The following is a 288,358-nucleotide window of genomic DNA, read 5'->3' as shown; positions in this document are numbered from 1 at the left end:
CACAATCCACAAGTCAGACATTTTATACATTAGCAATATTAAATGGATAGTCGATATGAAGTTCAGGTTAATTCTAGGTAACTTTGTAGTTATGACCAGCCAGTGTAACATAATCCTACTCAGAAGTAAGCTCAATTGAGTTCACTGTATTGAGTTTACTTCCAGGTAAATGGGTATAAGATCGCAGCCTAAATAATTTAAAGGGCACACAAAGATAGCAAAGTGCACAGCATGTTTTAAACAATCAAAACCTTAGGGCCCTAGTTTCTGTAATATGCAAATATATATATACAACCAGTAAAGGAGCAGATGATTTACTCAACTAAAAAGGCTTTAATTTATTACCATGCCTTTTTCTTTTTTTAAAAAAATGAAGATCCCGAAGAAAAGAAAAGCCAGGTGAACAATGAGAAAGCCGTACATGTGCCCTTCCTCAGTAATTCAGCTGGCAACACAGGGTTGACAGAGAAGGCAGAAAGTATTATCCTTACTTATGAACACCAAAAATAGGATTTTTGGTGTTCATAAGCAGGAATCACACAGAGCTTTCTCTCTTTTTTCCTTCTCTCTCTCTCCCCCCCATTTCAAATGATTTTTCTTGCATTAATATTTACATATTTACAGCATAAATAAAATAGTGGCATGGTCTAGGAGATCATTACAAATAAAACAGTGGTGCAGAAGGAAAGTTCCAAAGTTGACAGCTTTCTTTAAGTAACATAAAAGCCTGAGTGGTGCTAATAGAGCTGTGGATTTAAGAGGAACAGATTTGTGACTTCCCTGCAACCAAGACGTGCTTGATCCAGTGAATGGATTTTACAATTGCATTTATTAATTTTTTTACCCCCAAAGTCCTTGTAAAATGGAGGTGACTTACCCTAAGTAGCTAAGCCATTGCTGCTGGTGGTGCTGCCTGTGTGGTCCCAAGGCCAGGCCACACACTGCCACCACCACGCCCACCCACCTGGCTGAGGTGCCAGGCAGGGCCACAGCTAAAAGGAGGGCCAGGCCAGGCCTGGCCACAGCTCCGGGGCCTTCCTGGGACGGCGACGTTGCCCTGGCCAAGGAATGGCCCAGAGGGGAAGTGGGAGGGGCTGGAGAGGCCTGTTTCCGGAAATACAGAAACGGGTCTCTCTAGCCTCTCTGGAGCAGCGATCTGAGCTTCTTTGGGGTCGTTGCTATTGCGATGACCCGGAAGAAGCATAGACGGCCCTAGTGGATGCCTAGAGAGGCCTGTTCCTGCACTTCTGGAAATGGCCTCTCTAGGAACTCGCATGCCGCGATCTGGGCCTGGACAATTTTAAAAGGTAAAAAAAATACTTGTGAGTTGCCGGGGCGCCCATTTCCTGGTAAATGGACCTGAGACCCGGTTGCTCCGGACCCTCACTGTTTTGGAGGAGGTCTCCGGATTTTTCCGGGTTGTCTGGTCACCCTGACCGCATTTGCCTGGATTTGTCCGAGATTTTGATGGGAAACCTGGAGGGGGAGGGGAAATCCGGATTTTTTTTCAAAGAGCAGTTCTAATGGGAATTAACAAAAAATGCTTATAACTCCGTCATTTTTAAAGATAAAGAGATGAAACTTTGCACCATGAAAGGATTTAGGTAGAACTTTAGCCACACCAAATTTGAAACAGATCCGTTCAACCATTGATTTTTTAGGAATTTTTTAAAAATTGAGGTTTTAAAATTATTATTTTTAAAATCATCATTTTTAAAGATAAAGAGATGAAACTTTGTACCATGATAGCTTTTAGGTAGAGCTTTAGCCATACCAAATTTGAAACAGATCTGGGGCCAGTAGCAAACCCTGTTAACAACAACAGCAGCTTGCAATGAGTGAAGATACAGTCAGAAAAGATATTTGAGGGAAGGGGAGAATGTAACACACAGAGTAGAGCAAAAGCTTCAAAGTACAGCAAAACCTACAAAAGTAGGAGTGAGTGAAGTTAATTTCAGATACATTGAATCTCTCACTTGTTCTTTATTTCAGTGATTTTAACATTAATATGTTATGTAGAACAGATTTGTCTTAAATGTGTGCTGTAAAATCAGACATGTGACCAAGGCTATGTTCGGGTGGGCACGCCCCCATGGTACTGGACACGCCCCCTTGGGGTGACCATGTTGTCCTCCTTTTTGGTTTCCAAAATATGGTCACCCTAACCCTGGGGGAGGAGGCACGCAGGAAGGCAGTAGACATTGGCTCTCCCACACTAGAGGCCTTCAAGAGGCAGCTGGACAAGCATCTGTCAGGGATGCTTTAGGGTGGATTCCTGCATTGAGCAGGAGGTTGGACTCGATGGCCTTGTAGGCCCCTTCCAACTCTGCTATTCTATGATTCTATGATTCTATGATTTCTGGGGGCATAAGGAAATGAGGCAAGGATGGTTTGTTTCAAAGCCAGCAGTAAGTCATGCATTGCAAACCATCCCTGCGAGGCGGTCACAGAGGAGGAGGACAGACGGGCAGAGAGCCAGGCAGAGATACGCCATAGATCTAGTATGGGGGAGTCAGTCCCGGCAGATGCCCCACCACAGCAGCACCCCAGGGGGAAGGCAGGCAGGCAGGCAGCAGACATTTCTGGAGGCACAAGGAAGTGATGCAAGGATGGCTTGTTTCTTTCTAAGCTAGGGTGACCATATGAAAAGGAGGACAGGGCTCCTGTATCTTTAACAGTTGCATAGAAAAGGGAATTTCAGCAGGTGTCATTTGTGTATATGGAGAACCTTGTGAAATTTCCTCTTCATCACATCAGTTAAAGCTGCAGGTGCCCTGCGCTCTTTTAAATCTGGTCACTCTAGTATAGCTCCTGCACTTTAATTGTTGTGATGAAGAGGGAATTTTACCAGGTTCTCTGTATATACAAATGACACCTGCTGAAATTCCCTTTTCTATGCAACTGTTAAAGATACAGGAGCCCTGTCCTCTTTTTAATATGGTCACCCTAATCTAGATGGCATCTGTGAGGGTGCCTGCTTCCAAGTTTTTATCTGTCAAAATGTCAGATTGAATCCCATGTCTGAAAATGGGGTGTCCGGTTTTCAAAAATTCTCCGAAAATCAGGCGATGCTTGAATTTGCTTGAGTCTTGGCAAGTGTGTGTATACGTCCATGAGGTGTCATGGTGCCAAACTTGAGGTTTCTAACTTTAACAGGAAAAAAGTTGTAGGTTTTTTGGGATTTCAATGCAAGCCTACCAGGGGGTGGGGGGAAGCGGAGATCCGATCTGGATCCGGAGCTTCGCAGCGAACCGGAGCGGACTATAGGCGAACCGGAGCGGAGCAGAGTGGACCCGATCCGGAAGTTGCGATCTGGAAGAGAAGCGGATCAGGGGGTCCGTGCACACCCCTAGTATTTTCAGTCCACCAGGTTCTATCACAGTGATGTGTAAGACTTTTACCTGTAGCAGCTTACGAATCCACATTGATGATATACAGGTGTTTAAGAGTGAATAACCTGAATGTTGATACTTGGATTACCTTGTGGGTTTGGCTCAGAGGCGCTTCTATCGATGAACATACGATATATCCTTTTATATAACCTGAATGTTGATACTTGGATTACCTTGTGGGTTTGGCTCAGAGGCGCTTCTATCGATGAACATACGATATATCCTTTTATTGTCTGGGTTTACATGCATTATTCTGTCTATTGTGTTATGTGTGTTATTCATGCATGAGATCAGTACATGTAATGTGTGGTTTTTGTTCTATTGACGTATTCTACTTTATGTATTATTGTATATGCATGTTACAACTTGGAAGTGTATTTGGGTGTTAAATATAGTGTTATCCTTAGTTACCCCTTTGTGATGCTCACCTTGATTATTCCCTTAAAATAGATGATTGGCAACAATACAGATGTGTTTGCAGTGGCATTTACACCACAAGAGAACCTTCCTTTGACTCTCCTTTCATATTCTGACCACAGTGTAGAGATCCTTCTTTTGTGTTCCTTATGAGGCAAGTTGAGGCAGCCAGTTTGGAAGGCATGTTTTGGGCTCGATGAAAGGGTGGCAGAGCAGGAGACGGACCCATCTAATTTACTGGGGTAGTACACTGAAAGGCCGTCCTGCTCAAGTTCTGCTGTTTAACCAGAGCTGTGCAAGAGTGGGGAAGACTTTGCCCTGGGATCGAAATGACTGAGGAGGAAGGTTCAGGCACCAAAATGACTTGGACCAGTCTTGGGCATGCTCTAAACACAGACAGGTGTTCTCAGATGATTTGGCTGGGGCCCCACTCCGTAGCGTACTCAGCACAGAGATCAATCTTGCCTGTGTGATCAGTTTTCACCTGGGCCTGTGTATAATTCCAAAGGAAAGGAAATGTATTCTGATTCAGAGATCGAGATTCTCAAGAATCCTGAAACGTCCGCTTTAAGGTTGATCTCTTTCTCCTCTTTGCTTATGACAGGACAGTGCCTACATGGTGAGGCAGAGCTCACGACATGGCTGGAACCAGCCCTTCCCGTTGGCTGTGTTTTACAAGAACCGCGTCTACAATATCCCCATCCGCTATGTGAGCAGCAGCTGTCAATACACGCTCGGCAAGGATGGCAAAGACCACGAGGAGGTGGGTGCCTGAGCCGTGGCTGGGTTCTGCGTCTTATGTGCTGTATTCTTTAAATTATGCTCTAATGGCAAAGCGGGTAAAGCATCCAAGTTGTACCCCTCCCCAAAAAGAGAATAATCTCAGGATGCTATAAACGACTGTCTTAATGAAAAGCCCAAAGCTTTATTGGGTTTTTCACCAGTAAGGTCATTTACAGCGTCATAAGAAGAGTCCTGATGCTGGATCAGAACGAGGGTCCATCTAGTCCAGCACTCTGTTCACACAGTGGCCGACCAGCCATCGACCAGGGACCCACAAGCAAGAAATGGGTGCAATAGCACCCTCCAGCCCATGTTCCCCAGCAACCGGTATATATAGGCTTAAAAGGAAAGGAACCTCTCATACAAGCACTGAGTCATTGCTGACTCTTGGAGGGACGCCAGCTTTCGCTGACGTTTTCTTGGCAGGCCTTATAGCGGGGTGGTTTGCCATTGCCTTCCCCGGCCATTATTACCTTTCCCCCAGCTAACTGGGTACTCATTTTACCGACCTCGGGAGGATGGAAGGCTGAGTCGACCTGAGCCGGCTGCCTGAAACCAGCTTCTGCTGGGATCGAACTCAGGCCGTGGGCAGAGGTTCACCTGCAGAAACTGCTGCTTTATAGGCTTTATATAGGCTTTATATAGGCTTACTGTCTCTAATACTAGGATTCTTCTCTCTTTTCTTTAAATTATGCACCATTTTATTTTAATCTTTGTAGTTGCAACCATAGAGGAACAGACCACCACCACCACCCAAAAAACCAAGGAGAAACACCCAAACATCTTAATAAAGATTAATCATGAACATTCCCCCTGACAGTGGAGGGGGGAAGGGTGGAGGCGGGGGGGAGGGAAAAACACACACAAGAAGGATTTATATTTACATTTCAAACTTATACGTTCATAGAATCATTGAATAGCAGAGTTGGAAGGGGCCTACAAGGCCATGGAGTCCAACCCCCTGCTCCATGCAGGGATCCACCCTAAAGCATCCCTGACAGGTGGCTGTCCAGCTGCCTCCTGAAGGCCTCTAGGGTGGGAGAGCCCACAACCTCCCTAGGTAACTCTCTAGGTTCATATAACCAATCATATATACGTTACTATACTTAGTCTGTATATCTAAATAAGCATCCATACAACTTTCACAGCTATGCACAACAGGCAGGGATGAATTCTGTGCCCTGTATAAATTAGGCTTCTTGTTTCAGCAGGGCTTACAGAGGAGAATTTCCAACGGGCCTTAATTTCTAAAGAGGGGCGGGGGTGGAAATTAATTTTAATGGTCTTTTTTTGTCTTTCTTCCCTTCTTCCTTCCATCGTTTTTTGTTTTTTTTAAAGTGTAACCCACCTAGGATTTTTTATTCAGGGGCAGTATGAATATATTTTAACTAAATAAGTACCTGCAATTTTACCTGACAGTGAAACCCTCCGTTCTTCAAGATTTTCCCTCTTACTTGCAACAGGTCTCTTTAGTAGGGGTGTGCACGGACCCCCCGCTCCGCTTCACTTGCAGATCCGCCATTTTTCGGATCGGGCCGCTCCGCCCCGCCCCCGCTCCGCCCACTTCCGCTCCGCTCCGCTCCGCTCGGAGCTCCGGATCCGGATCGGAGCTCCGTTTTTCCCCCCCATAGGCTTGCATTGAAAGCTAAAAAATTATACAACTTTTTTTCTGTTCAAGTTAGAAACCTCACGTTTGGCACCATGACACCTCATGGGGGTATACACACGCACGCCAATTTTCAAAGCAATCCCATCATCCCCTGATTTTTGGGGAATTTTTGAAAATCGGGCACCCCATTCACACCCCTTTCCATAGCTCCGTCAATTTGCACGTTAGAAACCTTAAACACGCCACCATGAAAGCTTATCCAGGATACATACGCACACCCAGACTCAAGGCAGTCCCATCATCCCCTGATTTTTGGGGAATTTATGAAAATCCAACACCCATTCATACCCCTTTCCATAGCTCCATCAATTTGCACGTTAAAAAAACCCTCAAACTCACCACCATGACAGCTTATCTAGGGATACATACGCCGCACGCCGAGACTCAAGGCAGTCCCATCATCCCCTGTTTTTTGGCGGGGCTTAAACCTGCAAAATTTGGAACTTCCAAAACTCCAAGTTAGCGCAGGAAGGACTTCTCCCCTGAGTCAAAGCCACACACACACAACATCCCTGCGAGGTGGGCAGGGGAGGAGGGAGGGAAGGCAGGCAGGCATGCAGCTGGCATTTCTGGGGGCATACGGAAGTGAGCCAAGGATAAGCCAGTAATGCATATAAAATGGAATAAATAAACAAATAAATAAACAAAGGAGGGGTGGAATTAAAAGCAGCAGTGTTGCTGAATAAACAGCAAGAACTTTTTTAAAAAGGCTATATCTGTCTTTTACCAGCAATAGGGGGATGTGCCCGGGGGAGAGGGAAGTAGCTGCCAGTTCAACTCAAGACAGCCATTGCTTCACCAACAGCTCTGAGATTGAGAAGTAAACGCTCACTTCAACTCATAATAGGCATCGCTCCACCACTAAGAAGTAAACGCTCACTTCGACTCATGATAGGCATTGCTCCACCGTTTTACTCTCTTTGGAAGGCTCTAATGGCCTTCCAGTGCAGGAGAGAGTGGGGGCACGTCCACGATGAGATGCCCTAGGGGAGCTCATCCCCTTGCACCACATCTTTTCAGTTGTTCCCCAAAGTTAGGGTGGGTAGCAGTGCTGTGTTTCTATCTCTTATTCTTGGCTTAGTATATGATTTCAGGTTGTGTTTGTGCATTTGGTGGGGCTACTGTGTTAAAAAACACTGGGAAAAGTCCATTCAGATGAAGAAAGAGAAGTTTCCCAGAATCCCAAGTTACCTGTTTTGCCTATGCCCTCCTCTAACTTTGGGATCATGTGATCATGACCGGGAGCTGACTCTGCCCCTCAGCCCTTTGAAAAAGGTATTTTTCCTGCCGATTTTTTAAAAAATTCTAGCGCGCGACCCGCACGACGCAGAGAGGTGAGAGTAGTCTCAAAATGCCCCCCATCCATGACTCTCTGTGCACAAGAATTTTCAGAACGATAGCTTAAAAACCAACCCAGTTGTGCCCGAGTCTTTCCCGCAATGCAATCCTATGGGCGAAAAGCCGAAAACGCCGTTTGAGCCGCGCGGTTGACCCGATTTTCAAAAAAATATAGCACGTGACCCGCACGACGCAGAGAGGTGAGAGTGGTCTCAAAATGACCCCCATCCACGACTCTCTGAGCACAAGAATTTCCAGAACGATAGCTTCAAAAAGAACGTAGTTATCCGCAATTATTTGCCGCAATGCAATCCTATGGCGAAATGTTTTCAAGATGGCGATCAGAGCGCTCCGCGGAAAGAGAAGCGCTCCGAAAATGGCCGCTTCTCTTCGCCTTGCTTCTAGGGGTCCACGGTCTGCTCCTACTCCGCCTCTGGGTAAGGCGGAGCAGGCCAATCCGCTACTGCTTCTACGCTCCTAATCGGAGCGGATCACACCCCTACTCTTTAGCTGCTCAGTGGTGAAGGATGTGCACTCTGCATTCTGCTCCAAGGAGCTGTCTTCACTTTTTAGGTTCCACTGTGATCTATGGCTTATTAATTGCCCCTTGAATAGCATCTCTCAATTGCCCCAATGTCAGTTTCTGTTCCCGTAGGTGAAGTTAATTTCAGGTTTCCTCTCTCTCCGTCTCTCCGCCCAGAGAATGTTGCTTATTGAGCAGTTCTGTAGTAAAATCAATAAATAAATGCACATGCAAACTTTTTAACTGTGAAATGGCACTATTTAAAAATGAAAAGTATAAAATGTGTAACGAGAGAAAAACTCGAGCATAGAAAACAGATGTTGAAGTTGAAGTACAAATTTAAGACCTGTGATCTGGTGAATTGTGACCCATGGTTTAATTGTCTTGTGTAGTAGGCTGATGAGAATGCTTTCCTTAAAAAGAAACAAGCTCAATCTTATGAAATTTGGACAGAATGTTTGATGTCACGATGGCTCCAGTTCTCTTTTGATTTAAAATAATAATAACTCGAACACATTTAGTTGGCAGGGCGTGGACAAGGAAGCGTACGATGCAAGTCATCTCACTGAAGGTCCTGTGCTGGTTGGTGTCTGCATAGGAGACCACCTGCTAGTCCCATGCATGCTAGGGAGAGGGCCTTTTCAGTGGTGGCCCCCCAATTATGGAATGATCTCCCCGATGAGGCTCGCCTGGCGCCAACATTGTTATCTTTTCGGTGCCAGGTCAAGATCTTTTCCTTCACCCAGGCATTTATCAGCATTTAACAAGATATGCTAAGTTGTTTTTGATGGTTTTAAATTTTGTATACTTTTTAATGTTCACTCTTTTTAACATCTGTAAACCACCCAGAGAGCTTCGGCTATGGGGCAGTATATAAATGTAATAAATAAACAAATAAATAAATATGTTGAGTTTGATGATGGGAGAAAGGTGGGGAATACTGCATTGCTGCATCTGGATTACTGCAATGCATTATCCATGGGGCTGCCTTTGAAAATGGTCCGGAAACTTCAGCTGGTCCAAAACAAGGCAGCAAGATTGTCACTGGGGACTGGCCAGTGAATCCAAAATATGCCACTGCTTTTCCAGCTGCACTGGCTGCCAGTCCAGGTCCGGGCCCGATTCAAAATGCTGGGATAATTTAACACTCAAACCCCTAAGCAGTTGGGACCAGGTTATCTGAAGGACCGCCTCCTCCCATATGTACCTGCCCGGACAATGAGATCATCTTCAGGGGTCCTTCTCTGTGAGCCCCTGCCGAAGGAAGCGAGGCGAGGCGGGTGGCTACCAGGAGGAGGGCCTTTTCTGCTGTGGCACCCCAGCAGTGGAATGAGCTCCCCAGAAAGGTTCACCTGGTGCCTATGTTGTACTCCTTTCAGCACAAGTGAAGACCTTTTTATTTTCCCAGTATTGTAGCATTTCACCATCCTAGTCTTTTAACTCTGCTGTTTTAAATCTTTATTTTGAATCCGTATTTTAAATCTCTGCATTGCAATTCGCTTTTATTCTGGTTGTACTTTTGTATTGTGGCTTTATATTGTGGTTTTAAGCTTCCATATTAGGTTTTATGCTGTACCTTATGGTTTTAATTTTTGAGAACTGCCCAGAGAGTAGGGTGACCATATGAAAAGGAAGACAGGGCTCCTGTATCTTTAACAGTTATTATTATTTATTTATTTATTTATTTATCTCTATAGCACCATCAGTGTACATGGTGCTGTACAGAGTAAAACAAAATAGCAAAACCCTGCCGCATAGGCTTACATTCTAATAAAATCACAATAAAACATTAAGAAGGGGAAGAGAATGCCCCAAACAGGCACAGGACAGAGTAAAACTAACAATATAAAAGTCAGATCAAAATCAAGTTTTAAAATCTTTAGAAAAAAGAAAAGGGAATTTCAGCAGATATTGAAAAGGGAATTTCAGCAGGTGTCGTTTGTATATATGGAGAACCTGGTGAAATTTCCTCTTCCTCACACCAGTTGAAGCAGCAGGAGCCCTGCCCTCTTTTAAATCTGGTCACTCTAGTGTAGCTCCTGCAGCTTTAACTGTTGTGAGGAAGAGGGAATTCCACCAGGTTCTCCATATATACAAGTGACACCTGCTGAAATTCCCTTTTCTGTGCAACTGTTAAAGATCCAGGAGCCCTGTCCTCCTTTTCATGGGGCCACCCTACCAGAGAGTGCTTCAGCTATTGGGCAGCATAGAAATGAAATCAATAAATAACAGGACCCAATCTCTACTCACTTACCCATAACGGGGCTCAGGATCCATTATCCGAGGCATTTGGCCTCATGACTATTCCCCTGATTTTTATTTCAGGAGAACTGGGAAAGTGGGTGACTTGAGGGATGGAGAGAAGCTGAGCTTTCACCCCCCCACCCCCCCCCTTCTCTGTTCCTTCCCAGCTCTTTGACAGTGTTTCCAGCATCATCCAGAACTATGCAGAGCGCCCCCTGGTGCTGACTGACGGCCAGACATCTGCCAAGGAGCAGACATGCTTGTTGTTTCCAGTGAAGCCGTGATGCTTGCAGAACAGCCGACCACGCTGGGAGGAAACGGACTTTCTCCCCCTGGCCTCAGGCACCAAACACCTTCCGTCTGGACCGCTGCAAGGCCGACGTGTCAGGAGTTCAGCCTCCTGACGTCTTCGGGAGCTATCTTCAATAACTCTTTCAGAGGCGACTTGGTCTGCACTATTCTGGTGCTGCTGCTGTGAAGCAAATGAACTTCAGGGGTGGAATCATAGAATCATGGAATAGCAGCGTTGGAAGGGGCCTACAAGGCCGTTGAGTCCAGCCCCCTGCTCAATGCAGGAATCCACCCTAAGGTGGCTGGAGTTTGAAAGGGATTCCTGTGTAAGGCAACTGTTTTGCAAAACTGCAGGAAAGGGATTCTCTGTAGTTTTTATCTGACTTTATTATGCTTCATAAAACATGGAGAGTTGTGTCCAGTGAACAAGACAGTCTCTGCAATCTTGGTTCCAGATTGCAGAGAATCTATTATGATGCCGTATAGTCTTGTGCCGCCGCTAAGAATACCGGAGGTTGTACAATGACCTGCAATGGCCATCTGGCAGCAATCCGGAAGCGGGCCTTCTCTGTGGTGGCACCCACCTTCCGGAATGCCCTCCACCATGGTATTCGGGAAGTGCGTCTCTTTACCCAAGCTTTCCATGAATGACAGTGCTCACCAGTCTGATTGTTTAGGACTTACTGTGCCTTTAGTTTGGTTTAGAATATTCTAAACATTTTAATTGATGAGGTTCTGTGTTTATTATGAAGTATTTTACTGTTTTGATTTTGCAAACTGCTTAGAGAGATTTTTTAGATTAGATGAGCAGTGTATACCTCGATTTAATGATGATGATGATGATTTATGCAAAGTCCGTGTTTCCAATGCAAAGGGATGGAACCTTTTCCCAACTAACCCTTTAAAAGTAACAGACAAATCATTTAATAGATTATTGCCGGCTGAGGGGCTATTAGATGGCACATCTAATAGCACATGAGTGCCTGCAGAGAGGGAGGCCCGCTGGGTGTATTTAATATTTATTATTGCGTTTATATCACACCTTTTTTTTCCTTCAAGGAACCCAAGGTGGTGTACATAATCTTCTTCCTCTCCATTTTATCCTCACAACAACAACCCTGTGAGGTTGGTTGGGCTGAGAGTCTGTGGGTTTCCATGGCCAAGTGAGGACTAGAACCCAGATCTCCTGACTCCCAGTCCAACACTTTGGCCACTACAGCACAATAGCATCAACAGAAGTCCTCCAGAACACCTATAGCAATCTCCCACCAACAATGTTCTGCTATTGGTAGCAAGACAAATGGGGCTTACCAGGAGTGGCCGAGGATCTGGGTCCTAGGCCCCCTTCCCCCTGACTTGCCTACAATGGGAGCCCTCACCTTAATTCCCTTCTATTGAGTCCAGTGGGGGAAAGAGTGGGGTGGAGGAGAAGAGGAGGATAGAAGTATGAAAAGCTGAACTCTCACCCTGTCTGCAGCAAACTGGCAGGGCTTAGAGCACCCTTTCCGAACTTGGTGCCCTCCAGATGTGTTGGATTTCCATTCCTATAATCCTCTGGGATATTATGGGAATTCTGGTCCGACACATCCGGAAGGCACCAGGTTGGGGAAGGCTGGGGTGGTAGTTCAGCCATGGAATTTCCCACCACTATCGCCATCGGCTCGGTCTTGTTCCTTGGTCTGGAAACAAAGCCCTATGAAGAGGGACTGAAAGAACTGGGCACGTTTAGCCTGGAGAAGAGAAGATTGAGGGGAGACATAAGAGCCCTCTTCAAATACTTAAAAGGTTGTCACACAGAGGAGGGCCAGGATCTCTTCTTGATCCTCCCAGAGTGCAGGACACAGAATAACGGGCTCAAGTTAAAGGAAGCCAGATTCCAGCTGGACATCAGGAAAAACTTCCTGTTAGAGCAGTACGACAATGGAACCAGTTACCTAGGGAGGTTGTGGGCTCTTCCACACTAGAGGCATTCAGGAGGCAGCTGGACAACCATCTGTCAGGGATGCTTTAAGGTGGATTCCTGCACTGAGCAGCGGGTTGGACTTGATGGCCTTATTAGACCCCTACCAACTCTAATATTCTATGATTCTATTAATTGTTTCATATTTCTTCCCTTCCCCAAACAAAAAAGTTTGGGTTTTTATTGCTGCATGAAATGGATCCAAGGCTTTCCCTGGCTTGTAGACTATTTAAACAATTATTTATTTTAAAAACATTTGTATCCCACCCTGTATCATTGACATCTCTTGACTCCCTTAAAACAGGGCAGCCCGTTTACTAACAGGGACTGGCCGGCGAGATCACATTACGCCAGTCCTTTTGCAACTTCATTGGCTGCCAGTCCAGGTCCGAGCCCGATTCAAAGTGCTGGTATTGACATTTAAAGCCCTAAACAGTTTGGAGCCAGGTTATTTGAGGGAACGCCACCTCCCATATGTACCTGCCTGGACCTTAAGATCATCTACAAGGGCCCTTCTCCGTGAGCCCCTGCCAAAGGAAGTGAGGCAGGTGGCTACTAGGAGGAGGGCTTTCTCCGCTGTGGCACCCCGGCTGTGGAATGAGCTCCCCAGAGAGGTCCACCTGGCGCCTACAATGTACTTCTTTCATCGCCAACTGAAGACCTTTTTATTCTCTCAATATTTTAACACTTAATTTTAACTTAAATTTAAATTTTACTGCTCTGACTCTGTATTTTAATCTTATATCAATTTTGCTGCATGGTTTTATCCTGGTTGTGCTTTTTATACTGTATTTTGTATTTGTGCTTTTAACCTGTGGGTTGTTTTATTATGATTTTAATTTTGGGAACCGCCCAGAGAGCTTCGGCTATTGGGCGGTATAAAAACGTAATAAATAAATAAAATAAATAAATACCTAAAGAAGCTCCCCAGAACACAAATTGAAGTCACTAGTACTCATTGGCATCTGAAAAGCTCCTACACCGCTGCAGTCCAGAGTCTATGGGCGTTACTAGACGAGACTGTAGCGCGCGTTACCTTCCGCAGTCACGTCGAGGCTTCCAGATGACGTTCACGAGGATCCGCTGTTATCCTGCGGTGAAGCCTCTTTCTCCCGACTTTAAAAAAGTGAGTTCTAGTGCGCCTTTTCCTGCCGTCCCGCAGTAATTCGGAGTACGTGTGGAAGGATGTGAGGTCACTGCGGTCCGTACTGGGCAGGAAAAGGCGTGCTAAGGGGGAGTGGTCAGCGGCTTCGGTCAAGCCGCCTCCGCCATTTGCGCGCAGTCCGCCAGCTGGGGCAGTGCGGCAGAGCGGCTTTTTTTTTTATTCCCCCAGTGACAGTTTGCGCAGGAACGGAGGAACGGAAAAGTGGCTGGTGACTCCTTGCGGTGGGCAGCTACCGTGGCCGCATAATGGCGGTGCTGTACGCTGCCTGTTAGTGTGGGTACCAGGCTGGCAGAGGGCAGAGCTGTTTGTGGGCTGCTGCCATGGCTACGGCCAGATGTGGGTTGGCTCCTTGGGATGGGGCACAGGGCACAGAGGCGGTCATCGCCGCCGACACCTCAGATGTAGGCACAGAGTGCCCATGCAGACGATTGACCTCGGGTCATATTACACCCGCCGCGACCCCCATCAGGAAGTGAGCGCATCAATGTTGACCCTCAACAGCACCAGCAGCACTTCAGCTGGCACTGCCGCCGCTGGCTCTGGTGCCGCCGCTGAGGCCGGCGGCGGCATCACTGACAGCTGCACAAGTTTGCGGTCTTTTGGACTTGCGCAAACCGTGCAGCGAGCAAAAAAAAAAGCCGCGGCAATCAGGCCGGTGTGGCTGCGCAACCGTGCTCGCGGCGGCAGCAACACAACCGGCGCAAACTTCTGCCACAAATCGAAGGCAGGTGTGGATCATGAGGCGTCACGGCTGAACGGGAAAATCCGCTTTCACCGCTCCTCAACGACGGAACACCTGGTAGGTCTAGCAAAGCCCTAAGATTACCTAGCTGCAGCATTGCTGTTGACCCCTGATATGTGGGGCTGCCCTTAAAGCTGCTCCGGACGTTGGAGCTAGTGCAGAATGCAGCAGCTCAGCTGTTGTCGGGAGCTGCCCCTTTTCAGCACGCAACTCCTTTGCTCCTTTGCTCCGGCTGCCTATTCGCCACTGAGCCAGGTTTAAGGTTTTACTACAATTGAACAAAGCCCTAAACCATTTGGGACCAGGATACCGGAGAGAGCGCCTTCTCCCTTGCCGACCTGCCCAGTCCCTGAGGTCATCTGAGGGCATGTTCCTGGTGGTTCCACATGAACCTATGCTCCAACTGGAGTTCACCAGGAGAAGAGCCTTCAACGTGGTGGGCCCCTTCCTCTAGATTTCCCTGTCTTTGGAGGTCAGGCAGGCGCCAATGTTATATTGCTTTCGGCACCTCCTGAAAACCTTGTTGTTCCAGGAAGCTGCAGTTTTATCTGAGCTTTGCTATTTTTAAAAAACTTACTTTTTAATGCTGTTTTTAGTCCGCTTTTATTCTGTTTGCTCCAAAGAGAGAGAGCAGTATATAAATATTGTAAATAAAATAAATAAATAAATAAATACTGCACCAATCTTGTATTCTTTGGAGAGATTGCCTGCCCCCCAGGTTGGGGAGCTGTTGTGCTCAGTATTTAAGTGGCCACGTGCCCCTTCCTCCCCCTAACGTAAATAGCTTACCGTCTTGGTTACCCCTGGGCAGGATCAGGACTATGGCAGGCAGGCAGTGGGAGGGTTAACCATTCCCGCCCCGCCACACTGTGATCCCAATGAAAATCCCTCCCCACCACAGCCCAGGAGCCGCTTTGAGTCCCAAAGAGAATCCTGTGTCTTCCCAAAATCTGTAGCTGGCACGGCACCATTTCGCTGCAAAGGGCAAATCAACACCGAAAGCCCACAAAGTTTGTAATGGCCACTCAGAAGCAGCAACTACTGATGGTAGAGGCAAAGGCTCTCCATGGCTACTAGCCCTGATGGTTGGGTGCCATCTCCAGTATTCGAGGCAGTAAGCCTGTGTGCACCAGTTGCTGGGGAAGATGGGTGGGAGGGTGCCATTGCACCATGTCCTGCCTTGTTGGTCCCTGGCCAATGGCTGGCTGGCCCCTGTGTGAACCGAGGGTTGGACCAGATGGACCCTTGGCCTGATCCAGCGTGGCACTTCTCAGGTTCTGAGATTACCATAGCAAGAAGCACTGCTGAGAAACTGCATTCCAACGGAGAGAGAGAAAGAGAAAGAGAGAGATTTTCGTTGCAATCCACAAAAAAGCCCACTAGATGTCTCTGCTTTTCACTAGATGTTGCCTCTCCAACAAGAACTATACCAAAAGAAAAAGAAAAAAGCCTGAACTTCTCAGGATTTCTTGGTGGCAGGGAGGGTGGTGGTGAAAGCAGAACCGGGTGGCCTGGCGTCTCTTTTAGGGAGGACTACCCACCCTCTGTCTGAAGGCATCCTTTAGCCGAAGGGCTGTCCAGCCCAATGCTATAAGACCTGTTGCCCATCAAAAGTCAGCACCTGAACAGCAGACAGAACAGGTCACCCGGTCAGAATTTTCCACCCTGTAGTGAGGTAATCCTTATTTCTCTTTAAATTATAACCATGATTTCTAAATCATGGAATAATAGAATTGCAGCATTGGAAGGGATCGATAAGGCCATCAGGTCCAGCCCTCTGCTCAGTGCAGAAATCCACATTAAAGTATATGCATCTATCTACATAAATGTGCCTCTCTCCACCTAAATCAGCATATGCAATTTTTTACCAAATCACTGCCCTCTTTTGGGGTGACACAGTTCCTTTGGGGGGGAGTTTTGTAAATGCCACAGAACTGTCACTGTCCTTTGTCTCTTCCTCTCCAGTTTTTCTCATCATTCTACCTATTTAGAGCATCGTCAGATGGGGGGGAAGGTAATCGTGGTTCCCTAATGTCATTTCTCTACCCCTGCTCCTGTCCCACAATACTGTCTCTTTCTTCCCAGAGAAGAAAGAGGAAGTAAACAAAGACCATGTAGCCCATTCAGGGGGCATTTTTATTGCGCCACATTTCCTGCACACAGCAGGAAGTGACGGTACATTCCGTTTCCTAAAAAAAAGTCAGATTAAAAGGGGTCCATTTTGTGATGGAAAACAGGCAAGAAGGAATGGGAAGTGCATGGGAAGCAGACAGCATTGTCTAAAGGACGCATGGAAAACTGTGAGTGTACACTAGTGAGCGTGCAATAAGACACTGGGCTGATGAGCCCGTTAGATTAGGAGGCTTACAGAAAGACCCCTCATCTAAAGCAGCTCCTCAACAGCAACAGTAACAGGCCGCTTAACAGAGACACCAAAACAGGCCTTGCAACGACCCCACAGGCCAAGCCGGTCTCTGTATCTATGGAGAGAACACTGTCGCAGGACCTCACAACGTCAACAGTAACATCACAAGTTCAATTTCTAGTGTGATTTTGGGGGAGCCAAACACACACTCGTCTTTCCCCCAGGGGAGTGTGACTGTTTATCGGTCTGCAACTTAGATAATGTTCAGATTTAATCCATTCTTAGTTGCTTTGTAAATTGGCAACTCTGGTAGTCCTCGGACAACCTATTAGCCTGTAAGACTAATTCTGGCCTGCTTGTATTGGCTGCCTGTATGCTTCCAAGCCCGATTCAAGGTGCTGGCTAATACCTGACGGAACGCCTCTCCCGACCTGAACATACCCAGACACTATGATCAACATCTGGATGGGGGGGGGGCTCTGAGTGCTTCCCTTAGGCTTAGAGGATAGCGACAGAGGAGAGGGCCTCCTCTGTGATGGCCCCCCGACGACGGAATGAGCTCCCTACTCAGGCCAGCCTGGCGCCAATGCTATCATCTTTCCGGCAACAGGTTAAGATCATCCTCTACTCCCAGACAAATAATAATAATAATAATAATAATAATAATAATAATAATAATAATAATAATTTTTTTATTTATTTGTTACGCGCCCCTCCCTCTGGATCAAGGCAGGGTACAACACAAATGCAAACACCATAAAATACATATAATTGATTAAAACATATAAAACTAATACATTATTAAAAGCATTTATGGGGCATTTATGCCAGCCATCTAAACAGCTCTAGTATTCTATTGAAACAGTTTTTAGCTGTGTAAATTGTTTTAAATTTTGTATATTTATATTTTTTAAAAATCTTGATTTAACATTGATCTGGAGAGCCTGCCAGAAAAGGCTAGTCTGGGGGGGCGGAGCTGGCCGCCTGAGCAATGGCGGGTTTCTTCTGAGGCTCTAAGCGGCGTTTGCCGGAAAAAGCAATTATCTCTCTTCTAATGGGCATAAATCTTTGAGCAAACGACAGAAAATGATTATAAAAGTCACAGGAGCTGGAAAAGCGGAGAGATTTGAAGGAGGGAGGTGAGATGATTGATAATTAATACAATGTCTTGTAAGCGGCAGCACTGTCGAAACCGAAAGTTAAAGCCTGCGAGGTAGGATGGGCTGAAAGAGCAAACACTGACGCAGTTTAAAAAGAAGGAATTTGTGCTTGCTGGACATTGATTTGTGTTACAACCTTTCATTCTTATCTCACATGGGAACGATTGAAATGCTGGCTTTGTAAGGTGGAAGTTGTTGATTGGATTTATTGGCGTGGTGAGAAGGGGGGGGAGAGAAGGTGAAAGAAGCTGCATTCGGCATTCGGTGAGGGAGATGTGGGAAGCTGAGAGGCTGCGAATGATTAAACTGATCCCCTCTAGTGAATGCTGTTGTGAACTGGATATTCCCCCCCCCCTCATGAAGAAAGGAAAAGTGTTTGATATATAACAGAGAAGCCAGCATAAGTTGCTAAGGAAGCGAGTTACACTCTAAGATTTATGCCCTACCCAGAAGAATCCCATGCCTAACGTTAAAAGAAAGATCAAAAGTTGGGCAAAGCTTAATATACAAAAAAAGAAAAAGAAAAAAAAAGAAAAAGAAAAAAGAAAAAAAGAAGAAAAAAAAATAAGAAACCTTCAAATTATAAAAAAAAAAAAGGAACTTTCAAATCATAATTTGGCATGCCTCTCCCTCCTGGAAAGGACAGCCCCTGGAGTTGAGCAAGAGGAGGAAGATAAAGACCCAGTCCCTTTGGATACAATACCAAATAAAGAAAAAATATGACTGAAGGAGGAGAAAGTGGTAGTAACCCTCCCTCGTTGATGGAGATCAGGCCCATTATAGCTGAAAATAACATTGTTATATTTTAAAAAAATGGATCAGCATATGAGTGAATTTAGACATTAATTGTGTATTTAGCGGATAAAAAGGTGGAAAATTCGGATAAGATCAAAAAGATGGAGGCTAAAGCGGACTTGGACCAGAAGGAATAAGAGGCTATTGAGAAATCAACTAATATACAATTTAAAGAATGGGTACTGTGATCGATTGCCTCGGAAGATTAATCTAGTAGATCTACTTTTTGAATAAAGCAGCTAAAGGAGTCGCAGGGAGAAGATCTTAGAGAAATCATCGTGAACTGGTTCAAGGAGCTGATGCCTGATATATCAATAGACGGATTGGATCCGGATCGAGTCCATCGTGGGGGGGGGCAAAACCACAAAGGGGCAAGAGACATTTTGGTGAAATTTGGTAATTATTATAAAAAAGAGCAAATTATGAAAGAATTGAGACTTAAGAATCAGATATAATATAAAGGCAAACCAGTGTAAATTTACAATGATCTTTCTCAACGTACATTAAATTGGAGACGTAGTCTTAAACTAATAATGGAAACATTAATGAAGAATGAAATTCCTTATGCATGGGGTTACCCGGTTTTTTTAAGATTTACATATGGGAGGAGGGAACACAGAGTAACCTCATTGGATCAAGGTAAAGATTTGCTGAAGAGGCTGGGTCTGGATGGGGAAGCAGATGGGGCTGGAGTGGGTGGGGGAGGGAATGAGGCTGGGACATCTGGAGAGTAAGAGAATTGTTAATTATGTTTGGAGATAATTGCAAATAAAAATGCTAATATAGAGACCTGCCGGCCAGGCACAGCACTGCCTCCCCCCTCCCCCTTTAAAGTAGATGGCTGGAGTACTAGACTCACGGGGATATGGGGGGGGATTAGAGTGGGGGGGTGGGGAGGGGGGGAAGGTAGGGGAGGAGGGATTGGGGTAGGAGGGTGGGGGTTTTATGTATGGAGTTTGTGTTTTTATGTAAGCAAGTTTGAACTGCTGAGCACAAGGGATCGGAAGAGATTTCAAAAGGGTGATTATGGATAAAAAGATAAAGGTATCAACACTCAATGTTAAAGGTTTAGGGGCAGTCGTGAAAAGGAAGAGAATAGAACAAATGCTTAATAAAGAGGGATCAGATATTATTATGATCCAAGAGACACACCAAGGCTCCGAGAATTCGAATATGATAAAATTAAAGTGGCTAGCCTATTATGAAAAGTCATTAGGGACATCAAAAAAAAATGGAGTGGCCACTTTGATTTCAAAAAAAAGTGGGTTTACATTAGAAGAGGTAAAAAAGGATGATAAGGGTAGATATCTTATGTTAAAAGGTAAAATTGAGGGAAAGGTCTATACTTTGATTAATGTTTATGCCCCAAATGAGAGGCATAGAGAGTTTTTTATAAAGTTGTTTAAAGAAATAGAAGAATTTAAGGAGGGGTATGTTATATTAGCTGGGGATTTTAATATGGTTATGGATAATAAAAGAGACAGGTCAAATCCCACTAATGTTGAAAAGAGAAACAATATGACTATATTGAATAAATTAGTAAAAGAAAATGATTATTTAGATTCGTGGCGCTTACTTAACGGGAATAGGCCTGGATTCTCATATTTTTCCCCAGTTCATCATACATACTCCAGGATAGATCATATATTTGTTTCAAAAGACTTTGCAACGAGGATTTGTAAAATGGAAATGGGGGTAATAAAAGTAACTGATCATGCCTTGTTAAGTTTAGAATTTACAGTTAAGAAAGATTATAAAGAGGCATATAGATGGAAGTTGAACACAAAGATATTGAAATACAATAAAATAGTAGATAAAATTCGGAAGGAACTGTCGGAGTCATGGGAAATTAATGAAAAAGGAGGAACAGCTGGGTCAGTCATTTGGGACACCATGAAGGCTGTAGCAAGAGGAATCTGTATTAGAGAAACATGTAGTTTAAAAAGACAACAACGTGCAGAACAGGAAAAGTTAGAGATAGAAATTAAAAACTTGGAGGAAAGATATTGGCGAAGTAAAGATAAATATAAATTAGTGGAAATACAAGCTAAGAAGAAACAATTAGAAAATTTAAATATAGAAGAGATTCAAAAGAATTTAATGTATATGAAAAGGGAATATTTTGAAAACAGTGATAAGAACTCGAGGTTGCTTGCCAAGCTCACACAAAAAGAAAAAGGGAGGAATGGGATAGAAACGTTGAAAGATAGCCGAGGGAATTATTGTCATGCAATGAAAGCTAAAATAAAAAATTTTCAGGAATTTTATCAGGAATTGTACAAGGGTAAAGAAATTCAACAAGAAAAGGTGGAGGAGTATATTGGAAGGTTTATAAAGAAGGAAATAAAATCAGAATATAAGGAGTTAATGGAGTCAGTAATAACTCAAAGAGAAGTTGAAGAGGTTATTGATAAGTTAAAAGTGGGTAAATCACCAGGAGCAGATGGTTTGGGTCCAGAATATTATAAGGTCTTCAAAGATTGTCTAGTTCCAAAATTAATGGAACTTTATAATAGGATATTATCAGGAGAGAAGATACCTGAATCATGGGAACATTCAGTGATAATTCTGATCCCAAAACCAGATAAAGATTTGACTAATCCCGATTCTTATAGACCTATTTCTTTAATAAATCAGGATGCTAAAATTTTTACATCTATTATGGCCAAACGATTAAATAAATTCTTGGCAGAATATATAGGAGCAGATCAATGTGGGTTTGTGGTAGGAAGACATATGCATAATTTAGTGGGTAGAGTTTTAAATGTAATAAATGTAATAAAAAAAGCAAATATTAAGGCAGGTATTATGGCATTAGATATTTTTAAAGCTTTTGATTGTGTGAGCTGGCAGGCACTAAAGAGTATTATAGATAAATTGGGATTTGGAAATAAATTTAAAAATGTAATAGAACAGCTATATTCCCAAAATACGGCGGTAGTGGTGGTAAATGACGGACTTACTGAAAAGATACGACTAGCCAGAGGAACAAGACAAGGATGTCCGCTCTCGCCGGTCCTGTTTGTAATGGTTATGGAAGTTTTGGCGAAGGCACTAAGGGAGGATGAAGAGTTAGAAGGAATTGGAGAGGTAAGGGAAATAAAGTTAAACATGTTTGCGGATGACACTTTATTGACCATTAAGAATCCATTAAGAAAGTTAGAAAGAATTAAATATCAGTTGAGGGAATTTGAGGAAATTACAGGGTTAAAAATAAATTGGTCTAAATCAGAGATGATGTTGTTTAACTATACCAAGAAGGAAGAAAAGGATTGGGAATTTAAGGGAATGGAATTGAAAGTTAAGAATGAGATTAAATATTTGGGAATTAAAATTACAAAAAATTTAGAGAATCTTGAAAAGGAAAATTTAACGAGGTTAAAGAAAGAGGTATTAGAGAAATTGGAGAAATATAAAAGATTAAATTTATCTTGGTTCGGAAGAATAGCCTTAATAAAAATGAAGATATTAGCTAAAATTAATTTTGTATTTAGAATGTTACCTATAAAAATATCAGAAACCGAGATAAAAAGTTGGCAAAATATTATTAATAAATATTGTAATGGAGAAAAGAGAGCAAGAGTGAATAAAAATAATTGGTACCTAAGCCAAAAAAAGGGGGGAATGGGTCTCCCAAACATAAAATTATACTACGTAGCAAATAGATTAAGACATGTTGTAGAAGCAATTATGGGAGTAGGAGATTTATATTGGATGGAAGAAAAAACCATAAATAAGGTAGAGATGAATTTGGAGAATGTTTTTTTTAAAGACGGAGGAAGAAAGTGGGTTGGAAGTATAGATAATCCACTCCTGAGGACTCAATGGGAAATTTGGAGTAAATTTAAAGGGAAGCTGCTTCCGAGCAACTCTCCCTTAGCACCGATAATAATGTTAAAGAATTTCCCAGAGGATCTAAAGGGTAGATTATGTAAAATATTAAAAGAGAAAAATAAAATAAGATTAAAGGATTGGGTAAGAGATATTAAAACAAGAGAGGATATGGAAAATTTGTTAAAGGAGAAGAAGCTATCTTGGTTAGAATATGGTCAATTAGAGCAATGGAATAAAAAGTGGATTAAAGATAATAGAATGTGCAGAAAGATGACGAGGTTTGAAGAATTAGTAGTAAGTAAGGAGGAAGGGAAAGGAGGGAGTATAGTTTCAAAAGGATTAATGAGTGAAATATATAAAATATTGTTAGAGAAGGAGTTTAGAGAGAATACAGAGAAAATGGTTTGGGAATCAGATTTGAAGATACAAATAGAGCGACAGAGCTGGGAGGGACTATGGAAACAAAGAGTGTTGAGAAGTTTATCAGTAAGAATAAAGGAGAATTATTTTAAAATTTTATGGAGGTGGTACCTAACCCCGGTTAGATTGAATAAGATAAGTGATCAACATTCAGCAAATTGTTGGAGAGGATGTGGGGAAAAAGGAACGTATTTACATATGTGGTGGCAATGCAAATATGTACAAAGATTATGGAAGATGGTGTTTTCAGAAATTGAAGAAATAGTGGGAATGAAAATAGAACAAACACCAAAAATAGCATTGCTGTCACTATTTGAAGATATAAAGTGTGGAAAAGGAACTATAGAGCTGATATCGAGTTTGTTGGTTGCAGCACGATTGATGATAGCTAGGAACTGGAAGATCCAAGGGGAATATTCTATTGAGGAATGGTATAAAGTAGTATGGGACATAGCCATTAATGATAAACTGACATGTAATATTAAGTGGAGAAAAGGCGTAACTAAAATAAATGAGTTCGAAGGAATCTGGAAACAGTTCCTAGTGTTCGTGTTTACTAAGGGAAGTGGGAAACCACCAGCAGAAGAAATGATTAGATTTTGGACTCAAGAATGATCCCGAGGTGGGGGGTGCACATTTATGTTAAGAATGAAGATGTTGTAGTGTGATAAGGCATATGTAATAGTTTTTGATATTTGTACTCAACAATTATTCAATATGTATGCAGCAGATATTTGATGTATTTTTTTTTCTTATTGTGTTAGTTTCAGTTATATTTTGGAAATGTTTATCTATGTTTATATAGTGTTGAAAATGAATAAAAATTAAAAAAAAAGAAAAAAAAAAAGAAAAAAAAAAAAAAAGAAAAGGCTAGTCTTTAAAGCTGCCTTAAAATCACACAGAGAGTTAATTTTACGACTCTCCTCCGGCAGGCCATTCCACAATCTGGGGGTGACAGAAGAAAAGGTCCTCTGGGAAACTGATGTCAGCCTAGTATTAGCTGACTGAAGTAAGTTCACCCCAGAGGACCTGAGTGTGCGGGGTGGACTGTATGGGAGAAGGCGATCCCGCCGGTAACCTGGACCCAAACCATTTAGGGCTTTAAAGGTAATGACCAACCCTTTGTACTTTGCCCGGAAACTAATTGGCAGCCAGTGGAGTGATTTTAATGTTGGGGTAATATGCTCACCCCTAGATGTACCGGTGACCAACCTGGCTGCCATATTTTGAACTAGTTGAACTTTCCGAACTAGGTACAATGGTAGCCCTATGTAGAGCGCATTGCAGAAGTCAAGCTTTGAGGTGACCAGCACATGCACGACCATCTTCAAGTCTTCTGACTCTAGGAAGGGGCGCAGCTGGCGTATCAGCCGAAGCTGATAGTAGGCACTCCTGGCCGTCGCATCTATCTGGGCTGTCATTTGGAACGACGGATCCAGGAGCTGTGAACACAGTCTTTCAGGGGGAGTGTAGCCCCTTCCAGAACTGGTTGACACAGCTCCAAACCTAGGTCAGAGCCCTTGACAGCAAGCACCTGCGTCTTGTCTGGATTCAGCCTCAGTTTGTTTTTCCTCATCCAGCCCATTACTGCCTCCAAGCATTCATTCAGAGGAGACGCACTATCCTTAGCTGATGCTGTTATTGAAGGCATCGAGATCTCTTCCTCCTCCTCCTCCTTCCTTGTTTTCTGTGGAATGTAAGCTGGGTGCAGAATTCACACATTTGCTCGGCTGCGCTTTTAGGTGACGATCGCAACGGGCCCAGGTGGGCAGTCCATAAAATGTGTCCATCAGTTCAAAGGGGCTCTGAGCTCCTGATCCAAGACTGGACGTTCCTGGGAACAGCTTAAAAGAACACTTGGGGACATTGTGGAGAGGGGAGGCCCGGAGGAGTGCAGCCTGGGAGGAAAAGCAATCTGTGCCACTCTGACAGCGCGTCTCTCTTGTTTCGTGCCGACCCAAACAAGCTTCCTAGGCCGGTGTGGATGTATAGCTGGAATCGAGATTTCCTGCATTTGATGAAGTGGGCTGGGTTCTAGTCCATGAAAGCTCATTTCATCATAAATATGTCAGATCCTGGGGAAGCAGAGGTTATGTGGGGCAGCCTTCCCCAACTTGGTGCCCTCCAGATGTGTTGGACTACAACCCCCTCATCAATGATGGGAGTTAGAATGCCACACATCTGGACAGCAGCAGGTTAGGGAGGGCTGATACAGAGATGGCTTAGAAATGCACAAAGAGTAAGGAGATGGTGGGTGGGTGTATAAATATATTCCTCCTGCTCTCTTAGGTCCCAATCCCAGGATCATCTGCAGCGGTGAACTGACAGGCGGTGAGCTTCATCCTTCCCCTCCCTGACCAAATCCCCCCTGGAAATCCCCCCCACACACCATTTTTGACTGATTACCTCCCAACTAGCCATGGAGGGCTGTGGGGGGTGTGGGTCGCCCTTTTGTTTATTCTGTTGGGGTTAGGTTTTTACCCACAGAAGGAAAAGGACTCTAAAGAGTTAAAAAGATGTCCTTGGCCAGATTGTCTCTGCCAGGAGAAGTCCAGTATGAAGCAGATTCTTCCCTGGCCTACGTGCGGTACGAGAAGTACGTGATGAAGAGACTATTGGTTAATTGGGCCAAGGAGAAAAGTGTATTTAAGAAGTCCATGTTGTAAAGTTTTCTTCACTGCTAAGACATTATCTTCACTGCTACGTTGTTATTGCTGTACTGTTGGTGAAAGGACTGTATATATGACCATTTATTCTGTAAGTAATTTATTTAGTGTCAGTAAAGTTTCTTACTGACCAAAGACCGTGAGTGCTTCTTTTTTGTTCTTAACTACAAGCTGAAACCATTTCCAGCTCCACGCTGCTGCTGCTATTCGCACTCTGCTAAATTTTTGGGTAAACCATTACCACGATAGGTTATGGGCCCAGGGATCTGGAAGGCATAATTTTTGGTTGCTGGAAAGCTTGAGAGCAAAGGAACGCTGGAGGGAAAGACGGAGTCTAGCTCAGGCAGTTCATCGAGCTCAGACGGGTCTGTATCCAGTGTGAGCCGCGCTCCAGCCCAGCCGGTGAGGATGGCCCAGGTTCAGATGGCATCCGGTATTCCGGTGGAACGGCTGAATGAGAGAAATTACTTGACGTGGTCATTCAAGATGGAAATGTTTTTGAAGCGGGACAGATGTTGGAACGTCGTGAGTGTCCCGAGGCCGGCTGGTCAGACTGCTCAAGAAGCACAAGTGTGGGAAGAGCAGAATGAAAGGGCCAAAGCAAACATTGTCTTGAGTATGGAGGACTCGCAAATTGTCCATATCACCAGAGATGAGACGGCAAGAGACAGCTGGAATGCGCTGAGACAGATTTATGTGCGTGCGTCGGTAAGCACACGGCTGAGCCTCACCAGAGAGCTGTACCGTTTAAAGTTGGAGGAGGCTGGAAGTTTGGCAAATCATCTCCAACAGGTGAGATCTCTATTTGTCCAGTTGCAGGAGGTTGGAATCGTTTTTACGGAAGAGCATAAGTGCTACCTGATTTTGGGGTCGTTGCCTCAAAGCTGGGACGTTCTGACAACCAGTCTGGAAAGTATGAAGACTGATGAACTCACTCTTCATTATTTGACGGGTCGTTTGCTCCAAGAAGAGAAACGGCGTCTTTCCAGGAAGGAGGAAAACTGCCAGGAAAGGGTTAAGCAGTCAGCCCTTGGCAGCGGAGAAAGAATGCAGAAAGATAAGAGTTTCCAAGGCGACGGAGTGGAGAGAGTCGCTGTTGCTGTGAAAAAGTGTTTCCTTTGTAAGCAGCCGGGGCATATCAAACATTTCTGTAAAAAGAAGAAAGGAGTTACACAGGCTCGAGAAGAAGTGAAGGAATGCTCGAATGCATTTGTCTCAGCCACAGTGAGGTGTAACAAGGCCCAAGAGGTTTGGCTGATTGATTCTGCGTCGTCCAGAACAATTTCTAATAATCCAGAGGCGTTTCGGAAGTTGGAACCAAGCAAGGTGAAGTCAGTCACGCTTGCAGATGGACGAACGTCGAGGGTGGAAGGAATTGGCTGTGGTTACGTTCCATGTCTGCAGAAGGAGTGTGAACAGGTTCTGTATGTTCCAGATTTAGATTTTTGTCTCCTTTCTGTCAGTGCTCTAACGTCTGAAGGATACGTTGTTACGTTTCAGAAGGATGAGTGCCAAGTGATTAAGGATGGACAAAAAGTGGCACTGGGACATGTTAAAAATGGACTGTTCTACATGGGTGCAGGTAAAGAAAGGGTGGCACAAATTGGTAACGTGCCAGACCATAAAAATTGTGTCCATGAGTTGCACAGGCGTTTAGGTCATGCAAGCTTTAAAGTGTTAAGTCACATGCCTCAAGTGTGTACAGGGTTAAGCTTGCAAAACTGTAAAAAAAATTTGGATTGTTCAATCTGTCATCAGACCAAATCCCGGGTGCAGAACATCTGCAGAAAAAGTGACAGGGTGTCACAAAAGCCTTTTGAATTGGTGTTTATCGACTTGGTAGGGCCATTCACGCCTACACAAGGGGGATCCAGTTACGTGCTTGTAATTCTGGATGATTACACACGCTTCAGTTGGTGTTATTTACTGAAGCGAAAATCAGAAGCTTTTGAAACATTTAAGGATTGGAAAACTTGGGCAGAAAAGTTTTTTAACAAGCCTATTGTTTCGGTGCAGTCGGACCGTGGGGGTGAGTTTCTTTCACGAGAGTTCTGTAAGTGGTTCAAGAAAACAGGAATCACGCACAGGTTGATAGATCCTCAAACTCCTTTTCAAAATGGGTCAGTTGAGAGAAGAATTGGAGTACTTCAAATGAAGAAAGATTCTCTCATGGCTGATGCAAACGCTGAGCAAGATTTGTGGGGAGAAGCATTTTTAACCGCAAACTATCTGTGTAATAGAACCTGGAGCAGGGTTACAGGCAGTTCGCCTTACTGTTTACTTTTTGGTTCAAAGCCAGATTTATCTCACTTGAGAACATGGGGGTCTTGGGCATACGTGCATATCCCAAAGTCCAAAAGGTCCAAAGGTGAAGCCAAGTCTGTGAAATTACGTTTTGTGGGTTACACTGGCATGCAATCCAAGTCTTGGCGTTTTTCCCTAAGTCATGGGAAGGTGGTTGTTTCTAGGTCTGCTACTTTTCAGGAGGCAGGTTGGGACAGGATTCAAGGTTCCCACGTTCTGTTAGAAACCGTGAACAACCAGGAAAAAACAGTAACTCAGGGGTTAACTTCTCAGAGCCCTCACATCTCTGAGAAAAGTGTTTCCACTCCCAAAAGTGGAAGGGAGGAGGGAAATGAAAAGGAGGAAGAAATTCCCAGTGTACCTCGCCGTTCACAGAGGGAAAACAAAGGAATTCCACCTTTAAAGTATTCAGACGAATTCAGTGTTTGTTTTGTAAAGTCTGAACCCGAGTGTTACAGTGGTGTGTTGAAATTGTGTGAACAAGAGCAAGAAAAATGTTTTCAGGCAGCGAAAACTGAAAGGGGGTGTTTTCAAACACACGTGTCTGTATGCAAAGGGGCAAGCAAAAGAGTACATGATTGTGGTGCTAGTGGTTCGTCTACTGGTGGCAGGGAGTTCCCAAGACCACATTCAAGAAAACTCAGCCCAAAGCTGCAGGAAAAGTTGAAACTGAAGTCTCTGGGGAAAGTTAGGTGTTACCTTGGTGTAGAGGTAGAAAAGTTTCCAATGGAAATTACCTAAAAAGCCAGAAGCAGAGAGTTTTAAAATTGCTGAAAGATTGCAAGTTGGAAGATTGCAAAATAGTTCAACGCCCCAAAGCACCAAGTTTTTCAACAGTGCTTGGAAGAAGAAGAAAAGGAAAGCTTACATATAAATAAGTCTCTGGGAAATGTAAAACACAGAGAAAGATTACAATGTTGGGATTGTTGTAAACATGTAAAGTTGATTTCTTACAGGTGAAATGTAATGAAATGTAAATTGTATTTTTCTGTAGTTAAAAATGAAAGGGTGTTGGGGTTAGGTTTTTACCCACAGAAGGAAAAGGACTCTAAAGAGTTAAAAAGATGTCCTTGGCCAGATTGTCTCTGCCAGGAGAAGTCCAGTATGAAGCAGATTCTTCCCTGGCCTACGTGCGGTACGAGAAGTACGTGATGAAGAGACTATTGGTTAATTGGGCCAAGGAGAAAAGTGTATTTAAGAAGTCCATGTTGTAAAGTTTTCTTCACTGCTAAGACATTATCTTCACTGCTACGTTGTTATTGCTGTACTGTTGGTGAAAGGACTGTATATATGACCATTTATTCTGTAAGTAATTTATTTAGTGTCAGTAAAGTTTCTTACTGACCAAAGACCGTGAGTGCTTCTTTTTTGTTCTTAACAACAAGCTGAAACCATTTCCAGCTCCACGCTGCTGCTGCTATTCGCACTCTGCTAAATTTTTGGGTAAACCATTACCACGATATATTCAACCCCTAGTGGCAGTTGCCATTGTTTGCTGGCTCATCCGAACCCAGGCAGCAGGGGTTGTTTGAGGGTTAACCATCAAATAAGCATATTGCAGACCATGGCTTATTTGAGAGCTGATTCACCCTCAAACAACCCCAGCTGCCCAGGTTCCGACAACAAGCCACCGCCGGGGCAGGAATAGGCAACTGGGTGCCTGCAAGTGCAACCGCTCGTTGAGCCACGGTGGGCTACTTGATCGTGCAAACCAGGTTGCCAAGAGAGTAGAAATTGGCCATGGCAAATTTGGTGGGGGGGGGGGGAGAATTGCTTCAGGCACAAGATGGTTTCAGAACCTCTCACTCCTGTCTGCTGATTTTCTCAAAGTATCTGCCCCCCCCCCTCCACATTACCTTTGCGAATGGGAGTTTGCTAAGGTACAGTGCAGTTTCCCTCTCACAAACCGGTATCTGAGATTTTCAAATGGCATCACGGTGAGAGAAAAGTCAGAGGGCAACTAATGCAGATGGTGAGCTGACCGGTGCTGGAGTGAGCTGCCCTCCTCCTCTACCTGTACCTTTGCTCTCTTTCCGGTAAATGGTTGAAAACAACCTCAAGCAAATAATTCACACAGTTGCTTATCTAAAAATAACACACACACAAAAGAAGACTTCCGTCCACTGCAGCTTCAGCCTGGAAAGAGAGCAGCTACCCAGTCAGTGGAGGCAGGCCTGTGCAACCTGTAACTGACCAGACTGAAGACAACGCCACGATTATGGCTGGCAGCCCAACAGGGATTTGATACACCAGTGTGTGTGTTTGTTGGTTTGCAGCCTGTCTGAGACAACAAAAACAAGGGAGGTATCAAGCATTGGCAAGCCATAGGAATGCAGGAAGCTGCCTTACACGGAGGCAGACCATTGGTCTCTCTAGCCCAGGATTGTTGATGCTGACGGGCAACAGTTTTCCCAGCCCGACCTGGAGATGCTGGGGACTGAACCTGCAAACTTCTGCATGCAAAGCAGGTGCTCTACCACTAAGCCACAGGCCCTCTCCTTAGGTAAGGCTGGGTTGGTTTCCTGAATGACAGGTAGGCCTGGTAGCACTGGCTTGTGACATGAATCTGGAGGTTGGCACTGAAGACAGGGGTGGCCAAAGCGATGGGCGAGCTGGACGCCCACCAAGGACACCAAAAAGAATCATCATCATCATCATCATCATCATCATCTACATAAAACGCTACAGTAATGCGTGGCACGCTGGAGGTTCCAAACTATGAGAAGAACTTTGTGTTTCATTGCGAAGCAACATGATAAACACAGCTGATACAGCTGGCATTGCTGAAGCAGCCAAACTGATTCGGCCCGATTCAGCCCAGTGGCCAGCCGCTGTCCCCGGCCCGTCCACTTTCCCACCTGCGGGACTTACCGGAGGCCTCCATGCACGTTGGCGAGCCGCCTGGCCTCCAATCTGGGCTGCCATACATTTAGCGTTGTCAAGGAGGTTTCGCGTAGGCTACTTCAGGTAAGTCCTCAGCAGCAGCACCTCCCCCTGTGTGAATAAAGGAATGTATGATACTGAGCAATAACATACTACCATGCAGATGCTCTCTGCGCGAGCTGGGCTAGTTTATTATATTTCTAAACCGCCCCATAGCTGAAGATCTCTTGACAGTTTACGAAAATTAAAACCCATTACAAATGCACTCTACAAAGTTTTAACGCCATTTACATAATGGCCTCCATCACACCAGCGTTTTAGCGCACACTTGTCACGCCTGGTTTACTGTTTTGCAGCACGGTACTCCCATGACGTCATGCCTGTCCTGCAGCCACCCCGCCTCTTCCCCTCCGTTTTCTGTCTTTTCCTAGAGCGGAGAAAGTCTGGTTTATTTCCTCCATGAGGGATTAAAGCACCCTTCTGCCCCCATGTATTGCTGTCCTCCCGCTATGTCCTTCGTTTGGGGGGCGTGTGCTTTGAAGGGAGGTCTTGCTGATCAAAGAGGAGGGCAGGGCGGTTCTCCTCCATCACGCCATGTGGAGTGAACGGGCTTGTGCTGACTCAGTGAAACGGGCTTCTGCTGCTCCAACCCCACTCTCATCTGCACCCAGCCGATGAAACATTCAATCGGTAAAACGCTGGACAAAAAAGCCAGAGCAAGAGGGGGAAGGCGTCTGTCCATCACAATGTCCATCAACAACGAAAACCAATGAACTGGAGGGGGAAGGAGAAGGGGCGGGGTGGGGCAGGGTGGAGTGGGAGAGCAAACAAGCCGAAGCAGATTTCACTGGTACAGTGGCAATACCACAAACACACGTGAAAGAGTCCATTAGCTCAGCACGCTAATGAAATGGAGGTGGAAATCGCAGAGGCAAACCAGGAAAATAAAGTAGGTGTGATGGAGCCCATTAACACCCAAATAGGCAGTACACACAGAGACAACATGTATCTAAAAACTACTTCAAACAATCGACCATAACCAGAATAATACAAATCCAGGACCTGATAAAAATTCGTCATCTGCTGCCAAATACCTGAGGAAAAAAAAAAAGGTCAGCCTCACGCCAAAAAGATAATACTGTTGTTGACACAAGGCAGGCCTCATTGGCAAGATCATTCCACAATTGGGGGGCTACCACCAAGAAGCCCTCTCCCTTCTTGCCGACTTCTGAGCCTCCCTCGGAGGAGTACCCACAGGAGGATCTTAGATGCTGAATGTAGTGTATGGGTAAGTTCATGTCAGGAGAGGCACCCCCGTCAGGTATTGCGGTCCCAAGACATGCAAGGCTTTACAGGTTAAAAACCAGCACCTTGAATCAGGCTCAGAAGCATGCAGGCCAGAGTTGGTCTTCTAGGTTTGGACGTTCTAGTCCTTGTTATCAATCCAGCTGCTGCATTTGGCACGAGCTGCAGGTCCTGAACTGTCTTCAACGGCAGCCCCATGCAGTAATCTAACTTGGAGGCTACCAGAGCATAGACAACTGAAGCCAGGTTAATCCTGTCCAGATAAGGGCATAGGTAGACTGTAGTCTGTGCCTCTGCAGCCACTTGAGCCTCAAAGGAGAAAGATGCGAACTTGCTCCTTTCAAGGGGAATACAAGCCCATTCAGAACAGGGTGGGCACCCTTCATCCAGTCAGAAGAGACTAACAACATCTCAGTCTTGTCTGGATTGAGTTTCCGTTGATTAGCCCTCAACCAGTCCATTGTCGCAGCCAGGCATTGACCTAACACATCCACACCTGATGAAGATGAAAAGGAGAAATAGAGCTGCGTGTCATCAGCATATTGATGGCATCACACTCCAGAAGACCACACTCAAGGGTTTCGTGTAGGTTGAAAAGCATTGGGGGCTAAAAATGACCCCTGCAGAACCCCAGAGTGGGACTGAGCAATGTTCCCCAAGCAAGACCTTCTGGAGCTGACCAACCGACTAGGAGCGAAACCACTGCAATGCAGCACTTCCCATTCCCAACTCAAGACAGTCGTCTCAGAAGGATACCATGGTCGAAAGCTGCCGAGAGATCGAGCCAGTGTGGTGTAGTGGCTAGAGGGTTGGACTGAGAGTCGGGAGATCCGGGTTCTAGTTCCCACTCAGCCACGGAAACCCATTGGGCGACTTTGGGCCAATCATAGACACTCAACCCAACCCAACCTACCTCACAGGGTTGTTGTTGTGAGGATAAAATGGAGAGAAGGAGGATTATGTACACCGTCTTGGGTTCCTTGGAGAAAAAGCGGGGTACAAAGGCATAAATCAATAAATAGGAGGATCAACAAGGTCACACTCTGCCTGCCTTTCTCCCAAGGTTATCCTATAGGGCAACCAACTGAAATGGATCTAGATAATCAATCTTATCCAAGATGCCTGGAGCTGGCTTGTGGCAACCCACTCCAGGACCTTGCCCAGAAATGGAACGTTTGCCACTGGCCTATAATTATTAAGGGTTTCCGGGTCTAGGAAAGATTTCTTCAGGAGTAGTCTCACTACTGCTTCTTTCAGGTGGCCCAGGACCATTCCCGCTCAAGGAGACATTAATCACCTCCCCCTGGCCCAACCGGCTGTTTTTACCGGTTTTTAGAAGCCAAGAGGGGCAAGAATCCAATATGGAAGTGGTTGTACGAACCTGTCCAAGCACCTTGTCAATGTCCTTGAGTTTTACCAACTCTAACTCATCTAGGAAAGCAAAAGGGGCGCCACGTTTGTTGAATGTACTTGTATTATCTGCACTGAGCTAAGGTAGGGTGACCATATGAAAAGGAGGACAGAGCTCCTGTACCTTTAACAGTTTTATTGAAAAGCAAATTTCGGCAGGTGTCATTTGTATATATGGGGAACCTGGTGAAATTTCCTCTTCATCACAACAGTTAAAGTTGCAGGTGCCCTGCCCTCTTTTGTATCCGGTCACTCTAATATAGCTCCTGCAGCTTTAACTGGTGTGATGGAGAGGAAATTTCACCAGGTTCTCCATATATACAAATGACACCTACTGACATTCCCTTTTCTAGACAACTGTTAGAGATACGGGAGCCCTGTCCTCCTTTTCACATGGTCACCCTACTGTAAGACGAATACATCCAGCATCTAAAATTGCTTAACAGCACCACTGTAAGCTAGCATCTGATTACGCCGAGAGAGGTGCCCAGCCAATTGGCGGGGAGACTGACTGCTGACCTATTCAATGGAGTGCCAGAGACCTTCTTCCAAGCTGCCCGGGCAAGGAGACCAAAGTGGTCCTGCAGCAAAAAGGGATGGGAGCAGCAATGTTTGGGCTCGGGGCAAGGGCATCTGTGTTTGTGTCGTGTGGTTTGGCTGAATTGCTTGTGTCTGGATCTCCTTGGCTCTCAAAGCCCCTTTCTAGGCTGTACCTGCTGGTTACGTGATCCACGAAGCCAGGTTGCGCTGGGTGTAGTCCTCCTTGACAGGAGGGGGTTGCGCTGGCTAGACAAAGGGGAGCAGAGGTGAAGAAAAGCAGAGGGAGCGCTTCGCCTGTTGTGCTCACTAAACGCCATTGAACTGACTTCGGGGTAGGATGAGGCTACACTGTCTAGTCATTCATACAAAGTTAACCAGATTTAACCTGAACTTCACCCTGACTATCCATTTAATATTGCTAGTGTCGAGGAAATCAAGCTGGGTGGTTCTTTTACTATGCCCATAAGTATAGGACGATAGCTCTATAAATCATTAGCTATATAAACCATGAAGTTCATGGCTTCCTGCTTCTTTAAAACATGTTTTTAATGCTGGAATTGCTTTCACGATTAAGCTGAGGCTGAAACCATGTCACAAGCCAGGCGGTGTCCACTCCAGCAGTTAGAGGGTGGAGCAAGGCAAGATAACCAGAAAAAAGAAACAGATGGATATGTTTCCCCTGTAGCTGTTGCAATACCCGTATGTGTCGTGTCTTCTAGTTAGGGGAGTACTTAAACTCTGTACATGCCTAAATGCTTTGCTTCTCATTGGTTATTACATTACAGAGCTGTATTATGATTGGTGGGAAAGTTCTGCCATTGTATCTAAGGGGAACTGACCCTATAAATACGTTAGCCTTTCCTGAAATTCTTAGGCAGTTCATCAGGTCTTCTGAGACTGTCACCCTGCAACGCTGCTTGTAATAAACCTTCTAAAGAGAGAGAAATTGTGTCTTGAGAGTCTGTGACCACCGCTTAGCGAACAACAGGAACCCGCTCTTTCAGGTTCCACCACACTTGTATATTTATATTTATTTATTTATTTATTTTATTTGTTACATTTTTATATACCGCCCCATAGACGAAGCTCTCTGGGCGGTTCACAAAAGTTAAAAACAGTAAACATTAAAAATAGACAAAATTTAAAAACAACAGTATAAAAACAACAGTTATATGAAATGTATGACTTGTGGATTTATTTATTTATTACATTTTATACCGCCCAATAGCCGAAGCTCTCTGGGCAGTTCACAAAAATTAAAACCATGAAGAGCATAAAAACAACCAACAATTTAAAAACCCTAAATTGAAGTTAAGCTAGGTGTTAAAATACTGAGAAAATAAAAAGGTCTTCAGCTGGCGATGGAAGAAGTACACTGTAGGCGCCAGGTAGACCTCTCTGGGGAGCTCATTCCACAGCCGGGGTGCCACAGCGGAGAAAGCCCTCCTCCTAGTAGCCACCTGCCTCACTTCCTTTGGCAGGGGCTCACGGAGAAGGACCCCTATGGAGGATCTTAAGGTCCGGGCAGGTACATATGGGAGGAGGCGTTCGTTTAAATAACCTGGCCCCGAACCGTTTAGGGCGTTGAATGTTAGTACCAGCACTTTGAATCGGATTGTGGTATAGTGGCTAGAATGTCGGACCATCCTACCTCACAGGCTTGTTGTTGTGAGGATACAATGGAGAGGAGGATTATGTGCACTGCTTTGGGTTCCTTAGAGGGAAAATGGTGGGGTATAAATGGAAGAAATAAATAAATAAAACCCTACTCTTGTAACTTGTAGTCAGATGTTTTGATAGTGGTGGTAACAGAGTTTGGTAGAAACTCGACACTGAGGCCTTATGGTGCGTGCTTCTCACTGGGGGCCGATCTACACCAGGCAGGATATAACACTTTTAAAACCGTATGAAAACAGTAGATGTAATGTGTCCTGGGCCTGAACAGTTGTCATAACCATTATAAACCGTTCTAAGCAGTAGTGTAGATCCTGCCCAGTTCTCCCACTATTGTACAGATAAAAGTCTGCAAAAGGCTATGCCTGGAGCAAGACCTTTAATAGAAATTGTGAAAATCTAGTTTATATTACATCTCAAGTGTTGCAATGTTTTAAAGAGAGACGCTCTTTCTTGCTCAATATTAAATCACGTTGAACGGGCCTGAGAAAAGACTGCTGCAGTGACCCAATCATTCTTCCTCTTTTCTTTCTCCACCCTTGTCTGGGAATAAGTCCTATTAATCTCAGTGAGGCTTGCTTTTGGTTAGGGCACAATCCTTTGCATGCTGTCTGTGCAGTGCTGGGAGTTGTAGGACATTTCTTTCTGGCGAGAGGATTGCACCTTTTGCCTCCCTTTCTAATCTTTCTTTACTGCACGTTTCCCATTTTCTGTTTAGTCTAGCAGTTGTGTAACAGGTCCAAACCACAGTGTGCTTTAGCCCCCCCCCCCCGCCCCCCCAAAATCCAGGACCTGTTTTCCTTAGAAAAATGGAAAAATAATAGATTTTCTTTTGCATTGATCTGGTATGAGGACAGCAAAAGGAACTACCACAAAGGAATTTGTACAGCAGCTAAAAACACACGTTAATTTCAGATACATTGAATGGCTCACTTTATTTCAGTGATTTTTAACATATTTTGTAGAATACGTTTGTCTTAATTGTGAGCTGTAGAATCAGACATGTGATGAAGGCCACGCCCCCTTGGGGCCGGTCATATCTGGATGGGCCCGCCTTGGGGCTGAGCAGGTTGGGTTGGGTACGCCTTCTTGAGCCATGTTGTCCTCCCTTTCGGTTTCCAAAATAGGGTCACACTATGTATAGCATGTGCCCCCCCCCCATCTTTTATAGCTACTTAACGTTCCTATGTCGCTTTTCAGACAAGAGAATAACTTTGGGTCGTTTCACTTGCACAGTGTCATGTAAAATATCCTTGAGTCTTGAATCTCATCTACGTCTGAAAAAAATCATGCTTAAAATCTCTACACCAACGCTGTACTATGTTGTGGCAGACTTGTTGTTAGTGGGTTCGTATGCCAGCTGAGCAAGAAGCCTCTTCCATATAATTGTTCTTCTGTTAGATTAATGGGAGAAAACAGGTGATGAAAATCTCAATAAATCTGAACTATGCAAAGTCTTTGAGATGCACTTAAAAGGAACTTGCCTGTGAATTTAGCTAAATGCTCTCAAAGTGGTTTTATTTTAGTGTGTTGAACATAGAATACATGTGATGGGGGTACTTTTGTGTTCAATAAACTGAACTTTAAAATTAAGAATTAGAGTATGTCCAGATACTTTTTGCCTGGGACCAGTAGATCTATCGTTTTTTATACTTGAAATCTATGTAAAGGGAAATTACGAAATGTGTGCTGGCAGTTGTTGAATTACTCTAAAATATTAGAAGGGAAAGGAAGATGCCACCAATGTGCTTTTGCTTCGTCAGTGTATGGGATGTAGCAACCTCTGATAGTCATGATAGTTGTACATTAGAGAAACGTCCTTATTCTGTTGTTTCTGGTTTGAAAGAGAGATAATGGCCTGAATTCAATTGCTCCTCCTAACTGGAGTAGACACAGTGAATCCGTGGGAACTTGGTAGGTCCCCATTTCTCTAAGTTACATTGCTTCAATGTGCCTGCTCTGGGGCGTACTAGCAGTCGGACTGGTGATCTGACCTGTTTCTGTAATAGCCAGAGGTGCAGCATGAGATACTGCTAGATCCAGAATTCCGCCCACTGAGAAGCTGAGCTCCAAAAGCGTTGACTTCCTTTCAGAACTGCTGCGGATTGCACAGTTCTTTTGTGATTCTCTCCCACAATGCCAGTGTGGACGGTGTGAGAAATGCACAACCAAGACATGATCGCAGTGGCACCCTCCTTGTTCCTTAGCAACTGGTATTTAGTGGCAAACCGAATCTGACACTGAGGGTAATTAATACAGGGTCATCATGACTAATAGCCATTGATAGGATTACTCCTAGGTTGATTAGCTTGAATCTAGGACTGTCTGTAGAATCTAGAAATGGATCTTGAAAATCCACTTCCAAGAGGCTTGCCTGAGGTTATCTAGGGAGTCCTAGGCATTGGTGAAATTTGAACTCAAGACTTTTGCATTCAGGGCGCATAGACTAACAAGGCTATTTCTTTATTAACACACACACACCAAATTTACTGCAATACAGGAATCCAAGGTAATGTCACTACCATCTTCTGGACCCTGTCATACTTAGTGCCAGGGTAACTAAAAGGACCCTTCACTACTATGGCACTCTGGAAACCTGAAGGCATAACATGTTAGTCTTCCATTCAAACAAAAGGGGTTTCAAGTGATTCTCTTTGAACTATTTCAGCCATCTCAGACTAGGCCTTGCTCTCTAGAGGTCAAGATGGAGATCACTGACTCGTTGACAGACAGATACAGGGAGTCTGTGAACCACTAACTCTCTTCCCTGCCTAGCTGAATTCTTAGCCCTTGGTCTGCTCTTCTGCTTTCTGTAGGGTGACTATAGGAAAAGGAAGAACAGGGCTTCTGTGACAATTGTAGAGGAAAAGGAATTTCAGCAGGTGTCATTTGTATGCATGGAGTACTTGGTGGAATTCCCTTGTCATCAAACAGTTCAACCTGCAGGAGCTCTGCCCTCTTTTGTATCTGGTCACTCTAGTATAGCTCCTGCAGCTTTCACTGTTGAGATAAAAAGGAAATTCCCTTTTCTCTAAAACTGTTGAAGATACAGGAGCCCTGGCCTCCTTTCCATATGGTCACCCTACCTTCTGCTATGACACCGTCTTTCATCACCATATCCCACTTTGAATATTCCCCTTGAGCCCACCTCACAAATCCCAGGTTACCATGGGAACAACAATTAACAGTTTTACATCATTGCAAGTGTGTGGCCTATTCCTTACCGGACTTTGGGACGGTAAGGACTTCAGCTGCGTGACTCTCCAGCATTTGGAAACTTTCCAGAGTCGTGGCCTTTTCAGCATCATGGCAGGTAAGAAATTTTTTCTTAGATGTGGAGGATGGAATGAGGAATAATGTCAGAAAGAATTTCGGTCTGTTGGTTTTATAAACTTTTTTAGATATAAGTGATCAGAATGGCAGTAAACCCACGTATCCGAAAAGGCAGTCTCATTTCTATCTTGATGAGAGGAAAATTTGATGTTGCTATAGTACTGATCCAGGTTAAAAAGTCAATGAAACTATGTGGATTTGCAAAAATTAAAAAAAAATAGCGTCTATGTATCGTTTATAGAATAGCATTTCCTTATAGAAGGGGTTTTGAGCCATGCTTAAATTGGCCACACTCGGGGCAAAAGGGCTTCCCATGGCAACGCCTCGAATCTGCAGGAATGTTTTTTCATCAAACCTAAAATAGTTTTTTTCTAATATGATCTCAGTAAGTTCTAATAGGACATAGGTAGGTGGAGAAAGATTATCCCGTTTATTGAGATACCATTCAACAGCATTGTGTGCCTCAATACAGGGGATAGTATTGAGGGAATTGACGTCCAAAGTTGCCGTAAAGGCATCGGGCGGAATACATTTCCCCTCTATTTTATGGATGAAAGCAGAGGTCTCCTTTAAATATGAAGGCATTTGAGCCACAAAGGGGTGCAAGAAATGGTCAACGTATTGGGAGAAGCAGGGCTGGTGCTACCATTAGGCCCACTAGGCAGCCGCCTAGGGCGCAGACCTCAGAGGGCCGCAGTACTGCCCTTTAAGGGTCACTGTTTTATACAAATTAGCTGTTTTAAGAAAAAACAGAATAAGTTCAAGTTTTGTGCTTTTTATTTTTCCTACAAAACATCTGTTCTTAAAAATCAAAGTTGGCCATTTGCGGGGGGGGGGGGGGAGTGCAAGTAGCTCGCCTTGCCTAGGGCGCAAAGTAGTCTGGCACCAGCTATAGATTGTATGTGTAGTGTAGGATGAATTTCACACAGAACGCTTGCATAAACTGATGTGTCTTCTTCCCAGCAGAATCCAGAGAGGATTTTAGACTGCCCCGGATCCCTCAGGAGAGAGGAATGTACAACACAGGAGAAAGACCTCTGCCAAGGCCACGGCCTGATGCGTGGTCGTACCGCAGAAGTCTAGCTGCAGAGAAACCATGGCCAATTTATCAGGCGAGAAAAGTGCCGTCCAGACTGCCGAAGTTGGTGGAGGCCTCCTTGCCGAGGCCCCAGAACGAAAGAAAGAACAATTGCTTCCTTCGGGGAGTGCCAGTAGAGAAGCCTGTGCCGCCGCCGCCAACAATGGTACAGAAGCCGGTGCCGCCTCGTGTGCGGACCCCGGAAATCAGCACCTTGTGGGTCAACCCACAATACATCTCTACTCTGAAGCCGGTGACACCCCCAACGCAGAGCCTAGGAGCAACTTTGCCGAAGAAGCCACACCGGGCATCTCTCCGAAAGTCGATGGCGACCTGCGTTGAAAAGGCCGCTCCGGCAAAACTGGGAGAGACGCCTTGGCAAAAGACCGATGGACCCAACCCACCACCTTCCAATTCGTCCAGGCCAATGCGGCTTTACTATCCAAAGCCACCGCACAGGTCAGTGACGAGACTACGACGTTTGTAAGGATTCGCCAGGATTCCTATTGATAAATCAGGGTTAGGGGGAAGGGGTTGTTGCAAACCATTTTGCCCATTTTGCTCATACCTTTACATTCGCTTTCAAAAATGGGTTTTTAATGGTTTGTACATGTTTTTTCAGTGTTGGAAGAAAGGGGCTCGCCCTGATCATAGGGATGCAGGGGGCGCTTTCAATTGACACCCACGGGATTGCGGTCTTGTGCCTAATTATTTTGAGTAGTTGCCTCAATTGAAAGGCATCATGGTACAGCCTAAGATTTGGGACACCCAACCCCCCTAGTTTAGTTGGCTGGAAGAGAGTGGCTTGATTGACACGGATGCGCTTGCCCCCTCCACTGAACGTGGCTAGAGCTTGTTGCCAATGTTTGAACTCATTTCCAGGAATCTCTACTGGCAAGGTATGAAACAGAGAAGACGGTTTAGGCAACAAAGTCCATTTCAGGGCCGTATTCCTCCCTAGTCAAGATAATTGAAGTTTCTTCCACAGAATCACTTGAAAACCCTTTTGTTTGAATGGAAGACTAACATGTTATGCCTTCATTTTTCCAGAGAGCCATAGGCCGCATTCCATCCGGCTTGGGTCCATCGGTCAGCCCTGGCTTTGCCACGGCCTTTTCCACGCAGGCCGCCATCGATGTCGGAAGAGATGTCAGGCGTGGCTTCGGCGGCGAAGTTGTCACTAGGCTCTGCAGACGGGGAGGCACCGGCTTCGGGGTAGACGTGTGGGGTGGCTCTGGCCACCTGGTGATATCTGGGCTCCGCACAGGAGGCGGCAACTGCTTCTGTACCGTTGTTGGAGGCGGCACAGGCTTCTCTACTGGCATTTGCCAAGGGCCCTGTACTGGCTTCGGCCAAGGGATCTTTCTTTCAATCACGGGCCTTGGAAGGAGGCCTCCACCACCTTCGGCAGGCTGGTCGGCACTTGTTTCGGCTGAGGAATTGGCATGGCAGCTAGACGAATTTGGGGAGCGTCCACAGTTCGGGACGTGGCCTAGGCAGAGGTCTTGTTTCATCCACTATGTACACTCCACTCTCCTGAGGGATCCGGGACATTCTCCAATCCTCTCTGGATTCTGCTGGGAAGAAGACACACAAGTTTTTGTCACCATTCTGTGTGTACAACAGAATGTTTTTAGATGTTTATGATTTCATATTTTTTGTTCTCTAGTTTCAAATCTGTTGTTGAAAATCTTTCATACTAATAAATCAATACATATTATTGTGATGGTTGTCTCTGCTGCATCTTCTGTTCGGTAGTACCCCTCCCCCTGCAAGACAGGTGATAGCCCACTTGCGCAAAAACCAAAATACCAGGCGGACATGGAGTCTGAGCACACAGAACAAAAGCCACGTCCCCTGGGGGAAAGGAAAGATTTGGGCACGATGGGTCCTTTTGTTGTGCACTAGACCAAGGCCAGATGCTTTGAAAACAGCTGCTGGAGTGCTGCTCAATGCCCAAATGAGCTGGTCTGGGTAGGAGTTTACAGAGGTTGTGCTGACATAAGAGATTCCTACGTTAACAGGGCTCTAATCGTGGAATGTGAAGGAGGGGCCCTAACAGCACTGCATCGTACACCTGGAGAGTCGGGGCTTCCCCTTCTTCAACAGATCAGCTAAGGTTTTGCTGTAACATTTGCCAGCTATGACTCTGCAGAAAACAGGATAAACCGTAGTGCGGGGGAGAGGGCAGAGGGAGGAGGAATTTTCAAGAAGGAGGACTCAGATGCTGTTTGCGCAAGGTCCAGCTTTCGTTGTTAATCACAGCGTGTGCTTCTCTGCACAAAGGCCAACATTTCAAGCCCCTTTGACCCTTTGCAGGTTCAGAGTGTATCCTTGGCCAGCTGCTAGCTTTTGCGGAGGGTCAGGCTGAGAAACAAGCAAGCGATGGTGAGCCACTTCCTAAAGCCGACACTCCAAAGCGACCTGCAAAATAAGCAGCTTCTTTTGACAGAGGCTCCACATTTTCCACTTGCATCGGATGACATGGACAGAGCCCACGAAAGCTGAGGCCAGAACAAAGGTGCTAATCTTGAAGGTGCCACAAGACTCTTGGTTGTTTTCCCTTTCCCCACGTCTCTTTTGCTTCCAGTTGCCAGTGGGGGTGGGGGTGGCGGGGAGGTGGACGGAGGGCAGGCAGCACCCTGCAGGGCCTCCAATTGGTCCTGGAAGCCTCCAGTTGCTAGCCCAAATGGTACCTTGTGGGACTAGAGCACATCTTTCATCACCTGTCCCTGTTCTCCTTAGCAAAACTGTGGTGGAGACTGTTGGTGGGGGTGTATGTGTGTTCAGAGAATACCGGCAAACACACATGAGAAAAAAATATGCTTCCTTGAACAAGGAGTTAATGAACCTAGAAGAGCCTCTATTCCCTGGTTTTATTCTCACAATTGGTAACGCATTATGAAAAAGGAGGACAGGGCGACTGTATCCTTAAGGGAATTTCAGCAGGTGTCATTTCTATGCATACAGCACCTGGAGAAATACGACACCTGCTGAGATTCCCTTTTCTAGACGACGGTTAAAGATACAGGAGCCCTGTCCTCCTTTCCATATCGCCACCTTAACATTGGAAAGGGGAAGGGCTCCTTCTTTTTCCCCCTCCCCCACCCGCTTAACTACTTTTCATTTGTATGACAGGATGGTTTAAACCCAGGGCTGCTAAACTTCTTTCAGGCCGAAGGTCAAATTTCATTTCGGAGAAATTCTCTGGGGCCACTTTCCAGTGGTGCGCAGGGGTGAAGGCAAAAGGTGTGGTGCTCCCAAAAATACTAAAAATACCAGCATATTTTAGTTTAAGGTTCTTATTGCCAGTCAGGAAGCCTCGAGAGAAGCTTTTCAATCTTTTAAAATGGGGGGGGGGGGAACTGCACAAAAGCTAGAAAACCCAAGATTGGTGCTTGAGTGGGGCCAGGGAAAGGGTGTGGGACCATCTGAATAATCCCAGGTCTGAGGTTCCCCACCCCTGGTTTAAACACCATAAGGACTAACTAATTGATCATAGCAAAGGTCTTCCGCCATTTTAAGTTTGCTATAAACAGACTAATGCGGCTACTCCTCTGGAATTAGTCACCAGGGTGGAGGAAAGGTTACAGTGGCAGAGGTATGATCCCGTCAGCAGGTAGAGCAGGGCTGGTTGCTTCAGGTGGCAGCTTTTGATTGCCATTAAAGGGGGTGGGGGTGGGGGAGAGGCAGATACATCTGAGCCATAGGGCACAATCCACTGGGCAGGTCTCCTGCACATGCATGCTTGAAATTAACAGGAGCTGTGCAACAACGTTCCCTATTCTGCAGCTATGGGGATGATAATAATAATAATAATAATAATAATAATAATAATAATAATAATAATAATAATAAATTTATTTATTTATTACTCGCCTCTCCAGATTCCAGCTGGACATCAGGAAAAACTTCCTGACTGTTAGAGCAGTATGACAATGGAGCTCTCCCACCCTAGAGGCCTTCAAGAGGCAGCTGGTCAGCCACCTGTCCGGCATGCTTTAAAGTGGATTCCTGCATTGAGCAGGGGGTTGGACTTGATGGCCTTATAGGCCCCTCCAATTCTACTATTCTATGATTCTATGGGAACAGCATGTGGAAACTATGGGCCGTCTAGAAACAAAGGATGGGGGTGATGCCACCTATGTTCCCCCTAAGTGGTACCCCAGTGTGTTTATTGGGATGCACGTTCCTTTTCCCCATTGCCTGCTAGGAACCTGGCTCAGAACAGAGAACGGAGGAGCTGTCCCAAGGTTTACGTCACTGATACAAGAGTTTGGCTTACGTCAAGGAGGGCCTCACATGCTCTTCCCAAGGCCATGTCTTTTAGTTCTGGATTCTTTGCATTCCCAGAGCGCCTCTAGTTCAACATCCCGTCTTCCCCCTCCATACTGTCACTCACGTCATTGCCATTTTAGTACCTTTGTCCAAGAGTGAATGAGAATTTATTTATTTATTTATTTATTACATTTCTATACCGCCCAATAGCCGGAGCTCTCTGGGCGGTTCACAAAAATTAAAATCATAGTAAGACAACCAACAGGTTAAAAGCACAAATACACAATACAATATAAAAAGCACAACCAGAATAAAAACCACGCAGCAAAGTTGATAGAAGATTAAAATACAGAGTTAGAACAGTAACATTTAAATGTAGGTTAAAATTAAATTTTAATAGCAACCCTGTTCATTTTTTAAAAGTTTCTTTAAGTAGGATGAACAATTGTCAGCCACTGTTACAAAATATACGTCATGCCAATTATAGTAAACAAGTTGGAAAGGAAGGTCTATGGGTCTAAAATGCATTATTGAATGGGAACATCGCCTCCAAATCATCCCCCCAACTCACAGAAAACTCCAGCCACCCCCACTACAAATATGCACACGCATTCATTCAATCAAACAACCAGGCATCCCATTCAGACATCAATACGCTCACACTGCCAGCACACGTGTGTGTGCACACACACACACACACACACACACACACACGCACACACACTCAGCATCACTCACTCCAAACACACGCATGCACACACGCGTTCACTCAGAGCCCCCATGCACCCCATGCACCCCCAACTTCTCTCTCTCACACAAAGAAACCTCAGACTGACCTCCTCCTCTATCTCCTCCTCGTCCTGCATTGCTGGGAATTCCTGCACGCAGCCCCCAACGCGAGATCTCGGCTGTTGGCTTGTTCTCGCAGAGTTCCCAGCCAGCTGCCGAGATCTCGCGTGAGTTCGGGCGAGATTCAAGAGGGCCACCGCCACTCGCCGGGGAAATTTAGGCCCGGTAAGTTGGGGTTGGGGTTGCTGCGGGCCCAGGAACCCCAACCCCGGTATTTTGGGCCCTAAGTCCGGTTCCTCCGGACCCCCAGCTCTCCCAGGAGGTTTCCGGGATTTTCCGGAGGGTCTGAGCAGCATAAGCCACACCCGAGTCAGAATCGCTTTCTCCTGACTAGCCATGACTCTAGAGGCTTTCAGACAGGAGAGGGATCTTTCTTCACCCTCCCTGGAGATGCTGGGGATTGAACCGGACACCTTCGGCATGCAAAGCAGGTGCTCCACCCCTGAGCCATGACCCTTCCACGCTGTGCTTCTGTCACAAGGCAAAGGTAGGCCCTGACTCTAAGGTGGCCACTTTCACATCCCCCCCAAAAGAAGAAGACATGCGTCACACACACAGAGAAGACACCAATTTGCGTGACGTTTGCCTATGCTAATTTATGCCTAAAGAGACATTCTAACTCTATTTCAAATAGAAATTCAACCCATCTTATAGTGAGGAAAACAGTGACCAGGTGAGCTAGGTGCCGGTCGGTTTGCAGTTCAGGTGCTAACTGTGGATGGGCAACTTTAAAACCCATCTTCTGCTCGCCCTTCTTGGAGTTCTTTATCTTGAAATTGGACTTGGGCCAGATCTACATAGAGTGACCATATGGAAAGGAGGACCATGCATGCAGCACCTGGTGAAATTCCCTCTTCATCACAGCAGTTAAAGCTGTAGGAGTATAGCTAGAGTGACCAGATACAAAAGAGGGCAGGGATCGTGCAGTTTTAACTAGATCTACACCAAGCAGGATTATAAACCGTTATAAAGCAGTAGTGTAGATCCTGCCCTGGTCTGGATAACCTTTCAAAGAGAGGGCTGTCCTCTGATAGCCCTTCAAATAAAGTCTTCTGTGAGGTAGGATACTGGACCACCCTGAGCTTGATTACTGATGAATATGTGCTGATGTAGCCCTCGCCATCTTTGCCTACACAAAGGGACGTTGGAGAAATTTGCAATGGATTCAAATGAGTTCAGATTTCTATGAATCTAGCCTGTGGATTCTGCAGCACACTGGCTTTTTCCGAGTTGCGCAGAATCTGTAGACTTATATACTATTTTTTAAAGAAAACTTTTGGGAAGGATTTGCACAAATGATGCGCACCCACACTAATGTGCCTTAATTCTGATGGGCACTTGGGCAAGTGGAACAAAATCCCTAAAAATAATCCAATTCCAGGAACAAGGAGATGACGGGATACAAGATGAGGCACACAGACGGTATAGATTTAACAAATCTGTACATCCCTATCTATACAATAGGCAAAGCACGGAAACTCTGAAACGCTGTGTCTCTTTCAGGTAGGTGTCTGAAGAGTGGATCCCTGGCAGAGGTGAGCATGAGGATCGTTCCAGAGGGTTTACTGCCTTACTGTCTTCTTGTTTGCAGCGCAGCAATTAAAAGCTGGATCTCAGAGAGAGAGAGGGAGAGAGAGAGAGAGAGGAAATGGCTGTAGGTAGACATAGCATAGTTAAAAACTAACACAGAGCCTTTTGTGGCACCTTAAAGACTTAACACATTTATTATGACAGCAGCGTTTGTGGAGGAGATGCATCTGATGGACTCCAGTCCATAAAAGCTTCTGCCATAATGCATGAGTTAGCCCTGGACAGTGGCTCAACAGACAGTTGGGCAACAAGGGCAGTGTTCCTTATGGCACCGGTTCCATCCCTCATCTGTCTGGCGTGGAGCCTGCCAAGCCCAGGGATGAACAACCAGGAGCATCCGGGTCCCTGTTGCAGGTCTGAGGTGGGTCCCCTCCCTCATGGTCTATGTGGAACAGGGTATGGGATGGCTCCTGCATTTGTGCTACAGCAGCAGCTTGTGGAGGACAAAGGGAGACATGGTCAGAGAAAAGTGAGCGATAGTTGGCAATGAAGGCATATGGTCCCTGTACGTGAATGCAGAGACAAGACATCTGTTACCGTTCTAGGCAGAAAAGCGTTAGCACATTCCCCGATGTGTTTTGAGGCCAGGCTGTTTTGTGCAACGTGCTCCCTTTGTACGCAGAGTGCCTTTTCTCCATAGTTCCCCATCACAGGAGTTCCCCGTTGTGAGCTTTTAGGAGTGCATGGCATGAGACCAGGAGCCCTGTCTAGAGTGACCAAATACAGAAGAGGGAAGGGCTCCTGCAGCTTTAAGTGATGGGACGAAGAGGGGATTTCACCAGGTGCTGCCTGCATACCAATAACACCTGCTGAAATGCCCTTTCCTAGGCAACTGTTAAAGATACAGGAGCCCGGTCCTCCTGTCCATACGGTCACCCTAATCTTGCCAGTGTGGTGAGGCGCCTGTAAAATCCTAAAGCTCTTCTGCCTGCATAACTCCAGGCTACGATTGTACCCTTTATGTCAGTTTCTCCCTGTGTTTTATTGTGTGTGTTTTTATTGTGGTTTTTTGATCATACCTTTATTCTTATAAGATCACTTTGATATATTTTTAAGCCATTTTGGTTTTTACTTTATACTGCAGTTTTAAACTTTTAAATTGTATCTTACCGTGTTGTATTTTATGGCTTTAATTGTTGTGAATCGCCCAGAGAACTTTGGCTGTTGTGTGGTACAGAAATGCAATAAATCAATCAAAGCTGAAGCTGCCCTCCTCCAGTTTAATAAGAGGTGTGTGTGTGTGTGTGTGTGTGTGTCCCCAAATTGCTCTGTAGTTCAGCCAGAAAACAGCAGCTGTTCTAAGAATGGGTTACAAGTGCTCTTGATCTTTTCTTTTCTGTTGTGATGAGACCTTAGCATCCTTGGGTCACTGGTGAGACCTGGATTACAGGGTTCTACTATGGATTGGATTCCCCCCCAGTCAAATTTTTGGGCAGGTCAGGCTTTCTAGGAAGGCAGGAACAGGAGTAGAACAGCACCAGGAAAACAAACTTGTCTGTACATTGCTCCAACATGTAGCAAATTGTGACTGAGCTTTAAGTGGGGGGGGTTGGCTTCCTTTAGGCTGGGTAGCCCTGGCTCCAGATCGATGAAGGCCTTTTCTCTTTAAGGGGCATTGTGTGTTAGTAGCCTCAGGGTGTGATGATGTGCTGGGGTCTTCATGTCTGAAGCCCTCAGAGTTTGAGAACAGCAATGCAACCTCTTTTGAATGAGGAGGGCAGGCCCCTGGGCTCTTCCTGGAGAACTGGGTTCTGAGAAGGTGGAAACCTCACCATGCCTTTCTATGACCACGTCCTGTCTCTGAACGATTCACTCAGGAGCCTCTTCTTTTGCAGTTAGGATCCTCTGAGAATGAGGATTCCGGGTCTTAGTCTAGGACACCTTTGCATTTGGCAGCCATGAAGCATCCGGTTTGCCCACTGGCTCGATTGACTGCAACCAACTCAATTTGTGGTCCAGCAGCTGCGGTTGGCTCAATGGGTGTCATGGGATCAGAAGAGGCCCTGCCATGAGGCAAGTTGACCACAAAAAAGAAAGGAGAGAAAACCCTACTGTGAGAGCACAAAAGGAACCCAAAAGAAGGATCTCCACACTGTGGTCAGAATACGAAAGGAGAGTCAAAGGAAGGTTCTCTTGTGGTGTAAATGCCGCTGCAATCACATCTGTATTGTTGCCAATCATCTATTTTAGAGGAATAATCAAGGTGAGCATCACAAAGGGGTAACTAAGGATAACCCTATAATTAACACCCAAATACACATCCAAGTTGTAACATGCATATACAATAATACATAAATTTATTTATTTTATTTATTTATTTATTACATTTTTATACCGCCCAATAGCCGAAGCTCTCTGGGCGGTTCACAAAAATTAAAACCATAATAAAACAACCAACATGTTAAAAGCACAATTACAAAATACAGTATAAAAAGCACAACCAGGATAAAACCATGCAGCAAAGTTGACATAAGATTAAAATACAGAGCTAGAACAGTAAAATTTAAGTTAAAATTAAGTGTTAAAATACTGATAGAATAAAAAGGTCTTCAGCTGGCGATGAAAGCAGTACAGTGTAGGCGCCAGGCGGACCTCTCTGGGGAGCTCATTCCACAACCGGGGTGCCACAGCGGAGAAAGCCCTCCTTTTAGTAGCCACCTGCCTCACTTCCTTTGGCAGGGGCTCACGGAGAAGGGCCCCTGTAGATGATCTTAAGGTCCGGGCAGGTACATATGGGAGGAGGCGTTCCTTCAAATAACCTGGCCCCAAACCATTTAGGGCTTTAAATGTCAAAGTAGAATACGTCAATAGAACAAAAATCACACATTACATGTACCGATCTAATGCATGAATAACACACATAACATAATACAACAGAATGATGCATGTAAAGCCAGACAATAAAACAATATGTGGTTACTGAAGACGGAATCTGAAACGTTGTTAAATCTCCGGAATCTACGTTTTCCCATAGTATTTTCAGTCCACCAGGTTCTATCACAGTGATGTGTAATACTTTTACATGTAGCAGCTTACGAATCCACATTGATGATATACAGGTGTTTAAGAGTGAATAACCTGAATGTTGATACTTGGATTACCTTGTGGGTTTGGCTCAGAGGCGCTTCTATCGATGAACATACGATATATCCTTTTATTGTCTGGCATTATTCTGTCGTATTCTGTTATGTGTGTTATTCGTGCATGAGATCAGTACATGTAATGTGTGGTTTTTGTTCTGTTGACGTATTCTACTTTATGTATTATTGTATATGCATGTTACAACTTGGAAGTGTATTTGGGTGTTAAATATAGTGTTATCCTTAGTTACCCCTTTGTGATGCTCACCTTGATTATTCCCTTAAAATAGATGATTGGCAACAATACAGATGTGTTTGCAGTGGCATTTACACCACAAGAGAACCTTCCTTTGACTCTCCTTTCATATTCTGACCACAGTGTGGAGATCCTTCTTTTGTGTTCCTTATGAGGCAAGTTGAGGCAGCCAGTTTGGAAGGCATGTTTTGGGCTCGATGAAAGGGTGGCAGAGCAGGAGACGGACCCATCTAATTTACTGGGGTAGTACACTGAAAGGCCGTCCTGCTCAAGTTCTGCTGTTTAACCAGAGCTGTGCAAGAGTGGGGAAGACTTTGCCCTGGGATCGAAATGACTGAGGAGGAAGGTTCAGGCACCAAAATGACTTGGACCAGTCTTGGGCATGCTCTAAACACAGACAGGTGTTCTCAGATGATTTGGCTGGGGCCCCACTCCGTAGCGTACTCAGCACAGAGATCAATCTTGCCTGTGTGATCAGTTTTCACCTGGGCCTGTGTATAATTCCAAAGGAAAGGAAATGTATTCTGATTCAGAGATCGAGATTCTCAAGAATCCTGAAACGTCCGCTTTAAGGTTGATCTCTTTCTCCTCTTTGCTTATGACAGGACAGTGCCTACATGGTGAGGCAGAGCTCACGACATGGCTGGAACCAGCCCTTCCCGTTGGCTGTGTTTTACAAGAACCGCGTCTACAATATCCCCATCCGCTATGTGAGCAGCAGCTGTCAATACACGCTCGGCAAGGATGGCAAAGACCACGAGGAGGTGGGTGCCTGAGCCGTGGCTGGGTTCTGCGTCTTATGTGCTGTATTCTTTAAATTATGCTCTAATGGCAAAGCGGGTAAAGCATCCAAGTTGTACCCCTCCCCAAAAAGAGAATAATCTCAGGATGCTATAAATGACTGTCTTAATGAAAAGCCCAAAGCTTTATTGGGTTTTTCACCAGTAAGATCATTTACAGCGTCATAAGAAGAGCCCTGATGCTGGATCAGAACGAGGGTCCATCTAGCCCAGCACTCTGTTCACACAGTGGCTGACCAGCCATCGACCAGGGACCCACAAGCAAGAAATGGGTGCAATAGCACCCTCCAGCCCATGTTCCCCAGCAACCGGTATATATAGGCTTAAAAGGAAAGGAACCTCTCGTGCAAGCACTGAGTCATTGCTGACTCTTGGAGGGACACCAGCTTTCGCTGACGTTTTCTTGGCAGGCCTTATAGCGGGGTGGTTTGCCATTGCCTTCCCCGGCCATTATTACCTTTCCCCCAGCTAACTGGGTACTCATTTTACCGACCTCGGGAGGATGGAAGGCTGAGTCGACCCGAGCCGGCTGCCTGAAACCAGCTTCTGCTAGGATCGAACTCAGGCCGTGGGGAGAGATTCAGCTGCAGAAACTGCTGCTTTATAGGCTTTATATAGGCTTTATATAGGCTTACTGTCTCTAATACTAGGATTCTTCTCTCTTTTCTTTAAATTATGCACCATTTTATTTTAATCTTTGTAGTTGCAACCATAGAGTAACAGACCACCACCACCACCCAAAAAACCAAGGAGAAACACCCAAACATCTTAATAAAGATTAATCATGAACATTCCCCCTGACAGTGGAGGGGGGAAGGGTGGAGGCGGGGGGAGGGAAAAACACACACAAGAAGGATTTATATTTACATTTCAAACTTATACGTTCATAGAATCATAGAATAGCAGAGTTGGAAGGGGCCTACAAGGCCATGGAGTCCAACCCCCTGCTCCATGCAGGAATCCACCCTAAAGCATCCCTGACAGGTGGCTGTCCAGCTGCCTCCTGAAGGCCTCTAGGGTGGGAGAGCCCACAACCTCCCTAGGTAACTCTCTAGGTTCATATAACCAATCATATATACGTTACTATACTTAGTCTGTATATCTAAATAAGCATCCATACAACTTTCACAGCTATGCACAACAGGCAGGGATGAATTCTGTGCCCTGTATAAATTAGGCTTCTTGTTTCAGCAGGGCTTACAGAGGAGAATTTCCAACGGGCCTTAATTTCTAAGGAGGGGCAGGGGTGAAAATTAATTTTAATGGGCTTTTTTTGTCTTTTTTCCCTTCTTCCTTCCATCGTTTTTTTTTTTTTTTTTTTAAGTGTAACCCACCTAGGATTTTTTATTCAAGGGCAGTATGAATATATTTTAACTAAATAAGTACCTGCAATTTTACCTGACAGTGAAACCCTCCGTTCTTCAAGATTTTCCCTCTGACTTGCAACAGGTCTCTGTAGCTGCTCAGTGGTGAAGGATGTGCACTCTGCATTCTGCTCCAAGGAGCTGTCTTCACTTTTTAGGTTCCACTGTGATCTATGGCTTATTAATTGCCCCTTGAATAGCATCTCTCAATTGCCCCAATGTCAGTTTCTGTTCCCGTAGGTGAAGTTAATTTCAGGTTTCCTCTCTCTCCGTCTCTCCGCCCAGAGAACGTTGCTTATTGAGCAGTTCTATAGTAAAATCAATAAATAAATGCACATGCAAACTTTTTAACTGTGAAATGGCACTATTTAAAAATGAAAAGTATAAAATGTGTAACGAGAGAAAAACTCGAGCATAGAAAACAGATGTTGAAGTTGAAGTACAAATTTAAGACCTGTGATCTGGTGAATTGTGACCCATGGTTTAATTGTCTTGTGTAGTAGGCTGATGAGAATGCTTTCCTTAAAAAGAAACAAGCTCAATCTTATGAAATTTGGACAGAATGTTTGATGTCACGATGGCTCCAGTTCTCTTTTGATTTAAAATAATAATAACTCGAACACATTTAGTTGGCAGGGCGTGGACAAGGAAGCGTACGATGCAAGTCATCTCACTGAAGGTCCTGTGCTGGTTGGTGTCTGCATAGGAGACCACCTGCTAGTCCCATGCATGCTAGGGAGAGGGCCTTTTCAGTGGTGGCCCCCCAATTATGGAATGATCTCCCCGATGAGGCTCGCCTGGCGCCAACATTGTTATCTTTTCGGTGCCAGGTCAAGATCTTTTCCTTCACCTAGGCATTTATCAGCATTTAACAAGATATGCTAAGTTGTTTTTGATGGTTTTAAATTTTGTATACTTTTTAATGTTCACTCTTTTTAACATCTGTAAACCACCCAGAGAGCTTTGGCTATGGGGCGGTATATAAATGTAATAAATAAATAAATAAACAAATAAATAAATATGTTGAATTTGATGATGGGAGAAAGGTGGGGAATACTGCATTGCTGCATCTGGATTACTGCAATGCATTATCCATGGGGCTGCCTTTGAAAATGGTCCGGAAACTTCAGCTGGTCCAAAACAAGGCAGCAAGATTGTCAATGGGGACTGGCCAGTGAATTCAAAATATGCCACTACTTTTCCAGCTGCACTGGCTGCCTGTCCAGGTCCGGGCCCGATTCAAAATGCTGGGATAATTTAACACTCAAACCCCTAAACAGTTGGGACCAGGTTATCTGAAGGACCGCCTCCTCCCATATGTACCTGCCCGGACAATGAGATCATCTTCAGGGGTCCTTCTCTGTGAGCCCCTGCTGAAGGAAGCGAGGCGAGGCAGGTGGCTACCAGGAGGAGGGCCTTTTCTGCTGTGGCACCCCAGCAGTGGAATGAGCTCCCCAGAAAGGTTCACCTGGTGCCTATGTTGTACTCCTTTCAGCACAAGTGAAGACCTTTTTATTTTCCCAGTATTGTAGCATTTCACCATCCTAGTCTTTTAACTCTGCTGTTTTAAATCGTTATTTTGAATCCGTATTTTAAATCTCTGCATTGCAATTCGCTTTTATTCTGGTTGTACTTTTGTATTGTGGCTTTATATTGTGGTTTTAACCTTCCATATTAGGTTTTATGCTGTACCTTATGGTTTTAATTTTTGAGAACTGCCCAGAGAGTAGGGTGACCATATGAAAAGGAAGACAGGGCTCCTGTATCTTTAACAGTTATTATTTATTTATTTATTTATTTATCTCTATAGCAACATCAGTGTACATGGTGCTGTACAGAGTAAAACAAAATAGCAAAACCCTGCCGCATAGGCTTACATTCTAATAAAATCACAATAAAACATTAAGAAGGGGAAGAGAATGCACCAAACAGGCACAGGACAGAGTAAAACTAACAATATAAAAGTCAGATCAAAATCAAGTTTTAAAATCTTTAGAAAAAAGAAAAGGGAATTTCAGCAGATATTGAAAAGGGAATTTCAGCAAGTGTCGTTTGTACATATGGAGAACCTGGTGAAATTTCCTCTTCCTCACACCAGTTGAAGCAGCAGGAGCCCTGCCCTCTTTTAAATCTGGTCACTCTAGTGTAGCTCCTGCAGCTTTAACTGTTGTGAGGAAGAGGGAATTTCACCAGGTTCTCCATATGTACAAGTGACACCTGCTGAAATTCCCTTTTCTGTGCAACTGTTAAAGATCCAGGAGCCCTGTCCTCCTTTTCATGGGGCCACCCTACCAGAGAGTGCTTCAGCTATTGGGCAGCATAGAAATGAAATCAATGAATAACAGGACCCAATCTCTACTCACTTACCCATAACGGGGCTCAGGATCCATTATCCGAGGCATTTGGCCTCATGACTATTCCCCTGATTTTTATTTCAGGAGAACTGGGAAAGTGGGTGACTTGAGGGATGGAGAGAAGCTGAGCTTTCACCCCCCCACCCCCCCCTTCTCTGTTCCTTCCCAGCTCTTTGACAGTGTTTCCAGCATCATCCAGAACTATGCAGAGCGCCCCCTGGTGCTGACTGACGGCCAGACATCTGCCAAGGAGCAGACATGCTTGTTGTTTCCAGTGAAGCCGTGATGCTTGCAGAACAGCCGACAACGCTGGGAGGAAACGGACTTTCTCCCCCTGGCCTCAGGCACCAAACACCTTCCGTCTGGACCGCTGCAAGGCCGACGTGTCAGGAGTTCAGCCTCCTGACGTCTTCGGGAGCTATCTTCAATAACTCTTTCAGAGGCGACTTGGTCTGTTTCAAAGATAGGTTTGTTGCAAATGAGGAACGCAGTATTATATAAAAATAAAACTTTTATTGCCCCAAACAAACATAGCTTCTAACTAACTTCTCTCCAGCCCTGACTGACTCCTGAGAGTCACTGCCTGCTGTGTCACCTCCTGATTGGGCGAGTATTCCTTCAATCAAAGTCTGTGTCCCTGACTTCCTCTTCCATCTAACTTCCTGTGTGTCTCACTTAGTTCTACCTATTGATACATCTTTCCTTTTTTGATACATCTTTCCTTTTTTTATTTTAACCAACAATACATTACAACTCCCATTTACACCCCCCCCAAAAGTTAAACATAGTCTTGTAGATGGTGTGGCTTCTGTACCAGGCGACCTGCTCGAGTTCTTACTTGTTTTGCTATAGGAGATGTAGTTTCTCTGGGGTGATAAGCGGTATCATGGGTATCCCTAGGATGTGAGGACATTTCAACTATCTCCCCAGTCTCTCTGGCAGGGGATTCCGAATGACCTCTTGCCTGGAGGCCAGACTGTGAAGTGGGTGCTCTCTCCTCCTGGAATTGCTGTTCTTGGTTGTGGTTCTGCACACCTGCATTTGATACTAGTTGGCTGCTCCTCCGCAGATGTCTACGGTTTCTTCTGAAGACTTGACCCTCTGGTGTCACCACCTCAAATGACTGTGTGTTCACTTGCCTTTGTACTTCTGCCTTTCGCCATTCCTTGTTCTCTTGCCCTGCTGGCTGAATCCAGACTTGCTCACCACTGTGTAGATCAGGTAGATCTTTGGCCGACTTATTATAATAATGGGCCTGTCTAGATTTTTGTTCTGCTATAGAGTCAGCTCGTCTGTTATGGATTTCTGGCTGCAGCAAATTTCCTCGCATTGGAAGTAAGGTCTTAGTTCTTCGACCCATGAGACTCTGAGCTGGACTTGCATCCAAGCCTTGTGATGGGGTGTTCCTGTGGTCTAAGACAGCTAGATATGGATCTGTCCCAGCTTTCTTGGCTTTGACCAAAATACGCTTTGCTGTCTTGACAGCTGACTCAGCTTTCCCATTGCTCTGGGGATAGGCCGGTGACGATGTCTGATGATCAAATTCCCACTGTGCTCTGAAGGCCCTAAATTCTTCAGACACAAACTGAGGGCCATTGTCTGAAAATAAAACATCGGGTATTCCATAACGGGCAAAGTGTCCTTTAAGCTTTCTGATAATTGTTCGAGATCGGGTATCTAGCAAGGAGTCTATCTCCCAGAAATTGGAATAGTAGTCCACCGTTATGAGGTAGTCTTTGTCTTGCAGCTTGAATAAGTCTACTCCTACCTTTTCCCAAGGCCTCCTTGGAATCTCATGTGGGTGGAGTGTTTCTTTTTGCTGTCTGTCACCTAGAGAATTGCAGATCTCACATTGTGCCATGTAAGTTTTCAGCTGATCATTCATGCCAGGCCAATATATGCATTCTCTTGCTCTCCTCAGACAGCTCTCAATTCCCATATGTGAGGAGTGTATCCTTTTCATTATGTCCAAGCGCATTGCCTCTGGGATGATAGCTCTGTTTGCCCTAAAGAGAATTCCATCTTGCACACTGAGCTCCTCTCTCATTGAGAAATAGGGTGTAGCTTCCACTGGTAGCTGATGTTTGGTCTCTGGCCAACCATCCAGGACAATGCGTTTAACTATCTGTAAGTTGGTATCCTGCTCTGTGCCTTCCTGTATTGCTTGCAGGCGTGGCCGTGAAATGGGTAGATATTGCAGCATATTTATTGACTCTATGTCCTTTTCAACTGAACCATCTTCACTGGGCTCTGAGAGATATGCTCTGCTTAATGTGTCTGCCATTACCAGGTGCTTGCCTGGATGATATTGGATCTGTACATCATACTTTTGCAATCTCATCAACATCCTTTGAAGCCTCTTTGGGGCACTCAATAATGGTTTCCGCACAATGGTTTCCAGTGGCTTGTGGTCAGATTGGACATGTACTGTCTGTAGTGTCCCTCAGGCATAGGGACCATACGGGTGAGCTTACCTGCTCAGCCTGCCACTTGCCCCTAGACTACCAGGCAATAACTTCAGAGTCTTTTCCTTGCTGGATTCCTTTATTACTGAAACCTCCTAGAACAGTGACACACCAAACTCCCTCAGCAAGGCCCACAACACCAACTGGAAGAAAACAGAGGCTCTGCCCAGGCCTTCGATGAGGACCTGGAGACTAGCTGCTACAGGCTTCTTAAAGGTATATACATCCACATATCACATCCCCCCTTCTCCATAAAAACAATATCTTTTGTGATATGTGGATGTATATACCTTTAAGAAGCCTGTAGCAGCTAGTCTCCAGGTCCTCATCGAAGGCCTGGGCGGAGCCTCTGTTTTCTTCCAGTTGGTGTTGTGGGCCTTGCTGAGGGAGTTTGGTGTGTCACTGTTCTAGGAGGTTTCAGTAATAAAGGAATCCAGCAAGGAAAGCAGCCCGATTGTGGAAAGCAGCCCGGTTCTGGCTGTAAATTAATCAGACGGAAGGAGGGGGGAGCGATGACAATGAAACTGGCTTTGGAATGTTAGAGCTCTTCCGTCTCCTAGTCTGTTAAAGCATGGTGATTTATATTCCTTATCTGAGGAAAAGGACTAATTGGCAGTAAATTCACCCTTTAAAAAGCATAGAAGGAAGAAGGAAGAAGTGTTTATCTGCGTAGGAAAAGAGATGGTGCGGACTGTAAACGGGACATTAAGTGAGAGTTTTAAATAGATCCATGCCGAACGTCAGAAAATTAAAAGAAAAAACCCCTGGGAAGGCTGCCTGGCAAAGAGTAAGGCCTTCTAATCATAATTTGGCCCGTCTTGAGAAAGTGGTTACAGAAGAAGCTTTACAAAATAACGGGAGTGAAAGTAACGGATCTGTCAAGATGGCGGAGAAATCTGGCACGGTGCCAACTTCAACTACAATGGAAGATTTGAAGAGGCTGATTTTGGACAGTACAGCAACACTGAGTAAGAAGATGGATGAATATGCAAAGAAAGCAGATAAAAGAATGGGGGTGCTCGCAGACAAGATTGCCCAAAATGATAGAGCTATAAAGACGCTAGATGTTGAAGTAAAATCACTGGAGAAAAAACAGGATGCCTTTGAAAAAGGTTGTGAGGTGAAATTCCAAGATCAAGAATTAAAGTTGATTCAGCTGCAAGATCAGGACCGTCGTAACCTACGAGTTAAACATTTTGTTGAAGAACCAGCAGAGGAGTTGAGAAAAACAATTTTGAAATGGTTCAATGATATGATGCCTGATCTTGATATAAAAGATTGTGATCTGGAAAGGATCCATAGAGTGGGAGGAGCAAATTACAGAGGAGCAACCAGGGACATTCTAGTGAAATTTGGCAGTTATTATAAAAAGGAGCAAGTGATGAAGAAATTGAGGTCCATGGCCATGATAAAATATAAAGGCAAAGCAGTGCAAGTATTCAACGATCTTTGTCAGCAAACACTCCAATGGAGACGCAGCGTTAAGCAAATAACTGAAATGTTAACAAGAAGCGCAATAAAATATGCTTGGGGTTACTCTGTTTTTTTAAAGTTTTCCTATGGTGGAAGCCAACACAAGTAACCTCTTTGGAGCAAGGCAAGGAGTTGCTGAAGAGTCTGGGGTTACTTAAGGAAGCAAGTCTTGGAGCTGAAGCTGGAAACGGAGCTGAAGCGGGGGCGTCTGGGATGGGGTAAAATGTGGAATAGTTTATGAGATAATAATACATAAAAGCTGTTAAGTATAGAGATCTTGCCACTCAGGCGGAGCTCCACCTCCCCCCATCCCTTAAGGTAGCTAATGGCCGGAGTGGTAGACTCACGGGGATATGGGGGGGGAAGGTAGTGGGGGGGATGGGAGACTGGGGGGGTTAATAGGGTGGGAGGGTGGGAGTTGAAGGGGGGTTTAGGGTTTGTGTTTTTTGTTGTTTATGTTTATGAGTTGCAGAGCACACGGGATCAGAAGAAAAATCAAAAGGGTAAATATGAATAAAAAAATTAAAGTATCAACGCTTAATGTTAAAGGTCTGGGGGCAGTCGTGAAAAGGAGGAGAATAGAACAAATGTTAAATAAAGAAAGATCTGATACAATTATGATGCAAGAAACACACCAAAAACTTGACGGCGTAAATGAAATATGGACAAAGTGGTCAGTCTATTATGAAAAGTCATTGGGGACATCAAAAAAAAAATGGAGTAGCAATTTTGATTTTTTAAAAAAGTGGATTTATATTGAAAACTATAAAAAAGGATGATAATGGTAGATATCTTATGATAAAGGGACAAATTGAAAGTGAACAATATACATTAGTCAATGTTTAAGCCCCCAGTGAGAGACACAGAGAGTTTTTTATGGAATTATTTAAAGAAATAGAGGAGTTTAGGGAGGGACATCTTATTTTAGCTGGGGACTTTAATATGGTAATGGATAATAGAGTGGATAGATCAAACCCCACTAATGTGGAAAAGAGAAATAATATTACTATATTGAACAAACTAGTAAAAGAAAAAGATTATGTAGATTGTTGGCGTTTACTGAATGGGTCGAACCCAGGCTTCTCTTACTACTCCTCAGTTCATCATACATACTCTAGAATAGATTATATATTGGTTTCAAAAGAGTTTGCAAGTAAGGTATGTAAAATGGAAATGGGGGTAATAAAAGTAACAGACCATGCATTGCTAAGTTTAGAGTTTACAGTTAGAAAGAATTATAAAGAAGCGTTTAGGTGGAAATTAAATACAAAACTTTTGAAGTACAATAAAGTTGTAGAAAAAATGCAAAGAGAACTGACAGAGACTTGGGAAATTAATGGGAAGGAAGGAACGTCAAGGGCAGTAGTTTGGGATACCATGAAGGCTGTAACAAGAGGGATATGTATTAGAGAAATGTGCAATTTAAGGAGGCAACAAATAGCAGAGCAGGAACAATTGGGGGAAGAGATTAAGAAATTGGAGAAAGATTATTGGCAATTTAAAAATAAATATAAATTAATAGAAATACAAGCAAAGAAAAACAATTAGAAAATTTAAATTTAGAGGAAGTTCAGAAAAATTTAATATATATGAAAAGGGAGTATTTTGAAAATAGCAATAGAAATTCTAGATTGCTTGCCAAACTCACACAAAAGGAAAAAGCCAGGAATGGGATAGGAATATTGAAGGATAAACAAGGGAATTATTGTCATACAATGAAGGGTAAAATAAAAAAATTTCAAGAATTTTATCAAGAATTGTATAAGGGAAAGTATACTGAAAAACAGAAGTTGGAAGCTTATATAGAAAAGTATATAAAGAAGGGAATAAAAATAGAACATAAAGAGTTAATGGAGAAGGTAATAACGCAAAGAGAAGTAGAAGAAGTAATTGAGAATTTGAAAGTGGGTAAATCACCGGGGGTAGATGGTCTAGGCTCAGAATATTATAAGGTTTTTTTTAAAAAATTAGTACCAAAATTATTGAAGTTGCATAACTCCATATTGGAAGGAGAAAGAACACCAGAATCATGGGAACATTTATTAATAATTTTAATACCAAAACCAGATAAAGATTTGACTGTCCCTGATTCATACAGACCTATTTCATTAATAAACCAAGATGCTAAGATTTTTTCAACTATTTTAGCAAGGCAGTTGAATAAATTTATAGAGGAGTATATAGGGGAGGATCAATGTGGATTTGTAGCAGGTAGACAGATGCCTAATTTAGTGGGAAGAGTTCTAAATGTAATACAGGTGATAAATAAGTCTAGGGTTAAAGCGGGAATTCTGGCATTGGATATTTTTAAGGCTTTTGACTGTTTGATCTGGCAAGCTTTAAAGATGGTTTTAAATAAAATGGGATTCGGAAATAAATTTAAAGCTATAATAGAACAGTTGTACTCTCAAAATACAGCTGTAGTGGTAGTGAATGATGGGGTGACAGATAAGATACGAATAGCCAGAGGGACAAGGCAAGGATGTCCACTCTCGCCGGTCCTATTTGTAATGGTAATGGAATTATTGGCGAATGCAATACGAGAAGATGAGGAGATTGAAGGAATAGGTAGTATGAAAAAAATTAAACTGAATATGTTTGCAGATGACACATTGCTGACTATTAAAAATCCAATAGTAAAGATGGGGAGAATTAAACAGCAATTGAGAGAATTTGAGGATGTTACTGGGTTAAGAATAAATTGGTCCAAATCAGAAATGATGTTGTTTAACTATACTAAAAAGGAAGAGAAGGATTGGGAAGGAAAGGGAAGAGAAATGAGAGTTAAGAATCAGATTAGATATTTGGGAATAAAAATCACGCAGAAGTTAGAGAGTTTAGAGAAAGAGAATTTAAATGTGTTAAAAAAAAGAGATTTTAGCAAAATTGGAAAAATATAAAAGATTAAACTTATCCTGGTTTGGAAGAATAGCATTAATAAAAATGAAGATTTTAGCAAAGATTAATTTTGTGTTTAGGATGCTACCAATAAAAATTTCAGAATTAGAGATAAAAAGTTGGCAAAGTATTATAAATAATTATTGTAATGGTGATAAGAAAGCGAGGGTAAATAAAAGTAAATGGTATTTAAGTCAAAAAAAGGGAGGATTGGGTCTCCCAAATATTAAACTATATTATGTAGCTAACAGATTAAGACATATTGTGGAGGCAATTACAGGAATAGGAGAATTAGATTGGATGGAGGATAAAACTACAAGTAATATAGAGATTAATCTGGAGAATGTATTTTTTAGGGAAGGGAAAAAAAGATGGGTAGAAAGTATAGATAACCCGCTTTTGAGGTCTCACTGGGAAATTTGGAGTAAATATAAAGGGGAGCTGCTTCCGAGCAGCTCCCCTTTGTCACCGGTAATAATGTTAAAGAATTTCCCGGAGGAATTAAAGAGTAGATTAAGTAAAGTTTTAATAGAAAAAAATAGGCATGTGCTCCGCTCTGATTAGAAGCGTAGAAGCAGGAGCGAATTGGCCTGCTCTGCCTTCCCCAGAGGCGGAGTAGAAGCGGACCGTGGGCCCCTAGAAGCAAGGCGAAGAGAAGCGCCCATTTTCGGAGCACTCCGGTTTCCGCGGTCCGATCCGATCGCCATCTTGAAACATTTCACCCATAGGATTGCATTGCGGAAAAGAAAGGGGGATAACTGTGTTGTTTTTGAAGCTATCTTTCTGAAAATTCTTGTGCTTGGAGAGTCGTGGATGGGGGTATTTTGAGCCTACTCTCAGCTCTCTGCGTGGTGCGGTTTGTGTGCTAGAATTTTTTAAAAAACCGGCGGGAAAAATACCTTTTCCGAAGGGCTGAGGGGCAGAGTCAACTCCCGGTCATGATCACATGATCCCAAAGTTGGAGGAGGGGATAGGCAAAATGGGTAACTTAGGATTCTGGGAAACTTCTCTTTCTACTCTGAACGGAGTTTTCCCAGTGTTTTTTAAAACAGTAGCTCCACCAAATGCACTAACACAACCTGAAATCATACTAACAGATAGGAAACACACAGCAGTGCTACCCACCCTAACTTTGGGGAACAACTGAAAAGATGTGGTGCAAGGGGATGAGCTCCCCTAGGGCATCCCATGTGGACGTGCCCTCACTCTCTCCTGTACTTGGAGGGCCATCAGAGCCCTCCAAAGAGAGTAACCCGGTGGAGCAATGCCTATCATGAGTTGAAGTGAGAGCTCTACTCCTCAGAGCTCTCGTGGTGGAGCAATGGCTTTCATGAGTTGAACTGACAGCGTTGCTTCTTAAAAGACTGGTCACTAGGACCAGTCAAATTGGCAGCTGCTTCCCCCTCCCCTGGGCACGTCCCCCTATTGCTGGTAAAAGACAGATATAGCCTTTTTTAAAAAGTTCTTGTTGTTTATTCAGCAACACTGCTGCTTTTAATTCCACCCCTCCTTTGTTTATTTATTTATTTATTTATTCCATTTTATATGCATTACTGGCTTATCCTTGGCTCACTTCCTTATGCCCCCAGAAATGTCTGCTGCCTGCCTGCCTTCCCTCTCTCCTCCCCTGCCCGCCTCACAGGGATGTTGTGTGTGTCTGGCTTTGACTCAGGGGAGAAGTCCTTCCTGCGCTCAATTAGACTTTTGGAAGTTCCAAATCCATTTTTCAAGTGTGGAAGAAGATTCATAGGTTTATCTCTACTCCCCAATTCATGGCATGTTGGGATTTCCTTTGAAATGGCCCCATTGAGATGTCTGCAGGTTTAAGCCCCGCCAAAAATCAGGGGATGATGGGACTGCCTTGAGTCTGGGCATGCGTGTGTATCCCTGGATAAGCTATCATGGTGGTGAGTTTGAGGTTTCTAATGTGCAAATTGACGGAGCTATGGAAAGGGGTGTGAATGGGGTGTTGGATTTTCATAAATTCCCCAAAAATCAGGGGATGATAGGACTGCCTTGAGTCTGGGCATGCGTGTGTATCCCTGGATAAGCTATCATGGTGGCGTTTGAGGTTTCTAACGTGCAAATTGACGGAGCTATCAAAAGGGGTGTGAATGGGGTGTTGGATTTTCATAAATTCCCCAAAAATCAGGGGATGATGGGATTGCCTTGAGTCTTGGCGTGCTTGTGTATACCTCCATGAGGTGTCATGGTGCCAAACGTGAGGTTTCTAACTTTCACAGAAAAAAAGTTGTATACTTTTTTAGCTTAATGCAAGCCTATGGGGGGGGGGGGGAAACGGAGCTCCGATCTGGATCCGGAGCTCCGCAGCGGAGTGGAGCGGGCATGGGCGGAGCGGGGCGGAGCGAAGCGGCCCGATCCGCAAATCGCGGATCTGTAAGAGAAGCGGAGCGGGGGGTCCGTGCACACCCCTAGAAAAAAATAAAATGAAATTAAGGGAATGGTTAAGAGGAATGAATACAAGAGAGGATATGGAAGAGGTCCTTAAAGATAAAAAATTAACTTGGTTAAATTATTGGCAATTAGAACAGTGGACTAAAAAGTGGGTAAGAGATAACGGAGATTGTAGAGAATTGATGAAGTTTGAGGAATTAATAGTTAAGAAAGAAAATGATAGGGAGAAAAGAACAGTGTTAAAAGGGTTGATGAGTGAAATATATAGAATACTGGTGGAGAAAGGGTTGATGGATAATTCAGGCAAAATGGTTTGGGAGACAGATTTGAATGTACAAATAGGACAACAGGGCTGGGAGGGACTATGGAAACAAAGAGCGTTGAGAAATATGTCAGTAAGAATAAAAGAGAATTATTTTAAAATTATATGGAGGTGGTACCTAACTCCGGTTAGATTGAATAAGATAAATAATCAGCAGTCAGCAAATTGTTGGAGAGGATGTGGGGGTAAAGGAACGTATTTACATATGTGGTGGGAATGTAACTATGTTCAAAAATTTTGGAAGATGGTGTTTTTGGAGATTGAAGAAATTGTGGAAATGAAGATAGAACGAACACCAAAAGTTGCATTACTGTCACTATTTGAAGATTCTCAATGTAAAAAGGAAATCAAGGAATTGATAACGAATTTGTTGACTGCAGCAAGATTGATTGTAGCTAGGAACTGGAAGATTCAAGGGGAATATTCTATTGAAGAATGGTATAAAGAAGTATGGGATATAGCTATTAATGATAAATTGACAAGTAATATTAAATGGAGAAGAGGTATAGCTAAATCAAATTATTTTGAAGAAATTTGGAAACAGTTCCTAATATTTGTGTTTTCTAAAGGAAGTGGGAAACCACCAGCAGAAGAAAGTATGAGATTTTGGAATCAGGAATGAGATCCCGAGGTGGGGGGTGCACTTGTATGTTAATTTTGATTATGTTATTCAGATAAGATATTATGTATTCAACGTTTCAATATTATGTAGTATGTTGTTGTTTTTTCTTTATGAGAGGATGTAATGTGTATGTTTAAGTATTGTAGAAAAATAAAATTATTAAAAAACAAAACAAAACTGTGGCTCTCCTCCAAAGCCAGCCGTCACCCCAGCTCCAGCCAGTATAATCTGGACAGGCCAGTGTGACGTTGCGGCCCAAAAGGAGAGCCACTGTTGTGCCCTCTTCAGACTCTTACCATGAGCTCCCCTCTGTAAGTTCAGGGGAGGAGGGAGGGTGGATGGGATCCACCAGTTCTGGAAAGAAGGGCTTCTATTTCCATGCAGATTTTTCAGAAGTGCTCAGTTTTCTCCAACTGACTAAAGCATCAAAATGAGTGAGAATCAGTATTTTTTACCTTTTTAACGTTTTTTTTGTTTTTTTAATTTGTTTTTTAATGTGATAGCAATTTTGGGAAGGTGCAAACTTTTTCTCCAAAATGTGCTCCCATCTGCACGGGGGTTTGCGAACGGGGCAGTCCTTGATCTGGGATTCGGGGGCCTCTCGCTTTTCTTCTGAGGAGGACTGTTCCAGTAGGGGCAAGACGTCTCTCGATTTGCAAACGGTGGCCGAAGTAAAAATTACATTATCCAAACACGATATCTGGGGAGAAAAAAAGCAATTTGTCACCAATCATATCAATATAATACAATAAGAAAGAAGCAACCATTCAATAAACATAGATTAGATTCAGTATTACTGGGAAATAGCCAGTACAGAGCAAAGTGAAAATCAACAGACCAAAAAGTAAACAACAATAAAGGCAATCCACACTACTTATGTTGGTCACATTTTTTTGACTGGAGATGTCCATTGCAAAGTTCAGAAAAGTGCGAATTTCAAAGGATAATGGATTTTCGGTTCGGATCGTGCATTCATTTAAAAGTGCAATATTAGGCAAAGTCACATTAAATGAGAACTGGACTAATTTCTCCGCCATCCCTACAAGTAAGTTCACCCTCCGAGAGCGACCTACCATGGGTGTCCACAGAAATTTTTCTGGTGGTGACTTGGGGAAGCTGGTGAGTGATCATAATTCATGCACATCAGCCTCGCTTCTCCTCATGTGTCTGCACATGTTTTGTTGCTTAGAATCATATACCATGATCCTACACTCTGTGTAGGACAGTAATTCCTACACAGAGTGTTGGGAAATCCTCGGAATTTGTCAGCATGTAGAAGTATATTCTAGGAAATTTGTACACATCAATGTGAGAGTTGGAGTGCCTGGTTTTAAAGGGCAAGCTAGACATAATGGGTTTATTGGAAACCTGATGGAATAAGAACATAAGAAGAGCCGTGTTGGATCAGATCAAGGGTCCATCTAGTCCAGCACTCTGTCCACACAGTGGCCAACCAGCTGTTGACCAGGGACCAGCAAAGCAGGACATGGTGCAGCAGCACCCTCCCGCCCATGTTCCCCAGCAACTGGTGCACACAGGCTTCCTGCCTCGAATACTGGAAGTTGCACATAGCCATCAGAACTAGCCTTCTCCTCCAGGAATTTATCCCGCCCCTTTTAGACCCATCACCACATCTTGTGGTGGCGAATTCCATAGTTTCAATATGCACTGTGTGAAGAAGTACGTCCTTTTATCTGTCCTGAATCTCCTACTAATCATGGGATGATCCCAGGTCCTAGTATTATGGGAGAGGGAGAAAAGTGTCTCATGTCCACATTCTCTGCACCATGCATAATTTTGTACACTTCTGTCATGTCTCCCCCTTCCATTCTTTTTTCCAAGCTAAACAATCCCAGCTGCTTTAATCTTCCCTTGTAGGGGAATTGCTCCAGCCCCTTCATCGTTTTAGTTACCATTTCCTGCACTTTTTCCAGGTCTACAATATATATATATATATTTAGGTGTACAAAATCATGCATGGTTCTATGCATGTCTACTCAGAAATAAGCCCCAGTGCAACAGCTTCCTAGGATGCAACGGGGACACGCTACGAATGAGTCTTCTATGGCAGGAACCAAAGAGCCCGTTCCTAGTGTGCTTTTCCTTTCTGTTTTTTTTTCCTGGTGGCGTAGGGACCCCACATTATTTGTGTCCCCACTTTAAGGCTTTCCACTTCATAGGAAGGGCTGTGGTCTGAGAAGAAGGCTCTGGACTAAGGCATAAAAGGCTTCGGTCGATTCACAGATTTTGATGAACCAAATTGCTCACTGGGAGCTGTCCTAGGTGCTGCAACATCCAGCTGACCTTGCTGTCCACTGGTGGGCTCCTGCTTCAGACTAGAAAAGGGTGTTGTGAAAAAGAGGTGCTGAAAAAGTTGTAGACACCAACTCCGAGGAGGGATTGCACTAAAAAGTGGTTACTTCAAATTATATATTTCATCTTTAAGATTCTTTATTTATTACATTTCTGTACTGCCTAATAGCCAAAGCTCTCTGGGTGTTTTACAAAAGATTAAAAATGTAACAATGCAATGTAAAATAAAAAATAAAAACATTTACATACAAAAACAATTTAAAACAATCAACCCTAAAAAACACAAGATGGGTTAAAACCCCCGTGGTACTCACAAGAAATGTATGAACCAAAGCGGACATCTCTGCAATCGTCATTTCATCACTATCCATCCAAGATATTACTGCAGGGGTGCTCAACCTACAGCCCCCTCTTTTCCCTGGAGATCAGCTGATCAGCGAGGCTTTGGGGAAAAGACTGCCACTATTAGCAATACTGAGACAGTAATCCAGATTGGTGGGGGAGGAAGCTTTCTTCACCACTAAGCAGGGAAACTTCATTCTTATCTCTGATCAGAGAATGAAGATAAAAGTGTTTTAAAAGCATTTAAAAAACAGGGGAAGGCTGAACAAGACCATTTATTTATTTATCACTAGGATCTCAGGGCGGTGTACAAATACAATTATACAACAATATAAAACAGTAAATATACACAGCTAAAAACACATTAAACCATTAATCAAGCTGAAACCAGTATAGAATATAAAAGCAGTAAAACCAATTAAAACCATGTGCAAGCTTGGTGAATTTAGCCATCAAGGCTTTGTTAAAAAGCCATGACTTTACTTGGTGCCGGAATAAAGTCAGCGTCGGTGCCAGCTGGGCCTCCAGGGGGAGGGCATTCCATAGCCGGGGCGCCACAACAGAGAAAGCCCTCTCCCATGTCCCACCATAGCATATGTCTTGTGTTGGTGGGACGTGGAGGAGGGCTCCTCCAACAGATCTCAAGTCTCGGGCGGGCGGGCGGGCAGGCATGCACACACACACACACACACACACACACACACACACACACACACCCTTGTTTGCAAGTACTTTCTCCCTTGCTGCCATTTCTGCCTAGGATTCCCTACTAGAACACCTGCTCCAAGCCACCACTTTCATGGAAACATATTGTTGGAAGGAATCTCGGAAGTCACTCAGTCCAGCCCCTTGCTCAGTGAAGGATCTGCTAGTCTTCCATTCAAACAAAAGCCAAAAGGGACTTCAAGTGATTATGTTTGAAAACATCTCAGCATCCCAGATTAGGCCTTTCTCTCTAGAGGTCAGGATGAAGAACATTGATTGTGAAGATGTGTTTCCTACCAGGTAGGGTGAACCACTAACTCTTCCCTGCCTAGCTCAGTTCTTGGTGGCAGCCCTTGGTCTGGTCTTCCAGCTTCCACCATGACATCATCTTTCATCATCATATTCCACTTTGAATATTCTCCTTGCCCCCACCTCACAATCCCCAGGGTTACCATAGGGACGGACATAAACAATTTTGCATCATCGCAATCCTATTCCTTACTGGACATTTGATCAGTTAGGAGCGTTGGAGTTAGTCTCTTCAGAGATTGGCAAATATTTTTGACAGTCGCCTTATCTGGAAATTTGCTTTCGTGATGGCAGGTAGGAAATTGTGCCCTCTTGGCATTTAGAAGGATCCTTCTCTTTTCCAGGGGGCTGATGGAGAGACAACAGCTGTGAGATTACGGATCCATAGTTCATGGGGGATAAAGTTTTGGGGCAGGTTAGAGAAGGTAAAATGTGAGAGCAGCGATAAGAGAAAGTGGAACAAGGAAGAAGCAACTCCACAGCTATAGTCTTGGGCACAATCCAGCAAAATCAGCCATGACCCCCCAGTCCCAGCAATGCCAACGGGCTTCAGTTAGCCATGCCTAAGGGTAGCACCGGACTTTCAGTGGGAATTAGTCTTGACTAACATTTGCTGTGCCCCCAATGACTTCATTTCATTCTGACGCATTGGTTTACTTATTTCTGTACTACAATAAAGGTACAAAGCACTTTACAGAGTAGAATAAGCAAACTGGACAGATCCCTGCCCCAAGGAGTTGCAATGTAAATTTTGCCAGTGGGAGCAATGACACAGGAAGATGAGGAAATGCACACAGACTATGGCAGGTCCTACTTCGTTTTGGTCAAGGAGGTGCGTTTTAAAGCTGACCGAAGTGGTGCCAATTCTGTAGAAAACGTTAACGCAATCTGCCCTCTCCTCATGTGGTCCCAGGCTTTCCAACTAGCATTAAGGGATAATTAAAAACAAACAAACAAACATCTCCCACAGGGCTGTGGAACAGGGCAGGAGACTTTGGGGCAGTTCAGAGTGGTAGAGTCAAGAATGTACATGTGAATAAAGTCATCCATGAATGGATTCCTGAAAAGGCTTTAAAAGACAACCCCTCCGGCTGGGGTTTCCCATGTCTGTAACTGCACGCCACATGGTAGCTTTCGAGAAAATGTCCAAGGGAGCTGGGAGCTCTTCTGTTTTAATTATTCCAGAGCAAAAACTTCTGGAAAGACAAAGAATGTTGGGAGAAAAGTAATCTTTAAATAAATAGTGCTCTGTAACAAGAATCGTTCATAGTTTTAATAGGTGAATTTTAAAAGAGAAGTTTATTTAGCTGGTGCCCACGTCTGCACGAAATATTCAGATTAATCCATTCACATTTGGGAGAAGCCTTCAGTGTATACAAATGCATATTTCTCATGCTTGTTGTGGTTTGACTTACTCTTGGGCTCCGCTAACGGACTCCCCTCCCGGCACTTTCCGTTCAGGCCAACTGCCCGTCCCTTTGGACTCCTTTCACATCATAACATTCTGTGGCTTGGTAGAATCTTGGGGTTACCGTGGGGACAGCAGTAATCCAGTCCATAAGGTCCCAGTTTCATGGGTCCCTTTTTACTGGAAGCTGGCTTGAGTCAACTCCTCAGAACAGGTTGCTCTGAGGACTTGTCAAAATATTTTTGCCTTGATAATACTGGCAAAGTTGCTTAAAGAGATCAGAACTATCAATTTCATCATCATCATCGTCGTCGTCGTCGTCATTGTTATCATTATCATCAAGAAATCTTACTCAAAAAGGACTCAATCCAATTTACAAGTTTAAAACACAACATTTAAAGCAATTAACCATTCAAATAACACTGCCCCATAAAAAACGAAAACATTAATGACCAACATAAACAGTTCAATTGACTTATGAAACAGCCCATCCTATAGCCAGCACATGCATATTAAGACAGCAAAGTCTTAATATGGTGCTGGCAAGAGTATAATGTTGGTACGAGGTGGACCTTGCTGAGAATGTTCCACTATTGGGACAACCACCAAAAAGGCTTTTTTCCTTGTTGCCATCGCTTGGACTTCCCTTGGAGAAGGTATTCAGAGGGTAAGTGTCTTGAGCATCAACCCCTCACAAAAACACAAAAACCCTTTATGGGAGCCTTGTGAGGAGCACTGAAATGATGTCTGTGAACACTCAAGACCAGCTAAATCTATTCAATTGCCCTAAGGGCTGACAGTTGCTCAGGCTGATCAAGAGGTACAATTGTTAATTTCCCTGCCCATTTCATTTGTGTTATAGATCAAGCCCCAAATCCACAGCCACAGGAAGGCTCAAACCGTCAACCTCAGAGCATCCCAGTGGTGACTGCCAGCTCTACAGTGGGAGGAGGTCCTCACAACATCTATGGAACATCCATGCCATGTCTGAGCTCCGCCTGGCTGCAGCCTTCAATCTCAGCTCTGCCCGTCCGGCTGAACCCAGGGAGTGCCAGCACCTACAGCTCCCTGCCTCCACAAACATCTCACCTGCAGGGAGTTTTGAGGAATCAGAATCAGCTGCAGATTCCCAGCTCAGCAGTTCTTTACCCTCCTGCCCATGGGTGGGGAGCCACTGGCCACCTCCCTGGGCCGTTCTATGGGCCACCAACATCTCAGTGCAGAGGCCTTCCCAGTGCCAGCCCCGTGGAGCAGCTGTATGCCCCCTCCCACCTCCATCCTGGGGCCAGTCTTCAGCTAGTGCAGATACAGCCTCCCAGGCAAGGACATGTCCAGCCAGCCTCTTTCCAGCCTCTGTACAACCATGTGACCTTGGCCTCCATACCTTTTAGAGAGAGGAATCCCGTCGTTCAGGCGGACAGAGCTGTCCCTGCATCACCAGCCCCAAACAACAAAGTGGTTTTGGTTCTCAAAGAGGTGGAGCCACGAACCGTTGTGACACCTGCTCCAGACAGTGGGTGTTACGCAGCACCATCAAAACCCAGCAATGCCAGAGCAACAGAAGCAGGCTCCACAGGTATGGATGATCTTTGCAAGGAGTGCATTCACCTTCTGAAGGGTATCTCCTGTTGCTTACGTGCTTCTCCTAGCCGTATAGTTACCAAGGTTTTTCAGAGGGATTTGTCCACACTCTTCTGTTCTTTTCTGGATGGTTTGGGTACATATTGATCTCTGGGGTGATAATCCAAACTAGGCCTAGCCAATGTGCCCAGGGACTGGCACATGTACTGTAAGATTCACCTCTGGAGCTTGTGCAATGTGACTGCCTTCTCTGGCAGATGGCATCTGTTGTCTTCTGGACAGCATTGAATGAGTTTCTGAGTGGCAGAATGCTTGAAAACTGGTATTCTATGGGAATTTCATTCTCTTGTTCCAGGGTTTGAAGCTTCACAAGGAAACGAGGGGACAGCATCAGAAATCATCCACTTGACCGGTGTTCCGACATCTCAGGCGCCCCAGGAACCAGTTCTATTAAATCAAGCCCGAGTTCAGAACACTGCACTGAATGGTGAGCGTTGAATATTCAGATGACGAGTCTCTACCCCAGTGTGGTTTGCTGGTTGTAGGCCTCTTCAGGGCACAGTCTCACCTAACTTTTCCTAATGTCAGTTTCCTTTGGGCCTTGAGGAATGCAGCTCACTGAGGATCTCTATTAGGGGATGGAAAATGCGCAGATAATTGACAGGGACCTGCTGGACCCAACTAATTTGCAGGATTTCCCCTGCTTTATTTCCTTTCCCAATATTGTGTGTTTCTTTATTTAATGTTGAGATTTTAAAATTGCCCCCCACCAGAAACAGAAACACGAAAGGCATCAATAGGGTAAACTGGCAACAGCTTTATTAACATGACATAGTCGGCAACTAGAGGAAACAGCTTAACCAACAGCTGACAGCTTTCCAGTACAGGCCCCTTTATTTCAGGTGAGAGGTGGCAGAACAATTCTCCTGCTTTCCACCTGATCTGGGCGATTCCCCTCTCTTGAAGCCTCAGGGACACTCCCTCCCTGCCTGCACTGGAACTGCCAGCAATACCGAAAGGAAGATGGCCCATCAGCCACATTAAGGACAGCAAGGCTCCCCCACCTCCCCCACAGCATGAAGTAGGTGAAAAGGGAGCTCACTAGATGCCAGTTGCAAGGCTTCCCAAAAAGTCCTGCTTAGCCCCAGAACCAGTGAGTCCTCCCATGGCGCACTGCCTATGGAGGGTTGTGTGAGAAATGGTCTGAGGAGGTTGGAGGCAGATCATCCCATGTTTCTGAGGGGAGACTCTTCAAGTCCTTGAAAAGTCGTCACACAGAGGAGGGCCAGGATCTCTTCTCGATCATCCCAGAGTACAGGACACGGAATAACGGGCTCAAGTTACAGGAAGCCAAATTGCGGCTGGACAGCAAGAAAAACTTCCTGACTGTTAGAGCAGTACGACAGTGGAACCAGTTACTTAGGGAGGTTGTGGGCTCTCCCACACTAGAGGCCTTCAAGAGGCAGCTGGACAACCCTCTGTCAGGGATGCTTTAAGATGGATTCCTGCATTGAGCAGGGGGTTAGACTCAATGGCCTTATAGGCCCCTTCCAACTCTACTATTCTATGGCTCTCCTGTACAGGGGGTAGGGGAATCCCATCCCACAGAGGACCAGTGAGCAGGTGGAGCACCTCTCTAAATTATGGGAATGTGAGAGTTGCTGACATTTTCTCCCAGCAAAGTAGATTCTTTCTCTTGTAATCATGGGCTTGTTCTCTCTCTTTCAGTGTTGGACACTCATCCTGGCGCACAGAGGGACCTGCAGCCACCTCCCCCCAGGCCAGAAGGTGCAGGCTCAATGGATGTGAACCAGCTTCCAGATCTGCTTAATGAGCTTCCTGACATTGAGCAGCTGATGGCAACCATTGAGCCTCTCCTTTCGGATTGCCTGTTCCCATCTCTGGGCCGTAAGGAGGAGGCAGAAGAGAAAACCACAGAGTCCTGCCTCCCAGAGGAAGCTGTGGAGATAGCAGAGTCCCAAAGAGTCAGCAGCCAATCCCAGGATCTCTTGGGATTGGCTTTGGGCACTCTGGATAGCACAATACCTGAAGAGACTCATATCTGTCTGCCAACTGGTCAAGAGCTGCACACAACCAATCTCCGTAGCTCAGATGACAAAGATTCAGGGGTGCCAGGATCCCAGCAGTCATGCCTCCGGGCACATGAAATGAATCCTAGAGTGCCCGCAGCCTACAAGGGCTCAGCTATCGAGCTAAAGGAGGCCAGAATAGTACTAGTCCCACTATTTCAACAGGAGAAAAAAATGGACAAGTCCATAGGGACACCCATCCCAGGCCCAATTTACACAGTTGATGATGGCAGCTCTCCAGCTGCAAAGCCAAAGGATAAGGGGAAAAACAAGAGGCGAAAATCTCAGACCAGTAAGTGCAAAAGTCCAGATGATGGAAAACTGAGCCATGAAGGGAGGGCGCATGAGATTATCAGCAAACGAAAATGTAATGATCCCGGATCGAAAAACGTCAGCAAAATCCCCAGGATCTCTGTGGAGCCAGGAGCCAGTAAATTGAATTCTGATAAAAGCCAGTCCAATAATCTACCTTCAAAGACACCTCAGACTAAGGGGAAAAGAAAAGTAGTTTCATTTGAAGGAGAACTTTTACAAAAAAGCCCTGGAACAAATCGGGAGTCACATATATCTAAACGCTCAAAATATGAGGGAACAGAAAGCACTCTGGGATGTGAGAAAAAATGGACCAGCCACAAGCATGAGAACAAGACACCACAGAACTTGCTATCTGAGGCGAAGGGAGGGAAAAAGCTTCCCCAGAAGAGAGACCAAACATTGCCAAAGAAGGGGAAAATAGAAGTCCCCGTATCCGGACCTGATCTTTTGAGAAAACTACAGAAAAGTCTTGAGGTAGACCTGAGCAGTTCCCAATCCAACAATTTGCAGACAGGTAAGAATGATTCAAAGTACGGGGGAAATCAGTCACAAGGCAAAGGCAAGGCAAAGGTAGACGTGAATCTCCCTGCGGTTAAAGGGGTGAAAAAAGATGCCCCAATGGAACGGGAAAAGGCTTTGAAGCAAATGCCTAGGCGCAATCTAGCTTTGCGCATGATGGACTCTGTGCAGGTCTTCTACCCCCTGGGGAAGAACAAAGCTCCATCCCCCCATATTAAGAAGATTCCTCCAATTAGTTCTTCCAGCACAATCCCCGAAAAGCCGTCCACTGCAACAGCAAGACCTCCGTCTAAACCACTTGCAAGGCCGCCACCGAGCTCACTATCCAAAGCACCACCTGGCTCCTTGCCAAAGGCCCCATCCAGTTCACTGACGAGACAACAACCAGCTTTACTGGCTAAGCCACTGGTACAGCCAGTGAGGAAGCCAGGGCCGAAACTGATGCTTGACCCATCATTCCTGCAACCATATGAGCCAAAGCCATCGTCCTCTCAGGTCTCCCAAGCCAGCGGGCGGAGAGCGCAGGCCAGAGGGGCTGGGAAAACAGCTGGTCTCTCTTCCAGGCCAGCTGTTGTTGTAGCAGGATGCGGGTGGACACCCATCAGCGCGTGCTCCTCGACGCTCGTGAAACGTCAGCCTCCTGGTGACGACCCTTCTGCATCCCCACCGTACGAAGGGGCGACATTCATCCCGTGGAGAACGCCCCCTGATGACCTGGAAATCTCGGAACCTATAACAGAAGAACAACGACCCATCAGAGAAATGATGAAGCGACGAGCTCAGAGGGAGAGGGAGGAGGCAGCGCGCTGGACATCGGTGGGGCGAGTGCAGTTTTTTGTGGCGCGGGAGAAAGAAATGGACATATCCATTCGGTACGGCTACCCTCGGCGGTAATGAGCACAAGCGCCCCGCTTTATTGACCAGGAGGGCGAACAGAAGAGTCACTTCTTCATAATTTCCCTTTTTGCATAAACTGTCATCTTAATTATGAATCTTATTGTTGTTTTTATATAAGGGCCGGTAAAATGTCCGTATCTGCTTCAGTTCAGTATATTAAAAGCATGAAAGCAGTATATTAGAAGCATTGGACTGGCTTCTATATTAGGACTTATTGTATGTTTATATCTTCTTTACATATTTCAGTGTTTAAATCTATAGCTGGGCTCAATGTTTAGATCAATTTTCCTACTAGAGGTCATAATGGCACATATAAATTAATATTTATATATGCATTTATTATTATTATTTACCTTGAGTGCTTGCTCTATTGCTTTATTCAATTTATATCGTTATGCCTAGTTTTTATTTAATAACACTTTTTACATTCTATGAATGAAACTTATTTCTACTACTTTTGAAGATCATTTTATATTATATAATTGTATATTTATATACACATAAAATAATATTAGTATTATAAAAGTATTGTTGAATAAAGTTAATATTATGATCTTTTTATATGCTTTACACTTAATATTTCCTACTAGTTATGTTACTTTAAACAATTTCATATGAATTGCTTTACAGGCATGAAAGTGATTCATATTCTAGGTTATATTTTAATGTATTAAAATCTTTATTTGTGGATTATGTTATTTAAAAATGATAAAAGTAGTTAGATTTCTTTTCTCACGTTTATATTATGTTGGTATTTTATTATGGGGATGGAAGAGGTATTATTTATTAGTTTTATTTTATTAAAGAGCTGCTTGTACATCCCTTTACCTGTGTGTGAGCCATGTTGAATTCAATGGGAGTTACTTCTGAGTAGACAGGTATAGAATTTACCCATCATTGTGATTTGCCCCCGCTTTGCGATTAGAATTTCAGTTCCTACTTCTACCTGATTAACCTTATTAGCAGGAATAAAAATAAGCTTACCATAGACTTCCAATGAGATAGACGTACTTACCCATCCTAGGAGGTCAAGTCTGATTAAAGAAGTCTTGCTGAAGTGTGTGTGTGTGTGGGGGGGGTTTGCAATCAATTAATTGATTAATCAGTCAAATCTGCATAATAGCTTATGACTAGGTCAACAGTTTTGAGGGGCAAGGATTCTCTTTATTTCTGATGATGTTATTCTATGACTCTATTCTGTCAGGGATGCTTTAGGGTGGATTCCTGCATTGAGCAGGGGGTTGGACTCGATGGTCTTGTAGGCCCCTTCCAACTCTGCTATTCTATGATGCTATGATTCTATGATTCTATGCGTTGCAGCAGGTAGCGTTTCACAGGGGCCACAGTTATCTTCATGTTTGTTGCTTGGATATCAAGGAGAACGAGAGCCGGAGCCGGTTGGGTTTGCGTGAGCTCCGTGATTTTGCTTACTAAAATTCTTTTTGTGCACGTATTTTCTTTTTCTTCCCACCTTATGTACTCTCAACTACTTTATCTCAGGGACTTGTTACCCTGAGCAACTCCCACTGAAAACTGAGATAAACCGTTGTTGTTTTTAACGTGTATAAATAATTTTTATCTTGGTGCCTCTGGTTGAAAGGAATTTGAAGGGCTAGCTGCTGCTGATCCTGGAAGTTTTTGCCTTTTGCTTTTAATACTTTGCCTTTTAATTCTTGGTTCTCTATTTTTTTTAAAAAAACTTTTAAACTTTTTAACTTTTTATTTTTTAACTTGGATTTTTAACCTTCAATTTTAACCAGCAAGTTGGCTATATATTTAATGCGTTGCACTTAACTGTTTAATTGCTTAATTGCTTCACATTGAGCCTAAATATCTCGCAGTTGTTTTTGATCTCCTCTACTAATCAAGCACTGAACAATTACGGCTGTTCTGACAAAGCCTGTGGTTGACTTCGCATTCCAAAGGATATTGAATTGGCTACCTCTTGTGCTTTGACCTATTCCCTTCTATTCCCTCCTCTTGATTGTTATAAAGGAGGTTGAAATTATCCACCAGCATTACAATAAGTCTCCTGTTCAGAATATTTGTGGGACTAATGTAGAAAGTATCAATCTCTGGGAGCAAAAGAAGTGAGTCCCCCTGCTTTTAGTATTACATGAGGAACTGTGTGCTGGTTATTTCCTTTTTATTAAAATGGTTTCTGCAAGAAGTATCTATAGAAGCCAGGGGATGGTGCCAGTCTCTCCCCTTGTCCAAAGGGTATGTAAACGTACCAAACAAACGCAAATCACACAGTTTTGTATCCCTAGTGGGACGAAGAAAAAATATAAGGAGACAAGAGAAGAAATGACCGAGTCTTTGAACTCTTTACCCGATTGTACAGCAGAAATAAAAGGATTAGAGGGAGAACGGGAAACACCCATTATGGAGCCGCTGCCTAAAGGCCTTGCACAAGGGCACTTAAGGTTCGAAAATTTGACCCTGCAAAATCCAATATATTCCCATGAGATCGCTGAGTTAGAAGACCCAGAATTAAAGGAAATAAATGAGGCGATGAAAGATCAAATGGAGAAGTTAAAAATTGAAATGAAATCAATGACTTTAGAGGGGGAAATAAATAAGTTGTTTGCTGCACAAGAACAGATAAGAAAAGAAAGCCTAACAATAGAAGGTGGGCTTTATATAATAATGAGAGAGATAGAATTAATTAAAAATTTCATATCTGAATGCAACAATCTTCTAACCACCATTGTGGAAACGTTCATAAAAACAGAACCTTAAGCCAGAAGATGTGGGTTTAGGGAAAGCCTGTAATAAAAACTTAGCACCGAAAAGTAATTTCACATTGAAGAAAGGTGAGAAACAGAAGAAAGTAGAAAAGAAGAAAAATGTAGTTAAGCAAAGAAAAGTAAAAATAAAAAGACCCCAAAGATACAACGTTATAATAAAAAGGATCTTGAAAGGTTATGCAAACTACTGGACTCTCCACCAAGTAAAAAAATGAAAATAAGGACCAAGAATCAAACTAAACAGGGATCATCATCAAAGGAATCAAACAATACTAAGGACGAATCTCTCTTGAAAGAGGCAGCTGTTTCGCCTCTAGTTACTGTCCAAACACAAGTCGAGGCATCAGAACAATTGGACCCATGGGACAGCGTATGTATGCAATCTAAACAAAAATCAAAGAACTCCCCAAATAATAAAAAGTGGTCGTTAGTATTAAACCGCCAAAAATTGGTGATGTTAAATTATCCTAAACCTACTGGTCTACTTACACAAACTGAACGCAAACTACATCTTCTAGAAATTTTGAATGTGACTTCTCCAGACTTACTTACTATAGACAAAATAGTTCAGGTGGAATATTTATTCTACAACTATATTTCTGCACGTGCTGTTATCACTTTTAGAGATTGGAACAGTGTTAAATTAGTTCTCAAATGTAAAAATGCACTTAAATCTAGAGAGATTTTAATGTCAAGATTCTTTGAGAACCAAGCTCCACCGCAGGATTTAACATTGGGTTCATATTTATATCCAAAAAATAACTCAATCAGAATAGAGATCCCTGTGGGGAATCTAATTGATCTTAACTCCGGGGAAGTGCCCACACTAAGGCATAAAAGCAGAGTGTTGCCTGAATACAAAAAGGAGAAACAAACCGAACCTAAAGCACAAACGTTAACCCCAGGGGATAAGACTGTTCTAATCGAAGAAGAGAAAATGTTATTGGACTCTTTCTCTGCACTCCCACTAGTAGAACAAATGTTTGTTGCTTCCATACCTTAAAAAAGAATGGTCCTATCCTCATGTGAACACAAGCACCTTTCAATCCCAGTTGTGCTAAATCAGGAGTCCCAGGTTTTGGGGGCCTGTGGGCACATCTGGCCTTTGAAAAATGCTCTCTGTGAGTGGCTAGTTACAAACTGGATGCCAGAGGGGAAAGTGGCCAGTCAAAACACCTTGGGAGTGGAACTTTCTGTCTCATAAGAACATCAGAAGAGCCCTGATGCTGGATCAGGCTGAGGGTCCATCTAGTCCAGCACTCTGTTCACACAGTGGCCAACCAGCTGTCAGCCAAGAACCAACAAAGCAGGACATGGTGCAACAGCACCCTCCCACCCATGTTCCCCAGCAACTGGTGCACACAGGCTTACTGCCTCGGATACTGGTAGTACATAGCCATCAGTACTAGTAGCCACTGAAAGCCTTCTCCTTCAGGAATTTATCCAACCCCCTTTTAAAGCCATCCAAATTGGTGGCCATCATTACATCTTGTGGTGGTGAATTCCATAGTTTTAACTATGCACTGCGTGAAGTCTTTTTATTTATCCTGAATCTCCCACCAATCAGCTTCATGGGGTGACCCCAGTGGGTTCTAGTATTTTGAGAGAGGAAGAAAAATGTCTCCCTCTCCACGTTCTCCACACCATGCATCATTTTGTACACCTCTGTCACGTCTCTTCTTAGCCTCCTTTCTGCCAAGCTAAACAATCCCAGTTGTTGTAAACTTCCGTCATAGGGCAGATGGTCCAGCTCCTTGAGCATTTTAGTTGCCCCTTTCTGCGCTTTTTCCAGCTCTATAATATCATTTTTAGGTGCAGTGACCAGAACCGTACACAGTATTCTAAGTGTGGTGACACCATAGATTTGTATAAAGGCAGTATAATACTGGCAGTTTTATTCTCAATCCCTTTGCTTATAATGCCTAACATGGAGTTTGCCTTCTTTACAGCAGCCGCACACTGGGTAGATATTTTCATCGAGCTTTTCCACCACAATCCCAAGATCTCTTTCTTGTTCAGTCACTGCCAGCTCTAATCCCATTGGGTTATACTTGAAGTTGGGGTTTTTTTGCCCCAATGTGTATCACCTTACACTTGCTTACATTGAACCGCATCTGCCATTCGGACGCCCACTCTCCCAGCTTGGAGAGATCCCTTTGGAGCTCTTCACAATCCCTTTGTGTTTTAACAACCTAAAATAATTTGGTGTCGTTGACAAACTTGGCCACTTCACTGCTCACTCCTAATTCCAGATCATTGATGAACAAGTTGAAAAGAATTGGTCCCAATCCCAATCCCTATGGGACCCCACTATTTACTTCCCTCCATCGGGAGAATTGACCATTTATTCCTACTCTCTGCTTTCTGTCCTTTTAGCTTCATCACACCAGGGTTATACTGTGCAATCACTGCGAATTGCGTGCAAAGGACTCTGAAGTTTTCCAGTTTATAATCTGCTTTGACCGTGAAGTACTCCCATGCATCCTACTTTAATTGTGCTTCATATATAAAAGAATCGTCCTATTTTGCTACCTCTTTAGGAGCGAATCTTTTATTGTTCTCCGAACGGCCACTGGGGGCGCAGGATGATTTGAAATGTTTAAAGTACAAATTAAAAAAAAGCTTACATCTGCGTAAGTTTTAACGCTAAAGACACCAAAATAGGCGCAGTAACAGATATTAAGGAAGGCTTTAAGCATACCAAATTTGAATCAGATTGGGTCATCTCTTGATTTTTTATTATCTTTTTACATTTCTCCTTTCCTGGTATGCAAAGGATCTTAAGAGTGCTGCTGCCCGGGGTGTGATTTAGCTAACAACAACAATGACAGATTTACACTATGGGGATAATTTGAGGGAAATGGGTACGTGGGATGAAGACCTTAAAATACTGGGAGAATAAAAGGGTCTTCACCTGACATCTAAAAGAATATACTGCAGGTGCCAGGCGAACCTCCTTAGGGAGCTCATTCCACAGCCGGGGTCCCCCAGCAGAGAAGGCCCGACTCCTGGTATCCATCTGCCTCACTTCCGTTGGCAGGGGCACACGGAAAAGGACCCCTGAGGATGACATGAGGGTCCAGACAGGTACGTACATATGGGAGGAGGCATTCCTTCAGATAGCCTGGCCCCAAGCCATTTAGGGCTTTAAATGTTCATACCAGCACTTTGAATCAGGCCCGGACCTGGACTGGCAGCCAGTGAAGCTGGAAAAGGACTGGCGTGATGTGGTCTTGTCGGCCAGTCTCTGTTAGGAACCATGCTGCCCTGTTTTGTACCAGTTGAAGTTTCCGGACTGTTTTCAAAGACTACCCCACGCATAACACGTTGCAGAAATCCAAATGAGAGGTTATGAGAGCATGGATCACTGTAGCTAGGCTATCTCCGTCAAGATAAGGGTGCAGTTAGTATATCAGCCTAAGTAGATAAAAGGTGCTCTTTGCCACTGAGTTCACTTGTGCCTCAAGTGACAGCTCTGGATCCAAGAGCACCCCCAAACAATGAAACCGATCCTTTAGGGAGAGTGCAACCCCCTTCAGAACAGGGTGAACATCACCTAGCAAGACAGGCGAACCACCCGCTAACAGTACCTCCGTCTTGACTGGATTGAGTCTCAGTTTATTGGCCCGCATCCAGTCCATTACCGTGCCCAGGCACTGGTTCAGAACATCCACTGCCTCACCTGGGTTTGATGAAAAGGAGAGGTAGAGCTGGGTGTCATCCGCATATTGATGACACCTCAACCCACATCTCCAGATAACCTCCCCCAGCGGTTTCATGTAAATGTTAAACAGCGTAGGGGATAAAATAGAGGCCTGTGGAACCCCATGGCCTAAATGCCATGGCACAGAGCAATAATTCCCCAGCACCACCTTCTGAAATCAGCCATCCAAGTAGGAGTGGAACCACTGCAACACAGTGCCTCCAACTCCTAGCCCAGACAACCTATCCAGAAGGAAACCATGGTTGATGGTATCGAAAGCTGCTGAGAGGTCCAAGAGAATCAACAGGGTTGCACTCCCACTGTCCCTCTCCTGCCAAAGGTCATCCCACAGGGCGACCAAGGCAGTTTCCATTCCAAAACCAGGCCTGAAGCCCCGTTGAAATGGATCCAGATAATCCGTTTCATTCAAGAGTGCCTGGAGTTGTCCTGTAACCACCCGCTCAAGCACCTTGCCCAGGAAGGGGATATTAGCCACCGGCCTGTAATTGTTAACATCCTCTGGGTCCAGGCTAGGCTTCTTCAGGAGTGGTCTAATTACTGCCTCTTTTATTTATTTACTATACTTGTATACCGCTCCACATCCAAAAGATTTCAGAACAGTGAATGGCAGATAGGATATACTGCAAGACGTCTGAGTTTAGTATCATTCAGAATCTGTCTTTTCTGATGCACAGAAATTCCTTACCGTCTTCCTCACCTTACCTGGATTAGACCGCATCCAGTCCATTCCCAGTTCCAAATATTTCCAGAACTTCACTTGATGCCCATGAAAAAGGAGAAACAGAGCTGTGAGTCCCCAGCAAACGGAGGATGCTGCAGCCTAAATCTCCGAATGACTCCTCATTTGGTAGTTTCATGCAGATGTGGAAAGCACAGGAGACAAGAAGGGAGTTAAATAGCAGCCTCCCAGCTCCACTTTCTCAAACCAACTGTCCAAGTGGGACTGGAACCACTGAAGTACAGCCCATCCCGATCCAGGAGAATGCGCAGGTCCACATTCCCGGTCCCTGTCTTGGCATGTGGCACCCACCAAGGTGATCCAGGCAGTTACCATGCTGAAAGCAAGTCCTGAAGTGGATCACAAGCATCAGTTTCATCCAACAGTGACTGGATTTGCCCGGCAACCTCTATGACCTCACTGACGTGTTAAGCCTGTGCTTGGACTATACCACTGTAGATGGCATTCTCACTGGCTACAACACTTGCATCAGAGAACTCTGAATTCCATAGGAATTTGAACTATTTTCACATCACATCAGATGAACGACTTATCCAGGGCTAAATCTCTGAATTACCCCTCACTCGGCATGTAAATGTGGGAGACGAAAAGGTCCCCTGTTGTATTGTGACATCACAGGAATGGAGATATGACATCCCATAACCAGGTCTCAAGCCAGATTGAAATGGATCTAGATAATCTGTCTCATCCAGGAATCCCTGGAGTTGAGAGGTTTGTTGGTACCACTTTATTCCAGAAAAGGCTTTTTAACATAAAAAGTTTGTCAATTTAAATCAAAGCAAAAGGGACTTTTGCCTGCCTAGCATGACTAGATACAAAAGAGGGCAGGGCTCTTGCAGCTTTAACAGTTGTGATGAAGAGGGACTTTCACCAGGTGCTGCGTGCATACAAGTGACACTTGCTGGAATTCCCTTTTCAGTGTAACTGTTAAAGATACAGGAGCCCTGTCCTCCTTTCCATATGGTCAACCTAATGTATCCAACCTTTTTATAATTTGGCCAATTTATAGTTCTCACCAGATAGATTCACCATGCAAAGCTTGAGGCAGCTGGGACAAATCATCTTGATTTTGTAGTGACTGAAATGTTCAGCGCATTCTCGTTTGCTACAGCGATTATATTGGGGAACTCAGAATTCCACAGCAATTTTATCTATTTTCACATCAATATCACACGGACATTAAATGAAAATGAAAACACCTGCACCAATATGTATTGGGAGTGGTGGTTTATTCTAGGGCAGAATGAACTCTAAGTTCATGTGGGCTATGAACTCACAACAGGTCCAGCCAGGCTGCCATCCAATGGAGTATTCACCCTACTCACCCTTAATTCTCTGCAACGGCTTCTGTTGCAGAGGTTGCTTAAGTCAATGGAGAACGTGTACCCCAATGGCAGAAAGATTAAAAACTGCTTTTCTACAGCGATTTCGGTCTGCCATGTTGACTTCTTGGATCCTCTCCAGAGCTCCAGTTTCTCACTTATCGAACTATGTTCGTTGATGAGCTTGAAAAGTGCACAACCATGAATAAACTTACCTTGAAAGCGACCCACCCCTGAAGTCCACCCCAAACCCCATCCTCCAAATGGATATGCACAATCTGGTGCTTTTGGTTTCTCCCAAGTGTACATGCAGAACACCCACTGGTGCAAGGGCCTGCCCTACTTTCTCAAACGCTTCTGCCTCTGGGCTGGTCCATCTCAGTTATGATCAGCAGTGTCAACTACCCCATTGGAAGCAACTACACAGGTTTCCTCTGTGATGTGTACACAGAGCAGAATGTGATGTGTACACAGCAGAAAGACACTGGGAAATGGACTTGTGCAAACCTAATTGAAATGAAAGGGGACAGGTGCAGAATTTCCTGATGGACTGGGTTGCAAGGGTCAGACCTGTCTCCTTCCTTCTCTGCTGCTCTTGATAGCACCCAAAATTCACCTCCTCGCCTTCCCACATATAGGCTTGGTTCTGAATTGGGTACACCTTAATCCTCCACTCTTCTCCATCTAATTGTAAGATTACTCCTGGGTTTACCACCTTCCGGCGAAGACTGATCTCCCCAGAAGTGGAGGCAAATTGACTAGCAGTGTTCAGCCCAAAGATTCTGTATGCTCTCCAACGGCCAAGATACTAACAGAGGTCTAAAAGGATTTGAACAGATCATGATTTCCAGACTTGCTTTACTTTGGAAAACAAACTCATCTGAGGTCATATTAGCTTTCCTACACTTTGGTTCCAGACTTCCCAGGAGCCCTTGCAAGAAGGCAAGAAGTATCTGCTGGCAGGCAGGCTTGACAAGAACACCAGAGCTGCCTCAAACCTATTTGCTCATCCTTCACTTACCCTTCATCTCTTTTCCAGTACGGCCTTCTCCTTTCTTTTTTCATGCCTGCTTGGCTTTACAACTTTCCTGGCATTCCTGACCCTGGTAAAGATCATATTAACTCTCCAAATTATAGGCCAATTTAATCAATGAGGATGCTAAAATATTAAATGCCAATTCTTGCTAATGGACTTCAGCATGTGATGCACACATCGGCCCTGTTCAGAAGACACCTTAAACCACGGCTTTAACCACAGTGAATAAGGCTTTTTGTCTTATGAACAGGGCCATCAGGGCAATCCTGATCAAGTAGGATTTATTCACCAAAGGCAGGATGCAGATAATTTAAGGCTTGTAGTAAATCTGACAGATAATAATAATAATAATAATAATAATAATAATAATAATAATAATAATAATATGGAATTGGCAACAGTTATTTCACTTGATGCTGAGACTTTGGGCGGAAAATGGCTTCCTGCAGGAATTTTTGAAATGGATTAGAATTTTATCTCTCTGTCCTGCATTATGAGTTATGACAAATGGAATTCTTTCAAGTTTTTTTCTGTTTAGAAAAAGGCAACAGGCAGGCTGTCCTCATATATATATATATATATATATATATATATATATATATTTCAATGATCTCTTCCACACTAGAGGCCTTCAAGAGGCAGCTGGACAGCCCTCTGTCAGGTATGCTTTAAGGTGGATTCCTGCATTGAGCGGAGGGTTGGACTCGATGGCCTTATAGTCCCCTTCCAACTCTACTATTCTATGATTCTATGATATCCAAGAAATGAACTCAATTTAAATCAATTAAAAGATTCAAAGCCATTTTAATAACACCCACACGTTGTCATTATTAAAAGGTCAGTCTCTGCTCATCCTGCCCTCTTCATCTCCAACATATGAAGGGGCAACACTCATCCCACGGAGAGCAATCTCTGATGACCTTGAAGTCTCATATCCTATATTGAATTGAATCTTTATTGCTTGTTAGCCAACTAGGCCATTCACAAACAAATAAAAGTGGCAAAATAACATATTAACATAATAACATAATAGCATATCCATACTCCATCACACCACAATCAGAAGAATAATACAAGCTAGTAATATAAAACTGATAGTAGGCTCAATTGCAGTACCAGTACTGGCCCGCAAGTAAGATTAGTAAAATTTAATCCTATATGGCAAACAGAAGCTTCCGTACCTCCAGCCTTTAAGGCCATCGAGTCCAACCCCTGCTCAATGCAGGAATCCACCCTAAAGCATACGTTACAGATGGTTCTCCAGCCGCCTGTTGAAGGCCTCTAGTGTGGGAGAGGCCGCAACCTCCCTAAGTAACTGGTTCCATCAATCTTCTCTTCTCCAGGCTAAACATGCCCAGTTGTTTCAGTCTCTTCATGGAGTTTCGTTTCCAAACCCCTGATCATCCTGGGTGCCCTCCTCTGAACCTCTCCAGCTTGTCTCCATCATTCTTACTATATCAGCTATATTGGAACATTATACTTTACTTCGGGAGGTTGTGGCCTCTCCCACACTAGAGGCCTTCAACAGGCAGCTGGAGAACCATCTGTAACGTATGCTTTAGGGTGGATTCCTGCATTGAGCAGGGGTTGGACTCGATGGCCTTATAGGCCCCTTCCAGCTCTACTATTCTATGATTAAAAATGAATTGCTGTGATTCAGGGGGCTATGACAGTTTTGTTCATTTATTTATAAGGGTGGAAACGGTACAGTAACTTTCAGAATTGTATCAAACTTATTCAGTGCCCCAATGTCTAGCTGAACACCTAGAAACTTATTCAATGAACAAAAAGCCTACGGTTTATAAAACAACGTTAAGGACGTTAAGGCCACTGGTTGGGCTGCGACGATCCATCATTGCAAGTCAGTATGTCCCATGGTCAGGAATGCTGGGACAGCAGGATGGGGAATGTAGGGCGGCGCCTCCAGGCAAGCCCCCACCCCCACCCCACCCCGCTTACCTGCTCTGTCGTCGTTGGGCCCGGGCTTGAACTGAGCGCCCTGGTGCACCTGGAAGCAAGGCCACACTTGCAGCCTTGCTTCTGGGTGGACCCAGGGGCTCAATTCAAGCCTGGGCCGGGCGACGACGGAGCAGGTAAGAACCCACACACACACACACACCTGGCCCCTTACCTGGACCTGCTGCCACCGCTGCACAAAGTGCGGCAGCTCCAGCCAACCCCCCTCCTGCCTGGCCCCTTACCTGGAGCCGCCACTGCACAAACTGTTGCGGTGGCAGCTCCAGGCAAGCCCCCCCCCCCGCACCCCACCACTTGCCTTCTCCGTCATGGCCTGACCCGTGCTTGAATCGAGCCCCTGAGTCCACCCAGAAGCAAGGCTGCAGGTGCGGACTTGCTTCCGGGTGGACCAGGGCACTCGATTCAAGCCGGGGCCCAGCTACAATGGAGCAGGTAAGTGGGGTGGGCTGGGCTGGGGCCTTGCCTGGAGCCGTTGCTGCAGTTTGCACAGCAGTGGCAGTGGGTCTAGGTGAGGGCCCAGGCAGGAGGGGGTTGCTTACCTGCTCCCTCGTCCCCGGGCCCAGGCTTGAATTGAGCTTCCGGATGGACCAGGGTGCTCAGTTCAAGACCGGGCCCAATGACGATGGAACACGTAAGTGGGTTGGCGCTTACCTGGCAGCAGGGCCAGGCAGGAGGGGGTGGGGTTTCTTACCTGCTCCGTCGTCGCAGTCCAACACCTTTGGAGGGCACCAGGTTGGGGAAGGGCTGCTCTAAACAAAAAAAGAAGTAGGTGGCTCTAAGTTGTTCGTCATCAGTTTTCCACAACCCCACAGTCACCTCTGCATATCCTATTCTCCATCCTGTCCTCATGGTTTATCTGCTTTGGCAGAATGAGAATTTCACTGGTACTTTCTGCCTCCTTGGGGAGGATGTGGCGTTAAGGCTGGTGAGCCTTAACTCCCAATTTCCCCGCTTTTTGGTGCTTGGTGGAAAAGTGTACGTCCTTAACGTTGTTTTGTAAACCGTAGGTTTTTTGTTCATTGAATACATATATACAATAGAACAATAATGTTTAATATACAAAAATAAAATAAAGGTTAACAATAATATTGCATTAAAAGTGCAACCTCAAATTGCATAAGAACAAATATCTAACAGGAACAACGTGAAGTAAAAAGGCCAAACGCGTTTCAACACAAGGTCTTCATCACAAGGTCAATGCTAAAATGCAATATACAGAAAAGACATGTTATATAATATTCAAGCAGGGTCAAAAGGACTAAACACAGTTTACTGATTCTTGTTTGGAATTAAGACAAAAGGGTGTGAGTATCAGACAGAGCAGTTAACATCTGTAAGTAAACTTTTTGATGTACTGCTCTAGAGTGAGACCTACAATGGATTTTCCATTAATAACACGGGACTGCCATATGTATCACTGCGTAAATATTCTATCATTTTCCTTAGGAAGCCCTACATTTTTTCAAATGGGAGTGACATCTTCTACCACATAACTGTGGGAATTATAAAGTCAGGCCAATTAAGTCTCCAGGAAGCATACAGCAGCCCAGTAAGTTAACTGCTCTGTTTTCCAGTTTATAATCTGCTTTGACTGTGAAGTACTCCCATGCATCCTACTTGAATTGTGCTTCTTAGACAAAAGAAGCGTCGTAGTTTACTACCCCTTTAAGAGCGAATCATTTGTTGTTCTCTGACCACCTCTCACTGTAGAGCTAGCAGGCCATCTAGTCCAACCCTCTGCTCAATGCAGGAATCCACCCTAAAGCATCCCTGACAGATGCTTGTCCAGCTGCCTCTTGAAGGCCTCTAGTGCGGGAGAGCCCACAACCTCCCTAGGTAACTGATTCCACCGTCACACTGCTCTAACAGTCAGGAAGTTTTTCCTGATGTCCAGCCGGAATCTGGCTTCCTTTAACTTGAGCCCGTTATTCCGTGTCCTGCACTCTGGGAGGATCGAGAAGAGATCCTGGACCTCCTCTGTGTGACAACCTTTTAAGTATTTGAAGAGTGCTTACATGTCTCCTCTCAATCTTCTCTTCTCCAGGCTAAACATGCCCAGTTCTTTCAGTCTCTCTTCATAGGGCTTTGCTTCTAGACCCCTGATCATCCTGGTTGCCCTCTTCTGAACACGCTCCGGCTTGTCTGCGTCCTTCTTGAATTGTGGAGCCCAGAACTGGACACAATACTCTAGATGAGGCCTAACCGGGGCCGAATAGAGAGGAACCAGTACCTCACGTGATTTGGAAGCTATACTTCTATTAATGCAGCCCAAAATAGCATTTGCTATTGGTTTATAAAACCAGTCACCTCCACTCCTGTGCCATCTTCACTGCCAGCCAAGAAACACGCTGTCAGGCAGGAATCTACAAGTGGTCGATGCCTTGAATTTTTTTCGAGAGACCCTTTCCCAGCTGTTTTAACAAACTGGTGCAAAACGAGTCACGAAGAAGCCACGCAGTCAATCCTGTGTCTACACACAGCAGGAGAGCGCAGGAGGGTCAGCAGCACTGCTAGTCCAACCGGGGTGGGGTGGGGCTCTGCCAGGACAATTGGAATATTAATGGTAAACTGCTTAATGGAGTTATACTACTAAAAGCACAACATGGGATTTAGAAGAAATCTCAGTTGTCTGAAGGAATGGTAGAGGCTCGATAGGCGAGGGATTCCCCGCCCACGGTGCAAACAAACAACCCCTGCTTTAGTAGTGAATGAGAGATGAACAGAAAAAAAAGGGGGAATCATTTGCCCTTATCTCTTCTTCCTTAGGGGCTTCCATAGAGTGCATCGGTTGACATGAGGGGAGAGTGCCTCTGAGCATGCACTATCCCTCACCAGGGAGCCACTTTGGCTGGCTCCACCTTATAATCTGCTTTGACTGTGAAGTACTCCCATGCATCCTGCTTTGATTGTGCTATAAAGGGAAAAGCCTCGCTGTATTTAGCCACTAGTTTTCGAGCGTATCTTCCGAGCGGCCACTGGGGCACAGGAGCAGGATTTGAAAAAAATTAAAACAAATGCTTACATCTGCGTAAGCTTTAAAGATAGAAACATCAAAATTGGCACAGTAATAGATATTAAGGAGAGCTTTAAGCATACCAAATTTGAATCGGATTGGGTCATCCGTTGATTTTTTATGATTTTTTTACATTTCCTCCATTAAACCCTCTTCCTGGTATGCAAAGCGCTGCTGCCTGGGGTAAAACAACAACAATGAAAGCTAAATGCTGTAGGGGATAATTTGAAGGAAACAGATACGTGGGATGAAACTCATAGAAATGCAATAAATAAATAAATAAGATGCGGGATTAGCATCTCTATTGGGAACAGCCTGAAATGGGGCTTCCCTAAAGCTGTGTGGGCCTTTACTGGGGGAGGGGGGGCTGATATCAAGAGGAAATGAAGGGGAGTGGTGGAGAAAGACCCATCTCTGCCCTTTCCTTCCACTTTGCATTTTCATGAAAAAAATTAAGCAAGTGGAGGGACAGGAATGAGAAGACGCCCTTGCCATTGTGAGTCATATTTAAACATGTCTGAAATGCATTGTGGAGATGTATTGTGGAAGATAGCTCCATCCCCACGTTTTAACCTGATGTGAAAAATTATATTCCTTGTAACAAATTCCCAAAGGTGCATCGTGATCCCAGCACAATCCTGCACACAAGCTGGTAAGAAAGCCTCACCTGGAGGGGATCTACACTACTGCTTTTAAAGCGCTTTAAAGCACTTTGAAAACGTTTTGAAACCTGTATATGCAGTGTGTCCTGGGCCCCAACAGTTGTCAAAACTGATATAAAGCGCTTTAAAGCAGTAGTGTAGATCCTGCCCTAGAAAAGCTCTGTGTCTTCAGGTTGTCTTAATTAACTGCCAGAGCAATAAACAGACTTGCTCTGTGTTAATCCTGCAATATATACTCTTTTCTGGCCAATGATTTCAGCAGATGTGCTGAAAAGGTGAAAACAGTAGGCAAAAAGCTTACCTTATCTCGGTATTCCTTTGATCATGGCAAGTGAGGAATTATACCGTCTCAGTGTACAATCACATATTGCATAAAGGTATCTTCTCATTTGTAGCAGAGGGTCATCAGAGAAGTTGGAAGTACATTTGCAAACCCCTGTCTTCTGCTTAAAACAGTTGGAGGGTACAGAGAGTACACCTGAAGGGGAGAAATGGCAAGCAGGCAGCTCCCATTTCTTTCTGCTTTCTCCCCGACCAAGCTTCTTTCTGGTCTCTGAGTTCTGCTTGGGGGGGGGGCGTCCTCTTGGGTAGTTGTACAAACTTAGAAGCTTCCACCATAACAAACTTCTGATTCAGAAAGCAAATGAATAAGCCTTGTGCTCAGCCGCTTCCTCCCCCTCTCCCTCCTCTCACACACTCCTCTCCTTCTACCCCCAAATTAGTGGGAAACCATCTTGCCTGACTTGGATGATATTGCAGACTATGGCCGTAGCTAGACCTAAGGTTTATACCAGGATCATCCCGGGTGTCTCAAACGTATGGCACTGGTGCTTCTTCCCCGTACATGTACAGGGACCCTTGCAGCGCAAGCCTGGCTGGGTTGAGGCTCAGAGCGAAACAGCCCCAGCTGCCGCCCCTCAACTGTGGCTCTCCTCCAAAGCCAGCCGTCACCCCAGCTCCAGCCAGTATAATCTGGACAGGCCAGTGTGACGTTGTGGCCCAAAAGGAGGGCCACTGTTGTGCCCTCTTCAGACTCTTACCATGAGCTCCCCTCTGTAAGTTCAGGGGAGGAGGGAGGGTGGATGGGATCCACCAGTTCTGGAAAGAAGGGCTTCTATTTCCATGCAGATTTTTCAGAAGTGCTCAGTTTTCTCCAACTGACTAAAGCATCAAAATGAGTGAGAATCAGTATTTTTACCTTTTTAACGTTTTTTGTTTTTTTAATTTGTTTTTTAATGTGATAGCAATTTTGGGAAGGTGCAAACTTTTTCTCCAAAATGTGCTCCCATCTGCACTGGGGGTTGCAAATGGGGCAGTCCTTGATCTGGGATTCGGGGGCCTCTCGCTTTTCTTCTGAGGAGGACTGTTCCAGTAGGGGCAAGACATCTCTCGATTTGCAAACGGTGGCCGAAGTAAAAATTACATTATCAAAACACGATATCTGGGGAGAAAAAAAGCAATTTGTCACCAATCATATCAATATAATACAATAAGAAAGAAGCAACCATTCAATAAACATAGATTAGATTCAGTATTACTGGGAAATAGCCAGTACAGAGCAAAGTGAAAATCAACAGACCAAAAAGTAAACAACAATAAAGGCAATCCACACTACTTATGTTGGTCACATTTTTTTGACTGGAGATGTCCACTGCAAAGTTCAGAAAAGTGCGAATTTCAAAGGATAATGGATTTTCGGTTCGGATCGTGCATTCATTTAAAAGTGCAATATTAGGCAAAGTCACATTAAATGAGAACTGGACTAATTTCTCCACCATCCCTACAAGCAAGTTCACCCTCCGAGAGGGACCTACCATGGGTGTCCACAGAAATTTTTCAGGTGGTGGGTTGGGGAAGCTGGTGAGTGATCATAATTCATACACATCAGCCTCGCTTCTCCTCATGTGTCTGCACATGTTTTGTTGCTTAGAATCATATACCATGATCCTACACTCTGTGTAGGACAGTAATTCCTACACAGAGTGTTGGGAAATCCTCGGAATTTGTCAGCATGTAGAAGTATATTCTAGGTAATTTGTACACATCAATGTGAGAGTTGGAGTGCCTGGTTTTAAAGGGCAAGCTAGATATAGTGGGTTTATTGGAAACCTGATGGAATAAGAACATAAGAAGAGCCGTGTTGGATCAGATCAAGGGTCCATCTAGTCCAGCACTCTGTCCACACAGTGGCCAACCAGCTGTTGACCAGGGACCAACAAAGCAGGACATGGTGCAGCAGCACCCTCCCGCCCATGTTCCCCAGCAACTGGTGCACACAGGCTTCCTGCCTCGAATACCGGAAGTTGCACATAGCCATCAGAACTAGCCTTCTCCTCTAGGAATTTATCCCGCCCCTTTTAGACCCATCACCACATCTTGTGGTGGCGAATTCCATAGTTTCAATATGCACTGTGTGAAGAAGTACGTCCTTTTATCTGTCCTGAATCTCCTACTAATCATGGGATGATCCCAGGTCCTAGTATTATGGGAGAGGGAGAAAAGTGTCTCATGTCCACATTCTCTGCACCATGCATAATTTTGTACACTTCTGTCATGTCTCCCCCTTCCATTCTTTTTTCCAAGCTAAACAATCCCAGCTGCTTTAATCTTCCCTTGTAGGGGAATTGCTCCAGCCCCTTCATCGTTTTAGTTACCATTTCCTGCACTTTTTCCAGGTCTACAATATATATATATATATTTAGGTGTACAAAATCATGCATGGTTCTATGCATGTCTACTCAGAAATAAGCCCCAGTGCAACAGCTTCCTAGGATGCAACGGGGACACGCTACGAATGAGTCTTCTATGGCAGGAACCAAAGAGCCCGTTCCTAGTGTGCTTTTCCTTTCTGTTTTTTTTTCCTGGTGGCGTAGGGACCCCACATTATTTGTGTCCCCACTTTAAGGCTTTCCACTTCATAGGAAGGGCTGTGGTCTGAGAAGAAGGCTCTGGACTAAGGCATAAAAGTCTTCCGTCGATTCACAGATTTTGATGAACCAAATTGCTCACTGGGAGCTGTCCTAGGTGCTGCAACATCCAGCTGACCTTGCTGTCCACTGGTGGGCTCCTGCTTCAGACTAGAAAAGGGTGTTGTGAAAAAGAGGTGCTGAAAAAGTTGTAGACACCAACTCCGAGGAGGGATTGCACTAAAAAGTGGTTACTTCAAATTATATATTTCATCTTTAAGATTCTTTATTTATTACATTTCTGTACTGCCTAATAGCCAAAGCTCTCTGGGTGTTTTACAAAAGATTAAAAATGTAACAATGCAATGTAAAATAAAAAATAAAAACATTTACATACAAAAACAATTTAAAACAATCAACCCTAAAAACCACAAGATGGGTTAAAAACCCCGTGGTACTCACAAGAAATGTATGAACCAAAGCGGACATCTCTGCAATCGTCATTTCATCACTATCCATCCAAGATATTACTGCAGGGGTGCTCAACCTACAGCCCCCTCTTTTCCCTGGAGATCAGCTGATCAGCGAGGAAAAGACTGCCACTATTAGCAATACTGAGACAGTAATCCAGATTGGTGGGGGAGGAAGCTTTCTTCACCACTAAGCAGGGAAACTTCATTCTTATCTCTGATCAGAGAATGAAGATAAAAGTGTTTTAAAAGCATTTAAAAAACAGGGGAAGGCTGAACAAGACCATTTATTTATTTATCACTAGGATCTCAGGGCGGTGTACAAATACAATTATACAACAATATAAAACAGTAAATATACACAGCTAAAAATACATTAAACCATTAATCAAGCTGAAACCAGTATAGAATATAAAAGCAGTAAAACCAATTAAAACCATGTGCAAGCTTGGTGAATTTAGCCATCAAGGCTTTGTTAAAAAGCCATGACTTTACTTGGTGCCGGAATAAAGTCAGCGTCGGTGCCAGTTGGGCCTCCAGGGGGAGGGCATTCCATAGCCGGGGCGCCACAACAGAGAAAGCCCTCTCCCATGTCCCACCATAGCATATCTCTTGTGTTGGTGGGACGTGGAGGAGGGTTCCTCCAACAGATCTCAAGTCTCGGGCAGGCATACATACACACACACACACACACCCTTGTTTGCAAGTACTTTCTCCCTTGCTGCCATTTCTGCCTAGGATTCCCTACTAGAACACCTGCTCCAAGCCACCACTTTCATGGAAACATAATGTTGGAAGGAATCTCGGAAGTCACTCAGTCCAGCCCCTTGCTCAGTGAAGGATCTGCTAGTCTTCCATTCAAACAAAAGCCAAAAGGGACTTCAAGTGATTATGTTTGAAAACATCTCAGCATCCCAGATTAGGCCTTTCTCTCTAGAGGTCAGGATGGAGAACATTGATTGTGAAGATGTGTTTCCTACCAGGTAGGGTGAACCACTAACTCTTCCCTGCCTAGCTCAGTTCTTGGTGGCAGCCCTTGGTCTGCTCTTCCAGCTTCCATCATGACATCATCTTTCATCATCATATTCCACTTTGAATATTCTCCTTGCCCCCACCTCACAATCCCCAGGGTTACCATAGGGACGGACATAAACAATTTTGCATCATCGCAATCCTATTCCTTACTGGACATTTGATCAGTTAGGAGCGTTGGAGTTAGTCTCTTCAGAGATTGGCAAATATTTTTGACAGTCGCCTTATCTGGAAATTTGCTTTCGTGATGGCAGGTAGGAAATTGTGCCCTCTTGGCATTTAGAAGGATCCTTCTCTTTTCCAGGGGGCTGATGGAGAGACAACAGCTGTGAGATTACGGATCCATAGTTCATGGGGGATAAAGTTTTGGGGCAGGTTAGAGAAGGTAAAATGTGAGAGCAGCGATAAGAGAAAGTGGAACAAGGAAGAAGCAACTCCACAGCTATAGTCTTGGGCACAATCCAGCAAAATCAGCCATGACCCCCCAGTCCCAGCAATGCCAAGGGGCTTCAGTTAGCCATGCCTAAGGGTAGCACCGGACTTTCAGTGGAATTAGTCTTGACTAACATTTGCTGTGCCCTCAATGACTTCATTTCATTCTGACGCATTGGTTTACTTATTTCTGTACTACAATAAAGGTACAAAGCACTTTACAGAGTAGAATAAGCAAACTGGACAGATCCCTGCCCCAAGGAGTTGCAATGTAAATTTAGCCAGTGGGAGCAATGACAAAGGAAGATGAGGAAATGCACACAGACTATGGCAGGTCCTATTTCGTTTTGGTCAAGGAGGTGCGTTTTAAAGCTGACCGAAGTGGTGCCAATTCTGTAGAAAACGTTAACGCAATCTGCCCTCTCCTCATGTGGTCCCAGGCTTTCCAACTAGCATTAAGGGATAATTAAAAACAAACAAACAAACATCTCCCACAGGGCTGTGGAACAGGGCAGGAGACTTTGGGGCAGTTCAGAGTGGTAGAGTCAAGAATGTACATGTGGATAAAGTCATCCATGAATGGATTCCTGAAAAGGCTTTAAAAGACAACCCCTCCGGCTGGGGTTTCCCATGTCTGTCACTGCACGCCACATGGTAGCTTTCGAGAAAGTGTCCAAGGGAGCTGGGAGCTCTTCCGTTTTAATTATTCCAGAGCAAAAACTTCTGGAAAGACAAAGAATGTTGGGAGAAAAGTAATCTTTAAATAAATAGTGCTCTGTAACAAGAATCGTTCATAGTTTTAATAGGTGAATTTAAAAAGAGAAGTTTATTTAGCTGGTGCCCACGTCTGCACGAAATATTCAGATTAATCCATTCACATTTGGGAGATGCCTTCAGTGTACACAAATGCATATTTCTCATGCTTGTTGTGGTTTGACTTACTCTTGGGCTCCGCTAACGGACTCCCCTCCCAGCACTTTCCGTTCAGGCCAACTGCCCGTCCCTTTGGACTCCTTTCACATCATAACATTCTGTGGCTTGGTGGAATCTTGGGGTTACCGTGGGGACAGCAGTAATCCAGTCCATAAGGTCCCAGTTCCATGGGTCCCTTTTTACTGGAAGCTGGCTTGAGTCAACTCCTCAGAACAGGTTGCTCTGAGGACTTGTCAAAATATTTTTGCCTTGATAATACTGGCAAAGTTGCTTAAAGAGATCAGAACTATCAATTTCATCATCGTCATCGTCGTCATTGTTATCATTATCATCAAGAAATCTTACTCAAAAAGGACTCAATCCAATTTACAAGTTTAAAACACAACATTTAAAGCAATTAACCATTCAAATAACACTGCCCCGTAAAAAACTAAAACATTAATGACAACCATAAACAGTTCAATTGACTTATGAAACAGCCCATCCTATTGCCAGCACATGCATATTAAGACAGCAAAGTCTTAATATGGTGCTGGCAAGAGTATAATGTTGGTACGAGGTGGACCTTGCTGAGAACGTTCCACTATTGGGACAACCACCAAAAAGGCTTTTTTCCTTGTTGCCATCTCTTGGACTTCCCTTGGAGAAGGTATTCAGAGGGTAAGTGTCTTGAGCATCAACCCCTCACAAAAACACAAAAACCCTTTATGGGAGCCTTGTGAGGAGCACTGAAATGATGTCTGTGAACACTCAAGACCAGCTAAATCTATTCAATTGCCCTAAGGGCTGACAGTTGCTCAGGCTGATCAAGAGGTACAATTGTTAATTCCCCTGCCCATTTCATTTGTGTTATAGATCAAGCCCCAAATCCACAGCCACAGGAAGGCTCAAACCGTCAACCTCAGAGCATCCCAGTGGTGACTGCCAGCTCTACAGTGGGAGGAGATCCTCACAACATCTATGGAACATCCATGCCATGTCTGAGCTCCGCCTGGCTGCAGCCTTCAATCTCAGCTCTGCCCGTCCGGCTGAACCCAGGGAGTGCCAGCACCTACAGCTCCCTGCCTCCACAAACATCTCACCTGCAGGGAGTTTTGAGGAATCAGAATCAGCTGCAGATTCCCAGCTCAGCAGTTCTTTACCCTCCTGCCCATGGGTGGGGAGCCACTGGCCACCTCCCTGGGCCGTTCTATGGGCCACCAACATCTCAGTACAGAGGCCTTCCCAGTGCCAGCCCCGTGGAGCAGCTGTATGCCCCCTCCCACCTCCATCCTGGGGCCAGTCTTCAGCTAGTGCAGATACAGCCTCCCAGGCAAGGACATGTCCAGCCAGCCTCTTTCCAGCCTCTGTACAACCATGTGACCTTGGCCTCCATACCTTTTAGAGAGAGGAATCCCGTCGTTCAGGCGGACAGAGCTGTCCCTGCATCACCAGCCCCAAACAACAAAGTGGTTTTGGTTCTCAAAGAGGTGGAGCCACGAACCGTTGTGACACCTGCTCCAGACAGTGGGTGTTACGCAGCACTATCAAAACCCAGCAATGCCAGAGCAACAGAAGCAGGCTCCACAGGTATGGAAGATCTTTGCAAGGAGTGCATTCACCTTCTGAAGGGCATCTCCTGTTGCTTACGTGCTTCTCCTAGCCGTATAGTTACCAAGGTTTTTCAGAGGGATTTGTCCACACTCTCCGGTTCTTTTCTGGACGTTTTGGGTACATATTGATCTCTGGGGTGATAATCCAAACTAGGCCTAGCCAATGTGCCCAGGGACTGGCACATGTACTGTAAGATTCACCTCTGGAGCTTGTGCAATGTGACTGCCTTCTCTGGCAGATGGCATCTGTTGTCTTCTGGACAGCATTGAATGAGTTTCTGAGTGGCAGAATGCTTGAAAACTGGTATTCTATGGGAATTTCATTCTCTTGTTCCAGGGTTTGAAGCTTCACAAGAAAACGAGGGGACAGCATCAGAAATCATCCACTTGACAGGTGTTCCGACATCTCAGGCGCCCCAGGAACCAGTTCTATTAAATCAAGCCCGAGTTCAGAACACTGCGCTGAATGGTGAGCGTTGAAAATTCAGATGACGAGTCTCTACCCCAGTGTGGTTTGCTGGTTGTAGGCCTCTTCAGGGCACAGTCTCACCTAACTTTTCCTAATGTCAGTTTCCTTTGGGCCTCGAGGAATGCAGCTCACTGAGGATCTCTATTAGGGGATGGAAAATGTGCAGATAATTGACAGGGACCTGCTGGACCCAACTAATTTGCAGGATTTCCCCTGCTTTATTTCCTTTCCCAATATTGTGTGTTTCTTTATTTAATGTTGAGATTTTAAAATTGCCCCCCACCAGAAATAGAAACACGAAAGGCATCAATAGGGTAAACTGGCAACAGCTTTATTAACATGACATAGTCGGCAACTAGAGGAAACAGCTTAACCAGCAGCTAACAGCTTTCCAGTACAGGCCCCTTTATTTCAGGTGAGAGGTGGCAGAACAATTCTCCTGCTTTCCACCTGATCTGGGCGATTCCCCTCTCTTGAAGCCTCAGGTACACTCCCTCCCTGCCTACACTGGAACTGCCAGCAATATCGAAAGGAAGATGGCCCATCAGCCACATTAAGGACAGCAAGGCTCCCCCACCTCCCGCACAGCATGAAGTAGGTGAAAAGGGAGCTCACTAGATGCCAGTTGCAAGGCTTCCCAAAAAGTCCTGCTGAGCCCCAGAACCAGTGATTCCTCCCATGGCGCACTGCCTATGGAGAGTTGCGTGAGAAATGGTCTGAGGAGGTTGGAGGCAGATCGTCCCATGTTTCTGAGGGGAGACTCTTCAAGTCCTTGAAAAGTCGTCACACAGAGGAGGGCCAGGATCTCTTTTCGATCATCCCAGAGTACAGGACACGGAATAACGGGCTCAAGTTACAGGAAGCCAAATTGCGGCTGGACAGCAGGAAAAACTTCCTGACTGTTAGAGCAGTACGACAGTGGAACCAGTTACCTAGGGAGGTTGTGGGCCCTCCCACACTAGAGGCCTTCAAGAGGCAGCTGGACAACCCTCTGGCAGGGATGCTTTAAGATGGATTCCTGCATTGAGCAGGGGGTTAGACTCAATGGCCTTATAGGCCCCTTCCAACTCTACTATTCTATGGCTCTCCTGTACAGGGGGTAGGGGAATCCCATCCCACAGAGGACCAGTGAGCAGGTGGAGCACCTCTCTAAATTATGGGAATGTGAGAGTTGCTGACACTTTCTCCCAGCAAAGTAGATTCTTTCTCTTGTAATCATGGGCTTGTTCTCTCTCTTTCAGTGTTGGACACTCATCCTGGCGCACAGAGGGACCTGCAGCCACCTCCCCGCAGGCCAGAAGGTGCAGGCTCAATGGATGTGAACCAGCTTCCAGATCTGCTTAATGAGCTTCCTGACATTGAGCAGCTGATGGCAACCATTGAGCCTCTCCTTTCGGATTGCCTGTTCCCATCTCTGGGCCATAAGGAGGAGGCAGAAGAGAAAACCACAGAGTCCTGCCTCCCAGAGGAAGCTGTGGAGATAGCAGAGTCCCAAAGAGTCAGCAGCCAATCCCAGGATCTCTTGGGATTGGCTTTGGGCACTCTGGATAGCACAATACCTGAAGAGACTCATATCTGTCTGCCAACTGGTCAAGAGCTGCACACAACCAATCTCCGTAGCTCAGATGACAAAGATTCAGGGGTGCCAGGATCCCAGCAATCATGCCTCCGGGAACATGAAATGAATCCTAGAGTGCCCGCAGCCTACAAGGGCTCAGCTATTGAGTTAAAGGAGGCCAGAATAGTACTAGTCCCACTATTTCAACAGGAGAAAAAAATGGACAAGTCCATAGGGACACCCATCCCAGGCCCAATTTACATAGTTGATGATGGCAGCTCTCCAGCTGCAAAGCCAAAGGATAAGGGGAAAAACAAGAGGCGAAAATCTCAGACCAGTAAGTGCAAAAGTCCAGATGATGGAAAACTGAGCCATGAAGGGAGGGCGCATGAGATTATCAGCAAACGAAAATGTAATGATCCCGGATTGAAAAACATCAGCAAAATCCCCAGGATCTCTGTGGAGCCAGGAGCCAGTAAATTGAATTCTGATAAAAGCCAGTCCAATAATCTACCTTCAAAGGCACCTCAGACTAAGGGGAAAAGAAAAGTGGTTTCATTTGAAGGAGAACTTTTACAAAAAAGCCCTGGAACAAATCGGGAGTCACATATATCTAAACGCTCAAAATATGAGGGAACAGAAAGCACTCTGGGATGTGAGGAAAAATGGACCAGCCACAAGCATGAGAACAAGACACTACAGCATGTGCTATCTGAGGCGAAGGGAGGGAAAAAGCTTCCCCAGAAGAGAGACCAAACATTGCCAAAGAGGGGGAAAATAGAAGTCTCCGTATCCGGACCTGATCTTTTGAGAAAACTACAGAAAAGTCTTGAGGTAGACCTGAGCAGTTCCCAATCCAACAATTTGCAGACAGGTAAGAATGATTCAAAGTACGGGGGAAATCAGTCACAAGGCAAAGGCAAGGCAAAGGTAGACGTGAATCTCCCTGCAGTTAAAGGGGTAAAAAAAGATGCCCAAATGGAACGGGAAAAGGCTTTGAAGCAAATGCCTAGGCGCAATCTAGCTTTGCGCATGATGGACTCTGTGCAGGTCTTCTACCCCCTGGGGAAGAACAAAGCTCCATCCCCCCGTATTAAGAAGATTCCTCCAATTAGTTCTTCCAGCACAATCCCCGAAAAGCCGTCCACCGCAACAGCAAGACCTCCGTCTAAACCACTTGCAAGGCCGCCACCGAGCTCACTATCCAAAGCACCACCTGGCTCCTTGCCAAAGGCCCCATCCAGTTCACTGACGAGACAACAACCAGCTTTACTGGCTAAGCCACTGGTACAGCCAGTGAGGAAGCCAGGGCCGAAACTGATGCTTGACCCATCATTCCTGCAACCATATGAGCCAAAGCCATCGTCCTCTCAGGTCTCCCAAGCCAGCGGGCGGCGGAGAGCGCAGGCCAGAGGGGCTGGGAAAACAGCTGGTCTCTCTTCCAGGCCAGCTGTTGTTGTAGCAGGATGCGGGTGGACACCCATCAGCGCGTGCTCCTCGACGCTCGTGAAACGTCAGCCTCCTGGTGACGACCCTTCTGCATCCCCACCGTACGAAGGGGCGACATTCATCCCGTGGAGAACGCCCCCTGATGACCTGGAAATCTCGGAACCTATAACAGAAGAACAACGACCCATCAGAGAAATGATGAAGCAACGAGCTCAGAGGGAGAGGGAGGAGGCAGCGCGCTGGACATCGGTGGGGCGAGTGCAGTTTTTTGTGGCGCGGGAGAAAGAAATGGACATATCCATTCGGTACGGCTACCCTCGGCGGTAATGAGCACAAGCGCCCCGCTTTATTGACCAGGAGGGCGAACAGAAGAGTCACTTCTTCATAATTTCCCTTTTTGCACTAAACTGTCATCTTAATTATGAATCTTATTGTTGTTTTTATATAAGGGCCGGTAAAATGTCCGTATCTGCTTCAGTTCAGTATATTAAAAGCTTGAAAGCAGTATATTAGAAGCATTGGACTGGCTTCTATATTAGGACTTATTGTATGTTTATATCTCCTTTACATAGTTCAGTGTTTAAATCTATAGCTGGGCTCCTTAATGTTTAGATCAATTTTCCTACTAGAGATCATAATGGGACATATAAATTAATATTTATATATGCATTTATTATTATTATTTACCTTGGGTGCTTGCTCTATTGCTTTATTCAATTTATATCGTTATGCCTAGTTTTTATTTAATAACACTTTTTACATTCTATGAATGAAACTTATTTCTACTACTTTTGAAGATCATTTTATATTATATAATTGTATATTTATATACACATAAAATAATATTAGTATTATAAAAGTATTGTTGAATAAAGTTAATATTATGATCTTTTTATATGCTTTACACTTAATATTTCCTACTAGTTATGTTACTTTAAACAATTTCATATGAATTGCATTACAGGCATGAAAGTGATTCATATTCTAGGTTATATTTTAATGTATTAAAATCTTTATTTGTGGATTATGTTAAAAATGATAAAAGTAGTTAGTAGTTTAGGGTGGATTCCTGCATTGAGCAGGGGGGTTGGACTCGATGGCCTTGTAGGCCCCTTCCAACTCTGCTATTCTATGATGCTATGATTCTATGCGTTGCAGCAGGTAGCGTTTCACAGGGGCCACAGTTATCTTCATGTTTGTTGCTTCCAAACCTTAAAAAAGAATGGTCCTATCCTCATGGGAATACAAGCACCTTTCAATCCCAGTTGTGCTAAATCAGGAGTCCCAGGTTTTTGGGGCCTGTGGGCACATCTGGCCTTTGAAAAATGCTCTCTGTGAGTGGCTAGTTACAAACTGGATGCCGGAGGGGAAAGTGGCCAATCAAAACACCTTGGGAGTGGAACTTTCTGTCTCATAAGAACATCAGAAGAGCCCTGATGCTGGATCAGAGCAAGGGTCCATCTAGTCCAGCACTCTGTTCACACAGTGGCCAACCAGCTGTCAGCCAAGAACCAACAAAGCAGGACATGGTGCAACAGCACCCTCCCACCCATGTTCCCCAGCAACTGGTGCACACAGGCTTACTGCCTCAGATACTGGTAGTACATAGCCATCAGTACTAGTAGCTACTGAAAGCCTTCTCCTTCAGGAATTTATCCAACCCCCTTTTAAAGCCATCCAAATTGGTGGCCATCTTTACATCTTGTGGTGGTGAATTCCATAGTTTTAACTATGCACTGCGTGAAGTCTTTTTATTTATCCTGAATCTCCCACCAATCAGCTTCATGGGGTGACCCCATTGGGTTCTAGTATTTTGAGAGAGGAAGAAGAATGTCTCCCTCTCCACGTTCTCCACACCATGCATCATTTTGTACACCTCTGTCACGTCTCTTCTTAGCCTCCTTTCTGCCAAGCTAAACAATCCCAGTTGTTGTAAACTTCCGTCATAGGGCAGATGGTCCAGCTCCTTGAGCATTTTAGTTGCCCCTTTCTGTGCTTTTTCCAGCTCTATAATATCATTTTTAGGTGCAGTGACCAGAACCGTACACAGTATTCTAAGTGTGGTGACACCATAGATTTGTATAAAGGCAGTATAATACTGGCAGTTTTATTCTCAATCCCTTTGCTTATAATGCCTAACATGGAGTTTGCCTTCTTTACAGCAGCCGCACACTGGGCAGATATTTTCATCGAGCTTTTCCACCACAATCCCAAGATCTCTTTCTTGTTCAGTCACTGCCAGCTCTAATCCCATTGGGTTATACTTGAAGTTGGTTTTTTTTTGCCCCAACGTGCATCACCTTACACTTGCTTACATTGAACCGCATCTGCCATTCGGACGCCCACTCTCCCAGCTTGGAGAGATCCCTTTGGAGCTCTTCACAATCCCTTTGTGTTTTAACAACCTAAAATAATTTGGTGTCGTTGACAAACTTGGCCACTTCACTGCTCACTCCTAATTCCAGATCATTGATGAACAAGTTGAAAAGAATTGGTCCCAATCCCAATCCCTATGGGACCCCACTATTTACTTCCCTCCATCGGGAGAATTGACCATTTATTCCTACTCTCTGCTTTCTGTCCTTTTAGCTTCATCACACCAGGGTTATACTGTGCAATCACTGCAAATTGCGTGCAAAGGACTCTGAAGTTTTCCAGTTTATAATCTGCTTTGACCGTGAAGTACTCCCATGCATCCTACTTTAATTGTGCTTCATATATAAAAGAATCGTCCTATTTTGCTACCTCTTTAGGAGCGAATCTTTTATTGTTCTCCGAACGGCCACTGGGGGCGCAGGATGATTTGAAATGTTTAAAGTACAAATTAAAAAAAAGCTTACATCTGCGTAAGTTTTAAAGCTAAAGACACCAAAATAGGCACAGTAACAGATATTAAGGAGGGCTTTAAGCATGCCAGATTTGAATCAGATTGGGTCATCTGTTGATTTTTTATTATTTTTTTACATTTCTGCTTTCCTGGTATGCAAAGGATCTTAAGAGTGCTGCTGCCCGGGGTGAGATTTAGCTAACAACAACAATGACAGATTTACACTATGGGGTTAATTTGAGGGAAATGGGTACGTGGGATGAAGACCTTAAAATACTGGGAGAATAAAAGGGTCTTCACCTGGCATCTAAAAGAATATAGTGAAGGTGCCAGGCGAACCTCCTTAGGGAGCTCATTCCACAGCCGGGGTCCCCCAGCAGAGAAGGCCCGACTCCTGGTATCCATCTGCCTCACTTCCGTTGGCAGGGGCACACGGAAAAGGACCCCTGAGGATGACATTAGGGTCCAGACAGGTACGTACATATGGGAGGAGGCATTCCTTCAGATAGCCTGGCCCCAAGCCATTTAGGGCTTTAAATGTTCATACCAGCACTTTGAATCAGGCCCGGACCTGGACTGGCAGCCAGTGAAGCTGGAAAAGGACTGGCGTGATGTGGTCTTGTCGGCCAGTCTCTGTTAGGAACCATGCTGCCCTGTTTTGTACCAGTTGAAGTTTCTGGACTGTTTTCAAAGACTACCCCACGTATAACACGTTGCAGAAATCCAAATGAGAGGTTATGAGAGCATGGATCACTGTAGCTAGGCTATCTCCGTCAAGATAAGGGTGCAGTTGGTATATCAGCCTAAGTAGATAAAAGCTGCTCTTTGCCACTGAGTTCACTTGTGCCTCAAGTGACAGCTCTGGATCCAAGAGCACCCCCAAACAATGAAGCCGATCTTTTAGGGAGAGTGCAACCCCCTTCAGAACAGGGTGAACATCACCTAGCAAGACAGGCGAACCACCCGCTAACAGTACCTCCGTCTTGACTGGATTGAGTCTCAGGCCGTAGCTAGACCTAAGGTTTATACCAGGATCATCCCGGGTTCGCCCCTGCCTGAGCACTGGATCCCCTGTGAGTCACCTAGATGAACAGGTCTGACCCCTGGACGATCCAGGGATAAACCTTCGGTCTAGCTATGGCCTATGGCTTGCCGCTAACCTAGATGTAAAGGAGGAAGCAGAATCACAATGAGAGCAAGGAAGAACCAAACACTCTTATCCGCTTTCAACTGTCTCAAAGCACACCGAAGAGCCAACAATACAAAAGTCTCCAAAAGTGGGATGGGATCCCTGAGTGCGTTCAAGCTCAAGCTTTGCTTGTTCACTAGAATTTCTCCTACTACCTCCAGATCCTCCTGTTTTGAGGGCTGAGTGATATGCAGAGATATCCCAGGATAGTCCCTGCCACCCATGATTAAACCCCCACCCCCGTGTGTCTGGGCATGCTGGGCTGCAGTCCCCCATTTTTATTTTCTAAGAATGCCTGTGGGGTCCACATCGGATTCTTGGGAAAAATGATGCTGGAAGGCTATCTTATTTTGCAGCATGCCAGTCTCCTAGTTTAAAAAAACACCACCTTTCTAAATTAACATATCTTTTTTAAAATATATATATATCAGGAAGTGTAGGGAGATTGGCAGGCACCATGTCGTAGACCCCAGTATTAGTGCCCAACCTACATTTCTCCAAGTTATTCTCCTCTTGTGCTGGTCTCACCCAACTCCCATTAAGAGAATGCACACCATCATGTTGGAAGTGGCTTCCTGGCCTCGTCTGTCAGGGGTGCAGATATTGCAGAAAGAATTTAAACACTCCCTTTAAGAGTACAGTTTTCTACCTCCCTCCCTCCCTCCCTCTCTCTCTCTCTCTCTCTCTCTCTCTCTCTCTCTAGGTTTGGTTTAAGAACCGGAGAGCCAAGTGGCGGAAGAAGGCGCGCCACCAGCAGACCGAGCTCTGCAAAGGCCCTTCGGCTCGCAGCTCAGCGGTTTGCCTGGGAGCCCTTCTGAGGACCTCTACCCAAGCTATGCCTACAGCTCCTGGGCCCCCAAGGGACTGCATGCCACCCCCATGCATGGCAAAGGGTTCCAGCTCTTCAACTCCATGAACCTCGATTCTTTTCCACCCCAGGGTGTGTTTCCTGGAGCTGCAGGAGCCTCCGTGCCTGGCGTCCCCTCTCTGGAGTCCTTCAACAGCCTGGCAAGCCCTCCTGGGCCTGCTGTCTCAAACGTATGGCACTGGTGCTTCTTCCCCGTACATGTACAGGGACCCCTGCAGCGCAAGCCTGGCTGGGTTGAGGCTCAGAGCGAAACAGCCCCAGCTGCCGCCCCTCAACTGTGGCTCTCCTCCAAAGCCAGCCGTCACCCCAGCTCCAGCCAGTATAATCTGGACAGGCCAGTGTGACGTTGCGGCCCAAAAGGAGGGCCACTGTTGTGCCCTCTTCAGACTCTTACCATGAGCTCCCCTCTGTAAGTTCAGGGGGGGGGAGGGAGTGTGGATGGGATCCACCAGTTCTGGTGGAAAGAAGGGCTTCTATTTCCATGCAGATTTTTCAGAAGTGCTCAGTTTTCTCCAACTGACTAAAGCATCAAAATGAGTGAGAATCAGTATTTTTACCTTTTTAAAGATTTTTTGTTTTTTTTAATTTGTTTTTTAATGTGATAGCAATTTTGGGAAGGTGCAAACTTTTTCTCCAAAACGTGCTCCCATCTGCACTGGGGGTTGCGAACGGGGCAGTCCTTGATCTGGGATGCCTGGGATTCGGGGGCCTCTCGCTTTTCTTCTGAGGAGGACTGTTCCAGTAGGGGCAAGACGTCTCTCGATTTGCAAACGGTGGCCGAAGTAAAAATTACATTATCCAAACACGATATCTGGGGAGAAAAAAAGCAATTTGTCACCAATCATATCAATATAATACAATAAGAAAGAAGCAACCATTCAATAAACATAGATTAGATTCAGTATTACTGGGAAATAGCCAGTACAGAGCAAAGTGAAAATCAACAGACCAAAAAGTAAACAACAATAAAGGCAATCCACACTACTTATGTTGGTCACATTTTTTTGACTGGAGATGTCCACTGCAAAGTTCAGAAAAGTGCGAATTTCAAAGGATAATGGATTTTCGGTTCGGTTCGTGCATTCGTTTAAAAGTGCAATATTAGGCAAAGTCACATTAAATGAAAACTGGACTAATTTCTCCGCCATCCCTACAAGTAAGTTCACCCTCCGAGAGCGACCTACCATGGGTGTCCACAGAAATTTTTCTGGTGGTGACTTGGGGAAGCTGGTGAGTGATCATAATTCATGCACATCAGCCTCGCTTCTCCTCATGTGTCTGCACATGTTTTGTTGCTTAGAATCATATACCATGATCCTACACTCTGTGTAGGACAGTAATTCCTACACAGAGTGTTGGGAAATCCTCGGAATTTGTCAGCATGTAGATGTATACTATATTCTAGGTAATTTGTACACATCAATGTGAGAGTTGGAGTGCCTGGTTTTAAAGGGCAAGCTAGATATAGTGGGTTTATTGGAAACCTGATGGAATAAGAACATAAGAAGAGCCGTGTTGGATCAGATCAAGGGTCCATCTAGTCCAGCACTCTGTCCACACAGTGGCCAACCAGCTGTTGACCAGGGACCAACAAAGCAGGACATGGTGCAGCAGCACCCTCCCGCCCATGTTCCCCAGCAACTGGTGCACACAGGCTTCCTGCCTCGAATACTGGAAGTTGCACATAGCCATCAGAACTAGCCTTCTCCTCTAGGAATTTATCCCGCCCCTTTTAGACCCATCACCACATCTTGTGGTGGCGAATTCCATAGTTTCAATATGCACTGTGTGAAGAAGTACGTCCTTTTATCTGTCCTGAATCTCCTACTAATCATGGGATGATCCCAGGTCCTAGTATTATGGGAGAGGGAGAAAAGTGTCTCCATGTCCACATTCTCTGCACCATGCATAATTTTGTACACTTCTATCATGTCTCCCCCTTCCATTCTTTTTTCCAAGCTAAACAATCCCAGCTGCTTTAATCTTCCCTTGTAGGGGAATTGCTCCAGCCCTTTCATCGTTTTAGTTACCATTTCCTGCACTTTTTCCAGGTCTACTATATATATATATATATATATATATATATATATATATAGGTGTACAAAATCAGGCATGGTTCTATGCATGTCTACTCAGAAATAAGCCCCAGTGCAACAGCTTCCTAGGATGCAACGGGGACACGCTACGAATGAGTCTTCTATGGCAGGAACCAAAGAGCCCGTTCCTAGTGTGCTTTTCCTTTCTGTTTTTTTTTCCTGGTGGCGTAGGGACCCCACATTATTTGTGTCCCCACTTTAAGGCTTTCCACTTCATAGGAAGGGGTGTGGTCTGAGAAGAAGGCTCTGGACTAAGGCATAAAAGGCTTCGGTCGATTCACAGATTTTGATGAACCAAATTGCTCACTGGGAGCTGTCCTAGGTGCTGCAACATCCAGCTGACCTTGCTGTCCACTGGTGGGCTCCTGCTTCAGACTAGAAAAGGGTGTTGTGAAAAAGAGGTGCTGAAAAAGTTGCAGACACCAACTCCGAGGAGGGATTGCACTAAAAAGTGGTTACTTCAAATTATATATTTCATCTTTAAGATTCTTTATTTATTACATTTCTGTACTGCCTAATAGCCAAAGCTCTCTGGGTGTTTTACAAAAGATTAAAAATGTAACAATGCAATGTAAAATAAAAAATAAAAACATTTACATACAAAAACAATTTAAAACAATCAACCCTAAAAACCACAAGATGGGTTAAAAACCCCGTGGTACTCACAAGAAATGTATGAACCAAAGCGGACATCTCTGCAATCGTCATTTCATCACTATCCATCCAAGATATTACTGCAGGGGTGCTCAACCTACAGCCCCCTCTTTTCCCTGGAGATCAGCTGATCAGCGAGGCTTTGGAGAAAAGACTGCCACTATTAGCAATACTGAGACAGTAATCCAGATTGGTGGGGGAGGAAGCTTTCTTCACCACTAAGCAGGGAAACTTCATTCTTATCTCTGATCAGAGAATGAAGATAAAAGTGTTTTAAAAGCATTTAAAAAACAGGGGAAGGCTGAACAAGACTATTTATTTATTTATCACTAGGATCTCAGGGCGGTGTACAAATACAATTATACAACAATATAAAACAGTAAATATACACAGCTAAAAACACATTAAACCATTAATCAAGCTGAAAGCAGTATAGAATATAAAAGCAGTAAAACCAATTAAAACCATGTGCAAGCTTGGTGAATTTAGCCATCAAGGCTTTGTTAAAAAGCCATGACTTTACTTGGTGCCGGAATAAAGTCAGCGTCGGTGCCAGTTGGGCCTCCAGGGGGAGGGCATTCCATAGCCGGGGCGCCACAACAGGGAAAGCCCTCTCCCATGTCCCACCATAGCATATGTCTTGTGTTGGTGGGACGTGGAGGAGGGTTCCTCCAACAGATCTCAAGTCTCGGGCAGGCATATACACACACACACACACACACACACCCTTGTTTGCAAGTACTTTCTCCCTTGCTGCCATTTCTGCCTAGGATTCCCTACTAGAACACCTGCTCCAAGCCACCACTTTCATGGAAACATAATGTTGGAAGGAATCTCGGAAGTCACTCAGTCCAGCCCCTTGCTCAGTGAAGGATCTGCTAGTCTTCCATTCAAACAAAAGCCAAAAGGGACTTCAAGTGATTATGTTTGAAAACATCTCAGCATCCCAGATTAGGCCTTTCTCTCTAGAGGTCAGGATGGAGAACATTGATTGTGAAGATGTGTTTCCTACCAGGTAGGGTGAACCACTAACTCTTCCCTGCCTAGCTCAGTTCTTGGTGGCAGCCCTTGGTCTGCTCTTCCAGCTTCCACCATGACATCATCTTTCATCATCATATTCCACTTTGAATATTCTCCTTGCCCCCACCTCACAATCCCCAGGGTTACCATAGGGACGGACATAAACAATTTTGCATCATCGCAATCCTATTCCTTACTGGACATTTGATCAGTTAGGAGCGTTGGAGTTAGTCTCTTCAGAGATTGGCAAATATTTTTGACAGTCGCCTTATCTGGAAATTTGCTTTCGTGATGGCAGGTAGGAAATTGTGCCCTCTTGGCATTTAGAAGGATCCTTCTCTTTTCCAGGGGGCTGATGGAGAGACAACAGCTGTGAGATTACGGATCCATAGTTCATGGGGGATAAAGTTTTGGGGCAGGTTAGAGAAGGTAAAATGTGAGAGCAGCGATAAGAGAAAGTGGAACAAGGAAGAAGCAACTCCACAGCTATAGTCTTGGGCACAATCCAGCAAAATCAGCCATGTCCCCCCGCAGTCCCAGCAATGCCAAGGGGCTTCAGTTAGCCATGCCTAAGGGTAGCACCGGACTTTCATTGGGAATTAGTCTTGACTAACATTTCCTGTGCCCTCAATGACTTCATTTCATTCTGATGCATTGGTTTACTTATTTCTGTACTACAATAAAGGTACAAAGCACTTTACAGAGTAGAATAAGCAAACTGGACAGATCCCTGCCCCAAGGAGTTGCAATGTAAATTTTGCCAGTGGGAGCAATGACACAGGAAGATGAGGAAATGCACACAGACTATGGCAGGTCCTACTTCGTTTTGGTCAAGGAGGTGCGTTTTAAAGCTGACCGAAGTGGTGCCAATTCTGTAGAAAACGTTAACGCAATCTGCCCTCTCCTCATGTGGTCCCAGGCTTTCCAACTAGCATTAAGGGATAATTAAAAACAAACAAACAAACATCTCCCACAGGGCTGTGGAAAAGGGCAGGAGACTTTGGGGCAGTTCAGAGTAGTAGAGTCAAGAATGTACATGTGGATAAAGTCATCCATGAATGGATTCCTGAAAAGGCTTTAAAAGACAACCCCTCCGGCTGGGGTTTCCCATGTCTGTCACTGCACGCCACATGGTAGCTTTCGAGAAAATGTCCAAGGGAGCTGGGAGCTCTTCCGTTTTAATTATTCCAGAGCAAAAACTTCTGGAAAGACAAAGAATGTTGGGAGAAAAGTAATCTTTAAATAAATAGTGCTCTGTAACAAGAATCGTTCATAGTTTTAATAGGTGAATTTAAAAAGAGAAGTTTATTTAGCTGGTGCCCACGTCTGCACGAAATATTCAGATTAATCCATTCACATTTGGGAGATGCCTTCAGTGTACACAAATGCATATTTCTCATGCTTGTTGTGGTTTGACTTACTCTTGGGCTCCGCTAACGGACTCCCCTCCCGGCACCTTCCGTTCAGGCCAACTGCCCGTCCCTTTGGACTCCTTTCACATCATAACATTCTGTGGCTTGGTAGAATCTTGGGGTTACCGTGGGGACAGCAGTAATCCAGTCCATAAGGTCCCAGTTTCATGGGTCCCTTTTTACTGGAAGCTGGCTTGAGTCAACTCCTCAGAACAGGTTGCTCTGAGGACTTGTCAAAATATTTTTGCCTTGATAATACTGGCAAAGTTGCTTAAAGAGATCAGAACTATCAATTTCATCATCATCATCGTCGTCGTCGTCGTCATTGTTATCATCATCATCAAGAAATCTTTCTCAAAAAGGACTCAATCCAATTTACAAGTTTAAAACACAACATTTAAAGCAATTAACCATTCAAATAGCACTGCCCCATAAAAAACGAAAACATTAATGACAACCATAAACAGTTCAATTGACTTATGAAACAGCCCATCCTATTGCCAGCACATGCATATTAAGACAGCAAAGTCTTAATATGGTGCTGGCAAGAGTATAATGTTGGTACGAGGTGGACCTTGCTGAGAACGTTCCACTATTGGGACAACCACCAAAAAGGCTTTTTTCCTTGTTGCCATCTCTTGGACTTCCCTTGGAGAAGGTATTCAGAGGGTAAGTGTCTTGAGCATCAACCCCTCACAAAAACACAAAAACCCTTTATGGGAGCCTTGTGAGGAGCACTGAAATGATGTCTGTGAACACTCAAGACCAGCTAAATCTATTCAATTGCCCTAAGGGCTGACAGTTGCTCAGGCTGATCAAGAGGTACAATTGTTAATTCCGCTGCCCATTTCATTTGTGTTATAGATCAAGCCCCAAATCCACAGCCACAGGAAGGCTCAAACCGTCAACCTCAGAGCATCCCAGTGGTGACTGCCAGCTCTACAGTGGGAGGAGGTCCTCACAACATCTATGGAACATCCATGCCATGTCTGAGCTCCGCCTGGCTGCAGCCTTCAATCTCAGCTCTGCCCGTCCGGCTGAACCCAGGGAGTGCCAGCACCTACAGCTCCCTGCCTCCACAAACATCTCACCTGCAGGGAGTTTTGAGGAATCAGAATCAGCTGCAGATTCCCAGCTCAGCAGTTCTTTACCCTCCTGCCCATGGGTGGGGAGCCACTGGCCACCTCCCTGGGCCGTTCTATGGGCCACCAACATCTCAGTACAGAGGCCTTCCCAGTGCCAGCCCCGTGGAGCAGCTGTATGCCCCCTCCCACCTCCATCCTGGGGCCAGTCTTCAGCTAGTGCAGATACAGCCTCCCAGGCAAGGACATGTCCAGCCAGCCTCTTTCCAGCCTCTGTACAACCATGTGACCTTGGCCTCCATACCTTTTAGAGAGAGGAATCCCGTCGTTCAGGCGGACAGAGCTGTCCCTGCATCACCAGCCCCAAACAACAAAGTGGTTTTGGTTCTCAAAGAGGTGGAGCCACGAACCGTTGTGACACCTGCTCCAGACAGTGGGTGTTACGCAGCACCATCAAAACCCAGCAATGCCAGAGCAACAGAAGCAGGCTCCACAGGTATGGATGATCTTTGCAAGGAGTGCATTCACCTTCTGAAGGGTATCTCCTGTTGCTTACGTGCTTCTCCTAGCCGTATAGTTACCAAGGTTTTTCAGAGGGATTTGTCCACACTCTCCTGTTCTTTTCTGGACGTTTTGGGTACATATTGATCTCTGGGGTGATAATCCAAACTAGGCCTAGCCAATGTGCCCAGGGACTGGCACATGTACTGTAAGATTCACTTCTGGAGCTTGTGCAATGTGACTGCCTTCTCTGGCAGATGGCATCTGTTGTCTTCTGGACAGTATTGAATGAGTTTCATATTTCATATAACTTTATTGCATATTAGCCACTGGGCCATTCGCAAACAGATAACACAATAACATACCCACCGCGAACTTGCCACAAGCCAGCGGAAGTGCTACAAATAAGAGTAACTAGGATAACAATCGTCCAGGTTATATTTACAATGTTAACCAACATATAGTATTGGATATTAAAATTAATCGTTTGAGACAATCAGTAGTTCCCGGGCCTCCATCGCCCGGTGTACAAATTTCGCAGTCCTAAAAGATATATAATAGTCTGTACCAGCCAAAAGAGTAAGGACTACCCCTTTAGAAGTCATGAAATTAAACCTGGGAATTAAAGGCTCAAGGTATTGTTTCCTCAGCTCCGCATACCTTGGGCACTCAGCTAGGAAATGAATTATATCCTCAGCTTTAGGGCAACCTGCTGGGCAATCTACACTGGTGCTAGGGTGCTTTTTAAAGCGTGCCTTCACCTCCATCAGCAGGAGGGAATTTAGCCTGCACTGAGTAAATAGCCATCTCAGCTCTTGTGGCATTCCAGAAGTTAAATATAGGGGAGCCTTTCCCGGAGCAGTAATGATACTCTTATAGAGCCCATTTGAGCGGCTCACTTCGACCGCTGCCACAGATGACTGAATATCACAGTCATACAGCCTTCTGGCAATCTCATCCTTGGCCCCGTCAAACCCCCTCGTAAGGAGGAATGCTTGCGAGAAACCCAATTTGGAGATGGAGTGTCTCATCCTGTCTGCCCATGAATCCTTCCCCATATCGTCATATGTGGACAGCACCAATGGAGGGGCCAGGTGAAACACTATCTTTAACCAGAAGGATATAGCTGCTTCTTAGCATCAATGTATGGATTGAGAGACATGCAGTTTCCAATATCCTTAGATGTAGATCTAGGAACTCCAAGGGTCCTGGATAGAAATTTGTGCTGTACTACTGCTAATGGTGTGATATCTCCATGGGCCCAAATGGGAGCTCCATACAGAATCTGAGGGAGTAGTTTGCTTTTAAGCAGTTGTAACAGTGGTGCTATCCACTGACCTCCTGCTCCAGCTGTGAAGCGGAAAATGGCATTAGCTGTTACATTGGCCGCTGAGGCTGCTGCACCCAAATGCTCAGACCAGGATCCGGAGCTTTGAAAAGTTACCCCTAAGTATTTAGATTTATTCACCTGATCAAGAGGGTGACTGTCTAACTGCCAATGATATACTTTCCTCCTTTTCCCAAAAACTAAGATTTTGGTTTTATCATGATTAACCTGAAGGGCTTCCTTCTTGCAATATACGCTTAGCGCTCTCAACATCCTGCGCATCCCCACTTGCGTATGTGATAGGAGAACAGCGTCGTCTGCATACAATAGCACCGAAATGTTCCTATCCTTTAGGCGGGGTGGGAAGAAGTTATGACTAGTTAGGGTAGGGACAATAGTATTTAAATAGAGATTGAATAAAAGGGGAGCTAGCAGGCATCCCTGGCGAACTCCTTTATTGGTAGGGATGGGGTCTGATAGGTCACCGTCCGCGGAGGATCTCACGCATAAGCTAGAGTTTTGGTGCAGCCCCTGTATTCTCCTGAGTAGCCTCTGGTCAATGTTTAAGAGTGAGAGCCTCTGCCAAAGGCGGGACGGTGTATAGAGTCAAAAGCCGCTTTAAAATCTACAAATGCTGCGAAAAGTGAGTGAAAAGGAGGGGCTGTGTATTTCCCAACTAGATGTTTTAGTAAGAAGCAGTGGTCTATTGTAGATCTGCCACTTTGAAAACCTGCTTGTTCTTCGGCCAGGAGGTTTTCATCGGCCACCCACAATTCCAACTTATCAAGAAGATGTCTTGCGTATAGTATGCTGGAAATATCCAGCAGGCTAATGGGGCGATAATTTTTAGGCTCTGACTTGCTCCCTTTTTTATAAATGGGCACCACTATTGCCACTGACCAATCTTTGGGAAATTTGCTAGATCTGTCAATTGTAGTAAATAGGGCTGCCAACACTGGTATCCACCAGTGAGGGTAGTCCAACAGGAAGTCTGGTGGGATACTGTTCCTCCCCGGGGCCTTACCCCTCTTTAGCTTTCTTATCAGGGCGGCTACTTCTTCACAGGTGACGGGGGCCCAGCTATTCGACAGCAGATCTTCCTCCTGCAGAGGGGGTAAGCAGGCAGATTCATCATAAAGGAGCGATCGGAAGTGGAGTTCCCATTCCTGAGTGGTAATAGTGGGGGTCTCAGAATGTCTTATAGTTGAGATAAGTTGCCAGAATCTGGAGCTGTCGTTGCTTTCAAGTGCTGAAGACAGTTCTGCCCATTTCGTACTAATATATTCCCGCTTCTTATCTCTGACTAGCATTTTGTAGTTCTTACGCAGTGCCAGGTAGGAAGGGGGTAGCGGGACTATATCCATATCTCTTAGAAGTTTATGTTGTTTGTTAATTTCCCTTTTGAGTGGTCTGCAGGCCCCGTCAAACCATGGGTTACCCGCCTTTAGCCTCTGTTTTTTTGGGTAGACTTTCCGTAGTAGCAGTGGCTCAGTTGCCGCTGTGATCTGGGCGTAGGAATCTATTACTATCTCTGGGTCATTAGAACTGAGCAGCGTGTTTCTCAGGACCTGAAGATTCGCAGAGCACCATAGGTCTTCCAAGGCTCTTAAGTCCACGTTTGCCCATCTTCGACGGCATATTACATAGCTGCCTGAACTTCGGATTGCAGTTTTATTTCCATTGTTTTCCAAAGCTTTTTTTACGTATCCCAACTGTACGATCAAAGGCTGATGGTCATTACGTGGGTAGGTGTCAACCTTAAAGGACATTATCTCTCCTAATGCTGCTGGCGAGGCTGCAACGTAGTCAATAACACTGGCGCCTGGGTGGTTAATGAACGTGAACTAGCCTTTCCTGTCCTCGAGGCAGGAGCCATTAAGGACAATAAGTCCAGTTTGAAGAATCGTTTGAACAAACCTCTTCCCTTGTATATTTATTGTTGAGTCCTTAGAATGTCTATCCTCTGTAAATGGAAGGTCATCCGGTATAAAGTAGAATAGTTGTTTTATTGCGGACCAGTCCGTACCTATCCGAGCATTGAAGTCACCTGCTAAAATCAGAAGAGCTTCAGGAAACTGAATTTGCAAGGACAGTAAATACTCAGGGAGATTCTCCCAAGTGTCCTCGCTATAGTGGGCCGATTTCCAGGGGGGGATATAAACATTTACCAGAATATATGATGTAGAGTTAATTTTTAAAAAATATGGCCAATGCCAGAGATTGTAACTTACTAATAAGGTAACTTTCACAGTTCAGAACTGATGAAATACAACAGGCTAGACCCCCCCATGGTCGCCCTGTGACTTTACCAGGAGTTGCAGGAATTGCATAAGTTTTATAATTGCTCAGGCAAATATCCCCAACACACCAAGTCTCTTGTAGGAGTATTATATCAAAGGATCTGAGGTAGCTGCTGAAGGTGGGATCGGTTTTTTTGTTGGCCCATCCTGAGATATTCCATGAGACACAATTTATTGGGGTTCGGCCAACTTTATTTTGTCAGGAGGGGTAATCAGGTGTTATCCGCTCTATCAAGGGGTCCATTTGTACAGAGCCATTTGAAGAAAAGTGAGCTTTTTGTGGTGGATTTGCCTTATGTTGGAATTCTGACGCTGGGATCGCTGGAATGTTAATTTTGGCTACCACTGTTTTCTGATGACTTTGTGGTATCTGTTGGACATTTTTATCGTTAGGAAAGGTCTTGGTAGTGCCTAAAGAGGTTATGGGATCCAGAATATCATTACCTTTGAGTGAGAGGCTGTAAGGGGCAAGAGGCTTGGGCACTGCTCCCGATGAAGCCTGCTCAGCACCTCCTATGTTGGTGGATGGATAATCCAACACCTGAGACGTTAAGTCAATGAGCATCTCTGAGTTAGATCGGTCTGAAACTTTGCGATGACTAGTTTGAATTGTGGATGGTTGTATGGAAAGTTTCCTTCTGAGCACCTGCCTAATCAGTGGCGTTTGTAGAGTGGTTTTAAAGACTCTTCTTACCCGGACACCAAATTTGGCCAGCCGGTCGTTTGCTGAAAGAATTTCTCTCGCCAGTGCTGAAGAGCTAAAGGTTGCTATGCATCTCCCAAGATGAAAATTACCTGGGAGTGTAATTAGGGCACAGATACTCCTTGGATGAATTTACATATTTAGCAGTACGTTTAAATTATTCGCCACCCTGATTTTCCCTTGCCAGCTTGGAGGCACACCATTTGGGAACGGAGAGATCTCAAAGGCCACCTGGTTTGGCACTAGCATTAAATTCCCCCTAGGTTTCAGATTTTTTTGATTCTGTTGATTCTCTGCCTTCTGCTGGGCTCAAATTGTTTTGGATCTGAGGAAACAATCTGGTCGGAGGGGCCCTAGATGCTCATCATTTTCTTCCGTTGAGGTGGCCAAGACTGCAAACTGATTTGTAGTTAAAATTGGGAATGAGGGGGAGCTAGGATTGTCGGGCAAGAAGTTGTCAATTTTTAATTGCTTTGAGAGAGGGAATGTTGGGGACTCAGGTTGGTCTCTCCTCCTCTTATTCTTGCTTCTCATTTCTAACAGAGTTAGCAGAATCGTTTAACATACAGAGATTGTAAACCTTTGAAAACCTTTACCGGAGAAGAGAACTAGACATAAAATTTAAATACAAACACAAACTAGTAGATTAGCAGCTGTGGTTTCTCAAGACGCCGGTGTTCTATCGGTGGACGTTTGCAATGAGTCAGCTAAATTTGACCTTGAGACGGCCAGCATTCCGCTACAAAGCATATGTGATAGCCGAAGATAAATATAATATGCGATTTAAAAGCTTGAAGGTTGATAAAACAAGGTTGATTTAAAAGCTAGAAGGTTGATAAAACAATTAAAACAGTTAAAATTAGTTACGATAAACAGCAGAAGGAGTCAGGTAACCAGCAAGTACGTCCTCTGCCGCAAGGTGGACCTTGCTGAGAACGTTCCACTATTGGGGCAACCACCAAAAAGGCTTTTTTCCTTGTTGCCATCTCTTGGACTTCCCTTGGAGAAGGTATTCAGAGGGTAAGTGTCTTGAGCATCAACCCCTCACAAAAACACAAAAACCCTTTATGGGAGCCTTGTGAGGAGCACTGAAATGATGTCTGTGAACACTCAAGACCAGCTAAATCTATTCAATTGCCCTAAGGGCTGACAGTTGCTCAGGCTGATCAAGAGGTACAATTGTTAATTCCCCTGCCCATTTCATTTGTGTTATAGATCAAGCCCCAAATCCACAGCCACAGGAAGGCTCAAACCGTCAACCTCAGAGCATCCCAGTGGTGACTGCCAGCTCTACAGTGGGAGGAGGTCCTCACAACATCTATGGAACATCCATGCCATGTCTGAGCTCCGCCTGGCTGCAGCCTTCAATCTCAGCTCTGCCCGTCCGGCTGAACCCAGGGAGTGCCAGCACCTACAGCTCCCTGCCTCCACAAACATCTCACCTGCAGGGAGTTTTGAGGAATCAGAATCAGCTGCAGATTCCCAGCTCAGCAGTTCTTTACCCTCCTGCCCATGGGTGGGGAGCCACTGGCCACCTCCCTGGGCCGTTCTATGGGCCACCAACATCTCAGTACAGAGGCCTTCCCAGTGCCAGCCCCGTGGAGCAGCTGTATGCCCCCTCCCACCTCCATCCTGGGGCCAGTCTTCAGCTAGTGCAGATACAGCCTCCCAGGCAAGGACATGTCCAGCCAGCCTCTTTCCAGCCTCTGTACAACCATGTGACCTTGGCCTCCATACCTTTTAGAGAGAGGAATCCCGTCGTTCAGGCGGACAGAGCTGTCCCTGCATCACCAGCCCCAAACAACAAAGTGGTTTTGGTTCTCAAAGAGGTGGAGCCACGAACCGTTGTGACACCTGCTCCAGACAGAGGGTGTTACGCAGCACCATCAAAACCCAGCAATGCCAGAGCAACAGAAGCAGGCGCCACAGGTATGGATGATCTTTGCAAAGAGTGCATTCACCTTCTGAAGGGTATCTCCTGTTGCTTACGTGCTTCTCCTAGCCGTATAGTTACCAAGGTTTTTCAGAGGGATTTGTCCACACGCTCCTGTTCTTTTCTGGACGTTTTGGGTACATATTGATCTCTGGGGTGATAATCCAAACTAGGCCTAGCCAATGTGCCCAGGGACTGGCACATGTACTGTAAGATTCACCTCTGGAGCTTGTGCAATGTGACTGCCTTCTCTGGCAGATGGCATCTGTTGTCTTCTGGACAGCATTGAATGAGTTTCTGAGTGGCAGAATGCTTGAAAACTGGTATTCTATGGGAATTTCATTCTCTTGTTCCAGGGTTTGAAGCTTCACAAGAAAACGAGGGGACAGCATCACAAATCATCCACTTGACAGGTGTTCCGACATCTCAGGCGCCCCAGGAACCAGTTCTATTAAATCAAGCCCGAGTTCAGAACACTGCGCTGAATGGTGAGCGTTGAAAATTCAGATGACGAGTCTCTACCCCAGTGTGGTTTGCTGTTGTATGCCTCTTCAGGGCACAGTCTCACCTAACTTTTCCTAATGTCAGTTTCCTTTGGGCCTCGAGGAATGCAGCTCACTGAGGATCTCTATTAGGGGATGGAAAATGCGCAGATAATTGACAGGGACCTGCTGGACCCAACTAATTTGCAGGATTTCCCCTGCTTTATTTCCTTTCCCAATATTGTGTGTTTCTTTATTTAATGTTGAGATTTTAAAATTGCCCCCCACCAGAAATAGAAACACGAAAGGCATCAATAGGGTAAACTGGCAACAGCTTTATTAACATGACATAGTCGGCAACTAGAGGAAACAGCTTAACCAGCAGCTAACAGCTTTCCAGTACAGGCCCCTTTATTTCAGGTGAGAGGTGGCAGAACAATTCTCCTGCTTTCCACCTGATCTGGGCGATTCCCCTCTCTTGAAGCCTCAGGGACACTCCCTCCCTGCCTGCACTGGAACTGCCAGCAATACCAAAAGGAAGATGGCCCATCAGCCACATTAAGGACAGCAAGGCTCCCCCACCTCCCCCACAGCATGAAGTAGGTGAAAAGGGAGCTGACTAGATGCCAGTTGCAAGGCTTCCCAAAAAGTCCTGCTGAGCCCCAGAACCAGTGATTCCTCCCATGGCGCACTGCCTATGGAGGGTTGCGTGAGAAATGGTCTGAGGAGGTTGGAGGCAGATCGTCCCATGTTTCTGAGGGGAGACTCTTCAAGTCCTTGAAAAGTCATCACACAGAGGAGGGCCAGGATCTCTTCTCGATCATCCCAGAGTACAGGACACGGAATAACGGGCTCAAGTTACAGGAAGCCAAATTGCGGCTGGACAGCAGGAAAAACTTCCTGACTGTTAGAGCAGTACGACAGTGGAACCAGTTACCCAGGGAGGTTGTGGGCTCTCCCACACTAGAGGCCTTCAAGAGGCAGCTGGACAACCCTCTGTCAGGGATGCTTTAAGATGGATTCCTGCATTGAGCAGGGGGTTAGACTCAATGGCCTTATAGGCCCCTTCCAACTCTACTATTCTATGGCTCTCCTGTACAGGGGGTAGGGGAATCCCATCCCACAGAGGACCAGTGAGCAGGTGGAGCACCTCTCTAAATTATGGGAATGTGAGAGTTGCTGACACTTTCTCCCAGCAAAGTAGATTCTTTCTCTTGTAATCATGGGCTTGTTCTCTCTCTTTCAGTGTTGGACACTCATCCTGGCGCACAGAGGGACCTGCAGCCACCTCCCCCCAGGCCAGAAGGTGCAGATTCAATGGATGTGAACCAGCTTCTAGATCTGCTTAATGAGCTTCCTGACATTGAGCAGCTGATGGCAACCATTGAGCCTCTCCTTTCAGATTGCCTGTTCCCATCTCTGGGCCATAAGGAGGAGGCAGAAGAGAAAACCACAGAGTCCTGCCTCCCAGAGGAAGCTGTGGAGATAGCAGAGTCCCAAAGAGTCAGCAGCCAATCCCAGGATCTCTTGGGATTGGCTTTGGGCACTATGGATAGCACAATACCTGAAGAGACTCATATCTGTCTGCCAACTGGTCAAGAGCTGCACACAACCAATCTCCGTAGCTCAGATGACAAAGATTCAGGGGTGCCAGGATCCCAGCAGTCATGCCTCCGGGCACATGAAATGAATCCTAGAGTGCCCGCAGCCTACAAGGGCTCAGCTATTGAGCTAAAGGAGGCCAGAATAGTACTAGTCCCACTATTTCAGCAGGAGAAAAAAATGGACAAGTCCATAGGGACACCCATCCCAGGCCCAATTTACATTGTTGATGATGGCAGCTCTCCAGCTGCAAAGCCAAAGGATAAGGGGAAAAACAAGAGGCGAAAATCTCAGACCAGTAAGTGCAAAAGTCCAGATGATGGAAAACTGAGCTATGAAGGGAGGGCACATGAGATTATCAGGAAACGAAAATGTAATGATCCCGGATTGAAAAACGTAAGCAAAATCCCCAGGATCTCTGTGGAGCCAAGAGCCAGTAAATTGAATTCTAATAAAAGCCAGTCCAATAATCTACCTTCAAAGGCACCCCGGACTAAGGGGAAAAGAAAAGTAGTTTCATTTGAAGGAGAACTTTTACAAAAAAGCCCTGGAACATATCGGGAGTCACATATACCTGAAGAGACCCATATCTGTCTCTCAACTGGTCAAGAGCTGCACACAACCAATCTCCGTAGCTCAGATGACAAAGATTCAGGGGTGCCAGGATCCCAGCAGTCATGCCTCCGGGCACATGAAATGAATCCTAGAGTGCCCGCTGCCTACAAGGGCTCAGCTATTGAGCTAAAGGAGGCCAGAATAGTACTAGTCCCACTATTTCAGCAGGAGAAAAAAATGGACAAGTCCATAGGGACACCCATCCCAGGCCCAATTTACATTGTTGATGATGGCAGCTCTCCAGCTGCAAAGCCAAAGGATAAGGGGGAAAACAAGAGGCGAAAATCTCAGACCAGTAAGTGCAAAAGTCCAGATGATGGAAAACTGAGCCATGAAGGGAGGGCACATGAGAATATCAGGAAACGAAAATGTAATGATCCCGGATCGAAAAACGTCAGCAAAATCCCCAGGATCTCTGTGGAGCCAGGAGCCAGTAAATTGAATTCTGATAAAAGCCAGTCCAATAATCTACCTTCAAAGGCACCCCAGACTAAGGGGAAAAGAAAAGTAGTTTCATTTGAAGGAGAACTTTTACAAAAAAGCCCTGGAACATATCGGGAGTCACATATACCTGAAGAGACTCATATCTGTCTGCCAACTGGTCAAGAGCTGCACACAACCAATCTCCGTAGCTCAGATGACAAAGATTCAGGGGTGCCAGGATCCCAGCAGTCATGCCTCCGGGCACATGAAATGAATCCTAGAGTGCCCGCAGCCTACAAGGGCTCAGCTATTGAGCTAAAGGAGGCCAGAATAGTACTAGTCCCACTATTTCAGCAGGAGAAAAAAATGGACAAGTCCATAGGGACACCCTAAGCCGTCCACCGCAACAGCAAGACCTCCGTCTAAACCACTTGCAAGGCCGCCACCGAGCTCACTATCCAAAGCACCACCTGGCTCCTTGCCAAAGGCCCCATCCAGTTCACTGACGAGACAACAACCAGCTTTACTGGCTAAGCAACTGGTACAGCCAGTGAGGAAGCCAGGGCCGAAACTGATGCTTGACCCATCAGCGAACAGAAGAGTCACTTCTTCATAATTTCCCTTTTTGCACTAAACTGTCATCTTAATTATGAATCTTATTGTTGTTTTTATATAAGGGCCGGTAAAATGTCCGTATCTGCTTCAGTTCAGTATATTAAAAGCATGAAAGCAGTATATTAGACGCATTGGACTGGCTTCTATATTAGGACTTATTGTCTATGTTTATATCTCCTTTACATATTTCAGTGTTTAAATCTATAGCTGGGCTCTATTATTATTATTTACCTTGAGTGCTTGCTCTATTGCTTTACTCAATTTATATCGTCATGCCTAGTTTTCATTTAATAACACTTTTTACATTCTATGAATGAAACTTGTTTCTACTACTTTTGAAGATCATTTTATATTATATAATTGTATATTTATATACACATAAAATAATATTAGTATTATAAAAGTATTGTTGAATAAAGTTAATATTATGATCTTTTTATATGCTTTACACTTAATATTTCCTACTAGTTATGTTACTTTAAACAATTTCATATGAATTGCATTACAGGCATGAAAGTGATTCATATTCTAGGTTATATTTTAATGTATTAAAATCTTTATTTGTGGATTATGTTATTTAAAAATGATAAAAGTAGTTAGATTTCTTTTCTCATGTTTATATTATGTTGGTATTTTATTACAGGGATGGAAGAGGTATTATTTATTAGTTTTATTTTATTAAAGAGCTGCTTGTACATCCCTTTACCTGTGTGTGAGCCATGTTGAATTCAATGGGAGTTACTTCTGAGTAGACAGGTATAGAATTTACCCATCGTTGTGATTTGCCCCTGCTTTGGGATTAGAATTTCAGTTCCTACTTCTACCTGATTAACCTTATTAGCAGGAATAAAAATAAGCTTACCATAGACTTCGAAAGAGATAGACGTACTTACCCATCCTAGGATGTCAAGTCTGATTAAAGAAGTCTTGCTGAAGTGTGTGTGGGGGGGATTGCAATCAATTAATTGATTAATCAGTCAAATCTGCATAATAGCTTATGACTAGGTCAACAGTTTTGAGGGGAACAGCACCCTCCCACCCATGTTCCCCAGCAACTGGTGCACACAGGCTTACTGCCTCGGATACTGGTAGTACATAGCCATCAGTACTAGTAGCCACTGAAAGCCTTCTCCTTCAGGAATTTATCCAACCCCCTTTTAAAGCCATCCAAATTGGTGGCCATCTTTACATCTTGTGGTGGTGAATTCCATAGTTTTAACTATGCACTGCATGAAGTCTTTTTATTTATCCTGAATCTCCCACCAATCAGCTTCACGGGGTGACCCCATTGGGTTCTAGTATTTTGAGAGAGGAAGAAAAATGTCTCCCTCTCCACGTTCTCCACACCATGCATCATTTTGTACACCTCTGTCACGTCTCTTCTTAGCCTCCTTTCTGCCAAGCTAAACAATCCCAGTTGTTGTAAACTTCCGTCATAGGGCAGATGGTCCAGCTCCTTGAGCATTTTAGTTGCCCCTTTCTGCGCTTTTTCCAGCTCTATAATATCCTTTTTAGGTGCAGTGACCAGAACCGTACACAGTATTCTAAGTGTGGTGACACCATAGATTTGTATAAAGGCAGTATAATACTGGCAGTTTTATTCTCAATCCCTTTGCTTATAATGCCTAACATGGAGTTTGCCTTCTTTACAGCAGCCGCACACTGGGCAGATATTTTCATCGAGCTTTTCCACCACAATCCCAAGATCTCTTTCTTGTTCGGTCACTGCCAGCTCTAATCCCATTGGGTTATACTTGAAGTTGGTTTTTTTTTGCCCCAACGTGCATCACCTTACACTTGCTTACATTGAACCGCATCTGCCATTCGGACGCCCACTCTCCCAGCTTGGAGAGATCCCTTTGGAGCTCTTCACAATCCCTTTGTGTTTTAACAACCTAAAATAATTTGGTGTCGTTGACAAACTTGGCCACTTCACTGCTCACTCCTAATTCCAGATCATTGATGAACAAGTTGAAAAGAATTGGTCCCAATCCCAATCCCTATGGGACCCCACTATTTACTTCCCTCCATCGGGAGAATTGACCATTTATTCCGACTCTCTGCTTTCTGTCCTTTTAGCTTCATCACACCAGGGTTATATTGTGCAATCACTGCGAATTGCGTGCAAAGGACTCTGAAGTTTTCCAGTTTATAATCTGCTTTGACCGTGAAGTACTCCCATGCATCCTACTTTAATTGTGCTTCATATATAAAAGAATCGTCCTATTTTGCTACCTCTTTAGGAGCGAATCTTTTATTGTTCTCCGAACGGCCACTGGGGGCGCAGGATGATTTGAAATGTTTAAAGTACAAATTAAACAAAAGCTTACATCTGCGTACGTTTTAATGCTAAAGACACCAAAATAGGCACAGTAACAGATATTAAGGAGGGCTTTAAGCATACCATATTTGAATCAGATTGGGTCATCTGTTGATTTTTTATTATTTTTTTACATTTCTCCTTTCCTGGTATGCAAAGGATCTTAAGAGTGCTGCTGCCCGGGGTGAGATTTAGCTAACAACAACAATGACAGATTTACACTATGGGGATAATTTGAGGGAAATGGGTACGTGGGATGAAGACCTTAAAATACTGGGAGAATAAAAGGGTCTTCACCTGGCATCTAAAAGAATATAGTGAAGGTGCCAGGCGAACCTCCTTAGGGAGCTCATTCCACAGCCAGGGTCCCACAGCAGAGAAGGCCCGACTCCTGGTATCCATCTGCCTCACTTCCGTTGGCAGGGGCACACGGAAAAGGACCCCTGAGGATGACATGAGGGTCCAGACAGGTACGTACATATGGGAGGAGGCATTCCTTCAGATAGCCTGGCCCCAAGCCATTTAGGGCTTTAAATGTTCATACCAGCACTTTGAATCAGGCCCGGACCTGGACTGGCAGCCAGTGAAGCTGGAAAAGGACTGGCGTGATGTGGTCTTGTCGGCCAGTCTCTGTTAGGAACCATGCTGCCCTGTTTTGTACCAGTTGAAGTTTCCGGACTGTTTTCAAAGACTACCCCACGCATAACACGTTGCAGAAATCCAAATGAGAGGTTATGAGAGCATGGATCACTGTAGCTAGGCTATCTCCGTCAAGATAAGGGTGCAGTTGGTATATCAGCCTAAGTAGATAAAAGGTGCTCTTTGCCACTGAGTTCACTTGTGCCTCAAGTGACAGCTCTGGATCCAAGAGCACCCCCAAACAATGAAGCCGATCCTTTAGGGAGAGTGCAACCCCCTTCAGAACAGGGTGAACATCACCTAGCAAGACAGGCGAACCACCCGCTAACAGTACCTCCGTCTTGACTGGATGGAGTCTCAGTTTATTGGCCCGCATCCAGTCCATTACCGTGCCCAGGCACTGGTTCAGAACATCCACTCCCTCACCTGGGTTTGATGAAAAGGAGAGGTTGAGCTGGGTGTCATCCGCATATTGATGACACCTCAACCCACATCTCCAGATAACCTCCCCCAGCGGTTTCATGTAAATGTTAAACAGCGTAGGGGATAAAATAGAGGCCTGTGGAACCCCATGGCCTAAATGCCATGGCACAGAGCAATAATTCCCCAGCACCACCTTCTGAAATCAGCCATCCAAGTAGGAGTGGAACCACTGCAACACAGTGCCTCCAACTCCTAGCCCAGACAACCTATCCAGAAGGAAACCATGGTTGATGGTATCGAAAGCTGCTGAGAGGTCCAAGAGAATCAACAGGGTTGCACTCCCACTGTCCCTCTCCCGGCAAAGGTCATCCCACAGGGCGACCAAGGCAGTTTCCATTCCAAAACCAGGCCTGAAGCCCCGTTGAAATGGATCCAGATAATCCGTTTCATTCAAGAGTGCCTGGAGTTGTCCTGTAACCACCCGCTCAAGCACCTTGCCCAGGAAGGGGATATTAGCCACCGGCCTGTAATTGTTAACATCCTCTGGGTCCAGGCTAGGCTTCTTCAGGAGTGGTCTAATTACTGCCTCTTTTATTTATTTACTATACTTGTATACCGCTCCACATCCAAAAGATTTCAGAACAGTGAATGGCAGATAGGATATACTGCAAGACGTCTGAGTTTAGTATCATTCAGAATCTGTCTTTTCTGATGCACAGAAATTCCTTACCGTCTTCCTCACCTTACCTGGATTAGACCGCATCCAGTCCATTCCCAGTTCCAAATATTTCCAGAACTTCACTTGATGCCCATGAAAAAGGAGAAACAGAGCTGTGAGTCCCCAGCAAACGGAGGAGGATGCAGCCTAAATCTCCGAATGACTCCTCATTTGGTAGTTTCATGCAGATGTGGAAAGCACAGGAGACAAGAAGGGAGTTAAATAGCAGCCTCCCAGCTCCACTTTCTCAAACCAACTGTCCAAGTGGGACTGGAACCACTGAAGTACAGCCCATCCCGATCCAGGAGAATGCGCAGGTCCACATTCCCGGTCCCTGTCTTGGCATGTGGCACCCACCAAGGTGATCCAGGCAGTTACCATGCTGAAAGCAAGTCCTGAAGTGGATCACAAGCATCAGTTTCATCCAACAGTGACTGGATTTGCCCGGCAACCTCTATGACCTCACTGACGTGTTAAGCCTGTGCTTGGACTATACCACTGTAGATGGCATTCTCACTGGCTACAACACTTGCATCAGAGAACTCTGAATTCCATAGGAATTTGAACTATTTTCACATCACATCAGATGAACGACTTATCCAGGGCTAAATCTCTGAATTACCCCTCACTCGGCATGTAAATGTGGGAGACGAAAAGGTCCCCTGTTGTATTGTGACATCACAGGAATGGAGATATGACATCCCATAACCAGGTCTCAAGCCAGATTGAAATGGATCTAGATAATCTGTCTCATCCAGGAATCCCTGGAGTTGAGAGGTTTGTTGGTACCACTTTATTCCAGAAAAGGCTTTTTAACATAAAAAGTTGACAAATTTAAATCAAAGCAAAAGGGACTTTTGCCTGCCTAGCATGACAAAAGAGGGCAGGGCTCTTGCAGCTTTAACAGTTGTGATGAAGAGGGACTTTCACCAGGTGCTGCGTGCATACAAGTGACACTTGCTGGAATTCCCTTTTCAGTGTAACTGTTAAAGATACAGGAGCCCTGTCCTCCTTTCCATATGGTCAACCTAATGTATCCAACCTTTTTATAATTTGGCCAATTTATAGTTCTCACCAGATAGATTCACCATGCAAAGCTTGAGGCAGCTGGGACAAATCATCTTGATTTTGTAGTGACTGAAATGTTCAGCGCATTCTCGTTTGCTACAGCGATTATATTGGGGAACTCAGAATTCCACAGCAATTTTATCTATTTTCACATCAATATCACACGGACATTAAATGAAAATGAAAACACCTGCACCAATATGTATTGGGAGTGGTGGTTTATTCTAGGGCAGAATGAACTCTAAGTTCATGTGGGCTATGAACTCACAACAGGTCCAGCCAGGCTGCCATCCAATGGAGTATTCACCCTACTCACCCTTAATTCTCTGCAACGGCTTCTGTTGCAGAGGTTGCTTAAGTCAATGGAGAACGTGTACCCCAATGGCAGAAAGATTAAAAACTGCTTTTCTACAGCGATTTCGGTCTGCCATGTTGACTTCTTGGATCCTCTCCAGAGCTCCAGTTTCTCACTTATCGAACTATGTTCGTTGATGAGCTTGAAAAGTGCACAACCATGAATAAACTTACCTTGAAAGCGACCCACCCCTGAAGTCCACCCCAAACCCCATCCTCCAAATGGATATGCACAATCTGGTGCTTTTGGTTTCTCCCAAGTGTACATGCAGAACAGCCACTGGTGCAAGGGCCTGCCCTACTTTCTCAAACGCTTCTGCCTCTGGGCTGGTCCATCTCAGTTATGATTTTCTGATGCACTGGGTTGCAAGGGTCAGACCTGTCTCCTTCCTTCTCTGCTGCTCTTGATAGCACCCAAAATTCACCTCCTCACCTTCCCACATATAGGCTTGGTTCTGAATTGGGTACACCTTAATCCTCCACTCTTCTCCATCCAATTGTGAGATTACTCCTGGGTTTACCACCTTCCGGCGAAGACTGATCACCCCAGAAGTGGAGGCAAATTGACTAGCAGTGTTCAGCCCAAAGATTCTGTATGCTCTCCAACGGCCAAGATACTAACAGAGGTCTAAAAGGATTTGAACAGATCATGATTTCCAGACTTGCTTTACTTTGGAAAACAAACTCATCTGAGGTCATATTAGCTTTCCTACACTTTGGTTCCAGACTTCCCAGGAGCCCTTGCAAGAAGGCAAGAAGTATCTGCTGGCAGGCAGGCTTGACAAGAACACCAGAGCTGCCTCAAACCTATTTGCTCATCCTTCACTTACCCTTCATCTCTTTTCCAGTACAGCCTTCTCCTTTCTTTTTTCATGCCTGCTTGGCTTTACAACTTTCCTGGCATTCCTGACCCTGGTAAAGATCATATTAACTGTCCAAATTATAGGCCAATTTAATCAATGAGGATGCTAAAATATTAAATGCCAATTCTTGCTAATGGACTTCAGCATGTGATGCACACATCGGCCCTGTTCAGAAGACACCTTAAACCACGGCTTTAACCACAGTGAATAAGGCTTTTTGTCTTATGAACAGGGCCATCAGGGCAATCCTGATCAAGTAGGATTTATTCACCAAAGGCAGGATGCAGATAATTTAAGGCTTGTAGTAAATCTGACAGATAATAATAATAATAATAATAATAATAATAATAATAATAATAATAATATGGAATTGGCAACAGTTATTTCACTTGATGCTGAGACTTTGGGCGGAAAATGGCTTCCTGCAGGAATTTTTGAAATGGATTAGAATTTTATCTCTCTGTCCTGCATTATGAGTTATGACAAATGGAATTCTTTCAAGTTTTTTTCTGTTTAGAAAAAGGCAACAGGCAGGCTGTCCTCATATATATATATATATATATATATATATATATATATATATATTTCAATGATCTCTTCCACACTAGAGGCCTTCAAGAGGCAGCTGGACAACCCTCTGTCAGGTATGCTTTAAGGTGGATTCCTGCATTGAGCAGGGGGTTGGACTCGATGGCCTTATAGTCCCCTTCCAACTCTACTATTCTATGATTCTATGATATCCAAGAAATGAACTCAATTTAAATCAATTAAAAGATTTAAAGCCATTTTAATAACACCCACACGTTGTCATTATTAAAAGGTCAGTCTCTGCTCATCCTGCCCTCTTCATCTCCACCATATGAAGGGGCAACACTCATCCCACGGAGAGCAATCTCTGATGACCTTGAAGTCTCATATCCTATAACAGAAGAGCCATGATCAATTAAGGATGGAGGAGGCAATGCACTAGAGACTTCTGGAGCAGAACAACAAGAACAACGAAAAGGGTCTCCGTTACTGAGAGACTAGTGTCTCACTCTATTGAATAGGGAAGGCCTGAGGCTATCTAAAGTCACCTGGTGGGATCTAGCAAGGTCATTTCCACTTTGGGTCAGCTGTCCTCACTGATGCACAGAAAGAAAAAGGAGGAGCCCTCCCAAAAGAAGAACAAGCAAGCGGAGAGGACCTAAAAATGTGACGAAATGTAACATAATTAATGTTATAATAGGTGAGAGCACACATCGTCCTGAGAATTAGGGGTGTGCACGGACCCCCCGCTCCGCTTCACTTGCAGATCCGCCATTTTCCGGATCGGGCCGCTCCGCCCCGCCCCCGCTCCGCCCACTTCCGCTCCGCTCCGCTCAGAGCTCCGGATCCGGATCGGAGCTCCGTTTCCCCCCCCCATAGGCTTGCATTGAAAGCTAAAAAATTATACAACTTTTTTTCTGTTCAAGTTAGAAACCTCATGTTTGGCACCATGACACCTCATGGGGGTATACACACGCACGCCAAGTTTCAAAGCAATCCCATCATCCCCTGATTTTTGGGGAATTTTTGAAAATCGGGCACCCCATTCACACCCCTTTCCATAGCTCCGTCAATTTGCACGTTAGAAACCTCAAACTCAGCACCATGATAGCTTATCCATGTGTCCCCATGGACACCACGTTTCAAGGCAATCCCATTATCCCCTGATTTTTGGGGAATTTTTGAAAATCGGGCACCCTATACACATCCCTTTCCATAGCTCCGTCAATTTGCACGTTAGAAACCTCAAACTCGCCACCATGAAAGCTTATCCAGGGATACATATGCACGCCGAGACTCAAGCAAATCCCATCATCCCCTGATTTTTGGGGAATTTATGAAAATCCAACACCCCTTTCCATAGCTCCGTCAATTTTGCACGTTAAAAAAACCCCTCAAACTCACCACCATGACAGCTTATCCAGGGATACATATGCACGCCGAGACTCAAGGCAGTCCCATCATCCCCTGTTTTTTGGCGGGGCTTAAACCTGCAAAATTTGGAACTTCCAAAACTCCAAGTGAGCGCAGGAAGGACTTCTCCCCTGAGTCAAAGCCACACACACACAACATCCCTGCGAGGTGGGCAGGGGAGGAGGGAGGGAAGGCAGGCAGGCATGCAGCTGGCATTTCTGGGGGCATAAGGAAGTGAGCCAAGGATAAGCCAGTAATGCATATAAAATGGAATAAATAAACAAATAAACAAAGGAGGGGTGGAATTAAAAGCAGCAGTGTTGCTCAATAAACAGCAAGAAGAACTTTTTAAAAAAGGCTATATCTGTCTTTTACCAGCAATAGGGGGACGTGCCCGGGGGAGGGGGAAGCAGCTGCCAGTTCAACTCAAGAAAGCCATTGCTTCACCAACAGCTCTGAGCTTGAGAAGTAAACACTCACTTCAACTCATAACAGGCATCGCTCCACCACTAAGAAGTAAACGCTCACTTCGACTCATGATAGGCATTGCTCCACTGTTTTACTCTCTTTGGAAGGCTCTAATGGCCTTCCAGTGCAGGAGAGAGTGGGGGCACGTCCACGATGAGATGCCCTAGGGGAGCTCATCCCCTTGTACCACATCTTTTCAGTTGTTCCCCAAAGTTAGGGTGGGTAGCAGTGCTGTGTTTCTATCTCTTATTCTTGGCTTAGTATATGATTTCAGGTTGTGTTTGTGCATTTGGTGGGGCTACTGTGTTAAAAAACACTGGGAAAAGTCTGTTCAGATGAAGAAAGAGAAGTTTCCCAGAATCCCAAGTTACCCGTTTTGCCTATGCCCTCCTCCAACTTTGGGATCATGTGATCATGACCGGGAGCTGACTCTGCCCCTCAGCCCTTTGAAAAAGGTATTTTTCCCGCCGATTTTTCCAAAAATTCTAGCGCGCGACCCGCACCACGCAGAGAGGTGAGAGTAGTCTCAAAATGCCCCCCATCCACGACTCTCTGTGCACAAGAATTTTCAGAACGATAGCTTAAAAATCAACCCAGTTATCCCCGATTGTTTTCCGCAATGAAATCCTATGGGCGAAAACCTCCGTTTGACCCGCGCTGTCCCTGTTTGTAATGTTTGTTTACCCGATTTTTAAAAAAATATAGCACGCGAACCACATGACACAGAGAGGTGAGAGTAGTCTCAAAATGACCCCCATCCACGACTCTCTGTGCACAAGAATTTCCAGAACGATAGCTTAAAAATCAACCCAGTTATCCCCGATTGTTTTCCACAATGCAATCCTATGGGCGAAATGTTTCAAGATGGCGATCGGAGCGCTCCGCCTGAACTAGGAGCTCCGAAAAATGGCCGCTTCTCTTCGCCTTGCTTCTAGGGGTCCGCGGTCCGCTTCTACTCCGCCTCTGGGTAAGGCGGAGCAGGCCAATCCGCTACTGCTTCTCCACTCCTAATCGGAGCGGAGCACATGCCTACTGAGAATCCATTGCAGCATAGACCCATCTTATACAACATAAAAATCCTATTTAGGAAGGTAACAATTTTAATTTACCTTACAATTTTTTAAAAACTTTTTTTTTTAGATTTCTCAGTAACTTTACAGGAATGTTCATTTTCCTTCTACTTTTTGCTTTAGTGCTCATTCTCCCACGGGTGTCAGATTGCCAAGCGTCTGCTATTATCCTTCATATAACATGCTTCTTATTGATGAGGTTAGGAAACGGATAGCACATTCCGGAGTTTTCGTCTAATTGTTTACTGTTATCAAATGATCGCTGTCATTTTTGCCTATTACTGTAATGGAATTTGAGCATTTCAATGTTGTTCTTTTATATAATTGTTTACTGCCATTCATTGTTTGCTGTCTTATTTGCCTGTTACTGCAGCTGAATCTGAACATTTCAATTTTGTTGTTACATTTGCCTGTCATTCTAGCTGAATTTGCAGATATATAGAACTAATTTGGCTCATTGTTATTTTTGCCTGTTATTGAAGCTGAATCTACGCATTCATTTTGTTGTTATATCTGCCTGTGATTGAAGCTGCTTTTGAGTACTTGCTGGAAGTTTAAACAATTTATCATTGTTCCATTTGCATTGATCGTCGGTTCATTTCATGCATTTTACAGCTCTTTCGTCACATTTTAGGTCCTTTCCCCTTGCTTGCTTCAGCCCCTATATTCGCCAGGTATGGGTGTTCTGGTTTTTGTTTGTTTGTTGTGAGGTGTGGGCTAAGGGTAAAAAGTCGGAATGAGTCCCAGGGAGAGGCAAATGGATTAACCAGGATTGTGTGTGTGTGCAAGGCCGGTGCTACCATAGAGGCCACTCAGGCGGCCGCCGAGAGCGCCAAGCTAAGAGGGGCGCCGCGTTGTTGGCTGTGAGCTGGGCCAGCCCAGCCTGAGGATTCAGCCGGGGCTGGGCAGGCGAGATGGCACCCTGCGCCCGCCCAGCTGAAGTGAAGCCAGGGACTCTGGGGTGGGGTGGGTGGCTCCACGTTCGGACTTCCACCCAGAAGCCGCCCTCCCAGAGCCACTGTAGCCACCCAGAAGCCACTCTCCCAGAGCCGGGAGGCCGCCGCCGCCGCTGCTGCCACCCACCTACCTCCAACCCGGCCGGGTCGGAGAGCTCGGCGGAAGAAGGCGGCCTTCTTCCGCCAAGCTCTCCGTCCCGGCCGGCGAGGAAGTAGGTGGGTGGCGGTGGTGGCAAAGATGCCTCTTCCTCGTGTCTTCTCCTGGCAAGTTACACGATCGCTTGGGGGCCGCACTGGGGGCGCATGGAAACGCCCTCAGTACGGCGTGTAGAATCCCCCGTTTCCAACTAGTTGTCAAGGTCTCTTTTCCCTCTCTCTCTCTCTCACTTCTTCCTGGATCCTGCTAGTCTAGCAGCTTTCTGTAGACAACTTAACGAATGCTGTAAGTAAATACTGTTGTTTGTTATTGTAACATAGATAATTTATTCCTGGTTGGTATATTTGGTATATATACTCTCATTAGCTGAACGATGATGTATTACACCTTTTTGATTGCAATTTGTATGTCTGGTTATACAAAGGGTTTCAAAGTTTTTTAAATTATATATTAGATATTTTTTAAGGTACAGATACTTGTAAAATGCCTCTAATTGTAAATATTATGATACAAAGGACTTCTTTGTTTTTTAAATAACAGCCCTGAGGAAGAACGCAGCTGCGTTCGAAACGCGTAGGCACCTAGGCACTTTAATAAAACTTTTGCAAATATTTATTTTTGAAGATTACTTAGCTCCACCCTTGCCTTTGGCTATTTTTTACTCTACCAAGCCAGCCTCTGCCTTACTCCCGAGGAAAGGGCACCGGGTCGCCTCGTCTCTCTCCTCAAACAGGTCACGATGTCCAGGTGGGTGGGCAAGCAGGACTCCCTCTCCCTTCCCCCAGGAAAGCTTGTGGACTCCTCGCAAGGCAAACTCTCCTGCTTCCCGATCCTGCGTGCGTGGATCAACGGGACTTGCATCCGAGAAAGCATTATTTATTTATTTATTTATTTATTCCATTTTTATACCGCCCAATAGCCGAAGCTCTCTGGGCAGTTCACAAAAATTAAAACCATCATAAAACAACCGACAGGTTAAAAGCACAAATACAAAATACAGGATAAAAAGCACAACCAGGATAAAAACCACGCAGCAAAATTGATATAAAATTAAAATACAGAGTTAAAACAGTAAGATTTCAATTTAAGTTAAAATTAAGTGTTAAAATACTGAGAGAATAAAAAGGTCTTCAGCTGGCGACGAAAGGCGTACAGTGTAGGCGCCGGGCGGACCTCTCTGGGGTCCAGGAGGTACCAGTGCGGCCTCCCCACTCGGAAGCTTTATTCCCCTGAGTAAACGTGGGGGGGGGGGATCGGGACGCCAGGCTGCATAGCGGGTTGCGTTTGCACAGAAGTAAGTCCTGGTGAATTCCAGACGGCTCGGACCCAAATCGAAGTGAGCCAGTCCCAGCTCTGCATTTGGCGCACACGTTTGGACTTCCGCGCAATTTGGGGTGTGTGTGTGCAAGTAGCTTGCCTTGCCTAGGGCGCAAAATAGTCTGGCACCGGCCCTGTGTGTGTGCGAGTGTGCATGTGTACGTGGAGCAGAGCAGCCCATTGCCAGCGAGTGCAGCAGCCACAGGACTCCAGAAGGTGGCAGTAGATTTATCCTTGGAGAAGCGTACCTGGAAGGGCTTGCTGGGCTGAAGGAGTGAAGAAACTCGCCCTCCCTTTGATGAATGGGGTTAAGCCCCCTGCTGCCCCACTCTTAGAAACAAAACAAAATAACAGGTTAGAAGGGAGCTATATTCAGCAGGCCTTGGGAGAAGGACGTGTGTGCATGTGTGCGCGCACACACTTTTCCATCAGGTGATTTATGAGACGTGTTCTTTTCCTTTTAATTATGCATATTATAGTTTGGCCACGTGCACGTTCTTTCCTTCCTCAGACATTTGTCCTCTGCCCAGCGCAGTTTATCTGTTCTCCTTTACACCAATTTCGCCAATATGTGATTTGAATTCAAATAATAATAATAATAATAATAATAATAATAATAATAATAAATTTATTTCTTGCCCGCATCTCCATTTTGATCGAGGTGGAGAACAACAATAAACAATAAAATACATAATACTCAATTAAAACATAATATACATTGTTAAAAACATCCTAAAAACATCCTAAAAACATTTTTAAAACATCTTAAAATTCCACTGGATAGACCTGCCGGAAGAGATCAGTCTTTATTGCTTTTTTATATTCAGAAAGACTTTTGAGTTGGCGGATCTCTCCTTGCAGGCCATTCCACAGTCTGGGAGCAGCAGAAGAGAAGGTCCTCTGGGTAACAGTTGTTAATCTAGTTTTTGCTAGCTGAAGTAGATTCTTCCCAGAGGACCTGAGTGTGCGGGGCGGATTGTACGGGAGAAGGTGATCCCGCAGGTAGGCTGGACCCAAACCATGTAGGGCTTGAAAGGTGATAACCAACACTAATTGGCAGCCAGTGAAGAGATTTTAAAACTGGTGTAATGTGGTCACCCCAGCCTGGCTGCCATATGTTGAACTAGTTGAAGTTTCCGGACACAAAGGTAGCTGTGGAAATGGTGTATCTTTAAGAGAGCAAGGATTGGATCCAGCTGGAGGCTGGGCAATCTATAAGGGGAAATTGGGGATAGCTTTGAGAAGGCTTAGTCAGGCATACGGCTATGCTGCCGGCCTTGCAAGGCATACTTTAAATAAAGGACTTATATTTATACTTTTATCTTGCCTCTATTTGGATACAACAGTAACCCTATGTAGAGCACATTGCAGAAGTCGAGCCTTGAAGTTACCAACTCCTGCACTACTGTCTTTCGGTCTTCTAACTTTAGGAAGGGGTGCAGCTGGCGTAACAGCTGAAGCTGATAGTAGGCACTCCTGGCCATCGTATCTATCTGGGTTGTCATTTGGAGCGACGGATGCAGAAGCACCCCCAAGCTGCGAACCCAGTCTTTCAGGGGGAGTGTAACCCCATCCAGAACCGGTTGACACACCTCCAAACCCAGGTTGGGGCCTTTGACAGTAAGCACCTCCATCTTGTCTGGATTCAGCTTCAGTTTGTTTTTCCTCATCCACCCCTTTACCGCCTCTAAGCATTCATTCAGAGAAGACACACTATCCTTAACTGACGCTGTTGTCGAAGGCATAGAGAAATATATTTGGGTTTCATCAGCATACTGATAGCACCCTGCCCCATGCCTCCAGATGATCTCTCCCAGAGGTTTCATGTAAATATTAAATAGCATTGGGGAAAGGATGGCACTTTGTGGTACGCCACACAGCAGCTCCTTCTTTGAGGAGCAGCTCTCCCCAAGCATCACCATCTGGAACCTGCCCGAGAGGTAGGACCGGAACCACCGGAGCACAGTGCCCCCGATTCCCAATCTTCTCAGGCGATCCAGAAGGATACCATGGTCGATGGTATCGAAAGCCGCTGAGTGGTCCAAAAGTACCAGCAGAGACACACTCCCCCTGTCAATACTCAGGCGTAGATCATCCGCTAAGGCGACCATAGCTGTCTCAACTCCGTATCCTGCTCTGGAGCCGGTTTGAAATGGGTCTAGAAAATCTGTGTCATCCAAAACTGCTTGGAGTTGGTTTGCAGCCGCCCTCTCGATCACCTTGCCCCCAAATGGGAGATTTGATATTGGTCTATAGTTACTACAATCCAGGGGGTCCAGGGAGGGCTGTTTTTAGAAGCGGACGTACCACCGCTTCTTTTAAGCATGATGGAAAACTCCCCTCCCTGAGAGATGCATTAATAATACATTGTAATTGTGATGTAACTGCATCTCCTCCCTGGGCAACCAGCCAAGAAGGACAGGGATCGAGAGGGCAAGTCGTTTTTCTCACTCGTCCAAGCAGCTTGTCCATGTCCTTGGTACTCACTAACTGAAACTGATCCAGTGTAACCCTACTTGCGGAGTCGCTGGACATATAAATTTGACTTTAACGAAGAAATAATTGCTTTCAAGGACCTATCTGGCAATTGATTTCTTTCAACTCTGGGGTGTTAGGTTTTCCTCTGTGCCCAAAGTTCCGTTATTATTGTTGTTGTTGTTGTTGTTGTTGTTGTTGTTGTTGTTATTATTATTATTATTATTATTATTATTATTAATATAGCACCATCAATGTACATGGTGCTGTACAGAGTAAAACAGTAAATAGCAAGACCCTGCCGCATAGGCTTACATTCTAATAAAATCATAATAAAACAATAAGGAGGGGAAGAGAATGCAAACAGGCACAGGGTAGGGTAAACAGGCACTGGGTAGGGTAGAACTAACAGTATAAAGTCAGAACAAAATCAAGTTTTAAAAGCTTTAGGAAAAAGAAAAGTTTTTAGCTGAGCTTTAAAAGCTGCGATTGAACTTGTAGTTCTCAAATGTTCTGGAAGAGCGTTCCAGGCGTAAGGGGCAGCAGAAGAAAATGGACGAAGCCGAGCAAGGGAAGTAGAGACCCTTGGGCAGGCGAGAAACATGGCATCAGAGGAGCGAAGAGCACGAGCGGGGCAATAGTGTGAGATGAGAGAGGAGAGATAGGAAGGAGCTAGACAGTGAAAAGCTTTGTAGGTCAACAGGAGAAGTTTATATTGGATTCTGAAGTGAATTGGAAGCCAATGAAGAGATTTCAGAAGTGGAGTTACATGGTCAGAGCGGCGAGCCAAGAAGATGATCTTAGCAGCAGAGTGGTGAACAGAAACCAACGGACTGATGTGAGAAGAAGGAAGGCCAGTGAGAAGAAGGTTGCAGTAGTCCAACTGAGAAATAACCAATGCATGAACAAGAGTCTTAGCAGAAGAGACAGACAAAAATGATCGAATCCTGGCAATATTATACAGGAAAAAACGACAGGATTTAGCTACTGCCTCAATATGAGGAATAAAGGAGAGCGAGGAATCAAATATAAAGCCAAGACTACGAGCTTCCTTGACCGGAGTAAGCGTAACATCATTGACAGTAAGAGAGAATGAGAGATGAGGGGAAGGTTTAGGAGGAAAAACAAGCAATTCAGTCTTTGCCATATTAAGTTTCAAACGACGATGAAGCAACCAAACTGAGATATCTGAAAGACATGCCGAGATACCGTTCCATGCCGTTCCAAAAGATCTGTCATATGGGTGCCTGGTTTACATGTATGTAATGCATCCATGTGATTTAGAACCTCTATTTAAAGACAGGTATGGTGGATGGGGATTATGGGAGCTGTAGTCTAACACATCCGGAGGGCACTAAGTTGGGGAAGACTGTCTTATATTTGTGCCAATGGCGCTCTCCTCTCATGCCAAATAGCAACTTCAGGGGTGATTTTTCTCAAAACTGCAGTGCTCAGAAAGGGTTAAAAAGACACACACACACACACACACACACACACACACTTACTTCATGCTGTAGTTCTTATGCTATTCTATCTGTCAAAGCTACTTCCCCTGCTTGGGGGTTTGCTGGCCAGGCTATCAAAGCGTTGTTAATAGGGTTCCTGGCCGCCGCTAAAATTCTATCAAAATCATGTTTAAGTATGACCACTCTTAACAGATCTTCAAGATCTAACGCTGTAGCGTTATATAATGTTGCCAAATTTTGAAGCTCTTCAATAAACCTCTCAGGGTCTTCCCTAAGGGCTGGCAATCTCTGTTTGAAATTCCAAATATCAGAGGAGCTCCAGGGCTGGTAAGCTCTGATTGGAGCCTGGGTTGGATCAGCAAAATTTGGATAAGTGCGCACAGGAAGCAATTTACTGGGAGTGCTTCCAATGCCAGAGTCCAATGAACTTCTTTTTATTTTCTCTATTAGAGCCCTCCTGACCCTAGCCAGGGACTCTAGTAAGGACATGTCAAAATAGGTTGCACACAGTGGGTACTCCCTTGGGGGACCAAATGCTCCATGGAGAACTACCTTATTTGTCACTTTTTTTGTCACTCCTATGACTTTCAAGTGCTTACATTTATCACACAATGCTTCTTCAAGCTCACTATTTAGGTAATCCATTACATGTGGTTGAGCTCCATGTTCAGATGGGGAACTGTCCCCCTGATCTGGGTCTGCCCTCCTCAATTCGGATGTACTTAGCCTTCGAGCTCCCAAGGAAGCAGGGATAGCAAATGACTCAGCTCTGTCTGTTCCAGCAGCTTGGGCGCCGGCCTGAAGCCTTGCTATTTCTGGTGGTCTAACCACAGCTGGTGGAACTGCTATCACTTCTGGGGCGACTGCAGCAGGGGCTGCTGGGACACGGGCCAGCTGCCTCAATATTGAAATGCATGGCAGAATGACTTCTAGAGGATCCAAAGGGGCATCGTAACAGATGCTATGTGGACCCTGTGGACCCTGTCGTCCAGGCATAATGTGAGAAGTGGCTGCAAACAGCGCTTTATCATATTGAGGCGGCATCAAAGGGGCTGAGGCCATCTGGCTGGCTGTCAATCCCAACTTCTGTTTAAGGAGATTCAAGCTATTTTTCTGGCTGGCTATTACACTCTCTGCTTGCAATCTTGATCTTTGATCGTCCCACAGAAACCAGTAGTCCATCTGGGAGGGTTTTGTCTCTTCTAAATAATGCCTCAAGTGCGTGAGCTTATCAGATTCAAATGTGCCCACCACAGGCCACTGCAATGTAGGTTGATCTCTAGTAAAAAATGGCCAACTGTCTTGGCACAGAGTCACTAATTTTTTTAAATTCAACCCAGATGGCATGCGATCTTTGTAGATCTTACACATTTTCCCTAACGGGTTTTTTTCAGGTTCTGGGCAGCCTGATTTTGACCCGGAGGTTCCCATTATCTCTCTTGCTTCTCAGTCTGAGGTTACTTAGACTGAGGACTGCTCATAAGTGGAGGGTGATAGGAAAGGAGGTCCACTCATTCAGGGCAACTCATTCAGACATGTCCCATTACACATAACACAGGTATGGCTTATATAGGAGTCCTGTTATTTCCCAGGCTCATGATGGGAATTGGGGTAGGGAAAAAGACAAACAAACAGACATAAATGTTCTTGAGTGTCCCTACTGTTAAGGTTTGTTTATCTGAGAGCTCTTTCAGCTGATTATTTCTTGTTCCCCCCCTTTTTTTTTTCTTCCTCCTGGCCGGACTGGGTCTTCTACCCAGGCTGGGGCGCTACCCCAGCCTTTCCTGGTGCCTCCTTAGAGGGCTTACCCGCACTATGGACCACTATAACTTTTTAGGAGCAATTTACACTCTGCCAGTCTATAAATTTTTCTAAGCTGCCTCGTTCCATGAGGTCTTATCAACGCAGGCGTTCCCGAAGTATTTGACTTGCTTCTCATTCAATTTCTCCCCCGTGGCGAGGCTGGACCTGCCGTACAACATCATAGCGGTCACGGCCCGGTGGGGCTCGCACTATGAGTGACGGGTTTTCCCAGTGCCACCATTCACCATTCACATTCAAGCAAGTCTCACTCCCCAACCTATCTTTGGATCCCAAATTTCCCTGCTTTTTTTTTTCTAATGAAAGAAAATGCCTTAAGCAGGCGTCACTGACTTTACATGACACTTACCACCAGAAATCTCCAGCCCCAGGAGAGTTGACAAAGGAAAGCCCTCCTATAGTAGGATTTTTAATAAGGTTCCTACTCACCTTATCCGTGTGCATGTTGGAGGATTTCCTATGTCAGATCTCCATGAAGCAGGGGGCTTTCCAGTGTACCACTCATCCGTCCTCGTCGCCAAATTGTGGGGGAACCCAAAAGAACGGGTCCCCTTGGTTCGCTGAGTGGTGGTCACAGACTCTCAAGACACAATTTCTCTCTCCTTAGAAGATTTTATTACAAGCAGCGCTGCAGGATGGCAGTCTGAAGAACTGCCCAGTAATTTCAGGAAATGTTAACATATTTATAGGGTCAGGTTCCCTCTGATACAATGGCAGAACCTTCCTACCAATCATAATACACCAAATCATCATATATAATCCAGCTCAGCAATACAACAACCAATGAAATAGCAAAGCACTTAGGCATATACAGAGTTCTGTTACTGTTCTGACTAAAACACCATAATTGGTATCTCAATAGCTACAGGAACTACCTCTCCATCTGTTTCCTAGTTGTGGCTAGCTTGCCTTACAAAATGTACTACAACGGTTTAACTATCTTGTGACATGTTGTTTCAACATCAGCTAGTGCAGCAAGTGTAACATTAAAAAATAGGTTTTAATTAAGCAAGAAGCTATGAACTTTATGATGTATGTGTTATAAAGCTAGTTTTCTTATACCTGTGGGCATTAGGTAAAAGAACCAGCTTGATTTCCGCGACACCTTACCAGGCTCTTTTTTCTCGGGTCTTTCCATGTTCGGTATGGCCTTCTTTAGATGGCAACCAAGTGATTTGTAATTGAAAGCTTCCCCTCTGGGCAATGCTCCATAAAGTTAAGTGAAACAGTGCCGTCTAGTGGCGGAATTAATCCTGCAATTATTTTAAAGAGTGCATCATCTCTGTTGTTGTTTTTTTAAAAAAAGCAAGATTACCTGGGAAAAGTGTGGGAAACATCCTGGAAGTTGACCACGTCATGGAAAGGACCTGCAAACGTCTGTGCGTGGTCAATCATGAGTATGCAACAAATAGCTCATGTAGAGAAGCTCAAATGACCTCAGATTTCTATGAATTCACCCTGCAGACTAGCTATCTCCAAGTTACACGGATTCCATGGACTTGTGGATCAGTTTCTTACTTTCAGGAAGGAATTGGCCTAGTTCCCATCAGTGCAAGTGTGGATCAGCGCAAGCAGAATTAAATTCTGGTTAACCCCCCAAAAAGAATTCCATCAAGGCAGGATGGTGGAAAGAAAGCCACCTGACAATCCATAAAACACTGATGCAATGGATTTAATAGAGCCTAAGTTCAGCCTTCCCCCAACCTGGTGCCCTCCAGAAGGTATGGACTTCTATCAGCTCTAGTCAGTATGGCCAACAGTAAAGAATGCTTTCTAACTGAAGAAGGCTGCTTGATTTGTATCCTGCATTGCAAAACCTGCACTGAGGTGGGGCCTGGACTGGATGGCCTCCAAGGCCCTTTTCAACTCGGTCCTTCTATGATTCTTATAAGATGCCCCTCTGCATTTTTTACAGCTACTCAAAGTTCCTACATCGCTTTTCAGACAAGAGAATAACTTTGGGTCATTTCACTTGCACAGTGCCATGTCAAATATCCTTGAGTCTTGAATCTCATCTACGTCTGAAAAAAATCATGCTTAAAATCTCTACACCAACGCTGTACTATGTTGTGGCAGACTTGTTGTTAGTGGGTTCGTATGCCAGCTGAGCAAGAAGCCTCTTCCATATAATTGTTCTTCTGTTAGATTAATAGGAGAAAACAGGTGATGAAAATCTCAATAAATCTGAACTATGCAAAGTCTTTGAGATGCACTTAAAAAGAAGTTGCTTGTGAATTTAGCTAAATGCTCTCAAAGTGGTTTTATTTTAGTGTGTTGAACATCGTAATACACGTGATGGGGGTACTTTTGTGTTCAATAAACTGAACTTTAAAATTAAGAATTAGAGTATGTCCAGATACTTTTTGCCTGGGACCAGTAGATCTATCGTTTTTTATACTTGAAATCTATGTAAAGGGAAATTACGAAATGTGTGCTGGCAGTAGTTGAATTACTCTAAAATATTAGAAGGGAAAGGAAGATGCCACCAATGTGCTTTTGCTTCGTCAATGTATGGGATGTAGCAACCTCTGATAGTCATGATAGTTGTACATTAGAGAAACATCCTTATTCTGTTGTTTCTGGTTTGAAAGAGAGATAATGGCCTGAATTCAATTGCTCCTCCTAACTGGAGTAGACACAGTGAATCCGTGGGAACTTTGGTAGGTCCCCATTTCTCTAAGTTACATTGCTTCAATGTGCCTGCTCTGGGGCGTACTAGCAATCGGACTGGTGATCTGACCTGTTTCTGTAATAGCCAGAGGTGCAGCATGAGATACTGCTAGATCCAGAATTCCGCCCACTGAGAAGCTGAGCTCCAAAAGCGTTGACTTCCTTTCAGAACTGCTGCGGATTGCACAGTTCTTTTGTGATTCTCTCCCACAATGCCGGTGTGGACGGTGTGAGAAATGCACAACCAAGACATGATCGCAGTGGCACCCTCCTTGTTCCTTAGCAACTGGTATTTAGTGGCAAACCGAATCTGACACTGAGGGTAATTAATACAGGGTCATCATGACTAATAGCCATTGATAGGATTACTCCTAGGTTGATTAGCTTGAATCTAGGACTGTCTGTAGAATCTAGAAATGGATCTTGAAAATCCACTTCCAAGAGGCTTGCCTGAGGTTATCTAGGGAGTCCAAGGCATTGGTGAAATTTGAACTCAAGACTTTTGCATTCAGGGCGCATAGACTAACAAGGCTATTTCTTTATTAACACACACACCAAATTTACTGCAATACAGGAATCCAAGGTAATGTCACTACCATCTTCTGGACCCTGTCATACTTAGTGCCAGGGTAACTAAAAGGACCCTTCACTACTATGGCACTCTAGAAACCTGAAGGCATAACATGTTAGTCTTCCATTCAAACAAAAGGGCTTTCAAGTGATTCTCCTTGAACTATCTCAGCCATCTCAGACTAGGCCTTGCTCTCTAGAGGTCAAGATGGAGATCACTGACTCTTCGACAGACAGATACAGGGAGTCTGTGAACCACTAACTCTCTTCCCTGCCTAGCTGAATTCTTAGCCCTTGGTCTGCTCTTCTGCTTTCTGTAGGGTGACTATAGGAAAAGGAAGGACAGGGCTTCTGTAAAAATTGTAGAGGAAAAGGAATTTCAGCAGGTGTCATTTGTATGCATGGAGTACCTGGTGGAATTCCCTTGTCATCAAACAGTTCAACCTGCAGGAGCTCTGCCCTCTTTTGTATCTGGTCACTCTAGTATAGCTCCTGCAGCTTTCACTGTTGAGATAAAAAGGGAAATTCCCTTTTCTCTAAAACTGTTGAAGATACAGGAGCCCTGGCCTCCTTTCCATATGGTCACCCTACCTTCTGCTATGACACCGTCTTTCATCACCATATCCCACTTTGAATATTCCCCTTGAGCCCACCTCACAAATCCCAGGTTACCATGGGAACAACAATTAACAGTTTTACATCATTGCAAGTGTGTGGCCTATTCCTTACTGGACTTTGGGACGGTAAGGACTTCAGCTGCGTGACTCAGCATTAGGGAAACTTTCCAGAGTCGTGGCCTTTTCAGCATCATGGCAGGTAAGAAATTTTTTCTTAGATGTGGAAGATGGAATGAGGAATAATGTCAGAAAGAATTTCTGTCTGTTGGTTTTATAAACTTTTTTAGATATAAGTGATCAGAATGGCAGTAAACCCACATATCCGAAAAGGCAGTCTCATTTCTATCTTGATGAGAGGAAAATTTGATGTTGCTATAGTACTGATCCAGGTTACAAAGTCAATGAAACTATGTGGATTTGCAAAAATTAAAAAAAAATAGCGTCTATGTATCGTTTATAGAATAGCATTTCCTTATAGAAGGGGTTTTGAGCCATGCTTAAATTGGCCACACTTGGGGCAAAAGGGCTTCCCATGGCAACGCCTCGAATCTGCAGGAATTTTTTGTCATCAAACCTAAAATAGTTTTTTTCTAATATGATCTCAGTAAGTTCTAATAGGACATAGGTAGGTGGAGAAAGATTATCCCGTTTATTGAGATGCCATTCAACAGCATTGCGTGCCTCAATACGGGGGATAGTATCGAGGGAATTGACGTCCAAAGTTGCCGTAAAGGCATCGGGCGGAATACATTTCCCCTCTATTTTATGGATGAAAGCAGAGGTCTCCTTTAAATATGAAGGCATTTGAGCCACGAAGGGGGGCAAGAAATGGTCAACGTATTGGGAGAAGCAGGGCTGGTGCTACCATTAGGCCCACTAGGCGGCCGCCTAGGGCGCAGACCTCAGAGGGCCACAGTACTGCCCTTTAAGGGTCACCGTTTTATACAAATTAGCTGTTTTAAGAAAAAACAGAATAAGTTCAAGTTTTGTGCTTTTTATTCTAGGGCGCAAAGTAGTCTGGCACCAGCTATAGATTGTATGTGTAGTGTAGGATGAATTTCACACAGAACGCTTGCATAAACTGATGTGTCTTCTTCCCAGCAGAATCCAGAGAGGATTTTAGACTGCCCCGGATCCCTCAGGAGAGAGGAATGTACAACACAGGAGAAAGACCTTTGCCAAGGCCACGGCCTGATGCGTGGTCGTACCGCAGAAGTCTAGCTGCAGAGAAACCATGGCCAATTTATCAGGCGAGAAAAGTGCCGTCCAGACTGCCGAAGTTGGTGGAGGCCTCCTTGCCGAGGCCCCAGAACGAAAGAAAGAACAATTGCTGCCTTCGGGGAGTGCCAGTAGAGAAGCCTGTGCCGCCGCCGCCAACAATGGTACAGAAGCCGGTGCCGCCTCGTGTGCGGACCCCAGAAATCACCATCTTGTGGGTCAACCCACAATACATCTCTACTCTGAAGCCAGTGACACCCCCAACGCAGAGCCTAGGAGCAACTTTGCCGAAGAAGCCACACCGGGCATCTCTTCGAAAGTCGATGGCAACCTGCGTCGAAAAGGCCGCTCCGGCAAAACTGGGAGAGACGCCTTGGCAAAAGACCGATGGACCCAACCCACCACCTTCCAATTCGTCCAGGCCAATGCGGCTTTACTATCCAAAGCCGCCGCACAGGTCAGTGACAAGACTACGACATTTGTAAGGATTCGCCAGGATTCCTATTGATAAATCAGGGTTAGGGGGAAGGGGTTGTTGCAAACCATTTTGCCCATTTTGCTCATACCTTTACATTTGCTTTCAAAAACGGGTTTTTAATGGTTTGTACATGTTTTTTCAGTGTTGGAAGAAAGGGGATCGCCCTGATCGTAGGGATGCAGGGGGCGCTTTCAATTGACACCCACGGGATTGCGGTCTTGTGCCTAATTATTTTGAGTAGTTGCCTCAATTGAAAGGCATCATGGTACAGCCTAAGATTTGGGACACCCAACCCCCCTAGTTTAGTTGGCTGGAAGAGAGTGGCTTGATTGACACGGATGCGCTTGCCCCCTCCACTGAACGTGGCTAGAGCTTGTTGCCAACGTTTGAACTCATTTCCAGGAATCTCTACTGGCAAGGTATGAAACAGAGAAGACGGTTTAGGCAACAAAGTCCATTTCAGGGCCGTATTCCTCCCTAGTCAAGATAATTTAAGTTTCTTCCACAGAATCACTTAAAACCCCTTTTGTTTGAATGGAAGACTAACATGTTATGCCTTCATTTTTCCAGAGTGCCATAGGCCGCATTCCATCCGGCTTGGGTCCATCGGTCAGCCCTGGCTTTGCCACGGCCTTTTCCACGCAGGCCGCCATCGATGTCGGGAGAGATGTCAGGCGTGGCTTCGGCGGCGAAGTTGTCACTAGGCTCTGCAGACGGGGAGGCACCGGCTTCGGGGTAGACGTGTGGGGTGGCTCTGGCCACCTGGTGATATCTGGGCTCCGCACAGGAGGCGGCAACTGCTTCTGTACAGTTGTTGGAGGCGGCACAGGCTTCTCTACTGGCATTTGCCAAGGGCCCTGTACTGGCTTCGGCCAAGGGGTCTTTCTTTCAATCACGGGCCTTGGAAGGAGGCCTCCACCACCTTCGGCAGGCTGGTTGGCACTTGTTTCGGCTGAGGAGTTGGCATGGCAGCTAGACGGTTTGCGACGTGGCCTAGGCAGAGGTCTTGTTTCATCCTCTATGCACACTCCACTCTCCTGAGGGATCCGGGACATTCTCCAATCCTCTCTGGGTTCTGCTGGGAAGGAGACACATCAGTTGATGTCAGCATTGTATTCCCAACGTAGTTTTTACATGTTTATGTTTTTATGTTTTTTGTTCATTACACTGAAATCTGTTGATTTAAAACTTCTATAAATACTAATAAATCAAGACAGTTTATTGAGCTGGTTGTCTCTGCTGCATCTTCTGTTCGGTAGTACCCCTCCCCCTGCAAGAAAGGTGATAGCCCACTTGCTGCCGCAGGTGAATGTGTTGGAAATCCCCTAATACTGGGCCAAACCACTGGGCCTCCCTGTCTTAGTATTGCCTGTGTTCCTTTGAAGTGGTTAACACTCCTGCTGAGAGGAAGTTTCTAATTTATTTAAGAACTTGTTGGCTGCCAATACGCACAGAGCTTTCTGAACTTGGCTAAAACTTTTTAAAAATCACTAAAAATCAGCGGATGGACCTATATGCTTCAAAATTGCCATGCATCAAGCCCTTATAAAGACCTACCATATTTAGAGGCTATCATGGTGCCTAGTTACATGGCTTTACCTTTAAAAATGACAGAGATGAATGCATTTTTGTAAAAGGAGAATGGTAAAACTTTTTTAAAAACTACTAAAAAGCAGCGGATGAACCTATTTGCTTCAAAATTGCCATGCATCTAGCCCTACTTAGGTTCTATCATGCTGCAATATTGCAGGTGTGTATCTTGAAAAATGACAGCGTATTTTTAAAGAATAATTTTAAAAACTCAAACTTTAAAAAAAACCCTAAAAAGTAGCAGATGAAGCCATGTGCTTCAAAATTGCCATTCCTAAGGATATATTTAGAAGCTATCCGGTTGCCAAGTTATGTGTGTTTACCTTAAAAAATGATGGTGATAAATGCATTTTTGTAAATGGGGGGATGGTTTGAGGGGAAAATCTTAAAAATAATTCTAAAAGTCAGTGGATGAACATATGTGCTTCAAAATTGCCATGCATCAAGCCCCGCTTAGGTTCTATCACAATGCAAAGTTACATGTGCGTTTCTTGAAAAATGAGGAAGTTATAGCACTTTGAAGTGACTGGAACTCACATTTTAAAAAATTCATTGCAAGAAAACTGATGGACATATCTGTCTAAAATTGGAAATGCTTAAGCATCTCCAAGGTATCTGTAAGCTCACCAAATTTCATTTTTATATCATTAAAAATAAAAAAGTTATAGACATTTCTTTAGGCCAATGTAATCCTATGGCAAACCTCCCTTGACAGGAGGGGGTTGCACTTGCTGGAGAAAGGGGAGCAGAGGTGAAGAAAAGCAGATGGAGCGCTTCGTCTTCTTTTGTGTTCACTAAACTCCATTGAACTTACTTCTGAGTAGGATTAGGCTACACTGCCTAGTCATTCACACAAAGTGAACCAGAATTAACCTGAACTTCACACTGACTATCCATTTAATATTGCTAGCATATTAAATGTCTGACTTGTGGTTTGTGGTGTAGTGGCTAGAGTGTCGGACTGAGAGTCGGAAGATCTGGGTTCTAGTCTACACTCAGCCATGGAAGCTCACTGGGTGTTTTTGGGCCAGTCACAGACTCTCAGCCCATCCTACCTCACAGGCTGTTGTGAGGATAAAATGGAGAGGAGGATTATGTACACTGCTTTGGGTTCCTTAGAGGGAAAATGGTGGGATATAAGTGGAATAAATAAATAAGTAAATAAATAAATAAATAAAACCTAACTCTTGTAACTTGTAGTCAGATGTTTTGATAGTGGTAGTAACAGAGTTTGGTAGAAACTCAACACTGAGGCCTTATGGTAATATTCTCCCACTATTTTCTTCCACTATTTTCTCCCACTTTTCTCCCACCAGTTCTCCCACTATTGTACAGATAAAAGTCTGCAAAAGGCTATGCCTGGAGCAAGACCTTTAATAGAAATTGTGAAAATCTAGTTTATATTACATCTCAAGTGTTACAATGTTTTAAAGAGAGACGCTCTTTCTTGCTCACTATTAAATCACATTGAACGGGCCTGAGAAAAGATTGCTGCAGTGACCCAATCATTCTTCCTCTTTTCTTTCTCCACCCTTGTCTGGGAATAAGTCCTATTAATCTCAGTGAGGCTTGCTTTTGGTTAGGGCACGATCCTTTGCATGCTGTCTGTGCAGTGCTGGGAGTTGTAGGACATTTCTTTCTTTACTGTCAGTTTCCCATTTTCTGTTTAGTCTAGCCGTTGTGTACCAGGTCCTAACCACAGTGCTCTTTAGCCTTTGTTTTTTCTAATCCAGGACCTGTTTTCTTTAGAAAAATGGAAAATTATAGATGTTCTTTTGCATTGATCTGGTATGAGGACAGCAAAAAGAACCTCCACAAAGAAATGTTTACAGCAACTAAAAATTCATGTTAATTTCAGATACATTGAATGGCTCACTTTATTTCAGTGGTTTTAACATTAACATGTTTTGTAGAACATGTTTGTCTTAATTGTGAGCTGTAAAATCAGACATGTGACGAAGGCCACGCCCCCTTGGGGCCGGTCATATCAGGATGGGCCCGCCTTGGGGGCTGAGCAGGTTGGGTTGGGCGCGCCTCCTTGAGCCATGTCGTCCTCCTTTTTTGGGTTCCAAAATATGGCCACGCTATTATAAGCTTCTCAGGGCATCTGGCTGGCTGCTGCTGGAAACGTAATGATAAGCAAGAAAAATGATAGAGAAGATTAATCTAGTGGTGGAATGTGACACTTGGCTCAGCAATATTACAAGCGAGAAGGATCTTGGAATTGTTGTAGATCACAAGCTGAATATGAGCCAACAGTGTGATGTGGCTGGGGGGGAAAAAGCAAATGCTATTTTGGTCTGGATTAATAGAAGTATAGTTTCCAAATCACGCAAAGTACTGGTTTTCCTCTATTCAGCCCTGGTTAGGCCTTATCTTGAGTATTGCATCCAGTTCTGGGCACCACACTTCAAGAAGGATGCAGACAAGCTGGAGCGTGTTCAGAAGAGGGCAACCAGGATGATCAGGGGTCTAGAAACAAAGCCCTATGAAGAGAGACTGAAAGAACTGGGCATGTTTAGCCTGGAGAAGGGAAGATTGAGGGGAGACATGATAGCACTCTTCAAATACTTAAAAGGTTGTCACACATTGGAGGGCCAGGATCTCTTCTTGATCATCCCAGAGTGCAGGATTCAGAGTCATGGGCTCAAGTTAAAGGAAGCCAGATTCCAGCTGGACGTCAGGAAAAACAATGGAACCAATGACCTAGGGAGGTCGTGGGCTCTCCCACACTCGAGGCCTTCAAGAGGCAGCTGGACAACCATCTGTCAGGGATGCTTGAAGGTGGATTCCTGCATTGAACAGGGGGTTGGACTCGATGGCCTTGTAGGCCCCTTCAAACTCTATGATTCTATGATCTTGATTTGATCCAGAGGCGCAGGTCTTCTGTTTTGACCCTGACTCCAGATTTGGGAAGTCTTGTGCAGCGCTCTGGGTAACAGCTTTCGAAGAGCTTTGATCACATTCTTTAAAGGGATTGTTTGTTTTTAAGCAGGGGAAGTCTGTGGTACGAACCCGAGGCTTTTAAACCCTCAGTGCAATCCAGGCAGTTTGCACCTGGTATTCAATAGACTTCCTACTTTGGCCAACTGTTTGCCAGCTGGAATCTGCTCCTCCTTGGGCAATAAAATCCTGTTTAGTTGCATGGCTCCGAACGGGAATGCTTGTGTGCGTTCGTTTCAGCTCAAGACTGTGAGCGATTCGGGTCCAGCTGCGGTCAAGGCTGCTCAGCAGAAGCTGACTGATCCATTCCCTTTCCCCCAAAGCACCAGCTCTTGCAATAGGAGCATTCCAATGGCTACGTCTGAGCTCTGACTGGGCCTATGAATCAGCAGACCATTCACATAAGAAGAGACATGCCGGATCAGACCAAAGGCCTGTCTCAGCTGTCCTCAATTTTGTGTTCCCACAACTGTGGGAATTGTAATTCAGCACAGCAGGAGGGTGGAGAAGGCTGGCCCATCTAATCCTGCATGCTGTTCCCACAATGGCCAAAGAGACACCCATGTGAAGCCCACAAGGAGGACATGTGTGCAAAAGCAACCAGTGCAGGCTGATGGATCCGATGTCAGTGGGGTGGTGAATATGTGCTGGGCTTCAGCCAGAGCTTTAAAAGAGCTATCCAAGCTGCAATGCACCCTGGAGAACTCCTGTAGGGTACTGACTGGGTCTGACTGAAACCCGGAGTGGATTCGCCACCCCACTGATGACGGATCCACCAGCCTCCACTGATAGCATCCTTTTGCTCATGTTCCCCATGCAACTGGTATACAGAGGTGCACTGCCTCAGATCCTGGAACTAACATATAGCCATCAGTGGGAGCCATTGTGGTGTAGTGGCTAAAGCGTTGGACTGGGAATCGGGAGATCTGGGTTCTAGTCCCCACTCGGCCATGGAAACCCACTGGTTGACTTTGGGCCAGTCACAGACTCTTAGCCCAACCTACCTCACAGGGTTGTTGTTGTTGTGAGGATAAAATGAAGAGGAGGAGGAGGATTAGGTATGCCACCTTGGGTTCGTTGGAGGAAAAATGGCGGGATATCAATGTAATAATAAATAAATCGCAACCTGTAGTCATGGATAGCCCCATTCTCCACGAATTTGTTTAAGCCCCCTTTAAAGCCATCTTTTAAAATTTCTCCCTCTCCACTTTGTCCACACCACGCATGATTTTGTACACGCCTGTCCTGCTACGGCTGGATCAGGCTCAGCATTAAAGTCAGGGGCAATCCATTAGCAAGGCTATCAACACGCAGTGGCCGAGGGCACGGTTTGACCAGGCAAGAGGAAGAGCTGCAAAAGAGAGGCCTGAAGAGCAGCTGAGGTCTAAATGCAGATTAGCAGTCAGATCCATGCAGCCTACAGTCCCAGAAGTCCGAGGTCCATCGCAGGAAGGGTTCAATCACGGAGCAAGGTCAGACGAAGGAAGACAGGCGTGATTGCGCCTCCATGGCCTGCAGAGTTTTGTTCTGCTTACTTCTGAGTAGACATGCAGAGGGATGGCATTTCCTTATGGATGAAATTTGTCTTGAAATTGGACTTGGGCCAGATCTACATAGAGTGACCATATGGAAAGGAGGACCATGCATGCAGCACCTGGTGAAATTCCCTCTTCATCACAGCAGTTAAAGCTGTAGGAGTATAGCTAGAGTGACCAGATACAAAGGAGGGCAGGGATCCTGCAGTTTTAACTAGATCTACACCAAGCAGGATTATAAACCGGTATAAAGCAGTAGTGTAGATCCTGCCCTGGTCTGGATAACCTCTCAAGGAGAGGGCTGTCCTCTGATAGCCCTTCAAATAAAGTCTTCTGTGAGGTAGGATACTAGACCACCCTGAGCTTGATTACTGATGAATATGTGCTGATGTAGCCCTCGCCATCTTTGCGAGGGACGTTGGAGAAATTTGCAATGGATTCAAATGAGTTCAGATTTCTATGAATCCAGCCTGTGGATTCTGCAGCACACTGGCTTTTTCCGAGTTGCGCAGAATCTGTAGACTTATATACTATTTTTTAAAAAAAACTTTTGGGAAGGATTTGCACAAATTCGCAGTGGCGCTGATGCGCACCCACACTAATGTGCATTAATTCTGATGGGCACTTGCGCAAGTGGAACAAAATCCCTAAAAATCATCCAATTCCAGGAACAAGGAGATGACGGGATGCAAGATGAGGCACACAGACGGTATAGATTTAACAAATCTGTACATCCCTATCTATACAATAGGCAAAGCACGGAAACTCTGAAACGCTGTATCTCTTTCAGGTAGGTGTCTGAAGAGTGGATCCCTGGCAGAGGTGAGCATGAGGATCGTTCCAGAGGGTTTACTGCCTTACTGTCTTCTTGTTTGCAGCACAGCAATTAACTTTTTTTTTATTAACCGCCAACACCCTTTTTTTGTTGCACATATTCACAGCCATTCGGGCCTCCCCGGGCCTCTTGCCGAGGGTAATGCCCGCGCCGATGCTGCCACAAAAATCACTCATGCCTCCGTCTTTACGGACCCTTTTAGTAGTCATGTCTTTTTTCATCAAAATGCACGAGGCCTTGCCCATGAATGTCACATACCCTTAGATCAAGCGAAACAGATTGTAGCCGCCTGCCCTCAATGTGCCCAGGCTTCACCCGGTGCAGAAGCTGGCGTCAACCCCCGTGGCACCTCTGCCAATCAATTATGGCAGACGGACGTCACGCATATTCCGACTTTCAGCCCTTGGAAGTAGCTCCATGTTACTGTTGACACCAATTCAAATGCAATATGGGCAACCCCGCAAAGGGGAGAAACAGTCAAACACGTTATAGCCCACCTCTGTTGTGCTATTACTGCTCTTGGCCGCCCAAGGAAAATAAAAACAGATAACGGGCCCGCATATGCTTCCAAAGCTTTTTTAGAATATTGCACAACGTGGGATATTGCTCCCATTCATGGCATCCCTTATAACCCACAAGGACAAGCTATTGTTGAGCGCGCTAATCGCACCTTGGAAGAATGCTTAGCCAAGCAATTACAATCCTCCCTATACCCCAGTCCGCGAGTACCTACCTTAGGCTGGGTCCAGCAACAAATTAATAAAGTACTTTTTACATTAAATCAATTGAATGTCCAGCCCTCTGGAAGCACAGCATTCCAAAAACATTTCCAAACCCAGGAACCTCTCCCCAGGCCATCAATATATTATAGGCACTTGCCTGATAAAACGTAGCTTGGCCCCATTCCCCTTATCACATGGGGGCGAGGCTATGCTGCTGTTCTTACTCCTACAGGTCCTTTGTGGGTCTCAGCCCGAGCAGTCAAAGTTGCCCGAGATGTCTTGGCACCAGTCCCTCGACCCAGTTCCAGAGATGGCAGCAGTCTCCCTACACCCAACAGCACGTCGTCCGCTTCGTCGACATCGACACCATCCGCTGACATGGGGTGAAATCAAGAGTCTGACAGACCAGGCTCAGGCGCTTTTGCAGCAACAGCAAGCAGGACCAACGCCAGAGAATTTATGTGTTGCAATCTTTGCGGGTTTAACTGCAAATTCACTTCTCATTGTTTGTTCTTTATGCGTGCTCCTCTTCCCTTGTACTGTGGGGTGGGGGAGGCACCTCTCTTAAAACTTCAACCTAATATGTGGGAACAGTTAGCCCGTGCGATTCCCACTGACTCGTGTCTGTTTGAAACCTTAGACATGGAAACCTTATTGGGGTCCTAGAATCATAGAATCATAGAATAGCAGAGTTGGAAGGGGCCTACAAGGCCATCGAGTCCAACCCCCTGCTCAATGCAGGAATCCACCCTAAAGCATCCCCGACAGATGCTTGTCCAGCTGCCTCTTGAGGGCCGCTAGTGTGGGAGAGCCCACAACCTCACCAGCCAACTGATTCCATTGTCATACTGCTCTAACAGTCAGGAAGTTTTTCCTGATGTCCAGCTGGAATCTGGCTTCCTTTAACTTGAGCCCGTTATTCCGTGTCCTGTCTGATCCCAGTGTGAGCTCCCCCAGAAGTGTTACAAAATATTACAGGTCTTGGCCAACTATTAGAAGGCAGCAATGACACTATAAAATATCATATGATCCAAGATTGGGGTGAAATTGTCACCCAACTACCCCCCACGGTTGTTTCATTGTCCACCCCCCACCTAGCAATCCCACCTAGTATGACCTGTGCCCGCATTGTTAATTGTACAAATCGCACACCAACAGTAAAATGTTCCTCTCCCGGGTCATCCACTCATTGGAACTGCTCCCATTATACTAATGTGTCTTTTGTCTTTGCTCATGTTTTGCTTCCTCCAGGCTGGTTTTTTACTTGTGGCACCATCACCACCAGCTACATTCCTGCTAATCTGACAGAGTCCTTTTGTTGCTTGAGTCATCTCATACCTGTGCTCCCCACAAAAAACCGACTGATAGTTTCACCAGTTAGCTCCTTGCAGCGGCGCAAATGAGAAACTATCCCATTGCCTTCTGATTGTGACAGTGAAACTGCTCTTTTAACGCAAAGAGAATACATAGGACCTGCTGCATCCTTGGTAGGAGTCCCAGCTCTTGCTGTTCGAAATTCAGTGAATATAAATGCTATCGCCTGCGCCTTAGTAAAAACCATTAATGCCACATCCACAGCCATCGGGCCGCTGAATGAAGAAGTGGGAGAGCCGCGCCACGCTGTCCTGCAAAATCGAGCAGCCATCGGCTACCTACTTCTTCAGCAACACCTGGGCTGTGAACGTATAGAAGGCATGTGTTGCTTTAACCTGTCGGATAATTCCCACAAAGTGCAAACTCAACTTGGCCGTTTACAAGCAGTTGTAGCCCAGATCAAACAAGATGTGCCTGGACACTGGTGGGAGGGATTGTGGTTGTGGCTCTCTCTCGGTTGGCTAGGTTCTCTCTTGAAGTGGGGCATTGTATTAATCGCTGTATTAATAGTAGTCTGTTGTTTTATTCAATGTATCCCAAATCTTACGTCAATATGTAACCGCTGCTGGCAGAAAAATTCCGCTTTAGAATCCTTTTCCCCAGGCCAAATACAGATGTTGTATAAGCAGCTTGCTCATCATGTCCCTGAAGAGTATCAAGATGTAGCTTTTTCTGTGCAATAAACAACAACAACAACAATAATAATAATAATAATAATAATAATAATAATAAAAATAGAAAAAGAGGAATTGTAGGGCTGTGGTGGCAGATCTGGGTTTCCTTATGGCAGCACACTGCCTCTGGGATCACGGGTCTGACCCCCCTGCCTCCTTTCTCATTGCATTCCTTTCTTATCGCACGGCACGTCTTGTTTACCTCTAGTCTCACACAGGAGCAAGGTGATAATGAAGTTGGCTCCACATAAGAGGAGGAGGGAAAGAAAGGGTGGGGGGAGAAATATATAACTACGCTGCATGTACACAATAAAGGAACTTCTGCCCTCACGTCCGAGTATGAGTTTCCTTCAGAGAAAGGGGTTAAATTGGAAGGATTTCAGTAATACATTAAAGCGTTGTGAATTATATGTACTGAGGTGAATTAATGTCAGAGTGAGTGTTAAATGTAAATAACTGCAGATGATAACTGCCAAACAGACATGTGGGATTTTTGTGGTAGTTAAAACAAACTGATTAAAATTTTATTTTAAAAGTCCACAATACATTTGTAAATGATGAATTCTGTGGGCAGGCATATTTGTGCGGGAGACTGCCTTGGTCCTTTATCTATCCTGGTCCCAAACCCTTTAAGGCTTTAAAGGCAATAACCAGCACTCTGAGTTGAACTCAGAAACACCAGATGCAACACAATCAAATGTGCTCCTTCCCAGTATCTGACATCTTATGAATGACCCTGTTCAGATGACACAGTGGTTAAGCACCACGGTAGTTAAGCATTTTGAGCTAAATATTATCTGCATCAAGAGGTCAACCTGTGCAGTTTGTAGTATTGCCAGGGAGATTATTATTTTTTAATCTGTGATGTATTTTCACAATTGCAAGGAAGAGACGGTTGTGAAAGGCTTGACAAAGGAATCTGAGAAATCCCCAATATTCTGTTTCCCATGAGAAAAAGCACACAACGCCTAACGAGAGAGTTGCTGCGTAGGCTGCTACCAGTCTCACCCCCTGGTGGAAAGCGGAGTTCATGGAAGAGGGAGTTTGCAATCGCCCTCCAAACTGCAACAGGGTGGGGTGGGGGTGGATAAATAAAAGTGGACTACATTGCAAGGCCGTTGTTCCCCATTCTCTACTTCAACCTTTCACAACACAGTATCCAGACATATTCTCTCCCTCCATCTGCAACATGGCAGAAATACTATTAGGCAGCTTTATTCTCTCTTGTTAGCCGAAGAAGAATTTACAGGACGTTTTTGAAAAACAAAAAACTCGAAATATCCACATTTCTCCAGGAAAGAGGATCCGAGCTTGAAAGGGCACGTGCTTGCATAGTTTTTTGGGGAGCTGGGTGGGGATGGGACAAGGTTGCTGCCTATTTACGGCCCTGCTCCTTGCCGTCTGTCCTTATTGCCTTTTATGAGCAACTGTCGCTTTTCTCCCTATGACCTATAAAGCCCTATATGGCTCAGGTCAAGGTTATTTGAAAGACCTTATTCTCCCTTATGAGCCTGCTCGTGCTTTGAGATCTTCTGGAGAAGCCCTTAGAATCATAGAATAGCAGAGTTGGAAGGGGCCTACAAGGCCATGGAGTCCAACCCCCTGCTCAATGCAGGAATCCACCCTAAAGCATCCCTGACAGATGGTTGTCCAGCCTTCTTTCAGTCCCACCATTTACACAGGCGTGCCTGGTGTGAACACGGGAGAGGGCCTTCTCGGTGGCTGCTCCGGTGCTCTGGAACTCTCTTCCCGGGGAAGCTAGGCCGGTTCCCTCCTTGATGGGCTTTCGGAAGCAGGCTAAAACTTTTTTGTTCCAGCAGGCCTTTGGAGAATAATCTGGCCCTCCATCTATGTTATTGTCTTATAATTTTGTTGTGTATTTTAAACGTTTATGTCCCCCCGCCCCAAATGTATGTTTTAAACTTTGTAAGGCCGCCTTGAGGCCGAGCATTGGGCAAAAGGCGGGATACAAATATAATAATAATAATAATAATAATAATAATAATAATAATAATAATAATAATAATAATAATAATAACCACCACCACCACCACCACCACCCTTGGTGTCGAAAACAACCCGGAAGTGTGGTCCGTAGGCAAAAGATTCGACAGGCTGGAAGGTCGCTGCGCGCATGCGCTCTATCCCGGTGACCACACATCGGTCTCGGGACCGGAAGAACTTTGGAGTAGCGACCCGGATCCGGAAGTGCGGAGGAGGCCCGTTGCGTGAGGGAATCGTCTGCCAGGGTGAGAAGAGCCGGGAAAGACGTTGCAGAGGCCAGACCGCGAGAGAAGCGGCTAGCGGGGTCCGGGAAAGAGGAGGAAGAGGAGGAAGGCGAAGGGGCGCCCTCGCCGCGCCATGGCGGACGTGACCGCCCGGAGCCTGCAGTACGAGTACAAGGCGGTGAGTGGAACCAGGCCCTGCGTGCATGTCGGCTGCGACCGAGCCTGCAGATGGCGGGTTAATGCGCACATGAGCAGGCGGCTGCTCGTTGCTACCGGCTTCGTCAGCGGAGGCCTCGGAAAGGAGCCCGCCTTCTTCGATCAACGGCGATGCGTTGCGCCAATGCCATGGCGGTTTGCTACATTTAGCCAGGACCTCTTCTCACTTGTGCTGAAGTAGAAGCAGGTGCAGTTATTGTCTCCAAGGCTGACTGACTCCTCGCTATTTATTTCTCTATCCGTGACGCTCATAAAACCACAAGCCAATACGAAATCTTTGCCTTTTGCCCCCCAAAAGCCAAAATGCATTATGCAAAACGTGTTCCTGGAGGTCTGCAATTAGTTGATTTGTGGGGAGGTGGGTGGGTGGGGGCTCTGAACCTCCTGACAGCTGTCTGCAGATTTTCTCAGGCTGACTTGCTGCATGCGCGTTGAAGAAGTAACCAGGACCCACATGGGGGGAATCTGAGAAAAGAAACCCTGAAAGAGACATAGGCTCTGGTGTCAGAAATGTGCCAGTTCCCCCATTATGAGAGCCAGTGTGGCGTAGTGGCTAGAGTGTTGGACTGGGAGTCCGGAGATCCGGGTTCTAGTCCCCACTCGGCCATGGAAACCCACTGGGTGACTTTGGGCCAGTCACAGACTCTCAGCCCAACCCACCTCACAGGGTTGTTTTTGTGAGTATAACATGGAGAGGAAGAGGATTATGTACACTACCTTGGGTTCCTTGGAGAAAAAAAGGCAGGAAATAAATGTAATAAATAAAAAAGCTCAGGCCGGTTCATTAAAATGCCTGAAATGTTTACATCCGTGTTGCACTTTAGCCTTGAAATTAAAAAGAGAGCCCAACATAGTAAATGTGGACGTTTATTGTAATTATTATTATTATTATTATTATTATTATTTATTTATTTATATAGCACCATCAATGTACATGGTGCTGTACAGATTACACAGTAAATAGCAAGACCCTGCCGCATAGGCTTACAATCTAATAAAGTTGTAGTAAACAATAGGGAGGGAAAGAGAATGCAAATAGGCACAGGGACGTGTAAACAGGCACCGGGTAGGGTGAGGCTAACAGTATAGAGTCAGAACAAACTCAACATTTAAAAGCTATAGGGAAAAGAAAAGTTTTTAGCTGAGTTTTAAAAGCTGTGATTGAGTTGGTAGTTCTCAAGTGTTCTGGAAGAGCGTTCCAGGCGTAAGGGGCAGCAGAAGAAAAAGGACGAAGCCGAGTAAGGGAAGTGGAGGTCCTTGGGCAGGCGAGAAGCATGGCATCAGAGGAGCGGAGAGCACGAGCGGGGCAATAGTGTGAGATGAGAGAGGAGAGATAGACAGGAGCTAGACCGTGAAAAGCTTTGAAGGTCAGCAGGAGAAGTTTATATTGGATTCTGGAGTGAATTGGAAGCCAATGAAGAGATTTCAGAAGTGGAGTGACATGGTCAGAGCGGCGGGCCAAGAAGATGATCTTAGCGGCACCAGGATGGGTATGTGGAGCCTTTAAAGGCAAGAACAATCCCATGCATATTTACTTGGAGATGAAGCCCATGGTGTTCTGTGGGTCTTACTCTTGGGTAAATGTGCACAGGTTAGTAGTGTAACAGAGCAATCCTTTATAATGTTAACATGTCTATTTAGGACTTGCTCAATAGGTAGTGTGTCACTCCTAAATACAGCGTAAATCTTTTTGTCATTAGAGCAGTCTTCCCTAAGCTGATTCCTTCCAGATGTTTTGGACTTTAATTCCCATCAGCCCCAGCCAGCATGGCTAATGTCATCATCATCTTTATTTGCAGTCAATTGATCAGAAAGAGAAAAATACAAATTGTTTCAACAGGGAATCAATACATTGAATTAATTACAGAAAACATACCATTAAAACATATATGGAAATAATGGTTAATGGTCAGGAATGCTGGGGGATATAGTTGAAAGCATCAGGAGGGCAATAGTGTGGGTGGCTGGTTTGGCATATCAGAAGTCTGTTATTATTAACCATTGTCATTTTCAGGCAACTGAAAGATTAACATATGTATTGTCATAAAGGTGTCCCAAAACCTTTGCTTTTGTTACAACAGGAAATCACAAGTGTCATTTTTAAGAATAATCATATTTAGCCTTTACATAACATTTTTGAAAAATCCTTTACGTTTATTATTAATTCATGCAAATTGGAGCGGGAGGGTTGGGAGAAAATTGTAGCCTGCAGCGTTGTTTTCTTCTTAGACAGTGTTTCCAGGGAGGTGTGTGGAGAAGAGAGAAAGCCACCTCCCTTACCGTGAACATGGCAGTGCAGGATGCTAGTCCCTTAGCAGTCTGTTTTAAAAAATGCTTTCTGTCAGACAGGCTGATGGAGGAGGGATGGAGCTAAAGGCTGGACTTCCCCTCTGCTGCTGCCAATGTGGAAAGCAAGTGGAATGGAGGAGGGGAAATGGAAAGATATGTTCTTGTGGCACCTTTGGCTACTAACTGCATAGTTAATACAAGGCTGGGATAGTGGTTTGCTGTAATGCCACCGAGTGATTTCGTGCTTGAGGTGAGATTTTCACTGCAAGCTTCCAGATCCTGGTCAAGCTCTTAACCGCCACATCAGTTAGTTCCTAGGAAGCTGTTGCTGTCAATGTTCCAAAATCTCAGGGGTGAAGTAGTCAGTTAAATCTGTGCTCAGTATAATCCAGTGAATATGGGAGAGCAAGGGAGGGATGTGTGAAAGGAGCATCTCCTCATGAAAGGAGCATCTCCTCATGGCTGGAAGGTGATTGGATATTAATTCTCGCAATGAAGTGGGAAAATGTTAAAGAATCTGTTTTACTGCTTTCTCTGAATCCTCATCTCTCTCTCTCTTTTCCACCCCACACCCCTTTTCCTGTCATTCTTCCAGAACTCTAATCTTGTCCTTCAAGCTGACCGTTCCCTGATTGACAGGACCCGGCGTGATGAGCCTACAGGGGAAGTCTTGTCACTGGTGGGGAAGCTAGAAGGAACCCGGATGGGTGACAAGGCCCAGAGGACCAAACCCCAGATGCAGGAGGAGAGACGAGCAAAGTGAGCAAAGAATATTTAAAAGCCAGTCTTCCTGGTGTCCCAAACTCACCTTCTGGGATTCCCCCATATGGCCACGCCCCCTTCCCCATAGATACTGATTATTCGGTGGTTTTCCGGCTTTTGTGGTTAATTACTGGCAGAGCTACAAGCCACAACATCGTGGATTTGGGGTATTTTTCACCTCTTCCCCCTTTGCCTTCAGTTCTGCCCACCTTGAGAGCCGAAGACCCTTGGTCTGAAAGAGGTACCCACCTCTAAAGATGAGGGTGGGGAAAATGGGCCTCCAGACTTTGTTGGACTTCTACTCCCATCATCCCCCACTATTGGCTAGTCTGGCTAGGGCTGATGGGAGTTGCAGTCCAACAACATCTGGAGGGTCATATATTCCCCACCCCTCTGCTAGAGACTGAACCTGGGACCTTCTGCATGCAAAGCATGTGCTTAGCTGCTGAGCTGTGCCCTCTTCTTGAGACCATATAATGTAGTGAGTTCCCTTGGTTTGTTTTGGGATGGGAGGGATATGGCATGTTTTCAGCAAGTTGAGTCCCTGAGCTGGTGTTATTTACCACAGGATTCTAGCCCTGCTCTGCCCTTTTTGGGGACCTTAATGTTGACGCAATTCATCCAGATAGAGTAGATCAGTTGGGCATGATGGGTGTTGTAGTCCAATACATTTGGAGGGCAGTAGATTAGGGAAAGTTAGGGTGGATAATCTGATTTCCTAATCTTGAATGCAGTAGAACAATTTAATGGAACTGGATTGTCTCCCAGCATCAGTGAAAGGAAGGAAGAAAAAAGCATCCGTTCTGTATTGTTTTGCTTGGGGTGGATAGGAAATATGTCCCGTATATGTACATGTGCGTGGCTCTTCTACACCAGCCTTCTGACTGTGAAATGATGAGAGGTTCTCCTGATTGTTTGCTGAACTTTCCCCCTGCTTTCTAGGCGACGGAAACGTGACGAGGACAGACATGACATCAACAAGATGAAAGGTTACACTCTGCTTTCTGAGGGCATAGATGAGATGGTGGGAATTATCTACAAACCCAAAACCAAGGAGACTCGGGAAACCTATGAAGTTTTGCTGAGCTTCATTCAGGCGGCGCTTGGTGATCAGGTGAGTGAAAGGCAGGTGTTGTGACGGTATTTGTGTTCTGGGGCACTGGCTAGGTAGAGGTCTAAACCCCCACGTTTGGTCTTCTGTGCCTGGACTGAAGATGGATTGAAGAGTAACAAAATCAGCTTATAACATTTCTGGAGTAATAACAACAGGCAATATTATGTGTTCAAACAATTTCATTTCTTACTCTTCTCTGCCAACCCAGTGGCTTTAAGGTATTGGCTAGCACTAAAATCACATGGTATAGTGACTGGGAGCCAGTTTGGTTGAAAGCAAGGTGTGCATTTTCTATGGTGGTGCTGGGATATACGACCCAAAGGGCGTAAGCTTGGCCCCATCCCCTTTCCATGATTTTTTAGGTGTGGTCTTCAAAATCAAATTCAGATCGCTGGTGTCTTGAACTCAGTTTTTGATTTTTATTGTAACTTTGGTTTATTGTTTAAATAATAGTAAATGGTTATCTTTTTCAAAGACAAATTTTAATTGTGAAATAAATTTTTGTGTATAGGAGCGATTTTACACCAGAGAAATAGCAGTGCATATCCTAAAATAAACTTGATGTGCTTGGAGGAACATAGGTCAATTGTGCAAGGAAACTTTTGGCTGCAAAACCCTTTTAAACTTCTTCGAAATTTTAGTTTTTCTGACCAGGCACTAAGTCCAAGGCTATAAGCTAGCAGCAGTATTTTTAAACAAAGAGTGTTTGATGTAGGAGCGCAAACTGATAAAACTGGTCTTACATCTTCAGGAACAGTGAAGTGATTAGCTAGTTCACAATATCTGCACCAATATGAGAAATATTTGTCAGCACCTATGAAAATGGAACAGTGGAAAGTTCTTACATGTCTTAAGATTTCAACGAATGGATACTATGATGAAATGGGGAGATTTTATGGCATATCAGTAGAAGACAGGTTGTGTGTCCAGTTCTAGAGGACATGGCACATATCACTGTCCATTATATAGAGACATGAGAAAAAGTCACTTAGAGCCGCTTTAAAAAAAAATTGAAATACAGGGGTGTTACAGAGAAATTGGGATATTTATTATATTCATCCAACCCATGTGTGATACAGATGGTCGCACTATTTGTGGTGAAAGCTACTAGATGTAGGGCAAAGTTCTTGGATACCATCAGTGTAAAGTGTTATAAAGATTCAGAGCTATTAATATAATGTGATTGACAAGGTTTCTTTATGTTATATTTTTGTTGCACACCCACCTTACATTGGCCTTGTTCAGAAGACACCTTAAACCATGGTTTTAACCGCAGTGAATAAGCCATGGTTTAAGGTGTCTTCTGAATGGGGCCTTTAATTTTAGTTAAGGATTGTTACGTATTTTATAGTTTTGTCCTCTCAACCTTATGCATAACGTTCGATATTGCATAATGGTATTTTAAAATTTTAACTCTGTATGTCTTGCTACGATCTTTGGATTGAGCAATAAATGTATTATTAGGTACATTCTCAGCACCTAATAGGAGTGCTCCTGTTCAGGGTTCCAGCCAGCCATGGCCTCCAGAAAAGTATACATTGTGAAGTGCTCATGCAGGGCGTTCCATTGCCCCCCCCCCTCAAATTTTGATTTTCCAAGTAATATCAACAGTCTGTGGCTACTGAACTTGCTTAGACACAAATCATGTGGTTTCCCTGAGCGTGTTAATGTTTCCTTCTGTTTCCTTAATGCCCCTGTTTTGGGTCAACTTCTGTTGGCGCTCGTGACCCGAGTCTGCTATTAAAGGGAGTGATTAAGTCAACTCTTGTGTCTTGCAGCCCAGAGACATTCTCTGTGGAGCTGCAGATGAAGTCCTGGCTGTCCTGAAGAATGAGAAGTTACGGGACAAGGAGCGGCGGAAAGAAATTGACCTCCTGCTTGGACAGACTGATGACACCCGTTACCATGTGCTGGTGAACTTGGGCAAGAAGATCACAGACTATGGAGGCGACAAAGAGATCCAGAACATGGGTATGGCTTGCAGCCTCGGCCCCTTTTCATAGAATCATAGAATAGCAGGGTTGGAAGGGGCCTACAAGGCCATCGAGTCCAACCCCCTGCTCAATGCAGGAATCCACCCGAAAGCATCCCTGACAGATGGTTGGTTGCCCTCCTCTGAACACGCTCTTCTTCTGAACTCTTTGAATATGGCATTTCACTGTTTACTCCAGTCTCCCTTAGAGGTGCAACAGCACCTTCCTACCCATGTTCCCCAGCAACTCATGCATACAGGCTTACTGCCTCAGTTACTGGAGGTAGCACATAGCCATCAGGGCTAGTAGCCATTGATAGCCTTCTCCAGCAATTTATCCAACCCCCTTTTCCAGAGAGTCTTTGTCAGAACAGGTAGCCCTGGACTATATAGACCACTGGTCTGACTCTAAGTGGTATGTTGACTTCCAGCCCCTTCCGTTGAAGTGCTCCCTCCCTGCACTGGATTCTGCTTGTTGTGTGCCATTGTGAAGCCATCTGAAATGTGGCCATGCCAGGAACTGAATTCAGTGCATGGTGGCAATGGTGTGCCTGCCTTGGCACCTGCAGAGCGGAGTGGGCAGCATATACCAGCTGGCTTTTTCTACAGCTACTATACAGATTGGTCCTGGGCATCGGCCGTGAGTCATTCCCACTCAAAGCACCATTCCTTCAAATAAACGGTGGCACTCTTGTGTGCAGTGCCTCTGCCCTCTTCTGCGGCTCTGAAATTGCATTTCTTTTCTTTTTTTGCCCTCCATTGCAGATGACAACATTGATGAGACTTATGGGGTGAATGTGCAGTTTGAGTCTGATGAAGAGGTGAGTGAACAGGCCCTTTGGTAGTGGATTGGGGGGAGATGGGGAAATGAACATTCCAGACAAGCAGAGGACGACCCTTCTGTCTTCGGGTGTCGCCAGGGAGAAAGGAAGTTACCTCGCCTGTGGGGTGATTAGAAGGATATACATGCAGGCATGCAACACCCACACAAGCAATTTTCTCCCCTCTTTTCTTAAATCTAAGCTTCCTTTCTAGTTTATGATTCTGGAATCTAGCTAACTTGTTGTAAAACTATGCAGTGACGTAGACTGCGATTAACATCAGAGAGACTGGTGTTTATGGATTTTGTTCATGGATTACATTTATATTTCACCTCTCATCCAAGCAGCTGCACAGTGTCCTCCCCCCGCCCCCCTCGTGATTTTATCTTTACAACAAACCCTTTGACATGCTGTAGGTTAGGCAGTGAGAATAAGACTGCTTGGTCCAGGGTCACCCAGTGAGCATCACGGCTCAGTGGAGATTTCAACCAGGGTCTATCCAACACTGGGACCATTCAGAAGACACCTTAAACCATGGCTTTATCCATGGTGGTTAAGCCAGAAAGCCAGGCCATGTTCGGAAGACACCTTAAACCATAGCTTTAACCACAGTGAATAGTTCCTCCCCCCCTTTATTCACCATGGTTAAAGCTGTGGTTTAAAGTGTCTTCTGAACACAGCCCAGCTTTCTGGCTTAACCACCGTGGTTAAAACCATGGTTTAAGATGTCTTCTGAATGGGGCCACTAACCATTAAACCATGCTACCTCTTAGCAGCAGTGCCAGCTCTTGGTGTATCCAGCTCTCTCTTTCTGTAGCTTGTCATCACAGTGTGTGCTGCTAGATTAGCCCACTGTCGTTCCTGACCAGGGCCTGCCTTCCCCCTTGTTACCAGTCAGGGAAGTGGAGGTTGCCAGAGAGTGCTGCCTCCCGTGCTGCCTGGGATCTTGATGAGAGAGAGGCAGCAGCCAGTTCCCACTGGGATTCTACCTGATGACACAAACGCTTCCCTGCCTGTGCTTTAAAAGGCCACGGATGCCTGGCGCTTGCTAAATCGTCCCCTTGTTTTTCAACCGTCGTTCCCTTGGTCCGACGGTTGCCATGCCCCTCATGGGAATATTAGGTTGTTGGCAGTGTTGTGTTACGTCCTTGGAAGGCCCCACTAAACCAGAGCCATCTTATTTATTTACAATATTTCTATTACAAAAATAGCTGTAATGATTGCTGACCTCTGAAAGGAGAAGGCACAGAAGACCATCTTCCTATACAGCTCCCTATTTGAGGATTTCAGAGCGGTGAGCAAATCAGGTAAAAGAATAAAAACAACATTAAAAATGACATTTTGCTCCAACAGGAAGGGGATGAAGATGTCTACGGAGAAGTGCGGGATGAGGCTTCTGACGATGACATGGAAGGAGATGAGGCGGTTGTTCGCTGCACACTTTCAGCCAATGTGAGTCGTCTGGAGAAAAACACGGAGCTTTCGCCATTCCTTAGGGATGGTGACTGACAGCAGTAGCTTTTGGGATGGGGAACGGTCAGGATAACTTGGGAATCTGTATACTAGGATGACTTTCTAACCCCATAGAGGGAGATATGCAGTGCGGTGGAGGGAAACGCCCAGCGTTCTATCGGCCGCACGCGGTTCTACTTGGACTTCGTGTATGTAGCCTCTGTGTGTGTCTATCAAGGCACTTTGGGCAAATGATTGTGTTTCTCTTAAGCTCGTGGCATCAGGGGAGCTGATGAGCTCCAAGAAGAAGGATCTGCACCCCCGAGACATCGACGCCTTCTGGCTGCAGCGGCAGCTCAGCCGTTTCTACGACGACGCCATCGTGTCCCAGAAAAAGGCTGATGAAGTGCTGGAAATCTTAAAGGTGCTCCGCTTGCTGCCGTTCCTTTGTGGTTGCAGGACTGGTTCTCCCTGGGGCTTGCAGGGAACGTATGTTAGCATGTTAATAAGAAAAAGAATATTGCATCTGCTGCTTCGTGTCAAGGAGGGAGGGAGCCTATTCGTTCCATCTCTGTGCAGGATAGGATGCCTTTCGCAGTTGTTCTGCCTTGATGCCTTGTTTGGAATGGTGGAGATCAGAGCCTGTATTTGCCGTGCATCTGAGGCTTCCAAGTCGTGGTCCGCCAGATTCATTCTCTCTTGGGGCTGCCTAGGCTTGTGTTTGAACTACCGTATGACTCCGTCTGCCCTTCTGTAGCTGGAAACCCCTGTGTATAAGAAAGAACGTTCCTCAATGGGCAGCAAGTGTGACCTACTTTCCTTCTTTCATGTCTTTCCAGACTGCCAGCGATGACAGGGAATGTGAAAACCAGCTTGTCCTGCTCTTGGGCTTTAACACCTTTGATTTCATTAAAGTGTTGAGGCAACACAGAATGATGAGTGAGTGTTTGCTATGTTGCTACAATGTAAGGCTCGCCAAAGATTGCCTTGTCACAAAGCGTCCCCTCTCCTATGTCCTCTGGTTTGTACAGAGGACTTGGGAGAGAGGCAGGGGTTTCTCTTTATTTCCACTGGGGTGCGCACAAGGCAGGAATCCCTCTTGCTGTTCCTTATCTTCTATAACCAGCAGTTTAAGGGAAACCACCCCGCTTCTCTCCTGGAGCGCTTGAGAGACAGGTGTATCCAAACCTCCAAGCAAGTGAGATACAACTAATTAGCAGCTGTGAGGGACTCAAATCTGGCAAAGGGTTACAAAAAAAAGCCTAAGCACTCAAGGCCCAAGCATGTTTGACGTCATGGCTAGTTTGGCCCTAAGTAAAAGCGCAAGAGGCTCCTGCGGTTCTTATCCAAACTGCAAATTGCTGTGTGTCGCTGGGCGTTCGTCTTGCCAGAGGCCTGGGCTACTTGTCCTTAGCAAGCTGGCAAGTGGACCTGTGGACACCTGTTTCTGTGGGCAGGGTAGTCTGCCTACTCCCTACTTTCGGCTTCAGGCTGGGCAGTGTTAAGAACTCTGACCTGCAGCTATTTGTGTTCTGCATCCCGCACCAAGGGCAGGAGACCATTGTGTTCGAGGAAGAGCAAAGTCGATAAAATGGGAGCAGGTGTGCATAGGCGCATCTTGGACCTCAGATTGAGGCTTTGGGAATGTTGGGTGTTTTGGTAAAGTGGGGGTAATGGCAGGATAAAAGACCTGTTAAATGAGGGCTCAGGAGGGGCTGGGCCTAGTTGCATGAATTGGCAACCTACTAAAAGCCATGAGAGAGCGATGCGGGTGGCAACACAGGACATAAAGGTGTTGCCCCTTTGTGTACTGAAGCCTTTGGCAGGTGTTGGCATATTTCAAAATGAACCTTCACAACTGGGAGTGCTAGACACTTCTTAAAAGAAAGATAGCAGGGATTTTTAGGAATCCAGATTTTCCACCAGGAATCTCCAAGACCTCTTAGTTCCTGCAAGTGCAGGCAAACATTCTACAGGCCACACGTTCCCTTAGTGAGGATTCCGGTGTGTGCTCCGTTTGTTCAATCGTTCTCATGCTACAGATGCTACTGTCATTTCTTTCTTCCCAGTCCTGTATTGTACCCTCTTGGCTAGTGCTCAGAGTGAAGCTGAGAAGGAGAGGATTATGGGAAAGATGGAGTCTGATCCTGACTTGTCAAAGTTCCTGTATCAGCTACATGAGACAGAGAAGGAGGATCTGATTCGAGTAAGGATTGGAGAGGGGAGTGGGTTGGAAGGAATTCTGGGTAAAATCTTTCTCATTGAATGACTTGGATATAGACACACTAACCATGGGTTAGTGTGTTGTCTGAACACAGTGTGTTTTCCATAAGGTGTAGTCTGAATGGTGCTTTTTCAGGAGAGGGGCTTGTTAACCATGCAGTGTGTTTTATTTTTCTCAAACAAGCCAGTTTGTGAACCAATAGCTTGTTGGGTTGTTCAGGGTGGTTAACAAGCCACATTGCATGGTTAACGAGCAGTCCCACAAAAAACACGCTGCACTCAGACAACACGATAACCCACCCTGCAGAAAAAGTGCTGTGTTCAGACAGCATGATAACCCAGGTTCAACAAGAGCCCGTACTGGGTGGGTTAGCGTGTTGTGTGGACCCAGCCAATCTATGAGGCATTGGTGTGGATTGTAATGTTTCCTTGTTCCATTTGAGTTTAGGGATTGCTTTGTGAGGCAGGCTAGGTCAGGAGTGATAGACTGAGAGTGACATGACCTGCTCACGGTCATTAAAGGCCAAGCAGCAGTTTGAACGTCTCTTCTTCTATTCTATAATAATACAGCTGGATGTCTACTGTCTGTTGGTGCTATAACGCCATGACTGTGCAACCTAGACTCCTGAAACTTGCTATGCATAATAAGGGGACCCTAAGGGTGCGCACCCCAAGGTTATTTCGTTTTTCGAATGCATTAATTGGTTTTAAGGAATTTAAATTGCCCATGTGGCTGAAGCCTGCGCTAACATCTTTAGGTACTAGGAGCAGGCTTCACTAATCAGCACATGCCTTTGCAGTCAATACAGTTTGAAGCCAGGGGAGATGAGTAGGCGAAGGGACAGAGTTACACGCCTGCCCCCTTTCTCCAGCTGTGGGGACCGCCCGCCCCCCCCCCCCCGGAAATGTAGCGGACAGGCCCCAATTCATTAGACTGCCAGCTGTGCTGTGTCTCTTTAACAGTGCGGTCCCCTATATGTTGATTCTGAAGCAAGCTCCACTGGTTCAGGGGAACTTCCTAATAAACGTGTTTAGGATTGCAGCTTTAATGGAGGGTCACCCTGCATCTATTGGGTCATGAAAAGGGAAAAGCTGGCTAGAGAGGGAATCGGGACCCTAGCCTTCATAAGGCAAGCTTCAAATACAAACCAGATCATTGATGCAGACAGCGCAGGACACTGCGTAGCATATATCGGACTTCTCCGTTGCCGAGCTTTCTGGCCGGCACCCTTGGAATTAAAATCCCCACTGACCTGGTTTTGTCTCCGCCGCTTCAGGAGGAACGCTCTCGCAGGGAACGCGTCCGCCAGTCCCGCATGGACACCGACTTGGAAACCATGGATCTGGATCAAGGAGGGGAGGTACGTTGGCTTCGTCAAAGGTTCTTCTTGGTATGCGAGATCCCAACGCAAGGTTCTGCATGAATGAAAGAGCCCCAAATCCTCAACCTCTTCGCAAATGAAAGATCTAGGGGTGGGAGTGGGTGGGATGTAGCATTTGGGAGAGGAGAGACCGTTCCTCCCCAACCCTGGGCTTGGTTTGCTTATTCTCGGCTTTCCCCTTCAATCCCAGGCGTTGGCCCCTCGGCAGGTTCTCGACCTGGAGGACCTGGTGTTTGCCCAAGGCAGCCACTTCATGGCCAACAAGCGTTGCCAGCTGCCAGACGGCTCTTTCCGCAGGCAGCGCAAGGGCTACGAGGAAGTCCACGTCCCTGCCCTGAAGCCAAAGCCCTTCGGCTCAGAGGAGGTTGGTAACTTTTTAAAAACTGGTTTTCTGTATAGCCACGGCTCAGGTTTGGGAGCGTTCGTTGCTCAGAAGTACTCAGCATTCACAAAGTCCCGCTTTGGTTTATATGCCGTTTCTTGTCCTCCCGGGCTCACAGCAGTTTTGTGTGTTACGGCTGGCAACTATCGATCCGTCGTCTAGGCTCCTGGGACTGTTATGTAGAGATGGTAGACTAACTCCGTCTCTTGCTTTTGGGGGCTGTCCGTTGCCTCTCTGGATACACGACATTCCAAGAAAATAAGCAGATCTAAACAAAAGCAGCAGCACTATCCTGGAGAAAGCTCCCTCTTAAAAAGAGTGGGCACACAAAAAGCTTTTCACAGCAGGTCTGAAGGAAGCAATGAGGTTGCCTGACGGGACTTGCCAGGGCAGTTATTCAAGAACGGTGGGCCACCATCCAGAGAGCCCTGCCACTAAAGCTTGCCTTTCCCCAAATAAAAACCATAGGCAGAGCTAAGCTGACCCAGAAAGAACTCAGGTTGGCCTATTGGTGCCTGGACTCTACCTGCCACAGATCTGGGAGATGCGTTAGGGGCTGTGCCTGCTGGGATGGCTGGTGGTGGTGACGGGAGGGGGAGGAGCCTTCCTTGGGGTGGTCTTCAGCAGGACGGGTGAACCCACAAGGTCTCTTGAGGCTCTCGTCTCAAGATCTTGAGCGATTGTGATTTTTTGTGTGTTTTCCTCAGCAACTGGTTCCTGTTGAGAAGCTCCCCAAATATGCCCAGGCTGGGTTTGAGGGATTCAAAACACTGAACCGCATCCAGAGCAAACTCTACCGTGCTGCTCTTGAGACGGATACGAATCTGCTTCTGTGTGCGCCCACGGTAAATGTCCCTCCTTGGAGGAGAAGGCTATCCATGGCTACGAGCCCTGATGGTTATGGGCTACCTCCAGTATCCAAGGCAGTGAGCCTGTGTGCAGCAGTTCCTGGGGGACATGGGTGGCAGGGTGCTGTTGCACCATGTCCTGCTTTGTTGGTCCCTGGCGGACAGCTGGTTGGCCACTGTGTGAACAGAGTGCTGGACTAGATGGACCCTTGGTCTGATCCAGCAGGGCTTTTCTTAAGCTTTTATGTTCCTACCGGTCCATGGGTTACAGCAGATGGGTCTCTCTGCACCTCTGGCCTGTTCCTGTTTTGTTCCTGGATTGATAATCTTGCTTTTTATTAGGGGAAGTGTCTGTCTATTGGGGGGAAATGTCTGTCTCTGTGGTCCTGTGTATGTTGGGAGAGTGAGGATTTTCTGCTCTGATTCCATATTCCAGGGTGCTGGGAAAACCAACGTCGCTTTGATGTGTATGTTGCGTGAGATAGGAAAGCACATCAACCTCGATGGAACAATCAACGTGGATGACTTCAAAATTATCTACATTGCACCCATGAGGTCTTTAGTGCAGGAAATGGTGGGCAGCTTTGGGAAGGTAAGCCGGGAGAGCCCTGTCTGCCTGGTACAAGGCTTGCACCGGGTGGGAATGGAAGGGGGGGGACTGGAATCAGGGGAGGTGGTACCCAGCGTTTAAAAGTCTACTGAATGCTTCACAGAACATCGGAACAGAAAGCTCCCTGCCAGAACAGCTGGCAGCCTAATGGACACAACACAACTGGGAAAAGGGGCAGTGGTGGAAAGAATAGAGCTCTTTACCAAGGGCATGGTGGAACGGCCACGAATTCTCTCTCTGGGAGTGGCAGTAGGGTGTAGCCAGTCCATGGCAAGAGCTTTGCTGGGTCTCCTCCCCCTCTGCTGAGTGTCAGGGGAGAGGGCGCCCCTGAGGGGAGCTGGTGGAGCGCAGCAGCTAAGAGGCCGAGCTGCTGATCGCCAATTCCCCAGTTTAAATCGCGCCTTTGCTGTGGGCTCATCAGGCGGTCTCAGAGGTGCTGCGCTCTCTTGACTTCTGCCTCCATCTGCAATATGAGATAATACTGACCTACCTTGCAGGGTAGTTGTTAGGGGTGTGATCCGCTCCGATTAGGAGCGTAGAAGCAGTAGCGGATTGGCCTGCTCCGCCTTACCCAGAGGCGGAGTAGGAGCGGACCGCGGACCCCTAGAAGCAAGGCGAAGAGAAGCGGCCATTTTTCGGAGCTCCTAGTTCAGGCGGAGCGCTCCGGTCGCCATCTTGAAAACATTTCGCCATAGGATTGCATTGCGGCAAATAATCGCGCATAACTAGGTTGTTTTTGAAGCTATCGTTCTGGAAATTCTTCTGCTCAGAGAGTCGTGGATGGGGGTCATTTTGAGACCACTCTCACCTCTCTGCGTTGTGCAGGTCGCGTGCTATATATTTTTGAAAATCGGGTCAACCGCGCGGCTCAAACGGCGTTTTCGGCTTTTCGCCCATAGGATTGCATTGAGGGAAAGAATCGGGGATAACTGGGGGGGGGGTTTAAGCTATCGTTCTGAAAATTCTTGTGCACAGAGAGTCGTGGATGGGGGTCATTTTGAGACTACTCTCAACTTTCTGCATCCTGTGGTTCTTGTGCAATATTTTTTTAAAAATCGGGGTTTGGGGTTTTTTGTTTTTTTTTGGAAGCGATGACAGGCACATTCAACTCCCAATCCTGATGAGAATTGATCTCCTCAGAAAGCATCATCCTCCAATCCCAGCGTTGGAGGGGGGACTAAGGCAGACCCACCCTGAGAACTTTCTGTTTTGTGTCTCTTTGTGGGTTGGTGTTTGTGGAGGGAACACTTAGTTAGTTAGTGCTCCTGCTTTGGACTTTGGAGATAGATTAGGATAGATTTAGTTTGGCGTGTGTGTGTGTGTTTGTTTGCTTCTTTCTGACTTATAGCTTAGTTTGCCCTGTGTTTTTCCCTTACTTTGATTTAATATAAACTTTATTTTTAAATTTTGGAGTGTGTGTTTGGTGGGTTGGGTTGGTTGCCCCCCCCCCCTGACTGTTCTGCTTTTGTGAAAGCTTTCTTTTGAAAGCATACACACACTTCTTGTCCCATTTTCCTACATTTATTAGTAATATTCTTAAACATATTTTATTATATTCTTTTACATAGTCTTAGTAGTATATTAGTATCTCATACATATTATTAGTAGTATTCATATTTTATTCTTCTTATACATATTAGTAGTAGTGTTTAGTTGGTTCTTTCCCCCCCTCCCCTCTCTTAAATCCTGATTGTGTTTCCTTCTATCTTCTATATACCAAAAAATACCAAAAAAAAATTATTCTCTTTTTCTTCTCTGTGTAACTTGGACTGAGTGGGCTGCTTTTGTGAAGTGCAACAGGCAGCCACAGATTGAGCATTTTGGGGAAAGCATACACACACTTCTTGTCCCATTTCCCTACATTTATTAGTAATATTCTTAAACATATTATTAGATATTCTTAGTAGTATATATATTAGTATATTCTTAGTAGTATAATATTTTATTCTTTTTATACAGCATACACACTTCTTGTCCCATTTCCCTACATTTATTAGTAATATTCTTAAACATATTATTAGATATTCTTAGTAGTATATATATTAGTATATTCTTAGTAGTATAATATTTTATTCTTTTTATACAGCATACACACTTCTTGTCCCATTTCCCTACATTTAAACATATTATATTCTTCTTATACATATTCTTAGTAGTACCTTATACATATTATTAGTAGTATTAATATTTTATTAGTCATCATGAAAAGAGGGAGCAGGCGTGCTGAAAGCAGCAAGGCTCAGGCTGGCAGCAGTAAGCAGGCTGCCTCTCCTCCTGTGAAAATCAAACGGGCAACTCCTTGGCTGACTGCTCCAAAACAGAAGCAGGACAAGCAGCAGGCAGAGCCACTCTCTTCTGCAACTTGTGCCCGGCGTTCTCTTTTTGAGGGTGGGAATGGGAAAAGTGCCCCTTTACAAGAGGCAGGTGGCATTAGAGGAGGAGGAGTATCCCCAACACCTTCATTATCCTTTCAGCCCACGAGCCCGCTGATGGACCTAGACGAGGTCCTCAGCACAGTGGAGGGGGAGGAGGAGGAGGCGGTGGGCCTCCAGGATGTGGGGGCTGAGGAGGAGGAGCAGCAGCAGCAGGCCGAGGCTCTCTCCCCAGTCTCATCCCACACCCCTGTTTCTGTGGCAACACCAGAGAGCTCAGGCGGGCAATTGGTGGTGTCACCACGGAAACGAAAGACAAGCATCGTGTGGGACCACTTTGAGTTGGGAGCGGATCCCCGCTTTGCTGTCTGTCGCCACTGCAAACTCAGCCTAAGCAGGGGTTCATCGACAGGGCATTATGGAACCAGCAGCATGAAGATGCATCTTCATAGGCAGCACCAGTCGGTCTTGATGGGGAAAGAGGCGGGCAAGGCGACTGGTTCCAGGGGAAAGCCGAAGGCTGCTGCTGCTGCTGCTGGCACTTCCACTCTCAGCTCTCCATCTCCCATCCCCACAAGGGTTAGGCAGGCAACCCTGCCGGAAATGGGGTGGGGGAAGTATGGAACCACAAGATGGCGTTTTCCAACGCCCTCCCAGATCACCACGTCAATCGGTGAGATGGTGGCGTTGGACGACCAGCCATTCAGCCTTGTCGACAACGCAGGCTTCAAGAGGCTGATGGCGCTTGTGGTGCCATACTATAAGCTGCCGTGTCGCACCACCCTGAGCAGGCGGGTGGTGCCTTCCCTGTACCGTTCCTGCAGGGAGTTAGTGCTGGGTCGTCTGTGCCAGGCAGAGGCACGGATGGTGCACTTCACCTCGGACATTTGGTCCAGCGAGGGCGGAGTGCACGCTTACCTGTCCCTGACGGCACACTGGTGGGCAGCCGTGGGGCAGGAAGGATCCAGCACTACAGGGACTGGCAAGGAGGGCTACTGCTGGGCCCTCCTCCACACGCAAGTGATGGACCTGTCCCACACGGTAGCGGAGATTACGGAGGCCATGAACCGCATGGTGGATGGGTGGCTAGCTGGGCAGAAGGTCACCCGCGGTTACATGGTCACGGACGGGGGAGCCAACATGGTGAAGGCGGTGCGCGACGGTGGATTCGAGGGCATCCGCTGCATCGCGCACGTCTTGAACCTGGTGGTGAGGGATGGCCTTGGGATGGGCAGCAGCAAGCCCAACCTCGGTCCCCTGTCCGGGATCCGTAACCTCCTGGAGAGCTGCAGAAAGGTGGCAGGCCATTTCCACCACAGCGTCAAGGGCAGTCGCTTGCTGCGGGAGAAGCAGGAGGAGTTGAATCTCCCGCAGCACAGGCTAGTGCAGGATGTGGTGACACGCTGGAACTCCACCTACCTGATGCTGGAGCGGATGGTGGAGCAACAGCGTGCCATCCACGACTTGTTCAGGGTCAGGGACATGGGCGTCCACCACATGGGCAAGCAGCAGTGGGACGCCATGTCCCAGCTGGTGGCGGTCCTCAAGCCGTTCCTGAACGCCACCGAGACCCTGAGCAAAAGCTCTGCCCTCCTCAGCCAGGTGATCCCTGTATGCAGGCATCTCCAGAAACAGATGGGTGACTTTCTGGAGTACAGGGATCCCGTCACCGGCAGGCGCTTCGAGCCCGAGGTCCGCGAAGCGGTGACTAGGCTGAGGGACGGCCTGACGCGGAGGCTGGAGCCCATCCAAACCGACAGGGTCCACATGTTGGCAGCCATGTGCGACCCTCGTGTGAAGGATGGGCTTTGTGGGCCAAATAGCAGGCAGCACTGGGTGGAAACGCTGGTGGGCGAAGTGCGGGCGGCATGGGCCAAGAGGGTGGGGCAGAGTGAGGCAGAGGAGCAGGCCACCCCTCCCCGCAGCAGCACCAGCAGCACCAGCAGCAGCCTCACCTGCATCCCTCCCAGCAGCAGCACAGGCGAGGGGTATTGGGAAGAGGCTCTGCACGCCATGGTTGGGCAGAGACCCTCCCCAGCCACCGGCCAGGATGACGCTGCAACCACCGTGCAGCGTTACCTGTCAGAGCCCATGGAGGACTGCTCCATGGACCCCCTGGCCTACTGGTCATCCCGCTTTCAGATTTGGCCGGACCTGTCGCGGGTGGCCATGGATCGACTCAGCTGCCCACCCACCAGTGTTCCAAGCGAGAGGGTGTTCTCTATGGCGGGCGACATAGTGACCCCTCACCGCTCTCGCTTGGAGCCGGACTTGGTGGAGCAGCTGGTCTTTCTGAAGGGCAATCTCCCCCTGCTGGGATACCCCACCCTCAAGCCCTCGTGGGAGTGACAGGCAGGCTCCCCTCCCTTTAATTCCACCCCTCCTTTGGTTGGCAGGCACACTACAGTTCAGGCAGGCTGGTTTTTTCTTTTTATTATTATTTTTATTATATTTTTCTTCTTCTTCTTCTTCTTCTTCTTCTTCTTCTTATTATTATTATTATTATTATTTAGTGGCTGTGTTACAGTTCACAACATCAACTCTGAATCATTACATTCGTCTCTGTAGGCACTAGGCAGAGTTTGTCACCGTGCGTGTGTGTGACTGACTGTGAGGGCAAAGCACCGCACTTGAGTTCATTTCATTTCTGTGGCGTCCGGTACAGCTTAGTCAACTCATCCGGATAGTTTTCCACCCAGTTCCAAAAGACTCCATGATTGACTGCACGTGTTTAGGTGAGGTGCAAGCAGGGGGCAAGGCAATGCCTGGCACCACCACCACTAGCCAGGCTGCCTCTCTCCAGCAGTCCACGGGTCGCCCTTTGGAGTGCCCTGGGAGTGGAAGACGTACTCCCTGATCCAGAAGTATGGTTTTGAGAAGTAAGCTGTCACTTGAACTCATGAGCCTCTGTGCAAAAGCTGTCATTGTGTGTGTGGTTGTGAGTGTTACTGCAGCTGCCTGTCTCGCTGCGAAAATGAAACAGGCAAGTCCTCGCCTTTGAGAAGCAACCTTTCACTTGAACTCATGGAAGTCATTGACTTCAGCACAGCCACTACGTAGAGGCTGTGGTCCTCTGGGTGACTCGATCAGTGTGCTGATTTTGAGAAGCAACCTTTCACTGAAACTCATTCACTTCCCCAATTGAGGGTGAGGGAGGTTAAACTCCAGCAGTCCACGGGTCGCCCTTTGGAAAGCTCAGGGATCAAGTGGACTACTCGACCAGTCTGCTGATTTTGAGAGGCAACTTTTCACTTCAACTCATGGACTTCCCCTATGTGCGGGAGGTACTCCAGCAGTCCACCGATCGCCCGTAGCACAGCCACTAGCAAAGCCACTACAGTGGATGCTCTCTTCTCTCTCTCTCCTCAGTCTCATCCAACCCCTCTTCCTCTTCCCCTTCTGCTGTAACCCCTCTTTGAGAAGCAAGCTTTCACTTAAACTCATCATTCACTTCCCCAACTGAGGGAGGTAAAGGCCAGCAGTCCAAGGGTTGCCCTTTGGAGGGCTCAGCAGCAACATTAATCCTCCAAGCATGCACACAAATCTTCCATACTCAAAGTAACTGCTTCAATAACTAGTAGCTCCTTTTTGCCCGCCTGCCTGCCTGCCCATGCCCGCCTGCCCGTCACTCCCCAATTGAGGGAGGTTAACTCCAGCAGTCCACGGGTCGCCCTTTGGAGAGCTCAGGGATCAGATGCACTATTCGTGATCCAGTCTGGTGATTTTTTGAGAAGCAAGCTGTCACTTCAACTCATGGACTTCCCCAATTGTGGCTGGTACTCCCAACAGTCCACCGAACTCCCATAGCACAGCCACTTAGTGCATAGGGACAGTTTAAGTTTCCTGAGAAGTGAGCTCTCACTTCGACTCATGACAGCCATTGACTTCACTCAGCCACTTCGTGTTGGATGCTGTGTTCCTCCAGGATGTGGGTGAGGAGGATTAGTCGCAGCAGCTGGTCGAGCTTCTCTCCCCAGTCTCATATGGAGCAATTAAAGGTATCTGAGAAGTGAGCTCTCACTTCAACTTCAAGTTCAGATACTTGAGCACAGCCCCTACGGTGGAGGCACAGCTGGCCGTGCCTCTCTCCCCAACCACTGACTGCATAGGGACAGTTTAAGTTTCCTCCTGAGAAGTGAGCTTTCACTTCGACTCATGACAGCCATTGACTTCACCACAGACACTTCTCGTTTTGTAGTGCGCCAGTCCGGTGGATGCTCTGGTCCTCCAGGATGTGGGTGAGGAGGATTAGTCGCAGCAGCTGGTCGAGCTTCTCTCCCCAGTCTCATATGGAGCAAAGTTTTGTGAGAAGTGAGCTCTCACTTCAACTCATGAGAGTCATTGACTTCACCACAGCCACTCCTGTGGATGCTCTGGTTTGCCAGGATGTGTAGCAGCAGCTGGTCGAGCTCCTCTCCCCTATGTGCGCGAGCCAAGCTCCAGCAGTCGACCGATCGCCCATAGCACAGCCACTTAGTGTGTACGGACAGTTTAATTTTTCTGAGAAGTGAGCACTCACTTCAACTCATGACAGCCATTGACTTCACCACAGCCACTTTGTGTGGGATGCTGTGGTCCTCCAGGATGTGGGTGAGGATTAGTAGCAGAAGCTGGTCCAGCTTCTCTCCCCGGTCTCGTCCCACCCCTCTTCCGCTGTAACCCTGTCTTTGAGAAGCAAGCTGTCACTTCAACTCATGGACTTCCCCTCAGAGAAAAAGCTAAGCTCCAGCAGTCGACCGATCTCCCGTAGCACAGCCACTACGTTTCCTGAGAAGTGAGCTCTCACTTCAACTTGTCTTGTAGTGCGCCTGCCGAGTTGAGCACAGCCACTACAGTGGAGGCGCCTGCCCGCCTGCCTGGGAGCCGTCCTTGTGAGGTAGCTGGATCTGCTGGGACTGACTCCCCCGCAGATCTATGGCTTACTTGTGCAAGGTACCAGCTTTTCTGGGCCCGCCAACCCATGCCTGCCTGCCTGCCTGTCTGCCCGCCTCCCCCGGGGTGCTGCTGTGGTGGGGCATCTGCCAGGACTGACTCCTCGCCTGCTCTGCCTGCCTCTCTGCCCGCCTGGTGCCTGGTTTGCTCCCAATCGTCCTCCTCTGTGCCCCTCAAGGCGTAACTGCTGGCTTAGAAAGAAAGAACCAGCCATCTTTGCCTCACTTGCTCCTTGCGCCCGCTTACGGGTTGGTTTGCTATGCGTTAGTGCTCAAGCCATCCTTGCGGCACTACAATGCATGCTGCCTGCCTGCCTGCCTGCCTGCCTTCCCTCCCTTCTCCCCTTCCTGCCTTGCAGGGATGGTGTATGTGTCTTGCTTTGACTCAGGGGAGAAGTCCTTCCTGCGCTCACTTAGACTTTATCAAGTTCAATAATCCCTTTTTCAAATGTGCCAGAAGATTTAGGGTTATCTCGTGGCATGTTGGGATTTCCTTGGAACTGGCCCCATTGAGCTGTCTGCATTGCAACTTTAAATCCCTGACATACTGGAGTGCCCGATTTTCAAAAGTTCCCCTAACATCAGGGGATGATGGGATTGCCTTGAAACTTGGTGTCCATGGGGACACATGGGTAAGCTGTCATGGGACCAAAGGATAGGTTTCTAACATGCAAATTGACGTAGTTGTAGAATGGGACAATTTGGGGTGAGTTAAGCCGCGCCAAAAATCAGGGGATGATGGGATTGCCTTGAGTCTGGGCGTCCATGTGGACACATGGAGAAGCTTTCATGGTGCTGAGTTTGAGGTTTCTAACATGCAAATTGACGGAGCTATCCCAAGGGGTGTGAATGAGGTGCCCGATTTTCAAAAAATCCCCAAAAATCAGGGGATGATGGGATTTGCTTGAAACTTGGCGTCCATGTGGACACGTGGATAAGCTATCATGGTGCCGAGTTTGAGGTTTCTAACGTGCAAATTGACGGAGCTATCGAAAGGGGTGTGAATTAGGGTTATGGGTGGTGCGTTAGAGGTTAGAGCCGCGCCAAAAATCAGGGGATGATGGGATTGCTTTGAGTCTGGGCGTCCATGTGGACACATGGATAAGCTTTCATGGTGCCGAGTTTGAGGTTTCTAACATGCAAATTGACAGAGCTATCCCAAGGGGTCTGAATGGGGTGCCCGATTTTCAAAAATTCCCCAAAAATCAGGGGATGATGGGATTGCTTTGAAACTTGGCGTGCGTGTGTATACCCCCATGAGGTGTCATGGTGCCAAACGTGAGGTTTCTAACTTGAACAGAAAAAAAGTTGTATACTTTTTTAGCTTTCAATGCAACCCTATGGGGGGCAAAAACGGAGCTCCGGATCTGGATCTGGAGCTCCGAGCGGAGCGGAGCGGAAGTGGGCGGAGCGGGGGCGGGGCGGAGCGGCCCGATCCGAAAAATGGCGGATCTGCAAGTGAAGCGGAGCGGGGGGTCCGTGCACACCCCTAGTAGTTGTGAGGTTTGCAACAATCGTATTTGTGGAACACTTGAGCGCACGATGTGAAAAGTTGTGGTGCTGCTGTTATTTATTAACAGCTGCATTCCACTCTTTCTCCTAGCGTTTGGCCACTTACGGCATCACTGTGGCTGAGTTGACTGGGGACCACCAGTTGTGTAAGGAAGAAATCAATGCTACTCAGATCATTGTCTGCACCCCAGAGAAGTGGGACATCATCACCCGGAAAGGAGGGGAGCGCACCTATACCCAGTTGGTGCGACTCATTATCTTGGTAAGTTGCTTGGAAGACACTCATTGGGCCATGAAGAGGGCGATCCATATTTTTGCCCCATCAGCGATATTAGGGATACCTGTTTGCACAGGAGACCATTCAAACGCTCAGATTTGCAACCATTCAGCCACAGTTGCTTCTGGCTCCGTTGCGGAAGTGTTAAATTGATGCCCCTCTCTTTAGCGTCCTTGATTTAGCTGTGCAGGGAGGTAACCCTTTCGCCTTCCTTCAGGATGAGATCCACCTTCTGCATGACGATCGGGGCCCTGTCCTGGAGGCCTTGGTAGCCAGAGCCATCCGCAACATCGAGATGACCCAGGAAGACGTGCGGCTTATCGGGCTGAGCGCCACCCTCCCAAACTACGAGGACGTGGCCACGTTCCTGAGGGTTGAACCTGCCAAAGGCTTGTTCTACTTCGACAACAGGTGCGGTTGGGCTGCGTTCTGTTGGAGGGTGGGGAGCCATTTTGAGAGGCAGTTGAGAACCCTTTAATGGCAATTGGTGCTCGCTTTAACGTGTTGCCATCAGCACTACTAGAAGGACAATTTAATAAAATCCCGGTTAATGAACGGATCTGTCCCTGTGGCACTGGAGCAATAGAATCTGTCGAACATGTATGAGGAATGCAGAAAGAATTTAATCTTTCCGTTATTAACAGCCTTTTCTGGATGTTACCCCACAATGTCGGTATTAATCTGTTTGAGGGATGTGTCCTCCCATATTACTGAAAGGGGAGGTTCTTATGACCTCAGTGTAAATTAAAAACAACAACGTTGCAATCCTCCTGAGAGAAGGAGCTTTACGAAGCTGTATGTTGTTTTTATGTCACTTTTTATCTATCCTTCATATATTTTATATTGATTTTGCTGGTCTGCGACCGTAATAAATAAGAATTCATTTAATGGCAATTGAGAACAATATTGACAGTAGGCGCGTGGGCGGAATGTTTCATGCGTTAGGCAGTGGCAAATGTTAGTTTGTTTACACATGCCTGGAATCCACAGCTAATCCACACTTGTTATAACTACGTGTTATGCGCACATGTTTGAAGTCTATGGATATGCCTTAATGTGGGAAGCAACAGGGGCGAACACACAAAAGACCCGGCAGGGTTGAAAGAGCTTCTGTGGCTACTGAATCCTCTCTCGGGTTCAGCTTGCAGATCTTCTGCATTTCTTCTACAGCCTCAAGGGATAGAAATGTGTCCCTTTATAAAACGAGGCCTGTGATAAGCAGCAGAGTTGTGTGCCTCGATTAACAACTGGCCTTCTCTACTGTGTTTCTGTCACAAAGAAGGGGGCCTGCATAGCATCCGTAGGCTTTAAATGCCTCTTGTAGTTCTCTTTCGATGTGTGAGGCACTGCTGGTCTTCTTCCGGTCTCTTCAACAACGCCCCCCCCGGCCCTTCTTGCAGCTTTCGTCCGGTGCCCCTGGAACAGACTTACGTGGGAATCACTGAGAAGAAAGCCATCAAGCGCTTCCAGATCATGAACGAGATTGTGTATGAGAAAATCATGGAGCATGCTGGAAAGAACCAGGTAGGATTGGTTTAGGGTTCCCTTAATTTCTGTCTCTATCTAGTCGTCTTTGTATTGGGACGATTGCAAACAGATGTATTTCTTCTGGAAATGCAATTTCAGAACAGGTAAGGACATGTTTATGCCTGCATGCTTGGAAATAGGGCTGTGCACAGAACACACACACACACACCTGATCCGCTCTGCACTCGATCCACAACTTTCGGATCGGGTCTGCTCCACCCCGCGTCGATCCGCCTATGGTCTGCTCTGCTCCGCTGCGGAGCTCCGGATCTGAATCGGACCGCCGCCAGGTAAGGCCCTCCTCCCCCATTACCTGGCTCCGTCACGGTCGGCAGCTGCTTCAACTGAGCCCGAGGACTCAAACAGGAAGACCAGGCCATTGGAGAGGGGGGCAGGGAGGCTGTCCCTATTGATCCTCCTTGATCTTTATTATTATTTATTTATTTATTTATTTATTTATATAGCACCATCAATGTACATGGTGCTGTACAGAGTAAAACAGTAAATAGCAAGACTCTGCCGCATAGGCTTACATTCTAATAATGTAATAATTATAATGTAATAATCTCTCAGTGGTTTTTGATCCCGTTGACCAAGGAATCTTGCTGGATTGGCTCTACAGGGTGGTTGCTGGAAGCACAGCAATACTGTGGCTTTGCTGCTGTCTGCAGGGTCAGTTTTGGCACTGACGGATTTCTGCAGGACTCTGTGACACTTGTGCTGTGGAGTACTGCAAAGTCCATCTTTTTAAAAAATTCAATATGAAGCCACTGGGTGAAATCAACAGAGGATTTCGAGTGAGATGCCACCAATATACCTATACACATCCCAGAATTTGTCTTTTCTTTGTGCAGAACTTTAGTATAGAGGAGACTCCATCCTGCAAATATTGTTTCTCTTTGCTTCGGGCACGGGTGAGCTGGTTTCCTGGGGATGCTAGTGCTCTTTCACTTATCAATATGCTGCCCTTTTCAGCGTCTCTTTGCTCTTCCAAATCGCTCCATACCCTCCACGGATCCCCCTCCAGCCCTGCTTTCCCACTGTACAACCATCGTGGGACCTGGTTAATAACTTTGTTTCCTGCTGTCTGAACGCTAGGTGCTGGTGTTCGTCCATTCCAGGAAGGAGACTGGGAAAACTGCCCGAGCCATCAGAGACATGTGTCTGGAGAAAGACACACTGGGCCTCTTCTTGCGTGAAGGATCTGCCTCCACGGAGGTCTTGAGGACAGAAGCTGAGCAGTGCAAGGTATGTATGTATTTATTTACTTAAAAACACTTCTGTGCCCCTTTTCTTACTAATTTTAAACGTGGTTCACAAACTATCAAACATCCATAAAATAATACCATCTGAATAAACCAAATCATAAAAACGAAAACAAAAAAATTCTTGCAAAGCAGCACAGTAATGAAATACATACAAGGTCCAGAAAGCACAGCAGTTTGTTTAGTTTGGGTTTTTGACCTTTTGGGGGAAATCTTGGTAAAGAATTCACAGTCTTGGAGCTGCTATAGAGAAGGCCCTGCTCCTAGTGGAAGTTAACCTAGACTTCTCATAGAATGGAATCCAGAGTGGGGCTTCATCAGATTTTAAATGCTTGCAACTAAACTAGCAAGCATTTCTGCTCTTCTCCCCGCACCCCCCCCCCCTGTTTTCACTCCTTTCTTCATTGAACTGCAGTAAATCAGGTAGAATGCTTCTTTTAACGTTTTGATGGCATTCTTGCTTTCCCCTTTGCAGAATTTGGAGCTTAAAGACCTGCTGCCCTATGGCTTTGCCATCCACCACGCTGGCATGACAAGGGTGGACCGGACGTTGGTGGAAGACTTGTTTGCAGACAAGCATATTCAGGTATTTTATTTATTTATTTTATTTATTATTGCATTTATAGCCTGGAACCCAAAGCGGCATACATAATCCTCCTCCTCCTCTCCATTTTATCCTCACAACAACCACCCTGTGAGGTACGCTGGGCTGAGAGTCTGTACCTGGCCCAAAGTCACCTGTGGTTTTCCATGGCCAAGTGGGGATTAGAACCCTGATCTCTCAACTCCCAGTCCAGCACTTTAGCCACTACACCACACTGGCTCTCACAAAGGAAGAGCAAAGGTTTCCTGTGTCAGCCTTTGTTTCTATGTACACTGGTATACTAGATGAGTAAACTAAAATCCAGTGAGAGAAAAAAGGATGTTTTCTAGCTACTCTCGAGGCTTCAGCAATTCTGAGGCCATGTGTTAACTTGCTCTTAGCTTAATTTGATAGTGGTCAGTGTTGCCAATGGTCTGCTCGTCTTTCTCTGTTAGCACTTCTTTATGGCTTCAGCCAAACATTTGGGAGCGCAATTCTCCATTCAACTGCAGGAATGTCAGTTGGGAAAATCAGTTGCTTTGGAATTGGGACGAAGGGTCAATTTCCAGTGATGACGACATGATGGGAGGGGTACCTCAGACTACTCAGTCTGGCTCCTTCTTCAGAGGAAGAGGATAGGATTGGCACTAGGCTCAAAGCTTAGCTTAGGGAGAATTTCAGCCTGTGGGGTATAGCCCTTGACTTCTTGCTTGTGTCCCTTCTCACTCCCCACATTTTATTTATTTATTTATTACATTTATATCCCGCCGCTTTCCCTCCAAGGGACCCAAAGTGGCATATATAAGCCCCCTCTTTTCACTTTTATCCTCACAACAACCACCCTGTGAGGTGGGTTGGGCTTAGTGTCTGTGACTGGCCCAAAGTCACCCAGTGAGCTTCCAAGGCTGAGTGGGGACCAGTGCCTGCTCTAACTATTGCACCACATCTCTTGGTGGTGCTATTTGTTCGTTCTCTCTCTCTCTCTCTCTCTCTCTCTCTCTCTCTCTCTCTCTCTCTCTCTCTCTCTCTCATATTTCCATGCATTCTGTCCTCTGCTGCCTCCTCTACTCCCCTCCTTCAAGTCCCTCCTGAAGATCTGTGTCTTGAGCAAACCTTTCTCTCTCCCTGTTGCTGTCCAGTGGCCCAGACTTTGGGGGGCTCTCCTCTGCATCCACTTGGAGCCCATTTATTTTGCAAGAAAGACTTGGGCCATGCATTTGGCTGGGAGGTACCTCTCACATTTTGCCTCCCTGCCTCTAACCCTGAACTTCTTACTCCTCTACTGATATCTTAGACTTTCTCTTATTCCAGGCCTGGAAATTTATTTATTTTTAATTCTCTCCTCCCAACCAAAGTTTGAAATGGGTGGGGGGAATTCTTATGAAATACTTACTTCCAGAATAATGAATTAATTACTTTCTAATCAATTTTTTAAAAAACAATATTAACTAATTCACATTGTTCTAAATCTCAGATCCAAATTTTATGCATAATGCATCTGATCCTCAGAATAGTAAAGCAAGTTTCAGTTTGATAAAGTATTGCATATAAGTTTCTCAAAATTCAATTCTCCCCCCTAAAAACCTTTTAAAGACTTCAGATTTCCAGTAACTTTACACTTCTAGTTAGCCTCTCATGCAGCGTGGTAATCATTGCAACAGGTGTGTTCATAATCCAAAAGCTGGCTGTTTTTTACTTCATATGCAAACATATGTAGGTGTAACTGATATTAAAACGTGTATAATTATAATCAATTCCTTTAACAGAATGACAGCCTTAGTTCCATTTCTTTATTCTTTATCCTGTGCATCATAAGAATGTTTATCAGTTCCTTTGGGAGTGAAAAGACGATCCCTTCAGCACTTTGATATGCTTCCCTTATAGGTTCTGGTTTCCACAGCAACCTTGGCCTGGGGTGTAAACCTCCCCGCTCACACAGTCATCATCAAAGGGACGCAGGTGTACAGCCCGGAGAAAGGCCGCTGGACTGAGCTGGGAGCGCTCGACATCTTGCAGGTAAATCGCATCTGTCACAGACGCTCCTTAAGGGGTTTGAGGATGAAGAGCAGGTTCTCCCTGTGCTTGTTTCTTTACCCAAGGCCAGGGGCGGGCGAGTTCTTTTCATCCGGGAGATGGACCAAACTGCCAGGCCTGGCGTTGTCGAGGGGCTTCGGCCCTCCTGTGACATGACTGAGCCTCACCCACTGGTCTTTTTCCAGTCCTTTTCTCCTTTTCACCAACACCTGCAAGGCCTGGCAAAGGCAGGTGCCACCTTCTTGTAGTGCTCGTGTTCCAGTCACAGACTGGAGGTCAGGGGGCGATTCCTCTATCCAGGCCTCCAGGCCCAGAGAGGGAGAGTCTTGGGGAACCAGTAAGGATGATGCCCGACCCTCCATAAGGCCAGATCAGGAACTTCCGTGGACCAGAAGGTCCTTTTCCTCTCTCTGGGGCCTTGCAGAGATCTTGCCAAGAGGCTTGGTCGCTAGCTCTGCTGAAGACCCTGCTCCGTGCCTCGCTTTTACACCCTGACCGTTGGGCTTTTCCAGATGCTGGGCCGTGCTGGGAGGCCTCAGTACGACACCAAGGGCGAGGGGATCCTCATCACGTCCCATGGAGAGCTGCAGTATTACCTCTCGCTGCTCAACCAGCAGCTTCCCATCGAGAGCCAGATGGTGGCCAAGCTCCCAGACATGCTGAACGCGGAGGTCGTGTTGGGCAACGTCCAGAATGCAAAGGTGAGGAGGAGGAGGAGGAAGAGGAGTGCTCCCCGTTGCGAACGGGGACTGTCCTGGGCCTTGTGCCTCATCCGAGAAACACTTAGTGCTGACTGCTTACGCTGATCCCTGGGGCTGTGTGCAGTCTAAGAGATCAAGGAGGGAGAGGAGTGCTGTGCTGGGATGTCTGTTCGCAAGAGACCACATCTGACCAGGGCAGCAGGCCTTCCGCAACAGCAACGCTTGGCTCGAAGTGCGGAGTTCAGTATACAAAATACTGGCTTTATTTTATCTTTGTAGCTCTTACTAAAACCTTGGGAGGTGTTGTCGCGATGCCCTGGGTAGTCTCATGACCGCCTCCTTGACTGTTTGCGGATTAACTGGCCGAGCACGATTGACGGAGGTCAACTCCCCCCACTCTTCTTGGCATAGAAGTCGCTTTGCCCTGAGAGCGTTTCTGTGTGTTTGTGTAAAGCAAAATGTGCTCAGTTGCCCATATATAGTTCTAGAGCTTTCTCCGCTGTGGCACCCCAGCTGTGGAATGAGCTCCCCAGAGAGGTCCGCCTGGCGCCTACACTGTCCTCTTTTCATCGCCAGCTGAAGACCTTTTTATTCTCTCAGTATTTTAACACTTAATTTTAACTTAAATTTAAATTTTACTGTTTTAACTCTGTATTTTAATTTTATATCAATTTTGCTGCGTGGTTTTTATCCTGGTTGTGCTTTTCATACTGTATTTTGTATTTGTGCTTTTAACCTGTGGGTTGTTTTATGATGGTTTTAATTTTTGTGAACTGCCCAGAGAGCTTCGGCTATTGGGCGGTATAGAAATGTAATAAATAAATAAATAGAGTCAGGTTTTGGAGCCTGGATTCTCAACGGTGTGTGAGACGTGCCTCGTATTGCACCTTGGGGAGGGCTTGGCCTAGTTTATGTCAACTGCAGAATCCGGGGGTGGGGTGGGGGCTCCCCTGGTCAATAGATGTGTGTTGTCTGTGTGCCCCTCCCTGCACTTCTCCATTTCATTAAGTGCCGGCTCACCCATTCCCTACTTTCCCAGGGTGTGTCCGTGTGTGCTTGGGGGCCTTTCGAACCTGTTGCGATGAGGTCCTGGCCTTTGCCGCTTCCTTTGACATCGCTTCCAGGTTTAACGCTTGCAGTCTTCAAGCTGCTTAGAGGCCGCTGGTTTTGATCATGAGTTTCTTGGCTGCTGCAGGATGCTGTCAACTGGCTTGGCTACACTTACCTCTACATACGGATGCTGCGTTCCCCGACCCTGTACGGGATCTCCCATGACGACCTGAAAGGAGATCCGTTGCTGGACCAGCGCCGGCTGGATTTGGTGCACACCGCAGCGCTGATGCTCGACAAGAACAATTTAGTCAAGTATGACAAGAAGACGGGGAACTTCCAGGTGAGGGCAGAGGTGTTCAACGTACCTTTACAGCAGGGGAGGTTGTGTCTCTTTCAGCCCCAGGGATGAATTCAACTTCAGAGGAGCTGCCGGGGGCCACGTTCCCACCCATAATGCATTGCAGTAATCCAGCTTGGTCTGTTCCCTCCCCCCAGCCTCTGTTTTGCGAGTCAGAAGTGGCTTCTCTCCCCTCTTCATCCTGCTGCTTTCCCCCAGGTGACCGAGCTGGGCCGCATTGCCAGCCACTACTACATCACGAATGAGACCATACAAACCTACAACCAGCTGCTCAAGCCCACCTTGAGCGAAATCGAGCTCTTCCGAGTTTTCTCGCTGTCCTCTGAGTTCAAGAACATCACTGTGAGAGAGGTATGAAGCCAGAGGTCTGCTTGGGGCGGGGCGGGGCGCTGTTCCTCTTGTTGATTTTGCGCTTGCTGTCATTTCGTTTAGTCTTCAGTTGGGCAGTATGTGGCCCCAAATACGTTTGCGGGGCCTGAGAGCTTTCCCTGGATCTTGGCTTTTATTGGACTGGGGGGCGGCGGGGGGGGGGGGGGGAGATCCGTAGTGTATATGAGTGTACACACAAATAAGAGGACTGTGAACTGGCAGCGCTCTGTTAACCAGGGAACAATGCTTGTGGTTCTCTCTCTCCACCCCACACACATGTCATGGGTTCTACGGTGTTTTAAATTGCAAACTTCAGGGTTAACAGTATTGTTGTTTAGCTCACTTAATAAGAATGGGCCTGTTCATCTCTAAGAAACTGGCATCCTGGATGTTCCTCGAGTTTTTCTGCAAACTAGCTGCAATCTTTGAACTCTTTCCAGGGTAGCCCTTCTGTAGTGACTGAGCTGCACCCTCCCCTTTTCCTTCTTCTAACTCGGCTTAAGAAGATCATAGAATAGCAGAGTTGGAAGGGGCCTACAAGGCCATCGAGTCCAACCCCCTGATCAGTGCAGGATTCCACCTGCATCTGATTGGGCTGTTGTGGGCCAGATTGAGTGATGCATCTCTTTCGTTCCTTTCCTAATCACTCGTTTTTGTTTGCTTGCAGGAGGAGAAACTGGAACTGCAGAAGCTGCTTGAGCGGGTCCCAATCCCAGTGAAAGAGAGCATTGAAGAGCCTAGCGCTAAGGTGAGCCCGGCTGCTTCTCGGAGGGAGCTTATTTCCGTGGCAGTGCTGGTTCTGCACAGCCTTGAGAGTGCGAATGCTCCCCTGCGTACGACACCCCCTGCGCTTGGAGAGCATCAGTGGGCCTGTTGAGAACACACCTTAAACCCCTGCTGGTGAAGGCTTGTAGTTAAGCAGTAGGGCTTAAGGTGTCTTGTGCAATGCGTTGTGCTGAACCCTGGTCACTTTCTAACTCCAGTCTCAGACTGTCTGCAGCAAGGTTAGTGGCTCTAACTATGGCTTAACATGTTGTGTGCGACAGAATGGCTTGTGGTTAGTGCTAACTCCTGAGAACCACAGTTTCACTAACCACGGTTCCTGACATGTTGTCTGCACAGGCCCAAAATATGAGTGAGATGGGGTGTAAAATATTCTGCAGGGACTATTTTACCCAAGGGAGTGATTGAGTGGCTGCCCTTCTGGGAAATAAGAAGTCTTGGTTTCTGACTGACGAAAGCCGCCTTTGGCTGGAAATGACTGGGAATCTGGCAACAGCTGCTTGAAATGTCAACACTTGGTGTGCTGGGACGAACCCGTGCTGTCTACTGAATTTGGGTGCATGGGACAGATTTGGAATCTTTTTTGGTGGGGGGAGAGATGCAAAATTCTCATTTTGCAACGTCCTGTCTGTCCCACTTCAGGCTGCAGGTTGAGGGTTCTCATTTTGAATATTCTCCTGCATCAAAGACTACTTGGAAGTTTAAAAGCCACACACAAGCCAAACACTCCACCCTGGCACATCGTAGGGGATGTTTCTAGCTCAGCTCTCCCTGATGTGCTTCTTTTCTACTTGCAGGGAACTGAGTAGCAGGAAGTATTCAAAGCAGTGAAGGGGCACAGCCCATTTGCCACCATTTACCAGTGAGGTCCTTTTCCTTTTTGTGCAGAGCAGGGGTGAGAATGTGTGGCTCTCCAGATGTTGCGGGATTGCAACAGCCTTTAGTCCCAGCGGTGAGGGATGATGGGAGGTGTTGAACGGCAACATCTGGAGCAGCAGCAGCGGTGGCACACATTCCCCACCTCTGGCACAGAGGCTCTTCACTGCCTGTTTGCTGTTCTCTGTAATATTTATGGAATAAAGAGTTTTTTATAATGAGCAAATCCAAAACCCTACGGTGGCATAAGCTGTGTGCGTTCTGAGTTGTAGGTACAACAGTTCCAATGCACTGGTTGTGTGCAAGTGTTCATAGAATCATAGAACAGCAGAGTTGGAAGGGGCCTCTAAGGCCATCGAGTCCAACCCCCTGCTCAATGCAGGAATCCACCCTAAAGCATCCCCGACAGATGGTTGTCCAGCTGCCTCTTGAAGGCCTCTCGTGTGGGAGAGCCCACAACCTCCCTAGGTAACTGGTTCCATTGTTGTACTGCTCTAACAATCAGGAAGTTTTTCCTGATGTCTAGCTGGAATCTGACTTCCTTTAACTTGTGCCCCTTATTCCGTGTCCTGCACTCTGGGAGGATTGAGAAGAGATCCTGGCCCTCCTCTGTGTGGCAACCTTTTAAGTATTTGAAGAGTGCTATCATGTCTCCCCTCAATCTTCTCTTCCCCAGGCTAAACATGCCCAGTTCTTTCAGTCTCTCGTCATAGGGCTTTGTTTCCAGACCCCTGATCCTGGCATTGCACCTCCATTCCTGGCAACTGTCTATTTATTTATTTATAACATTTTGCGTTGGTTGATGTGATATCTCTGTCTGTACTATACTGTCCTTTCTTGGCCTTACTGTGTCTGTAATTTTGCTATCGTATGACTGCTTTTGGTCACACTCTTTGATATTCAACTGGCATTTGTAACGATTAAGGTGGTGGTGGCTTAAAAAATACTAATATTTTTATTTTTATTATGTTGTTTTATTATGGTTGTTTTATTACGGTTTTAATTTTTGTGAACCGCCCAGAGAGCTTCGGCTATTGGGCGGTATAAAAATGTAATAAATTAATAAATAATGTCATTGCTGTAAGCCAAGGCCAAAAACGGAGAACCCCAGTAGGGATGCCAAAATAGAAGGGGTATGAAATAGAAGTTATATCTTGCGTTTATCAAATTACCCTGAGGAAAGGACCCTTAGGATCCGAAATGCGTTGGATTTTAGGATAAACTATATCCTTGGTTCCACCCCTTTGCCTCTGGCTTTTTTGGCATTGCTGTAAGCCACCCTGAGTGCAAACACGTGAGTGCAAACACTAAGAACTAGAAGGCTGGGAAATAAATCCTTATTTACGCAAGTACATTTATTTCACTACCTGCCAATCCAGAGAGGAGGACTTTGCTCTTTGGGGGAAAGTAACGTCTCTTGCCTTCTCCGTCTCCTTAGATCAATGTGCTCCTCCAGGCCTTTATCTCTCAGCTAAAGCTGGAAGGCTTTGCTCTCATGGCAGACATGGTGTATGTCACTCAGGTGAGTAGCAGTTCGGGGAGAGCTTGGCCCTGGCGCTGGGTGTGTGTCCACCTTTTTCCTTCATTTGCTTATGTATACAAAACCTACCTGAATCTTACACCTCTTTTGCAAAATCCAAGTTCACAATCAGTCTATTCATCTATAAGCCACAACAAGACGTCGGTCATTTTTCATAGATAAAAAGTGGAAGCCTTCCTTCCCTGTCTCCAAAGGGCCCGTATAGCTTATCTTGTGGATCAGGGCTGGGAACGATCCTGGAAAGACACTGCCAGTCAAGGTTAGGGTGCCTGAGACTAGATGGATCAGTAGTTTGACATGGCATAAGACCGCTTCGCAACAGCTTTGCCTGTTTTTCCCCAGAGGGGGGAAGCCCATCAAAGCGTCTTGTGGCACCTTGAAAACCTGCTCATTCATTGCTGCAGGGCCTTTTGTGGCCCAAGGGTGCTATTGCTTGATTGCCCCAGCTTGTACGGATGGGGGTATGAGAGGAGATATTATCTCTGAAGCCTGACAATCTGCAGGGTGGAAGAAGAGTCTCAGAACCAGAGGGCTTTAGGATACTGGGCATGGTGATAGCGGAGGATAAATGCTTACATGTAGCCAGGAATAAATTAAAAGCCCCTGAGAGATGGTGTGCGCAATCATTTATTTATTTATTTATTTTAAACATTTCTTGGCTGCCTTTTAGGGCAGAAGCCCTCCGAAGGCCACAAAATACACAAAAACATTTAAAATATTAAAAGCTGTAAAAACATACGCGACAAAATATCAATAAAAACAACAATAAAACCAACAGCAGCAACAGTGACAATAGCAGCAGCAGCAACAGCAGTCTTATCAAGAGAAGGCCACAGTAAAATAACATGTTTTCAAGGCTTTCTTAAAGGCCTGCAATGATGGAGGCAGGTGGGCCTCCCATGGCAGCTTGTTCCAAAGGCGTGGGGCCATTGCAGAGAAGGCCCTGACACATTTGATCAGCTGCCTCATTGCTCTCTCAGGTGGGCCGACGAGAAGGGCCCTCTGCCGCCAGTTTTCCCCTCCCCCGTTTCCTTCCTTTACGCTTGATGCTGACATCTTCTGTTCCTCTTTCAGTCGGCCGGGAGGCTCATGCGTGCCATCTTTGAGATTGTCCTAAACCGTGGCTGGGCGCAGCTCACCGACAAGACTTTGAACCTCTGCAAGATGATTGACAAGCGAATGTACGTGCCGTGCTCCTAACGTCCGCCTACTGCAGGCTCTCTATCTGGGAAGGCATCTAAGGCAGCCTTCCTCAACCTGGGGCGCTCCAGATGTGTTGGACTACAACTCCCAGAATGCCCCAGCTGCTGGCTGGGGCATTCTGGGAGATGCAGTCCAACACATCTGGAGCACCCCAGGTTGAGGAAGGCTGATCTAAGGGGTCTGCTCTACCATGAGGCCAGTTCCTATGCAGGGTTGCCCAAAAGCAGGCCTCGCTGAGTTCGGTGGGCTGTATCCCCATGTGCCTTGACTCACACCTTCGGTCATGGGTTACTTGTTCAAAGCAGGAGAGGACAGGTTGACGCAATGGATACCCTCCAAATGACCTCTCCTGGTGCTGCTTGTTTATTAGGACACTTGTCAGCGACATTTCTTGCATTCTGGAATTCGGAGTTGCCTGGCTTCTTTCTCCCCCTCAGTGTTACCTTTATTTTGATAGCACAATTTAGTGGTCTGGCAGAATTGTTCAGGATGGAAGAAGAAAAATCGTGTTTGAGAAAAGCAGCAGCTGTCGAAGAAAGAGGACCTGTACGCTGTTCCCACCCCACCTCGTAGCTTTTGATGCCTTAGTCGACAGCTGGCTTTGCGGAGCAGTCTCTGCCATCTTAAGGGCTAGGAACTTGCTTTTTAATATAAATGGAAGTTTCTCAGACCATTAAAAGATGCCAATAGATTCTGTTCCCAAAAGCCAGTGTTGCAATTGCAGCCAGAGTGCCACGCTATCTGTTTGTACCTCTGGGGTGAACTTACTTCAGTCAGCTAAAACTAGGCTGACATCAGTTTCCCAGAGGACCTCTTCTTCTGTCGCCCCCAGATTGTGGAATGGCCTGCCGGAGGAGATTCGTAAAACTAACTCTCTGTGTGATTTTAAGGCAGCTTTAAAGACTAGCCTTTCCCGGCAGGCCTATCCAGATCAATGTAAAATCAAGAATGTTTTAAGATGTATTGATTCCTGTTCTAATGTTGTTCCCCGCCTCGATCCAAAGGGTTATTATTATTATTACTTGTGTGGGGGGTAAGCCCTGCCCTGGGAGCCTGATGGCCCACGAGCCTGTGGTCATGGCAGCATGAAGTGCATTTGCTCCACCTCCTGGGCAGTGAAAATGGGGAGTCTTGTGAGGCTCCAGGCTGTCCTGCATGGCAACAGTCACCATTAAGAGGACTTCTCCCACGCTCCCCTCCCCAACTTACTTGAGGCAGAGGAGAAGGAAGAGGGACCAGGTTCCCGAAAGCCTCCTAGCCTCTGCCTGAGGCCCTTGCCGTCTGCCGGCCGTGGCTGACAGCACAATCCCGATCATGCTTTTCCGCCCGTGCAGGTGGCAGTCCATGTGCCCCCTTCGTCAGTTCAAGAAGCTGCCCGAAGAGGTGGTGAAGAAAATCGAGAAGAAGAACTTCCCCTTTGAGCGGCTCTATGATTTGAATCACAACGAAATAGGTCAGTGGGCGTGGGTGAGTGGGTGGGCGGGGGCGGGGTGTCCGTGGGGGTGGGGAATCTCTGTGTCTCTGGGCCACTCGGACGCTGAAGGGGGCACCGCATACTTCTGTCTGTCCCCTGGGGGGGCCTTCCTGGCCTGACCTTGCACGCCTACCTGGATTCCTATGGAATAGGTGCACTGGCTGCAGCTAGGCAGAGCGTGGGTGGCTGCATGCAATCCTTTAGTCCACTCTGAGCAGTGGTGGCCGAGTGGGGCGGTGAAAGCTGGGCTGGCACAGTGCAAGGAAAGGAAGAGAAGCAGGGCTGGGAAGCAACGGAGTCTGTCTTGTCGAGATTGTCTCGAAACCAAATCCTGTGTCGGACGACGTGCCGAAGGTGCCCAGCCCTGATGATGACCTCTTGAGGATGTAGAACGGGTGTGAACCGCCTCAGGCCTCCTTCTTTTTTCTCCCCCTTATGCCTGCCTTTCTCTTCGCTGATTCTGATCCTTTACAGGGGAGCTGATCCGGATGCCAAAGATGGGCAAGACAATTCACAAATACGTCCACTTGTTCCCCAAACTGGAGCTGTCTGTCCATTTGCAGCCTATTACCAGGTCGACTCTGAAAGTCGAGCTGACCATTACCCCCGATTTCCAATGGGATGAAAAGGTACGGGACCCCCTGTGGCGTTACACCCCACAAGTCAGTTCCCTAATGCATGTCTGTGTATTGGTAAGTCTGTGGTGAGTTTAGAATGTTGGCCTGAGTGGGCGGAGTTAGAATGTCTGGGGAGGGGGAGGAGTGATATATAAGGGAAGGACTGAGGGGATGGAGTGGGACTTTTGGGGTACTCGTAGAGTCTTTAGTGCTCTCTGTGTTTAGAGTACTTAAGTTCTGGGAAATTCGAGGTTCAGGGTAGAGAGTGGTGTCTTTGGAGTGTGGCGTGCACGTAGTTGATGTATATCAATCAATACAGATAATAAAGAAAGTTCAAGAGTGATTGTGTGAGAAAAAGGAAAGCGTGTATGTGAGTGAGTGAAAGGATTGTATGACAGGTTTCAAAAAGGGTTTTAAATGGTTTATTTGAAACAAAGCTTGTGTACTTTTGAAAATAAATTTTGATTGTTTTGTTTTTAAACTACCACAAACATCCCACGTGTCTGTTTGGCATTTATCATCTAAAGTTTACTCATTTAGCACCCACTCTGACAATAATTCTCCTCAGCACATATAACTCTCAGTGTTTTATTTTATATATAGTAAAATCCTTCTCCATTTAAACCCCTTTCTCCACATAGTTTGGAGGAAGGTGGGCTTTATCCCTTGCCTCAGGCATATCAAGCTGTGGTGCTTGGCTTGAGCAGGGAGTAGCCTTGGCCGGGTCTGGTGTTCAGAGCCTGTGTCGTGGCACACACACACACACACACACCCGTGCATTATAATCGCCGGTAATGTTGTGGAGTTTGGGGGTGAGGTGATATGGGTTGGTTGCATTTCCATAACAGCCATTATTATAATTATTATTATTATTATTATTATTATTATTATTATTATTATTATTTGTATCTCAACTTTTGCCCAATGCTGGGCCTCAAGGCGGCCTTACAAAGTTTAAAACATACATTGGGGGTGGGGAAAACATAGTTTAAAATACACAACAAAATTATAAGACATTAACATAGATGGAGGGCCGGATTATCCTCCAAAGTCCTGCTTGAACAAAAAACTTTTAGCCTGCTTCCGAAAGCCCATCAAGGAGGGAGCCAGCCTAGCTTCCCCGGGGAAGAGAGTTCCAGAGCACCGGAGCAGCCACCGAGAAGGCCCTCTTCTCCCATGTTCCCACCAAGCGGGCCTGTGAAGAAGGTGGGACTGTCTGGGCAGTTCACAAAAACTAAAACCATGAAGACAATTCAAAGTATAAAATAAACAACAGTATAAAAATACAATATAAAAGCACAACCAGGATAAAACAGAGCTGCAATGCAGAGATTCATACAGATTTAGAATACAGGTTTAAAACAGCAAAGTTAAGAAACCAAGATGATAAACTGTTTTTATTCTCCCAGTATTTTAACAGTTTGTAAATTAATTCTAACTTTGCTGTTTTAAATTTGTATTTTTGCATTGCTGCTGTTTTTAATCTGGTTGTGCTTTTATATTGTATTTTATATTATGGTTTTATACTGTTGTTTTGTTTTGAGAGCTTCAGCTATGGGGCGATATAGAAATGCAATAAATTAAAAAAAAAAGGAGTCGAAAAGAATATAACATAGGTGCCAGGGAGCTCATTCCACAGCCAGGGTGCCACAGCAGAGAAGGCCCTGCTCCTGGTAGCCACCTGCCTCACTTCCTTTGGCAGGGGGTTGCGGAGAAGGTCTCCTGAGGATGACCTTAGGGTCTGGGCAGGAACATACAGGAGGAGGCGTTCCTTCAGATAGCCTGGCCCCAAGCCGGTTAGGGCTTTGAATGTTAATAACAGCACTTTGTATCGGGTCTGGACTGGCGTGATGTAGTAGGTTACTGGTTTGGGTAGTTTCTAGCCCTGCGGAAAGAGCTCCCCCCATGAAGGTTGCTCCTCCCTCCCTTGTCACCACCAGCAGGCTGTACTGAGAGAGATGAGAGGGGGAAGCAAGACCATCCCACCAGCCCTGTGGAAAGTCTATGTAATATTTTCCTCTTCTCTCCCACCCCTTTTTCCTTGTGTGTTATATCCTTTTAGATTTTACGCCTGTGGGCAGGGACAGTCTTGACTTACTCATTATATATAAGCCACTCTAGGGCTGGGTTCACTCAGCAGTGTGGGTTGTTGTGGAACCCTGGGTTATTGTGTTGTCTGAATGCAGCACTTTTTCCACATGATTGGTTATCGAGTTGGCTGAATGCAGTGCGTTCTCTGCAGGGTTGCTCGTTAACCGTGCAGTGTGGCTTGTTAAACACCCTGGACAACCCAGCAGCAAGCCATGGGTTCTCATGGTGGCTTGTTTGAGAATAATGAACCACGCTGCATGGTTAACCAGCCACCCTGCAGAAAACGCACTGCGTTCAGACAACACAATAACACATGGTGGGTTAGCATGTTGTGTGAACCCAGCCAGAACCCAGTCTCTTTGGATGAAGAGCAAGATAAAAAATACTTGAATAAATGAATGAGTGAATGAATGAATGGCAGCAGATGGAGTTTGAGAAACAGAAGCTCTCGATTGTGCTCCTTCAGTAACCGTCCAGCGGATCTCCTCGCTCTCTCCGTATTGCGTTAAGGCCATTCTCTCTCTTCTTCCGGGCCAGGTCCACGGCTCCTCCGAGGCCTTCTGGATTCTGGTGGAGGACGTGGACAGCGAAGTGATCCTGCATCACGAGTACTTCCTCTTGAAGGCCAAATACGCCCAGGACGAGCACCTGATCACCTTCTTTGTGCCGGTCTTTGAGCCTCTGCCCCCACAGTACTTCATCCGGGTGGTTTCCGACCGCTGGCTGTGTAAGTCTCCACAGGGCTGCCTTTCCCGCTCTCCCTCCCTTGCTGGGATCCACAACTAGGGGGTGGTGCATTCGTGGGGGGACGGGACACCACTGCAGCATAGCTGTGGCCACTGCCCTGCTTGTCCTTCATTGCACAGGTTCCAGGTCTGTGTGAGACCCTAGGATCCGGCCTTCCCCGTGAATCTCATCCCTCTGCCCTTACGTCAGCCCTTCCCAACTGGGCACCTTCCTGATGAATCGGAGGGGCCACGCTGTGACGTTCCCCTTGCCTCCGTCTCCCCCTCTCAGTTGTATTTCTGGGCTTGTTTATTGCAGCCTGTGAGACGCAGTTGCCCGTCTCCTTCCGACATCTGATCCTTCCGGAGAAGTACCCTCCGCCGACCGAGCTGCTGGATCTCCAGCCGCTGCCTGTCTCTGCTTTGCGGAACAGCGCCTTTGAGAGCCTCTACCAGGACAAGTTTCCCTTCTTCAACCCAATCCAAACCCAAGGTGGGGGGAGCGCAGGCGCTGGTCCTCGGGGCGGTGGGGTGTGCAGCCGCTAAGAAAAGGGCACCGCCTTCAGGGGTTTCCGAGAAGCTGAAGGGCCGTTCAGCGGGTGCTACGTAGTCATATATTGATTGGGCACCTCTAGCTGGGAGCACCCAAGACAAAGCGGCACAACGCAGAATCACGCCCACAATTTCAGACTGAAGGAGCCCCGTATTGTAGCCGGGGAGTTTTTAGCATGCGGTGCTTGCCTCTGACATGACTTCAAATTCAGCTCCTCTTTAGTGTTGCTGGGGAAATGCACAGTCACTGCCGTAGGGGACGTTTTTACTCTGCTTCTTTGCCTAGTGTTCAACACGGTTTACAACAGCGACGAAAATGTCTTTGTGGGCGCTCCCACGGGCAGCGGGAAGACCATCTGTGCCGAGTTTGCCATCCTGAGGATGCTGCTGCAGAACTCGGAGGGCCGCTGCGTCTACATCACGCCCATGGAGGCCCTTGCGGAACAGGTGCGGATGTTTGGACTTGGCAGTGTTGGAATCTGGCCTTCCCGGGAGGGCGAACGGAGCCCGTCTAAACCCATTCCTTCCTCCCGTAGAGCTCTGTGGGCAGCAAAGCTGGAATAGGGGGCTAGGTGGGGGCCGCCAGCAGCCTTAGATGGAGCAAGTACAGTGTGTGTGTGTATACATAGCTCTGTTTAGCCTTTTGCCATTTATTGATTGATTGATTGCATTTTTATACCACCCAATAGCCGAACCTCTGGGTGGTTCACAAAAATTAAAACCATTCAAAGTATAAAACAAACAGTATATAACCCCATGATATAAAATACAATATAAAAGCACAACCAGGATAAAATCAGCAGCAGACAAGAAATACACATTTAAGATACAAATTCGAAACAGCAAAGTTGAAATTAAGTTTATAGACTGCTAAAATGCTGAGAGAATAAAAATATTACCGCCTTCCCCAACCTGATGCCTTCCAGATGTTTTGGAATTCAACTCCCAGCAGCCCCAGCCAGCAGGACCAAAGGTCAGCAGTGCTGGGAGTTGTAGTCAAAAGCATCTGGAAGGCACGAGCTTGGGGAAGGCGGATCTCTTTCCTTTGGATCACGCATTGTCGTCCTTGTTCCCCGGCCTTTGCGAGAAAATTCCTCAAAGCTGGAATAAAAAGGTTGCAGAACCGTTGATTTGAACAATTCTGAGTGAACGGTTGGTGGATTATAAGCTAGAAAACTGGAAGAGGCACTGTGTGTGTGTGTGTGTGTGTGAGAGAGAGAGAGAGAGAGAGAAGACAGAAAGAAAGGAGAGAGGAAAGAGATAAAGAATGAAAGGAGAGACAGAGGAGAGAGAGGAAGAGGCTGTTAAGGATCTTGTCTTCTCCTGCTGCCCTGGCAGATCTTCCTGGATTGGTATGAGAAGTTCCAGGAACGTCTGCTCAAGAAAGTGGTCCTGCTGACGGGGGAGACCAGCACCGACCTGAAGCTGTTGGGCAAAGGCAACATCATCATCAGCACCCCTGAGAAGTGGGACATCCTCTCCCGGCGCTGGAAGCAGCGCAAGAACGTGCAGAACGTCAACCTCTTCATTGTGGACGAAGTGCACCTCATTGGCGGCGAGAACGGGGTGAGTCTCCCGGGCCCAGAGGTGCAGCCTAGGGCAAGCCGGGCCCTGATTGCCCGGCCGGGGTGCCCGGCAGAACCCTGACGCCTCTGGCTTCCTTCCTTCCTTCCTTCCTTCCTTCCGCAGCCGGTATTGGAGGTGATTTGCTCCCGGATGCGCTACATTTCCTCCCAGATCGAACGGCCCATCCGCATCGTGGCTTTGAGCTCCTCGCTGTCCAACGCCAAGGACGTGGCCCACTGGCTGGGCTGCAGCACCACGGCCACCTTCAACTTCCACCCCAATGTGCGCCCCGTACCGCTGGAGCTGCACATCCAAGTAAGTGTGCGCGTTTGAGCGTCCTCTGGCAGCTCTGCGAAGATCAGGTCTGGAGTCCCGTGTGCCTGTTATGCTCAGCGGCAGCAGCTCTCCACGGTCTCATAAGGACACCAGGAGAGCCCTGAGGCTGGACAAGACCAAGGGTCCATCTAGTCCAGCACTCTGTTCACACAGTGGCCGACCAGCTGTTGACCAGGGACCAATAAAGCAGGACATGGTGAAACAGCACTCTCCCACCCATGTTCCCCAGCAACTGGTGCATACAGGCTTACTGCCTCTGATACTGGAGGCTGTACTTAGCCGTCAGGACTAGTAACCATTGATAGCCTTCTCTTCCAGGAATTGATCCAATCCTCTTTTAAAGCCATCCAAATTGGTGGCCATCTCCACATCTTGTGGTAGCGAGTTCCGTAGTATAACTCTGTGCTGTGTAAAGAAGGCCTTCCTTTTATCTCTCCTGAATCTCCCACCCATCAGCTTCCTGGGATGACCCCACTGGGTTCTAGCGTTATGGGAGAGGGAGAAAAATGCCTCCCTGTCCACATTCTCCACACCTTGCATGATTTTGTACACCTCTGTCAGGTCTCCCCTGAGCCTCCCTTTTTTCCAAGCGAAGCCGTCCCAGCTGCTGTAACTTTCCCTCACGGGGGAGATGCTCCCGCCCCTCGATCATTTTAGTCAGAGGAGGGCCTTTCCCAGCCCCTTTCGGACATGCCAGAGATTGACCCTGGGCCCTGCTGCTTGCAGCTCGATCCCTGAGCTGCACCCCTCCCTGTTTGCCTTGCCTCCAGCCAGCAGGCCTGACAGCATTGTCACATGTCCTGCTTTCCTCTCCCTCCTCCTCCTGCTCAGGGCTTCAACATCAGTCACACGCAGACCCGCCTCTTGTCCATGGCCAAGCCGGTCTATCACGCCATCATGAAGCACTCGCCCAAGAAGCCCGTCATTGTGTTCGTCCCGTCGCGCAAGCAGACGCGCCTGACGGCCATCGACATCCTCACCACCTGCGCCTCGGATGTCCAGAGACAGAGGTAGGGAGGGGGCCTGGCGTGACCACACCCCTCTGAGTCAATGCCCGCGTGTGCGAGAAGAGAAGTGGGGGTTTGCAACCTGTGTATGATTCCCCTCCTTTTGCGTAACTTCCCCTTCTGGCTCTGCCCTCTCGGTCTGCTTGAAATCTAACTCTGCCGGGCTCCGAGATTTACCAGCCACTGGCGACCTCATTTCAAGAATACCTTTACACCTTTTTTTGAAAAGCAAAAGTTGAATTGTAAGAACTACGGTTGCTGTAGCAGAAACGCAGCCTGCAATGCTGCCCAGGTTGGGGATGGTGGTGGGACTGCTCTGGAGCGATAGCGGCAACCCTCATCCGTCGGTGTCTTTGGCTACCAAAATGACGCGAGTGTTCTGAAAGCACGGACCCATCTCCTTCATGTGCATCTGACTGATGTCTGGGGTGAAGAACGCCCAGCTCAAGTCTGGGTCACAGGGTGGGACACAGAGGGGGGCGTGAGGGCGGGGGGGGGGGTCTCAGGCAAAGGGCAGCTGGAAGTTGAGGCCAGTCTGGGACGGAGTGAAGAGCCCCCCCTTTAAACGACCGCTCTTGAGTTGCTTTCCAACAAGGAGAGGCCTCCCAGGGGGGTCGAGTCTGTAGCGGCAGAATCAGTGCTTTGTGGATACCATGGGGTGAAACGAGAACTGCGTTCGCTGTTGTCTCGTGTTGATGGTTTCCTTCTGCCCCTTGGTTGCTTTGGTGGCAGGGGAGGAAGCTACCCCTTTTCAGTCTTGCAGGGGATGAGGTGCGACGGGGCATTTCAGTTCCTTCTCAGGTCCTGGTTGTTCCATTGTCAAGTGTGCTTTGAAATTTCTGCCCGTTGGCAGGTTCCTGCACTGCACTGAGAAGGATGTGGCTCCCTACGTGGACAAGCTGAACGACAACACCTTGAAAGAGACGCTGGTGAACGGGGTGGGCTACCTGCACGAGGGGCTCACCCCCATGGAGCGGAGAGTGGTGGAGCAGCTGTTTGGCTCAGGTAAAGCGGGGAGGGAGAGGAAGGCAACCGTTCTGTTTGAGGGATTAGGGAGCATCGTGGGCCATCAATGGGCACCTGCCTCTGTGACGTCCACTTTTCAACCTCTTCTTCGCTGCCACCCCCTACTTCTTTATCCGCTAAAAGAATTAGGAAATACTAAACCAGCCTTCCTCAACCTGGGACGCTCCAGATGTGTTGGACTGCATCTCCCAGAATGCCCCAGCCAGCTGGCTGGGGCATTCCGGGAGTTGTAGTCCAACACATCTGGAGCGCCCCAAGTTGAGGAAGGCTGTACTAAACCCTTGGGTGTGAGTGTGCCTGAAGTAACGGATATGACTGAGCAGATGTGGTTGCTAAAACAAAATAAAAACCAAATGTATTCACATAGGGAAAGATTTTCAGTTTGTTCTATGTTGTACACATACATCCACTTCCCTCAACCTCCCAGGGAATACTAAACCTCCTCCAAATCCTGTAACCCCACTTTCCTAATACTCTCCTGAAAAGAGCCTCTGCTGAACCTCACTCACTCCTACCCTCACTGACTCCCTCTAACTGCCCCAAACTCCCCCTTTCTCTCTCTCTCTCTCTCTCTCCCTATTCAAATCAACTGACCAATCAGATGACACCATTCTAACTCCCCCCTCTCACTTACTTATCATTTCCTGAAAAGAAAAGAATCGGCCACAGCAAATCCAAACCTGAGCCAAACGCTTGAATCTACACATATGAACGATGTGTATGTAACATATTAAAATACCGTTTTGTCCCAGGCACCCTAAAGAAACACCCCCTGACCATTGCAGCTGGGGCAAGTTCCAAATTTCTCAAGGCAATGACTGTGTCTGATGCCTTCCGTAGATCAGAGAAGGCCAACGGGGGACCCTGCCAATTTTTTAATTAGAAATGGTAAAAAAGATTCATGCACAAGGACTGCTTTTTTTTAAGTTGGAGGAAATAGAGGTATTCAAATGCTCTGACGTTGCATCTCCCTCGCCGACGTGCCCGTTCACGTGGCATGCAATGGAACGCTTGAGCCCCTGGGGTAGATCTGGGAAGCTTTGACTGGTAAATGGCATCAGCCTTGTGCTGGTGTCCAGCCGCTGAGTTTGCGTAGCGAATCCACTTCTCTCCTGCCCTGGGCCAGAGACTCAAGGGCTGCTCTACTCTGGGGAGCACAGCTGGCTGTCCCGGTGCACAGATCGAGGGAATTTTTGTGAGTTCTTTTATGTGTGCTCACACAATCTTTTTTTCTTTTCTTTTTTGATGAAGGATTTGGGGTGATTTGGGAATACAAATTTATAGTCCCCCACATGTTTTCAGACGTCGTTTCAGACACGTGTAGGTCAGGGGGGGCACTGTGGTGCCAAGGCTTTATGCCTGGTCATTTTTACACCGGATGATGTCTGGAGAGGGCTTAGGTGGCCGGCGCTTCCTGGGTCATCAACTGACGATTCTGGTGTCCCTGCGCCGGTGAGTTGGCCTCTGAATAGTTCCTCATCTTGTTGTGTTCTGCCCTTAGGTGCCATCCAGGTGGTGGTGGCATCGCGGAGCCTCTGCTGGGGCATGAACGTGGCTGCTCACCTGGTGATCATCATGGACACTCAGTACTACAACGGCAAGATCCACGCGTGAGTGGAGGGTGCCGCGGGGATGCGAGAGGCTGGGTCCTAGCGGGGCATGGAGGTCTCTTGGGTCCTCCTTGAGGAATGGGGGAGCCGCCGGGCAAAGCAGCTTTTCCTCGCCACAGCTTGAGAGGAGAAGGGCGCCCGGATGCGCCCGCTAAAGGGCAGCGTCTCATCTCGGCCGGGTTGTTGAAGGTGACGGTTTGTCAATGTGTGCCTTAAGCCTTTCTGCTGAGGCGCAAGTTGAGAGATGCCAGAACCTGGTCAGCCTGCCGGATGTACGTCTCCCGCTCCTTGAGCGACATTGATGTGCAGTTTTCAAGAATGGGTCTTCGGGTGTCTTGAGTGTCACTTTCTAATAATGTCCAGAGTGGCTTCCGTGGGGTCTCGGGGAGTGTTCAGGTGGAGTTCTGCTGTGATGTGAATTATGGAAGATTCTCTCTGACCCAGAGCTCGTGATTCAACCCGGCTGCAGATCAGAACATTGAAGTTAAAAGCAGGGGTTGCTGGCCCTGAGGATGAGTGAAACTGAAAATACGTGGTCAGTTTCTTCTACCCTCATAGTAGCCAGAGAGTGTGAGTGGAGCTTCCATGACTTAATGTAACCTTCCTCATCCTGGTCCTGCAGATGTGTTGGCCTTCAACTCTGGCTGGGGAATGCTGGGAGTTGTAGTCCAAGAAATCAGGAGGGTTGACTTAGTGGAATCCACAGCCATTGGTAGAAATGCATCTCTATCTCTGTTGCTTTCGGAACCTCAGCCCTGGTCTCTTCAGTCACTGGCAAATAAATCTGATTAACTTCATCCAGACTGAAACTCCTGACTGAGTCTGAAATTTTGCCTGGCGTGCATATTTCAGAACTCCCTTTCACTACATGCGCACGCACACATTCAGAGAGTGAGAGAGCTCTACATCCCTTGACCTCTGTTAACTCCGTGAATTATTCTCCTGTGTGCCAGGTATGTGGACTACCCCATCTACGACGTGCTGCAGATGGTGGGCCATGCCAACCGCCCGTTGCAGGACGACGAGGGGCGCTGTGTTATTATGTGCCAGGGCTCCAAGAAGGTGAGCAAAGAGGAAGCAGGGAGACGCCTGCCTAGTGTGGCGTAGTGGCTAGAGCGTCGGACTGGGAGACGGGAGATCCGGGTTCTAGTCCCCACTCGGCCCTGGAAACTCCACTGGGTGACTTTGGGCCAGTCACAGACTCTTGGCCCAACCTACCTCACAGGGTGGTTGTTGTGAGGATGAAATGGAGAGGAGGAGGGTTACGTATGCTGCTTGAGTTCCTTAAAAGAGGAAAAAAGGTGGGATGATGATGATGATGATGATGATGATGATGATGATGATGATGATGATGATAGTAATTTAGGAGCTGGGGCCATTTGGGATCGCTGGTTTCTTCTACGCACTCTCTAGGCGTAGTTTGTTTTGGAGCTGAGTTTCTCCTTTGTTCTGTTCCTGGTTCTTCACTGGGTCGGAGGGGTGACCTTCAGAAGCAGGCGGCTTGCTTCAACCCTAAAGCGCCGCTTTGTCTCTCCCGCCCCAGGATTTCTTCAAGAAGTTCCTGTACGAGCCCCTCCCGGTGGAGTCTCACCTGGACCACTGCATGCACGATCACTTCAACGCTGAGATTGTCACCAAGACCATTGAGAACAAGCAGGATGCCGTGGACTACCTCACCTGGACCTTCTTGTACCGCAGGATGACTCAGAATCCCAACTACTACAACCTGCAAGGTGGGGGAAGCGACGCCTCCGCCCGGTTATGCCCCCTCGTTTCTCCTCTCCTGCCTCAGATTAACGGAGGGACAATTAAAGCATGTTTTCGATGGGAGGCAAATGGCGAGGCCATGCATTAGCTTGTTACACGAGTCATAAGGAGCCTGCCATTCCCAAGCGCACCTTCCTTCCGGGCCTCCCCTGTGCTCCCAGCTCCTCCGAACGTGCGGCATCTGACTTGGTCGGTCCCTCTCCCCAGGGGTTTCCCACAGGCATCTCTCCGACCACCTGTCCGAGTTGGTGGAGCAGACGCTCAGTGACCTCGAGCAGTCCAAGTGCATCAGCATTGAGGACGAGATGGACGTCGCCCCGCTGAACTTGGGGATGATTGCGGCTTATTACTACATCAACTACACCACCATTGGTCAGCGGGGCACAGGGGGGCGGGGCGGGGCGGACCTCGGGGGGCCTGGAGCCCGGCACGCTGCGCTTGGCCCGTGGCCTGAAGCTGCTGCCGCTTTGTCCCAAATGCTCTTCCTCTTCATAACCCCCTTTCCCCTCCAGAGCTCTTCAGCATGTCGCTTAACGCCAAGACGAAAGTGCGAGGACTCATCGAAATCATTTCCAATGCGGCCGAGTACGAGAACATTCCCATCCGGCACCACGAGGACAACCTCCTGCGGCAGGTGAGGCACCGACAGGCATCCCCCCCCCCACCCTCCACTTCGGACCTTGGCTCTCCGGAGTGGGGCGTGTGTGTGTGTGTGTGTGTGTATAGAGTGCCTGGCTTTCTGGCGGGCAGCTTGATCTGGGTTGCCTTTACCCACCCACACTGGGTAATTTGGACTGACCTGCATGATACCAGAATATATGGTCTGTGGCAACGTCAGGAAAAAGAACGCATGGCTTGCTCTTGACCTGTTAGCGTTCTGTGCCATATGGTGGACATTTATTTTAGTATAAACCACAACCGGCTTTACAAGCATATGTGCTCGCTTCTGCTCTGAGCAGGACATTATAACGAGTAACGAAGATGATACAGAACACTATTATTATTTTTGTGTTTTGTTTCCTTTTTTTCTTTTTCTCCAAAATTGTATGAACCCAGTCTTTCGTAACAGTCTATTCAGCCCCAGTTGTTAGGGAACTGTCCTTTTTCATGTTACATCTGAAAACAAAAATGAATTAAAAAGCATCTTCTTACACAGCCGCAGCCAACCCTGGCCTGGCTTTGCCCTCCAGGTCGGCCTTCTCCCTCTCACAGCTGGGGACACAGATCGTAGAATCATAGAATAGCAGAGTTGGAAGGGGCCTACAAGGCCATCGAGTCCAACCCCCTGCTCAGCGCAGGAATCAAATGTACATGGGGGTCCCAGGCAGTCACCCTTCCAGACACTGACCAGGCCTAGACCCACTTAGCTTTATCTAGGTTGCAGCATCCCATGCCTTCACACCATGTGCCATAGATATCCCTGCCAAGCTGCAGTTTAGTCCCCACCGTAAAGTTTACTTATAAAAACGGAGCGATGGCATTCCGCCCGTTGATCGGCTGCGTAGACGTCGGAAGCGTGGCAGTGGCTGAGAGCTCATCCTGGTCATCATCCCCCCTTCCTCTGCAGTCCTCTAGTATCCCAACTCAGAGCGGGGCCCCACAAAGAGGAATGCTTTTCCAAGCTAGGCCTACCAGAGCTTGTCCTTACCTGTTTCGAGAAAGTCCATGAAGTCTGACTTCTTTAGGAAAGCTTCCTATAACAACTCCCCCCACCCCCACCCCAAACTATCCAGTTTTGAATGGGCTGGAAATGGCTACAGCAGAACAGCAACACGCCCTCTTTGAGCATCATCACACGGGGAGGAAATCGCGTTTTTCTTACCGTCACTTCTCCGCCTGTGCGTTTGTCCCCCATGACTTCCTCTCTCGAAAGAGGAAGGAAACCGGGTCCACGTGGCCCATTCAGGGGGCCGCTTTGATTGCGCTGCTTCTCCTGCACGCAGCAGGAGATGGTGGCAACTCGTCTTTAAAAATAAGTCGGGCTTTTTATTATATTATCATCGCGCAAAGAAGGCTAGAAGGGGCGGGATGCAGACGATGACGTGAGAGGGCCCCGCGAAAATCCATGCGTGCCCAGCAGCGAGCGTGCAGTAAAACACCCGTTTGATGGAGCTCTGTGTCAGGAACGCCGTGCTCTCAGGAGGCTTCTGGCAGCACGGTTTTTCTTACACCGGGGGCCTGTAGCCATTTCCAGCCCTTTCAAACTTGTTAGTTTGGGTTTTTTTTTATATGCGCACCTTATTTCAAAGCGTGCCCCTCTTTTGCTGCCAAATTTGGACAGGGGAGCAGCCGATGATGGGGTCTTGGGGGACGCTGTGGTCCCCCCAACCCTCAGCCGTTGCCTTCCTGAGCTACACCTTGGCCTGTCCTCCGTCCTGGGCCAGCCTGCCTCCCGTGCCTGCAGCTCCCCAAGGGCCCATCTCCTTGACCCACTGCTGCCGTCTGATTCCGTTTCGTTTTTCTACTGGGGGTTGCGGGGGGAGCCCCAGAGGAGACCGCTTTGGGGGCTTAGGGGCAGGCGAGAGGGCGCTTTCCGCCTGCTGAGTCCTGCTTCTCTTCCTCTCTCAGCTCGCCCAAAAGGTGCCTCACAAGCTGAATAACCCCAAGTTCAACGACCCCCACGTCAAAACCAACCTGCTGCTGCAGGCCCACCTGTCGCGGATGCAGCTGAGCGCCGAGCTCCAGTCGGACACGGAGGAGATCCTCAGCAAGGTAGGAGCGCCGGCGAGACGGCTGCCCGGGCAGTGAGCGACGCCCCAGGCGCTCTCTCCTTTTCTGGCCCAGTAGGAGCTTGGCTGGCTGGGGGAGCCCCCGGTCCGCCCCCCCCTTTTTTCGCTGCCCCGCCTGGGCCACTGAAGCCCCTTGGTCTGCCTCCTTCGCCAGGCAATCCGGCTGATCCAGGCCTGCGTGGACGTCCTCTCCAGCAACGGCTGGCTGAGCCCCGCTCTGGCTGCCATGGAGCTAGCACAGATGGTCACCCAGGCCATGTGGTCGAAGGACTCCTACCTGAAGCAGCTGCCGCACTTCACCTCGGAGCACATCAAGCGCTGCACGGACAAGGTGAGGGTGTGGGTGTGGGTGTGGGGGCCCTGCTCCACTTCGCCTCCGCAGGACGAGGGCTGAGACGCGCCTCCCTCCTGGCCACGCGGCTTTGCTCATGCCACCTCTGTCCACCCCTGCAGGGAGTGGAGAGCGTCTTTGACATCATGGAAATGGAGGACGAGGACCGCAGTGCCTTGCTGCAGCTGTCTGACGGCCAGATCGCCGACGTCGCCCGCTTCTGCAACCGCTACCCCAACATTGAGCTTTCCTACGAGGTGGTCGAAAAGGACGGCATTCGCAGGTAACGGGGGCGGGGGGGACCCGGCCAGCGCAATGAGAAATCCCAAGTTGGGTGTAGATCGGACGAGTGGGCTCCAGCGCGTATTCTTTCCTGCTTTTGACTTGGATGGCAGAATGTATGGGGGACAGGCAGGCTGGGGCGTGTGCTGAGTGAAGCACCCTGGAAAGTGATTGGGTGGAACCGAGAGCGAGTTGTGAGCCTGTGAGTGATAGGCAGTTCCAGTTGGCAAGCCCCCCCCCCTCCCAGTTTGCTGTTTGAGTATAATAATTCTGACCTGAGTTTACAGGTTTGTTGCAACAAAGTCAGTGTTCAGTGTGCTCTTTAAAAGTTGTGGACTCTTCTTATTGCTCCAGGAGCTGCCCACTCCGAGGGCTTCCTGTGCAGTAACAAAGGCGAAGAACTCCATCCGTTCCCTAAAGGAAAACGGTGCTGGCTGGGCTTCTGTGCCAGAAGCCGCCGCTTCCAGTGGGATTTGCTGCCATGCTGAGTCTTGAACCTCTTGCCTGTAGCGGACGAGGGAGGACACATAGGAGGGTGTGTGCGTAGTTGCAGTGTAGATGCTGAACTGGACCAAGGAGGGAGTGTCTGAGGCTTAATCTGGTTTGTTTCTCCAGCGGAGGGCCGGTGGTGGTTCTAGTGCAGCTGGAGCGAGAGGAGGAAGTGACAGGGCCGGTGATCGCACCCCTCTTTCCACAGGTATGTTGTGTTCAGCTAGCTTGTGACTGATGCAGAGAAGAAGGGGGGGTCTTCTTGTGGGAGGCAAAGAAGAGCCTGCGGGGGCTGGGAGAGCCCAAGTCTGGTGGAGCTGAGGGGCAGGGAGGATGTCGCTCTCTTCACTTCTGCAGAAAAGGGCCAGTCAAATGATCCAGGGGGCTGGAGCATCTCCCCTAGGAGGGAAGGTCGCAACTGCTGGGATTGTTTAGCTTGGAAAAAAGGAGGCTGAAGGGAGACATGATAGAGGAGTCCAAAACTGCACGGTGTGGAGGATGTGGAGAGGGAGACATTTTCTTCCCTCTCTCAAAATACAAGAACATGTGATCATCCCATGAAACTGATTGACAGGAGATTCAGGACAGATAAAAGAGCATAGTTAAGCTTTGGAATTCACTACCACAAGATGTGATGGCCACCAATTTGGATGGCTTTAGAAGGTGGTTGGACGAGTTTCTGGAGGAGAAGGCTGTCAAGGACTACTAGTTCTGACGGCTATGTGCTACTTTCAGTATCCGAGTCAGCATGCCTGTGCACGCCAGTTTCTGGGGAACATGGGTGAGAGGGTGCTGTTGCATTCATGTCCTGCTTGTTGGTTCCTGGTCAACAGCTGGTTGGCCACTGTGTGAGCAGAGTGCTGGAATAGATGGACCCTTGGTCTGATCCAGCATCAGGGATGATCTTTCATTCTCCCCGTCCACAGAAACGCGAGGAGGGCTGGTGGGTAGTGATTGGCGACTCCAAGTCCAACAGCCTCATCTCCATCAAGAGACTGACGCTGCAGCAGAAGGCCAAGGTGAGCTGAGCATAACCATGGTGTCCTGATTGTATCTAGGAGGAAAGGGCCTTGTTGGGAGGCACGAGTGCTGCCATTTTGAGCCTTGTGCTGGGCCAGGGCGAGCGAAAGGTTGCAGTTCAGGGGTGCCTGCCTTGGTCGTATCCTAGCAAAAGGGCCGTAACGGTGTGGTTAGGGTGTCCAATTGCAGGAGGCACTCATGGGTGTGACTTCATTGTGCTCTTCCGAACTGCAAGCAATTGCCCGTGTGAAATGATTGGGAGATTGGTGAGGGAGGGAGGCTTTACTCCACGTGCCATCTGGAGACAGAAGCATGGATGCATCTCAGGAAATCTGCCAAGAAGCGGACCTAGCTCCTCCCCCTCTCTCTGATTGGCCTTCTGTGCCTCTGTGACCAGGCCATCGTCCCATTTTGGGTCCCGGGAGTGGTTTGTGCTGCGTGCCTCCTTCGGAATCCAGTCTGCACGTGTTCAGGCTTTCTCAACAAGGGCTGCAGTGGGGTGGGGGGGGTATGGCCCTGGATTTTATGGGATGTTGGAGTTGGACCTGCCTTCAACCCTGAGCCCCGTTAGCTGAGCCCTTGTCGGGTCTGAAATTGGCAGCTGGGTGGGCTTGTGCTTTTGCCAATGCTCTTCCTGTATCTTTTTCAGTCATGTTGACTCATGCCCTCGTATGAGCACTGGGGAAAAAAATAGTGGGGCATATGATCAAGGCTCTGTGGTCCTTCCCTTGCTTGGAGAAGAGTCAACTCCTGGGTTCAGGAAATCCAGCATCTGTGTCAAGAGCTGGATTCCAATTTGCATAATTCTGGTTTTGCTGGTCCTGGATGGGGCAGTGAGGTTGTCAGGGTACTAGAGCCCAATCCCTGTATCTGGAAATTTCACATCTCCACCCCCATACACTTCTGATAATTCAGTAGGCCTTTCCCACACACTTGTAGTCATAAGGGGGAGCAACTTCCTTTTGTTTTTAAAAGAGAGTGTGAGTTCTTGGGAAGCTAAATTTTACTTATTTATTACATTTTTATACCGCCCAATAGCCGAAGCTCTCTGGGCGGTTTCATGCCTTTTGCCAAATGCAATGCTTTTCCTGCATTCCTGCAAAATTGCAAAATGCCTTCCCTCCTACTTATGTACTTAACTACTGAATCTTTTAAATCTTCTCTTCAATCCATGAGAATCTGAAACGTGAAAGTGACAAATGGAGCTTATCAGTGGCCTGCAAACCATCCGAAAGTGCCCTGTGCACCATGCTTTGCTCACTCTTCATTTGCCAGATACAACTCTGCATCCTTCCAAAAATGTGCCAGTTAGTCCAGCTTGTCTTTCCCACGGTGTGCTTGGAGCCCTATTTCTGAGCTTGCATTCCTGCAGGGGAGGGGTGGGCAACTTCTGGCCCTCCAGATGTTTTGCCCTACAACTCCCATGATCCCTCACCATTATCTATGCTGGCTAGGACCAATTCTAGCCTTACCAGAGTCCACTAATGTCTCACTTGATTTTACAAACTTTTTTTAAAAATTTTTTTTAGGTGAAACTGGACTTTGTGGCACCGGCCACTGGGACTCACAACTACACCCTTTATTTCATGAGTGACGCTTACATGGGCTGTGACCAGGAATATAAGTTCAGTGTGGATGTGAAGGAGGCAGAGAGCGACAGCGATTCCGATTGAGCCAGGCACGTGGTGGACATCCGTGCCGGACCATGTAGAGCGATTCTGAGCCTCCTTGGGGCAGGATGCCCAGCATGGCAGCCTCTGTGGACACTTCACGTCTGTGCTCTTGACTGTTGGACTCCTCCTGCTTCCTCCACCCCCCAAAAGCAGGCTTCTAATGGCTTCTTCCAGCAATGGTAGGAGCACCCAATGCTTCTGTTTTGTGTTCAGTACCAATTGCTGGAAGGTCTACAGGCATTGGAGGAATTACCCCTGTGCCCTTCCAGCAACTGGGGAAACTTTTATTTTGTATCTTTCAGAAACTCATGCAGTAGCTTTGTGTACAGTGTTTGAATTCCTATTTGTTTTCCCAAATAAAGATCTTTAGGAACAAAGTCTGGGATCCTTTCGTTGGGCCAAAGGTAGAGACTTTACCACCCCAAATCTGCAGGTGATTTTGCCTTCTTTCGCTACCCTTCTGCACTATGGGCTCTCATTGTGTTAGCCTCCAAACTGGGCCCATGTTTGCCTCTGGCTTGTAATTAGGATGCCGTCTGTTTCAGGTCCAGGAAACCAATGATAGAGATTCCTTAGCAGGAGCAAGATAGTACTTCACACTTCAGGGAACTCTAGAATATAATGTCCCTGCTCCTCAGTGTGACTAGTACAATGGTTACTGTGGCTTTGATTATTGCTCTGCTAGCAAAATGTGTACACAATATGCTTCTTTGTGCAAAGCACACATGCTGGATTTTGGACATCCCATGGTGGCCGCAATACACAAATCTGCCTGGATTGTATGAAAGTACTGTGTTTACAGTGTTCAAGTAAGCAACGTTGCTAGAATACATACTAAACACACAGTCAGGCTTGGTGATGGATACAACTGGCAGCTCTTTGCCTTTGCGGATTCCCTCAATGAATTCTGGCTTTACAAACAGCTGCTTCCTAGAGATGGATGAACTGACCCCACAGTTTGTAATTTGTCCCACATCCAATATGAACTCAGGTGAAAGTAAGCTTATAATAAGATCTCACAGTGCAGTCTTCCACGATCTGGTGCCCTTCAGATATTTGTGGACTACAATTCCCATTAGCCCCAGCCAGCATGGTTCATGATCAGGAATGCTGGGAATTGTAGTCCAGAACACCTATCTGGAACAGAAATGAACACCCAGCCAGCTACGAGAGAGAAAAGTTAAACGGGGGCAGATTCAAATCAACGTGGCCATTCTTCAATTTGTTGTATGGTTTCAGGTCCAATTTTTTAAACTGATCGGTTCCTTTGGCAAAGTAACTGAAGGGTTGAAGTAAAATTCCATGCCATGAGCATTGTGAACTTCCAGGTAATGCAAAATATAATTAAACTATTGTTTGTTGACATCAGGGCTCGTTATACATTTGGAGATGATAAACTCATTCAATTTGACATGGACTAATGTAGAGTTTCATCGGCATCACTACTTAGCAATTCCTTAAAACTACTCTTGCAGTCCCCAACAACATGGGTGTCGGGTTACCCCTCCATGTCCCTCTAGACACCTCCCCTGGTGTGGTTTTAAATTTCAAAATAATGAGGTGACAGGAAGCCCATCAAAGTGAAGTGTTTGCCTGTCTTCTTTATTGGGGTGTGTGTGTGGAGAGTCTGGATCTCCAGATGTTACTGAATGCAACTCCACCATCCTTGCCCAATGGCCATATGGAGAGGGAATGCCACGCATTCAATTTGGTGAGCGGCTGGAGGAAAACACTTTGAAGTACAACCGGGTGTCTATAGAAAGGTAAGTTTCCTTGATGCTGCCTGCTAAGGTAGTGCACATAATCGTAAAGGATTGATCAGCATCAGGCCTGGAGGGGTACCTCTATGGCTTGTTTTGTGTGGCATTGATCCAGTTACATGTTTGAACCTCACCAGTTTGCCTCTGAAATGGGTGTTTTGTTGAAGCAGTGGGTTCAAATTTTGTATTTGGAGGCTCAAACCCAACTGCTTTGTGTTCTGGTTCTTGGGCAAGTTGCATGTATTTTAGACTTGCTAGTTTGTCTTTGTGTGAGACGGGCTTCTTATGAATGGGCATGACCCTTCCTAGGGCAGTCATTTTGTGCCAGCGCCCACAACACTTTACTTTCTCAATGTTGCAAATATGTCCACTAGCCGAAGGTTGGCGATCCCTGCCATAACCACTTGCTTTTTCTCTCCTTTTAGTCACCTTCTAAAGCAGGATATGCTGTGGAATTTCTCCCGTATCTAGCAAGAATTTATTTTTAGCTTTGCCCGATACGTTAATTCATAACTATGAAATGCAGAGATCATTGCCGTTAAGCCCAAACCCCCACAAACATTCGTAGTATGGAAAAATAACCTCTGGTGAAGAGACACTTTCTTCAAGCCAGCCCACCTCGTTGCTGAGCTATGTTGGTACTTTTACCCTTTCAGACTCTACTTCAAAGCCCATTTAGAGACCAACAGACGCACAACAGCACGTGATCATTTTAAACATTTCTTTTACATAACGTCACAAGCTACCTAGCTGCAGCAACTGCTCCACACCCTCCCCAGACAGTCCTCAGTCTCTTCATTGACCTGGTCTTGCAAGAAACCCCCAGCTGTTACAAAAGCCTGTTGCTTCCCTTGTTTATTTTAGAAAAGAAGTTACAGGAAACTCCTTCCCATCACATGCAAATCTTGCTTCTGCACACGGGGTGATTTTCTAGCCAGCTGAAAGACAAGACTACCTTACTGGCCCATGAAGTCTGACTGGGCAGTAACATGAATCTGTACAGAAGGAAAACCAGCATCCTGCTTTTAGCTAAAGCCACTGTTTTTCTCCAATTGCGAATGTTCCTGAAATTGGGGTTGGAGGGTGGCGTAGTTCTTCGCGTGTTTTACATGATCTCCCACGTATTCGATGGCCTTTCTTGATGCAGCTCATCTTGCCTTGTGTGTCGTTGTTACAGTGCTGGAAGTGGTGGTGCAAAGACCGCGCCGTCATAGTCATGGGGATGGGGGGAGAATATTGATGCTCTCAGCACACCTCGGGGCGCTGGTATTTCCAGAAGGCCATTTCTCCGTCGTCGCTGCAGGTTGCCAGCAGTCCTGGCTCCTTGGGGTTCCAGGCCACGCAGTTCACATCCTGGGAGTGAGCCCGGGCCAGGTGGACAGTCAGGGTGAAGGTGGGCTGCTGCGGGTCCGAGAGAGGCTCCTCCTCAAACACGCGGATGGCGTCGTCTCCACAGGCTGTGGCTAAAGCACCCGTCAGGTGGCACCTGCGAGGGTTAAAAAAACACAAACAAATCGGATGGAGTATTGCTGGAGATGTCTTAATACAACGGTGATCTTTTTTAAAAAAAATAACACAATAAAATAACAATCTGAGAGCTCTCTGTTTTTACAGATACCAGTAAAGCAGCAGTTTCTGCAGCTGAAACTCTCCCCACAGCCTGAGTTCGATCCTAGCGGAAGCTGGTTTCAGGCAGCCGGCTCAGGTCAACTCAGCCTTCCATCCTCCCGAGGTCGGTAATATGAGTACTCAGCTGGGGGAAAGGTAATAACGGCCGGGGAAGGCAACGGCAAACCACCCCGCTATAAGGCCTGCCAAGAAAACGTCAACGAAAGCTGGCGTCCCTCCAAGAGTCAGTAATGACTCCGTGCTTGCATGAGAGGTTCCTTTCCTTTCAATTGTTAAATACACAGAGCTACAGAAGCCTGCCCAAAGTGACACCCTCCAGCTGTAGTCTAACACATCTGGAGGGAACCAGTTTGGGAAAGGTTGTGTTGGAGCAACGAAATATAAATGCTTTCAATAAGGTGCAGAGCTTTGGCTACTGCTCCCCCATTGATGCCCTAACAATGTTTTTTGTTGTTGTCTTATCTGCTGTTTCCCCATCTTAACTTGTGCTTTTTTAAAAAAAGGATTTCTAATGTTGTAAGCTGCCTTGACGGGTGTTTTTTTTTTAATTACTTTTAAACACTGTTCCCAATACAATTCCCCCACTCTGCTAGAGGCAGTTTAACAAGGCCTGTGTGTGCACTGTACCAAGAACCAGGGCAGAAGCAACCCTAGAGCTGCTGTGGGGTACAAAGAGGGAGTGTAATCAACGTCTTGAACACTAACCCTTCCACGGACCGCCCTGATCGTCTGTGTTGGGCAACTCTTCCCACTATGAACTGGCAGCTGCAGGATAGTGGCCAAAACGGCCTCAAGTGATGTATTTTTAATTGGATTTAGACTGTTATTATTCAGTATATATAAATCACTTTTCTTTCACCAGGGCCCTCAAGGCAACGTACAGTTAAAACTATTTTAACTGTCCATTTTCGGCATTTCATGGGGGGGAAACAAAAGCACAGGTGAAAAAGACTGGGAGAGGTGAGAATTTTGGAGAATTTCCTCCTTGGGGAGGGAGGACAGGCTTTCTACATACCTTTTTAAATGTAGCCAGTTGTTGAAGGGTCTTCTTTCTTTTTATTTATTTTTAAAAGCCCCCCCCCCCGGCATTTTCAGGAGCCAAGGAATTCTTCCTGAATGCTTGTTGGAGAGGGTGAGGTCACATGGTTACCAACAGGCATTCACTAAGAACTGCTGGACTCTTTCAAATGCAGAGGGAAGGGGGGGTTGTTTTTGAAACACTAAAAAATATGAAGAAGGCCCCTCAGCGACTCTTTAAAAAGGTATGTGGAAACCCTCTCCTTCTCCTCCTCCCCAAGAAGAAAAATTATCCCAAGTTCCCCACCCCCACCCCGCAAAACAATGCCTCTTTCACAGGCAGGGAGAAAGTTCCCAAAAATAGGGGGAAGGATTCGGCCCAGTACTAGTTAAAACACTGGAACTACAACAAATAAAAGGAAACAAAAAATTCTTTAAAACATGCCAAAACAGCATTACAATTCATCAAAGGCCTCAAGGAACAGTTTAGTTTGTACCCCCTGTCTAAGGGGTGGAGCCAACCTAACCTCCCTCAGGAGGGAGTTCCACAATCAGGGTGCAGCTACTGAAAAGGCCCTGTCTTGTGTACACCAACTTAGCCTTTCTAGGTGGTAGGACATATAACTGGGCCTCTAGTGTTGAATGCAAATTACTGTCAGACTCCTACAGGAGGAGGTAGCCTTTCATATATTCTTCCCCAAAGCCTTTTAGCTCAAAATCAGCACCCTGAATTGGGCTTGGAAACAAACTGGTAGCCAGCATAGTTGGATCAAGACCTATGTCAGATGGCCTCCAAGGCACAAGCCAGAAAAGAGTCTGGCCACCACATTTTGCATTAGCTGTAGTTTCCAAGCACTTTTCAAGGGCAGCCCCAGGCAGAGCACAATGCAGTAAACAAGATGGAATTAAAGCATGGATCGCTGTAGCCCAAACTGCCTAAACATTTTTGTGAACCGCCCAGAGAGCTTTGGCTATTGGGCGGTATAAAAATGTAATTAATTAATTAATTAATTAATCAATCAGTTGACAGTTCTCTGCCTGCTCCATCTCAACAGCACACCTGGCATTCCTCCTCTGGGGGAAACTATCTACTCCTCTACTGGAGTAGATAGTCGACATGTGTTTCTGCAGGTAAGTGTCCAAACAGCCAGCGCTCCTCCACCCCATTGCCTGCAGTAGCACAATCAGCACTTGATCAGAACGGATGGTCTACGGAGGACCTCAGCATGGCTTAGATGGACCCTGTTCAGATAGCACACTAAACCACGGTGGTTAAGTATTTTGAGTTAAACATTATGGCTTAGCAATAGTGAACCATTCCTAATCATGGTGACTACATCACCATGATTTAAACATACTCACTAATGATTTTCTGCAAAAATGGTTAATGGCCTAACCATGGCTTAGTGCGTGTCATCTGAACAGGCCCATGAGAAGCTGCCCCAGGGCCCCCTTCTCCCTCCCTCCCTTCTCTCCACTCACCATGCCACATCATAGATGGTCCGGGTGTGGAAGCCAGAGAGGGTGCAGACACATTTCCACGTGGGATCTGTGCCACTGCAGACCACACCTGCAAGAGATAAACAGCTCCTTAGCCTGGCCTGCTTTGCCTTGTGAGTTTAAAGCCTCTTGAGAAGAGAGGGCACTTTCAACGCTGAAGACCCAACCAATGTCAGGGGGAGGGAGAACAATCCCGTCACCCCGCCTGCTTTCTCTAGGTCAGCTTTCCCTAACCTGGTGCCCTCCGGCTGTTTTGGATTACAATGCCCAGCTTCCCCTAGCCAGCCACACTGGCTGGGGATGCTGGGCACTGTAGTCCATGTCTGAAGGAAACCAGGCTGGAGAAGGCTGCTTTAGGTGCCATGGATGCAGGTGCAGCAAAGTTCCCTCCTTCCCCATCTGCACCCCAAAACAAGGCAGCATTCTGCACTTTAAAGACCTTCTGAGGTCAAGATGTTTGCTCAAGCAGAGGGACACTTCTTCAAATTCCACTTATTAGAGCAAGACAGTTTAGTGTCCACAATTCCATGCAGACCCAGAGATTTGCAGCCACGTCATTCTCATCTGGCTGGGTGGTGGCAGAGGGTTAACTCCTCCCTTCCCATTTCAGTTTTCACTCTGCTTCGGAGGGGAGACCAGGGTCTCACCAAGAGGTCTGTGACACAGCTGGGCACCCTGCTTTCCGCTGAATACAGGAGCGCCATTCCCTGACTCCTGGACCCACATTGTAGATGCTGCCCCATGAATCAAGGAGTCTCCTGTTAAACGTCATCTCTGCTCTGACTTCAGTAGGGGGCGGCAGGTTCTCTCGGCCTCAGTCCTCCCATCTGCAACACGGGGCATAAAGATACTGACTTGCTTTTCACTAGGGCTGGGCAACCTCCAGATGATGTTGAACTACAACACCCATCATCCCTGACCACTGGCCATGCTGCCTGGGGCTGATGAGAGCTAGAGTTCAACGACATCCAGAGAGCTGCAGTTCCCCACACCTGCCTCAGAACGTCGTTGTGAGGATTACTACTAGATAATTCATGTGAAACACTTTGAGCACTTGAAAGTGCTATATAAATGATGGTTACAAGCGGGACCTGCAACAAAATTTTGCAGTGTGAAGCACTTCTGTTTAGGGTACAGACCAGCCATGCTCTCTTCCAGAGTACTCCCTTCCATTCCACTATTTATTTATCTATTTATTGCATTTCTATACCGCCCAATAGCCGAAGCTCCCTGGGCTCTCTACCCAAATTTCCCACTTCCCTCCCTCCAAAGCAGCTACAATTTCATCACCACTGTGACGGTTCAGTCCTCATTGGGCTGCTTTTGGGGGGGAGGATATCATGTAAGCCTTGGGGTTCCCCGGCACCTGCTGATATAGCCCTCATGTGTTGATGTTGATGAGAAGCCATGGCTCAGTGGCAGAGCGCAGGCTTTGCACGCAGCAGATCCCTGCTGTCAGACACGGTAGACAAGGCCGGGCTGGATGGACCCATGGTCTGGCTCAGTCTATGGCAGCCTCCTTCGTTTCATTATGGCTACATAAGGATCCACCCAGAGAATGATTTTGCTCTTCGCATTTATGGTGGTGATGATTATCCAATGAAGAAAGAGCACTGAGGCTTAAATAGGAAACCGTATGCTACTGTACTTCTGCACTGCTACCAATGAGTTCTGAAGGCTTGGCATAGGTCACTTTTGTGCAGTGCCTCAACCTCCCCATGGGAGCAACAGAAGAGTCCATGAGGCATCTGCCTCTGCAGCTGCCTCATGGAGAAGCAGGCGGCCCAGAGGGCCTGAACGGACCTGCTCCGCCCTCGCTGGGCCACTGACCTTGCTCGTTCCCCGGCTGATACTGGCGCCAAATGCGCACGGTCTTGTCGTCGCTGCAGGAGGCCAGGCGCTCCCCGCTCTGGTCAAAGGCCAGGCTCCACACCGTGGACTCGTGCCCCTCCAGGGTGCTGAAGCACACCCAGTCATCCTCCTCTTCCCGGTACAGCTTCACCGTGTCATCGTAACTGGCTGATGCCAGTAGCTGGGAGGAGAAAGAATGAATCCTGTGTCAGAAGGAAGCATCTCCCAGGCAGAACCGAGAGCAGGACAAAATACGTGACAAAATACAAAATATTTGTACTGTACACTATGGTTTTAAGCATGTGGCATTTCAGTCTTTTTACTGTTTGTAATCAGAGAAACAGTAAGCAATGAGAGGAAGTTGATTATTGGGCTGATTAAAAATACAATCAATAAAAATAAATATATTTATTTTCCTTCAAATGCCGGTGTTGAGTTTAGCATTCCAGCCGACAAACCTCATGTAAAACAGCAGCAGGAGGCTGCCCCAACTGTGTGAATCCCCCACACGGATTTTTTGTGCTGGCTTAAGGTACAAAGCAGGAGGCACGACAAAGAGTAAGTTCTGAAATGGCAGGGAAGCAAGCGAGATTTCTTAAACCTCTTTTGAGAGACCCTGGCCTAGGTTCAGGACTGCCACCCAACGGCTTCTCAAAGCCCATTGGTGCCGCATTCCCTCCATGCCCAGGGCTGCCAGCAGCCCCACCCCGTAGGAAGGGAGCCCACTCACCTCCTGGTTGGGATGCCAGACGACGTGTTTGACATCCTGCGTGTGGGAGTTCAAGACACTCATGCACTCGTACTCGTCTTCTTCATCCACTACAACACAGAACGGGGGCAGGGGTGGGTGTCGGTAAGCAAAGTTAAAAAGCCACATCATTGTAGCAACAAAAAAAATCTGTGCGTGTAGCAAGAAGCCCAAATGCCTTTATTCCAACTCCTTTCCCCCAAACCACTTTCTGGGCTCTCACCTTCCCAAACCCAGACACTCTTGTCTCGGCTGCAAGTGGCCAGGAGGTTGCCAGATGGGGCCCAGGCGACGGACTTCACCTCGTTCTCGTGGCCTTCCAGGGTGGCTACGCACTGACAGAGAAAGGGTGGGGGAGATATTTCTTATAAGACAGGCAACCAGCAAGCACCGAGGAAAACAAACAATCATAGGGGAGTATATCCTACATATTGGCTCAATTTGGTCAACAGTATGAAAACTCTACTCAACGGTTGAGTTTCTAAGGGGTCCTCCCCACGCAACATGTTCTAACTCCACTGTTGTGTGACTGTGGGCTACTGTGGAGTTGAGTCAAATCCATCGCGACGTTTGATTGTCAGTTCTTCTAACATCTCTCTTCCCCCGGTCCTCCACCACTGCAAAAAATCCCAGCAGCTCTCCTAGAGTGGCACTCGCTCCTTTTGCCGCTCTTGCCACGGAACCCTGCAGCCAGTGGGAAAAGTCAACTCAATGATACAGAAAACTCCACTGAGCCCGCCACACAACGGCTGTGCAGAAACTCTCCTCTGCACAGCGTGGATATTCTGTGTGCAGGGTCCCCCCCCCCAAAAAAAAACTCCACCGTTGCATGGAATTTTCCCACCAGACAACACATTTCTCAGCGGTGGTGTAAAAACTCCACCGTGGAGTTCTAAAACCACCGTTGACTAATGTGTTCTCTGAACTTGGCCACAGAGTTTATCCTGTCATTAATATTAGCTTAATCTAAAACACATGCTGTTTTTATCGACTCATGTTGAGAATTGCTGCTCTGACTGCTTGCAATAAGTAATTTTGGTTGACCCAACTTTTTCTCAGTGTATCAATTATGAGTTTTATCGGTCGTTTTACAGATTCTGTCTTTGTTCTTCTGTTATGGCCCATATGGAAATAAAATCCTGCTAGTGTACTGATGTCCCATTTTGTGTTTTAGTAGGAATGGGAATAAGAATGAGTGGTGAAAAAGGCTGTATTCAATTAATCAATATTTAAGTTATCAAACATCACCAAATAACGATCAAGTGTTTTTACAGCATTTTTTTTTACTAGAAAGCAGAAAAGATCCTTTTATCAACAAATTCTATACGCTACTTATAAAATGAACTTTTTTAAAATAAAATGTTTAATAATGCTAGGTAAGATTTCTATAAAAGTGAATCATTCTTCTCTTTGACTTTTATCCTGGAACACCTGGCTCAGCCAAGAGTCACCATTTTTGTGTCATAAAAGCCGGCATGGTCAGCATTTGACTGGGACTCAGGAGACCCGGGTTCCAGTCCTCACTCATCCATGGAGCTCACCGGGTGACTTTGGGCCAGTCACTGACTCTTCGCCTAACCTACTTCACAGGGAGAATTTTTTTCATTTTATTTAAAGTGTTACAGAAAAGAAAACGAGTACAAACAGTCCCCTAACACTTAACATCAAAGCAACAATTATATAGATATATATATAATGTACAAAGAAAAGGAAGAAAAAGGTTGATTGATATAATTACTAGGGGAAGAAAGCTTAATCGATAACATGGAGAAGAGGAGGATCATGTATACCTAAGAGGTTACAGACTCTCTTAGACCCACATTGGTTGTTTATTTATTTATTACATTTTTATACCGCCCAATAGCCGGAGCTCTCTGGGCGGTTCACAAAAACATATGCAAGTTATGTGTCCGTGTGAACAAGGCTGCATGGCAACAACGTGAACCTGTTGTGCAGAACCCCTGTGCATTGCAAAGGATTCTGGGGCTTATTCCAGACACACCCTCCGTTCATGCTGGGGCCTGGCCAGGCTTGAACTTAGCTCTCCCCGTCACTCCCTCTGAAATGAAAACATACCCAACATTCCCTAAACCTCTGTGTTGCAGGAGATCAGTAGTGGTGGGCAAGTTTCTATCAGGCAAGCTACAGCTCCTTTAAGTTACTTTTATCATTTTGAGAAGTAAAAAATTTAAGTCAAGCGCAAGGACCCATTAGTTTAAATTGTACATCACACCATCACATTCTTCCTTGATTTTACATCTTAGACTAAATTTTAAAGCATGAGATAACCAGCACAAAAGCAACCAAAGGGGTGATTCATGTTACCTCAAAATCCTCTTGGTTTTTCTTCCAAATACAGGTGGTAGCATCAAAGCTGGCTGAAGCCAGGTAGTTCCCGCATGGAGACCAGGCCACCTTGCGGATGGTCCTTTGGTGTCCTTCGCCCAGCACAGACTTGCACACCCAGGCGATGCCTGCCAAAAAAAAAGCCAGCAAGCAGTGGGCGTTGTTGCTGGGTTGCAGAGTCAAACCCCATCGCTTGACCCTGGCACTCCAGGAGTCACTAAATACCTTTTTTTATTTAAAATGTTTATTTAAAATAAACCAAATTAAACAGGTGCCTAGCTGCTCCAGCTTTGCTATAGGATCAGATCCACCTAAAACATTCAAAGAATCAACAGCTGCAACTACCAAATGAGTTTTTTAAAAAAAGCAAGACTCTTTGGCTCAGTTCAGAAAACACATTTTTCAATGGTGGTTTTAGAACTCCACGGTGGAGTTTTTATACCACCGTTGAGAAATGTGTTGTCTGGAGGGAAAACCCCATGAAACGGTGGGGGTTGTTGTTTTTTTAAAAAAACACTCCACGCTGAATATCCACGCTGTGCAGACGAGAGTTCCTGCACAACCGTTATGTTGTGTGGAGGGCTCCATGAAGTTTCATGTTGCGTTGAGTTGACTTTTCCCACTGGCTACCGAGTTCCCTGGCAAGAGTGGCAAAAGGAGAGAGTGCCACTCTAGTAGAGTGGTCGGGATTGGTTTGGTTTTTCCCCCAGCAATGGCTGATGGGATACCATCGGGAGGACCAGGGGAGGAGAGAGGGCCAAGGAACTGCCAAACGTCGTGTTGACGTTTACTCAACTTCATGGGAGCCCACAGTCACACAACGGTAGAGTTAGAACATGTTGTGTGGGGAGGACCCCCTAGAACATGAGTGGAGTTTTCACACTGCATAGAGAAACATTTTGTCTGAACTGAGCCTTTTAAGTATTAAGGGCAGTGGGGAGAGAAATCTAAGGTCCCCAGTTACCACTCTGCCAGCTCCCAATCTGCCCACCCAGCTCCAAAAGATTTAGCACACTCTCTTTGCCACGGATTGACTAAGAGGGGCAAGATTAATCAGGATCTACCCAAATCAGAATATACCCATTTAATGAAACAGAAATTAGATTTCTTTTAAACAAGCACAAACAACCTACACATGTAGTCAAGGAAATAAACAAAAAACACACACAGACATTGATTCTAACATCCGATACTTGCCCTAGGTTATATAATCATGTCAGGGATGCTTTAGGGTGGATTCCTGCATTGAGCAGGGGGTTGGACTCCATGGCCTTGTAGGCCCCTTCCAACTCTGCTATTCTACGATTCTAATAGGTAGGTAGGCTATATCATACACCAGTGCAGAGGATTCACAGCTGCAAAGGGTCCGACATCCAAAGTCTCTCTCTGCCCTCCTGGCAGAAATGCAGCATGGAAGTCAGGAAGCAGAGCTACTCTTAACCAAGGATTTGATTGTCTTTTTTATGTGCTTCCGTCTTCAAGAATACTAAACACATTGGCATTCTGAGACAGTCCTCCCCAACTTGGTGCCCTCCAGATGTTTTGGACTTCCCCTCCCATCAGCCCCACCCAGCATGGTTAATGGTCAGGAATGCAGTACAAAACATTTGGAGGGCAGCAAGATGGGAAAGGCTGTTACCTTACCTTCTTTCCCCCATATACGGATGCTACGGTCCCCACCGCAGGAAGCTAACAAAGTCCCTGTAGGGTTCCAGGCTAGAAACCAGCACCGGGAATCTGGGTGTGCTGGGATACGGGACAGGAGAGTCAAGGAATCCTTCATCATAACACCAAGCGATCACACTAGAAACTCTAAAACAGTAAAGAAAATGGGATTTCTTTAAGCAGGTGGACCGATTTAAAACAAGCCAATGCTCACCTCTAAAAAAGAAAGGAATTATTTACATTCGCTTTTCCATTTCCTGAACAAGAGTGCATATTAACTGGTTGCTGTAACAACTAAGACACATTGAACTGAAATTACATAAAGCTTTTATAATACCTTGAACCTAACTGAAATCCTTGGATCATGGAGTCCACATGCCTTTTGCACTACACCAGTGGTTCCCAAAGTGGGCAGTACCGCCCCCTTGGGGGCGGTGGGATTGCATAGGGGAGCGTTAAGCGGCAAGGGGGCGGCAGGGGGGCACTAAGAGGCAAAGAGGTGGCAGGGGGGCGCTCGAGGTGGTCTTTTCCGAGAAGCGGCTCTCCAGAAGGTCTTAAAACCCAGGGACATTTTTATGGGAGAAGGTAGTTTGGTCCCAAGCCATATAGGGGAAGAATTCACACATGTATTAATACCGTTTAAGAAGAGTCCTTTTATTGAAATGTTTCAAAAGCACCAAAACGCTAATGAAGAGACATATCCTGCTTGGTGTGCCCCTGCTGCAAAACAGAGGTGTTTGCTCTCTTTTCCCTCGGCAAGCCTGAGGCGGGTGCTTCCCATTTAAAGGGGCCACGTGCAGGGGGCACTGGGCATGAGTTTGTGGAACCAAGGGGGTGGTTACCTGAAAATGTTTGGGAACCACTGGTATAACTGAACACAATATGTGTCTGTAGTAAGAATTGAAATGATACGAAACACACATGAATTTCTCAATACAAATAAATGTTCTCCTGGGTCCAAACGGTTTAAGAAGAATCCTTTTAACAGTGAATTGAAATGTTTCAAAAGCACCAAAACACTAATGAAGAGACATACCCTGCTTGGTGTGCCTCGTCATGCCAGCTGCAAAACAGAGGCATTCGCTCTCTTTTCCCTCCCTCCCTCGGCAAGCCTGCGGCGGGTGCTTCGGATTTTGAATAAATATTAAATTAATTGTTACTGTTTTGAATTTTATTGTTATTATCTTCCTTAGTGGGTTGTTGAAAACCGCTATTCTGAATAATGATTTTTATAGTGTAGGGCAGGGGGCACTGGGCATGAGTTTGTGGAACCAAGGGGGCGGCGACCTGAAAAAGTTTGGGAACCACTGCACTACACAATCAAGTGCCTGGGATAAGGGAGGCAACTGTGGAATTAATGAGTCTCTGTGATACTCAGACAACGCAATCTGACACATATGTACTCTGAAGTAAGTCCCACTGGGTTCAGTGGGACTTACTCTGAGGTAACTGGGTACAGGACTGTGTCCAAAGGTTGTTGTGGGCAAAGTGCCCAGAACTTTCCAGAAGCAAGGATGGCAGTTCCTGCGCTTCTCCCTCGGACAGAGAACTAAGGCAGCCATGATGTCTAGCAGACAGTTAACTGGGGATGAAGGAACTGCCAAGAAATAGGGAAATTACTGGCAGTTCCTGGGGTGGGCATGGGGCTGTGGAGAGGAATAAAACGGATAAATGGGGGCTCGTGGCCCAAGACCCCTTGTCCCGTGTTCCCCTGACGTTTGGCAGATGTCATCCTCTCCTCAGAGGTTAATGCAGCCATTTCAATATTGGTGCTTTTGTTCTGCTGTCTGTTGTTCATCCCCCCCCCCAAAAAAAAACATCTTCTGGATGTGGAACAGTACATAAGGACTGTAAATAAATACTAAAGAAAACGATATGCCTGCAAATCTCATCCATTTCTGAGCAACAGGAAAAAAAAGAGGAAGAGCAATTTTGCGATTTCCCACGATAGTAAACGGGACGCCCGAAGCGTGGTGGCTGGAGGATGCTGGGAGTTGTAGTCCAACGCCTCAGGAGGGCACCGGGCTGAGGAAGGGCTGCCCAGGCTCAGGCTGGAGGGGAAATGGGGACCCCAAGGGGGGAAATGGGGCACCTGGCCTCCCCCCTGGCTTTGGGGAAGGGAGAGGGGAGAGCGACCCCAGAGACCCCCCTCCCCAGCAACCTAGAGTAGGCCATGAGGGGGCGGACCAGGCCCTCCGCTCCTCACCTGGTGGGGCTTCGCCTGCGCTTCCCTCCCTAATGCCCTCAAGGGGACCTCGACGCGCCTGCGCACTGGGGAGTGTAGTTCCAAACAGCGGCCTGAGGTACTACGACGGCCGCTATGCCTGCTGGGAGTCGTAGTCTTTTTTTTCTTTTTTTACCCCCGGCGTTGAAGTAAAGCCTCCACATAGAAACTACAACTCTCAAGAGACGTTGCGAAACTCCCCGTTTTTGTGTGAGAAGAAAAAAGAAGATTTACACACATACAGAGTCATTTTTTAGCTGCTCGAGGGAGTCAAGACGGGGGATTTGAAGAAAGAAAGTTATTTCTGTCAGGCCCCGGGAGAAAGAGAGGGAGCGTCGTGACGCCATACGCCGATTCCCCCCTTGCCCATCCCTGGCGTCGTGACGTCACGTGCCTACCCCCACCCCACCCTCCGTGACGTCGCGCGCGGCCGCCCGCCTCGCACGGAAGAGGAGGCGGAAACGGAAGTGGCGGCCGTAGCTGCTCGGTGGCAGAAAGGGAGGAACGGAAGGGTGTTTTTGTCGGGCCGGGCGACGGCCCCTCAGAGCTGCCGAGGCGCGCGCGCGGAAGAGAATGGTCCCTCGCGGAGCGTCGTTGAGGGAAGGGGCCCGGGAAGGGTCCGAGCGGTGAGTGGCTGACTGACTGAGGGCCGCCTGTCTGCCGGTGGGGCGGGGTGGGGCAGGGCAGCCCGGCCCTCCTCCCCCCCCTTGAGTGTCGCCTCAACCCCGGCTTTGTCTGCGGGGAGTGGGCGCTGAGGGGGAGGGTCGTAGGTGCCCCCACCCCGGGTAAGCGGGGGAGGGGGGCTTTCCCGGCCGGGCGAAGGGAGTGGGGGAGGGGGAGTCGTGGCTCGGTGGCAGAGATCCTGTTTATGGTTTTGTTTCCCTCCCCCCCCCCAATGTATATTTTAAACTTTGTAAGGCCGCCTTGAGGCCCAGCATTGGGCAAAAGGCGGGATACAAATAAATAATAATAATAATAATAATAATAATAATAATAATAATAATAATAATAATAATAATCCTCCCCGAAACCCTACGGAGCCATTTCGTTGAAAACTGCCCAGAGAGCTTAGGCTCTGTTGGGCAGCATAACTGTGTCATAAATAAATAGCTAAATACTGCCAGTCAGTGTCAACAATCCCGGGCTGGATGGAGCAAGGGACTGAATCGGTATAAGACAACTTCCGATGTTGCTATGTTTCTGCCTTCGCAAATTCACTTCGCAAAAAGCTGCGCCTGGGCTGTTTGTCCACGTTCCGCCTGTCCGCCGGCGGCTCCCCGGCTCCCTCCTCTCTTTTGTGCCCAGCTTCAAGTGCTGGTGTTAACTTCTCAAGCAGAGGTGGGCAGCTGGTGGCCCTCCAGTTGTTATTTCGATTTTACTTATTATTGCATTTATATCCCGCCTTGTTTCCTCCAAGGAGCCCAAGGCAGCAAACATAATAATCCTCCTCCTCTCCATTTTTTATCTTCACAACAACAACCTTGTAAGGTAGGTTGGGCTGTGAGTCTGTGACTGGCCCAAAGTCACCCAGTGGGTTTCCATGGCTGAGTGGGGACTAGAACCCGGATCTCCCGATGGAAGCCATGGAAACCCACTGAGTGACTTTGGGCCAGTCACTTTAGCCGCTGAGCCACACTGGCTCTTGTTGGACTGCAGTGGCTGCCATCAGCCGTCACTTGCATAGCCAGTGGCGCTGGGGGACAGAGTTGCAGTCTGGAGGGCTGCATGTTCCCAGTCAGTGCTGTAAGGTTCTAAAGAGTGAGCCAACTGTGGTTGGATAGTGTTTGACTGGCACGGGGGAGACCCTGATTCGAGTCCTCACTCAGCCATAAAGCTCACTGGGGGACTTTAGGCCAGTCACTGAGTCTCAGCCTAACCTACCTTACAGGGTTGTTGTGAGGTTGGAGAGGAGGTTGACTGTGTGAGCTGCCTTAGGCTCCTTGCGACAGGAAAAAGGTGGAATACAAATCTAATAATAATGAAGCTCAAAAGGTGACTTTGGGCCAGTCACGGATTCCTAACTTAAAGGACCTCACAGGGTTGTTGGGAAGATAAAATGGAGAGGAGGACCGTGTAATCCGCCTTGGGCTTCCTTGCAAGAGGGAAAAACAAAACAAAAAACGGCAGGATATAAGTTCTGTACATAAATAAATAATGGCTTAGGACCCAGGTTGCTTGAAAGATTGCCCTTTTCCCATATGTACCTTACATGGTCCTTTAGATCTTCTTCACATGGCCTGCTTTGGGTGCCTCCTGCTGAATGAAGTGAACTGGGTAGCCACCCAGGAGAAGGCCTTCCCAGAGAAGTTTGCAGGCCTCGGCTTTTTGGTTCCAGTAAAAACCTTTTTGTTTACCCAGGCCTTCTATTTAACTCATGTGATGTGTTAAATCTGTTTTAATGGTAGTGTTAATGTTTAACAAGTTTTTATCACTTTATATTGTGTTTGAATTGTTCTATTTGTTTGGGAGCCAACCACAGAACCTATGTCATGGGAAGTCTATATGCATTTAGTATTACTAATTATTATAATTATTATGTATTATTTATTTAATTTATAACCCACCTATATACAAAGTACTCTAGGTGGAATATAGAGTTAAGGGCAGTTTAACAATGAACAAAACCACAATAAAAACAATACAGCTTAGAAGCAGTATATAACAATCCCTGCCTCAAGGGACTTAACAGTCTAGAAATCAATGGAGGAGGAAAAGAGAATTTAAGGCAAACAGAGTTGTTGCTTAAATTTGGAGCAGGGTTGCCCCTCACTGTTCTTAAAACCTTCCATGTACATGACGTTTTACAAAGAATGAGGGTCTTACAATCTATATACCAATAAAAGGGGGACACTAGAGAAAGGAAATTGAGGCTTGGGAAGATTTTGCAACTGTTCCAGCTGAAATGTACTTGGGCTTAATTACAATCAGATGTACAGGTATTTCTCTGGTAAACAATATTCTTTGGCGTTAAGTAGGTTGAGTGATTCTTGTTAGAAGCAATTTGGTGGGCATATGTATGGGCCAAAAGTACAAATCCTTTTGCTGATTGTTCTTTATTCTTTATTCCAAGAGGCATATAGTTATTCTTCAGGAAAATACCTAACTTTCTAGTCTCATGCAGCCTGAGTGGCTCTTGTGGTACATTCGGTGGACTTTGAAAAATTGAATGCGCTGTTACCATGCCAAAGGCACAAACTAAAAGAAAGAGAGTGTGTGTAAACAAAGATGCCATTTAGACACAATAAAAGTGAACATCCCTTATCTCTCCATACAACTGAGATCTGTGGACTGTTGTTTCAAAACTGTTCAGTGGATTAATGACAGCCCCTAATTTCCTCTGCCCAATGCTCTGATCTTCTGCACATTGAACAGGTTGTTAAAAACAGTTCAATAAGGTTTAGGTGCTAGATATCCGTACCAAAGGCACAAATCCCCTTGCTTGAAAAGAAAGGGATGCCGTTTGGAGATGGTGGACATTGCCTCTGCTCCTTGTTACAGGCCAGGCATAGCTATTCCTCAGCCAAATGTCTAGCTCTGATAAACTCACTGGTTCTATAAAGGCTGAATGGCTATCGTTAGGAACAAGTCAGTAGGCTTCTGTACTGGGCTTTCATTGCCAAAGCACAATTTCTTCTGTTTTATTGGAGGAGGGTTGGAGTGGGACTCCTCTCACCTCTAATTTAGATTCTCATAGGATTATTTCTCAGCACCTAATATCTCCAACCAAAATGATTCAGTGGGCTTTAGTACTAATATACATGCTAGAGGCACAGATTTCTTTTCTTAACCAGAAGGGGAGGGTAGATAAACAGTGGTGTCATTTGAGATCAGGACACCCTCTCACTTCTGGATATTACACACTGGTGTTTGTTATGAAGAATTAAAGAGGTGTATGTCTGTTTCTGTATTGTTCATGTTAAATTGTTTTTATTTTAGTGGTCATGAGGTTTCTGTTTAGGAGCAAGAAAGCAGGATATCAATATGTTAATAAAATACGTACGGGCTGTGCACACCAACAGTGCACAGACTCCTTGCTTTGCATGTAACCGTTTGAATCGCCTTCTTTGGCTGGAGAATTACTGACTTCTTTAGTAGTGTTTGTGTTTTCTTAACCCAATTATCAAGCACCTTGGTGTGACTTCTCACTATTTGGAAAATGACTGCATCTCATCTGCTTTGCCTTGCCAGCATCTACAAATGGCATTCGCTAGCCTACCCACCACAGATTAGTCACTTAGCCAAAAAAGAAACACATTTCTATCAGACGTCTTTACTGTGGTCATCTGGAGGTGGTTCTTATTTGCTTCAGGCAAAAAGCTATTTAAAAAAATGCATCTGCTTGTCACTTGAAGCATCTATCATCTCTTTCAGGTTCCTCAACAGAATATAGAAAGCACGCTACATCCAATGATCTCTTCTGCCTGCAGGCCTTCTATCAATCTGCTTCTCCCTGACTGGTGCCTAATAGCATTGATAATACCGAACACTCACTACTCCTGATGATCTAAAGTGCTTCTGTCCACAGCGTGTGGTGTTGGATTTATTTGGCCTAATCTCAGAAAGAGGATCCATGTACACCCCAAGTGGCTCGGTGTTGCCCAGTGGGCGTCGGAGGAGAGGCCAGGATGGGAGTGCCTTGCCGAAGCAGCCAGAACGGAGCTTGGCTTCTGCATTGCCTGGTGCCCTCTCAATAACTGCTCTGTGTACTGCTTTGGCAGAACCTGCCTGGCTACGAATCCATGGGGGCACTTGTTCTCGCCAAGAGCTGGGAGTTGCTGACGTGCTGGGATATGTTGACCCTGAATTACTGAAAGGTGAGAACAGAGGGTGGATTGTGTGTGCTTTTAAAGAGAAATGCAGGCTGGCTGGTTCAAGGACTAACCATTTATTTATTTATTTATTGCGTTTATATCCCGCCTTTTTTCCTCCAAGGAACCCAAGGCAGTGTACATCTTCCTCCTCCTCTCCCTTTTATCCTCACAATAACAACCCTGTGAGGTAGGTTGGGCTAAGAGTCTGTGACTGGCCCAAAGTCACCCAGTGGGTTTCCATGGCCGAGTGGGGACTAGAACCTGGATCTCCCGACTCCCAATCTGACACTTTAGCCACTATACCACACTGGAGCATGACCCTATAGTGTGTACTTGGCAGAAGGTTCCTCTGAGATCAGTGGAAGTTACTGTAGTAAATGAGCATCAGGTTGTATATTTAATGGTCGCCAAAGTGGATTGTGTGCGTGTGACTTTTGATGTGGTATAATAAGTAACTGTTGATAGTAGGGCAGCCAATCTGTTTCGAAACAGTGATATGAATGAGATCTGTTGGCGCAAAAAAAAAGAGAAAGAACTTCATTGAAAGGAAAAAGCATACTAATGCTAAACTGCCAGCCCAGAGATTATGGAGGAACATGTAGCTGTAGTAATGAGGCTTACAAGGCCTGTTCAGACAGCACACTAAACCATGGTTAGGCCACTAACCCTTTTGCAACAAATGGTTAATGAGCATATTAAACCGTGGTTATTTAGCTATCATGGTTAGGAATGGTTCTCACAACACGCTAAGTCATGGTTCACATGGCACACTAAACCATAATGTTTAGCTCAAAATGCTTAACCACTGTGGCTTAGTGTGTTGTCTGAACAGGATCCCTGACAATCCCTAGAGTAGTGATCTGGCCCGCCACTCTCCTTACCCATTCAAACTGCATTCCTGTATGCATGTATTCTTAAAGTTAGCCCCACTGCGTTCAGTGCTGCTTACTGTTAGGTAAGTAAGATTGCAGTCATACTGCTCTTCTATAGAACCAGATGCTGCCTATCCATGCCTGCATAACAAAGATATACGATCTTTGTTATAATGGCCTTCATTTGATGCTTAGTGTTTGAACATGTAACTTCTTCAAATTAAGTCCCATTCTTTCCAGTGGGAGAAAGTAAGGCACATGCTTAACTCTGATTTAAATGTGTGCTGCTTCGAATCTTAACTTTGGCTGAGTTTCACAGCATGCAGCTCAGGCGATTGACACATGGCTATGGTTAGAGTGCAAGCAGATCCTTACCAGCAAGAAGTGTGTTACTGCTGCAGAGGAAAAAAAGCTGCATAATTTCTTGCCTACTCAACCATTACTCTTCCTCCCTCTCTCGGCCATCCTCTCCCATATTTTTTCTGTGCCCCTGAACTGGAGAAGACCTAACCAAAACCAGCCCAAGAATTTTTTTTTTTTGCAGACATCAGTAATCAAACAGTCAAGGCAACTTTTTAACTGTGTATGGTTAATTTCCCGTCAAAACAACTGGCTGGTTGCCAACAGCTCTCCTCTGGCAGTCAGTCACCCCTCACTGTTAAAACTGCTGCCCTTGAGGATTCTAGAACATTCCTGCTAGTTATTTTTTGCTCTGACTCTACCGTTGCCCATTTTTCCTCATGTCCCACTATCCCTGGAAATTCCAGAACACCTATACAGTGTCATTTTCTTTCAAATCCGTCCTTGAAACCCACCTTTCTTGTGATGTCTATGCTTAATCCTTTAGGTCAGGATTAAGCAATCCATTGGGACATGGGCCCATTTGGTAATTGGAGGAACTCCTAGGCACCACTACCAGATGGCTGCCGTAGCAGGTGTGGCGAAGGACAAGTAACCTGCTCAAAACAGGGCAGAACTCACTTTAACCCACAGTGTTCAGCATCAACCTATTTCACAGCAAAATGTGTTGATTTCCTTTAATGTGGGAGGGGTAGAGTCCCTTCATGGGTGCAAAGAAAGGTATCTGAGGGTGCATGGGCCCACGGCCACCACATTGCCTACTCCTACTTTAAGTTCTCATCCCTGACCAAAATGAAGCCTACGTATGTGTAACCACATTTGTTCATATTCATCCCTGTTTGCAACTGGCTTCCTTCCTTTGTTTCCTCTGCTGTCAAATTTAGAGTGAGAAAATTCTTTGGGTCAGGAACTTGAGTTGGTTCATTTGCTTTTTGGGCATCTGTTGCTTTGCAATGCACTATGTACAGCTCCCCCCCCCCCCCCCGTCTCTCTCTCTCACACACACACACACAACACTAATCACCAGAGGCAATAATTCTGTTAATGGGAGCAAGAGGTAGTTCGCTTCATATTCCAATGAGACTGAATCATTCTGGTGTCCCTGGTGGCAATTTCGCCACGGCTGTCTCCAGTGCATTAGGCTCTAGGCAACTATTCCCTTGGTATTAGATTATGTGACCCTTGTGCTTGCTACAAATGAAACAACCTATAAGCATGGTATTGGTATATTTTCCTGACTATGCTTTCATGCTGCTTACTGTCATGATGAAACTCACATTAAGCAGGACTACATAGTTAATTGAACTGAGAGAAGCTGCATCTAACAGATCTTCAAAACAGCCCAGGCAAATACTTGCCTGCTTGTAAAAAAACAACAACACACCCTCAGAATCCCTGTTCACATTTTTTTAAAAAAAGTTTTTAATATTCAGAGCTACAGGAAAGAGGAAATATGTAGACTTTTTAAAGAAAATTGGAATTAGTACATTTTTCAGCATTTGTGAGTTCTAAAGTCACAGAGACTTTTTGAAGGTATGCTTCTCACTGACTCTCTGCTTTCACATTTTAGATGGTCAAACATGGTGGGATTATCATATGAGAGAGCCTAGCAAAGAGGTACACAGAAGACACTCCCTCCCCCATCACCGCAGCTTTTGAAACTCTTTCAGAAACAGTTGGTCATGCTGCATTGGAGTGTGGGTGGGCTACAGTTTGAGAAGCAAGTTGAATGTCCCTTGGGCTCAAAAACTCATTCCACACTTCTTTGGATGCAGGCCTAAGTTACACAGCCCTACATAAATGTTTAAGCTCACCCACTCCCGCTTGTCCAAAATAGTTTATGCTTCCGGAAGACACTCAAGTTCTGTCAGACTTACAAAAAGCAACATAATTGGCTGAATTTTCACTTTAGCCAGGGTTATAAATAGCCACTCCTCTGAGGAGCAGAACAATTTCTAGGTGACTAGGGAGAGAGGGTGGGGGTGTCTCTTTTTCTTTCAAGCTAGAAATGACTGACTCAGATATGAGTGAATAGAGAAATGTGAAAGTTGTGAGAGTTCAAGCCTTTTAAAAGTCAAAAATTTAGTGTAGCTAGCACAAGCTATTTCTGAGAGCCTGAGCCATGCAGGTGGACAACAGGTGAACTATATACATAGTGGACCTGTTCAGACAACAAGGGAAGCCATGGTTAGGTTGCTAACCCGTGTGCAATGAATGGTTAGTGAGCGTGTTTAAACCGTGCTTATGTAGCCGGAATGGTTCACATGACATGCTAAGTCATGTTTATCTCAAAATGCTTAACCTCTGTGTTTTAGTGTGCCATCTGCCTTAATGTTTTAAAATATTGTCTGTTCTCTCCCCTGAGCCTTTCAAGGTTCAATCCACCCACAAAAGTCTTGGAATTCTGCCATATTTAGCAACTGTTTTTTTAAAAAAATACAACCCTCCATATTTAGCTTGAGTTCCACCTCAGGTAATCAGTGAGGGACCCTGTCTTTCCATGTATTAGCTTACAAGACTGCCACTCCTCTGAGGAGCAGAATCATTTCTAGGTGACCAGGGCAGAGAGAGGGGTGTCTCTTTTTCAGGCTACAAATGACTGACTCAGATATAAGTGAATAGAGGAATATGAACATTGTGAGTCAGTGCGAGTTCAAGCCTTTTAAAAGTCAAACATCCAGTGTAACTAGCACAAGCTATTTCTGTGAGCCTAAGCCACGTAGGTGGATAACAGGTGAACTATATACATAGTTCCACCTTAGTTTATCAGTGATGGGCATTGCTTTTCCGTGTTTTAGCTGCCAAGTCTGCCATCTGCTTCCTAACAGACCACACCGTTCTCCAGTTTTTATCTTGTTGAATGTGTATGGCTCATTGTGTGGCCCAGCTTGTTGCCATGGTGAAAGCAACAAGACAAACCAGTGTTGAGCATCTAAGTAGGTGGAAAGGTCCTTGAGGGAACATTACATACAGGAGAGGCTTCTGTACTGAAATCATTCTTTGCTTGGGTTGGAATGGCTGAAATATGAACTGATCAACATTGTCAAAACAATACAAGGCTAGAAGGAAGTTCTCTACCACAGGGGAATCTGGAAAAACCTGAGGCTGAGTCAGAACATCCTGCTGAAAGACAACAAAAGCAGGCTGTGATAGACTGTCATAACAAGACTTGGTTCATTACTCTACAAATTGAGTAAGGAACCAATATCTCTGGCTTTAGTTGTGCTGGTGACAAATAAAATGACCTTGGAGTTGCTGCTTCGCATGTGTAGCCACCCAAAGATTGCTTTGTTTGCCATTAGTGTAATCAGAAACTTAATAATCTTGTGTAAATTCATGTAAGACACATTCCAAGCCATATTCTACAATCACGAGGACCAGAAACTTCTCTTTTCTTTTAAATGAAATTGTTTTCAGGGGCTTAAGTTGTTGTATTATTTGTTTATTTTAAATTTCATACAGAAAACAAAACATAATAAACTTGAAGATAATATCCCTAACCCTATTTCACAGGAAATCAATGAACATGTTACAACTATTACAAAATATATCTATCACAAAATATATCATTCTTCAGATCTTAAGCATTTCCTTCCCTTCTTTATAAGTCAAGAATTCTTTTTAACCAACCACAAGAGAGATACCTTTCATTATTACCTTTAAAGCCCTACATGGTTTGGGTCCAGGCTATCTGTGGGATCACCTTCTCCTGTACAATCCGCTCCGCACACTCAGGTCCTCTGGGAAGAATCCACTTCAGCTAGCAAAAACTAGATTAACAACTGTTACCCAGAGGACCTTTTCTTCTGCTGCTCCCAGACTGTGGAATGGCCTGCTGGAGGAGATTTGCCAACTTGACTATCTTTTAGAATTTAAAAAAGCAATAAAGACTGATCTATTCCAGCAGGCCTATCCAGTGAAATTTTAGAATGTTTTCAGGATGTTTTCAGGATGGTTTAATCATGTATGGTATGTTTTAATCGTTTTAATGTGTATTTTATATCATGTTTTTATACTGTTTGTTTTATACTTTGAATTGTTTTAATTTTTGTGAACCACCCAGGGAGCTTCGGCTATTGGGCGGTATAAAAATGCAATAAATAATAATAATAATAATAATAATAATAATAATAATAATAATGATGTCAACCAAAGAGATTTAAATGCTTTTGGAATTTTATTCTGCCATTCCAAGTTGTATATACCATAAAGCAATGCCAGTCTGTATTAAATGTTTCTTTAGATTTTGTTCCTCTTACCAATCTCGGTTTATTGGTCAGTTTCTCCATTAAGGCTACACGCCAAAGTGTGGTGTCAGCCAAATCCTTCCAATATCTAACTCTTACCAATCTGGCAGCAACCAAAAGAGATCCTGTCAATGACTTAAAACTTCTTCATTATCCTTCTGAACGAATCCGAACGATACGAATGCTGGGGATTTAACAACCATTTGCTTGGGTATCTTTTCAATTTCTTTAACTATCAAGTCCCCAAAAATTTGTTTTAGCACAATGCCACCACATATGCTGAAATGAGCCTACGTCTCCACAGCCCCTCCAGCAATATTGCAAAATTGATTTATTGAATTCTGCCACCCTTGCTGGGGATAAATACTATTTTTGCAAGATCTTTAACATTGTTTCCTTTGTGGATATTGTGACAGATTTGAATGGGAATTTGCCCAACAAATTTGCCGAATCTGTATCCTCGGTATTAATCGACCAATCCAGCTCCCATATTTTCTTTAGACCCTCAGAACTACCCATCTCAACACTGAGAATAATGGAATATAGTCGAAACACTAGACCTGAGTCAGTACCTGTAGAGGACTTGATTAAGAATTCAAACTCTGTAAGAGGACATGTGGCCCATTCCTTAACATGTGATTGACCTATAAATGTACCCACCTGGCACCACTCCATCCATGTAATATTAATAATAATATATTTATTTGTTACCCGCCTCTTCCTCTGGATCGAGGTGGGGTACAACACAAATAAAAACACCATAAAATACATACAACTAATTCAAACGTTTAAAACTAGTGCATCATTAAAAGCAGCACACCATTAAAAAGGGCATCTTAAAATTCAGCTGGGTAGGCCTGCTGGAAAAGATCAGTCTATATGGCTTTCTTAAGTTCTGGAAGACTGTTAAGTTGAGGGATGTCTCCCGGCAAGCCATTCCACAAACTGGGAGCGGCAGAAGAAAAGGTCCTCTGGGTAATAGTTGTCAGCCTTGTTTTTGTTAGCTGGAGTAAATTCTTCTCAGAGGACCTGAATGTGCGGGGCAGATTGCATAGGAGAAGGCGATCCCGCAGGTAGCCTGGACCCAAACCATGTAGGTCTTTAAAGGTGATAACCAACACTTTATACTTTGCCTGGAAACTAATTGGCAGCCAGTGAAGAGATTTTAAGACTGGTGTAACTGCCCTTCAAATGGGTCCTCCACAAATCCATAGAGAGAGGGGCATTATCTTGATAGAAATTCCACATTCACTACAACCCTGCTCTCTTAAATGCTTCTATTATTATTATTATTATTATTATTATTATTATTATTATTATTATTTATTTATTTATATAGCACCATCAATGTACATGGTGCTGTACAGATAACACAGTAAATAGCAAGCACCATGTACATTGATGGTGCTATATAAATAAATAATAATAATAATAATAATAAATAATAATAATAATAATAATAATAATAATAGAAGCATTTAAGAGAGCAGGGTTGTAGTGAATGCGGAATTTCTATCAAGATAATGCCCCTCTCTCGATTTGCCTTGCATTACTAATAAATTCTGGGTGACAATATAATGGGAGTAGTGGAGAGAGATTTGGCATTAACTTATCCAGCCATTGTCTACAAACATTAAATGATCACATAAGAGTAAATATCGGGCTCCTGGCCACTTGTTTTAATAATTGTTTTATAATTGGGAAGCTTTCAGGAGGCTCTATATCTAAAAGTTGTATCTATTTGTGCCCAGTGCAGGTGGCAATCTTGTAGATGAACCATGTACTAGTTTTTTCATTTTCAGGGGCCCAAATGTCAAAATCTATCCTTATTTATTTATTTTATTATTTTATTTATTACATTTTTATACCGCCCAATAGCCGAAGCTCTCTGGGCGGTTCACGAAAATTAAAACCATAATAAAACAACCCACAAGTTAAAAGCACAAATACAAAATACAGTATAAAAAGCACAACCAGGATAAAACCACGCAGCAAAATTGATATGAGATTAAAATACTGAGTTAGAACAGTAAAAATTAAATTTAAGTTAAAATTAAGTGTTAAAATACTGAGAGAATAAAAAGGTCTTCAGCTGGCGCCGAAAAGAGTACAGTGTAGGCGCCAGGCGGACCTCTCTGGGGAGCTCATTCCACAGCCGGGGTGCCACAGCGGAGAAAGCCCTCCTAGTAGCCACCTTGCATGCAATGCAAAGCACCAGGCTATAGCACCAGCATTATTCATGAATGCCTCTGGGCCCAATGTGCCACACAGAGGCATTCTTAGAAAATAAAAATGGTGGCTGGCTGCAGGTCGGTATTTCACTTTGCAGCGTGTTCAGCAGTTCAGAAAAAGCAAACAAAAAGACTAATTTAATTTACTTTAAATAAATTAAAGCTCCTGAACTGTTAGGAACACCTGAACTGTTAGGAACTTCTTTTGTTCTGCCAGTTTATGAGGAGCAGGCAAAAAACAATTTAAAACAACAACAACAGAAGAAGAAACCAAATTATTTATGTCTCTGCTAGTCCTCCAGTGTCAAGGCATAAATCCCCCATTCCCATAAAAAGAAGTGAGAAAAAGCGGGGGACCAAGATTCAATGAATATGCATGAAATTTAATCAGACTCATTTCCTGACCTATAGCTATCACTATTAGTTTCTGTCTCTGTTTCAATGGCAGCACTGCCCCCTAGAGGCAGAAATTCATCTTGCTCTTGCATTTGAGAGTTGTAATCTCAGTTTGCAACCTAGGACTTGCTTGTCCTTGGTGCACAGAAATTGTAATAATCTGATACTGTATAGTTTTTAGAAATCATTTGGAGAAGTAAATATCTGAACACCTTCTCTTAAACATTTTATTCATCATGCTAAAATAAAACATTCTTTAATGTTTTTTTCTTCATTTTTTCCAATTTTTCCAATTTGTGGGGGGGAACAAAAAAGGCTTCAGAAAAAAACAGAAAAAAACCAGTTTTCCACCCGAATTTTTCAGTTTTTTCCATGCTTTCACATTTGGCCTGTGAAAGATGGCCTGTTTTGTCCACAGCTCAAGAGGTTGTCCATATTGTGGCCTGCGCCATGCAAAAAACTAGCTCCTTGCACTCACTTCTCAATCTGAGGGTTTCCTTTTCAGAAGGAACAGCTCCCCCATCCTGAGTCCCCCTGTGTTCTTGGTATTCCCCCCTCCCCCCCAAAAAAATGCTGTTTGAGGATTAAGTGTGAAATGACACTTGCCACCCCTGAGTTCTTTCCTACTTAATTTTTATGAACCACCCAGAGAACTTCAGCTATTGGGCGGTATAAAAATGCAATAAATAAATAAATAATAAATAAATACATCTCTAGTTCTCGGTGAGTCTGGAGGGAATGGTGTGTGTGTTTTTAATGCACTAAGGACAAGGCATTTATCGTGGCTGATGGCAGTGTGTTAGCAATAAAACTTTTCACACCAGGCTACAGTATTTTACCCTGTTGCATTTCATGGTGAAAGTGTCAAACCATTTCATCAGCATGGCACCAGAACTTGTTGCCAGCAATATTAAAGATTGTTAATGTGGTATTAAAATTGTGGTAAAGTTTTTGTCTTTAGCATGCTATTGACAATTCACCATCCTGATGAAACAAAACAAAATATTGGCTGTAAGCCACTTGGGCAGAGACTCCCTTGCATCAACCTAGCCCATCCATGGGAGCGAAATAAATGTTTAGGTAATCAACAGCTAATGCCGTGTGCTGTGCAGATTTTGGCCCAGCTGCCCGAATTAAATTGTTGAATTCCCAGAAGGATCCAGGAAGCTCTTGGTTTTATGACCTGTAATGACATTTGTGGAAGCTAATTTTGGGTTCTCTCTTCCCCCTCCAGAGTACTGCATGAACCCCCAGACAGTGTTGCTGCTTCGAGTTATTGCTGCTTTCTGCTTCTTGGGAATCATCTGCAGCCTTTCAGCCTTCCTGTTGGATGTGTTTGGGCCCAAGCACCCTGCACTGAAGATCACTCGGCGTTACGCCTTTGCCCACATCCTCACAGGTAGTTGGAGGGGGCTGGTCCTCTGCTAGGTTTCCTGTGTTGGAGTCACCTGAACCACTTGATAGTCCTTTTTCAAGCTATGGTTCAAAGAATCCCATAATGGGATTGTCATGTGGTTTCTGGGCCCTTGCATTGCTCTACCAAATCCATGTGGCTACTAAACTGTTCTGGAGTGGTGTCTCTGGGATGCCATCTCTGTTCTTTCAAACCTATCCTTTCCATGAAGCCTTTGCTTTTAGCCTTGATCAGAACAGCCTCATTTGCACGTTCTTCCCCCGTTAACCTTCCCTTTGTTGAAATTCAGCCTGTTAGCTAGCTACTCAAGTCCTCTCTTGTTCTTACATTACTCTGCAAAGCGCTTGATAAATTGAAGGTACTACATAGTAGTATTCATTGGTCCGGGAGTAGTAGTAAAAATCTCAAATGCTGCTATTGACACATAGTTTAGACAGTAGTACCCTGTATGTCATCAGACCACCCCTTACTGTATCTTCATTGAGAGAGACCATATTTCTCACAACAAGGACCTAGATTATAACTTTTTCTCTAGCAAATGTGGCGCTCAGTGAACAATTACGTGCATCTTTTAAGCCCATGTCTATTCAGAGAAACAAAAAATCCATGTTTAGGAGATGATTTGAATTAATTAGTTACACCTCAAAGCATTTCCATTCTAATTTATTTTTATTTTATTTCTCTGGGCGGTTCACAAAAATTAAAACCATCATTCTAATAAATGATGGTTGTTTTCCAGCATTGCCTACCACCTTCACTATATCCACAAGTATGTTCAAGATTCTGTTAGAGGCACAATTGTCCTCCTAGCATCCCTTGTGAGAGCACAGTATGTGGTATCTAGCTGTTAAAACGGGTGAACAGTCTTGCTTCTCCTCCTATGCCAATTCTGAATGCATCTTCCTGTATTTTCCTTCGGCCCTTAGTGTTGCAGTGCGCCACCGTGATCGGGTTCTGTTACTGGGCCTCGGAGCTGATCCTTGCGCAGCAGCAGCAGCACAAAAAGTACCACGGCTCGCAAGTGTATGTTATATTTGCTGTCAGCTTTTACCTGGTAGCTGGAGCTGGTGGGGCCTCTATCCTTGCCACAGCTGCCAACTTGCTGCGCCACTACCCCACTGAAGAAGAAGAGCAAGCCTTAGAGCTCCTCTCTGAGATGGAGGAGAATGAACCTTACCCAGCGGAGTACGAAGTGATCAACCAGTTCCAGCCTCCTCCAGCCTACACACCATAATGCTACTACTGGATGATGGGGCCTGGGGTGGGAAGCTTTCTTCCGGCCTGACCCAAAGCCCTAACTGCAGACGATTGTCTGGGAATGCACTTCCTTGTTATGGAGCCACTCACCGGTGCTTTTTTCCGAGGTGGTTCGCTCACTTTTACTCCCTCCTTGCTAGGGAGAGAACTCACTTTGGAGAGTCACCCAAGAGGAGCTTTGCCTGTGCAGTGACCTCCAGAGCAGCCCTGTGTTCCAAAGCAATCAGCTGGGTGACCTTTGTTTCCCAGCGTTCCTTGCGTTATGTACACCGAGCCTCTGAAATAACTGGCCAGCGTGACCCAGCTGCAGCTTTGTACTTTCTCTGAATCCACAGACTTGTCCTGGGCTGCTCAGAGACTTGCGCTCACTTGAACGTACTCCTGTGCAGAGAGGAAGAGCACAGCTACATCAGGAGGAGGCCTCGCCTCGCCTCGTCTGGGGAGGAGATGGCACGTGCACAGCTTGGCTAAGTGGGTGGGGGTCGGCCGGGGTCCACTATTTTTTGCATTGTGATAAGATCTTTCACACTGGTACGTACACTCGCAGTAGTGAGTTCAACAGTCCTGCACTGTCCATCCACCCGAGCTCAGAGGCGGTTGCCTCTTTGTGGGGAATGTGACTCTCTCGCGGATATTCACACCTGGGGGCAAGCCTGCTCTGCATTTAGCACATCTAAAGGTGGAAATCCTTCTCTATGCACTGGTTTGTGGGGAGGTGACATACTTCCGTTGGTTCGTGTGCTTGCCGGAAAGTCTTGGTAAGCTTCCTGCCACCATTGCTTCATCGACTCCCACATTCTGCCTCATGCTACTTAACGGAAGCATTTTGCACTTTATTTGCTGTTCTCACAGCCCCCTTCCCTCCCTAAGTATTTGGGGGTGGGGAGACCAACTAAACTTGTCAGAACGAGCTCCAGGATAGTGCCACTACTGAATTTCTCTTGGATAGGTTGGTCTACTTCTGATAAAGTAACAGGGCCTTTAGAAGGGCTATCATTCCAATTGGCACTGGCGCGTACATGCACACAACACGCATGGCCCACTTTCAGTTATCACCAAATATCAAGACTATATGCAAATACCTGGTTCCAGGCTTGATTTTAATTACTTTAATCTATATTAATTTAAACTTTTTCTGTCTACTTTTGATTCTACCCTCTCTGTAGCCCCAAAGCTTTTCCTCCCCTTAAGTCAGTGTGTTAGTGAGATGCAGAGATCTTCCTAATAGTCACAGGCAGTAATACCTTGTCTGTACATGGAAAATAGGACTAACTTCCCTTTTCTCTTTGCATATTGTAGTGCATTGAGCTAAAACTGCTTTGAATAAGCCAGCAACTTTATTTACTCATGACGGCTGGTTTTTACTGGCTAGGGAACAACTTAGGTGGAATGAGGAAGTAAGAGAGACGGCGGTGTATCAAGTTTTTTGAAAAGAGAAAAAAATGTTTTAATGTTACCAAGATGGGAGTTTGCTCCTATTCAAGCAAACTTAAAAGATCCAGCAATGAAACCTGATTGATGCTCTGAAGGATATTTGCCATGATATGAATGCTGAAGCTATATCCCGAGGGCATGTCTGTCTTTTGAATTCATATCTGGTTTTGAACTATCAGCTTCCTTCTGTTCTTCCATACTTGTCCTAGTTCATGCAGAGGATATCATGTGCAGTGTTGTCTGAGATTTCCGGGTTGCAAGTATAAAATGTTATATCTGCAAGCGGGAGAGGGATGACTCATTTATGTTCTCTTAATTGCTTAGAAAGAAAACTGGGGCAAAGGTTTTTAATGGGATTCTGAAGAGTTATTTAAGGCGCTTCCTCCTCTGAAAAATATGGTGGCAACGGACCAAACTGTAGAATTTGGGAGGCATCTGACTGTAGAAACAGAGTGATGTCCTTTGCAGCAGGGGTTAAAGAAGCTTTCATTCAGCTCCAGTCCGGTGGATAAGGAGTATCACTGGCACAGCCTTCATTTTGTGTGCCCTTCTTGCTATTGCTGCATCATTTTTTACCAGAGGAAGGTTTTCTACATGTTCACAAAGCAGACTCCAGAGCACATTTTGTGTGTGGTGCAAGCAGAGGCTGCCCCTCCCTTCAGACTACTGCATATGAGAAAAGAGTTTGGCTGTAAATATTGTGCATAATTTTACTATTTCCACCTAATCTCTTACTTTTTTGGATCGTGATGAGATTGATGTGAGGTCTGGGGAAGAACTTGATCACTCTCTTTCAGTCTTCTCCTTTTCTGGCTCTGAGGAGGGAGAGCGAGCTCCTCCACGTGCCAACGGGAGCTTGACCCTTCTCCAGAACGGAGATGGTTTTCCCTCGGCTTGTTTCCACAGAGGGTACTTAACTAAAACTTGTTTCCATGTAATCTGTGTACTTGGTTACTGTGATTATTTTAAGACCTTGAGCACCGTTCACAAAGCCCTGTTGATTAAATCCATCTGTAAAATCCCGAATTCCTTTTTCTACCAAAAATAAAAGAAGGATGTAAATAGTCTCTTGCTGGATGTTTAGACTGTGGCTCACAAAAGAAATTATCACAGACTTGAGCAATCCTGTGCACTCCCTCCATTAGAAAACATTAACCAAATCAGCTAGTGTTTGCTTTTGTATAGCCCGCCTGTCCAATCATCATTGACCATGGTCTTGCATGTACATAATAAAACGCTTTTCTGATTTTGTTTTTGACAGCGATCACACTGCTTGCTGCAGGTATGTGTGAAGCAGTCCCTAGCCTTTGTCAACATTCCTTGAAACTATTTTTCTTCCTAAGGACTGATGCATGATTAAGAATTAAAATTTCTAATATTTTATCATTGAAGGCTGGGAATAGGTAACAAAATTCAGCAAAGGGCAGACTTCTCATCCTCCCTCATATCGTGTTTGCCTAAATGGAAGAGTCTTGCATCATTGCTGGAGGAGGCAATTCTAAAGCTGTGTAATGTGACCTCAGAGAATGCCTGTAAACATGCTATCAAGAGATTGTTTATATAATGTGCCCAGTTTATGTAGTATTCTACAGCGAGATGTAACAAAATTCTTTGCCCCAAGGAACCTACAATTTAAAATTTGACTGTGAGTAAGGGAAAGTCATAGCTTCTCAGCTGACAATAGAAGAATGAAGGCACAAGTGCTCTGGAACATATAAAGACAACAACAAAATGCTCTGTAATACAGCAGTGCTGGTTATCTTAACATCTTGAGTGTTTGGTCTTGCAACATGAGAGCTGTGGTTTAGTGGAAGTAACGTGTCTGATTGGTTGAAGTTCCTTGGATTGTAATGCCTTGGCCAGGCCAGCTTCTCTTATGAAGCACATGTTTTCAGAGCCAACACTGCCTCCTTTGTTCTCCAAACAGATTACCTAGTTCATTAGCAAATCAGCTTAGGCACATAACAAAATACATTTTATTTTTCATCAGAACATCTATGCCTGAAAGGAGAAACGACAGCATATTTTATCCTAATTATTTTAGGTACTTTTTTGTTCTCTTTCTCCCCCACACCAATAGCACTGGTCTATTGGTACACATGTGAGGTACTCCATAGCAAAAACGCCATCATGTTATGCAACTAAAATTTTCCACACAATTTTTCAAGGGTGGTAGCCACTTAAATGTATTTTTAAATGATTAACTTCTGTTGCTTAATTGATCATATGTGTGAATGTTCTTAAATGTTATACCACCATACAGATGCTGTTTTGAGGAGCCTGATGGAAGGGGTCTTTATTCTGAGAACATCACATGTAATAACCACTTGCTGTTGGATGTGTTATTCACTAAATTGGAGCAGATGAAAATTATTCCTCAAAATTATACAAAAGTGAAAAAAATGGTTTCCAAAACAAGTTCAAAGCCTATCTTTACAATGGAAGATGCAGGATTAAAAGAAGTACCAAAATGGCTTTCAATGGTCCAGTTGCCCCCTTTCATTGGGTGTGGGTTGCGGGTGTGTGTGTGTGATCTCATTTCCTTTATGAAAGTTCTGCTTCAAATGCAAAGGGAAAAATACCTTTAGGGTGCAATCCTATGCATGTTTAGGTCGGAGTTATGTTCTAGACGAGGTTGTACTCCCTCAAAAGAATGTTTTATTTGGGGGTGCTAATCCAGAACTGTCTTTAGAGACACTAGTGGCCTCAGTGGCAAAGATCACCTTTTCTCTGTAATCCTATCCAGACAGAGATCACCTATCTATGCTCTGGAACCTCACCTGGATTACTGCAATATGTGGTCCAAAAATAGGTGGTCCAAAATAGTGTAGTGAGATGGGGACTGGCCAGCATGAACATATTAAGCCAGTATTTTTCCATCTGCATCGGCTACTAATCCATTTGAAGGCCTGATTAAAGTGCAACTAACATTCAAAGCCTTAAACAGTTTGGGGCTACGTTACCAGAGGATCAGCTTTGGCTACTGCACAGTACAGAAATATAGAAAAAAGGCCTTCAACTCCCAGCATTCCCCAGCCAGCCATACTGGTTGGGAAATGCTGGGAGTTGTGGTTGTTTTTATCTAAACATGCATAGGATTGCACGCTGAAAGTTCTACTCCATTATGTAAATGGAAAGGGGAAGTTGATAGTTTTAAATTTTTGCTGTCAGAGCAGTAAACGTAGTAATTCAACTGTTGAGCTTTGTTTGACTGAATGGGCATTTGAACTCAGCTCTCCATGCTCAAATCCCAGTTCCCTTAACCGTTACACCACATTGCATTTTTAGTTTTGTCTTCTCAGTGAAGCAGAATGACAAGTCTATTTTGCGTTTCATCAGCCCGGTAAGGGCTTAATGTCAATCCTAGAGAGGGATGATGGTGAATGTTGCTTTTTGCCATCTGTACTGCAGTTAAATACACACATATTCACAATAGCCCAATGTTGCTTGTCTCAAAAGGCCTTTTTATTTTTAAAAGAAGTTTAGCATGCCCAAAGCCTAGCTCGGCTCGACTAAAGCCAGGCTTAGGTGATTGGCGCATAAACTCCCAGTTCCTCAAATAAGGAGGCCGATCACAGCTGCCGGCATTTATTTCAGGCGCCGCGCGGGGCAGCCCCGACTGGGGTCTTGCTGTCTCCAAGGCGCCCTTGAGTGGGTCACAAGGCGGAGTTGAGGGTGGGGGAGGAAGACGATCGCGGGAAGGAACCGGGCCAGCCTAACCTGCTGGCCACAGTGGGCAAGGGCCTGCGGAGCGTAATAGAGACGGACGTCTCCCTTCTCCAACCGGGCGGCGGGGCTGGTGCGCGAACGGCCAATAGCAGGCGGCTCCTGAGGGGCGATGGGCGGGGCCTAGGGGGCAGAGGGCGGGGACGAGCGGGCGAACGGAGCGGGCTTCATGAGGGCTGCTTTGCCACCAGGGGGAAGGAAGGGCGGCAAGCTGGAGCGAGCCGCGGCCGACGTCTTTCGTGTCGCAGCCAGCCGGCAGGCCGCGGCCCGGGCCTAGGGACCTGGAGGTAGGCCGCGGGCCGCCCTTAGCAACCGTGGGACGTTGCCAGGTGAGTGGGCGCGCGAGGCCTCATTCGCGCCGACACCCCTCCCTTAATTTGGAGGAGAGGGGCGGGCGGAGGGGGAGCCGCAGCCCCCCAGCCGGACGCCCCGTTGACCTCCAGCATCAAAGCTGGGAGGAGCTGGTGGCACCTGCAAGACGAGCGGCTCCCTCGTGCTGGGGGCGCGAGCGGGGTGGGCTGGCAACCCGGACCTCCTGTGTCCAAGGGGGCTGACCCCTGGGGAGGGGCGTGGAGGATTGCAGGCCGGTAAGCCCTATCGGGGTCAGTGGGGCTTAACTGCCCCCCCCACCACCACCAAGTGAGCGCCTGTGGGTTTGTAGCCCACGGACTGTTATTGCCCCGCGAGCCTTTTGGGGGTCAGCGACCCTCGACGGAGGGAATGGTGGCTCTAGGTCAGCAAGAACTGGGGGGAGAGGGAACTAAGGGTAGCTTTCAAGGGGCTGGATTTGGCCCAGGGAATGTGAGTTGTTGTCTTCTAGTACAGGCTCTGCTCTGTGCACTAAAAATAAATAAAATAAATCCGTATCGGGGAAAAACACTGCTTTGAATCAGCTGCCCTGAATCATGCAAGTTAAAACAAATTGCATGTTCCTCCTATTTTGCATGACCTATTGGACATAATGTTGCTGTCGTTGGCCACGTGGGGACAGCTGACACCTCAGCACGTCCTCCCAGGGCTCACTAGAAATCTTATCCATCCGCTCCTCCTCGCTTCTGAAATTTGCCCACTTACATGTTCAAGCGCTCAGTGATCGAAATCAGCCTTTTTTATCTTGCTGATTTAAATCACCCGTTTAAATCAACTTGATTTAAAATTAATCTACCCTTCTTCGAATCTTCTGGACAGGGATCATCAGGCCCTAGACTGTAATAGCTGGATTTAGTGGGAAACCTCAGTAAAGTAATAATAACCACTGTTTTCTTCCAATTATTTGCTCAGAACAAATTTAATCTGCAAAGTATGTCTGTGGGCTTTGTCTTTATCTTCACAAGAACCTGTTACAACTCCCATTGCAGATAGAAAACAAAAGCCATAAAGCCAATGGAAGCAATTGCTCTTGGAATCAAGGCCCATGGCCAAATCTCTAGCCACTAGATCAGATTGGCTCTTAGTGGTGTCGGTTTAATTCCTAATTTACTAAAGGGGCACATTTGGCTATTTGTGAAACTATCCTTGGCACCACTACAAAATGGGCATGCTGAAGATAAAAGCATTGGCCTGTAGCTACCTGCTATCTCCATTTCCTAAGAATGTCTCCAAGCCCCACTTGTGACCCTGGGAAAAGCAGGTGGGAGCAACTAGAGGCCTTCACGTTGCTGCCAGCAATGAACTTAGTTGTCTTTAAAAAAATTAAAAGCGGGGAAGGCTAGGATACCTTGGCACCTGCTCTTCTTTATACTTTCCTTCTCACAACCAAGCACTGCATCTCTTTGTTGCACTTTGTATCCTTTCCTTTTTAACTTGCTTAAACCTATATTATTTACTGTTAACCTACTTATCATTTAAGCAAAGCTTGGTATTTTATGACTTTTTAATTAATATTAAATCCACCCTGTTTCAAAGGCCCTGGGCCATGCGGAAAGGTCTGTGCACCTGTACCCTAAAGGGGTGTGCGGGGCCAATGTTCAAGAAGGGTTCAATGTTTAGGCAGTTATCTCAAGAAAACAAAATGTTTCACGACACCTAAGAGAAGTAGGCTGCAATCTGATGCATTGTTACTTAGGTCTAGAGATGTAACATTTCTGGAAAACGTGAAGCCATGGGAAAGTTTTTTTTTTCCCAGAGAAAAATTGAATTTTTTGGGAAATGTAAAAGTAAGCAGTCCTTTTTTAAAAGTGATTTTCAAGATCTAAAGCCACTTCATTGCTTTAGGACAGCCTTCCTCAGATGTTTTGGACCTCAGCTTCTGTCAGCCTCAGGCAGCGTGGTCAACGGTCAAGAATGCTGGATGTTTTAGTTTACAATTTCTGGAGAGCACCAGGTTGGGGATGGTTTCTTAGGAATATAAATTATATTATGTGTAACTTGGCTTTCTCATAAAATTATCATTAAAATTAAAAGCTTAACGTAAACTCAATAAATGGCTCAGTTCAGGTATAATGTTTCTCAATGGTGGTTTTAGGACTCCACGGTGGAGTTCTTACATCACCATTGAGAAATGTGTTGTCTGGCAGGAAAATTCCACGCAACAGTGGAGGGTTTTATGGAAAGCACTCCATGCAGAATATCTGCACTGTGCAGAGGAGAGTTCTTGCACAACCATTGTGTTGTATGGCGGGCTCCGTGGAGTTCTCCGTTGCATTGAGTTGACTTTTCCCACTGGCTACAGAGTTCCCTGGCAAGAGCAGCAAAATGAGCAAGTGCCACTCTAGGAGAGCCGCTGGGATTTTTTGCAGCATTCGATACCATCAGGAGGACTGGAGGAAGAGAGAGGGCAGAAGAACTGACAACCAAACGTCACAATGGATTTTACTCAACTCCATAGTAGCCCACAGTCACACAACCATGGAGTTAGAACATATGTGGGGAGGACCCCTTAGAAACTCAACTGCTGAGTGGCGTTTTCACACTGTGTTGACTAATGTGTTGTCAGAACTGAGCCAATGTGTAATCATTGTTTGAGTAAATTATATTTAAAATTTAATATACCAACCATTATAGTTCATGGGCAAAACAAGTTATACAGAATATATATTTTGGTTCCTATTTTAAGTCTGACCAGAGGAAACTTCAGCAAATAGTCCCTAAAAACATTGAATCATCCTAGGAGCCAGAAAAAGCAGAAACTGTAGGCATGGTAAGACTAGTGTACAGCATATGTTCTTGTTTGTAAGGAGGTTCAGGGAACTTCCTAAACCTGTTCCTGTTTGTGGGATGGAATTTAAGGAAATATGATCTGAAGGAAAAGGTACTGAGGTTTTATTTAGCTTGGAAAGAATCCACTTAGGAATGGTAAGCAATCATAATTAATTTTAAAACCTTTAAGCAATCTCAACCTATTACTTGAAGAATGGCATTCTACTTACTTTTGTAAACAATTTCCGTTAATGACCAACTTACTATTTTTTGTTCGTTTTGAACAGTTGTCTCTAATGGTGATGTCAGTCCTATGCTCATGCCATAGGAACCAGGGTATTTAGTTTATTTTTGGTAGAGAGAGTTTATTCTAGTGGCAGCAGGTAAAGGGTTTTTGTAGCTGAAGAGCATTCCCTAGTGGTTAAGACTAATTGAGAACTTTATTAAAAACTGTAGCAATGGGTTCAGTGCAGACAAGCATCACAGTTATTTTTTATTAAAAAAGAAAAGAAACATAGATGGGATAACCCATATGCTGTTTTGTCACATCTGGTGGTAATGGTAGGATACCGACAGTGTTTCTTTCACATGTGGGCTTTAGATTAGAATTATATTAATTGACTGCAACAGCATCTAATCAAAACAAGCCCAGAAATACAGGACTCAATAGAACTAAGTCCAAACTGTCCAGAATGCACATTTTCTTCCATATTATGATATGGTGATTCTACTCACATGTTGGAAAACTGAACATGACTTGGAACAATTGTAAAAGGTATATAAGATCAATAATTTTTATAAGGAATGGAAGAAATAACTGGACTGGGAATCCTATAGAGAAGATTAAAAAAACACGCCATGGCTTCATTATTTCTTGAGTGCCGTTGTTCTTGATAGAAGGACAGAATACAAATCAAATAAATATATTTCCCCCCAAAAATATGTTAGTCTTTCTATAAAAGTTATTACATAGTTTTTAGAAATCATTTTGGGAGAGTAAAGTCTGAGTGATATATTTAAATGCTTGTTAAATATTTTATTTACCATTCTAAAAGAAACTTTCATAATCTAAAGCTGTTCACTGTTTCCAGTTGTTTAAACAAAAATGGTCCTCCAAAGAAAATGGAGGGGGGGACTTTTTTCCTTAATTATTCCGGTCCTTCTCATCTCTGCTTGAGAACAAGCCCTATTCAATTCACCCACTCCGAATATACATCCTTAGGATTAGGCTATAACTGTCTTATTGTGGCCTTATCAGTAACTTGGGCTACTGCTGCCCCAACAAATTGGATTTGGAGCTCTCTGGCTATTTGCTGCCACAAGCTAATGCAGTGGAGAGGTCGGCCTTTTTTGGTGAATCTGCCACAAGTTGAGTTCAGAGTAGATTTTCAGTGTACATTATAGGGACACAAGGAGCCTCCTCTGTTTCTGTATTGATTATGCCCTCCTCCCCCCCTTCCCAGCATGCAGCAGCACAGACCCGCCACGGCAAGCAGGAGCATTGATATTGCGCCCACAGCCACTCCTTCTAGGTTAGCTTTCAGGGGCTTATAAGCTTGGGCTCATGATCAGCAGCTCCTCTTGACAGAGAAGCAGTTTATATAAAATTATTTTTGGTAAAACCCTCTCACTTGCTGCATTTCCCTGTGATACTTGATACTCTTGTGAAGAGCCTGAAGGAGCCCTGGGTTGTGGGTCTTTCTTGTCAGCTGCTGCAGGTGCTCTACTTACCTGCAAAGGTAACCCTGCCTGCATTTCTTCCCTTTTCAGACAGATTTCAGGGGAGGTTTATAAATGGCCCTGCTGCATCAGGGTCATTGCTGGCTGGGGGTTAAGCATGACTTGGAAGACTGAAAGCTGATCATGTTGCTAATACAGATTACCTACAGGCTTTAGTACCCTGTCAAAGTGTGGATGGGGAGAAGGGATGTTGTTGTTTTTTATTTTTGGCTCCAATGTACCCAATTGGAGAGGAGGTCAACTGACTGGAAGTGCCATGTGGTGAGATTACGTGTCTGCATCTCAATCATCCGATGAGTAAAAAAAAACGCACACTGAACAATCAACCCTTTTCACTTGATTTTTGTGCGGTTTGGTTCTATTCATTCTCCCTCAATCCATATTAATGAGTCTGCTGCTTTGGAGAAAACATCTTCCTTTGAACAAACTAATATTACAAATTCTAGAAGCAAGCTTTCAAATTGCACAGCTCCTTTTCAGCTTTCATCCACCTCACCCCACCTTCTTCTGAAGCTCTTCTCTGTAGTCTTCATGTCTGTTGCATTGCTATACTGGTTTACATTGTCATGTTTGCTCTTGACAGATGCAGCATATTAATATAGCCAGTTGTTCAGTTCTATACCTTGCCTTTAGATCTGATTGCTGGCTGATAGAAAAATTATCTTTGAAATGAATGGAATGGCCACATATCATTTGAACCTGTCTGTGACTGTACTAGAGAACCTCTCACCAGCCTGCCTGATGTTTTGGCCTGGGTGAGGCTGCTTATCAGACTTGTTTTGTGGAACAGATTAATATCAATTTTAAAAGATATAGAACAAGCAACACTAAAGTAATAGCAAAGCACAACTTTGGGAATAGGTGGCACAATAATCACCTCTGCTTTATAACTGGATGAATTAGCTTGTGATCTCTTCTACTAAAATAGGCCAAGGCCAAGTGTCTCTTTAGAGTCATTAGTTTTATTTTTTTTGCTATAGAATAACACGCAAAAAGTAGACACTCAGGCTTAACAGTACAAGGAGAAAGCTATGGTGAGCTTCTATAAGTTACATCTTTACTGAACGTTAGTTCAAGAAGGTCTTCTGTTGAGCAGTGCTGCAGCATTAGCCTCTTTATAGCTGTGGTGGCTCTCAAAAGCTGAGAATGAAGCTAGAGTTAACTGAGGCTGAATTTGGTACAGTTAGCGGGTGGGGGGGAACCCTAAGCACGTAGGTGTGAAAGGCTGCTGGCATATTTCACTAATTTTCTGTTCTGATCTCTTTCTTTGACTAGGACTTTGGCTTGTCGGTGAGGCTTGGCAGGAATGTTCCACTCACTGCAATGGAGGCCTCCCTCCAGCATTTATTCCTATTATGCGAACTCGGCCCGCTTCACCACCTACAAAGGGAAACTGGGGTTGTGGAGAAGTGAGAATTCCTTGAAAGACAGATACCAGTGGCTGCTCACCTGGCTACAGAAAGGCTCAGGGCAATGTCCGAGACGGAAGAGCCTCCTCTCCCTGCTGGCCAACCAGTGCAGCTATGTGACCGGCCAAAGAGTCCAACGTGCCCAGCAGATTGGACAGCTGTACAGTAACATCTATTCAGAGAGGACGCGCAAGAGCCTCTTCACCTCCTTGTGGCACAAGTTCCAAGGGCGTCATGCCAATGCCTGCAAGCTGATGGCAGCCCTCACCGGCGTCTTCTTGTGGGAAGAGGAGAGGATCAAAGAAGAGGAGCTGAAAAGGTGTGTGCTCACTTTTCCCTTCTTGGATCTGGCGCAGCAGTTGCCTCGGGTAGAGAAAGAGCATTTCCCCATTCGTAACTGTGCAGATAACACTTCCTCTAATTTTTCAGTTGTTAGTGCATGGTTTTTGCTTGGAGGGAGGGGGTATGAACTTCCAGTAACCCTTGTTTTCTGGTGAGTTTTTTATTGCGTCTTTTAAGAAATAGTACTCCGTGTGTTGTCTTGCTGCTGTGTTTAACTGCAGTTTGCATGTATTTTATTTCTGTACTAATTGATCTTTTTAATATCCATCCTGAGCTCTGACAGAGGCAGACCAGGAATATTTTAATAGGAAAAGTGATATAGATAGTAGGAAATAGAGAGGTGGGAACTACTTATTGTCTCCGGTCCAGATGCAGAAGCTTTGTCGCGCATGTTTTCAAAATAACTTTGCAATTGTGTTGATAAGCAATTTTTTTTTAAAAAAAACTCATCTAGTGTTTGTGGGCTATATATTTTAAGCTATGATAACGGATTCCAGCTGGCTTTGGATACGTTGGCCTCATGCAGGATTACATAAGCCTTTTCAGGTCAGGACTGTGTTGGGTGACCTATTGGGGTCCACATGAGAAAAGGGAGGGGGGCATGTCAAGAGATTAAAAGGCGTTTTCTAGGCACAGCACTAATTGTGTTCCACAGTTCTAGCAGTGAAATAGAATTATTGTACTTACTATTTTATGTCCTATTGTTGTTTTATTTTCTCCATTCTATTCAGTTTATCCCATCCTTCCTATAATGTAAACTCCACCCCATATATCTTGTCTCATATAACTTGTTTTCTGTTTCATCATTTTATTCAGTTCATCCTATCATCCTTATAATGTACATTCCGCCCCATCTGATCCAATTTATCTCACTTGATGCATTCCATCTAATATTGAGCACCACTGCATTTTTGTCATTCAATTTAAATGCACCAATTTCTTTACTTTATGTTTTCATAGAATCTTAGAATAGTAGAGTCGGAAGGGGCCTATAAGGCCATCAAGTCCTTTCTTACTACAACAATGTCTTCTCCCTCTGGAATGCAAATATAAATAAAATAATTAATGTAGAAAATAACAGTGGTCCACAGTGCTGGGATGCGTGGCTTTTGTCTAGCGGTTGACCGTGTTGCGCATGTATGAAAAAATTGAGCTGTGAGGTGATGGCAGGTGAATATGACTACTATGAAACTTCTCCCATGTTTGTAGGGAGCACATATCTTTCAGTGGCACATCCTAGAATTGCTCAAGGGTTTGTGCACAAACTGCTAATTCTTAAGATGCCCTGTATCTTCTGTGCAACTACCTGCAACAAGTAATGGAAGAAGGACCCCCAACTTCCTATTTGGAAATGGCTAGCCTTAGAATGCAGAGGGCTGTGTAATCTCATTTGGATTATTGTTAACTTGTTCTATGTGGGGCTACCCTTAAATCGGATGTGGGCAACTTTGCGACCTCCCCACCACAGGCTGCGCATGTGCGTGCACGCAGACACATGTATGTAGTACATGCAGTTTCCCAAAACTTGGGTGAAGAGAATAATGATAATAAAAACAAAATGGTTTCTGTAACAGCTATGGAGCACCAAAAGGGTCAAAATTCTCTTGTTTGCCCCTGAATTTTAGTGAGTGGCAGGAGGCACACTGGGGGGAGGCATGCACCCCTGCCTTAAAGAGTCCAGTATGTTCTGGCCAGGGCCAATTATTTTTTCATCCACTTAACTGGCTGCCAATATATTTTTGAGCACAGTGTGCTTGTTGCAATGTTTAAAGCCCTCATTAGCTTGAGGCCAAACTATCTGAAGGACTGCCCTCTCCCGTACAAACCTGCCTGGGTTTTAATATCTTTGGAGAACGCCTTTCTCTGTGTCTCACCACCCCCTGTGGTGTGTTTGGTGGGAAAGGTTTTGGAACTTCTTCCCAAGAGTGACCACTTAGTCTGCTCCCCACCCCCAGAATGTGGGTTAAAGTCCTGACTTTGAGCCTTGGTGGTGGTGGGTGGGATTGGTGGGTACAGAGTGATGATAGAGTCAGGGCTGGTGCCAGACTATTTTGCGCCCTAGGCATGGCGAGCTACTTGCCACACCCCAAACCCCGAAATCGCCTGGAAGTCCGAACGTGTGCGCTGAGTGGAGAGCTGAGACTGGCTCACTTCGATTTGGGACCGAGCCGTCTGGAATTCACCTGGACTTACTTCCGTGCGAACGCAACCTGCTATGCAGCCTGGCGTCCCAATCCCCTCCGCACGTTTACTCGGGGGAATAAGGCTTCCGAGTAAGGAGGCATAGGCGGATCGGGCCGCACTGGTGCCTCCCGGTGCAACGCTTTTTCAGATGCAAGTCCCCATTGATCTACGTGCGCAGGATCGGGAAGCAGGAGAGTTTGCCTTGCGAGGAGTCCACAAGTCCCTAGCTTTCCTGGGGGAAGAGAGAGGGAGTCCCGCTTGCCCACCTGCCTGGACATCATGGCCTGTTTGAGGAGAGAGGCAAGGCGACCCAGTGCCCTTTCCTTGGCAGTAAGGCAGAGGCTGGCTTGGGCCAGGGTCGAGCTCGCCACATGCTTTTTCTTCTGGCAGCGGCGGCCTCCCGGCACTGGGAGGGCAGCTTCTGGGCAGAAATCTGAATGTGGAGCTGCCCCCCCCCCCAGCGTCCCTGGCTTCGCTTCAGCTGGGCAGGCGTGGGGTGCCATCTCACTTGCCCAGGCCCAGCTGAACCCTTGGGCCGGGCCGGCTCACAGCCAACAACGTGCGTGAGTGCTGCACGGCGCCCCTCTTAGCTTGGCTCTCTAGGCTGACGCCTGAGTAGTAGCACCGGCCCTGGATAGAGTTACATAAAATGTGACCTAAGAGGTAGTGGGAGAGAAGCGGTAGGAGAAAAAGAGCGTCACCAGAAAATCCTGTGTTAGAGACAAGAATAGATATGGTAAACTACTTGCCCAGAAAAAAAATGCTGCTTGTCTGTACGTAGCTGCAAGGCTACAGATTGTTCCACACAAAACCAAGCCAATTTGGCCGGGGTGGGGGTGGGTTGTCTCTTGAGGACTTTGCTAGTGTTCCCCTCCCTTGCCAACAATCTTATTTCAACTTCTTACTTGATGAATAGAAGGGAGGGAGGAGTACTCCTCTGACTCTGTATTTGGGCAGTCAGGGGATAATAAGAACGTAAAAAACAGCCCTGCTGGATCAGACCAAGGGTCCGTCTACTCCAGCACTCTGCTCACACAGTGGCCAACCAGCTGTTGACCAGGAACCTACAAACAGAACCCAGGTTCAACAGCACTCTTCCACCCATGTTCCCCAGCAACTGGTGTTATATAAGCTTACTGCCTCTGATATTGGATCACATACATGCACGCAGTAAGGTAATTATGGAGTGCCTTTGGATGTGTGGATCAGCGGAGACTGTCAGTGGAGACTGTTTGCAGCTGTTAAGCGACTGATACGGTGGGAACAGGATATATCGGCTGCATCCCTTGGGAATGGTGAGATGGGAATGCTTGAAGCACCCTCCTCTGCTCAAGAGGGGAAATGAGGTAGGGCTGGGAGTTCCTCACCTTGGGCCCCAACTCAAATTGGGTCTGTTGTGTAACAGTGCAGAGATGAACAAAACAGCCTTTTATTTTCTATTTAAACCAGCTTTGCAGCTAACACCTTTTCAGTGTGTGGTGGCTTCTCATATCGCTGCTTGGGCACTGATAATAGTGCAGACCTTAGAGATTGCCTCCTCCTTGTGACCCATTATGTTCATCTAGTTTTGCCAAGAGGGCTTTCTTAATTAATCCATCAACGTATTTGGTTCAAAGAGAAAAGGTGTAAAAACGGTTGGTGTGTAAAGACGGTCGTTCTATCTATCCTCTACCTGTCTAACATTATTTCCAACTTTAAGAGTGGAACTCTCTCAAGGCACTGTAAATGATACAAAACACATGAGGTGGATACAATAAAGAATTCATAAAAACATGCTTCAATAAAATCCATAAAAGCATAGATTGCCTGCTAAAATACTTAAAAACTAAATCTTTCTTAAAGTCTTGCAAAGAAAGGGCCTGACAACCCCCCTGATATAAGTTATAAGTTTTTGTTTCTCTGGGGTGAGGGTTCTGTCTGTTTTTGTTACCCTACATCTAACCTTCAGAATGGGCTGCAATCTCCAGTGGGTGCCTGCAAAATGGCTGGTTTTATATGTACTAATTGTGAGGCTGACTTGAATGGAGCTCATAATAAGTGGCACTTTAACTTTAGAGATGGAACTGTTAATGTTTTTAAATGTCCTCAGAAGCTTTTTTTTGGAGAGGAACTTGTTCATGTGTCGAGAAACCTCTTCTGGACCAATAGCTAAAGAGCTTTTGCGAGTGACTTTTCAGATGTTGTCATTTTGCTGGCCTCAGGTTTGTGCATGTTTTAAGCCTTGTGCAAATCTTATGTGCTCTGTGCAATCCTGTTCAGGTTGCAGTTTCTCAAGAGGCTGCCTGAAGTCCTAGCACTTGCTTTGCTGAAAGTTTCTGCCTCTGACTATTTATGATTAGTTTCATAAACATATTTAAAAATACCTCTAAGCGGCTGTTGCTCTTCTCAAGCCGGAACTAGCAACTTCACTCTGCTTACATCTTATAGCATTACACGCTTTGCGTTTTTTTCTCTTTTGCAGCTAATCGTGCAGCTAATATATGAGTAACAAACACATTTTGAACTAAAACATTTTCCTTCAAGGAACGAGCTATACATCTAGCTGGCAGGTGTTTGTTTGTTTTACTTGTATTTATTGAACATGCTAAATTAGATCACTCTCTAGTGAGTTTCCAATGCAAATGAAATTTTTTGAATTCACAGTTCTCCAGAAACCCCCATCAGTGGGTAGGATCTTGTCCCATGATGTTCAAGAAAAAATTAATCTTCTGAGAGACTTCGAGAAGTTTTTCCTTGACTTGGAGGCTTCTGGGACAAGTTCTGAGGTAGCCTCCATTTCTAGCTCAGACACACACACACACACACACACACACACACACACACGGTGCCAAGTCTACACATTTTTCTGTGCATCTTAGACCCCAAACTGGTAACCTTCCACTAAAAACTCCTTAAAATCCAGCTTGCACAAGCTTAATTTTAATTGTACCTAAGAGAGCTTGATTGGAATCTCTTTAGTGAGGCGAGCAGTTAAGCCTTGGTTGGGACCTTCAAGAAGCTAATTGGGCTTAGCTTGTGGCTTATTTGATGTTTTATTTTTAGATCTTTTATCAACAGTACTTGGAGTACTAATAATCACTGACAACAGCAGTTCACATTTTCCAAGCTTTTGTCTTCCAGGCAGGAAATAATAGCATTCTTTCAGTGATCTGCAATGTGTGAAGCTTAGTTTTCTGGCTTAGTTTTCTTTGAGTTCTTTTTCTGTAAAGCCAAACATCTCCAGGAATAAAAATGATCAATAACAGCCAGGATAGGATTCATAGGCCAGATATGAGCTCAAGTGATATTAGGTCTCTGGAAGGCGTATTACATCAAAACATGTTTTTAAAGTTTGCTTATAAGTGAAACTCAGCAGAGGTTTTTTTGTTTGTTCCCAAGTCCTAAGAAATACCCATTTATCTTTGGACTTGTAAGTGCGCATGTTTTTGAGTAATGCTATGCCTAGGCACAGGTGCTGAAGCATAATTATGAGCCCTTCACTGCTGGGTAGCAGCAATTTCATTATGGTGCCTCACTGCTAGGGAGAAGTCTGTGTGGCAAAACGTCAGGAAAATAAAACAGCCCCTGAGCACACAGAAGGCAGTCAGGCCTCAGTTACTGGGCTGCCAAGTTGTTAAGTGGCTTTGAACAGGTCAGACTCCGGACCTCCGTCCCCCATTTGTGAAATGGTAATAAAGGGGCTGGGTTGGAGTGGAGTGGGGGGTGGGGGACACCAGATTTTAATTTGAACTTCACTTGCTAAAAGTGCAACAGAAATAATCATGAATACTTGTTTTATAATAAATGTGGCGTGTTTTATTGTGTTAAATTTTTAATTGCATGTCGCTTTTGAAATGCTTTCTCTGAAAAACAGTTTATAAATAAATGACTTCAGTTTCTCTGCAGCTGGAGTGACACTAGAAGTGTCAGAGGAGGCAGGGGATGAGAACTCGGCTTAAGAAGGTTCCCTTGTTAGTATGAAGAACAAGTTACCATTAGTTGTACGTAATGGAGTAACCATAGCTAGTCCCAGAAATGGGCCCTTCCAGAAGAAGGTGGCTACGAAGAGGGCACAAGTGAACAGGACCATATGCATCCTCAGTTGCAACAGGCAAAAACCCTCGTCTTTATGTAGAGGAGAATGCTTAGTGGAGTTGCAAAAGCCTTAAATTCATGATATAGGGCAGGGTAATTCTAATGTGCAACTGCCAGATTATTTTTAAAGGAGCATTTGTATTATGTGACACAGCCCTTCTGATGGTTAGTCAGTGATGCAGGTCTCCAGGGAGAATGTGAGCAATCATGGTGTTGGTGCACGTTTGTGCATTTGCTCCATGAAGCTTAAGGAGTCCCTTTTTATTTGAAGGTAGCAGGCAAAGCTTCTGGAAGGAGGCTATTGCAGCAATGAGAACGATGAAGCCTGCAAATAGATCCATGTTGTGTAAACACTAGATTCCCGTGTATTTTGATAGCAGCCATCAAAGGAACAGCTGGTCAGGAGCCAAACGGTTGTCATTGCCTGCGAACCATCATGGAGCAACTTGGAGTTGCGGCGGGAAGTGGCTTCCAAAGGCTTTGTGTAGACTAATAATAGCCCAGTTGGTTGCCTTTCCCACATTACCTCAGCGACTATACTCGTGAGAGGCTTCGGTTTCCACCGGTTGCTAGCGCCTTCCCAGCACCCTATCTGCACACTGGCAACGTGTAGGGGAGGGAGCAGTGTGCATTTATCTGCGTGCGCAACACCTTAGAGAGGCCATGAAATCTGTGGGTCTCTGATTTCACAGCTTTTAAGCAGACAGTAGCCTCATTCTAGCATAACGATAAGCCGTGGTTTATTATGGGAAGATGCCACAGTGAGCCTCACTCAGGACTGTTCTCTTCTCCCAAGTGGAGTTCAGAAGCTTTCGCTTCCATTTTTTATTGAGTGCAATTAAGCATCGTGTCCAAACCCAGAGAAATGGCAGTTGGTCTTAGCTACGGTTAGATGAAACAAGCCGATTTCAAACTAGCTTATGAAGCTGGACTGCTTCAACTAAGGATAGTAAAAATTAACCACCATTTACAATTCGGATGCAACTAAACTGTGGTTAATTGAAATCAGAAGTGAATGAAAGCTTTTGATTTCCTTCTTGCAGCCATGTGGGGAGCGCACGAACCTAAGGCTCATATACATAAAGCAGTGTTTGTATGTCCAAACTGTATTTAATTTTTTATTTGATTTGTACCCTGGTTTACCACCAAGAAAATGGGACTCAGGTTGGCTATCTACTTCCTTCTGTACTAGAAAGTTATAGCAAACGGAATCTCTGAAACTTTCTGTGTGGTGCACCGATGCCTCACAGAGAAGTCCACAAAAGATACTAGTCCGTAAACACTTTCACTATTATTATTATTATTATTATTATTATTATTATTATTATTTATTTATTTATTTATATAGCACCATCTATGTACATGGTGCTATACAGAGTAAAACAGTAAATAGCAAGACCCTGCCGCATAGGCTTACATTCTAGCATGCCTGCCTGCAGATACTAATGTAAGTCACTTGTGACACATCAGTAGAAAGGGGAAGGCAGCACTCTTTGTTCACAGGAATATCCTTGCCTGGAGGCATTTTGGTCACCATAGACTCAGGTATTTACACGATTGTTGGACAAACTTTGGGAAGAATCTCCATGTTCCACAGCGTCCCCTGGCTTCAGAGCCCCATTCCTCCTTGGTCTTGCCTGTCACCATCCAATCTCTAAACCAAAAACTGGGAGTGAAGGTAACATCCCAGCAGAGCTGGCCTGATTGACCTTGTTCTCCTTCCCCAAGGTCTGCAGAAGAGATGAAACACTTGGAAGAGATCACCAAGCTCATCCAAGACGACAGAGAGGAGAACCAGACGCAGGAGCCGAAGCCCTGCAAGGACTTAGCTTGTGATCCTGAGGAGCAGAGCTGGGAGATGGTGATGGACAAGAAGCACTTCAAGCTATGGAGACGTCCGATCGGAGGGACCCATCTGTACCAGTACCGAGGTAGGACCCCCTTAATGCGCAAGCCTTAAATTTGTACGGCAGAACCTACAAGGCCCCTTCTAACTCTGTGGTTCCAAGTACAGCTGGCAGCTGTCTTAAAAAATAATGGAGTCAGCATAAAAACAGTAAAAATCGATATGCAAGTTTTTCAGCACTAGTCTAAACCCAGGAAGAGCTTGTCAGATCTCCCCAGGGGGATAGCTTCACTTGCAGTGCCATCACCAAAGAGTACTTGCCCATCAAATTCTTGCTAACAGTGGGACTGAAAGCTGAGCCTCTGAAGCCAGTCCCAAGACTCATGCAGATCCAGGTGGGCAGAAGTGGCCCTGAAGAAAACCTGGCCCTTCCTCATTTCAGGATTTGGAGGTCAATACCAGCACTTTACAGTGACCCTGCAGACGATTAGTAACCATTGTTATAGGATGATATAATGCAGCCTTACGAAGCCTGATATCCTCTAGATTCTTTGGGCTGCAACTCCAACGTGCACCAGTCAGCATGACCAGTTGTCAGGGATAATGGTACTTGTAGTCTGAAACATCTGGGGGGCAGCAGCTTGGAGAAAGCTGCTGCAATAGGTTCTGCACGTACCAGCATCCCATTGGCAGCTTTTTGTGCCAAATGCGGTTTCCAAACTTCCAAAAGCATTGCAGTAGACCAGCCTTTCCCTCAGCCTTGCACCGTCCAGATCTGTTGGTGATGATGAGGGTTGTGGTCCAAGACACGTGGAGGGTTTTTCCAGTTGGCAGACCACAGCCAAAGCTGATGAACGGTGCTCCCAGTCTCACCTGGGCATCCAGGGCTAAGGGCATTCCAGGAGCACCCCCCTAAATGGCATACCTGATTCTTGAGGGGGAGTATCCCCATCCAAAGCAGGTTTTGCACCAGCACTCAAATTTGCAAGACCTCCAGCCAAGAGCACCTCCAGCAATCCAGTCTTGTATGCATTGTTTGCCTTCAGACACCCGTTTTCATTGCCTTCTCTCCACCCATATAGAACACCAAATCAAGACCATGGCCTTGAGCAAGAGCATGTAGGGTCAAACGCATTGGGACAGCCTGATGGTTGTCAGCTCTGCCAGAGAGACTGTTAGCTAATAGGATTGGTAAAACGCTAGCAGAATCTCAATCCTATCTCAAGAGCCCAGTGCTAGTGACCTAGAATGCAGAGGGACGCCAGGCACTCTGGCTCCCTGCCCGTTAAGGCAAAGTCGCACCTGGAAACCTGGAGGACACAGATGGGAGGGATTTGTTCCTTCCCTCTTTACCTAACCAAGTTTCTGTGATACGTGTCAGGGCAGCCAACTTGTCTAGGGCCAAATCCTGGATGGTGGCAGTTCTGCCACTGTGGAACAGCAGCACCTTCATCCCCAGTGGGTCCCCAGTGGTGTCAGTGTTACCAAGACTGAGGTGGGGACCATAAGATGCACTTTCCTGTATTTTGTCTGAATGCCCCTTTGCTGGCTTGTCTTGTCTCCACTGCCATAATGCACCCCCTTCCTGGTGTTCCCCACCTGACTTTCTAAAGGCTCTGCAAGCGTATTCCTCGGGCAACAACTAAAAGTCAGATTTTTTTTTTTAAGTGGATTAAAACTGGGCCACTTCAACTTTAATTTCCATGCATTATGAGTCATAAGTCAGACTGCTGTTTTTTAAAAACAGGAGTGGGGAGCCATTTCCTGTGAAGGGCTGTTTACCCACAGGAAAAGTAATCAGGTGCTGCAGTCAGTGGTGGGCAAAAGTGGTCTGAGTTTGCAGCATTATATGTATTTTATGGCATTTGCATTTATGTTGTACCCCGCCTCGATCCAGAGGGAGAGACGGGTAACAAATTACTATTATACCCCACATGGAATTAGGTCAGGGCCTGCAGGTTCCCACCCCAGCTTTAAAAGACACAAAGCCGGCTTTTCACAGAGCAGGGCCCACAGATTTCACTGCCCTTCAGGCATCAAAGCAAATCCTGTTGCTAATTTTTCAGCTTGTCTCCTCTTGAAGCTTCAGCTTATCCTCATTGAAGGCCGTGTGTACTTTAATCCTTAAACAAAAAGTTCTACACTCAGGCAATCTAAGTCCTGTGCCAAGAAAAGTTTATTTCTATATAAAATTCAAACTGAGCGGGTTTGCATCATTTCCTTTCGTATTGCCAGAGTCACGTTTAACTAAAATGGGGAGGAGAAATGCAGGGCACTGAAGTTCCTCATCCCCCCAGCTATGGGAAAACCTAGTTGAACATCCCTGAGATTTCAGCAGGCATTGCCTCACCGCACACGCTACAATTATGTTTTAGTAGTCTTGACACCTTGAATTCTGTGCTCGCTACCCGTGGAGTTGCAGCATAGATGGAGCCTGGGCTGAGATGTGCTAGGAAGCCAGAGAACCGGCACAGCTCAGCTTGGCTTAGTAGCCAAGCCTTTCTTTGTCCTCGCGGCCCTTTCCTCAAGCCCTCTAGCAAGTACAGAGAAGGCCCATGGGCGAGTCGGAGACGTGCCTCGCGTGTGCTGCACTCTGGCTAATGGGAGGGGCCACCGGAGGCCTGCAGACTCCTTTGCCACGTTGGAGGCTGCAAGGGGGTTCTTTCCGCCAGAGTGCCAGGGACGTGTTCTCCTGCCGAGCAAAGGAAGAAGTGTGGACATCTGGCTGCATGAAAAGAAAGCAGAGTTCCATGAATTCACATGTAGAGGATGCATGGCAAGTTCACATGATTGCTGGAGGCTGTGCAGTTAAACTCTCCATGATCTGTTCATCTTTGTTCTTGCTCATTGTTAATCCAGTCTGCACCTCCCTCTCGAAGATGGCATCCTGTCTTCCTTACATGCAACCTTCTCTGCTTTTTTCCACTTCTGTTGTTTGTATGCATAGGGCCTAGAATCTCCTGCTGCTTCTCCAAATCATACCTACCTACACCTTAGCTCGCAAATGTACTTTTTTTTTAACCAGTTGCCATGATATTTGTCTTTCTGTTGCAGTCTTTGGGACATACACAGATGTGACTCCTAGGCAGTTTTTCAATGTGCAGGTGAGTGTTACAACACCTCTTCTGTGTCCCTCATTGACCGCAGGACGCTCTAGCTTGAATTTTCAACTCATCCTGCATGTTAAAAGCCTCTGATTCTCAGCAGCTATTCCTGCCTTGTTGGCCCCTGGCCGATGGCTGGTTGGCCACTGTGTGAACAGAGTGCTGGACTAGATGGACCCTTGGTCTGGTCCAGCATCAGGGCCCTTCTTATGTTCTGATGATGTTTTGTTTTGTGAGATGTCTGACTGCTTGGGAGAGCATGAAGGGTGCCATAATACACAGTTAAGTGGCCTCTGTTTGGCAGACAGCAGGAGCATCTGAAGCCCACAGTCCTGATTGCACCAGCCAGTCGGCTAGTGGGAGATGGCCTTTGGCATACAGTCTCTGCTTGCTTTTATAATGCGGCCAGCTCTCACCTTTCCAAAGGAGCGCCTTCTCCCTCTTGGGCATGCCTTGCCATTCTGCCTCTTTACTAAAATGAGTATTCCGGGGTCCTGAAAGCTTTGTTAAGTGTGCCTTCAGGCTTCTGCTTTTCCCCTCCCTTTCATTGAGTTCTGATTTTTCTCGCTTGCGTCCCTTGGAGAGAAAGGAAAGCCAGCCTTTGGAATTAATGCCTTGCATAGGCAAGGTAAGGGCTGTCATGCAGGCAAAAGAAAACAAGTTGATCAGCAGGATGCAGAAACTCTTAATTCTTGCCTCCGCAGTGTACTAAAAGGAACTGCTATATAATGTGTCTTGGAGATTTAAATGCACATTAAGCCAGAAGGTGTCAAGCTGCCACCTTGTCTCTTAGTGATGTGTCAGATCAGTACTTATTGATTTATACTTTGGCAAGCAGAAAACACATTGCACCTTCATGCAAGTAAGCTTTCATGGATTCTTACCTTCTAGCTGGATACTGAATATCGGAAGAAATGGGACTCCCTAGTCATCAAACTGGAGGTGATTGAGAGAGACCGGGACTCTGGATCAGAGGTCGTTCACTGGGTGACTCACTTTCCGGTGAGTGGTCCTTTCTCTAGCTTTTGTATCATGCCAAGTGTGTTTATTTATCCAGATGGATAAACGTTTCCTTTCCTCCTTCCTTTCCAGTACCCAATGTACTCACGGGACTACGTTTATGTTCGACGGTACAACGTGGACCAGGAGAACAATCTGATGGTTCTGGTGTCACGGTAAGTGATCCTGTGCCAAGTGGAAGATGAATATTCTGGTTGCTGCAATAAATGCAAAAATGCTTTGTTAAATACAACAAAGTTTAGTTTGTTGTACAAGTTTAGTTTGCATAATTGAAACCAAGGTTTGGGTTTTCAAATGGTCTGGGGGCAAATGCTGGGAAAATGGAAGGAGAGCAGGAAATAGAAGTTTTAACTGGGGTGGGGTGGGGATATTCTGGAAATTTACCTCCTGCCCAGTACTCGGTTTCTCCTGACCTTGGCTATGTCTTTGTGACAGGCTCTGATTTAAAACATTCTTAGACTGGTCCATCCAAACCTTCCATGTCTCGCAATTGTCCTGCTCAAAATCTTTGCTAGGTGCCACTTGCACTGCAGCAGTGCTGACTTCTGGGCGTAGCCCTTGAGATAAAGTTCGCAAATCTTTTGTGAAATGAGTGTCCTTTCTCCCGTTTCTTTGCCAGAGCGGTTGAGCACCCGAATGTCCCGGAACATCCCGATTTTGTCCGCGTCCGAACCTATGAATCCCAGATGGTTATCCGCCCTCACAAGACGTTTGACGAGGTGAGCTCCCAGCGTCCAGTGAGAACCTGAAGTTTGAATGTGTGTGCGCCTTTAAAATCTTTATTTTTGTTGTTGTTGTTTGAGGGGTGGGCAAGACTGAATCAGGCAGCAAATAGCTAGTTTTACCTCCGGAATTGAATCAAACTTTTCGTATGTGCCTAATATCAGATGGCTTCTAGAGAGCCACATACTAAACACACGTACTTGCATAGAGCTGGAAAGTCAGATTAATTACAGCCTTCCTCAACCTGGGGCACTCCAGATGTGTTAGACTGCATCTCCCAGAATGCTCCAGCCAGCTGGGGCATTCTGGGAGTTGTAGTCCAACACATCTGGAGCGCCCCAGGTTGAGGAAGGCTGGATTAATACAACAGCAACTCTTTGAGTCGGAATGGAACTCCATACCTTATTTAAAGCTACTCAATGGCTTATTATTATTATTATTTATTGCATTTCTATACCGCCCAATAGCCGAAGCTCCCTGGGCGGTTCACAAAAACTAAAACAATTCAAAGTGTAAAACAAACAGTATAAAAACATGATATAAAATGCACATTAAAACGAATTAAAACATACCATACATGATTAAAACATCCTGAAAACATCCTAAAAACATTCTAAAATTTCAGTGGAAAGGCCTGCCGGAATAGATCAGTCTTTATTGCTTTTTTAAATTCTAAAAGACTGTCAAGTTGACGAATCTCCTCCAGCAGGCCATTCCACAATTTGGGAGCAGCAGAAGAGAAGGTCCTCTGGGTAACAGTGGTTAATCTAGTTTTTGCTAGCTGAAGTGGATTCTTCCCAGAGGACCTGAGTGTGCGGGACGGATTGAACGGGAGAAGACGATCCCGCAGGTAGCCTGGACCCAAGCCATGTAGGGCAGCCTTCCTCAACCTGGGGCGCTCCATTCTGGGAGATGCAGTCCAACACATCTGGAGTGCCCCAGGTTGAGGAAGGCTGATGTAGGGCTTTAAAGGTAATAGCCAACACTTTGTACTTCATGGCTTCCAGCTTCTTTTTAAGTCCATAATAGAGTGGAGTGTTTCCTAACTGCTACCCATGGCTCCCATATCTGCCCAGCTCTGGCCATTTGGGGAGGAACTTTAGTTCAGTGGTGGAACTTCCTGGCACTTCCTGTTAAAAGAGTGTTAATAGGTGATGGGCAAAGTCCCATTCTGCTTGAGACCTGGAGACCCGCTGCCATTCGGTAGGCAATACTGGGCTAGCCTTGCCAGGTACAAGGCGGTTTCCTCTGTGCTGGCCGCCTCCTATCTGTAAAGCTTGAACATGCTGGGATCCTGCTGATGAAAGGAACAAAAACGTTTTCAGGCATGATGTCTGCTCATAATATCTGCTCATAAGCAGCTCTGGATCTAGACGCCAATGGGAACAAACCTCTTGAACAGCCACGGTTGCCTTTAAACCTTGGAAGCGTTCTCCAAATTTGCTCATGCCTTAGTTACATCCAGGCACTGTCTGTGGGGCAACCTTTAAAGACCATTGGGAAGTTGCAGTGGTGCAAAGCACGGCTGCCAGAATACTGGTTGAAACCAAATGACTGGATCCCATCACACCAGTCCTGTATCTCCTATCCTGGCTCCCTATTTGTGTGTTGGGCTCAGTTTCAAAGGGCTGGTATTGAGCATGGAAGCCCTTAATGGCTTTGGGGCCGGGTTGCCGCAAGAATTCCTTCACCCACCTGAACTTCCCTGAGCTTTAATGTTGGCTGTGGAAATCCTGCTGCCTTAACTATCCCCATGGTGCCTTAGCCCGTGCCCGTGTTTTCTTTTGTTTTTTGTATAATCATTTGTTCTGCACTGCATTTGACTACCATTTATGTAGAAAAGTGAGCCTCGTGTGGCGCAGAGCGGTAAAGCAGCCGTTTCTGCAGCTGAAACGCTCCCCACAGCCTGAGTTCGATCCCAGCGGAAGCTGGTTTCAGGCAGCCAGCTCGGGTTGACTCAGCCTTCCATCCTCCCGAGGTCGGTAAAATGAGTACCCAGTTAGCTGGGGGGAAGGTAATAATGGCCGGGGAAGGCAACAGCAAACCACCCCGCTATAAGGCCTGCCAAGAAAACGTCAGCGAAAGCTGGTGTCCCTCCAAGAGTCAGTAATGACTCAGTGCTTTCACGAGAGGTTCCTTTCCTTTCCTGTGTAGAAAAGTAGAATAAAATGAATGACTGAACTGGGTGTGTGAGAGAAGGGTGTCCTCCCCGCTGGGACCCTTGCGAAGGGGGCTGCTATTATTGTTTCTCTTTTCAGAACGGCTTTGACTACATGCTAACATACAGTGACAACCCACAGACTGTCTTCCCCCGATACTGTGTCAGCTGGATGGTCTCTAGTGGTGAGTCATAGGGCTGGGGTCACCTAATTTTAGGGAGGGGAAAGGCTGCCATGGAGGTGTGATAGAAATCACAGATGGGTCTAAATTAGGTTTAGCTAGCTGAAGAACCTGTTTTCCATTTCTTGCACATCAGTCAGAGGAACTCTCCGTGCGGTTCAAGAAAGGACTCAGGGTTCATACTCCGAATCTTCTATGTCCAACTTACTAGGATGCTGAAGGCTGGCATCCCTCATATCTTGTACTGCCAGAGGCATGGCCTGAACTGCTGGGGACAGAAAGTAACCTGGGAAGTTCAAGGGCATTTGAGGCACCGACATTGAGCCCACTGCCTCTAGGCCAGGTGGATTATTGCTTTTAACTCCAAACGACGGTCATGTTTTAAAATTTTGTAAATAGGGGAAAAGTTGCTTGGTTCCAGTGTCTTCCGAACATAAGCGGGCGTTTAGGTCCCAAGCTGGAAGGCCTAGATTCTGCCCAATGGCTGATAGGGCATAATTATTCCCCAGCATTGCTGGCCACCAAGCTTTTTGTTTGAGGGACGTTGTAGGAATTGAGAGGGATCCTGCACCTTCCTTATTATTATTATTATTATTATTATTATTATTATTTATTTATATAGCACCGTCAGTGTACATTTATTTATTTATTTAAGCATTTTTATGCCGCCATTCAGCCAAAAAAGGCTCTCATGGCGGCTTACAAAAGTATTTCTTGACAGTCCCTGCCCACAGGCTTACAATCTAAAAGTGTACATGGTGCTGTACAAAGTAAAACAATAAAATAGCAAACCCTGCCGCATAGGCTTACCAGGAGATGCTCATGTTCAATGCAGGCAATTCAGAAGGCAGCCCTTTAAATTCCGATCCTACCCAGGTTTATGTGGAAGCAAGTCCCTGTGACCTTGGTGGGCCTTGTGCTCAAGGATGCCTGGGATTGGGCCGTAGGTGTAAATTCCCCCCCCCCTTCCAATCCCTTAAAGCTCCGAAAGACGTGCTCTGGGGTTCCCATGGATCCTGCCTTTCTGTATGGCGAAAGTAGCAACTGGTGTGCCGTATGACACTTGTAGGTTGATTCCATGTGGGAAGGCTGGTAATTCCTACATACAAGTGTCTTCCGTGAATCACGGAGGGAGAGGGCTTTGAAGGAGACAAGCATGAAGTTAAGCGACAACTGACGTCCTAAGCTCAGCGTTTCTGGCCATCTCAAAGGGTGCTGCCCTCTGTGACGCTCACTGGACGTGATTGCTGAGCGCTTGACTTCAGTGGGGCAGTGCGAGTGTTTGCCTCCCTCACCCCCTTCTTTCTTACTCTCTCTCTCCAGGCATGCCAGACTTCTTGGAAAAACTGCACTTGGCAGCTCTGAAAGCGAGGAACATGGAAATAGCAGTGAAGGACTATATCTCCTCTGCCAAACCCCCAGATTGTGGCAGCAGCAGTGGCAGCAGCGAGGGGAAGGCCAGCGTCCCCAACCAGGAGCACAAGGACGAAGGGACCTGCAGCCCTGTTCATATAGACTATGCTTAAAGGAGAGCGCATCCTCCCCGGAGTCGGCAGACCAAGCCTCATGCTTCTAGGCTTGCAAGCAGGAACCGCCAAGGATGGGGGATGCCCTTGGGACCTTACTTCAGCTGGCCTCCTCCTGTCTCCAGGCCCCTTTCCCTCCCCCCCCCCCCGCTTCCCTCTCCTGTGCCATCTTGGATGAGGGTAGCAATGTTGGCCATTCGGAGCTGGGCTCAGCCGTTTTGAAAAGCAGTTTTGCGTGGCCATTTCTGTACTAGTGATCTTATTTCCCAATGGGGTGATTGGACGAGCCTGTCGTGTTAATGGGGAAAATCTCTCTCTCCCCCCCTAACCTTAGGTGCTGCCCAGAGGACTTTAGGGGGCAGTGCAGCAACACCGCCAGGCCACTGCAGCCTTCAACCTTTTGTAACAATTGTGGCTTACGGGCACCTGCAATGCATCCACTAGTGTGTTGAGCCAAGCCAGTCCAACAGACACGTATTTCTCAGAGCAGGATCTGTGCATCCTCTGCAGGGACTGCATGCTTTCCATGGGCCCTTGTGTTCCAACTATGCAGGGAATTTCTCTGCTGCTGATGTGCCTTTTTCCCTTCTGGCACTACTGAATGCAGCGGCTCCAGCTGCTGGAAGCAGGCGACATGCCTCGTGGATGCTTCTTCGTGCCTCCTTTTGGTCAGCGCCACGTACTGTTGCTGTGTCTCTGCCTACAGAGTGAAGAGAGGCTCTGGTGCGCGTGTGTGTTTCAACGCACCTTTTCCTCTTTGGCTTGGTGACATTCAACCGCTACTGGCTTACTTTCTCAAGTTCTGACTGGTGTTATTTGACTTCTTTGTCGAATGGATAGCATCAACACAAGTGCTACCTTGAGGTTTTCAAAAGGGAAAGCCTGCCTCTGGCAGGCCGTGAATGTTTCACCAGTGGTCATTCAAAGTGGAAGTGGGAGCTGTCTGCATGGGCTACCTGCCCTTTTCCCTTTGCCGTGGTGGAATTGCAGAGGGCCCCGTTGGCTGCAGATTTTCCTGTAGCTCGTCTCCGGGATGGCGGGGAGGGAATCTAGTTTGCCTTGAGAGACCCATGGAGGGAACTGTAGTGCATGTCATATCTGAGTGCATGACAAATGAGAGCTTCTGTAACGTGCGTTTTGACTCGGTGCAAAGGTCTTTGGAACCTTCCATACAGTAGTTACAAATGAACAACCTACCACACAACCAAACTGTGTGATTTTGGGGGCAGGGGACTGGGATTGCAGCTCAAGGCATGTGGGCGTCCATCCTAGATATTCTAGGGGTTTTAAAAGAATAGCCTTGTTTTGGTTTTCTTCCATAATCTAGAATGTACAAATTAGTGCGTGTCAGCCAAGTTTCCCATTGTGGTGCCCTAGAACGGGCTGGGGGTGGAGGAGACATTCCTACATGCCTGCTGAATGAGCGCCCTGCCTTTCAGTGTGTGTATGCACTCACGTGCACTACCATGCGCCAATAGTTGGAGTCTGCCTGCAGCCTCTCGCTGGTAGCACCCGTGGGATGTGCTGCTGTAGAAAGAGGTTCAACTCGCTCCACTGTCCTCCAATAATACAAAGCCGAATGATCCGTGAGACTAGATGTTCTGTATAAATATCTTTGGAGAACCATTTCTGTGCCAGTGAAAAATTGGGTGCTTCTGCCACCCTCTTTCATTCTATGTGCTTTTTTCTTTCTTTTTTAAGCTCCACACGGGGCAGAAAATGTGAGATGTCCAAGCTGAGTTGATCAGATCCAGCGCTAAAACAAGAAACCTCCTCTTCTCAGCTTGGTAACCATGGGTTATAGGGGGCTGTATATATGCCATGGGGCAGGGTGGAATTGTGCATGAAGACCTCTTTGGTCTCGTTCGGTGGCCACCAGGGCCTGTCAACATAGCTACTATGGACTTGTGCTTTCACTTAAAGCTAGTGTTTTTATGAGAACCAAAGTAACAATAAACGTAATAGATTGATACAACAGCCTCATAAGTCGATCCTTTTGGGGAGGGGTGGGACAGAGCCTCCCTTTGCTGTTGCAATGGTTTTCTTCAGGTTTTCTTCAGGCGTGGAACATCTGATCAGGTTTTCCCCACATATGCTTAAAATCTAAATCATTTGCCATGAAAAGCCTTTTTTTACAAAAAAAATCTTCCATTTATGATTCTGCATTATTTTGGGGGTTTGCTAGCCATTGCAGGCCCAATACTACATATCTTATGTGAGGCTTTTGAGATTCCGGCAGGAGTCTTCCTAATGGTTGCAATCTAATCCGTGACCTTGCATGCATCTGGATGTGAATGCAACCTATTTTTTATTTATTTTTTGAACTGTCATTTGTACCTTTATTGCTGCCAGTATTTCTTCCGGTGCTAAAGGCGCTCGCCACACATGGTGTATAAGAAAAGAGCTCCCTGTTCAGGACTGGGAGTTGCTGCCATGACATCTTTGGAGGTGTGTGGATGATTACCTCTTATGGATCGTGGTCTGTTTCCTTGTGGAGCTTTTAAAACCAATGTTTTAGTGGGCAGAACGTTGTGATAGCCGCTGGGAAGGATATGCTTTCTTTAACAGAATGAGATGTATTCATGAGAGACAGGTCTAGATCAGCCTCATCATCGCAGGCAGCGCAGTGGGGATTACAGCTTTGGGGTGGCCATCTCTGTCATGACCAGTTTCTGAGGAGCATCTTCCCAGCTGTTGTAGGAAATGGCTGGTTGGACAAGGTGGGCCTTTGGGTAACGTAGCACAGCAGCACTTTACAGTACTTGAGCTACTCAGAGAAAACATAAAAAGGCACTACCTAGCCTAGGACAACCTTCCCCAACTTGGTGCCCTGGCTGGGGGACGCTGGAAGGGGTAGTTGGGGAAGTCTGGCCTAGGCTATGTGTTGCAAACCACGCAACTTCATGTGGAAGTTGCAAGTTAATTATAGCCTGTCAGTTGGCTCTGTATTCCTGTAAGCATTCCAGTTCTCAACCTGCATATCCTGTTGTATCTATTTACTGTTGCTGTCTTCTCTGTGGGCCACGAGGTGGCAGCAGGACATCGTACGACAGTGAAAAGATGGTCATGCTGTGGAAAGCTAGATTCCGTCTGGACCACTCTGGAAGCTTTAGTCAGCATCGCTTCCTGTGTTGGAAGTGGGTTTATCGAGCCTAATCTAGGTCTTTCTGAGACCTAGGAAGGGTTTTTGTTTTTTAAATGGGGCAGTGTAATTTCCATGATTTGGTACTTAAGGAAGGGGTCGGCCCTAGCTTCCGTAGAAATATGTGAAGAATTTCGCTTGTCTGAACGTTGCTAGATCTGTGTACTAGTAACTAATGACATGTAGAAGGGGGTAGTAATAATAATAATAATCCCATCCCTCCCTTGTCAAAATATCACAGATGAGAAGAGACAGATGGCCTTATAGGCAGTTTCCTATCACTACTGTGCACGGGTCCTCCAGAACGGGTACATGGAAACCCCCACCCCCACCCCCCGCTTTCATAACCTCCATAATTACAAGAGTCCACCAGTAAGTGCAGGCAGCTTTCACTTGTATGCCTCCGGTTACAGCACGGAGGCAAAGTGAGCATATATAGATTTCCAACTCAGGGCAAAGAATTATGCCTCCCCCCCACACACACACACACCTTTCTTGCTTTAAATTACAAAAATGTCCCAAGTCTCCCCTTCTGAAACACTGGCCTTTCAGTTGGCAACCCTTCACAGTTTTCTTTCACAGGAGGTTTTCCATCCGTAGGAAGGTAGATCTCAGACCAAGCAGCTCTTGGGCTCTTCAGGTGCCTCAGAGAAAGATGATAAGCCCAGGTTTGGATATGCCAGGGGTCTTCCTGGGGCTGGCAGCTGGCAACGTCCCCCAGCAAAGGAAGCCCTGGAGATGTGGGCTGTAGGTAAGGCAGCCCTCCAGCAGCATCCACCTTGATGGAGTGTGTCTGTCTGTCCTCTTGCAAGCCATTCTCTCCAGCCGGTCTTCCTCCTTCCTAGAGCTTTTTAGCAGCATCTTGATGAGGCCCAATGGTTGCTGCTGAGGCTTCACTCATAGAATCAGAATAGCAGAGTTGGAAGGGGCCTACAAGGCCATCGAGTCCAACCCCCTGCTCAATGCAGGAATCCACCCTAAACTCTCCCACAGTTGGGCTGGGATACCCTTATCATTCTTAAGAACGCCAGAAGAGCCCTGCTGCATCAGAGCCAGGGTTTATCTAAGTCCAGCGCTCTGTTCACACTGTGGCCAACCAGCTGTCCACCAGGGGCCAACAAAGGAGGACATGATGCAACAGCACCCTCCCACCCATGTCCCCCAGCAACTGGTGCACACAGGCTTACTGCCTTGAATACTGGAGGTAGCAGTTTTTATATGTACTTTTACAGGCCCCTGAAGAAGGCCTAAAAAACAAGAAGCCAAAATGTGTTGGGCTTTTGTATAATAAACTTTCTTATAGCACCCCGAGACTTCTCTCCGTTTTTGTGTACTTCTTGGAGGCTCACCCGCCTTGCACCTTTACCTTCTGGAGCACTTCCCACGCAGTGCTCCCTTTTAACATTATACTCAGGCCCACCTGGCTGCTGCCTCTGCCTGGGAGTTTTCAGCGAGAGAAGGAAGATGACTTGGTCCGGTCAGTCCTGGTGGTCTGTTACGCTATCCCATATCTCCAATGTCCAGGGTCTTCAAGATGGTGCCTGTGCACACGAATGTGCCTACAGACACCTCTCTTGGTGCCCACTGGGCTCTCTTTCCTAATTCCTTAATTTAAGATTTTATTATTAATTACATTAAAAAAAAATAACTGGGAGGCTAGCTAGCATGCTGCCAAGCAAAGGGTGCCATCTTCATCAGGGTTCAAAACAGTGCCTTCGTGTTTGGGAGCGCTGCCTTGGACAAGTCTTTTTTCTTTTAGTCTCACAAGTTTGGCTTCTGAGAAATGAGTATTTTGTAACTGGCCATGTCCACCATAGCAGCCGTTTTATGGCGGGGCAAGCCGCCCACCCTATGGCAGCCATTTTGTGAGAGCATCCCATGACATTTAAAGTTCCAAATGTGCCCACCCACACCCCAAAACGGGAGACAACTGCCATGAGATATCAAAGTTTGTACTAAACCTGGTACAGTCTTCTCCAACCTGGTGCCCTCTAGAAGTGTTGGCTACGGTGACCCTATGAAAAGGAGGACAGGGCTCCTGTATCTTTAACAGTTGTATTGAAAAGGGAATTTCAGCAGGTGTCATTTGTATGCATATCACACCGGGGAAATTCCCTCTTCATCACAACAGTTAAAGGTGCAGGAGCTATACTAGAGTGACCAGATTTAAAAGAGGACAGGGCACCTGCAGCTTTAACTGTTGTGATGAAGAGGAAATTTCCCCAGGTTGCCCATATATACAAATGACACCTGCTGAAATTCCCTTTTCAATACAACTGTTAAAGATACAGGAGCCCTGTCCTCTTTTTCATAGGGTCGCCCTAGTGTTGGCCTCAATTCCCAGCCATTATTTCCAGCAGTCTTCCTGGACTTTACCTCAGGTTTGTTCTGAGTGCATATTCTCTTTGCTTCCTGTCTGATAACAACTTGCCCATGCTGCAAAGGTTTTATTTATTTATTGCATTATTACACAATCCAATAGCCAAAGCTCTCGGGGCAGTTCACAAAAATAAAAAACATCAAGTACAATTCAAGGTACAATTCAAGTTATAAAACAAACAGTATAAAAACACAGTATAGAATCATAGATTAGTAGAGTTGGAAGGGTCCTATAAGGCCATTGAGTCCAACCCCCTGCTCCATGCAGGAATCCACCTTAAAGCATCCCTGACAGGGTTGTCCAGCTGCCTCTTGAAGGCCTCTAGGGTGGGAGAGCCCACAACCTCCCTGGGTAACTGATTCCATTGTCGTACTGCTCTAACAATGAGGATGTTTTTCCTGATGTCCAGCCGGAATCTGGCTTTCTTTAACTTGAGCCCATTATTCCGTGTCCTGCACTCTGGGAAGATCGAGAAGAGATCCTGGCTCTCCTCTGTGTGACAAATTTTCAGTCTTCTCTTCTCCAGGCTAAACTTGCCCAGCTCTTTCAGTCTCTCTTCATAGGGCTTTGTTTCCAGATTCCTGATCATCCTCGTTGCCCTCTGAACACGCCCCAGCTTGTCTGCATCCTTCTTGAAGTGTGGTGCCCAGAACTGGACGTAATACTCAAGATGAGGCCTAACCAGGGCCGAATAGAGAGGAACCAGTACCTTGCACGATTTGAAAGCTATTAAGTATAGAAGTCTTCACCTGATGTTGAAAAGAATGTAGAGTAGGTGCCAGGAGAATCTCTAGGGAGCTCATTCCACAGCCAGGGTGCTACAGCAGAGAAGGCCCTACCTCATTTCCTTCGGCAGGGGCTCATGGAGAAGGACCCCTGAGGATGATCTTAGGGTCTAAGTAAGTACATATGGGAGGAGACGTTTCTTCAGATAACCTGGTCTCAAGCCAATTAGGGCTTTGAATGTTAATACCAGCACTTTGAATCGGGCCCGGGCCTGGACTGGCAGCCAATGAAGCTGGAAAAGGACTGGCGTAATATATTAAAAACGCACCTGCGAAAAGTGTTCAGTTTATCCCCCATGAGTGCAACTTCTTTCAGCTGAGAGCAGTGGAGGCTGGTGGCTTACGCCTTGAATATCCACCTGCCACCTTGAGTAGTTCCTTTAGAGTTCCGATTCACTGCCCCTCTGACCTCAGAGCCACCAGCCTCCACTGCCCAAGAGTACGCAAACCCGCAACCCTGCCCTTGCAGCCCGGTGGGCTACAGCCTAGGCAAAAATGTACCATTTTATTCTGCTCTTTCTGGCGGCTGCCCCTAGCCCTTAGAAGCACCCCTAAGGCCCTGACTGCTGTTTATTATGGGCTGTATTGAGCGGTGTTTTTCTTTGCTCTGCCTGCCTGTGTGTTTAAATGACAGGTTTCTCTGGTTGGTTTGTCAAAGCAAAGGGAAAGTTCTGTAAAGAAGAACCCAACAAGAGCCAAGAGCCAGAGTTTATTTGCTGAGCAGGCAGGGGAGAGGGAGGCAGGTGCAATCATGCCACCCCCCTTTCCCAAGCGCTGGTTATTCCTAGGTTAGGTGCATAAACATGCACGTTTATTTCGGCTTGGAGACTGGAACCTTTTGCAGCTAATCTGCCTGATCTGAGCATTGTCTAAGAATGCCTGCTGCTCTTGATGGCAGCGTCTCCCTCAACTGTGGGGCCCCATCCAGCCACTGAGGGATGCTCTAAGGAAGCCTTCCTCAACCTGGGGCGCTCCAGATGTGTTGGACTACAACTCCCAGAATGCCCCAGCCAGCTGGCTGGGGCATTCTGGGAGTTGTAGTCCAACACATCTGAAGCGCCCCAGGTTGAGGAAGGCTGCTCTTCGTAAGAGTGGGAGGTTCGCTCTGATATGGGAAGGAAGGGACACAAGAAGCAGATTTATAGACCAGACCCTTGGTCCCTCCAGACCAGTACTATCAACACTGACTGGCAGCAGCGGCTTTCAAGAGTTTCAGGCAGGAGTCTTTCCTGCCCTACCTGGAGAGCAAACCTAGGACTTTTTGTATGCAAAACAGGGACTCTCCCGCTGTGCTACAGCCCTTCACGATATGAGAGCAGCAGCATTTCCCGTGGGGGAGGCAAAGAGGCACTTATGCCTCTTCTTCCTCTGTTTTTCCAGAGCAGGTGTTAGCTGAGAGCACGAGAAGGAAGGTCCCCTGGATCTCTCTCCTGTTCCATAAAAGAAAAGTTATAAGCATAACTAACGCCTGAAAATCCCCATCACTGGTAGCTGAATTCCACTTCTCTCACTCCTTCCCTAACCCCGCCACCGCCACAAATACAAATTAAATCAGGAGGCACGGGGCATTCTTGTACTTGAAAATGTTTTCTTTGAGACCTCCAGCATCTCTGCCCCTTTTTGAGATTTCCTTTTGAGATTTCGGTTTCTGAATCTGGCCATTCTCATCAGACCAGGACACGGAATAACGGGCTCAAGTTACAGGAAGCCAGATTCCAGCTGGACATCAGGAAAAACTTCCTGACTGTTAGAGCAGTACGACAATGGAACCAGTGACCTAGGGAGGTTGTGGGCTCTTCCGTACTAGAGGCCTTCAAGAGGCAGCTGGACAACCATCTGTCAGGCATGCTTTAAGGTGGATTCCTGCATTGAGCAGGGGTTTGGACTCGATGGCCTTGTAGGCCCCTTCCAACTCTGCTATTCTATGATTCTATGACCTCATATGATTGCATGAATTTTCTTCCTATGTTCTGTTTAAGATCTAATGTTAACACATGTCCCATCCTTGCTCTGATCTTACTCCCTTTTACCCTTGATTTTTACATATTAAAATGTATTACTAATGATATGTTTTATATGCTAAGGTTATCTTATTGACCTTTTGCTTGGAATAACTGTACCTTTCTTTTTCTGGTCTATTGACTGTAAATAAAGGAATAAAGGATTGATTGCTTCTTCTATGCCATCTTTAACACAACAACACCCCCCTGTGTGCTCTTCCTGTCCTCATAAAGCTTGTACCCAGAGATGTCCGTATCCCGCTGGTTCTGTCAGTTCCGCCCGGTTCCTGTGACGCTCCCTGTATCTATGTTTTCCTTTGAAGCCAAGTGCTCCAACTTTTCTACCACACCCTGAAGGCTTCTAGGGTTCACACATCATGCTAACCCATGGTGGGTGGTCCTGTCAGACAATCAGGCAAATAAGCTACGCAGAGCGATTTATTTCACACGCACCCCTCCTTCTCCAGTGTCCCAGCTTCCTTGTTTCAGCGGGAATAGAGATCACTTAGGAGGAGCAGCACGGTGGCAGCGTTTTTGACTGCTCTTGCCAAAGTTCTCCGTAGGGAGGCGATCTCCGTAACCCATGCTGCGTGACAGATAACACACTAACCTACCATAAGTAAAATAACCTTTCCTACAGACCGTGGGTTCTCAGGGTGGCTTATTTAGGTGAAATAACCCACAGTGGCAGAGGTGGGAGCGTCCCACAGACAGCACGCTAAACCATCATGGGTTGTTCCGGAAAATAGGCCATCACAGGTTAGCGTGTTATGTGAACCCAGTCACTGTGTGTGTGTGATCTTGCAGTCCACCTCGAAAGGTTTCCACCTTTAACAACCTTGCAACTTCCAAATCTGTTGGGCTGCTGTGCCCATAATCCCCCAGCCAGCTCTGCCACTGCTCTGCTCATGGCCCAGTTTTACTCCATCCTCATTTCGATGATCAGAAACCTTTTTACCGTCATCTCCCAGGGCTAGTTTTGAACCCCCTAACTTCTCTTCTTAGGGTCAATGATTTAACACGGATTCTTAGCCTGACCCTGTAACACGAGGCCTCTCCCTAGCCAACATTTGGCGAAACTGATGGCTGCAGCACCTCCCCTGAGGTAGAGAGAGTGCAGCCTTTTTCTGTCCACCCACAGACTCACTTCCAATGTGTTCCTTTACTCCAGGGTTGCACACTCCTGAGTGTCTGCAGTGTGTCTTGAGTCACTCTTCTGGAAATGCCTCTTGATTGGAAAGAGGCTGGGCAGAACTGTGATTCGTGAGAAAGGCTAATTCTGTGGCTTGCCTCCGTCAGGAATGATTGAATGGTTTGATTATGCTTGCTATACTGGAGTATTACCCATCTCCCATGGAGCCTGTTCAGAAGGAAGCAAGGCAGCGAGCAGGCACTCATGCAGAGACATAAAAAGCCTGCCTTTTCTGGGTCCCCTGGGTAGTCTTGATGCAGTGGGGATGACTGAATGATCCAATCTGATGCCGTAACATTAACTGTCCCAAAACTGGTTGGAAGGAAGCGAAGGTGACGCAACCATTCGTGTACTGCAGGCCTCCTCCTCCTCCACTTGTGGCCAGCCTCCCAGGAGCCTTTAACGCAGGGGTCCAGAACATTCTTCAGCCCCAGGCTCCGAATTCCAATTTGGAGATACTCGGGGTGGGTGGGTGGGTGGGAAGACATTTTCATTGGTGGACAGGGCCAAAGGCTAAAAGAGTGGGCCAAAATCCCAGCACATTTTCACTTAGAAATGGGTGGGAAATTGTGTTTCCTTACCGCGGGCTCTCCGTCTGGTTCTCTTCCGAGTTTGAAACAAGCGCTTTTCACGGAAAAGAGACCAGTAATCATGTGGCCTGTAGATTTCAATGGGGACACCGCCACCTAGTGGGCATTTTATAGTGCAACCTCGAAACAGACACATTGAAAGAGCTTTATTTTGTGACTCTAAAATGGAGAAAAGGGACGGGAGATGCGGATGGGGCAGATATCGTTGTCAAAAGGACCCGCGAACATCCCAATATTGGAAAAAAACACAAGTACCATCAACGGAAGAATGGCTCCTCAAGGTGTTGGAATTGGTGGAGATGGCGAAATTAATGGCGTTAGTAAAAGAAAGAACAATAGCTTCATACGTAATGGACTGGAAACCTTTTATTGAATATATAAAAGAACTGCAAAAGGATGATTTATTTGTATGTGGATTTTATATATAACTGGTACTCTTGCATTTGATAAATATACTTGCTTGCTCTTATGAAATCCAGATTTGGTAAACTAGAAATATGATACTTGCCGTCTGACATGAAGATCGCCTTAAATGGAATATAGCCTTATGTATTTGTGACCATTTTAGTAGTTGTTTATGTTGTAATGTTGTTTGTATAGTTTGTATTGCTGTTTTACCTTTCCTTATGCGTTCTGTTTATGTGGAAAATTAATAAAAGTATTAATGTTAAAAAAAAAAAGGACCCGCGAACATCCAACGTGCTATAAAACGCTTGCCTGAGGATGCTCTTAAACTTCTTACGGCCAGAAGCCAAGCCTTAGGAGAGTCATTTCAACCTTTTAGGAAGGATTTGGAGGCCCTGGGGGGGGGGGTCTGCCCCCTTGCTTTCATTCTCCCATGTCTTAATTTGTTTGTGGTTGTCTCCCTGTGGTGTGGCATGACGGCTGCTTTGTATTCCGCCCACCTTTCCTCCCGCTCCGAAGTGGCCGCTTCTCTCGCTTCCCCCTCTACATCCACGGTTGTGGGGGGTCTTCTTCGTCGCCACTGACCTTTCAGAAGAATCGCCACCGGCTTTGTCGCTCCAGGTGGGGGGCCTGGGGCCGTGTGTGGTGGAGTTGACTCATGCAGGAAGGGAGCCGCTGACCCCGCTTCATGTGGTTCAAGGCACTGGGATGGAAACAGGAAGCGTGCGCGAGGCCTGCCTGTGCGTGTGGTTTCTAAACCAGCGTGGGCTTTCCCTCCACGTCGTTGAAGCGTGTGCAGCCCTGGTGGCAGTGCGCTGCACCTTGGTTAGGGCGACATGGGGGCCGTGGGGCCGCTTCCCGTGGAACGGTTGAGAATGAAAGGGGAAGGGGTGCGCCAAAAAGGGTGCCATCTCCAGCGCTCCGCTGAGGGGACGTGTGTCATACTCCCTGTCTTTGCCAGTGGTCACATCCGTACTTCATCGCAGCTGTCACCGTCCTCTCCACGTTTTGAAGCAGGTTTTGGTATTCAGGGTTCTTTGAAGGAATGATTGAAATACCTCGTCTTTATACCATGTCGTAGTTATGTGACCCCCGAGCTTATTTATATATTTATTGCATTTATATCCCGCCTTGTTTCCTCCAAGGAACCCAAGGCAGCGTACATAATCCTCCTCTCCACTTTATCCTCACAACAACAACAACCCTGTGAGGTGGGTTGGGCTAAGAGTCTCTGACTGGCCCAAAGTCACCCAGTGGGTTTCCATGGCCGAGTGGGGACTAGAACCCGGATCTCCCGACTCCCAGTCCAACACTCTAGCCACTACACCACACTGGCTCTCAGTGGCTTGGCTTCCACTTCACCTCAGAATCCAATATAAGCTTCACCTGTTGACTTTCAAAGCTTGTCACAGTCTAGCTCTTTCCTATCTCTCTTCTCTCATCTCACACTATTGCCCCCCTCGTGCTCTTCGCTCATCGATTGCCCTGCTTCTTACCCGCCCAGGCATCTCTACTTCTCTTGCTCGGCTTCGTCTGTTTTCTCTCGCTGCCCCTTATGCCTGGAATTCTCTTCCAGAGCATTTGCGGACCAATTACAGTTTTTAAAGCTCGGTTGAAAACTTTCCTTTTTTCTACAGCTTTTAGAACTTGATTTTGATCTTTTATATTGTTAGTTTTATTGTCCCCTGAGCCTGTTTGGTGTGTTCCCTTCCCTTTCTTATGGTTTTCTTATGGTTTTCTTAGAATGTGGTCTTGCTATTTTATTGTTTTACTATGTACAGCACCATGTACATTGATGGTGATAAATAAATAAATAGGGCTGTATGAAGGAATTGTGTGTAGGGGGAGGTAACTTGTGGCCCTTCAAATGTTATGGCCTACAATTCCCATCATCCTTGAACATAGGAACATAAGAAACTGCCTTATACTGAGTCAGACCTAACCCAATACTGTCACCACTGACTGGCAGCAGCTCTCCAGGGTTTCAGGCAGCAGCTTTTCCTGCTTTACCTGGAGATGAAGCATGTGCTCTGTCACACTGAGCTACGCCCCCTCCTCTTCATCATGGGCTATGCTTGCATTGGCTGCCTATACGTTTCCGAGCCCAATTCAAGGTGCTGGTTCTAACCTATAAAGCCCTACATGGCTTGGGACCACAATACCTGATGGAACGCCTCTCCCGACATGAACCTACCCGTACACTGCGCTCAACATCTAAGGTCCTCTTCCGAGTGCCTACTCCAAGGGAAGCTCGGAGGATGGCAGCAAGGGACAGGGCCTTCTCAGTGGTGGCCCTCCAATTATGGAATGATCTCCCCGACGAGGCTCACCTGGTGCCAACATTGTTATTTTTTCGGCGCCCTTTCTGTTTTCCCAGGCATTTAAGAGCATTTAACAGCATATGCTGATTTTATAACTGACCTGAGAATAGTTGTTTTAAATGGATATTGTTGTTTTTTATACTTTTAGTGGTTTAAAATTTTGTATATCTGTTTTAATGTTCATTGTTTTTAACTTTTGTAAACCACCCAGAGAGCTTCGGCTATGGGGCGGTATATAAATGTAATTAAATAAATCAATATGCTGGCTAGGAATACCTGGAGTTGTAGGCCAAGATATCTGGAAGGCCCCAACTGGCCCATCCCTGGCATGCGATGTTCATAACAGCTTAGAAGCCGATGCTATTGCCATATTCCACGGAAGTGGGTATGCCTTGCCATGGATCAGAGATGGCTCTGCCCTGAAGTAGGGCGAATGCAGGGACTGTGGCCCAGTGGCAGAGCAAAAGCACAAGGTCCCAGGTTCGATCCCCGGCGTCACCTCCTAGCTCCTGCCTTCAACCCTGGAGAGCCATTAATGCCAGTCAGTGGCCGGATCTACACTAGTCTTATACCGTTGCTAGTGTCCCTTTCTAACGTGGTTCTCTGTATCGTTTCTCTGTATCACGGGGCACACTAGCGTGACTTACGTTTCGCTGCAATGGAACTTCAGGGCACATTGTTCAATCCTTCCGTTGTTCTCCCTCTTCTGTGAGAGCTGCTGGGTTTGCTATGCCCACTGCCTGCCTCATTCCTAGCCGGAAGGGTAATAGTCATAGGCACACACAAACCATCTCCCAAAACATCTTAACACAAATCCCAGGGAATTGCCTGAATGTGTAGAAGCCAGCCACCTTGCTGAAGCTAAGTAGGGCTGGGTCTGGTGAGAGCTTGGATGGGAGACCAAATTGAAAAGTTTTAGCAACAGCCCCATTTAAGCCCCGCTGGTCATGAGTTTTGGACTTTGGACCCTTGTTAATTTTCCTGCACGGAACTACAGTGATCCTTTGAGCGCTCCTCAGCTCCTTTGCAAAGAGGGGGAAAATGTTAAAAAAAAAAGTCATAAAAAATCAACCGATTCCCAATTTGATTCAAATTTGGTATTTGAATTACTGTGCCAATTTTGGTGTCTTTATCTATAAAGCTTACGCAGATGTAAGCATTTGTTTGAAATCCTGCTCCTGTGCCCACAGCAGCGGCTCGGGTGAATCTTTTGCAAAAGGAGCACAATTAAGGCAGGATGCCTGGGAGTACTTCATAATCAAAGCAGATTCTGAGGTGGAAAACTTCTGAGTCCTTTGCATGCAATTGTCAGTGATTGCACAGTAGAACGCTGGTGTGATTTATCTGCTGTAGCAGATGATAGCAAATGGGGCGAAGGAAGGAGAACAGGAAGTGGGCGGAGCAAACCCAGCAGTTCTGAGAAAGGGAGAGGAAAATTACCGGTAGGACGAGGCACATGGATCTGTAGCCACGTTGGAACTAAGAAAGAGAACCTGTAAGTACAACTCATTTGCAATGTTGGAGACCCAGGGTCACGTGACGCTGTGCGTCACAGTAACCCATTCAAAACGTTAGAATAACATCAGTGTAGATTCCCACAGTGTCAACAATACTGGAACAGATGGACAGGGCCGGCCCTAGCATTAGGCAGAGTGAGGCAGCCACCTCAGGTAGCAGATGCTGAGAGATGGTAGCAAGATGATGGAGGATATCGTTGCGTGCCCTGTGGCCTGCCCTGAGCCTAAGTCTGCCTGCTGCCTTCAGGTACAGTGTCGAAGACAAATTCAGCTGCCACTCCACTCGGCTTTTGTACATGGAATGGAAGGGGACACCATCTTGCCCTTTGCCTCAGGCAGCAAAATGACTTGGGCGGCCCTGTAGATGGACCCATGGTCTGACTCAGTATAAAGCACATTCCTATTTGGGTGACCATACGAAAAGGAGGACAGGGCTTCTGTATCTTTAGCAGTTGTATTGAAAAGGGAATTTCAGCAGGCTTCATTTGCATGCATGCAGCACCTGGTGAAATTCCCTCTTCATTACAGCAGTTAAAGCTGCACTAGGTATACTAGCGTGACCAGATACAAAAGAGGGGAGGGCTCATGCAGCTTTAACTGTTGCGATGAAGAGGGAATTTCACAAGGTGCTGCAAGCATGCAAATGACACCTGCTGAAATTCCCTTTTCATAGAATCATAGAATCATAGAATCATAGAATAGGAGAGTTGGAAGGGGCCTACAAGGCCATCGAGTCCAACCCCCTGCTCAATGCAGGAATCCACCCTAAAGCATCCCTGACAGATGGTTGTCCAGCTGCCTCTTGAATGCCTCTAGTGTGGGAGAGCCCACAACCTCCCTAGGTAGCTGATTCCACTGTCGCACTGCTCTAACAGTCAGGAAGTTTTTCCTGATGTCCAGCCGGAATCTGGCTTCCTTTAACTTGAGCCCGTTATTCCGTGTCCTGCACTCTGGGAGAATCGAGAAGAGATCCTGGCCCTCCTCTGTGTGACAACCTTTTAAGTATTTGAAGAGTGCTATCATGTCTCCCCTCAATCTTCTCTTCTCCAGGCTAAACATGCCCAGTTCTTTCAGTCTCTCTTCATAGGGCTTTGTTTCTAGACCTCTGATCATCCTCGTTGCCCTCTTCTGAACACGCTCCAGCTTTTCTGCGTCCTTCTTGAATTGTGGAGCCCAGAACTGGACGCAATACTCTAGATGAGGCCTAACCAGGGCCGAATAGAGAGGAACCAGTACCTCACGTGATTTGGAAGCTATACTTCTATTAATGCAGCCCAAAATAGCATTTGCCTTTCTTGCAGCCATATCGCACTGTTGGCTCATATTCAGCTTGTGATCTACAACAATTCCAAGATCTTTCTCATTTGTAGTATTGCTGAGCCAAGTGTCCCCCATCTTGTAACTGTGCATTTGGTTTCTATTCCCTAAATGTAGAACTTGGCATTTATCCCTATTAAATTTCATTCTGTTGTTTTCAGCCCAGCACTCCAGCCTATCAAGATCACTTTGAAGTTTGTTTCTGTCTTCCAGGGTATTAGCTATCCCACCCAATTTGGTGTCATCTGCAAATTTGATCAGCGTTC

The 288,358-nt window shown here is 46.0% G+C and overlaps 4 protein-coding genes and 1 pseudogene across 5 annotated transcripts; 4 read left to right on the top strand and 1 right to left on the bottom strand.

Moving 5' to 3' along the window:
- The first annotated feature begins 98,071 nt into the window (after window positions 1–98,071).
- Window positions 98,072–106,874, top strand: LOC134407588 (pituitary homeobox 3-like; annotated as a pseudogene).
- A 51,936-nt stretch (window positions 106,875–158,810) lies between these two features.
- SNRNP200 (small nuclear ribonucleoprotein U5 subunit 200) lies at window positions 158,811–213,886 on the top strand. Its single transcript, XM_063139365.1, has 45 exons — window positions 158,811–158,937; window positions 161,860–162,023; window positions 162,969–163,140; window positions 164,919–165,111; window positions 165,878–165,933; window positions 167,287–167,385; window positions 167,657–167,809; window positions 168,225–168,324; window positions 169,455–169,591; window positions 170,886–170,969; window positions 171,181–171,354; window positions 172,080–172,217; window positions 172,657–172,812; window positions 181,737–181,907; window positions 182,140–182,333; window positions 183,323–183,446; window positions 184,548–184,697; window positions 185,190–185,300; window positions 187,182–187,313; window positions 187,844–188,032; window positions 189,228–189,425; window positions 189,642–189,794; window positions 190,480–190,560; window positions 192,910–192,993; window positions 194,086–194,192; window positions 195,549–195,667; window positions 196,163–196,317; window positions 198,934–199,123; window positions 199,441–199,614; window positions 199,960–200,120; window positions 201,012–201,239; window positions 201,363–201,554; window positions 202,407–202,585; window positions 203,436–203,587; window positions 205,110–205,218; window positions 206,172–206,280; window positions 206,762–206,951; window positions 207,193–207,357; window positions 207,498–207,619; window positions 209,554–209,697; window positions 209,869–210,045; window positions 210,168–210,328; window positions 210,943–211,024; window positions 211,743–211,835; window positions 213,366–213,886. Exons 1-45 carry the CDS (start codon window positions 158,893–158,895, stop codon window positions 213,507–213,509), a joined length of 6,411 nt encoding a protein of 2,136 aa, XP_062995435.1. The 5' UTR covers window positions 158,811–158,892; the 3' UTR covers window positions 213,510–213,886.
- A 2,225-nt stretch (window positions 213,887–216,111) lies between these two features.
- CIAO1 (cytosolic iron-sulfur assembly component 1) lies at window positions 216,112–228,290 on the bottom strand. The gene is made up of 8 exons (XM_063138839.1): window positions 228,232–228,290; window positions 226,005–226,172; window positions 224,340–224,488; window positions 222,238–222,349; window positions 221,997–222,085; window positions 221,246–221,447; window positions 219,398–219,485; window positions 216,112–216,755 (listed from the first exon to the last, which is right to left on the bottom strand). The coding sequence occupies exons 2-8, from the start codon at window positions 226,144–226,146 to the stop codon at window positions 216,515–216,517; spliced, it is 1,023 nt and encodes a 340-aa protein (XP_062994909.1). The 5' UTR covers window positions 226,147–226,172; window positions 228,232–228,290; the 3' UTR covers window positions 216,112–216,514.
- A 416-nt stretch (window positions 228,291–228,706) lies between these two features.
- Window positions 228,707–246,620, top strand: TMEM127 (transmembrane protein 127). The gene is made up of 4 exons (XM_063139008.1): window positions 228,707–228,875; window positions 232,621–233,063; window positions 242,401–242,565; window positions 243,507–246,620. Exons 2-4 carry the CDS (start codon window positions 232,820–232,822, stop codon window positions 243,812–243,814), a joined length of 717 nt encoding a protein of 238 aa, XP_062995078.1. The 5' UTR covers window positions 228,707–228,875; window positions 232,621–232,819; the 3' UTR covers window positions 243,815–246,620.
- Window positions 246,621–249,222: 2,602 nt separating this feature from the next.
- On the top strand, window positions 249,223–276,890 carry STARD7 (StAR related lipid transfer domain containing 7). 2 transcript variants are annotated; one of them, XM_063139374.1, is made up of 9 exons: window positions 249,223–249,326; window positions 255,151–255,603; window positions 263,613–263,815; window positions 266,785–266,834; window positions 267,726–267,836; window positions 267,927–268,009; window positions 268,474–268,573; window positions 270,836–270,920; window positions 272,241–276,890. In XM_063139374.1, exons 2-9 carry the CDS (start codon window positions 255,182–255,184, stop codon window positions 272,441–272,443), a joined length of 1,257 nt encoding a protein of 418 aa, XP_062995444.1. In that variant the 5' UTR covers window positions 249,223–249,326; window positions 255,151–255,181; the 3' UTR covers window positions 272,444–276,890. The 2 variants fall into 2 exon arrangements, with proteins under 2 accessions (XP_062995444.1, XP_062995445.1); XM_063139375.1 differs by lacking the exon at window positions 249,223–249,326 and adding an exon at window positions 250,356–250,455.
- Window positions 276,891–288,358: the final 11,468 nt, after the last annotated feature.

This window comes from Elgaria multicarinata, chromosome 12 (assembly GCF_023053635.1).
Source record: "Elgaria multicarinata webbii isolate HBS135686 ecotype San Diego chromosome 12, rElgMul1.1.pri, whole genome shotgun sequence".
NCBI classification, from domain to species: domain Eukaryota; kingdom Metazoa; phylum Chordata; class Lepidosauria; order Squamata; family Anguidae; genus Elgaria; species Elgaria multicarinata.
This window is presented reverse-complemented; position numbering and strand designations above follow the sequence as displayed.

Coding starts and splice junctions, on each gene's coding strand:
- TMEM127 (XM_063139008.1), top strand. CDS start 232,820: ATGTACACCCCAAGTGGCTCGGTGTTGCCCAGTGGGCGTCGGAGGAGA. Junction 233,064..242,400: donor TGACCCTGAATTACTGAAAG/GTGAGAACAGAG, acceptor TTCCCCCTCCAG/AGTACTGCATGAACCCCCAG. Junction 242,566..243,506: donor CTTTGCCCACATCCTCACAG/GTAGTTGGAGGG, acceptor TTCGGCCCTTAG/TGTTGCAGTGCGCCACCGTG.
- SNRNP200 (XM_063139365.1), top strand. CDS start 158,893: ATGGCGGACGTGACCGCCCGGAGCCTGCAGTACGAGTACAAGGCG. Junction 189,426..189,641: donor AGAAGACGGGGAACTTCCAG/GTGAGGGCAGAG, acceptor GCTTTCCCCCAG/GTGACCGAGCTGGGCCGCAT. Junction 189,795..190,479: donor AGAACATCACTGTGAGAGAG/GTATGAAGCCAG, acceptor GTTTGCTTGCAG/GAGGAGAAACTGGAACTGCA.
- CIAO1 (XM_063138839.1), bottom strand. CDS start 226,146: ATGATGAAGGATTCCTTGACTCTCCTGTCCCGTATCCCAGCACACCCA. Junction 224,489..226,004: donor CCGTATATGGGGGAAAGAAG/GTAAGGTAACAG, acceptor TTTTTTTGGCAG/GCATCGCCTGGGTGTGCAAG. Junction 222,086..222,237: donor GAGTGTCTGGGTTTGGGAAG/GTGAGAGCCCAG, acceptor TCTGTGTTGTAG/TGGATGAAGAAGACGAGTAC.
- STARD7 (XM_063139374.1), top strand. CDS start 255,182: ATGTTCCACTCACTGCAATGGAGGCCTCCCTCCAGCATTTATTCCTAT. Junction 266,835..267,725: donor GGCAGTTTTTCAATGTGCAG/GTGAGTGTTACA, acceptor CTTACCTTCTAG/CTGGATACTGAATATCGGAA. Junction 267,837..267,926: donor ACTGGGTGACTCACTTTCCG/GTGAGTGGTCCT, acceptor CTTCCTTTCCAG/TACCCAATGTACTCACGGGA.